Source organism: Peromyscus maniculatus, chromosome 7, assembly GCF_049852395.1.
Source record: "Peromyscus maniculatus bairdii isolate BWxNUB_F1_BW_parent chromosome 7, HU_Pman_BW_mat_3.1, whole genome shotgun sequence".
NCBI classification, from domain to species: domain Eukaryota; kingdom Metazoa; phylum Chordata; class Mammalia; order Rodentia; family Cricetidae; genus Peromyscus; species Peromyscus maniculatus.
In genome coordinates, this window is record NC_134858.1 from 5,181,146 (window position 1) to 5,446,707 (window position 265,562).

Below are 265,562 nucleotides of genomic sequence, written 5' to 3' on the forward strand. Positions count from 1 at the left end.
AAATTGTAAAAATATTTGTATTAAAATGGAAGGTCTTGACTCCGTCAGTGACCAGCTGTGACCTCATGGGGCAGGGCAACGTCTCTGAGTACAGGTGCTTGTCACCAAGCCTGAGTACCTGAGTTAAGCTCCAGGATCCACAAGGTGGAAGGCAATGACTCAAAGTTGTCCTCTGACGGCCACATGCATACACATGCACAAAGAATATACATGTAAAAAAAGATCTGAGGTCTCCTACACATCACTTTGGCCCTTTTGAGAAGCAGCCCACTTTGGATGCCTATTGAAACATCCTCAGCAGCCTCTATCCCCAGCACCGGCAGGAGGGGAGGAAGGGAAAGAGGAACTGACTAAGGCCCGTTTTTTTGGAGAGTGGTGTCACAGTTCTGAGCTCTGGCAATCTGCCTCTGCCTACTGAGGCTGGAACCTCAGGGGACCACCAGTGCACTCCATTCTAGTTCTCAATTCTGGAAGCAGTTCAGCTCTTAAAGTGGAATGAATAGTGCTCATCAGAAAGCAAACACCAATATACATTTAAAGTACCTGTAATTCCAGCTCCAGGGGACCTGACACCCTCTTCTGGCCTCTGTGAGCAACTACACAACGTGTGTGTGTGTGTGTGTGTGTGTGTGTGTGTGTGTGTGTGTGTGTGCGCGTGTGTGAAATAAAGTGGGACATAGGATGACATGGAGGACACTGCCAGAGCCATGAGACTCCAATCAGCATGAATGTGTCAACTCTGAGACAAAGGGGAGTGGCTTCCATATTTACTCTCACAGAGGCCAGTGTAGGGAAAGTGATGGTTCCGAGGTCAGGGAGAAAGGCAGGCCGACTCTTCCTGTGCAACCTCAGCTGCGAAGAAATGGCAGTGTGTGTGTGGGGTGGGGGTGGGGGTGGGGGGTGGGGCTAAGTCCCAGTCACCACTCCGGTCAGCAGCAGTGACTACCTCGGCCGCCTTTACTATGAACCGCTGCTGTGTCGAGGCAACCAGTGCACAGCCCTGGGCCCCTCCCCAGCAAGGGGCAGGACTGTGAGCACAAGGCATGTCTTTCTGTTTCTTCTGGGGCTGACTTCACGCAGGTTAACACCTCTAGCTCCAAGGCATCTGTCCTGAGGTGCAGAGTCCCTGTATTTTGTGCCAAAAGAAGAACAATGTCAAGTCTCCATAAGCTGTTTTAGCAATGTGAAAAACATTTCAATGTCTAAAAAGCTTTCAGATCTTCCTGATCAAAACTGCTTTGTGTCAACATCAGAAATTACATATACAAGAATAAATCAAATCGAAATCGACTTTTTTTTTTTAGATTTTATTTATTTATTATGTATATTGTTCTGTCTGCACATATCCCTGCAGGCCAGAAGAGGGCACCAGATCTCATTACAGATGGTTGTGAGCCACCATGTGGTTGCTGGGAATTGAACTCAGGACCTTTGGAAGAGCAGTCAGTGCTCTTAACCTCTGAGCCATCTCTCCAGCCCTCAAATCTACTTCTTGTTCAAAGTCCAGGTCATACCATTTTCTTTGTAATTATAAAAACGAGTCTTTCACAAACATAACCTGTTTTGAAGATCATGAGAGAATGCTTTGGAAAAATAAAAACAAAGGCCAGGGTGGAAAAGTAGCCCAGATGGTGGAGTGCTTGCCTAGCACGGAGAAGACGCAGCTCTAGCTCCATCGAGGACCAAGAGTTCAAGGCCACCATAAAAGCCAGTGCCAGGTCCACCTCAGTTTCCTCCGTGACGGCACATCAAGGTTTTAGATAAAAACAAAGCAGATACGATTCTACTTGAGACACAAGGCATGTACAGTGCACAAGGCACAGCGGTCAAGACAGCATCTGTAGAGCAACACCACAGGTCTTGGGGGAACGCTGACACCTGGAACCTGTCTGCCACAGACGACTGCAGCAACTTTCAGTATTGTTCCACTGGGAAGCCACTAAGCCAAAAAAAAAAAGTTTTAAAGTTTAAGAACAGATTCTAAGTATACATTTGAGCCACACAAGAAAACAAGAAGGCAGTACATAATAATAATAAACACCATGGTTAACAACTTACGGTTAAATAACAACAAACACCATAAGCATGCACTTATATCTAATAAAATGTAATATAGGTTTTATATATCTATGTATCTATACACACACACACACACACACGCAAATATATCTACATACATATCTACTCGTCCGTCCGTCCGTCCGTCCGTCCGTCCGTCCATCCATCTATATGACAAGTGTGCATTCTTTCTAAAATGAAGCACTAAAAACATGGAGAAGCCGGGCGGTGGTGGTGCATGCTTTAAATCTCACCACTCTGGAGGCAGAGGCAGAGGCAGAGGCAGGTGGATCTCTGAGTTTGAGGACGGCATGGTTTACAGAGCAAGTTCCAGCCCGGGCTACATACACAGAGAAAACCTGTCTCAAAAAACAAACAAAATAACAAAAACCATAGAGAATACTTTCTCAAAGTACAGACAACAATGAAGAGAGGACATCCATAGTCCATATAAATACATGCTTGCCAAGGTAAAGTTCTTCTTGACTCCCAGATGCACAAACACTCTGAAGTATCATAGATCTTGCCTCCCACTTTTGAGTTTCAACGCCAACTGGTATAGATTCTAAATTATGTAATTAATTTCTGTTCTTTTTCAATCTCTCTACTGTCTTCTCTAAGGCACATGTTCATTTAATATGAACTTAAAAGCAGTAACATCACACATTCCAGTTGCTTCCTCGTGGCCTTTTTTCTTAACAGTTGTCTCTGTATTTAGGAAACAGTTAATATAATGCAGAGCACTGGTTGCTCTGAAACCCCAGTCAATGCCTTCCTCTCTTGATCCCAAGGAACTCAAAAGAAGTCCTAATTGAAAAGAACACAAACATAAAAAGCTGATACACTGTAAGATTATAAAAATTGGTTTATTGTAAAAGAAATTCAAGAATAACCAGTTAAATTCTTATCCGCATGCTACCCACTACAGCCAGGAAGCATTAACCACGTTTACATAGGGAGGACACAAGGAAGACTACATGGAGGCCGTGATTCAGGGAAGGGAGCTCAGGTCCCCCGCAGTCAGCACAAGGGTTTGATAAGGTCAGAGCTGTCAGGCACCGAGGGCCGCTGGACACCGAGGTATTGCAGGCCAATGTTCCCGAGGGAGGGGAAGACAGCACATCTCACTGTGTGGGTGAGCTTCAGCGATGCAAAGTTTAGGAACAACTTCTTTACTGACAGCAAGAGGCGAGCTCAGTCTTTGTTGAAGAGAAAGAAGTTATGAAAGCTTTGCTATCACGGCCCCACTACCTTCACCAGCCCACGCCCACCTTCCCACCCTCCCCCACACTAAAGCTAGTTTGCCCACAGAGGATGCGGTCTGACTCTGTGGCTTACTGGCAAATGGTAGGCACTCACCAGTGCCCTATGGTCTGCACACTCACCACACACTGTTGTCTGCCATCCCGCTGCTCAGTTCTGAATTAGAGTGGAACTCCATTTCTGTTCTAAAGTCAATGCATCCTCCCCGGTGGCCGTTTCCCCAGACCTAATTCAAGGGTGAGTCTTCAGCTAGTTTCTTAGTAAAAGCCTTAGAGTCGATGGCTACAAATGACTATGAATCATCATGTATAATACACGGATTCTGACTATGAATCATCATATATAGTACACTGATTGCATTTTTTTGAGCACTCCAAGTACTGAATAAAACTTTTCTACTTCCATTCTTACACTCAACTAAAACAAAGGGCCAACAGATTTTTGCCTTCCTAAGCTGAGGCTTTTCATAGCAGCTTTAGCCAGGGAAAGAATTTGTTTGTTCATTAAAAACCCTTGAAAATAAGGGATTCTTCTAAAAGCATCCAAAGACCCTTAAATGACAGCGGTGCTAGCTGATGCCACTACAATTCATAACCAACTACTACTTCATAGCTTATATTGAAGAGTTAATTCATGCTTATTTGTTCCTTTAAAAAATACTCTTTGGAAACCATCATTACTCCTGGAGACACATACTCTAGCAATCTCTCTTCTTGTAAAAATAAAGGCATAATCATGCTTATCTTTAGCTCTTTGCTAAGTTCAACTACCCCACACATTCACTAGTCTGACCACTTTACCAGCCGACTCATGACCTCACAGCGTTCTACACACTCCCCCAGGGTCCATTCAGCAGGAAAGTGTGAGCAGGGTTTGTAAGAATGATCCTGTAGGTAACGTTTAGTCTGGTCTTCATTGCATTCACTACAAACGAGAACTCAAGTACCCATGCTTGCGTCCCAAACTGAGGCGAAGGCAAAAGGCAGGCCTGCCTCTAAAGCTCACTCCTGCTCAGTGACTGTCCAAGATGAATTGGTCCAAGGGGGAGTGAGGCCACTCGTTTGCTTCTGTCCAAGTCACCCAAGTGTATAGAGGGCAAGAGAGCGCCTCTAGGCTTCACCCACAACAAGAGCCCTTTCTAGAACACTGCCCTACCTCAAAACACCTGCAGGTTGCCCCAACCAGAATTTAAACTATCTGTGAAACATAAACTACTACTCATGTATTCTAAATGCATATGTTCAAGGCTACCATTTAAAAAATAAACTGAGGAGGGGAACCTTAGATACATTCTGCTATCACACTACCACAGACATTATAAGTGTGTGTACATATGTAGAAAGAAGATAACCAAGATTTAAATAGAATGGTAAAAAGCCAGGAAATACAGATTTCCCCCACAAAAGAACAATATTGTCCACCCAAGCTACACCTATAAACAACTTCACTAATTTGCCTACATTTCAACAAAATCAATCACCTAAAAAAAAAAAGAAAAGAAAAAAAGAAAAACCAACCAGCACCCACAAAAAAAAAAAAAAAAAAAAAAACCACTCAAACCTAGCCTAGAGTATGTGGCAATAATTAATATATGTCTATGGAAACTGTCTCATGCCTTATAAACTTCTAAAATAAAATCCGGTCACCACGTGACTAATGGTGTCACCAGAAGAAACAAAAAGCCCAGCAGTCTTCGAGTCCTCCCGACCAGCACTGAGTACTTAAGGTCAGATGCCGTGCTTTTTGGCTTGTTGGACCAGGGGGCCAAAGGCAACTGAAGCAACCAGCTCTTGAACAAACACTCTGACGTGAAGCGTTTGAGTCCCCAGTCCGAGTGTCCAGCTGAAGTGATGGGTAAAGACACCCCTGGCCAAAAGGAAGATCATCCATCATCCAAACAGGGTATTCGCCAGCAACCCCGAAGAACAGTAGTTACCATAGCAAGAGAAATGAAAGGGTCTGTTGTTTTGTGGTTCTGACTCTTGAGGGTCTGCTGTGAAGAGGTCAGCAACATGAACAGCAGCGATGGGCGGAGGAGAGCAGAACAGCGGATGAAGATCCCTGCTGGACATCTGTTCATCTGTTTTCTGTATCAGCCAGAGACTTGCCCACTGGCTTATCTGAATTTCAGGGATGCACATCTTCGGCTCTGTGGATCCGTCACAGACTGGGAGGCGGGTGCCTGGCAGCTCTATAACCATGTGAGAAAGCTTTCTTTGTCTAGCTTGGTGGCGGCCAACACAGACTCCATGTCATTGAGGATGTCGGAACTCAGTGCTTCCTGCAGGCTGGGCATCAGCTCCTCCCCTTCTATGTTCATGGCGTCTCCTTCCAGTGTCCCAAGGTCCACATTTGTCCCAGGGATGGCTTCAAGGTAGTCTGGGAAACGACTCTGCTGTGAAGGCAGGGTGCTCTGGTTGATAGTGTCACCTAGTTTGGGGGGAGATAAACAGCATTTTGTGAAGAGCACCAGAGTTGTCCTGCATGAGCAAAGAAGCACCCAGAATCTACCTTAGAAAATGACACACAGATCACAAGGCAACGCCAAGTTTGCATGGGCCTCACCATCTCACAGACGTGCAATGTACAGCTTAGCTGCTCATTACAAAGTGGAACAGTCCCTGATGGGGGCCTGAAGAACTGAAACTTCCTTGGAAAGCTAAATGCAGCGCCGTCTTTCTCTCTCCCAGAAAGGAGGCACCATTCCTAAGAAGATCAAGACAGAGGGTCTTTCCTCTCAGATGCACTCGAGAACACTAACATAAAAGCGTGCAGACATGGTGCTCTACTCTTGAGTCACACAACAGCACGAGTCCTTGAGGACACGTGACCTCCCCAGACTCAGTTCTAAGTTCTCAGACTACCTACCTGCCCATAGGCCTTCATGTATCCGTGACATTAGCTCCCCTTGGAGCTTCATCAGAACTTACGTTCAGGAAAACAAACACCATTTTTAAGGGGCTAAAAAGGAGACGTGAGGGTGAGAAGAGCCGAGACGGGCAAGGCATGAGGTGGGGTCAAGTGGCTCCTACACGGGATTTCAGATCTAGGTGGACCCAGGGGAGGCAGGGAAACAAAAACAGTTCTCAAAATTCCACCCTCCTGCCTCAGATAAAAGCAGCCATGAAAGACTTCCTGGACACTTCACGCTCCCAGCTAGTGCTCCTCACCCCTCCAAGGCAGAGGGAGGTCTTAGCTCTTCAATACCTCTACAACTATTTCAACAATAAAACCAATGGGTTTTACCCTAAACTCTCCCACATCTAGCTTCCTAGATCTGTAAAACCTTAACCACATCAGCTGAACCAAAAATATCTAGAAAAAAGAGATAAGACAATGAATCACATAAAAAAATTATCCAAAATTTAGAACACAAACCTAAAATGAGAGACTTCTAACAGACCCCCCCAACTAACACGATAACAAAACAGACAGCAAAAGATGGTGTGTGCCTGAAATCTCAGCATTCTGGAGGCAGAGCAAGAGGGTCACAAGGCCAGCAAGGATTATACAGCAAGACCTTATCTCAAAGAGAAAGGAAAAACCAACCCATGTTTTTTAAGGCTCATGACTTAATCCCAGCACTCCAGGCGGGGCCTCTGTGAGTCCCAGGCTACACAGTGCAACCCTGTCTAGGGCGGAAGGAAGGAAAACAAGACACAAGTTCTTATCTTTGCTCAAAGTAGTTCACTAGAGCCAATGACCACCCGTAACTGAAAGTGAATACTTGCCTGTATCCATTTCATCAACACTGTTCAGGAAGTCATCTGGGGTCCGCGGGACACTGTAGCTGCTCATGCTGAGGCCACTGTCCGTGCTCTCATCTCTAGAGTGATAGGTGCCACTATGAAAACAGTGACAAAGACCGACAGAAAAAATTTCCATCAATCCAGGGAAAAATAAACATGAATTACGCATGACCATGACTGTCAAGAGGACCAGGGAATGATGCTTGTACTGTAGTGCCTCTTCAGAGCCTGACAGGCCCCATCCTACAACAGGACAGACACACTGACCCAACTAAAGGGACACCTAGGAAGGGGCTGAGAGATATCCTAAGCTTGGTTCCAACTTGGAGAAAATGTGACAAGTTCCATTAACTATCTTGAAGCTTGGGGGTTCCAAGGCCCCAAGTCCCCAGAGGGAGGTCAAAACCTACACTCCAGGTGGGCAAGCCTGCATGTTGAATTCCCAGCTCCAGAGGCAGAACTCTAGCCAATTAAGATCCAGAATGCTTTTTTGCCAAGACAGATGAGTCACCAAAGATAAGAGTTCCCACAGCTGGAGCTTCTTGCTTCTGTTGGGGGAGGGGAACACCAGATAAGAGGCCCAGCTTCAGAAGTGAAAGATCAACAAGGCAAAAGGACTTCAGGAGAAACAGGCGCCCACAACATTTTTACTTAAGGCTGAATGGAAAGTCTCAGACTGTACTCACGAACAACAGAAAACAGCCTTGAAAATTCCTAAATAGAACACTTTCCTAAGTGACGGCAGAAGAGCGGCTGGATCAACTGGAAACCTGAATTCTACTAAACTAAAACAAAGACCAAACCCCAAGGGCAGCCGCTATTCCTCCTGGTTTTTTCAGACCACAAATGTAGACGACTCTCCTCACATGATGGACACTTAAAGTGTTTGTTGTTTGGTTGTTTAAATAAAACAAAACAACCGGACTGCACCTGGGCATTAAAAAAAAGAAAAAAAGCTCTATTCCAGCCTTCTTCCCTAACTGTTCCACGCATTTGCCTCATCCTTTCCCGGCAGCTGACAAACATTGGTTTATGTCTCACAGAAATCCAAAAAATGCACAAACTTGTCTCTGAGACTGTTGGCATACACACAGTCATGTGGATCAGCCCAGGATGCCTGTTAGCTTTACTCTGAATGTTGGGACGCTGTCCCTACAGGGACACCCATCAGACAACTGAGTCGGTGAAGGAGGAGGTGGGGGCCTCACAGACTCAGAAGCCACAGGGGAAGCCCACTGGGATCTGGGGAGAGCTCATACTGTTTTCTTGGGTACAATTGCTCTCTATCAAACCCCAGTTTATGCTGAGCGCGTCTAGGACAGCCTGACAGGCATGAGAGCTGCTCAGGGGACAGTGGTGAAGACAGTGTAGAAAAGAGCACACACTCCATGGAACCACGTCCCGATCTGCAGCAGAGTGAGGACTTGGAGGACGAAGAGGAGGGAGCCTGGAAAGTCACGAGCAAAGCTGTACAAAGGGGCACCACTGAGACAGGTGGAGTGTGCACCCAGGGCAGTGCTGAATTTAAGGTGCAGCACAGAAGACATCAACAGTCTTCTTCAAGAAAGAAAACTGCCATCCATGTGCATTTTGGAATCTGGGTACTGATTCTGGGACCTCAGCCTTTAGGAGGCTGAAATGAGGACTTAATTCTGGGGAAAGTCTGGGTTGGGGGCCAAGACTTTGCTTGAAACAGAAAAGCCGAGAGCACAGCGAGTGAATGACGTGAGGGACAGAAGGCTGCACCCGGAAGGTCTGCACTGATCTCACAGGCTGACAACGTCATCGACAACTGTCAGGGAGATGTGCAGCCCGCCCTCCCCTGCTTCGGAGGAGTTTGATTTCATCCTCAGATAAGCCTTCAACAAAACAGGTACTGGAACAACTCTGGACCTTTTCTCCCGGGAGATTCTGTGGTGGGGCCTTTGCTCATCATCTCCAGCTCCAGTTCAGAAGCACAAGCACAAGCTTTTGTAAATGTACTTGACTGTAGACCGAAATTTAAACTCTGTGTAAGACCCAAGAATGCCTTTTACTGTTTTCAGACAGGGTCTCACCATCCAGCAGGCTGGCCTGGAACGCGTCACTCAGCAGCTGAACTCAGCTCCTGTGTCAGCCCCCCAAGTGCTGGGACCACAGTGAGCTACGCCCCAGGTCAGATTTATGTATCCTTTCACGGCTTTGAAAACCTAAGGCTGGAGAGATGGCTCAGCGTTTAAGAGCGCTGACTCTTCTTCCAAGAGGACCTGAGTTCGATTCCCAGCACCCACATGGCAGTTCAAATCTGTCTGTAACTCCAGTTTCAGGGGACCCTGACATGCATGGCAAAAACACAAATATACATAAAAATAAAATAAAATATATTTTAAAAAAAGAAAAGAAAAGAAAACAAACCTACCCACCGGGCCAACCCCAGAGTTTACTTTCTTTTGACAAGATGATTTCACTGTGTAGCCCTGGCTGTCCTCAAATGCACAAGCATCAATCCCCTGCCTCTGCCTCGAGTGCCGGAAGTGAAGGTGTGGTGGCACAAGTTTACTCCAAGACTTTAAGGATGATGGGAAATCCAGTTGTTCAAAAACATTTCAACAAGATTAAAAATACTTTTTGCTAAAATTAATTTTTTTTTTCAATTTAACTTGTGAGAATTGAAAATAGTTTTCCTAAACCTTTTTGTTTTGTTCTTTTTTGTTGTTGTTGTTGTTCTTTGTTTTCTCCGAACAGGGTTTCTGTGTAGCCCTGGCTTTCCTGAAACTAGCTCTGGAGACCAGGCTGGCCTCAGATTCAGAGATCTACTTGCCTCTGCTGGGATTAAAAGCATGCGCCACCATTGCCAGGCTCCCTACACCAATTTTACAAGTACGTTGCAAGCTGGGCATGATGGCTCAACTTTGTAATCCTAGCACCTTGAAGGCTGAGGTAGGAGGACCACCGATCATTTGAGTCCAGCGTGGGCTACAAAGAGAGATTGTGACTCAAAATAGAAGAGGGGAGAAAGATGAAGAAGAAAAAAGTATATTGCTTAAAAGTACTTTGGGGAGGAGGGAGTCTAGCCCACAGAGTATTCTAATCTTTTTCAAAAGCAAAATTAACACAGCAGTGTAGTTTTAGTTAAATATTAATTATAGATGGTTTTCAAGCATAAAAAACAGATGGCTAACCCGTGGCAGTTCTCAATGCAGTTCTGGGAACATCGTCCACTCGAAACCCAGGGACAGTGCACTTATTACAAGGCACCTGTAAGTTGCACTGTTTAAAATAATGCCACCAACACTTAGTTCTGGGTGGGACACAACCTTATATTTTATCTCCTTATATGAGAGTCTTAAAGAATACGAGGCCTTACATGAATAGCTAGCTATGTGGAAAATTCCAGCCACTGATCTTTCACTAACATGCTCAGGGGCTAAGGGGCTGTCCGCTTACATTCACAGGAAGGCATTCACATGTTTCTTCAAGACTGCATGTTGGAGCGTTGACCCAGATCCCTTCCACAAGTCTGAACAACTCGCCTTCTTGTACGGGATGCAGCTTTTTTAATCCCCAGCTTTGACTGCACTTGGCATTTGTGGAGAAATGGTTGACAACTATGGGTCCTGGCACACACAGATGTTCAAAACAGTCTCAACAAGCGCAATGAAGTGAGACTCCTTCCAGAAACTGGCCAGTATTCTCACTAACCTGTTAAGGAAGGGATCTGAACTATTGGTTGTCATTGTTCTCAATTCCTGAGACATCCCAGGAGAAGACACGGCATTCTGAGTTCCTCCATCCTGCTCCAGTGTGGGCAACTGGCTTCGGAGAGCTAATTCCTTAAACAAACAAACAAATGTAGAGAGAATCAGTCTGCTGATTAACAAATTTGTTGCTAGATTTAAAAGAGATAAAGTGCCACATAAGAGGGGTAGATACAAACAAACAAGGGGTAAAATATTCACATTTTTCTTAAAGCTAACATGTTTCCTAATTAGAATAACCAAATTCTTCTATACACTTCAAATGACTAGAAGGAACTAGAAGGAACTAAGCTGGAGACACGTCAGTTTGTCTAGTTGTACTAACCCCCAAACATGCACAATCAACTCTTCCATTTCACTTTTCTGTTCTTTATTCACAAAGACCCCCAAATCCTCCCTTGGGACAGAATGGCAAGTCCTCGCTTTAGACAATAATTCTTAGACTTTGTCATTACTTACCAGCTCTCAATGGTTTGGGGCCAGCAATAAAAACAGAACAGAAAGAACATGTGTTGATTTGTTGCAGACTCCAACCCTCCCCCAGCCCCAGCACTGTTTGTACTCTGCGACCAAGCCTCACTGACCTCAGGGACTTCCCTGCCTTGAGCTGGACAGAGCTGAAAGGAGACTTTGGGGAGACATTTCTTCAGGGCTCCAACAGAACTCAGGAGAATCCTACCTGGACATCTGGCACAGGCTGAAGGCCCTGGGGATGCTTCAGAAATTTCAGGCCAGGGTCTCCCACCAGCCGATGCCTTCACTGCTCTGCCCTACGACTTGTGGCTGCGTCTCCTGGGCACACAGCACCCTGCACAGGCTCCTCTCAGCCCACTGTTAACTGACTTTGTAAGTCACAAAGCATACTGCCAGGCCTCTCCGCAGTTTCCAAGAGCCAAGGCTGCTTTTGAGTCACACCCCCTCCGGCTCCTCCACCCACATTACCACCTCAGGGCGCAGGGCTGGAGAAACCTCTTCCTCCACAGCCACTCGTGATCTCTCCTCTCTGTAAACCCCAATCTTTTACCAGGTTTATTTACACCCCTGGTCATTTCATTCTGTAAACTGCAGCTCCTTAACTAGAGGTGCTTGAGTATTCAGGTTTTTGAACTTGCATGGGGATGTGGGAGGGAAAGATCACCTTAAATCTTTGGTAAATTTGAACGCAAATTTTACATTTTCTTCAATTATGAATGGACAGTAACAGTATTCATTGTAGTTCTGATCTTTCATCAGTATTTCCACAGCTCATAACTCTTTATCTCCATAACATATTATTGCTTCAAATCTTTAAGTACCACTTATTATGAAAAGCTGTGCAATAAATTCTCATTTATTAATTTGATAAGCATTATTAATAAAATTTTCATTCCTTAACCACCAGGAAAATGCAGACCAAAACTAGTTCAAGTGACTATCAAGGAAACAAACACTGAGGTAGGAAAGTTAGTTCAGCCACAGTGGAAATCAGCACAGACAGATGCCAGAAACAGGAGGACTGACAGACCAGCTGCACCGCTCCTGGGGAAACACCAGAGGGAACTGACTTCCTAGAGACACTTGCACATCCATGTTCGTGCTGCATTATTCACAACAGCCAAGATTCTGAGGCAGAAGTGGAGACCCAGTAACAGATGCATGGGTAAAGAAAATGTGATATACGAGCACAATGGCCTTTACTCAGCCACAAAGAACTGAACTATGCCATGAAGGAAAACACATGGAAATGGAGGTCAACGTAGTGTGTGAAACAAGCCAGACTCAGAAAAACCGGCATCATATGGTTTCTCCTATTTTAATCTCAAAAAAAAAAAAAAAAAATGTATGCACACTCATACCCACAAAGGCATAGGACTGAAAGGCAGGCTGTTTGGAGGAGACCAATGAGGAGAAAGAGAAAATGTGTGCGTGGGTAAATATGAGGAAAGCATACATGATACACATGTATGAAAATGTCATAATGAAGCCCACTGTTTTATATGCTAGACATTTTATCCTTCCTGTTAATTTATTTTTATTACATTTATTTGGTGAGAAGTGACTCTAATGATGATGGTGCACTCCTGTGGTTTCTCAAAACTGTTTTTTTCCATGGGAGACCTCAAGCTAAGCCCTGTTCTTGGATGACCTTTTTTGAATATTCAGCCCTTCATACTCCAGACTCTTCCTACTCTGGTCTCTTCTGGCTTCTTCTTTTGTCCCCTCTACAAGCCTGAACTCATGACTAATTAATGAAATCTACACAAGGACTTTTCAGGTTCTGACACAGTTTTATCTCCATTCAGGGAATCTCAATCTGGAGCTGGGTGCCTGGCACTCAAGTGAGTCCAACTCTTAAGCTGAGATTGCTGGAAAGTGCCAGGGCTGGGGAAGGGAGACCACACAACTATCCATAACGGAATCATTACAAGTAAAAGGTCTTCGGCTTTCTCTGGGCCCTGTATCTATGTAGGTAGAGTGTGTGTGTGTGTGTGTGTGTGTGTGTGTGTGTGTGTGTGTGTGTGTGTGTGTGTGTGTGTGTTTCTTATGCAGTGTCTGCATATTCATTCTTTAGTGGGTCAAGCACATGTCCACTCCTTTCCCATTTCAACAAGATGGAGACCACCAGGCCCAGCCTTGGATCTTGACTGTTCTTAGATCTTGCCATCTCTTCCTGTTCTATATAGTTATTTAACAACTCAGCCTCTCCTATCAGCAGATGCTGCAGACCCAGCTCTCTAGACTCTCTGAAAAAGGCATCTGAGGGATGTGAAGGAACCCAACCTCAGAAGGGTACCTGAGCCATAACCAAAAACTCAGCTAAAGTGACCTTGAGAGGATCAATGAAAACAGCTGGCCTTACTGTGGGTTGATGGCATTAGTTTGGCATGAAACCAGAACCAAAAACACTGGTAGCACACACACAGATTACAGACATTATACTCAAGGCAAGAATATTTATTTGGCTGAATTCTGAAACTTATAGAACAGAACTGATTAGGTACCCTACATAGTTCTGACAGAGATTCACACTGCAGGTCAATGCCTTCTAACTGCACAGTTCTGTGACTGCTGCTACAAACACCAGAATCAGCCCTCAGTTTTCTCCTGCTGCCGCTGCTGCTCTCACTTCTGACCTCAGAGAACCGGGGTCTGCACTTCCTGCCCTTCCCAGTAAGTGTTTAAATCAAGTTTTGTGTGAACAGACCCACGTAGTATGTACTCTTTCATCTAGTGCATACACACACACACACACACACACACACACACACACACACACACACACACACCCTACCGACCTAGACTTAAGCCAGGTGAGGTGATGGCGCACACCCATAATTTCAGCACCTGGAAGCTGTGGCAGAAGGATTCCCAGCTCTAAAACCAGCTTGGGCTATAAGACACGTGTCCTGAAAACAACCCTAGAACTAGTCTAAACCCCCCGCCCCCATTTCTGATTATTATTACTGTGTTTATCTTTAATTTTTAAAAGATGACATCATTATTTAATATGGACCCACATACTAACTGCCTTCCTTTTTTTCTGGGTAGTACTGAGGATCAAATTCAGCACCTCACACTTGCTGGGCAAATACTGTAGGAGACAGTGTTATTGAACCCAGGCAGGAAATGCAAGTCCACCTCAAGAGTCGCAAGTGCTTCCTTAGGAACCATCAAGGAAAGCCTCAGACCAGGCTGGGACCACTGACTTTGCTCACAGTGCAGAGCCAGATTAGCAGAGATTTACAGGCTCACTGGGAAAAGCTACTGCATGTTTGAATTATTACAGAAGAAAATGCACTAAAAATACTTACTTGACTTAGAAAAAGTCAAATACTCTAGAAGAACTATTTGACCTTTGACATAGAGCAAAAGCCTGACTAGGCCCTGGCCAAACTTCTGACTTGCTTACTTCCCCATTTTTGAAAGACTTTCACAAACTTTTCCAACTACCTTTGGGAAAAGAGAAGTTTGAGAAGTTTAACAAACTCATATTTTTAGCACAGCGGTCTAATTTTAGGCATTGTGTTCAAGATGAACTAATCCCCAAGCTCCTCGGAGATAGAAGCAACTTGCAACATCAAATGGTTTGGTGAAATCACTCTTGTAGCCTATCCAATTATGTTCCAGGCTTAAGTTATAACAGCTCCACCACACTGACCCAGTTAAAGAATAATGAGTGTGTTTTCAGTAACGAGTGTTTGCTCCTGTGCTGAGGACTGACCTGGTAAGAGGCAAGAACTCTACCACGAAAGCCACATTCCCAGACACCATGTGTTTTGACAGGATAGCTTATAAGGGATCCTTTGAAAAATCAGTTCACTTTGATGGTCACCCTCTTTCAGTATTTGACTAGGTAAAGCATGGAGTAGGACACACTCCCAAACTTCCATCTCGTTCTGAGAGCTGCCTTAAGTCTTCACAAAATCACTTGGACAATGTGCAGAATGCTTGTTTATTAAGTGTGGCTGTCATGTGCCATTTACCTCAGCACTTTCAGGTTTGGCTACTAAAATCACATACACGTACATTAAGGAACGGCTGGGAAAACTGCAATAACCCTTGGTTTTGAAAAGCACCATCTAAAACAGTGGTAGTGGACACACGTGATTATGTGTAAACGTGCCCAGGTGGATCTCTATAGGAAGAGAGGTTGCTGTTTATAGACAATGCCCAAGGTATGTGATTAAACAAAAGGTGGAGGGGAAGCCACGTATGTTCCAGCCTGTAATCAGTAGTAGGGTGGCTGAGGCAGAAGGATTGCTTCTAGTTCAAGGCCAGGCCAGGTCACAGAAAACAAAATAGAACAGAAGTCAGATCATGGGCAAAGTGATGCCTCCCCTGCCCCCCATCGTTTACTCAGAAAAAATTCACATTTATGTGGGAAATATTTATACTGACTGTTCATTTCTCTAGCTTCCAACAGCTCTTGAAGCCAACAACAGTTTAACTTTATTGAACTCAATGCATCGTATCATATTTGCTGCATATGAAAATACAAAGATTAGCCATCTGAGGAGGAGGCAGTCAAGTCAACCTATACTTTCTTATAACAGCTGTTGTCTTTGGCAGTCCTGAGCCATGCTGCAAACCTCTGCCTCTGGACACTACACGGCACTCGAGTGGGCAGTCGTCTGCCTGGGGGGGGCGTGTTTGTGAACTAGAAGTCTGAAGGTAGGAAATAAAGAGTAACTCCAAGATACATATTCTTAAAAACAGTCTGATTGGAGAGAGCAGTCTGGACCAACAATTCCAAAATGGCAGAACCAGCCATTTATTTTCATTGTTCAAGCATTAGCTAGGCATGGTGGTGCATGTTTGTGACCCAAGTTCAAGGCCACCCTGGTCTACCCAGTGAATTCCAGGCCAACCCCATCTCAAAATCTGAAACAAACAGACAGGGTCTTGTCAGTCTCATTTTCCAACTCATCTTTAAGTCACAGTTATTCATTATTTCTAAAACAAAAAACATTAAGTTAGACTGGGGATTGTAGCCTAGTGATAGAGCTCTTGGCTATCTATTACACACAAGGTCTTGGGTTCAATCCCCAGGCCCACGAGGCAAGAGAAGAGGACCTAGACTGACCGCTGGGAGTCATGCATGCCAAGCAAGCACACTCTAACAATGAATTGTGTGTCCTCACCCCTTTATTCTGAGATAGTCTTGTCTTGAACTGGAGATTCTCCTAGTTCCTGGGCAGCCAGGACTAAACAGCCTCTAACAGGTTTAGCTTACAACACTTTAAATCATTTTTTGGTGCTAGGGATCAAATCTAGGACACGACAGATATGCTAGCCAAGTGCTCTGCCACTGTGCTGCCTTCCTAGCCCTGTTTCTTAATGTCTGTGTCATCTACCAAATTATTTTCAAATCCAAGACAACTCTTTTGACTGATACAAGTATGAGGTGTACTTGACCAGCATGAGGACTACACACTTCTCAGCTCTGGTAGGCAACACCACAAACACCTGAAGTACCTGTTCTGAGGACCACACTGAAATTCAAAATGGTTTCTGATACATTTCTAGAGTTTGGTCTTTTGTAACTTGGCTCAAAGCAAAAAGCAAACAAGAAAAACAAAACAAAAAACAAACCAGAAAGCACCTTATGGCTCCACTCCCTTAAGAGAGATTTTAGTTAGTAAAATGAACAAAGTAAGAACTATTGGTGTGGGGAGGTGACCTGTCTCACTGTGTAGCCCTGGGAGGCTGGGAGCTCTCTATATAGATGAGGCTGGCCTTGAACTTGCAGCATTCTGCTTCCCATTTGCTGGGACTCAAGGCAAGTCCTGCAGTTCCAGGCATGTTCCTCGAAGCTCAGCTTTCCCTTCCATTTTTACACAAAATTTTCTTTAACACGCCCACCAAAAAATAAAGCAACCATTGAGAAACCAGTCAAATAAGTCTAAGATTTATGAAAATGTAGGACTTTCAAGAGAAGAGAGAAAATGTTGGAAAAATTGTTAAAAGGATTTGTCTGCTAACTTGAAAGCCAATTTTGGGTTGGGGAAAAGCCAATTCTTTGCTATTACTAAATTCACAAAGAAGGACTGTCTTTGGCAACTGTTTTCACGTGATTTTGCTATGTCTGATTAAAACCATGGGACAGCCGAGCCTCTTCCTACCAAGTGTCCATGTAGCTGGCCAACGTCCCCAACACTAGCGCTCCAATGCAGTGCTCCTGAGGCACACCGAGGGGCACTCGAAGAATGGCAAGTGCTGACCCACAGCCCCAAAACACTGACAGCGGCCCTTCTAGGAAGAGTGAGACTGACTTTCCACCACCCAGAGCTGGAGCTCACTGACTGCTGAGGTAAGACACTTTAATTGTCTATTTCTGGGCATTGCAACAGTCCTGATGAGGACACTCTTAGGGGAGACTTGGCCTTAGAGGAAGCAGCGGTAAGAGAGAAGGGGATGGAGCAAGGGTCTCACTGAGGAAGAACACCTTACCAAATGCAGAGCCTCCTGACCTCACAATGAGCCAGGGCGCCTCGCAGGCATGAGAGAACTCCAGATGCTCAGAACCACAATTTCAGAAGAGAGGGAGGGAAAGTGCACCCGGAAGCTATTTCCTCAAAATGTGTCTCCCTGAAGACCTTTGCAATGATAGAGCAGCACCGCCTTGTGACAGAGACCTGGTTAGGATGCAGGCAGTGTGTGCTCACACTCGCAGCAGAGATGTTCACAGCTACAGTTTCTTCTGGATTGTGGAAATGAAAACTTATGCTCTATGTAAGGACAATTTCCCTGAATCCTGTAAACACACTGTAATAAATTATGGCGACAAGTTCCATATTTAATTATGAAGATCTAAAAATGCCTTGAGAGTCTTTCTTCTTTTGATAGGATTCACACATGCCTTGAGGGGTTTCATTAACCCACAGGGACGAAGTACAAATGCCACAGAATCCCAAATACAGATGTGATTTGTTAACCTGATCAAAAGCACTAACAAAGTTTTTGACTTTAGTAACTTAAAAATGCTGACAGTGGTGGCACACACTTGTTAACCCGTAACTGAGAAGACAGAATCCTGAAGACTTCTAGGAGTTCAAGGCCAGCCTGGTGGAAGCAGGAAGTTACAAGACAGCCAGACCTACACAGTTAAGACCCCGTCTCAAAACGAAACCCACCAATGCACACTCTGGGACCTGGTGCCCGCCGCCACCCGTCTATACAGGTGCTGTCGGCTATGAAGGAGCCACATTTCCTTCTTGTTCACACAGGCGACTTCTACTAGAGGAGTAAAGTCAAGCGAAACAGTGACTGTGACATTTGCAAGTCTGGAGCCTTCCTTTCCCATGTCCTCATAGACTGGGGTGAGCAATGTCTGGCTGACGATGGCTGACTTGATTCTCTTGTAAACCTCTTAGGAAGATCTTCCCTGCCAAGTAGATTTCTGCAGGCCCTGTCTACAGAGTTCTAGGACAGCCAGGGCAACACAGAGAAACCCTAAAACCCAACCAACTAAACAAACAAATAACCCTCAAAACGAAAACAAAATCTTTCTTGACACTGTTGCATGTTGCTTTGGCGAGCTGAGAGCTCTGAAACAGAAGGCAGAGGAAGGGTCTCGAAGCCCTCAGGAGTCATGTTCCTTTCTGTCCCTCGCCTGCCCATAGTTCTCACTCCCTCTCTCCCCAAAGGCAGGCCAGATGGCAAACAGAATCCTCTCCTGCAAGGCACACCACACAGTCCAGAAACATCATTTTCCCCTTACTCTTCAAGGAAAGGGCGCTGAGAGCTCACCCCAGAAGTGGCACTATCTGCTGACTTTCCCCAGAGGTTTATCAACACTGGGTCTTACCCTCTTTCTACTGCTCACTGAACTGCAGTATCAAAACTGTTTCCCCTGGATCGTTTCTGAAGGCTCTTGGGTCATGTAAAACACTAATTAAATACATAGATTGTGCTTTCCTCTACTGTTCTGGCTTTTGTCAGAAGTAATAGTACGCCCCTTATGATAATTGAGAAAAGTCACTTTTCTCTTCTCTGTACGACGTCTTAAGGTCATGGAGAAAATCCCAGGCTCCACCACCACAACTGAATATACTGATAGACAGCTTCACAACCACCAGTATGCTGACAACTAAAACATGCAGCAAACCATTTTTTGTTTTCAGAAAGGGTCCTGTGTAAGTACAGGCTGGTCTCAAGCTCACTCTGTAGCCAAGGTAGGCCCTAAAGTCCTGATCCTCCTGTCTTCACCTCCCGAGTACGACCATGCCCATAAATAAAAACATGCAGCTTAAATCTTTAGCATGTGTAGTGGCATTTTAAAAAATTATCTCTCAAGTATTTTTGATCTAGATTACACAAATTTAAAGTATCAGTTCCAATTTTAACTCCTTATGATTTTAGCCAGGTGCCATGGCACACATCTGCCATCTGGCCCCAGGAAGTTAATGCAGGAGTACATGAGAATTCAAGGCCATCCTAGCTTACACATAGGGTAAAGTCCTTTCTTTAATAAAAAAGGGTGGTGGTGGTGCTGGAGAGATGGCTCAGCAGTAAGAGCACTGACTGCTCTTCCAGAGGACCTGGGTTCAAATCCCAGCACCCACATGGCAGCTCACAATGTCTGTAACTCCAGGATCTGACTCTCTTGTACAGACAGACACACATGCAGGAAAAACACCAATGCACATGGAAGTAAATAAATTTCTAAAAAGGAAGGTGTTTAATATCTCTGAATTCCTGGCAACTTTTCTACAGCCAAGTATTTTCTATTCGAGTATGAAATGAAGATCTGAAAGCATTTCTTTATCAGATTTGGGTTTAAGATAGGAGCAAGAACAAGACTTTCAGCATCTACTTCTGACTTATAGGACTTATGACCCGAATGTCAATCTTAGGAGTCAGCGCTAGCTCTCGAGAATCACTAATAGAAGACACTGTTTCAGAGAAACACAGAAGAGGGGACTCCAGTTTGTAAGATCCAGGTGCCGCACAGTGTCCCTCATCCAGAGAGAGCCTGCTCTGCTCCAGCTGACTACCACTCCCTTCCTGAGTTTTGTTTAAATGAAGGCATATATGAGATAAAGAGAACAGAGTTCAGGTCTGGTGGTACACAGCTTTAATCCCAGCACTTGGAAGCAGAGGCAGGCAGATCTGTGAGTTCAAGGCCAGCCTGACTCAAAAATTGAAAAAAGAAAAGAGTTTATTTTCTTACAAAGGTAATTGTTCTCTGAGGATGGCATCTGACTTCAGCACCGAGGAACTCCCCTGGCAGAGCATCATTCTGCTAGTCCCTGCCTCTAGAGCCAATCCAAACACGACACCCCTCTGCTTAGCAAAGAGCGGCTCCAAGACCCTGAGGTATCTGGCTGCAGGAGTGGCAGCCATCCCAGCACTGTGGGCTGAGGCAGGAGGGGTGGGGTGAGGGAGAAGAGGGGGAGCATGCTTCATGGCTGCTTCTGCTCACCTCAGAGAGGCGCATGGGCCCTCCAGCTCCCCACTACTTTGAGTGTCATACGGCAGAAACATATAGGATCTGCTTCAGTTTCTAGAACCCAACCATTCCCATGGCTCAGACAGGAGTCTGTCAGGCAGGAGAGCAGCCGGGTGCTTCCATGAGCAGTGTGCCCTGGAGCTCACCATGGACTGGGCAGAGCTCGATTCCCCTGGAGCTCTGACATTTACAATGTCCTCCTTCACAAGAGAAAAACTGAGAAAAACCTTTATTCATTGTGATTTCCAAAAACAGCCTACAAGTATATAAACTACTTTTTTTTTGCTATAGCTCAATTTACTGATTCTTTTAAAACATTAGGAAAAAAAAATTGAGACGAACAAAAATTTATTTTAAGCTGCTCAAACAAAAATCATACACATTTGGAGGCTGGCAGAATGACTACTGAGATCCTGTGTGTGAACTAGGAAGTCCTGGGAGTCTCCAGAGCCACACACACACCCTGGGAGGATCAGCACAGGCAGACAGTCCTCAGTCCCTTGGAAAAGCAATGCTCAGTGTCCTGGGAGAAAGATGACTCAAACATATCCACTCTGGCTCATCTCCAGTGAGGACAGGGCCAGGAACACGGTGTCTCTCTTTCCTAATTTAGTTATCTTTTTCCCCAATGCTAAAACATCATATAAGAGCCTACCTGACATTTTGGAGCATTTGCTGTGCTGGGATTGATATTCCGTATTGCCTAAGAGTAAAAAATAAGACGGATAAAAATTACTTTAAGCCACATGGTTTGGCTGTGTAGGCTGACTTATAAATTGTATCCAGATATCTTACCATAGAACAGAATTCCCAAGCTACCCAAGAAACAGCAGGCTAAGAAGGAGAGGAGCCAGCAAAGTCACCACAGAACAGACTGCCCCTCACAGTCTAGCAGCATGGAGGACAGACAGCAAGACTTGGCGCCAAGACAAAGGCAACATTTAGTAACAGTCAGGTAGGCTCTTTGCTTCTGTGTTAGATGAAGCGGGAAGAAATAACTCTCAATGTTTCAGTGATAAGACACAGCTGTGGATGGAAGAAGTTCACAAGAAGCCTTAGGATGTACTCACACTTTGGATTGCTAAACAAAACAGTCCATTCACATCAGAACAGAGGAGATCTGTCCCTTCAACACGAGGCAACAAACAGGAGGTAGCAGAGCAAAGGAGCAGACGTCACCTCTAAAGGGGTCATCTGTTCAGGACCCACCACCCGAGAACAGTTAGAAAGTCTTTAGAAGAATCATACAAGCAGCAGAATTGGTCCACCAAGAAAACCAGGCTAATTGATGCAACAGGGTGACAGCGGCTCATTTCTTGACTTTAAAACGAATGTAAAAACAGGAAGACATTGACATTATAAATTAAGTGAATTTCTTATTATGAAAGCTTCTTGATTTTTGGTAGCCCACATGCATGTGACACTGTGACTTGCATTTAATTTGACCAATTTATTCACAACAGAATAAAGACAACAAACTTGGCTTTATTTTTTACTTCTTTTTATTTCTTCTAACAGCTACACACTGAAATCCTTGCTATCCACTTGTTCTCAGCCTTTTATGGAACTGGAAAGTACCCATCCTTTCTTGCAGTGAGGAGTAAGTGAGAGGGGGGTCCCTTGCATGAGGATGCTTCCTCTGTGGTCTTTTAGAGACGGGTTTTCAAGACCATTCTCCCCTCATCCGCTGGCATAAACTTTGCCAACCACACCTGGATCATGGGGACACACTATGAACGAGCACCAACACTTAAAGTAGGAGTCTGGCTCAACTTAATATATCTTTAAGGTCAACATTCTAGGAGCAGAGTGTGTGTAAAACTGATTTTAAATATGCACAGTAGCTATGATTTGGGAAAGGCAACTTGGGAAGAACAAAAACTATTTTGTGTTTGTAAACATCTTGGGGGGGGGTGTTGAGTATAAACGATAAACTTGCCTTTTTTTTTTTCTTTTCAGAGCTGAGGACTGAACCCCAGGGCCTTGCGCTTGCTAGACAAGTGCTCTGCCACTGAGCTAAATCCCCAACCCCAAACTTGGTTGTTTTACAACCAAAAGAAAACTAGGGAATCCGGGTAAAGGAGATTTTATTTCTGAGCATTCTCCTTTTGCACACTCTTGTACTGTACTACTGTACTGTTACCATCTATTCCAAGAGTTCACACACAAATGTAAAAGATCTACTGCTTAACCAAAGACCAATTCCCCACTACAACAATAGCTTAAATACTAGAAATAAGGTAAACAAAACAAACAAAATTGTTGGGTGGGTCTGGGGATTTTGTGAACCCAAGATCTCACACATGTTAGGCAAATGTCTTTCACCAGACTACACCTCAGCCTCAAACGTGTTTTAAGATAATTTCTTCTTATTCAGCCTGAAGACCAATAGCGTTTTCTGAAGAGAAGAGTCTCACCCTGGCAGCTCCTCCTGCCCCTCAACATGAAAACAACGCACCCAAGACACATTGGGGTCTGCACTTGGGGATAATTGTATTCTGTCTTAAACGAAATTCTTTGTTTTAGCAATACTGAAACATTTGTCATTAAAGAAAATGTCACGCTGGTATACTCTACAAATAACTCATGTAAGGCAGATGTTTTCTCTGGGGATGGCCCAGGACCCCTCCGCCCGTGAAGCTCTCAGAACATGGCACCTGTGTCTTGGCTTCCTTTGATTTTTGCTTACCTGCAGTGACGATGGCCCAAACAGGTACTTTTCATTCATTATTTTCTTGTTTGCTTCGAGACAGGTTCTTATGAAGCTCGGACTGGCCTTCAAATTACTATGCAGCTGAGGCTGCTCTTGGAACTCTTGACCTTTTTGCACTGGCCTTCCAAGTGCTGGGTAAGAGGTGTGTGCCACCACTCTGGCTAACACAGCCCTTCATGATGCATGACCATGAGTTATAGTATGTTACCCAAGGCCAGTCAAGGAAGAGGACAAGGAGAGGCCAGACAGACCCGACTTACATAAAGCCACCATTTCCCTAACCAAAGCTGAGATCCAAAGCACAGACTTCTGTGGGAATGCAAAGACCGAAAGAGGAAGGCTGGACTCTAACCTGTGGCCTCACCTGCCGCAGTAATTCTTGCTGCTTCAACCGCAGTCTCTCCTTCTCCATCTGCAGCTGCTGCAGCTGCATCTGCTGCTGCTGGTTGGAGTTGCCCCCACCCAGGACACCTCCCTGTGGGCTCTGGGGAGCCAAGGGTGGCGGCTGCTTCACTGGAGCACTCTGAGTGATTCTCTGGTTCATGGCTGAAACGAGACAAAGATGTGTCCTGAAAAAACTAGCAAAGAAGAAAGTAGGTCTGAAGAGCACAGACGGTCAGCCGGACGCCTCAGGTGCCACCACAGGTGATGGCTGTGCCTCACTGCTGCCACCACAACTGCTACAGAAGCCCCCAGCAAATGGAACGTGGACAGCACCAGAGAATAGGAATATGCCACCCAAGTGGGCAACCTGTACAAACACAGCCAGAGGGGGCCAGCAAGGTACCTGACAGAGAAAGGTATGTGCCACATATAAAGCAGGATGGAATGGTACACATGTGTAAGCCCAGCACTTCTGTTGTGAGACAGGAGGCAGAGGCAGGTCATTGTTGGGTGATCTAGGGTACGCAGTGAGAAGACTGTCTCAAAAGTAAGGTGGGAAGGGAACTGATGCTAAAAAGTTGTCCTCTCACTTCCACACAGAATCTGTGGGCATGCATGCACACATGCATGCACAACCATTAAAAACAAAGTTGGAAAGAGACTTTCTACAAAGGATATAAATTTAATTTGAGGAGAACACAAGCAACAAAATAACCAACCTTGACTACTAATGTATCCCCACAAAGCAAACGCACAACAGTGACCCCAGTGTCCTCCTGCAAGTGGGTAGGTCTCATTAAACATGACCATAACCTGGGCATATCACCGGGAAAGTCAATTCTTTTGTCACTGGACCCACATTAATGTCTGCTCTCTCTTGCACCATGTGAGTCCCAGGGTCAGACTCCACTCACCAAGCTCAATGGCGCCTTTTCCAGCCAAGCCTCTTGCTTTAGCCATTTTTTTTTTTTTAAAATCAATCTTATAGCATCCCTTCAAGAGTCTGACACTTCCCAACAACAGGGCAGCATACCTGATGCTTTACAAGGACATTAAAAAGAAAGCAAAATTAAACTGCTCTTTAGCAACTAGCCTCCAAGGCAAGCTCCTATAAATCCCACCCTCTTTTTTGAGCAAACTAGGCCTTCTTACTGTCCAGTTATGAATCTTCCTAGGCTGTGGGTCTAGCTGAATGACATTAACACTAGGCTGTCTGTGAAAGGCTCAGAGTTCAAGCCTTGTCAGATTGATGGGTCTTAAAATGCCCTAGAAGACATGCCTCTGGGGCTGTCTGGGAGGATGCTTCCAGACAGGCTCAGCTAACAGGAGAGGAACCATGCTGAACATGGATGGTATTAACTCCCAAGCTGGGTGCCCAGACTGAATAAAAGGGGGAGAGAGAAGCCTACAGGAGAGAAGCAGCCTCGTTCTGCCACAGCTTCCCCACTGTCGTGAACTGCTCTCCCACACTCTGAGCCAGAAAAATCCTCCCTTCAGGTACTAGTCAAAGACACAAGAAAAGTAATATATCATCACAGGAGCAGACCAGAAACAACAAACAGGCGTGAAAAACAGTTGAATAATTATCCACCAAGGCAGAAATTCTAGCTATTAGGATAAACATGAAATAGGAACCCTATCTTCTCTTTCAACTACCTAAATCTTCGAAGATGTCAGCAGTTATTGCTACAGAACCAAGAACATTGGAAGAAAGAAAATCCGATCATTCCCTTACAGAGCCAGATTTTGGGAAGACCTGATCCATTTTGTCAGACCACACAATGGTTTATCAATTTTATTTCTATGTCCTTCTCTTGTTCCTATACTTCTACCCCAACCCAGATTTTCTGTATCCCTGTCCCTTCTCAATCTTTTCAGTCACATTTACTTAGTTTACATAAATTTACTCCCTCATAGGGTTCAAGTTAGTAAACTTACCTTCACATCCCACTTGCTGCATACCTGCATTTTGGAATAGACTCATTCACCTCTGGTTGTGACAGATACCTTCTACAGTGATTTCTATGAGTCATGAACTATTTAGAAGCATATTTCTAGTCTTCCAAGTTTATACTTTAGATCTTTAAAATAATTCCCATAAGCATGCAGAGAAACAGAAATACAGTGACCCCACGTGCCACTCCCCACGCTATCCACTGACAGCTCATCTCGTTGCACCTCCAGACAAACTCCAAGACCCTATGTGTGCACACTCAGCTCTCAAGCCAGCTCTTTCCTTCTGCCTTATTTTTGAGGCAAGTGTGACTCTTCCACATCACAATTCATCATCAAAGGAAGTCAGGACAGGAACCAGGACAGAAACCAATAGGCAGAAGCTAGAGGCCAGAGAGAAGAGCTGCTTTCTGACTTGCTCCCCATGGCCTGCCCAGCCTGCTCACTGATAGAACCCAGGACCACCAGCCTATGGATGGCACCACCCACAACAAACTGGGCTCTCCCCCATCAATCACTAAATAAGAAAATGCTCTACAGGCTTGCCTACAGCCCAATCTTATGAAGCATTCTCTCAACTGACTTTAGCTTATGTCAAGCTGACATAAAACCCTCCAGCACAGTCCCCCTTGCTGTGTACTCCTAATTAGACGGCTCATAAGCTTCAGGGTGATCAGCCCGTCTCCACCTCCAATCTTACAGTAGAGTGCTAGGGTTACAGATTCGATACAAGACATCATGCCTGCAAAAAGCTGCAGGCTCTTCAGGCTTTACTGATTCGTCTCACCAGCCCTCAAAAATGTGGAACTCAGACGAATAGTTCAGAACCCATCTCTCAAACACAGAAACACTAAAAAACCACAAGCAAAAAACATGATTAATTTGTTTAAAACAGAATCTGAACACTGTCCACAGGACACAAAGCTTAAATGTGTTTTAATAAAATGATTCTTTAGATCCACTTTTTCCTTAGAAGTTCCAAATGGTAGCAATTTATCATCCTTCACAGGTGCTAATCTCAAGTTCTAACTTTGCCATGTATCTTAATCACTTGAAATTTAGTTTGTGCAGGTTAAGAGCAAATGTCTGACTCACACCCTGAATACATTGTTCAGGTGAGCTGGCTCCAGAGCGTCTTCTCCAGCAAGCATGTGTGTCATACCAATGGGTATCCTGACGATGCTCACGGTACCATTTTGGAAGCTGGTGGAAGCCTTTGAGTTCTGTCCTTGTACTATGACAGGGTACCTGAGCAGCGCTTCTGCTGGCTTTTAGTCATCAAAGAGTATTCCAGACTCACTCTGACCCCGTTCCAGATTTCAGCCACATCCTCAGTGCTAACAGGCAAGGAGACCCTTCTCCCACAAACTCTTGCAAAATTCTCCAATTTCCCTCATTTGGGGGTGAGAGATAGTATGTCCATCCCAGGGTGTCTTCACTTTTGCTAAGCCTATTCTACAATCTTCACAATTTCCTATTCTCCTTTTCCCCCTTGTTGTGAAGAGCAATCCTAGGACCTCGAGGATGCTGCGGAAGCACACTACCACCCAACACGAACTGCAGCTCCGGTCCCCATACTTGTACATGAACCATGCTCATGTGGTTTTCTACATGATAATCTTCCTTTACGTTGGTTATTTGACCTCATCACCATGGAGCCCAAGCTGGCCTCAAACTCCCAACCCTCTTGTCCCAGCATCCCAAATGCTAGGATTCCAGGCACAGCGTATGTGGTAGGAATAGGAAATCGTTTGCTTGTGATGTAAGGTAGACATGAGTTCTTTCAGCTTTTAAACTTCCCTTAATTTCTCTCCATGGGTTCATAATTTTCACTTAATTTTTACCACCTACACTGGTTCTTTGTTGTTTCTATTTCTGGATATCCTACTCTGTTGATTACCTTCCTATATGGTGCTGTCACACAGTGCAAACCCAGCCATACACAAGGACAACCTTCATGTTTAAAGAGCTAATAAAGCAGGCTATGTTTTAAAAGTTAGCTTCTAATTTCTGGGTTTTAATTTAATTGTATTGTTGGTATAAGAACAGGGTATGCCATTTTTTAAAAGCTTTATTTTTTATTTTTTGTGTGTGTGTGCACGCGCACGTCTCTGCACCATGTGTGTGCCTGGTGCCCTTAGAGGTCAGACGAGGTTGTTAACACTCCCCTGGAACTAGAACTGCTGATGATTGGGAATCACCTTGCAGATGCTAGAAACCAAACCTGGACCCCTGCAAAAGCAACAAGTGCTCTTAACCTTGGCCATCTCTCCAGGTCCCATGGTACTGATTCTAGGAGTTTTGTGATTTCTTAGAGCCTTAACCTGCAGCTAGTTAATCCTTAAGTCCCTGTATTAGGGCAAGTCTGGGCCAGTCAGCAGCAGTGCCTTCCCTGTTCTTAACACTTTTAGTCTGTGGAATCCAGGGGCACCTAGCCCTTTGGCTTGGCAGATTCCGACACTACTTTCCATTGTCTTATGTCCTTTTATCTTCCATCCAGTGGTGATGTGTTTAGCACACCTCCTGGGGATATCCTCTTGGTTATATCTTGTTTACTAGTTGTCTCCAGAGCAAATGACCTCAGGGCACAATCATCTACCTGACCTTCTTCAAAGCCTTATCTCCACACAACAAAACCACATTAGACATAAAATATTTTAAGAATAAATGGGGAGCCTGGAGAGATAGCTCAGCAGTGAAGAGCACTTACTGCTCTCCCAGAGGACCTGAGTTCAGTTCCCAGCACCAACTCCGGTGACTTACAACCTTTGTAACTCAAGTTCTAAGGGCTCTGCACACACACCTACAGCCAGCCAGGCATACACACATAAACATAAAATGGACATTTTTAAAAAAATGAACATTTAGGTGTATCTCTGTGAGTTCGAGGCCAGCCTGGTCTACAGAGCAAGTTCCAGGACAGGCTCCAAAACTACACAAAGAAACCCTGTCTTGAAAAACAAAACAAACCAAAACAAACAAACAAGACATTTTAACAAAATCCTTAAAAACAAAGAATAAATTATTTAAATTATGTTGGAATAAGTTGTGTTTTCCTGGGGAATGGACAGGAAGCTAACAGTATTTGAGAGTAAAGATTTGCCAAGCACCAATAACCTTAATAAAATTATCTGTCACCAACACAGACAAATAGACAGAGGCACTGTGGTATATCACACTTCCCCACACCTACCCCAGCCTTTAGACTAATGAATCCAGGCTACAACAGATGGGTACACCGATTCAATAACCTACTGAGTCTTGTTTCCGAGGGAGCTTTGTAAATCCCACACCCCTCTTTCTTCAGAGACTGCCCTGTAAACACTGGCCCCTTCATACATAGCCCCCTCTCCTGTTTTCCCACTTGACCATGCTATTCACCGTCTCCAGGTTTTCCTGATTCCCAAAGATGTTCATGTTTATCTTTCCCACAAGTTTGAAAGGCATAAAGATGGAAGGCAGAGTTAAGCTAGAGGATCCTTCCTTTGGTGAGGCATGTTACGGGCATTCAAGAGAACACTGAATGTTCACATTTCATGAACACCACTGTGGCAAGCTCAACAGCAGGAGCTAAATATGGGTTGAGGACTGGTCTGAGAGGCTCCGCACATAGAGAACAAGTCAAAAGGCCAGACCTTAGACGGCGAGAATACTCCAAGGGTCAAGTCATTTACCACTCAGTCTGATGACCTGAGTTTGATCTCTGAAACCCACATGGTAGAGAGAAGCAACATGTGCGCCATGAGACATGCATGCATAAATAGAAAATTATAATGTTAAAAATTATTTTGAGCCGGGCGGTGGTGGCGCACGCCTTTAATCCCAGCACTCAGGAGGCAGAGGCAGGCGGATCTCCGTGAGTTCGAGGCCAGCCTGGTCTACAGAGTGAGATCCAGGAAAGGCGCAAAGCTACACAGAGAAACCCTGTCTCGAAAAACCAAACAAACAAAGAAAAAAAAAATTATTTTAAAAGTTGAGGCCAAGAGCAAATACCCACTGGCAAGAAAAATGTGTTTAACTCTAATTAATTAAATAAAAGAGTTCAAGTGGCTGGAGATGCAGGACAAAGACAAGAGCACCAATGCTCTTCCTGAGGCCCAAGTGTGAGTCTAACCCCACACTGTGCCTCACAACCACCTGCAGTTCCAACTCCAAGGGATCCAATGCCCCTTTCTGGCTTCCACAGCTGCCCGGCACACAGTAGTGCCCTGAAATATATGCAGACAAAACCCGCAAAAATAAAATGAATCTAACAAATTAAATAAACAAACAAACAATATTAGAAAATGACCCCTTTTTAAATTGAGAAGTACTGGCATTATGAAATATGACAAGTATCCAAACAGAACCCAAGCTTAATAAGCATTTCATTTATTAAAAAATAGAAAATGACGAGTCTTCCACACTAGATTGTTTTTGTTGACAGTGATGATAAGATTAAGTAAATTTCTTATAAAACATAATTGGTGAACAAACTGGTCTGGGAACAGTGCTTCCTGTCTGCAATCCCAGCACTGGGCAGGAGGATCGCCAGTCGAAGGTAAGCTGGAGCTGCACAGTGACAGGCCAGTCTGCATTACAGAGTAACCCCGACTCAAACAGTACCCCTGCTAACATCCTGACCCCTCATCATTGTCCTGACGTAAAAGCCTCATTCTAAGGAAAAACTCCCCCTTCCCCTTTCTTTCTCTCCCCCCCTCTCTCCTTCCTTCCTCTATATAATAAATTCTCCATGTGGATGCAGCATCTGGGTTGTGAATTACTGACCACCTCCACTACCACATGGCATGCATCTGCCCAGTATGTTTCCTTGCACACGCGGGATACCCTCAGGGGTCTCCCACGCAGTAATTCACAACATGGGTGGCGAACATCGCCAGGCAATCCCATTGCTTTCTCCTGCCCTGCGGCAGTCTGAGGAGCTCCAGGATCCTGTACCACCCTCCATTTTTCAGGCTGGAGCATTGCCAGGGTCTCTTCACTCTACTGATCAGTAAGATTCCTCCTTCCCTTCTGCCACTTTCCCACAAGTGAGGATTCCTCTCGCTCCACTCGCTGGTACCAGCGTCTTTTGGGCTCTAACCTCGGCTCCTGTCCCTGTGCGGCGGCATACGGAGACAGCTTATCCTCTCAATTCCACGGCCCCCAGCCTGTGTTCCGATGGTCTACCGGCTGGTCTGCACCGGCCTGCACCGCTCAGTGGTCCTCCATGACCCCTGGGAGGTCAGTCTGCTGGGCCTTCTACCCCACTGTGGAAAATGTCCCCATGGTGCCCCACCCCCACCCACCACTGCCGATGGCCTGGGTCGCTCCCCTGCGGCTGCTCGCACTCGAGCAGCCAGGGGATGGGGTGGGTGGGGTGGGGTGCGTCCCTCTCTCCTGCCCGGCTGCACCGCTACTTCCCCACCTTCCTTTCTCAGTCTATTTCCTATGCGCGAATGGAAATGTATCATTGATATCACCATCTATATTTCTTTCTGACTTTTAAATGCTTCAAGTTATCTGTTCTTTATCTGCTCAGTTTATTTTGGAGGGGAAAAACCCCACATGAACACATGGTCAGGTGGTACCATCTTATATAAGGGCAACCACATGGTCTAGCCGCCATCTTGGCTAAGGTCAAAACAGGCTGGTCCTATGACTTCACCGCCATCTTTACTAAGGGCAGCGAGGGCCGGGCACTCAGTGCTCAGGCTGTCTGTGGCAGCCCACTGTTTCACCTTTGTTTTGTGGGCTGAGGAAAAGTCCTCCGGCCTTGGCCTGGTGTTCCCCAGCTGTCTCTCTCAGGCTCCAGCCATCTGGGCAGGGCAGAGGTCCAGTCCCTGCCTGCTGTTTGTTCCTCCGAGGCCTCTTGTGTGGGCGGGGCCTGGAGAGGACGTGCTCCCCTCTGGGGCATCAGCAGAACCACATGCAGGTGATGTCATTATATTAAGATTTTAAAATTTCAGATCTCTTTTTAAAAATATATTTATTTATTTATTTATTTATTATGTATACAATGTTCTGCCTGCATGTGTGCCTGCAGGCCAGAAGAGGGCACCAGGTCTCATTACAGGTGGTTGTGAGCCACCATGTGGTTGCTGGGAACTGAACTCAGGACCTCTGAAAGAGCAACCAGTGCTCTTAACCTTTGAGCCATCTCTCCAGCCCAAAATTTCAGATCTTAACATTAATACAATTCTGATACTCTTTGGGTCACAAGCTCAGGATTTTAAAAGAATTTTAAATTTTCCTTGGTTATTCATTACATGCTTTCCATGATATGGATTTCAGTACTGATTGATGATATTAATTTATCTAAAACTTTTAATTTTTCCTCACCTGTCTCTTCCAGAGGATGGTATTTCTCTCCCTCCTTGTCTTCCTTTCCCAATTACTAAGATCATGGGCCAAGAGGTTCCAAATGAATTCATACATTTTAACCCCTGTCTCTAGTCTGTATCTCAGCAGTCTGGCAGAAACACCAAAGGAGCAGTGTGGACACAGCCTGCAGCGCTTTCCCTGCTACGGACGTCAGCAGAGACTCCTGTCTATGTGATGGGGACTGGCCAGCCCAACGTAATTGTTCCCTGCCTCTACAGCTGGGTCAGATAACCACATGCTTCTGACAACGGGCCCCATTGCCCAGCCTTTGACCAGACTTTCAGCCTTTCTGGGGGCCTTCACAATGCCCCAATGCCAGCTCGAAGCAGTTCCAGAAGAGAATACATTGTCCCATCTTCCCTATCCAGAACAGAGGACCGATTGGCTATCTACTGCCCACAAGCAGGAAAGAGAACAAGCTTTGTTTCTAGGGAGAGGGAGGGGGACAGCGTGAGACAGGCAAAGACGCGCTAGAGACTTCTTCCCCGAGGACCAGCTCCTGGACCACTCCCATCCACTATGCTATCTCCAGTTTTAATCAACTCTAAAAAAGGCAAAAGCAAAATGTCAACAACAACAACAAAAAAAAAAATTAAAATATGCTCCTGGATAAAATAAAGTCTGAGCTGTTTGCATGACAAAAGAAAAACTATCCTGAGTTGTACTTAAATCTGCTCTGACAGCAAACCAAACCACCCCATGGCTGTTGATAAAAAGGAGCCAGGGTCAGCCATAGGCCTCCCTGAGTTTCCTAGAAAATGTCTTGAATTTTCAGACTTAAGGTAACTTTTAGGGAAGAGAGGAGCCAGATGATCTGAGGTCAACCCTGGAGGTCCACATGGTGGAAGGAAAGAACTGAATTCTAAAGTTGTTCCCTGACCAACTTGAGTAGGACACTTTGTGTACACACACGCACACGCACGCACGCACGCACGCACGCACGCACGCACACGCGCTTTCTTCCCCTCCGACCCCACAAAACAGTTTGGATGGAACAGAAAAGAAAATAAAGTCAACAGAGTCAGGTATTGTAGTACATCCTATAATACTAGTACTCAGGAGACTGAGGCAGGGGGATTGTCATGAGAATAAGGCCTTATATTTAAAAAATGAAATAAGTCAAAAGAAAACTTTCTCAGCAGCTCATTTTGTACTCTGGGAAGAACATGGACTGCTAAATGAGGCGAGATGGAGGGTGTGTGTGTTCGAATTGTTTCTCAGCTTTCTCTGTCCCCAACTGCCTGGTTCTCCTGTACATGGAGATGAGGGAAGGACCACACTTCAGTTCACACTGTAGACTCCTGACTAAACGGCTTTAACTTACATGAAATTCTGCCATGAGGCCCGTCCCCAGGTAACCAATGGTCTGTAAAAGAAGTGCACCCTACACCGTGGTTCCCTTTCCTTCACTTTCCCTTGGCTGGTGTGCTCACAGAGCACCTTCCAGTCCTTCACTGTGAACAGTTAGTCCTGTCCCAAATTAGTGACATGCTGTCGGCAAGATGCAGGGACAGACTGAAGCAGGGCCGAGATTCTGGGGTGAGCTGGGGCAGGAGGACAGACGAAAATGACAACCAGTGAACAAAAGCCAGGGGCCATCCAGTCCAGACCCCGGACTGTTAAATCTTTTCCTTTTCATCCGGTCCGTCAGCAACAACTACCCCATCTTTAGCATATTTTAAAGTTAATCCAAGTAGAACCTGGAACTTATTACCAAGTTGCAAACATGTGTACAGATGTGATAGTTCTAGTTTCAAATCACAAGTAAACTGTTACTCACCACGCCTCAGGTGATCGCAAGCTTCTGGATTTTAAAAACTGCCAGTTTAGCAGAGTAGCTCATGTTTACAAATCCCAGCACTTGAGAGAGCAGGGCAAGAAGACAGCCAGCATAAAGGCCAAACATTTATTACTGCACAGTGAGTTCTTCTAAGCTAGTGTGGGCTCAAGTGTCTAAAAATTAACCCTGATGAATTAGATAGTTCACTTAAGTTTTCGTCATGTAGAAATTATACATATTAATTTAACTTACTAACATAGCGACTCACCCTGGGTGAATAAAAATGGCAAGCACAAGTATTAACTGTTTTTAGTTTTAAAACATTATTTATTGGGGGTATGGTCACCTTAAAGGAGTCAGTGCTCTCTTCCTACAACATGGATCCTGGGGGTGGGGGCAGGCGCTGATCTCAGTGGTCCTCAACTATTTTGGATATTTATTCAATAATCTTATGCATCAAAAACTCATGTCAAGAAATGCTCAAGTTGGCCAGGAAGTGGTGGGCACACCTTAGTCCTGACACTCGGGAGGCAGAGACGGCAGGTCTACAAAGCAAGTTCCAAGACTGCCAGGGCTACACAGAGAAACCCTGTCTTCCAAAACCAGAAAGAAAAGAGAAAAGCTTAAGCTGAAGAACTGCTGGGGGACAAGGCAGGGCTGGCAGTCAGTCACGGTGGCCTCGGTCAGTTCTAACACAGAAAGCAAGCCGACCAGGAGCACACCACCTTCAGGCAGCGGGCCGACTCTGCTACCGCCAGAGCAGCCCGCTCTGGCCTCACCAGGCATTTGCCAGGGCAGTCTCTGGAGCTGGTGCTTGTCTCTAGGTGAAAGGTTAACAGACCCTGGCTCCTCTTCAAAGAAAGTCCCAGCTCAACCAGCAGACGAAAGCTAGCCTTCCCTGGCCTCCGAAACCCAGGTTGTTGAGAAGTAACCATACACAAGAACCCAGACTACAAATATTTTTCTTTCTCTGTATGTTTGGTATCTCATATAGTGCACAGATATACATAAGGACAAAACACTCATATATGTGAAATAAAATAATAATAATTAAAAAAAAGAATCAATTTTTTTTAAATGGACATAAAGTTAAAAGAAATGATAAATAAAAAGCTGGGTGTGGAGGTGCATACCTTTAATCCCACCATTCAGGAGGCAAAACCAGAGATCTCTTATTTCCAGGCCAGCCTGGGTTACACAGCCAGACCTGTCTGGAAACAACACAAACAAACAAACAAACGCAGCCTCCTCATATTTACACTAAAGTACTTTACTCACTGAGCCATCTATCTCTGTAGCCAAAATATGAATAATTTCAAGCCAGCATAAATACTACATAACACTACCACATTCTTTAATGCAGCTAAAAGCAGAGGGCTAAGTTTACCAACCAGCATCTTCCACAAGTGTATGCTAACCACACATAAAAATAGAGATGTAAAAAGGGAAGTGGGGCCAGGCAGCGGTGGTGCACACCTTTGATCTCAGCACTCAGAAGGCAGAGGCAGGTGGATCTCTGAGTTCGAGGCCAGCCTGGTCTACATGAAGAGTTTCAGGAAAGCCAGGAATACACAGAGAACCTTGCCTCGAAAAACCAGAAACAATAACACCACCAAGTGGGTTATTCTATAAAAAAGAACCTAATAAAGAATATAAACTTGAGAGTTGATGCTGGAGCAGGTGGTAAGTTACAGTTCATCCTCCATTCTAGAAGACTCGGGCACATTTTTCCTTAGCTAAGACTCTAAGACTCAACTGTATTTAAGAACACAGAGAAGCAAGTCAACTCCACAGGCATGGAAGCAGTAACTGACAGCATGTGCTTGCGTTTGCATGGCCCCAGGGTCAGAAACAAGAGGGGCAGTTTGTATGTCTTTGGCAGAGATAAAACGTAACCCACTATGGCGAACTTTGGGTTTGAAGGCGGCAAGAGTCAAGCCCAGAGCTGACAGCCTGCTTCTCTCTGCTCTGCTCTGACACAGAGAAGCCCACTTGGTTTTTCTCCCCACCCTCAGTTACACTCCAGCTCTGACTGCAAAGGTCTGGAACAGATTAAAAGTCGGGCCACAAAATAAAAAGCTCTGGCATGTAGTCAAGCCTGTCTGGAATACACACACACAGCGGGGCCCAAAGAGGGAAGCGAAAGGAAGGGAGGGAGGGAGGGAGGCAGGAGACTTTTGTTGCTCTCTTTATCGCGTGTGCACACGCATGTGTGCTGGGGGCGGGGGATGTCTTTTTTCCCCACCTCAAATACCCGCTCTTCCTTAAAAGACTCAGCTGTAGGTACCATCACCAGATAAACTAACCTAACAGCCAAGTTTCTTTCCTTCACTACTAATACTTTTCCCGATTTCTTTTCTTTCAACACACACGTCAACACACACACACACACACACACACACACACACACACACACACACACACACACACACACACACACAGTGTGTGTTAAAAGTTGGAGGCAGCGGCACAACCTGATTCTTCCAAACTCCCAAGGGCAGGGGAATGGAATCATCAAATCCGATTACAGAAACGTAGCTGTTATCATCCAGTGAATATTCATGCAGCATTTAAGGGTTTTCAACCACAAGAACTATTCAAACATTAAAAAGAACCTGAAGATGCAAACTGCTAACAGGTACATTACTTTCTTAACACCACAACAGGTTTGAAAGCTTGAACAGCTGGTATTTGAGCCAAACTGGCTGTCAAAATAACCGTCTAGGCTGCAACCCCAGCTCTGACTTTCCTTGGGGGTGAGGGGAGGGGCAACCCATCCATAAAGCCGACATTGGAGGCACACCCCAACACTGCTTTTTATTGTTGTCTGTTTCCTAGTAAACAGATGGGGGGAGGCTGTATTGGAGGCTCGATGTTTTTACCCAGCCCCAGGGTTGTGTTTTGATGGTGTTTACAGAGTTAATTCTTCTTTCCAGTAAGGCCTGTGGTGTGGCCAGGTCAGCCCCTGGGAAGCTTCAAAGGCTCCGCCCGTGAGTCTGACTGCACTAATCCACACATTGTTTCCATTAAGCAGCATGGGGCCAAGATGAATGCTCAAACCACATTATCTGTTCCTCTTTAGATTCATTTTCCATGCTTTGGAAAGAGATTCAGAAAGCCAACAGACAAAATACTACCAGGAAAGAAATATGGACAAAAAAACCAGTAAACGGGCACAAAGACCCTTATAAAAACGCGCACATTTGGGAGGAGGGCTCTGTTTTGCCTTTCATATCCTAAATAAAAGTGAAGGAAAGGACCTTAACATAAAACGAGGTCAAAAAATTCCCAACAGTTGTGAAATGCTTTCCTTAGACTTGATGTGGTGCTTGGGGTCTGTCCCCCCCCCCCCCCGCCCCCCCTTCGGCCCTGATGGTTCAGCCAAGCACTGGCAGGAGCATCTCAAGGGAGACGAGGGCTGCAGGTTGTGGACAAGCCTGAGCAGCGTGGCCTGTTTCCAAGAAGATCACCGCTATGAATTAAGCAGCAGAGACTATGGCCCTTCCACAGCATTCACCATCAACCCAGGCTAGAATGCTGCTGCTTTGGATCTAGATTTCTCAAGTTTAAACAAAATACAAAGCATAAGAAAAGGCTGGGTGTGCAGCCACTGCTCACCACAAGGCAATGCAGTTTCACTGAGATGGGTTTTCTTAAATCCCCCAGCCCCCATACTATCATCAAAATGACCGCAAAGGTTCTGAGGTAAACCTTTACCAAAACGAGGGTCAAGCCTTGGGTCCAGCCAGGACGTGGTCTTGTTCTTATGGTTTATGTAGTAAACGTCTCCATCCTGAGTCATGGCTTGCTCCCATCCATCAGGAAGAGGTCCTGTAACACAGAGAACAGACTATGGTTGGTTTTGAGCTGGTGTACCTTAAGGAGCTGAGCAGTGCTCATTTAAACAGAACACACACAATTAGATATAAAGCAATGCATTAAAACAGACTGCAGCCTATGTCCAGAGAAAATAAGGCAGGACAACATACCTGATTCTCCTCCATGAAAACCAAACTTAAAGAATAAAGCCAGCTCCCCAAGACACAGATGAGAACTTTAGTAGTCAGATTAGAAGCACACTTCAGCTGACACAGCCTGCTCCATTTAGATCCACTATTTATGCAACTAACTTAGAGAATACAGAGTATGACGGTCCGAATACATTAAAGTTTGTTGTGAAGCAGAACAGAGACAGCTGGCATGAGAGGACTGTGGCTGAAGGTCTGTCTGTTGGGAGGGTGGGAGGGGCTAGGACATGTGACACCTGTTGGAAGGTAAAAAGATTTTCCTAGTTTCATGAGCGTAAGGAAGCGTCTGTAAAGTAACTAATGAAAAGAGGCCCAGAATAAAACTAGGGAACCACTGAACCATCCACTAGACAGACAACTCTCAAACCTTTAACCGAGAAGAAGGTTCAACTCTAAGATATTTTTGAAAAAATGCACAAGGCGTTTACAAGTTCAAAGGTAGACAGTGGTGGTGCACACCTTTAATCCAGAACTTGGCAGGCGGATCTCTGTTGGTTGAGGGCAGCCTGGTCTACAGTGTGAGTTCTAGGACAGTCAGGGCTACACACACAGAGAAACCCTGTCTTGAAAAACTGAATAAAGTTCAAAGTCCTAAGATACTGTGTGACTGACAGACTGGCAGTGGCCACTAGATGCCTCAGAGAGCCACAGCTGGACACTCCCAGGAGACTTCCATACTCTGACTCTGTTGCTTAGCAACACCATTCTGCACCTTAGCCATCATGGTCAGAACCATCAGTGATATCGGGACTTCCCCCATGTTCTCCCTAGCCCATCTGGGACAAAGGAAAGCAAGAGGCCATGACTGCCGATTCCCACCGTGCAATGTTCTTGTCCCCACATACAGATGAACCACCAGGCATGTCCAAGGTAGACCTGAAACTCAAACACTTCTGTTTCCTGGAGCTATAAATCTACTGCCCTAAACTTTTGTCAGCGTTCCTGATTATAAGAAATCTATCAAGCTTTAATAGTATTTATTTCACTAAGAATGGTAGACCCACAAGAACTAAATCCAAGTGGGCCAGGCATTGTGTTCTCGTTCTCGTGTTCTCTCTCTCTCTCTCTCTCTCTCTCTCTCTCTCTCTCTCTCTCTCTCACACACACACACACACACACACACACACACACACACCTGTAATCTAAATTATTCAGGAGACTGAGGCAAGCTCACACAATCAAAAGCTCAAGGCCAGCACTAATCCAACCTCATCTTTAAAACTGTTTTAAAGTGTTAGCAATGTAAATCAATGGGTAAGAGCTTGCCTAGAATGTGTTAGATCCTGGGTTTGATTTCTAGTTCTGGAAAAGGCATTAGTTCAGAACGTTTTCCATTAATAACAGTCTCATCTACCATTAAATAACTGAAGAAAAACAGTAAAACATAAGTAACAGACATGACTAACGAAGGCAACAGGCTAAGTGAGAATCAAGAGGGCACTCGCTGTATCTTCTCTTCATGGTAATTAAAATTAAATAATGCACTTACTCAAAGATTACGCTAACAACCTTATAAGCACTCAGTATCAAAATGCAACTGTGAAGCTGGGCAGCAGTGGCGCAGCCTTCAATCCCAGCACTTGGGAGGCAGGGGCAGGCGGGTCTCTGAGTTCATGGTCAGCCTGGGCTATAAAACCAGTTCCAGGACAGCCAAGACCTGTCTCAAAAAAAAAAAAAAAAAAAAAAAAAAGTAACTGCAAACTACCTATTCATCTGTGTCTTTAACATTTCCTGTATGTCGTGTATAAACAGAATGTTACACAAAGAAATCCTGTCTCAATAAACAAAACAAAAAAAAGAAAGGAAGGAGGGAGGAAGGGAAGGAGGGAGGGAGGGAGGGAGGGAGGGAGGGAGGGAGGGAGGGAGGGAGGCAGGGAGGGAGGGAGGAAGTTATGTGGACAAGAGATCAGGAAGGTGCCCCAAACAACTCTGCATGCCAATTCAACCTTTAACAGCAGAATTACGGAGAGTGAGCTGGAAAAGGAAGGCGGTCTGGGCTACAGCTCCACAGTCAGGTGCTCAGTACATGCTAGGCAATTTGATGTCCCAGAGCATTAGTCAGTCATCAATCAATCAATCAATCAATAGAAAGGGAAGATCTTTAACTGTAGTCAAAATTTAGTAAAATAATATAAATCTAGGCTTCATCAGACATGGTCCTGAGGAGGAATTTGGTAACTTAACATTTTTCTTTTCTTTTTTGTTTTTGTTCTTGTTTGTTTTTTTGAGACTAGGTCTCCATCATCTCAATTCACATCCTCAGGCCAGGCCTTTGGGAATTAAGAGATGGGGGTGTTTTTTCAAAACTAGACTACCATGCTGGATCCAGACACCAAAGCCTTTTGGGCAAGGCGAAAAAGATTGAAGGGAAAACAAAAACAAACAGCAACCCTTGGAGGGTAAGAAGAGGCCAACAGTTTAAATGAGACGTAAAGAGGGTGAAAAACTGGAATCAGAATAAGAAAAATCAAGGTTAATTTAAAAATAACTCAAAATTCAGATTTATCCTTAGGAAAATACAATTTTATGTAGGATTTGCCAATACTGTTTGATTGATAATTTATCTACTAGAACAGTATCTTAAACAAGTAAGATGCACTGTAACCCTAGAGATGACTCAACTCCATGCACTTGCCTGTATGCTCTTGCCTACAGCCTGTACTCAATCAGGAAACTCTTCACTGCCACCTAGTTAGACCAACCCCTCCCCCTGCCCTGCCAGATCGAGACAGAGCGATCATGGAGGACACTGAGTGGCCAGCATAAAGTACAGGGCTCACAAGGAGTTTCTCAGAAAGCAGACTCAATGACCTCCTAAAATAAGCAACCTAAAATCCGGGCCCCTCTCAAGGCGAAGTTACTGGGCCTGAGTTAGGAAGTGGCAGGTCTGGGTTTATGCTCTTCAGAACATCAGGCTTGACCAACAGCAAACTTCCTCCTCCTGAAACTTGTAGAAGTCCCCTTAGAGGCCTCGCACAAGTTAACACTAGTCCCTCTCCAACAGCTATGCTCTGCTAACACTTTATAAGGCGTGTCGCTGTGTTCAGAGTGGGTCTCACGCGTGCACACATGCACACAAAACCCTTTCGCCTCAGCTTCTGAAATACTGCCGTTTTTGTGTACAAGCTTAGACACCGAATTCTAAAGCAACCATACATAGACTGATGGAACCTGCTTTAGTAAATTGTCAGGACACTCCCCACCCCAACAAACTCTCAAGAAAATCCTTGCATCAAACCACTAGAACATGCTGGTTGGTGTGCCCCAAACTCCTTCCTAGACCACAATGGCAGCGTGGAGACAACACTTGGGACCACGTACCTGAAGACTTGGGGTGGATTCCCAGTGCTTCCGAGTCCTGCACACTGTGTGTCCTGAGCCCTGCCTGGAGCTTACAACTTGGTCTACTTTGACCCAATATTTATTAGCTTTCTAATCCTGGGCAAACTCTGTAGTGATACGTCCTCTCAGTGGCTACGGAATGGAGATGAACACTCACAATTAAAGAAGAAAGTTCCACATGGAATGCCTACAGCAGGTGTTCTTGAACAAATAGTTCTGCCTCCGGAAGAGCAACCAGTGCTCTTAACCACTTAGCCACGCACGTCTCCAGCCCAGGAGCTATGTTTTTAATGGAATTCTAAAAATTTTCAGAACAAGGCTCAGAAGCCCCTCCCACTAAGGTATCCGGAGAGTGTCTTCTGTTTGTCCCCACTCTCTACCACTGTTAGTGTTGTTTCAGGTCTGAGCAGGTGCCCACACACCTCCATCTCTCTCTCCCTTCACCCAGCCCCTCTCTCACCACTCACCAGCTACATTCCAACCATCCTCGAAGCTCCAAATACTCTCTGATTTCTTGTTTGTTGAATGAACAAATTCAGATCATATACCCTCTCTCTTCAGAACCTAAAAGGACCTAAATGGTTCACTTACTTACTAGCTTTGACTTTCCAAAACCTGGCTCAAGACCACCAGGAGGGCCAATGTGCTCTGCGTGGATTCTTCCCCTTCTCCAGAGATGCTCAGCCCCTCCGTGAGTCCACCCAGGTCCCAGCGTCACAGACAGCAGTTACAGGAGCTCCAGTGGGAAAGCCATGCAAGAGGCCGTCTCCTTCAGTCAACTGGTAACTGGTCTATCTTCCCCTTTCCATTTTAACTACAGGAAACACGACGTATGTTTAGAACCGTCTCATGATTTAAACAGTAGCTGGCATGCAGGAAGGGCCGAGTATGAGCTGAGGGTAGGAATGCTTCCCTGTTGCCAGCTTCCTGTGTCCTGCCTGCAGGTTCAGCAAGGGACAGACAGACATCCACATAGCACTCCCTGCTGAGACTTTGTTACAGAAAACACAACATTTCACATCTGTTGAATGAATGATTTTGGCAACATCTAGTCTCAAAGTAAAACAGTGACCACTGTCACAACTCACCCCTGCTTATCACGTTAAAATCCCTAGAATGCCACATGTACCCAGAGAGCCTGGGACAGGCCACTCTCAATTCATACATATATACAATACACAAGGCAGCCTGACCATATCCACTCCCCACTACCTCTGGACACTCTAGCAAACCTCCCTTCATAGCTAACTGAAGGACTGGAGAGATGGCTCAGGGGTTTAGAGCACTGGCTGCTGTTCCAGAGGACCTGGGTTGGGTTTCCAGCATCCACATGGCAGCTCACAACTGTCTGTAACACCAGTTCTGGGGGATCTGACACCCTCCAAAGGCATCAGGTGTGCACATGGCACACAGACATACACGCAAGTAAAACACCCCTACACATTTAAAAAGAAAGAAAAGTAACTCACTGAGTCCAATTAGTGCTGTTCAAATGGGCACCGTATATACAGTCTTGGAGCCGCTCACAAGCACACAGACAACCTCTCAGGGGCCACACCAATGAAAAAAAAAAAAGACTCCCTTCTTCCAGCAGCCACCAACTGCCCTTCCTCCTGGCCATGCTGGAATGTGGACTGACTTGCCTTTGTGCAGGTCACCACAGGCTGAGTTAATTCTTGCACAGTCACGCCAGGGCCACAGTGTTCACAGCATTCCCTCCCCCCCCCCCCCCCCCAGCTCTTACAGTCTTTCTGCCCAATCTTCCATGATGGCCCCCGGACTAAGGAGACATGGGTCTATTACGCATGCCCTATTTAGGGTTAAGCATTAAGTTTCAGATTTAACTTAATGCAACAGCTTATGGTTTGGCAAAGTGCTCATTTAGACTTCAAACTGAAGTAAAACAACCGCCTTTCATTAAAACCAAAGTTAAGTTTTATCCACTGGTTAACCTTACATACTTTTTCAAAAGTATTCCTTAGGAACACTCTGGCTACTGCTGCAGAATTTAGTCCATCTCACTCACACTCCTGCCTATATATGGCAGTCTAGATGCCATTTTTGAAGAATTAGCATCTTAATCTTTCACACAAATACTCCTTCCATGAGTCACAAAACTGTTGGAGCAATAGTGACCAGAAGGATTTAGAAATCAGTGGAAAAGACAAAAATAAAACCTTAGCACTCACCAAGAGAAGAAATAAAACAGGCATTTCATTTGGTCCTTGGATGTAAATAATTTAATCTCTTTTCACAAAGTTTCCAAAACATCTACAAATGACACTGAAGAAAAAGTTTACCATGGACACTTCTATCTTTCAGTCCTACTATTTAATGACTCATTTCCTCAGGAGCTGGGTCCAGCTAAACTTCCCCTGTATCTCCAACAGTGTGCTCCTGCTCTCTCCAGTCAGTGGCCAGTGCGCCTGGTAACAGCAGTTTGTACCTGTTTCTTCCATGGGTTCAGATTTTACATCGGACAGTAACTGTCAGAATTCAAACGACTCCTGAATGTACAGGAAGAATTGTTAATGTGTGCCTCGGATCAGATCAAGAGCTTGGGTTTCTACTTGCTTCCTCTGATGTAGGGCTGACTGCTAATGCAAAGCTTGGACACCTTGGCCTGCTTGCAATAGTCAAGACCTTTAACAGGCGCCCCGCCCCGCCCCAGCAGTGTCTCTAGCACCAGCCGGTAACCCTAACACTTGGGACATGGAGAGAAGTGTCCAAAGTTCAAGGATAGTCAGGGCTACAAAATCCTATCAAGGCTGGAGAGGTGGTCAATGGTTAAGAGCACTGGCTGAGTTCACTTCCCAGCACCCACTCCAGTTCTGGGGAACCAATGCCCTCTTTGGACTTCTGCAGGTTCCTGCATGCATGTGACACACATACACTTAGACATATATTAAATAAACAAAAAATTTTAAATCCTGTTTAAAACTGAGAAGGATGGCAGGACGGCTCAGTAAGAATACCGCTGCCAAACCTAAAACCTGAGTTTAAACCCTAGGTCCCACAAGGCAGGGGGAAAACGATCGCCACAAGTTATTACACCCCCCCCCCACACACACACACACACGCTCTCTCCTATTTCGGAGGAAAAAGAGAGATGAGGACAGAAGAGAGGGAGAAAGTAGCACCGTTAAAGCCATGGAGCACCGTTAGCCCGGACCCATCACCCCACACTTAGGAAGGCGGGTCAAGAAGATCATAAATTTGAGGCCTAGGCTGCAGTTAGATCCACCTCAAAAAACAAAGAACAAGAAAGTTAACTATAAATTCAATTTTCATCACAAGTACTCTGGGTTAGATATGAATGGAAAAAGGAACACTCGAGAAACGGGTGGTACTGGGTGATGGTCAAAAGTCATCTGTGCAGATATGTGAGAAGCTCCCAGCAGAGCGAAGTCGGCTGCAAAGCTGCCCCATGGGTGGTCATGTGCAGGAGTCAAGGCCTGCTGTGAGGCCTGGTACTGGGTAAGGCCTCCATCTCCAAACCAACTGGCCATTTTACCTTTGGGTGACCAATCATTTCTACTTCAGCAGGAAATTTTAAATCTTTGTATTTCCTTCATGTTGCTTGTTGGCTCTTACAGACTGCTATGCCCAATCCACATCTATATGTGGATTATGTTATGTAAGAACGGTGGCTAGTTCTATGTTACTAACCAAGATGCCCGGTCAGGTTTATGGTCCGGTGTGTTTGCCTGGCTCACCTGAGACCCTGGGTCTGATCCACAACACCAAGAAATGAATAGGGCGATAAATAAAGGCACAAGCAAACCAAGTTTCTTCTTCCTTCCCTTTTTCCTTGGACACAGGGTCCCATGTAGCCCAGGACAGCATCTGAACTATGTAGCTGAGCTAGTCATGAACCCTCCCTGACCTTCCAGGCACCGTTTCCAGAGTCCAGGGTTGGTTACACCGGATGAACCCACTTCTAGGGTTTGTAGGTCACCATGTTTATGCTTACTTAATTCCCTGGGGCCACGCCTCTTCCTCCCCAAACACTCTACCCCCAAAGTCATTTTCCCATCTCAGCCTGTCATTTCTCAGATTACCTGAACTGCCTTGTAGGGAGAAAAAACAGCCATTTGGTGAGGGAAGTCAGGAATGACCAGCAAGAGACTGGCTCTCGGCCACACTAAGTGTGGCTTCACTACCATAGTATTCCTGCTGAGGTCTTGTTCTACAGTACTGTTTCATTAACACAGAATATTTACAAATCTCATCTTAAAATAATCAAGGGGAAAAACAGAAATCTGTGTATGTAACACTGTACTGCCCACATCAGACTGACTTCATAAGTCTGAAAGCTAGAAATAAACTCACTACTTGGATAAAAAAGCCTGAGGCCTATACTTGCTCATAGAGAGCTTCAAATATAAATACAAATAAATAAAGTCGGTGGGGACAGTTGTTTTAAATTACTTTAAATGAAGTAATACTAGCTACCAGTAATTACAAATAGTTTAATTGCAAAATACTGGATCACATTTACTTTACGTTTAAATTAATCTTTTTTTCTATCTTTTGTTTTTGAGATAACATAATTACATCATTACCCCCTCCCTCCAAACTCCCACATACCCCAGGCACAGAGCTGCTTCCCAGAGATAGGCACCTCTAGACTGAAATCTTATCAACAGGCCATTCTGCCTATCATTTATGTGGGCACAAGGTCTGTTGATTACAGCTTCCCTGGGGCTGGGGGTGCAGCTCAGGCGTGAGGTGCTCAGCATGAGCACCTGGGCTCCATCTCCAGGACCCCAAGACTGCAGCTCCTCTAACCTCCGTTCTGAAATGTCTGCTGACACGGAGGATGACCAAAATGTTAGTATTTAGAGTGAGGGGCTGAGAATGGTGGCTGACATCTGCGATCCCAGCACCCCCGAGGTGGGGGCGGTAGAGGGTCAAGGCACTCAGAGCCAGCCTAAGCTACATAGTGAGTGCAAGGCCAGCTAGAGATACACAAGACCTGACCTCAAATCGTGTGTGTGTGTGTGTGTGTGTGTGTGTGTGTGTGTGTGTGTGTACACGAGTGTCTGTCTGTAACAGAGACAGTGTTCAGAGCCTTTGCCTCACCTATGTTGAGACCCTGAGTTCAATTCTCTATTGGGAGAAAAAAACAATCCTGGAGTGAAAGCCACACTACACTCATCGCCAATGTCCTCAGCACTCGGCAGATGAAGTGGCCCAGTCTCTGGCTGGGATTTGTTTCACTCAGGAGATACACAGTAGCCCACAATCCCTGGGCTTTATATGCATCGATTCAACTAACATGATGAAAAGTTAAAACTGTTTATTAAAATGTATAGACATTTTTTCTTGTTACTTCACAAGTAATCCAGCATAACAATTTGTTTACATGGTTAAACCAGACACTTAGGTCAGAGAGCATTCAAGGCACACAGGAAGACATGCCAAGGTCTTACTCGAAAATGCTACATTTTGTAAGGGACCTGGATGTCTTAGACTTGGTACCCCTGTGTATGGGGAACACCAGGTCTCACTACATACAGCCTAGCCTGGAATTTGCAGCAATCCTCCTGCCTCTGCTCTTGCAGCACTGGATTACTGGCATGGGTCATCACACAGCTTCATTTTGAAGTATCTGGTGACTCTTTAAGGCCTCCGTACTGTCTAACCTCAGGGTCCTCCCTAGAGGACAGTGTATCACTAGAAACAAATTTACAAGCACACCACACAAGCTCCGGTCCCCAGTGCCATCCTGTCCTCTATTTCCTCTGCCACTTATCACATGGTTTAGTGATGGCAATGTGTGTGTGTGTGGGGGGGGGGGGGGTTGTTTAAAGCTCACTAGCAAAATTCTGAATCTGGCTTCTACCACTTTAAAAACTGGCTAGTATAATAACTCCAACTTTAAAGGTAAGTGAGTCCAAATTCTCTCATTTTAATATTTAGACCATAAACAAAATGTGAGAAACAGACAGCTCAGAGGTGAAGCCTTTCAAGGCTGACACAAGTTCAATTCCCAGGACCCACACAGCAGAAGAGAATCAAATCCCAAACGTTGGTCCTCTGATGTGCTCAAGCCCCTACTCCCACACACAAGGAACAAATAAAATGCAACCTTAAAATTTTTTAAAAGAAAAATCTCTGGGCCTAGTGACACACGCCTTTAATCCCAGCACTCGGGAGACAGAGGCAGGTGGATCTCTGAGTTTGAGACAGTCTGGTCTACAGAATGAGATCCAGGACAGCCAGGGCTACACAGAGAAACCCTGTCTCAAAAACAAACAAACAAACAAACAAACAAAAACCAAAGAAGAAAAACTAATATGATAAAACAGTGTTCTAAAAGGAATCCCAATCAACCCAGTTAGATTAGGATGCCCTTGTTCCAAATGAAGGACATCTCTGATGTTGACTCTTAAAGTATACACATTTAGAGTGTGAAATACTTAGCTCTACAACTTTTATTTGAAATCTGATGATAAAAAAAAAAAGTTGCCACAGTAAAATTACCAGTGCAACACACCTGCATCATTTTCACCGTTCCAGTTTTAGAATTTAAATCAAGTACCATACAAAAAACACATTCTGAGAACACCCAAGTACATTCCTGACACAGACCCTTAGTGAACACCGGAGAACTTAGTCCTTCATCGAGTTACTCTGTTCTGTATGGAGAATGTCTCACCCTAAATTGAGCAATCACCTCTTCAAAGTTTGTTTTCAATTCACCCAGAACAAGAGTGAGCAGGTGGAGAAGAGAAGCTGCCTCACACCCAGGCAGAGGAGGTCTCACTCTGCAAACTCCCCAGGCAAGTCTGCCACCAAGGTTCCCAGCCGTGGTCAGAAGCCTCTGGTTCGGCCACTGCCATTTCCTAGCATCACAGTCTTCTGAACCGGGAAGGTGAAGAATTGCCACAGGTGTTTGCCATCACCAACGTGTGCCACCAGCCACCCAGCAAGACTGCAAAGGGGCAGCACAGAAACACACCCTGTATACCACGGTGCTCACGAGGCCGCCGTGGCTAACGAAAGAGGAAGGTCTGAGGGCACGTGTGAGGGAGGCAAAGAAGCTGCCTTTGCTACCCCTGCCCCTTAAGTCAAAAGCCAGAGGGTTGAGAGGTTAAGAGCCCTGGCTGCTCTTGCAGAGGACCCAGGTTGGGTTTCCAGCACCCACTCATGGCTCATAACCGCCTGTAACTCGGGTGCCAAGGCATCTGGTGTCCTCTTCTGCCCTCCATGGTGCACCATATATACATGCAGGCAAAACTTAATTTAACTAAGAACATATTTAACAACAAAATTTAAAAATCTCATACACATTAAAAAAAAGAAATTTAAACGGATCGGGACTTTAAATGCACGGCACAGTCTCCTCTAAAGCCTCCCCTTCACCGAGCACTGTTTGCGACTCCTCCCTATTACGCAAAGAAAAACCAGTCACTTCCACTACCCAATGACTCAGAGTGCAAGCTCAGCTTCTGTGAAGTGGGTCGACTTGAGTTTTGGTTTTGCTTTGTTTTTTTTTTTTTTTTTTTTTTTTTTTTTTTTTTTTTTTTTTTTTTTTTTTTTTTTTTTTTTTGGTTTTTCGAGACAGGGTTTCTCTGTGTAGCTTTGCGCCTTTCCTGGGACTCACTTGGTAGCCCAGGCTGGCCTCAAACTCACAGAGATCCGCCTGCCTCTGCCTCCCGAGTGCTGGGATTAAAGGCGTGCGCCACCACCGCCCGGCCAAATATTCTTTTTTTTTTTTTTTTTTTTTTTTTTTTTTTTGGTTTTTCGAGACAGGGTTTCTCCGTGTAGCTTTGCGCCTTTCCTGGAGCTCACTTGGTAGACCAGGCTGGCCTCGAACTCACAGAGATCCGCCTGCCTCTGCCTCCCGAGTGCTGGGATTAAAGGCGTGCGCCACCACCGCCCGGCTTGCTTTGTTTTTTTGAGACAGTGTTTCACTATGTAGCTCTGACTATCCTGGAATTCACTATGTGAACCAGGCTGGCTTCAAACTCAGAGAGCTCTGTCTGCCTCTGCCTCCCGAGGGCCGAGATCAGAGGCATGTTTAAAGACGCATGCTAGATCTCAGAGTAAGAGGGGTGGCTCTGGGGCTTGGGTCCACACATGGCCTTACAGGTCCTGTCAAAGTAATATAAGCACCTGCTTTAAAACCAGTCTAAATGAGGGGAGGTGGTGCACCAGGACCAAGCCAAGTTTGAGGCTAGTTTGGGCAGACCCCATTTCAGAAACAAAGAAGAAGGGGTATGGATACATACCACAGCATGGAGTCCAGCATCTGAGGCAGTCATGCTATACGGCTGTGCTTTTTCTTCTTTAGGGCAACCAAAAATAAAACAATGTGCTTTCCATCACATTTTACAAAAGGATGAGCAGAGAGCCAACTCAGACCCCAGACGGTCATCAAACACAAATATGCACGGTGGTGCAACCAGAAATCCCAGACTTGGGAGGCAGAGGCAGGAGGATCAGCCATCACTGCTAAGACCATCTCAGGAATGGTGGTTGTTGTTTTGGAGGGTGAGGGGGTGGGGAGGTGGTTTCGTGGGTAAAGGTGCTTGTTGCCGTATCTAACGACCTGTCTGGCCCTTGGGTCTCACATGGTGGCAGGAGAACAGATTCCCTAAAGTTATTCTGCTGTCACTGTGTTCCCACACCTGCCCGCACACACAATAAACAAACACGATGTTAAAACCTAAAGTAAAAACCCAAACTATTTAGCATCTATAGGAAGCCTCACAGCACATGGGCTACTCTGAAATACACAGGCTCCAATGGGTGGAAAAGTATCTAGTTTCCCTAAAAGAAAGCAAGTATACAAACAGCAAGGCTGTGGTTCTGAGACAGGGTGGTGCTCACCTGAGGCGGAGTTCATCAGGGTCTGGGGCACGGCTGGGCTGGCAGGCGCAGGGACGTTCAGTTGCGAGAGCATGGCCTTCCGGGGGTCCTGCCATGTTGTTGTCTGATCGATGTGACTGAGACAAAGAAGAGCGAGTCAGATCGCTATCCCCTAAGAATGGCTCTGCTCACCACACCGCCCCAACCCCAGCGGACAGGCCCCCCGGAGCACGCAGAGACACTTTCACCTCTGAAATGTCTAAGTATGGGATCTGAAAAGGTTATACCCGGTGACAGAAACCACCGTTTCCTAGTGCAGTGTCACTTCTAATTCAAAGAGAAAATGGTGTCTAAATCATGTAGGTGGGAATTGTGGCTAAAACTCAGGACTGGCCAAACACGACAATTTAACAATGGGCTTTTAGGACTCAAAATCTTTTTCAAAAGTAAAACACAAAAAGCAAAGCGTCCTATTAAGACAACACTTCAAAGCCAAAGCTGAGGGAGAAAAGGAACTGGGCACAACAGCTCCCAACCTCCCGTGAAATGTGTTCCTGGATCCCAACCATAGCTTCCCGCCATAAGACAGTGTACCCTTACATGGGGGGTAGAAGAAACCCTCCGGCTCCCTTCCTCTCTCAATGGCTTTGGCATGTATTTTATCACAGCAGTGAAAGCGGTAATAAATACACAAAAACTCGCAGCAGCTAGGAAGGACAGTACCTGTTCTCTCTGGGGGCTGGGGAGAGTTCAGGCTCAGGAAAGGCACGGTGCCTGTCACTACCCTGTGTTAATGCTGGCACAAGCACACGAGTTCCATGGCTACTGCAGCAGCCCTCAGGTCAAGGCCACGAAGCCTAAACTTGGTTCCGATTTTGCCGCCTAAGCCTCATAGAGAGGATGATTGAGTCCTCATCAGACTTGGGGCTTACTTCACCTTCCAAATCCTGTACACAAACTTTATCCTCAGGCAAGTCACTGAACCTTTACCAAAATATCAGTACACTTTTCCCCTTAAAAAAAAAGTTATTTCTTGGTATGTGCTGTAAGCTGTTCCTGTAACCTTCCCACTAACCCATAAATGAGTTTTTTTCCCCCAAAAATCTTAGGAGAAGCTGAAAAGGCACACCCTCCTCACTGCTGAACTCAGGTGACACCAACAATCTTGTTTTCCAGCACTGAAGACAGTGACAGGCAGTCACTCTTCCTCCGGGCGGAACCTCTGCCTGCTCAAGTCTCAGGCTTGCACTTCAGGACCCGTATTTTACAGGAGCATGCTTAGCTGTGCTTCATTTGTTTGTTTATTCCATTTAAACTGTGCTTCTTGAGGGCACCGTTCCCCCAACTGCTCTACAAAGCCCCGAGTTTCTATTAATCTTGAAGACCAATATGCCTCCTTAGAGAAGCCTCCTTTACAGAAAGGCCAAGCCTGTATGTGTTACAATCCCAGCTATGGAGACAGGGGATGCCACACTAGCAGGGAGGTCTGACCTCTGTACTTGGGGGAGAGGGATAGGGGGACCCCTGAAGCTCACTGGCTACCAGTCCAGCCAATAGAAGACCAGGCTCAGTGAGAGACCCTGACTCAAGATGAGAAGCAATAGAGGAAGACATTCAACATCACTCTGGCCTCCATACATGTAAAAGTGCACACAGGCCGGGCGGTGGTGGTGCACACCTTTAATCTCGGCACTCAGGAGGCAGAGCTAGGCGGATCTCTGTGAGTTCAAGGCCAGCATGGTTTACAGAGCGAGATCCAAGACAGGCACCAAAACTACACAGAGAAACCCTGTTTCAAAAAAACAAAAACAACCCCCCCCCAAAAAAAAAAAAAACAAAGAGTGCATATGTGAACACATTAACACACACTCACAAAACACACAAAACCAAACCTCCAAATAGCCCTGCCAAAGACAATCTGGATTCTGTAGTGTAGGTAAGTGTTAGCAACCTGCTTCATCTTCAGAAAGGGGGAGTGGAAACTGGTTTATTCACTTCTCAGGGTCTTGAGAATTAAATCCATACTTAAACAACCAGAACCGTGGCTCCTACAAAAGGCCCTAGAGTCCAGCATGGTGCTGCCTGCCTTTAATCCTGGGGGGAAGGGGTGGGAGAAACAGGCGGATCTTCGTAAGTTCAAGCCTATCCCAGTCTACTTAGTAAGTTCCAGGTCAGCCAGAACTACATATTAAGACCCTGTCTCAGAAAAACAACCAATTCCTACTCCAACCCAACCCCCCCACCCAGAAAAATTAATGAAACAACAACAACAACAAAAACCCTCCAACAAACCAGCCCACAGTGTGCGATTCTCCCCTCCTCCTCTAGCCACAGTAGTGAAAGTGGCTTCCCGTTTAAACGCTCTGCGCTTGTTTCTGCTCGGAGGTTTGGACGACGCTGTTCTATTCTTCTACTGCACGCACTCGCACTTGGATGAGGCAGTGGTGACAGCAGCCTGAGGTAGCTGTGCAGGATGAAATGGAAGACTAAGCGGCTGGAAGTGTAGGTTTTACTAGCTTAAGATGACAAACCTTTTCAAAAGCAGATCCTAGAACGGGGTAAGACATGTGGGATCATTAGGTTTCATTTAAACAGCATCAATTACTGGTGCCAGTTCTAGACTGCAACCAAGATTACATCCCTCTGGACCAGCAGGATGGCTCAGCAGGTAATGGTGTGTTCGAACCCTGGAGCCCACTCACCAACCAGGTGGGAAAGAGGACAGCTTCATAAATCGTCTTCCAGCCTCCACATGCACACCATGGCATAGGCAAAACACACACACACACACACACACACACACACTTTTTTTTTTTTCAATAGAAAAGTGAGAAAATTTGCACTTAAATATAAGGTCAGTGAGGTGCCTAGAGAGAAATCAAGTGACCAACCTGACTCATATTAAGGGAAGCTGATTCAGCTGGGCACGGTTTTAATCCCTGAGTTCAAAGCCAGCCTGGTCTATACAGATTGAGTTCCAGGTCAGCCAGGGCAACACAGAGAAACCCTGTCTCAAAAAAAAAAAAAAAAAAAAAAAAAAAAAGGGTTGCTTTAGGGGCTGGTGTATTAATATATGCCATTAATCCCAGAACTCAGAAGGAAGTGAGTTCTAGGCCAGCCAGGGATACACAGGGAGACTCTGACTTTAGGAAAACAGCAAGAGTGTTTTAAATTGGGTGTGAAGACTGTTTGAATTTTGAGTTTTGGCTGTTGCCATTGGCAGCTCAGGAGACTCTGGTGGCGGCTAAAGAGGCAGCTGGGCCAGATTTCCTGCCCTTATCAAATCCATGCTTGTTGTGACAGTGTTATTTATAGTCACATGCTAGAGGCCATTCTCAAACCAGGGAAACCTATGTGCTTAACTGACTCTAGGACAATGACACACTGTACAATCTAACCTTCTACAGCTCCGGTTCTGAGACCACAGGCATTCCTTTTTTATAAATCCATCACCTACCTTTCACAAGTCTCAAAGGCTCAGAGATAAACATATGGCCTAATTCTTTGATAAGGACAAGACAATTTATACACTTTTCTTTTATGATAAGTTTTTTCAAGATTGTCAGAAGTCAAAATCCGAGACTGGAGTTCAAAGTGCTGGGCTGTCCATAAAGCCCAAAGTGTGTATGTGACAGGTGATCTTCGGCTGCAAATAGCACAGCACCGTGTAACCTGCTCATGAACAGGAAACAAGCTAAGAGACCACAACATACACGTCCCCTCAGGAGCTAAGAGGGAGCTGTCCTGAGGAACAGCAAGGCTCAGGCCTAAGGTCATCTTCAGCCAAACGGTTTCCCTGCAAAGTTACATTCAACAACCTTGTTGGTCACAATGTGAAGCCATGGACACCACGTCTCCCAAGTTCACAGCTTGGGTTTTTCTCTTATGATACAGAAAATGACAGGAGTCAGTATACACGGGTGGAGAACGAAAGCCCAGTTGAGGTTTGAGTCCCCAGGTCTTGTAGCCCTTCCCTAACTGTCACTGCCAGGAAAATAATCAAAACCACAACAAACAGCAGCTCCAGGGAATCTAAGCTCTCAGACAGTCTACCCCTGTAACACTCAGGCTGGAGTCGCCCTGGAATGTGGAGAATTGCTAGGTGTGGAGAGAGAGTATGGCCTGGTTGGTGGAGCAGGTTGGCCAGGTCAGCTGACCTCGGGAGACTCCAGGCCTAGGGTGTGGGGTGGGGGTGTCAGAGTCGGGGGTCGGGTGTGGCATCTCCTGAAACCCCAGCATTCAGGAGGCTGAGGCAGGAGGATTGTGATGAATTCAGTCATCCTGGGCTCCAAAATGAGATCCTGTTTCAAAAACTGAAGGGAGGGAGGGAGGGAGGGAGGGAGGGAGGGAGGGAGGGAGGGAGGGAGGGAGGGAGGGAGGGAGGGATGGACTTTAAATAGTCTCCTAAATCATCTTATAGACACGCTGGTTTACCTAAAAATGCCAGATTACGACCTCACTGCTTCAGTTTTATTGTAGTTGATTAAACTGATAATCCTGAGCAAACGGTATTTAAATGCACAACAGCGGATCAGGAAACAGTAACTTTGTTGTACAGATGAAAGGCAGTATTAATCTAATTTAAGGCCATCAGTTGGGGAGGTGAGACTGTGAGGGGCAGGAAGCAAATATGTTCAGTTCAGACTCAGACCTCATCCTCATTCCCTGTGACTTGAATGAGCCTAAGGCCCTAGACTCAGGACCAGGAAGGAGAAAGGCCTGGGCAGTCCACCCGCTCTCATCAGCTCTGTGGCCATACCACACCTGTTCGGTGCACTGGCAGATAAAGGCCCTTTGGGTGTCCCAGCTCCCATCTCACTCAAGATCCCACCCAGATTTACAGGTGCACTGGCATTTCAGCTGCTAACAACACAGCATGGCTGCAGCCACCCAAACTGCTAAGACAGGACCAGTCGTCAGTCTGGAAACATTCCCCAAGAGGCAGACTCAACACTACACAAGCAGGAAACGGGCAACTCACATGAACTACAGCGACAACACCAGCCCCCACTGAATATAATAAAAGAATCTTAAAACAGCATTTTCTTTAAAACTTTTAAATTATGTGTGTGAGCAGCTGACTTTCAGAGTCTGTTTTCTTCTCCCATCATGTGGGTTCCAGGAATCTCATCAGGCTGCCAGGATCCTTTAACTACCAAGCCTCCACATATTTTCTTTTTTAAAAAAAAATATGTATATGAGTGTCTGCCTGCACGCATGTATGTGGAGAGACAGAGAGTGAGTGTGTGTATGGACCTAAAAGAAAGAATCAGGTCCCTGGAACTAGGTTACAGACATTCGTGAGGCACCATGAGGGTGCTGGAAACCACACACAGGTTCTCTGGAAGAGCTCTGAACTGCCAAGCCTATCTTGCCAGCCCCCTCATATAATATTTCTTTCACTAACCATTGGATAACATCAATGAGGCGAACCTGGAGAGTGACCCCAAAACTTGAACGAATTAACTTTTTATCCATGCTACATTTTAGGGGAGATATGATGTAGGCCCTGGCATGGTGGTTCACACCTATGATCCAGGGACCTGGGAGATTAAGACAGATTGTCATAACCTTGAGATCAGCTTGGCCCCTAGAGTGAATTCTATGGCAGCCTGGCTACAGTATAAGACCCTGTCTCAGAAAACAAAAGATTTACTGCATACCAAATGAAGAGACATGACTCCTGTACAAACAGACACTAAGCAAAGTCACACTTGGTCTTAACTAAGTAGTGTGTGAACTGTTTTATTTTTCTATTTCATTATTATCTCTAACTTTAAACTTTGGTAAGGCCTTCTGTGTTTCCACAAGCCGAGAGGAGAGGCAATGGATGACTTGACTTTGGAGAGAAGTTGCCCCAGCCCTGGCAGGTCCAGCAGCTTCTCTCTCCTGGTCCCTCGCTCAGCAGCTGTGACAAAAACAAACACATCAAACAGGAACAGCAGCTCACCTACAGGACGGCTTCCTTGTTTAAAGAGACAGTGTCTGTATCTGCATATGCATTCACACCTGTGTGTGCACATGTGTGCTTGTGTGTGAGTGGAGGCCAGAGACTGACATCCAATGTCTTCCTCAGTCACCCTCCACTTCAGTTTTTGAGACAAAGTCTCACCAGTCTGGAGTTGGCTCATTTGGCTAGGTAGGCTGCCTAGGCAGAAGCCACCGAGATCCTCTTGTCTCTGCCTCCCCAGGGCTGGCTGGGATTACAGACTCAGTTTTATCGCCTACATGCCAGGTGCTTCATTGACTGAGTTATGGTCCCTGCTTCTCCATGTTAAAAAGTAAATAAATGGTGTCTGCTGTCAACAGTGCTCTGCTGAGCTCACACTGGGTAACAAGCCTTGATTTGTGTCCATCACATCGTTTCTTTTTAAGAAAATTAAGGCTGGACTCTCATCCAAGCTAAGCAAGCTGTGTAACTTAGAATATTAGTGAACTTTTAACACTAAATTTTAAATGTCTCCTTTCTGTCTTGATATAAAATTTACATATTCATTAGAGGTGGGGGAGAACACTTTGACCAGAATCAGAACATTTGCTCAGGTAGAATACCAGAATTCTACTTAAAGCATAACTGAAACAAATCCTGCGAGTGACCTTCAAGGTAATGACTATGGATGAATCCTACTACATTCATTCTGAAGTATAGTAACACTTCTTTCCAGAGGACAAAGACGAACCAAGTTCAATCTCTATAAGCAGGCTATTAATTTCCTTTTTTCTTCCTTCTATTTATTTATATTTATATACGTATGTATGTATGTGCTGTGGGATGTTCTGTATGGCAAATGTGTTGCTCTGATTGGTCAATAAATAAAATACTGACTGGCCAGTGGCTAGGCAGGAAGTATAGGCGGGACTAACAGAGAGGAAAAAAGAAAGAGCAGGAAGGCAGAGGGAGACACTGTCAGCCGCCACCAGGACAAGCAGCATGTGAAGACACCGGTAAGCCACAAGCCACGTGGCAAGGTATAGATTTATGGAAATGGATTAATTTAAGCTATAAGAACCGTTAGCAAGAAGCCTGCCATGGCCATACAGATTGTAAGCAATATAAGTCTCTGTGTTTACTTGGTTGGGTCTGAGCGGCTGTGGGACTGGCGGGTGACAGAGATTTGTCCTGACTGTGGGCCAGGCAGAAAAACTCTAGCTGTATGTATGTATGTATGTATGTATGTATGTATGTATGTATGTATGCTGAGACAGGGTTTCTCTGTGTAGCCCTGGATGTACGGCCTCAAACGCCCATCTTTCTCTGCCTCCTGGGTGCTGGGATCAATGGCGTGTGCCACTACCACCTGACTTATTTTCTTTTCTAATCTTAGATCAAGTGTCTGGAGAGATGGCTCAGTGGTTAAAAGTCCTTGGCCTTGCAGAGGATCAGAACTGAGTTTTTAGCACCCCATCAAGAGGCTCACAATCACCTACAACACTGGCTCCAGGGTATCTGACACCCTCTGCTGGTCTCTAAGGTCACCTGCACCCATGTAGCATATACTCAGAGACATACAAATAAATTTCAAAAATGTAAAAATAAATATACTGAAGTCATTGGTTAGGTAGGGAAAACAGACCAGAACAGACATGTAACACTTAACTTCTCATCTTTTGTTTCTTTTTCCACAGTTTCAGTTGTCTGAAGTCAACCAGTGTGAGCATGTCCTAGTGTGAGTATGATCTAGTGATCTTCCTTCCAACCAGGCCAACGTAGTAATTTCCAACCCCCAGGGGATATGCCTGATTATTCACTGAACCATATAATTCCATGACTTCTGCACTTAACTTTACATGGTGGTTTAGTTTCTGCTGTTTGAAGAGGGACTGAGACAACATGAATTTCTTTTCTCTTTCCTTACTATCTCATAAAGTTTTAGTCTAAGAAAGCTGTATTTTTTTTTTTCTTTCCTTATCCAGGTAAACCTCAGAGTCCCTAATTAGGTAGCAAAACCAGAGGAATTAAGGAATTACTGATAGAAGACCAGATCATACAGTATGGTAGAGTCAAAATCTGACCATCTAACCATCCCACCTTAACTCCATGCCTGCAAAGGACTACAACACACAGGCCCTGACTTGGAGTAGCCCAGCTTCCCTGAGCTAACACCCAGACAGCAGCCAGAGTGAAATGTGTATGGGCACCGCTGTCTTACCCTGCCCACCGCTGCAGCATCAGTGTGGTCAGCCGGGAGCTGAGAAACAACTCACACACAGTCATTTCAGTGTCTCCTGAAAGATGCTTCCATCTGAACTTGGCGGCACAGCAGGACATCCCTCACAGAGGCAAGAGGAAGCCTCCCTGGTTGAAGACTTCTCAATGCTTTCTCAATGCTTGACACTGACTAGCAAATCTTGTTTCCCATCTGCTTTCTGAAATTATGGAGGGAAGTACCCAGCAATTACACCAAGGTCTCTTCCCTTTACTCCTGGGTCTGGTTGAAAGTTGTGTTCAATGACATCATCTGGCCTCAGGTAAGTGGATCATGATGAATGTTTTGCTGGCTGGGTGTTCTGAATCTTGCACCTAATCATCCCTCCTTCTGTGGATGACAAAAGTGAGACCAGTGAGCAGAGATACAAAGTGAGGTCCCCAATCTCTTGCCCATCAGCTTTGTGTGATGACATGTTAAAATGGAGAAGCTGCAAGAGCAAGGCATCTGGACTGTGATCACACCCAAAGAGGCTGTTTCCATTTAATCCAGCCTATCCGAATATAAAGTAAAAAAGAAAAGTGTCATGTGTGTTTAGATGATATCAGTACTTCCTGAAGAGTCCGAATCTTTCTGAACTCTTCATATACTGCACAGAGGAAGGTAAGAGCTCAAAAACATTCACATTGGGGCTGGTGGTATAGCTCAGGATCAGAGACCTCACACCCTGGGTTTCATCCCCAGCACAGGAAAAGGGAACAGTCCTCACACCCATTACAATGCCTGTCATGAAGAACAGAGAATTCCATGACTTCGAGGATCCAAATCAACTGCCAGCTTTGTGCATTGCTGGAATGCAAAACACTGTTAAGTAGACAGATTCAAAGCTCCTCAAAACCAAACCAAACCAAACATAAAATCAGCACCTGATTCAGCAATCCCACTATTACATCACCTGAAAGAACTAACAGCAGGACTCAGGCTCTCCTAAATTCACGCTAACGCGGCACTACTCACAGTAGCACACGGGGAGACAACCTAAACGCCCACGAGGAGCAAATGAACAACAAAATGTGACAGACACAAACAATGGAGGCAGCCAGGAACAAGGAGGGCAGTGAGCGGGCCCTTAGGACAAAGGGCTGCTGTCAAGTTCACGGGCCCTGGTGGAAGGAGAGAGCCGACCCCATAACATCGTCCTCTTAACTCCACACAGGGCACACAAGCACAGAAGTGTGTGTAACGCACATCAGCTTTATCTAGACCAACCTCTTTTCCTTTCCTTGAGATAAGGTCTCACATTTAAGCCAGGCCAGCCTAGCACTTGGATGCTTGCACATATGCGTGCGCGCGTGCGCGCGCGCACACACACACACACACACACACAAGTAAATAAATAAATGTTTCAAAACTAAGTAAAAAATACAACATAACACATACACAGAGGTGAACAATATATGGAATACCAGGATGAGACTAAGAAAGGTCACATTTGTGTGGTGGCGCACGCCTTTAACCCAGTACTTGGGAGGCAGAGGCAGGCGGATCGCTGAGTTCAAAGCCGACCTGGTCTATACAGAGCAAGCTCCAGGACAGTCAGGGCTGCACACAGAAACCCTGTGTTGGAAAACAAAAACAAAAAACAATTCCCATTCAGATCTGCTCTATTCATGAGCTCTAGTGGGAGACAAATGGTGACCTTTTACTGGAGAGCTGTTGGGTAATGTCCAAAGTCTGTAATTCAAATAGCCTGAAAATACACAGCCAAGTGTTATCCATGAGCCACGAGATAAGGAATTATTTATTTGTTCTTTTCACCTCCCTGTGTTTTCCAGTCCCCACCCCCACATTAAAGCTCAGTTACTTGAACAATAAGAAACTACAACAGGCAGACTCTGGTGTGATGTCCAGAGAACATAAGATAGTACTATATTAAAGAAACATTCTCAGGAGGCCTGTGATGTAAAATCCCAGGACGTGTGAGGCTGAGGCACAAGGACTGCTTCAAGTTAAGGGCTAGCCTGGTTTAGCTGTGAGTTAAAGGCTAGCCTGGTTTAACTGGGAGACCTGCATCTCAAAAAAGGAAAGGGCTGGCTTACATAAAGCTTACTGACAAGTTGAAGGAGAGAACCAATTCTCAAAATTGTCTTCTGACTTCCTTGACCATGCATGTATACATACACATACATGTACACACACACACACACACACACACACACACACACACACACACACACACACACAGAGTTTAAAAGCAAAACCAAACAAACAAACAAACAAAAAAAACCCAGGCCTAGCGTGGTAGCACACACTTAGTAATCCCAACACTTGGGAGGTAGAGGATCAGGGTTCACACAGCCATCCCTCCAAGATGTATGTCCCCTATACTCCCAGAAGCACCCCTACACCCCCAGAAGCCAGTATGGGATAAATTAGTCCCTATTTCAAAAACAAAAGCAAATCAAACAAACCCACAACACATAGCTCAATAATGACTCCAATGTTATATGACTACCCCCAAACTTAAAACAAATACTAGGTATTAGTAACATTCATAGGATCTTTAATCTGTCATTGAGTGTTTTGTTTTCCTTGGTTTTGGATTTTTGACACAGGATCTGACTTTGCAGATTTTTGTCTCCTGCATAGAGGGCTGTAACAGAAGCACTCACCTTAGCTTTGAAATCAATACTTCTGGCTCTTCAAAAGCCTCATGGCAGATGCTTATAGGCAAATCAAGACAGTCTTGCAGGCAGAGCTAAGTCTAACCTCTTCAAGTCAACCCAGAGCCCCGACTTTCACAAGGTCAGCACACTGCCTACCATTTAAAAGACTAAAGGCTTTCAAAAGTCACTGGGGAGTGGTGGCACATGCCTTTAATCTCAGTTGCAGCTTTGAACTGGAGGCTAGCCTGGTCTACAGACTGAGTTCCAGCTAAGGGTTACATACAGAAATGCTATCTCAAAATAAATGAACAAACAAAAACAAAAAGCCATTCAAAATTCTGAAGTTTCAAGTCAGAGTAAATCATGTTAATTGCTCTAAAATAATTAAGAATAACCAGGAAGTTAGTGAGACAAAATGGTTTATAGTAAATATTTATAAATATATGTATAAGATGATAGTGGGGGGGGGGGTTCCTCTTTTAAAAGATTTTTTACTCCGTAGTCACAAGATGATCTCAATCTCATGGCAATCCTCCTGCTTCAACCTCCTAAATGTCAAGATTACAGGCATGAACCACCAAGCTTGGCAAGATTGAAATTTGGCGTGAGAGTTCTTTAGTATTAAGTTACATAAAGAACCAACAGACAGACAGATGGTCATTTTTAAGGACAATTCAATGATATCATAAACGAATAGAAAAATTAAAAAATGGTATATACAAAGTATAATAAATAAATAAATAGGAAAAAAAACACTTTCTTTAAAATTCTAACTTTAACATCAGGCAGGACCTCTTGTTCGGAAGTTATTCTTGAGAAGCAAAGGTCTAAGGTTGGGAGGTAAACCTGGACTTCTTGCTCACTTCCTGTAGAAATCTACACTGACCACGGCAAGTGAAGTTTAATCATTTCAATACTTGAAGAGACCTTTGAAAGATCACTTATCACACCTTACAAAGAAAGTTACCTGTGCTCTCTTTAGAGCATCAGAATGGCTGGGATCTGTGTACAAGCTCAGCACGTGCCTGGCGGGGTGTTCTATTTCACCGCTGAATCACTGTGATTGAGACTAAATGAGAAGTTCAGCAAAAATCAAGAGCTTACGCTAATTAAGTATAAACTCTATTTTTAGTATATACTATGGCTCCAGCAGGCATCTAGGTTCCAGATTGTTGACTCTAAACCCTGTACATCAAGGTTCACTATCACAATAGCCAACTGCTTTCTGGAGTTCCGTCAGCCAGAGAGCAAGAACAGCGAAGCCCTCACCCGACGAGGTATGTATTAGGTATGCCTTTCTATTCTCTTTGTGTCTTCTTGGTATTTGAGACAGGCCCTTCATGCCCAGCAAGGTTACCTAAGCAAATCACAACTAAGAAATACCCTAATTTCAGAGGTAAAATATCAAAGTTATACAAACTAGAGCTGAAGAAATGCTGTAAGAACAAACAGCAGCCACCAATGTGAACTGCCAGGTAAGATGTGCACACCTCTGGCCTCCACACCTCTCAGGTGCTGGCATTACAGGGCATGCCATAAGTTTAAGACCACTCTGGCCTGCACAGTTAACTTCCAGACTAGCATACATAGCAAGGCCCCCGTCCTGAAGAACTTACAAATTTCTTAGTCTGGGAGGAGATGGGGATGACAGAGCTGAAATACATTGCATGAAATTCTCATTCTCATTCTCATTCTCATTCTCATTCTCATTCTCATTCTCATTCTCATTCTCATTCTCATTCTCTCTCTCTCTCTCTCTCTCTCTCTCTCTCTCTCTCTCTCTCTCTCTCTCTCCCTCCCCCCCCCCCCAGAGCTGAGGACCGAACCCAGGGCCTTGCGCTTGCTAGGCAAGTGTTCTACCACTGAGCTAAATCCCCAACCCCTGAAATTCTCAAATTCTCAGAGTAAAAGTATTGTTTATTTAGTGCCTTGTAGGTAACTAAGTTAGGTGCCTCACTCATCAATCCCTTAAGCTTCAATTTCCTTCTCAGACTGTGGTTTTTAAGGCTCAAGTTTCTGAGCATGAGTGAGATGATGTTTATTATGTGTTTTATAATATGTTCATTATGTACAGTTTCACCTACAAACGATGCTTCTTTCTGCTTTAAAAACTCATGTGGGGCCGGGCGGTGGTGGCGCACACCTTTAATCCCAACACTTGGGAGGCAGAGGCAGGCGGATCTCTGTGAATTGGAGGCCAGCCTGGGCTACAGAGCGAGTGAGTAACCTTGTCTCAAAAAAAAACCCAAACAAACAAAGAACTCATGTGGGTGAGGGACAGAGTTAAGTCATAGGCATCAGTGGCATCTCTAATGTGTTAGAGAACCCACTGGAGCCTCCTCTCCCTCGTCCATTCAGAACACAGCAAGAGCACCACGTGTACCAGAAACCCACTGCTGGAGAACGCACTGAGCCCTAACCACTGCAGCAAGCAGCTATTCTTAGGAAGCAGCGGGGGTTGGTTCAGTCGGCAACACTGCTGGCCTCTGCACCAGAGGTCACAGTCTCACATTTCAGATATGAACTCCAGTTTCCAAGTCTTCTAAAGAACAGTTCAAGAGGCTCTAACAGCCCCATCACTACCACATAGCCTGTAGGACTTCAAATCTAAAGCATAACGCAGGAATAAACTGGATAAGTTGGGCACGGTGTTTCATGCCTAAAGTCACAGCTTTCAGGAGACTGAGGCAGGAGAATCATTTGAGTTTAAAACTAGCCTGGGTTACAGAGTAAAATCCTGCCGCCAACAACAACAACAAAAAAAAAAAAAAAGAAAAAGAAAGAAAGAAAGAGAGAGAAAGAGAGAGAGAGAGAGAGAGAGAGAGAGAGAAAGAAAAAAGAAAGAAAGAAAGAAAGAAAGAAAGAAAGAAAGAAAGAAAGAAAGAAAGAAAGAAAGAAAGAAAGAAAGAAAGAAAGAAAGAAAGGAAGAAAGGAAGAAAGAAAGAAAGAGAAAAAAGTTAGGCACACTAATCTTCCTTTTAAACAAAAGCCCATGCTTAGAAACAGTTAAAGAGAGAGGTTGTATATGTGTCTTGGCCAAAGGTAGGATAAATGAATTATATTTCTTAACTATACTGACACATGTTTTTAAACACAGACCTATTCTAAAAAGGGTTCGGTTAATACCAGCCCTATTCAAAGTAAGCTTCTGGTCTCTAAATATTTCTATTAAATAATTTCACTATAAGCCAGAGTGGTGAACTAAAAATACAGGCAGCATTTTTGCAGAAATGAGAGAGCCTATCAAGTGATTTCATGTAGACAGCCCACAAGCACACAACTCAGACAGGGAGGCACCAGGCGATTAGCAACCTTTACAGAAATAGATAAACAATGCTGTGATGCACAAGCTGTCTGTCATCCAGAAGGCTAGGCTGTGTTCCTGAAAGTAGAAGGATATTCTGTACTTGACTGAAGCAGCACCGGAGTAAAATCATTTAAGGCTCCTCTTTTAACAATCACACACAAAAGTCAGATGGCAAGTTTCTTTAAGCAGAACTTTTTCTCTACTTAAAATTACTGATTCCTTTACTAACATGGAAGACATTCCACATCAAGACCATGACAAAACTTGAGCTAAGCCTATACACAAACTGAGAAAGACTTGTAGGATTTCCATTATGTGCAGCTAAACTACTGTGTTCAAAACAGGATGGAATTTCTTTTCATTTACAATGGGTTAAATAAACAGTACTGGTCGTGCCTCTTGTTTGGAAGTCTGCAGCCAGGAGTGACCTGGTTACCACACTCACCAACAGCAGATGCCCCTCTGCAAACACCTCAGCACCACACTTGTTCAAATGTCCTCACAGGGCTTTAGGAGCAAGCCTACTTATCTGAATCAGGAAAGGTCAAAGAAGCCACTGCTCCTGCTATCAGCCCCAGAGGCAGGACATTCCAACAGGACAGCTCCATTAAGGGAGTTGAACAAGCCGGGATGTGGCCCAGGGACGGAGGGTTTGCTTGCTTTAGCAAGTACAATCCTGGGTTGGATCTCCATCACGGCAAAACCTAAGGGGGTGGGGGGTGGGGGGGGCCACAGAGGTGGGGAGAGAGGGGGAGGTGGGGAGAGAGCTCAGTCAGTTAAGTGCCCGCATCAAAAGCTCGAGGAGCACCCCTGTTAAAAAGGTCAGATGTGTCGAACATATAACTCCAGTGCTGGGGTTGTAGCCTGGGCATCAATGAGCCAGTTCCGGGTTCAGGGAGAGACACGAAGGTAGATGGGCTGGCTGGGGGTTAAGAGTGCACTGCTTCCACAGAGGACCCATGTCAGGCAGTTCACATCGCCTCAACTCCAGCTTCAAACCCCCACACAAACACACACACAGGAAGCTGTAATAAATGTCTGTTGCTGGACAACATGGCACATGCCTTTACTCCTAGCATTCAGGAGACAGAGGCAGATGGCTCTTTAGGAGTTCAAGGCCAGCCTGGTCCACAGAGAGACCCTTTCTCAGAAAAGAACCAAATGAAATGGCCATGACTCAGTTTCTTTCTTTTGGCAATGACATCAGAGAACACAAGCCTGAATGAGCCCTCATCCCGTTCTAACCGGTCTGAGTCAGGTGGGGGCCAGAGAGCACCAGTTCCTGTGTTCAACTGAGATGACAAGGCAGGATACCTATGCAGCTTCCCTTCGTTAACTCAGCCTTTAAAACTGAGTAATAAAGAACATTTATACGGCCCCTTGGAGACTGCATGGTACGCTCATGCACAATCATAGATGTGTGTAAAATAATAAAGGTAATGTTTATCTAGCAGGAGCAGCTGAAGCCTAGGGCAGGCGAAGGAGATGAGGTGAAGAGCTGTCCATACTCAGCTGGGGCTTCTAAAACTGCCAAATGAGCCTCTACCTATGACAACAGAAAAGAACAGATAACGAGGACTTGCTGAACTCAAAGTATTTTCCACTCACTCCACTACCACTTGACAAGTGAACGCACCTATCGGAGAATTACTAGGGAGCCCTGACCCAGCAGTTACTTTAAAGGACATGCTAGGTGTCTTGGTTTCGTTTGGTAAGTATTTATGGTCACTCAAGACAGAATGTGAATAAGAACTATAAGGAGACACTGAAGAGCTCTACCCCACTCTATAAAAAGTTGTTATATGGCAATTGACTCCAACAGCTCCCACTTTCCAGGTGGACACAGACCCAGAGAGGTGCACAACACTCCTGCAGGAACCACAAACCCCGGGCTGATCCTCCAAAGCAGGGACACCACATGCAGCACATTCACAGGTCTGCAGGGCTCAGCATCCAACTACTGAACTTCTCATTAACCACGAGTGTGTCATACATTTGAGTCATTGCGGCATCCAATCATTACAGCCTGTAATGGGTTCAACAGTTCTAAGCTGTATTTGACAATCAAAATGACGGCAGAGAAGACATTTGAAAAGCTGACAGTGTGACTATGCCATGTGGACAGATGGACAGCTCTTCTCTCAGGAGGGTATGAAGCCCTTCAGGGCTGTGACAGCCCCTCAGGCCAGAGAGGACAGACACAGAAAGAAAGAAACAGCCACAAGTTTAACTCTCAAGCTTGCTTTCTTTCTTCTTTCCTTCCTTCCTCCCTCTCTTACTTCCTTTCTTTCTTCCCCCCCCCCCCTTTTTTTTGAGACAAGGTTTCTCTGTGTAGTTTTGGTGCCTGTCCTGGATCTCCCTCTGTAGACCAGGCTGGCCTCGAACTCACAGAGATCCACCTGGTTCTGCCTCCCGAGATTAAAGGCGTGCGCCACCACCGCCCGGCTATTTCTTTTCTTTTCTTTTTCAATAGTGTGATGTACGAGTGGTTGATGTGGGATTATTTTCTTACTAGATGGGACACATCTTCTAATTAGTGTTATTAGATTAAACAACAGGAGTAGGCCCCTGTGGTGGTATTGTGTTCACCAAAATATTGTGTACCTTAATAAACTTACCTGGGGTCAGAGAACAGACAAGCCACTAGTTAGTCAGTGATAGCACACGCCTTTAATCCTAGCATTCCAGAGATAGAAATCCCTCTGGATCTCTGTGAGTTCAAGGCCACATTGGAAATAGCCAAGCATGGTGACACACACCTTTAATCCCAGAAAGCCAGCCTTTAATCCCAGGGTGTGGTGGTAGAAAGTAGAAAGATATATAAGGCGTGAGGACCAGAAACTAGAGGCTTTTGGCTGGTTAAGCATTTGGCCTGGTTAAGCTTTCAGGCTATGGAAGCAACACAGTTCAGCTGAGATTCATTCTGGATGAGGACTCAGAGGCTTCCAGTCTGAGGAAACAGGACCAGCTGAGGAACTGGTGAGGTGAGATAGCTGTGGCTTATTCTGTCTCTCTGATCTACCAGCATGGATTCCAATAACTCGTCTCAGGTTTGATTTTATTAATAAGAACGTTGAAGATTCATGCTACAGGCCCCCTCCTACCTCCGGGCAACTTCCTCCACCCGACCACAAAGTAGCATTTTCATACCTATGTGTAGGACAAGTGTTTCTTGGAAGACTTGCATTCTCATCAGAACTACACTCCAGAAAAAGGCTGGCTGTCTCCTCAGTTCACGGTTTTCCTCCACTAATGCCAGTTACATCACAGTAAGAGAAACGATTACAACAAAAATCCCTCCTATCGCCATGACTGAGTTCTCTGCTTTAGGATAGATACATTTATGCATTTAAAAGTACACTTTATTTTAGCCAGGCATGGTTGTACATGCCTTGAACCCCAGCACTAAGGAGCTTATAGTTGGTTTTTTTGGCTGTTTTTTTCTTTTTTCTTTTTTTTACACTTTGCCATCCAGCTCCTAAATACCCAGAGACTTATTACTTATGAATGCCAGGCCTTAGCTTGGCTTGTTTCTAGCCAGCTTTTAAAAATTATCCTGTTTCTCTTTAACTACGTTTTGCCTCTGAGCCTTTTACTTTTCTTTTTTTACTTTTCTTTTACTTCTTACTCCATGGCTGGCTGTGTGGCTGGCCCCTGGTGTCCTCCTCTCCTCCTCTTTTCTTGCTCCTCGCTCTCTTTCCTAGATTTCTCCACCTATTTATTCTCTCTGTATGCCAGGCCTGCCAAATTTTGTGGCCTGCCTTGCTACTGGCCGTTCAGCTCTTTATTAGATCAATCAGGTGTGTTAGGCAAAGTAACCCAGTTTTACAAAGTTAAGCAAATGCAACACAAAAGAACGCAATACATCTTTGCATCATTAAATATTCCACAGCATAAACCAATGTAACATATCTTCAACTAATATCCCAGAACAGAGGCAGAGACAGTTGGCTCTCTGTGAATCTGAGAACAGGCTGTTGTTCTACATAGTGTTACAGGTCACCCAGGTCTGTAAGTGAGAACCCATCTCAGAAAAGAGTACTCTATACTTTAAACAAAAACACTGTAAACTCGACATCATCAGAAAATAAACCCTTGGTTTGATATGTATATAGAAATCTGGGAACTGCTGGGAAGCTTGCATCGACTTTCCCAGCATTTTTAGAGTTGGCAAAGTTCAGTGTTATATGTCTTGATCCTAATTTTACAAAGGAAACTAGTGCTCTGGGGTTAGGATAGAGGATCAACCTGCTTCTCACATCATTAAACATCCATCACAGGCTAGATGTCATACTATGTGCTAGAGACACATTGAAGACTCCTGTTTTGGATTGTTGATCTGCCTTTTATGGAGCAGATATTCTCATTCTTGAACATTTTCCTTGACTCGGTTCTCTCTTTTCTTAAGGGATTGATGCTATTCCCACAAGGAATATATATATATATATATATATATATATATATATATATATATATATATAGCTGGCACCTGTCTGTGGTCAGTTCACCATGGTAGTGGTTAGGTGGGGATTGGCATTGCACTTTTAGGAAAAACACAATAAACTTCATTTATAGGCTTCTTATGAATTAAAATGAACAAACAGCCATTCATTCATATATATCAGTTTCTTAAACACAAAAATACTTGTTCTTCCCTTAGTTATTATTCCCTTAATGTGGTGATATTTTATTTGTGCTCTAACAAATAAAGCTTGCATGGGAATCAGAGGGAAAAGCCAGCCACGATATTAAACATAGAGGTTAGGCAGTGGTAGCACACGCTTTTAATCCTAGCATTCAGGAGGCAGAGATTCATCCGGATCTCTGTGAGTTCAAGGCCACACTGGGAACTGAGCCAGGCTTGATATCACACGCCTTTATTCCCAGCAATAGTTAACCTCAGAGGTCTGGAGGTCTGTACAGACAAACAGGAAATGATAGAGCTGGGTGGAAAGAGGAAGTGATGTAGTTGGAGGAATTTTTTGTTTGAGACAGCTTAAGAGAAGCTCTCTCTCATATTAACGGCAGAGAAGGAAGCAGCTGGATGCTTTCTCTGCCTCTCTGAGCTAGCAGGTTTTCACCCCAGCATCTGGCTCCCAAGTCTTTATTGATAAAATAAAACAATAGAGATTTAGTTTAACACCAACATATGAGCGGGGCAGTGGTGGCGCACGCCTTTAATCCCAGCACTTGGGAGGCAGAGGCAGGCAGATCTCTGCGAGTTCGAGGCCAGCCTGGTCTAAAGTAAGTTAAAGACAGTTAGGAAGAAAGTACAAGGTCATTTAACTAGAGCTTTGTTTCTTTAACTGTAAGCAGAGTTTAAAGCATTGGGTATAGTTATCAGGTGCAAATTCAGGCTACGCCGGCTTAGATTTGCTCTAGAACATAGGATCATCATAAAAACAAATCTGCCCGGTGTGGTGGCGCACGCCTTTAATCCCAGTACTTGGGAAGCAAGGGCAGGCGGATCTCTGTGAGTTCGAGGCCAGCCTGGCCTACAAAGCAAGTAGAAGAACCAAAAATAAATACAGAACTAAATCTTCTGGCTCATAGTTTTAAAGGTATAACACGAATTGCTAAATGGTCTTATTAATAAAAAACCCAGAGCCAGACACTGGGGTGAAAGCTGAAAGATCAGGTCCTTAGCAGAATTTGAAGGATCAATTCTCAAACTTGAAGCCAGTAGTATGCAGGATGAGTAAGTAGACTCTCCAGCACCAGGAAGTTAATGACTCAGAAACTACATAGTACTTCAGGCGCAGAAACAGGAAGAGAACAATCGGACTGATGCCAGCCAGATGCTGGTGCCTACAGAAGACGGAAGAGAGCTGAGCACGGCACATATAGTTCCAGGACAGACTTTTTGTTGTTTGAGACAGGGTCTCTCTGTAGCCCTGGCTGTCCTGGAACTCACAGAGATCTGTCTGCCTCTGTCCTCAGTGCTGGGATTTAAAGGCGTGCGCCACCACTGCCTGGCACAGTTTCAGGAAAATCTTATCTTCAAATGAGGGCAATAATAACTGGGATCCTCACTCACAACATGCATAAAAGGAAATCCAAGCTCAGAAGATGGTCAAGGCATCGAAGTGCTTGCCTTGCAGCAGATGAGATCCGTCTGGGCCCTCAGAACTCACATGAACAGCTGTGTGTGGTGGTGAGACAGAAGGCAGCAGACAGGAGGGTCCCAGGGAGCTTGCTGGCAGGCTAGACTACTAGCGAAGTTCCAGACTGATGAGAGCACCACATCAAACAAAAGCTAGATGGAAGAACACTGTCATGACTACCCTCTGATGGACACAGGCAGAGGGAGAGAGGGCAAAGAGACAGGCACACTGAGAGGACTAACGATCTCAGGAGGCTGGCGATGGGGAGATGGGCTCCAGCAGCTAAGAGCATTGGCTGCTCTTGCAGTACTGGGTCCAGTTCCCAGCACCCACACCGAGTGGCCTATTAACTCCAGCTCCAGGAGACTCACCTCCTCTCCTGGCCTCTACATGCTCCTGGATGAGCATCACGCACATGTACTCATACGGGTTAACACATCCATTTTTAAAAATAAGATCTTATAAGGAAGTTTCCTGAATTCAGAACAGCTCCACATCCTAGAGATACAGAAAGACTCATAAACAAGCACAAAAAAATGCACACAGTGTCTGTTCCACAGCAATTCCATTGTGAGTACAGGCACTAGATTCCTATGCACATACATATAGTCCTGCCTTGGCACACGAATACTGTCTGCAACATTATTACTTAACAACTTCATGTTCTCCACAGGGCAACAGTTAAGCCTGTAGTCTAGTCATACAACAGAACCATACTGCTGTAGAAATAACTGAACTTAGCCAGGCCTGGTGGTCCATGCTTATAATCCCAGTCACCTGGGTGACTGAGACCAAGTTCAAAGCCACCTTGGGGAACTTAAAACCATGTCTCAAAATAAAAAATGCAAATAGGGCTAAGGATATACTGTTTGGCTGTACAGTAAGTAACTGCCTAGAATGCAGGAGTTCCCATGTGCAATCTTGGGATGGAGGAAAGGAAAAGAGGGAGAGAGTCACTGAACTCATACAGCAACAAAAAGAGCTAAGCTGATATTCACAAGTCTCATAAAACTGATCAAAGACGCAATTAGAACTCTAGCATGGTGACACCCAGGCATGGTGATGCAGGTCTGTAATTAATTCCAGACAGAACTGGGGGGTGGGGGGACATGCTAGGACTGACACCCCAATACTTAAAGAGTAGGAAGAGGTGGAGGATTGCTCCAATGTTCCCAATTCCAGGCCAGCCAGGGCTATGGCCATACTGACTCAAAATAAATGAAAGGAAAGGGATTGGAACAATTGCTCAGAGGCTAAGGGCACTTGCTGCTCTTACAAAGGACTGGGGTTCCCACTCCCATCACCCACAAAGTAGCTTACAACCACCAGTTTCAAGGGTTCTGAGGCCTTCTTCTGATTTAGGTGGACACAGAGCACGTGTTGCATATATATGCATGCAGGCTATACACTCATACACATAAAAATTAAAAAAGGAAAAGCAAACTTGTTTTTGAGTCTGAATTTGTGCTGGTTTAGTGAACTGATAAAAATGATGTCCAAGATTAGCAGGGCTCAGGCAGCCAAGGCTACACAGCGAGATCATCCTCTCCAAAGGTCTCCAGCTGCTGTTTCAGAAACCAGCTGCCTCTGGGTGCAGGGAGCACGGAGAGGACAGGAGGCTCCTGAGTCCCAAAAAGCCTGGGCCGCACAACGAAGCTCGGCCTCAAAACCCAACAGAGGGCCGGGGTGCAGCTCAGTTAGTCCCAACACCCAGGAGTGCTTGCCCAACACAACCCCAGCCCTAGGTGATCCCAACACCCAGGAGGTAGGAGCAGGAAAATCAGAAGTTCAAGGTCATCCTCAGGCTACACAGGGAGTTCACAGCCAGCCAGGGACACAGAATAAGGATGAGAAAAAGAAATGACAAAAAATTTTTTAAAAGCCAGGCTAGGTGATGCTTGCCTGGAATCCTCACACCTGGAAGATGGAGGCAGAAAGATAATAACCAGGAGTTCAAAGCTGTCCTCAGCTACATGGAGAAGTGAAGACCAGTCTGAGAAAAAACACAAAGTAAATATTCCAATGCTAATGTTTGACTGTGAACTGTCCCCACAGGTTCATATATTTGAATTCTTGCTGCCCAGCTATCAGCTAAAGTTTGGGGAGGTTGTGGACCATGGGCATGGGACCTTATCTGGGAGAGAGTTATGGTTGGTGGGCTCTGGCCCAAGCTCTCTGCTTAACTAGTTGGCTGAGACTCAAGCTCCCACTGCCAGGAAGCAGCCACACCCTCCCCACGTGACACTATGAACTGAACAAACCCTCCTCCCTGCAGGTATTGTCTCAGGGATGAGAACTGAAACTGCATGCTCCATGGTGCTTCCAGAAAATGTTTGAGCACCAAACTAACAACTCTGGAGAAAAGGACAATAATTACACCAGGATGATCATTGACCAATAGACTCCAAATTAACCAGCAAACCTAGGAGGCACCCTCTGCTACAGAAGCAAAAGGATACCTCTTTGGAGAGCATGAAACTAAGCCCACAGTGAGAATCAGCTGAGGTGTCAACCTATGACAGAGGGCCTGTTCCCCCAGGTGCAGCAACTGGAACCCAGCAAACACTTTGAATGGCCTGTGGCAGGAAGACCACGAGCACAAGAGTGCAGAGAAAAGCATCTAGTGACTCAGGAGAGAGCCTGTCATCCCTACTACTTGAAGTAGAAGTGGGGGGCTGCTGTGCCAGACCAGGCTACCCAGTGTGCTTGAGACCAGCCTGAGATAAACCCAGTCTTGAAAAAAACAAAATGAGAAACTCAGAAATGCCACCCCAGTAGATTTTCTTTGACCAAAAGCCACTGTGTGGCGGTGTGAAGTGAGGGTTACCCCACGGACAGCTGTGCTCTGGCCGTGTGCATGCTCTGGCCGTGTGCACCTGCATGCAGAGTTACACAAGGCTGCGCATGGGACCCGGCGCTCTTCTAGCAGAGCCACCCCACCCCAAGCCCAGGCACACAATGTCTTTTAAAAAACGTTTTAATCAATCTTGTGGGTTGTGCCTGGGTGACAAGTACCTGTGGAGGTCAGAGGACAACTTGTGAGAATCAGTTCTCTCCCTCCACCGTGTTCAGCAGGCAAGCACCTTTACCAGCTAAGCTGGCTTTGCTGGCCCACAAGTCAAAAGTGAAGCACACCCGGGTAAGTAACCTAGGGCAGGCTTTGTCCTCAATCACAGTGGCTATTTTTTTCACCCATACGAGATTTGGTAACTAGTTCAACAGGAATGCCCATGTCCCACTCCAGCTGGATCAGGTGGTTCAAGCCACCCAGTTTCATCCCCTGGAGCACATCCAAGCTGCAGGACTTAAGAAACTGAAATGATGTCAGTCTGAACATGTGCAGAAGAAAACAAACATCTGCATTTGGACAACTCTTCACCAGTTTTGTGGGGATTTTCTTTCATCTTAAAAACAAAACAAACAAAAAACCATAAAAAGACATCAAAGAAAAAAAACATAAGAGCGTGGAGGTGACCCTGTCACTGATGATCAGTTCCATGCAGTGTCCCGGGAATGTCTACTTGGATGCTCACTGCTGCCCACACCCCGTCCTGCATTCAGATTCACCACACTTCTCATAGCTGTCCTCTCCAGCTGTTTTCTGCCAACAGCCATGGCTCTGGGTGGTATTTCTCTCCAATTGCTAGTCTGGGGCTCTAGTCACTACAGCGTTATGCTTTTCTGTAAAGCAAGTCCTCACACCACACAGCACTGGCTGTTCTGGAACTTGCTATGTAGACCAAGCCAGTCTCCAAGTAAAAAGAGATCAGCATGCCTCTGCCTCCTGTGTGGCTACCACACCGGGCTCTTTTCTTTTCCTGGCAAATTTCCCAGACTCCCCCAGAACAAAATGGAGATGGGATAAAGTTGACCAGAACAAAATTGACTTGAGCCAGGCGGTGGTGGCGCACACCTTTAATCCCAGCACTTGGGAGGCAGAGGCAGGCAGATCTCTGTGAGTTTGAGGACAGCCTGGTCTCCAAAGAGAGTTCCAGGAAAGGCACAAAGCTACACAGAGAAACCCTGCCTCGAAAAAAATAAAAACAAAAAAACCCCACCAAAATTAACTTGAGAGCCCTGACCTTCTAAGGTGCTCTCTGAAAACGCCTCCATGACCAGTGATTAAAACAGGGTACCAAATTAACAATGGTCCATTAAGACCAAGCATAAGCTACTTCGCTGAGTTAGCCATTAAAAAGCACTCTGGGTATGTGGGGGGAAGGACTCAGTAAAAGTGCTTTTTCAAGCATGAGGATCCAAGTTTGATCCCTAGAACCCAAACAGGAAAAGTCAGCACCTAAAAGGGAGAGAGGCTTACACAGGTGAGCCCTCAGGTTCACCGGCCGGCCGAGCCTACTCAGAACAAAAGGGTGGGCAGCACCTGAGGAGTGACACTGGTCTCCACACACGCCCACACACATAGATGTGCACTCAAGAGAGCGTCCACCAGAGAAAGCAGCACAAATGGATAAGACCAGAAGCAGGAACAAGTAAACATGTAGCAGGGTCTCTACTATCATCCACACTGATGGAAAAACAGATGTGAACACAAAGAAGGAAAACCAAGGAGGGCCTCTGGGGTCTGTGCCCGCTCACACAGGAGAAGCCAACTAGAAATCCATTCTTCACTCATTCTTTAGAGCATCCACTGTGTACCAAGCACTGTCTTGTGATTCATAGGCAAACAAACAGGTAGGGCAGGCACCTGTGTGTCTCACAGCTTTTACACAGCAGAGGTTAAACAAGCATGGTGTGACAGGCTAGTAATCCCAGCACTTGGAAGGCGAGACAGGAAGACTGTCCAGAGTTCAAGGCTAGACTGGACTGCACACTGAGCTCAGGCGGGACCCTGTCTTAGTAAGCAGGAGGCATGTCTTTGATCGCAGCACTCAGAAGCTGCCAAGTCTGACACCCTGAGCCCATCCTGAACCAAGATGACAGATGGAGGGAACCATGTCCTGCAGGTTGTCATTTGACCTAAACACACAGACACGAAATAAACTTAGTAAATAAAGATAGTAAATAAAAAAACCTTACCTGGTCAGAGCAAAAGTTGTGATGTGCATATATGTTCCATACAAATAGATCTAGATACGACGTGTTCAGTCACTGAGTACAGCCAAGAACAAGGATGAAGCCATTGATCAGTTCTAGAACACTGGTGGCCAGTGTTCACACCAGCCACTACTCAAGTCCACCAAAGAGAAGGCTGAAAGACTTTCATCTAGAGAAACAGGCTATGAGCAGAAATAACAATACACCAACATTCAAGGCCGTGCCCAGCTTCAGGGGTTTTGTTGTTGTGAAGATAAGCAAGCAAAGGAAAATTTAAGAAGGCAGACAAGATGGCTGAGAGGTGAAGGCAGGCATCTATGAACTCAGAAAGAGGACACTGAAATCAAGAATGATCTACCTTTCTCTCTCTGGTATTTTTGGAGGGTTCGCTTACAGTCCAGGCTAGCTGGGAACTCAGTATGCAGTTCAGGCTGACCTCAAACTAACGGCAATCTTCCTGCCTCAATCCCCGCCCGAGTGCTGGGATTTGGGACAGGCCTGGTAACAAACACGCTTTCTGTCTTTTAGAGGGACAAAAATCAACTTAAAACATTAAAATCAAAGTCAAAGAGGTTTGTGTTGATAGAAAATCAAAGATCAGGCTGAAGAGATAGCTCAGTGGTTAAGAGCACTGGCTGCTCCTTCAGAACAGCCAGAACCCTGGTTCAACTCCTAGTACCCACATGGCAGCTCACAATGTCTGCAACTCCATTTTCCGGGATCCAAGCACCTCATACAGACACACATGCAGGCCAAACACCAAAGCACATAAAATAAAAATAAATAATTAAAAAAAGAAAGAAAACCAAAGACCCTGAACTAGTAGGGATACAGGAGGAATCCACTAAGAACTAGGAAGCATTTTCCAGATGGAAGGTCAAGAGGGCTGTGGTGCAGAACTATGAAGGGCCTCTCCCACACACGGTTCTAACCACTTGTTCTATACCAGGAGTTTTAAGGAGTACACACTTGGACTCTTTATGAAATTTCAGAACCCTAAAGACAACAAAATACTAGAGTTCCCAAGGGATGAAGTAGAGTAGGCCTGACTTCTCAGTAAAACTGAAAACTGGAGTAAAATAGAATACCGCCCTCAAAATTCCAAGGAAACCTAACTTTGAATTCTTGCAACCCAAACTGCTGACTAAGACGTAAGAGAATCTCGGTCCCTGCCTGTGAATCTGTGTAGTCCTCCAATGGCTGTGCCTGGTGTGACTCTAAAGCCAGAAGTCTAAGTGGCCCAAAGTGGGAACACAAAGAACTCTTGGCAAGTGTGCAAGGAGGGCAAAAGCAGCAACGGAAATACAAATGGGGGAGGGGATTAATAATTCTAAAAGAAAATGTTCAAACTGTTTAGAAAAATCAGCTATTGGAAAAACCCAAATAGTCCTAACAATGTAAAAACCCAAAGAAATAAAGATTTAATAATTAATTACCCTGGGACAATTCAGGGAAAGGGGTGAAGAAAACTACAGCAGCGTAGCATATTTTATGAACAGTTTTAGGAGGTGGCCACCCAAAGCTCACATGCAAAACCAGCCGTGGGGTCAGCACCTGCAATTCTAGTACTGACAAGAGGACAGGAGTCCTGGGGCTCCAGAGACACAAGAGCTGGCCTTGAAAAATACCCTGCACGCTCACCTCCAAGCCACGCGCGCCCTATACAGCCCTACACACACACAGGCAGCCACCACCCAATCAACCCTGGGTTTATACCAGGGGAAATGCTTGAAAGGGTCGGCAGTGTCTGCCTGGAGAGAATGTGAGCCACAGGAAGGCCACTGCTTTTTTGTTGACTTTACACAAGGACAGAGGACCTTTCTAAATTGACATGTAACTCCCTTCCAATTCAATTCCAAACTACTAGTTTATAAACAGACTATGGGAAAGGAGCATCTGAAACCACTCTCTTCAGCGGGTCCAGGTGTGCGCTCACACTTTTCCTCCTCGTTTTGACCCTATCCAACAAGCAAGTGTCACTATAACTAAAACATAGACTCTGGATTTGCCACAAAGCCTGCCCAACTAGGTGAAGGAAGAGAACCAACTCCCACATGCTGTGACCTCCCTCACATACACACAATGGCAAAAACATACATGCACTGTGCGTGCGCGCACGCACACACGCGCACACATTTAATGTATACACACATCAGATCAGTTCCACGAAGGAGAAAGTGAGGGCAGTGTCATAAATGCAAAACAAGGCCATTTTTTTTCTTTACAAAAAAGCCCATCTTTGATGGCTGGGTTGGCCATCCTCTTCAGAGGCAGCTCCATATTACAATCACTGCAGGCCTCTGGGGAACTTGACTCTGAATCCTAAGTCGAGTCAGTAGTAGGCATTCTCATGTGTCTCTCAACTGCGCTTGGTGACACCCATTGGTAATCAAAGCGACAAGAGAACTGGCAGGAATTCAAGGTCATCCTGGGCTACGTGAAGGAGGAAGAATACCAGGCTAGCCTGGGGTAATCACAAGACCTTGCCTCAAACAAACAGCACCTCTTTTTAAATATACTTGATCACACAAACATAGACCTTAAAAACAAGAAGAGAAAATCCTCCTCAATTTAAGCCATTACAAGAGGGCAGAATTAACCAAATGCCCCCTTCACTTACTGAGTCAGGACCCAGCAGAACTCAACAGTGTGCAGACTCACGTTACCCCAGGACGCAGAGAAGCACAAAATGATGGATGAGGCACCTGACTTGGTGGACGAGACCTAGCATTTTAATGGCTACTTCCGTTTGCACTGTCCTGCTAATCTGAAACACTTCTCAGAGAAAAGCTTATCATTTGGTATGTTAAAAATTATGGCTTCTGCTAACAGCCAGATGAGGATAGTAATACCTACCTAGCATAGTTCAGAATATTCAGAGAGGTAAAGGAAGATTCTTCTGGGCTTGCTTTCGGAAGAGGTGAGTGCCCACATAAACAGATGTGCATCTAAGGTGGTCATAGCTGCTCCCAGGAAACCTGGGCTGAGGTACTCAAACAAGCAGAACCGGGAGTAATTCTTCATGAAGTCACCAAAGTCCTTTCATGCCTGGAGCTCTGAGGAAAGGGCTGCACCACTGTGACCAAAGGCAGAGCCGAGGCTCTTATGTAAGGCTCCTGAGTCACTACTAGACTTCCAAGCTATAAGGAACGCTAATGCGATCATGGACAGTAGCAAATTAAATTTGAATCATCCTAAGTTTTAATTGACTTTATGAATTACTTCATTTGATTTGTCCTATGCCTAAAAATTCCAACATACTGGTGACTAGCAGGCTGGGTTAAGAGCTAACCTCTACCCCAAAGCCTTAAGGCATAAGATCATGGGTGGGACAAAACTGTTAGGACCTAATTTATATTCTTTCTCTAACTACATAATAAAAGGTATTTCTCTACATTACTAAAGGGATTGAATTTCAAGGCTTCAGAAAGGGTTTATCTGCTTTACAGTGTTTTAAAGTGTCTACTACTGCCAGGGTGGTGGCCTATACCTTTAATCCCCCCCCTCCCCAGTACTTGGGAGGCAGAGGCAGGGGGATGGATTTCTGTGAGTTCACAGCTAGCCTGGTCTACAGGGTGACTTCTAGGACAGCCAGAGCTAGACCTTATCTTGAAAGCAACCCCCACAAATTGTCAATTAACTGAGACACTGCTCAGCCTTTTGTTTTTCCTAAATGATTAATATCAAGTGGAGTGTTTTTGAATGTTACTGTTTAAAGAGTAATAGCTTCTTGTACTAATATTTCACGGCATTTTAAACATCATTTTTTTATTTAAGCAGGTCACATCAGAATAGCGTGCCCACCCCCAGAGTAAATAATTTGTCTTCTCCCTGTCACGATGGTAAACAAACAGTTCCTTGAGTGTCTCTTCCTGAGTCAGTGTGTGTTGGGGGGCACAGGATGCCTGCCCAAGGAGGAGGCTCGTCCCAACAGCTAGGCAAATAGTGAAGGCTGGTCCTCCCCTCAGACAGGGAAAAATGTGGCGGCAGCTTGAAATGCCCACGTTTTCACATGTGAATGCAGCTTAACCAGTACTCAGTGGCCAAACTACAAGTAGACGCCCCCCTTTTGAAGGGAAATCATCTGGGTTAGCCTGACGCATGAAATGCCACAGCTTCACTCTGCAACTTCCTAGGTCAACATTTCCTCTACAGGGTGTGCAGTGTCTGCAGTCCTCCAGAGGGTCAATCACAAGAACAATGCAACTCCAAGGTGGCGTCAGTCAGGGCCCTGACCGCAGGAGTGGTGGTACAAAACACACCACTCTGAGTTCAAGGCCAGCCTGGTCCATACAGGGAATTCCAGAGAAACCCTGCCTCAACCCCACCCCCAACAAAACAAAACAAAAAATGGGGGTGGGGTTGGGGCCAGGAAGTGCCTTCTTCTAAAAACAGCATGTAACAGAGATAGAATCAAACTACTGTACTTACTGTACTTATATTTGTTATTCATAAAGCACACTCATGAGGTAGGTACATTCCGTACTGGTATGGCTAAGCTAAACGCTAAGTAACTCCCAAAAAAAATCTGAGAAAATAACCTTTTGAAATGATGGAACAAGATACTCTACTTTCAACCACAAGCTATTTAATTTGCCTTTTTTTCTATCTTTTCTCTTTCTCTCTCTCTGGAGCAGAGGTGATTTTTTTGAGACAGGGTCTCTATGCAGCCTGCTTGGTCTGGAGTTTGTTATGTAAACCAGCAGGCCCCAAACTCAGACATTCACCTGCTTCCACTGGGATTAAAGGTGCACTACCACAACTGGGTGCTATCTTTTTTTCAAATTCATGAGAGACCAGAAATGACGTACACATGGAGATTAGACAACTTTGGGAGATGGGGATCTGGGGATGGAAGCCAGGTCATTAGTTTGCTGAGCAGGGGTTTTATCCACCATGCCATCTCACTGGCTTATTTGGGCCTCCTACCCAAGCCTGCCGAAAGTGGGCTAGGAAGTTAACAGAGCAAACCCAGGGCCTTGTGCTTGCTGTACCAGAACTACATTCCCATCGTCTAAAATACTCTTTTAAATAAACCACAGCCCTAAGGCCTTAAAACACTAGAGCTGGAGCTATTCAGAAAAACAACAAATGAAAACACCCTCACAGAAAACCTTTTAAAAACTGTTAGAACATACATTATTAAAACAACTTATACCTACAATGCATTAAATCACTAGATATGCAAATACAAATGCATTTGGTACATCACATTGTAACGCCTACATGGTACATAGTTTACAATAAGTTCTTTGTACTTGGCAAAGGTTACAAGGTACCAGATTCAATAAAATAAACCTGAGAAGTAGAAGCACTCCTTGTAACCAAAGATATTATAGAATGGTAATTCAGGAAGTTATTCAGAAGCTTATAAAAGAAATAGGAAGTTGTTGACCAACTACTTGAGGAACTATTTCCTGCAGGAAAGCCTACAGAAGTGCTGAGCTATAAAGAGAATCGATTCTTTTCAAATAAAAACTCAGGGTACTGTGGTGAAATTGGTTTCAATTGGTAAGTTTGGTGACAAAGATGTGGCATCCCCAATGACTAAGCCTTTTCAGGTACTGCGCACTCTCTGGAGTCTGGGTCCCCGTCCAGGGGCGAGGTGCTTTGGCCCCGCAGACCCACTCATGTCATTTGCCAATGGAAAGTCCACGTTTCTAGATCTCGCTGACCCAGGACGGGCTTTCACACCAACCATGGTAATTAGATGGCCTTGAAACTGGAGGATGGGCCAAGAGACTTCAACACACATTCCTCCATAGTCACAAGGCAACCATAGCTGTTCCCAAAGCCAACAATTCTCCCAGATTTCTCAAGTAACAACACCACGCCAGCGTGGACCATTTGGGGTCAGAATCCTTCCTGCCATGTATAAATCTCAAGAAATTATATACTTTGTCCCAGTCAATACCTAAAAATTGGAATGAAAGGTTTAGTTTTTTATGGCTGGTCTGAGCAAAAATTCAGAAACTAGTTCAGATCTTCACTCCACAGCTGGTATTATCCTTTTGAAGTTTTCATTAGTTAGTTATTTATGCACCTGTGTGTGCATATGCAAATGTGAGCATGGACACACCATGGCCCCGAGTGTGTAATGTCTGAGCACACTTTTCAGGAGTCAGTTCTCTCCTTTCATCATGTGGGTCCTGGGGCTCACACTAATACTGTAAGCTATCTTCAGGACCTCAGAAGAAGCTGCAGACAAAAGGAAAGTATTGATTGTGAAGAGAAATAAATTCTAAAAAACTAAGATAAAAATAAAATTGGACACAATAGCTACTTGGCACCAAAGCTTTAGTTACCATCATCTCTGACTCAGTCGGGGCAGATGAATTTCATTCATCTGGTGTGCAACAGCTCTTTATGGCAACTACCCGGTACCTAACACCAGAGGGAAGTCAACACCAGAGAGAAAGCTGTGCTTGACATCACTTCTCCAAACTGCACACTGTTCATAAAGCACTTCCTCTTCAGAAACAGCAATTTCCTAAGACAACAGCACCCACCTCCTACATCCAGTTCTCAGAGCCCCCCACAGGCTCTTCACCACACCCAGTGACTCAGCTCACCTGCTGTGAGAGGTTCAAGTCACCGCTGGGGGTGACCTTCTACTTCTAAGAGCAAGATATGAAAAAGCTCCGCAGACCCGCAAACACCTCATTCATCTGAGAAGCAGCTGTGATTTCCACTGGCAACCACAGAAACAATACTGTCTTCTCAGTCCTGGGCAAAGCTCTCCCCAGGCCTCCTGATGGCAAGTCTTAGTTTTGTTTACCTTCTTTCTAGCCCCCTTGAAAAGAGGGGAGGATGCCAGCCAAGTGAGAATGGAGCTTGTGGAGCACCTCCTCAAATCCACAGACCCAGCACTCACTCACCGTGGGAAGAACCATCGAAAACATTTTAAAGCAAGAATCTACAATGAGGTTTATTTCAGCTCAGACAGTGACCTCGCCAACAAGCAATTTTAAGAAAACACAAAGTAAAAACAGCGTAAATGTTGCCATTACCCTTCTGCTCCCAGCCACAGCCACAGGCATGCGGCTATGAAGCTGTTTAAAATCCTCCTCCACCATGGGACACAGCAGGAGTCCAGTTCTTCAACCTGTTTGTTTCTCCCCCTTCCCTTCAGGACCGTCCCTCACGCCAGCCCCTTTTCCAAGTCATTTACTTGGGACATCCGTCTGCTTAGAGGACAAATGGTCTGGCTCCAATGGATGAGCTTGCCAGGCTTGTGTGTCTCGGTCCCTTTATTGTTCTTGAAACCTGACTGTTTGAAATGAGTACCAGGACACCAGAAATTTTTTTAAAAAAGAGAAAGTTACAGGGGGAAAAAAATAGCAACAAAACAAAAAACAAGGTGTGGGGGAGGGGGGGGCTTTCCAAGATCAAGATCAAATCTTTTCCTTTGTCTTCCTGAAGGGCCTGTCACAAAACTGTGTCCTTACTACCCAAACCTTTAATCCCAGCACTCGGGAGGCAGAGACAGGCAGATCTGAGTTCGAAACCAGCCTGGTTTACATAGAGTTCCAGGGCAGCCAGGGCCACACAGAGAAACCCTGTCTCAAAACACAAAACAAAGTAGCAACCCATCCAAGACAATCAACTTAAAATACAGACAGGGGAGGTTGGGAGGGGCTCACAAACAAAGCAAGGTTCTTACTGGCAGCCTCGGATCCAATAAATGAGGCTGCCTTACTTCCCACTGAATCAAAATGAGCATTGTTCTTCACTTCATTACCTCAACCAATCAACCAATCAAATAGCAGAACGATCTGCAGTCTGTGACAACCAGTCAGACAGTGTGCACACTCTAAATTCAAACAAGCCCTAGGAAATTAGTTCACTTCCAATTTCATAATTAGAGGGGATAAAATTCTATTGTGTCCTTTTCAGATAAATATAATTTTGCCATTCTGTTAAAGACAAAAAGCCTGGGGTGGGTCCCCAGTGGCTGGCCTTGTCCCCACTTCTCAGAGAAGGCACAGCTTCTGAGGACCACAGCTTGAAAGTGTGCGTGACCCGAGGCCAAACATTTTTGAGGGAAAAAGTTGATAAATGACTTCAAAATGCAGCCTAAGTGTTTGCTGTTTCTCAATTTGAGTACTGTAAAGTCACCTCTTCCCCAAGTCCTATCTCCTCCTCTACCAATGGTTTATTTGGAAAGAATACACAAGAAAGATCCTGTGTTCAATACTCAAGACACACACAGACACACACACACACACACACACACACACACACACAGACACACAGACACACACAGACACACACAGACACACACACACACACACACACACACACGAGTATGTGGGGAGGGGGGACAGAAAATATAACACATGCCAGTCTTGTTATTTAAAATTTAAATTTGTTCATGGTATTACATTTTGTGCCAGGCTAATTAACAAATATGGCACAAACTCAAAGTGAGATTACCCCATATTTGCCACAAAACAAAGGTTTGCAGAAAAGCTCTAAACCAAGAATAAAGAAGGCTTTTAAAGACCTGACCAACACTACAGAGGGTACTCATATATAAAAATAGAAGGCTGGGGTACAGCTCAATGGTAAAGTGTGCTTGTTTACCATTCATAAGACCGAGTCCATCTTTAGCACCAGCAAAATAAATAAATAAATAATGTCATTCACTGCCACCTCCCAGCATTATCTTTACTTACTTTAAGAAGTATCTCTGACCAGAAGATGTCTTGGCCATCTCCCAGCCTGCTGGCAGCGGTACATCATCAGGAATCTCAAAGGAAGACTGTCGGAGATGTTGTGCTGCAGGGGCGGCGGCTGGGCCAGGGACCACGCTGGGTGTGAGTGTCCCAGGAGACACCGCTCCCAGCTGCAGGGATGCTGGAGAGGAGTGAGCTCGCACGTGCTGTGGGGTCAGCGCTCCTGCAGTGCCCGCATCGGTGCTGGCCTATTGGAAACGGTAAAATGAAAATGTACACAACCAGAGACAACAGCACCCACCCTAATCCCACAGGTGTCCAAATGGACCACTTTTAAATTACATAAATTTAATATGCACTATAAATGTTATTTTACTGAGGAGCAGCCCATCTGAATGTCCACCTCCTAGGCCTGTGAAAACAGCAAATACTGGGCATTAAAACCTATTTTCAAAACAACTGAGGTGTTATTTGGTAGTAGAAAACATAGTTTATCCCACACACCCCAAAATAAATCAGTACATTTTCCAAGCAGTATGGTTGCTTTTCAAAGTCCTAGAACAAAACCTAGGGGATTACTATGCACTTTTCTCTTACTTTGTTTTAAATAACTAATGCCCCCATCTGTCACTTTTTTGACTGTGAACAAGTGTGATCAATAAATCAATCATTATAAATTATACAACTTTTAATGAATTCAAAGGCTCAGAACTGCACCAATGCTAAAAGCTACCTAATGAAAAGAATAAGTCAACCAACCCTCTTTGTGCCTAGAGAATAAGATGTAATCAATTCAATTATAACTTAAGGATTCACACACACATATAACAGCAGGGGTTAGGAAAAAGGAAAACCTGCAGAGACCCCAAGGATTCTAATCTGGGTTCAACCAGACTCGTGTTGTACGAGGTATCAGAAATGAACTTGTCTTCATTTCTGAAGCACATAGGGGGTATAAGAATTCTCAGGCGGGAACCTGTAGACAATTATTTACAACTCAGATACACACTATTCATAATCTAATCCTTTTATTAGAATTAGGGTTTATCAAAAACGTTTGATTTCCCAGATTCATGCGAATAAAGAAACTGAAAGGACCCAGCAGTCACTTAAAGCCCCACAGCAAAGCCAGGGGCACGTCTTAGTCTCAGATCAGATTAAATTTAGGGTTAGGAAATGATTAGCAAACAGAAAAAGTAAATTTTGTGATGCCCAGCTCTCTTCAAATGCTAGTGAGAAGGCAAATGTACCCCACAAACGGCCGGGTGGAAGTTGGGTACTACAAGTACACTTTCCCTTCTGACTTCTAAGTGCTACAAAATGGAGCATTCAATCTGCGTGTTCCTTCAAAGTTTCCGCGGCCGTCTGTGATTGCATGCCAACATACATTTAGCTCAGTGAGTTCAGAAACCCACTTGTGGGGGAGGGAGTCATGAATAGTATCTACGTCTACTGTTGTTACAAATTAAGTGTTTAGGCTAGCGGCTAAATAACTTTTCCTTCCTTCCTCCTTAACTCGACTTTTTGTAGCGAGGTTAATGGAGCTTTTCGGAGCTCCAAAACCCTTCTGCAGCAGGCCTGCCTAGGAGGACTGGAGTGGGGGCGGCAAGTCTTTCCACTCAAGTTACAGCCCGAGTGGGCTAACGATGGCAGTGTTTGGAAAACCAATTAAGTTTTGGGCAAAGTTCCTCTGCTAGTTTAGCCTAAAGCAAGGTCTTTAAAAATTAAGTAATTAAATGGAGGAAGGGGGGGGGACACTAAAGAAATCTACCAGGACCTATCGGAATGTTAATACTTTGAAAAGGTTTCACTTCTGTGTAGGATCCAGTTGGGAAATTAACCAGGCGTCGTGGATGTGGATAAGCAGCCATGTTCACATCCGCAGTCAGTTAAAAAGCAATGGCGAGCCTGGAATTAGTCATTGCTTCCCAAACATTACCTTTAATCACAGTTGAGCCCGGCAGGACTCGGCCTATGAGTCAACCTGCAACGCGCTATCAAAGGCCGGCGCAGAGGCTGTGCGCCGTGAGCGCAGCCTAGTTCCTGCGCAACGCACAGATGTGGCCCATTTCAAAGCTTGCGGGCCGAACGGTAAATAATAGGTTACGACTGGGAAGGCGACACGTGAGCCCACCGAGTGTGAAAAGATCCCGCCCGCGCGAGTCCCAGGGCACGGCGGGGGCGAGCGGGGCCCGAGGGAGCTCGGCAAACTCCCGGAGCCCGAACCCTGCACTCGGGCCGCGCCTGGGCCGCCCGAGCAGCAAGCGTCGCGAGCGGGAGGGGGAGGGGACCGAGAGAAGGAACCAGAAACTCAATGGACCGGTTCAACCCCCACCCTTCACCAACTCGGGAAAACAAGGGGGCAGTAACCGCGGCTCCCCGGGAGACTCCAGTGGCGCGGGCAGGGGAGGCGCGGTGGCCCCGGACGGGGGTCCCGCTCCAGACGCCGGGCCCCCTTCCCTCTCCCCTCCCCCCTCCCCCTCCCCCCCCCCGCCGGAGCGAAGGTACGGAGCGGAGGCGCGCGCATTGTGCAGCCCCCCGCGGCCGCCAACTTCGGGAAAACAAACTCCAGCCCCGCACCCCACGCGGCCCGGGGCCCTCGCTACCTGTCGCGAGTGGGACTTGGGCTCGGGTGGCTTGAAGAAGGAGTCGGGCAGCTTGCGCAGCCGCATGGGCACGGTCTGAGGCACGTTGGCCGTCTTGGGGTTCATGACGGCGTTGAAGAGCGCCTCCAGGTCGGTCTCCGAGTCTCCGCGGACGTGCACGACCTGATGGCCAGCCGGGGGCGCGGGCGGGGCCGTGGGGGTCCCCGCCGCAGGCCCGGGCGCCGACGACGGCGCGGGGCCTTGCGGGGCTGGCTGGGGCGGCGGCTGCTGCGCGGGCTCCATGGCTGCGGCCTCGCTCGACGCTGGGGCGCTGCGCTCAGGCTCGGGGGGCTGCGTCGCGCGCCCGCATCGCCCTGCACTCCGTGCCCGAGGCCGCCGAGCCTTCCCTGCCCTCCCCGAGCTCCTTCCTTCCTCCCTTTCTTCGCCCCGGCCGCGGCGGCGTCCCGACTGAGACAGAAACTTCGGCCCCAGACGCCCAAACTAAAAAGTTGCGCAGAGCGCCCGCCCGCGCGTCTCGCGGGCTCCGCCTCCTCGCCGCTCTTCCTTCCTCTGCGCGCCCGCCCGCACCGAATCCGCGGCCTGCGCCCCCGGGGAAACTTTCCCTGCGCGTCGCTACATTCCTACAGACTCCCGGGCGCACGTGACCCGGGCTGCTGCGCTCGATGCGTGCGCACCGGCCGCCCTGGAGCTGCGCGTCCCGGCACCCAGACCTCGGCTCGGCCGCGCGGCTCGGTGACCTCGTGGGGAGGCTGCATGGAAAGCGATCCTACGCACCCGCACTGATTTTTTCGGGTCCACGTTTTAACATCGATTCCAGTTTTGCCATTTACCAGAGTTAGCAGAAAAACCCGAACAAAACACTTGAGGGAAGTGCAAACGATTACAAATTGGAGCTTGGAGACCAGGTCTTACACGCAATGTATCTTACAAAAGAAAACATTTTACTTTAAGTTTTGTTTTAAAAACAGGCTGCCTGTGGCCAAGGATATCCTCCAACCGCCAACTAACTTTGTGCCACAGCTTCCTGACTGCTAGGATTCCAAGCAAAGGCCTCTGCTTCCCTGCTTTTGGAATCGGTTGCTTTCTTTTTCTTCCTTTCTTTCTTCCTTTCTTCCTTCCTTCCTTCCTTCCTTCCTTCCTTCCTTCCTTCCTTCCTTCCTTCCTTCCTTCCTTCCTTCCTTCCTTCCTTCCTTCCTTTCTTTCTTTCCTTCCTTCCTTCCTTCTTCCTTCCTTCCTTTCTTTCTTTTTTCTTCTTCTTTCTTTCTTCTCCTTCTTTTCTCTCTCTCTCTCTCTCTCTCTCTCTCTCTCTCTCTCTCTCTCTCTCTCTCTCTCTCTCTCACACACACACACACACACTGTGTAGCTAAGGCTAGCTTTAAATTCTTGTTCCTCCTGCCTCGGCCTCTAAAGGGCTGGGATTACAAATGTGGGCCACTTAGCCCAGGAAACCATTATTATTTTTTTTAAGTGAAAATCAAATTGTTGGTTGGTTTGGTTTGGTTTTTCAAGACCGGATTTCTCTGTGTAGCCCTGGCTGTACTGGAACCTGCTCTGTAGATCAGGCTGGCCTCTGCCTCCGGAGTGCTGGGATTAAAGGCATGCTCCACCATGCCCAGAGTCAAATCAATTTTTTTTTTAGCACCAAAACTTGCTGTTTAGTCTCTGAGAACTTCAACTCAAAACATAAACTTGAGGGAGCACGCTCCTTTTTCCTCCTGTGCTTGGTACAAGGGCAGACTGAGAAAAGACTGAACAGAATAAACAATGGAGGTCACGGTAGCCCCGATTCTCTGTGTGTCAGTCTTTTATCAGGAGCCTATCTGGAATCACTCAAAAATGACGAAAATCTCTTGTGGTTGTTATTTTAGTTCATTGTTTGGTTTTGGGTGTTTTGTCTGCATATATGTCTTTGCATCACATGATTGCCTGGATCCCATAGAGGTCAGAAGAAGGTGTTAGATTCCATGGAACTGGAGTACCACTGGTTGTCAGCTGCCATGAAGGTGCTGGGATTCGAACCTGGGCCCTCTGAAGAGCAGCCAGTGAAGTGATGCAGTGTTGAAGTAATGAACTAAAAACAAAAACAAAAGGTTTTATTGAGATATAACTCACATAGTATAGTTTTCCACTTAATCAGTTCAGTGCTTTTTAAGTCTATTCCCAGGGTTGTGCAACAACACACAAATTTCTTCTCGAGAAATCTGGTTTCTTGTTTTAATGATTTTGTCTGCAGTGCAAGTGAAATGAGTATAAATAGGATTAAGCAAAGAAAGGACCCTTGAGCAAAAAGATAATCTCTTCCTCCAGCCAGGACATGCCCGGGAGAATTCTCAGCAGCAATCTCTATCGCCAGATTCAGACAGGCAAGATTTTAATCAGCTGCTCAGGAGCCTCAGTTTCCTGTCCAAGAGAGGAAGGAGGGTAGATACCCTCCCTAGGACTGGCTCCAGGTTTGATCCCCACCCCACCAGTGCCAAGAGCATTTAACCACAGTCTTGTAAACTCTAGAACTTCAGAGTTTAGAGTTCAGGTCCAGGTTCCCCATGCAGCAGCTGTGAGATACTGAGCAAACTACTTCCTGCTCTTTAATTTTGGCGTCAGGGTAATGACATCCACCTCATGTTGTTGAGACATTAAATGAGTCAATGGACATAAAGCGCTTGGCCCAGTTTGTGGCACAAGGCAGATTCTTAGTTGTTGTCAGCCATTACCATTGCCCCATGTTTACAAGTTACTTCACTGGTAGTGACCCGGCCTGTTGTGCCAGAGCTCTTTTAGAACCCTCCTTCATCCACAAACAAAACCGTTGGGCAAAACAATGTGCAATTAAAAGTTGAGCTGAATCCAGGCGTGGTGGCTCACGCCTTTAATCCAGCACAACAGAGGCAGAGGCAGGGGGATCACTATACAGTAAATATCTATACAGCCTGGTCTATACAGTAAATTTCAGGACAGCCAGGGCTACATAGGGAGACTCTGTCTCAAAAAAATAAACAAAAAAACAAGTTGAACTGAAATCTGGAAATTTGGGAGGCTGAGGCAGGAGGATTGCCATGACTTCTAGGCCTGGCTGAACTACATAGAGAGACTCTGTCTCTCATGGGCGTGGTGGCATGGTGGAAAGCAGAGGTTAAGAGTTCAAGGCCAATCTCAATGACACAGTTAAGTGTAAGGCGTCTGGGGCTACATGAGACCCTGTCTCAGGACAGCACGACGTCCAGCTGAGGGGAAATGTGAAGACTAAACCCGACTGTGACCCCAGGCTGCAATGGAAGCTGTCCCCTAACTACAGTTTACTGCTGTGGACACTGTAATTAAAGGGTTTGGGTACTTCGGTCAATAGTTTCACCAGCCTTTGAATTGAGAACAAAGTTACTGTGGATTAAAGGCTTTCTGGAGTGATTTTATGTTCAGATAGGACTTCTGTATCTTCACTGAGACTGTGTTCCTTACCATTCTTTCCAGCATTTCAGTCACAAGTTAGTAAAAGATGAGGACAATGGGTTTCAGCCTTTTCTCTCCTTGCCTGACCTTCCCCCCCCCCCCAGCAGTTATTATTTTAAGCCCCCTTGAAACGGAAGGGCAGCTTTTCTTTGTGTGTGGTATCCTGAGACAAGATCTCAGGCTCTAAAGCCGGGGCGGTGGTGGCGCACACCTTTAATCCCAGCACTCTGGAGGCAGAGCCAGGCGAATCTCTGTGAGTTCAAGGCCAGCCTGGGCTACCAAGTGAGCTCCAGGAAAGGCGCAAAGCTATGCAGAGAAACCCTGTCTCGGAAAAATAAACAAACAAAAAAAAAAAAAAAAAAAAAAGATCTCAGGCTCTAGTCCAGGATGGTCTTGAACTCACAGTCTTCCTGCCTTCACCTCCTGATTGCTGAGTTTACAGGCATGTACCACCATGCCCCACTTGGGAGGCATCTTCATACATAGATCTACCATTGGGAGCTGGAGGCGTGCCATAGGGGTTAAGAGCAGTGGCTGCTCTTCCCATGGACCCAGTTTAATTCCCTGCACCCACATGGCAGCTCATAACCCCTGTAACTCCAGTTCCAAGAGATCTGACACCCTCTTTCAGCCTCTGCAGTCAGCAAACAGGCACAGGGTGCATGGAAATACACTCAGGCAAAACAGTCATACAAATAAAACATTTAAAAAAATCTACCATTGTCCTGGACCATTATCAATGTCTGTGGAGGTCACTAACGTTACAATTAGTTGGACTCACTATGTGGTAGTGGTGCGCAACTTTAATCCTGGCACTTGGGAGGCACAGGCAGGTGGATCTCTGAGTTCAAGTCCAGCCTGGTCTACAGAGTGAGTTCTGGGACAGCCAGAGCTACACAAGAAACCCTGTCTTGAAAAAACAAAACAAAATAATTGGACTCTGCAACAGTAGACCTTCATCTTTGCTTCACGTGAGCCCCAACCCCATTGTTGTTCAGAACATTGCAGTTGGATGTGGAAACTATGTCATCTCCTCCTCTTGACAACCGATTGGCAGCGTGGTTCCAGTATTCATATCTCGTTTGTCATGACCTTCTCTCCCGAACCACCTAGCTTCCTCTTCCTTCAGCTATGTGAATGTTTGTGACCTCCCAGAATTAATTCAGGATGTATTCCATCATCAGAGCTTGCTCCCACCTGGAGGTTGTGCTAATGATTTCAGTCCAACTTTTTTTCTTTCATGTACCACCTTGCATGGCAGTATGGGACCTGGACTCACATCAATTAAAAGCTTCAACCAAGCATTTGGCACTGTTACAGAGGCTTGATACCACTATTCTGGTGATAGGACTGTGCTGTGCAACTGCATGACATCATTCACTGTAGAACTCTGATCTCCGTCCCATCATCAAATGACAGTATCTGTGGTGCATTATGAATTATTCCATAAGAAAGTCTAGAATGCCTGGTGACTAGCACATTATTTCTTGTAAGAATTTATCATGTGTTAAAGGGATTAAACTGTTACGTTTAGGAACCAAGCTCATGAGGGTAATCCCAGCACTTGGGAGGCTGAAGCAGGAGGATTTCAGCAAGTTCACTGTCAGCCTGGACTGCCTAGTTAGTTCCAGCCTATCCTGGCTACAGCATGAGACTCCATCTCAAACAAATAAACACTAGGAGCCCTCCCCTCCTCGGCTGGTTCTGGGAAAGCTGGCCTCGGCTTGTGCTGGGCACCTTTTGATGTCTGCCAACTTAACACAGAGTGCTCCACTCCTACCCGCCTCGAGCTCCAGCAGCCCACCAGTCCCTCCACATCCTCCAGACTCACCATGTTAATGCTAACACAGTTCATCAATCTGTTCAAGCCGGAGGACTGGGCATCCATCACTTACCTTCAGCCACTTCCTGGTGGGGGTTATTTTTCTGTTGGCTGCTCCTCGTTGTAGTGCCTGCGAAGTTGATGTTTCTAGTTGTACCGGACTCCAAGAGACTTGTGCTCTGACATCACCATGACCTTTCTGCTGTGTGAGCTGGTTCCTAGTCTGGAACCCTCCAGATTCAGCACCCATGTATGGCATGTTCCAGCCCTGGCTACCCTCTGGCTCTTGCTGCTCACCTGTACATGCTCTTTATCTCTCCATCGCTCTGTCCACTCCTTTTCTCTTCCCCTCCTATGCAGCCCAGACTGTCCTCAAATGCCTGGTGCTCCTCCTGTCTCAGTCTCCTAAGTGCAAGGGTTACAGGCATGTGCCAGTGTGGCTGGTGGTTGGGTTCCGGCTCCAGGCATACTGAGCCACTGGGGTTCCTTGAACAGCTTTCACTCCGGCCCTTGTCCTCTGCAGATGGAATCACTCCGGCCTGGAACTGGCTCCCCATTCCCCCCTTGCTCCTGAAACTCCAAGCTCCTTCAAGGTGGCCCGTGTCCCTTCCCTTCTCACAGCAGGCAGAAGCATCATCTCTGGGCCCCAACAGTGCCACTGTTTGCTGTAACAGCTTGTAGTGTGGGTTGGTAGGACCACTTACTGCTTCTGCAACGGTGTTCCTATTTCCATAGCCCACGCCAGGAATGCTTAACAAATAATAGATGCTTAATAAACATGAAAAGTAGGAGAGAGGGGGAGAGGGAGAAAGAGAAAAATGAGGATCCCAGACATTCTTGAGACTGTGTGAGGCTTCTAGACCTCACACCTGCAAGATTTCATGGTATTTATTACGTGTTAAAGAACTCTGCCTGAGTTTTCTTTCTTTCTTCCTTCCTTCCTTCCTTCCTTCCTTCCTTCCTTCCTTCCTTCCTTCCTTCCTTCCTTCCTTTCTTCCTTTCTTTCTTTCTTTTTCCAGTGCAGGGTCTCGAACATAGGTTTTCATATGTAGTAGGCCAAGCGCTCTAATGTTGAGCTCTGCTCCATCCACAATTTTTTTGATGGAAGAAAAATAACAGTTAGTTCTGTGATAGACACTGTGGGTGTGGGGAGAGAGGACCCTACTCATTGCTTTTGGGAGTATAAACTAGGGCAGCCTCAACGGAGCAGTATGAAGGTTCCTCAAAACCTGGAAAACATGACCATGTGATCATATGACTAAGCTCTCTGCCTGCTGGCCACATGCTTGAAGGACTCCACATCCTTGCAGAGGTGCTGGTTCACATGTGCTTGTCGCTGCCCTGTTCACAGTAGCAAGGAGATGGAACTGTCCTCGCTGGACATTGACAGGTGAGGAAAGTGTAGTACATATACACAGTGAGGTTTTATTTAGCCACAGAGAAAAAACGAAATCACATAGGAAATTTGAAGACCTGGAAATTCTTCTGTGAAATGAGGTAATCCTGCATGTTCTCTCATATGGACATCAGAGTTATGAACTTTCATATGTCAGTATATATGTGGGTGGTGAGCACAGGTCAGCAGAGGTGAAAGGTTTCGAGGAGGAGCGTAGAAGGGGGTAGAATCGTTGTGACCTGAAGGTATAAAGGGGACACTGGGGATGGTTGGGCTTAAGTTGGGGTGCAGGATGCGGGAGGAAATCAACAAAAACAAAGTATGTACGAAAATGTCACGATGAAACAAATGACTGCAAACAAAGCACAAATAAAAAGCAAATAAAACACAATAAATTTAAAAATCAAGAGAAAGAAGATTGCGGTTGGTGCACGCCTTTAATCCCAGTACTCGGGAGGATCTCTGAGTTCGAGGCCAGCCTGGTCTACATAGTGAGTTCCAGGGCAGTCGGTGCTATATAGTAAGACGACCCTGACTCACAAAGAAATGATTGGACAAGAGAGGTAGCTCAGAATTTGCTGTTCTTTCAGACCTGGATTTGGTTGCTTACACCCACATGACAGCTCACAATTGTCTGTAACTCCAGTTCCAGGGAGTCTGACACGTTCTTTTGCCTTCTTTGGGCACCAGACACATGTATGACACACAGACATACATACAGGCAAGACTCATACACATAAAGTTATATATATATATATATATATATATATATATATATATATATATATATATATATATTTAAATGTGAATTTGGTTTTTCGAGATAGGTTGTCCTGGAACTCTCTGTAGCCCTGGCTGTCCTGGAACTCTCTATGTAGACCATTCTGGCCTTGAACTCAGAGACCCACATATCTCTGCCTTCCAAGTGCTAGGATTAAAAGTGTGCACCACCATCACCCAGTTGAGAATGCCAGGGTTTTTCTCTGTTAACTTGGCTTTGTTGACACAGATTTGTGTGATTGGCTAATTTACACAGTCTTTCAGAAAGTCCCACTCCTTTCAATGTGTGTGTTGTTTAGTGTTATAACAACTATAGATGTGTGGAGGTTGCTCCTGTGTAGTTTACTATATATATGGAGGCAGTTTAGTACTATAACAACTATAGACTATATAACAACTACTATGCATGTAGGCTGCTTCTGTAAAGTATAGTTAAAAATAGGAGGCTAGAGCAAAGAGTTGGGGCAAGTTCAAAGCCAGCTTGGGCTAGAGAGTGAGACATTTCCTCAGAGATAAAGGCAAAAAGTTACATATACTGTAGTGTAATTTTCAGTTAGCTTTTTCTTTTTCTTTCTTTTTTTTTTTTTTTTTTGGTTTTTCGAGACAGGGTTTCTCTTGTGTAGCTTTGCGCCTTTCCTGGAACTCACTTGGTAGCCCAGGCTGGCCTCGTACTCACAGAGATCCACCTGTCTCTGCCTCCCGAGTGCTGGGATTAAAGGCGTGTGCCACCACCGCCCGGCCTAGAATTTTTGTCTATTCTGTTTTGAGACAGGGTCTTTTGTCCAGGCTGGCCTCAACCACCACTCCCAGGTGCAATCTGGGTCTTACTGAGCCATCATGCTAACTGTGTTACATGATAACATTTGAAAACCAATACACACCATATTATATTCTACACCGTGTTGTTCTTTATAGATGGTTGTGAGGCACCATGTGGTTGCTGGGAATTGAACTCAGGACCTTTGGAAGATTAGCCAGTGCTCTTAACCTCTGAGCCATCTCTCCAGCCCCACCCCCCGACCTGTGTTGTTCTCTAAAGAACTCATTTGTGTAAGTTTATGCATCTAAGTAAACACCCTCATTACCTAATCATTTATTCCAGAAATTTTTATACATAATATGTATTTAGTTGATTGTTGAAAATAGTTGATAATGTTTTATGTATAAAAGATCACTAAAAGTGATGTCCTGAGCCGGGCAGTGGCGGCGGCGGCAGCAGCTCACGCCTTTAATCCCAGCACTCGGGAGGCAGAGCCAGGCGGATCTCTATGAGTTCAAGGCCAGCCTGGGCTACCAAGTGAGTTCCAGGAAAGGCGCAAAGCTATACAGAGAAACCCTGTCTCGAAAAACCAAAAAAAAAAAAAAAAAAAAAAAAGTGATGTCCTGAATCTTATCTGAAAGCTGACAATATTCAGAAGTTAGAGATCATCTTTGACTAGGTCAGCCTGTGCTGCCTGAGAGTCTTTCCAATTAATAAAAAAGAAAATGAGAAGAAAACCAGGCTGTGGTGACACACACCTTGGTAGGCAGAGGCAGGTGGACCTCTGAGTTCAAGGCCAGCCTCATCTACAAAACATGTTCCATGACAGCTGTAGTTGTTACACAGAGAAACCACGTCTCAAAAAACCAAAAAAAAAAAAAAAAAAAAAAAAAAAGGTGGTGGTGGTGGGGGGGAGAAAACCCACAAAATAAAAACTGACAATGTTATTTTATTTTTTAATCTTTTAAAAATATTTATTTTTTTTGTATGCGTCTTTGTATGGGTGTCTCTGTGTTTGCTATGTGGTAGTGGTGGGTGCCTTCAAAGGCAGAGTAGAACATAGAGTCCCCTGGAACTGGAGTTATAAGCAATAAATTATGAGCCACCTGACAAGGTGTCTCTGCCTAAGGCATCTTCTGATTGATTTAATAAAGAGCTGAATGGCCAATAGCTAGGCAGGAAAGAATGGGTGGGACTTCCAGGCAGAGAGAGAAAAACTGAGGGGAGGAATCTAGGTGCAGATTCACCAATGAGACAAGGACAGGAAACAGGAAATGTGAGATGGAAGAGAGGAAACCCCATGTGACAGAACATAGATTAATATAAATGGATTAATTTAAGTTATAAGAGCTAGTTGAGAACAAGCTTAATCTAAGGCCAAGCTTTCATAATTAACAAGTCTCCGTGTGGTTATTTGGGAGCTGGAGGCCCAGAGAAAAATCTGACTACACTCTATCTTCAGCCTGGTTTTTCTGTTTTCATTTAAAAACAAAATTTTATTTATTTGTCTTTATTTTTATGAGATGGAGTCTTCCACAGATGTGGGGACATACCAGTAACCTCAGCACTGAGGAGGCTGAGGGAAGATCCTATGCTTGAGGTTAGTCTATATAACAAAACCTTGTCTCAAAACGCAGACCAAACCCTGAGACTCCAGTCTTCCTGCCTTGGCCCCCCAGGCCCGCCTCAAGTAGATGGAATGACAGACACGGGGCGCTGTGCCTGCTCTGTTTGTAGTTAGAACCATTTAATTATGGTTTAAAGAGACGTTTGAACACTTGCTCTCCCAGAGGACTTGGGTTCCATTCCCAGTACCCACACGGCTCCTTCTGTAACTCCAGTTCCACAGGATCTGGCCTCCTCTCCTGGACTCTGCAGGTACCAGACATGTACTTGGTACACAGACATACCTGAAGTCGAAACATCCATGCACATAAAATAAAATTTAAAAACAAACATTTAATTAAAAACTTTATTTTAGGGCTGGAGAGATGGCTCCGTAGTTAAGTGTACTTGGCTATGCTTTCAGGGAACCTGAGTTCAGACCCCAGAAGATCTATCCCCACATACATGCAAATGTACACACACACACACACACACACACACACACACACACACACGCTCGCACGCCGGCACACCCACACCCACATAAGTAAAAAAAAAATTTCAAAACAAATAGAAGCTATATTTCTTTTGATAATTTAAAATGCCGAACCCGAGCTGGAGAGATGGCTCAGAGGTTAAGAGCACTGACTGCTCTTCCAAAAGTTGTGAGTTCAATTCCCAGCAACCACGTGGTGGCTCACAACCATCTGTAATGAGATCTTGTGCCCTCTTCTGGCCTGCAGTCATACATGCTGTATACATAATAAATAAATAATAAATCTTTAAAAAAATAAAATAAAAATAAATAAAATGCCAAACTCTGGGAACAACTCGTAAAGCCTATGTAGTTTCCTAGGGTTTTGTCTGGTCAATGAAGAACGGCTAGTACAATTGAATAACTTCTCCTATGCTGGAACACCATGGTAAAGCTTGCCTGTCTGTTTCTCTAAACAAATCAGTTGCTTAACATTGACTCAGGCTGCTCCTCAACTCTTCAGTCATCTTCCCACAGCTCTTCAAATTCACCATGAATTTCTCCAGTTAATGGTATAGTATACAAACCACAGGCCATCAAAAACATCATTTATATACAACTGGTTAATACTTGTCCACTTCTCTATATGTACAAAGTATAATGTCATATTCTTTAGTAATATGTTTGGTTAGGGGAGGTCAGAACTTGCTCTCTTCTGTGACGCCCATGTATTTGTGTGAGTTGGAATGGCGGGGTGTTGGAACTAAAAGGTCAACAAGAGCCCAGATCATAGTTTGCTCCTTCAAGGAAGCATCTGTGGTTTCAGGGGTTTTCAGGGGGTTGTTCTGCACTGTTTGGTAGGGCAGCCACTAAAGGCACTGAGGACTTCATGCGTGGCTGTGATTAGCAGTGGTGTGGCTTCTGGGACAGACTGGTGTGTGTGATTAGAAGAGCCATTGAGCTCATCAGTGATAGAGAATTCTGTGTTCTGTGGGTACCTCACTAGAAAGACAAAATATAATTACTTCTCTAGCTGGGCATGGGGGTGCATGCCTGCAATCCCGGCCGGCATTGAGGAAGCAGAGGAGGGAGGATTGTCAAGAATTCGAGGCTAGATTACTTTTCTATTATATGAACATTTATTCATTTTCTCCACAAAGCATGTGTTGTAGGCATCCATCCTGATTTTACACAGGCTGCTTAAGAGATGAGTTGGTTTGGGCAGGATTGCTGTGTATTTGGAAAATGATGTGGTGTGTGTGTGTGTGTGTGTGTGTGTGTGTGTGTGTGTGTGTGTGTTACTGAAGTGTCACTAGTCCCTCTGACTTTCTCAGAGATATCAGCTCCTTCTCAGCTCACACCTCAGTTTTTCCAGTCAGCTCCTGGCTGCTCTCCCAGTGTCCATCAAGTCTTTCCTGTTCCCATCAATCTTTTACCATTCCACACCAGTTTTCATCCTTGCTCACCCACTGAAAACTGCAGTTGGTCCCCATTGTGTATCTCACACTAACATCAGCCATGAAGAAGTTAACAGTGACTTTACCTGCACAGCACTTGTCCAGTTCCCAAGGCTTCCACACACAGTAGCCATCTCATTAGTTCCCCTCCCTCTTGATCTCAAAGCCTCTGTTCACTGCCATCACCATGCTAACTCCCAACTGTTCTAATGCACACAAGTCTCTTTGAAGTCCACCAGGAAGTAGCACTGGTTCCGGGTTCAAGGCAGCATCTGGAACATTCACTTCCCTCCCTCTCAGCCAGTCTGAGCAGCAGCAAGTTTCCCAATAGTCCTGGAGACCAGAAGCCTGAGGTCAAGGCCTTTGTGAGGTTGGTTTCTCCTGAGGTTTAATTCTTGTTTGTGATCCTGGTTTCTGCACATTCTTCCCTGTTGGTCTATCTCTGTTCTTTTTTTTTAAAAAAAAAATATGTATTTATTGGTGTGTGTGTGTGTGTGTGTGTGTGTGTGTGTGTGTATGTGTATGTGTGTGTGTGTGTGTGTGTGTGTGTGTGTGTGTGTGTGTGTAAATCAAAGGAGAACTTTAAGAGTTGTTTCTCTCTTCCATCATGGGTTCTGGAGACCAAACTCAGGTAGTCAGGTTTATGCAGCAACCTCCTTGATCCCCTGAGCCATCTTGCCCAGCTCCGTCTGTGTTCCAACCTGTTTTCCTTCTAAGAACACCAATAAGATTGGCCTACCCCATACAATCTAACTTCATTTTAATTATCTCTTTAAAGGTACTATCTCCAAATACAGTTACCTTCTGGGGTATTACCAATTAATTTTTTTGTTAGACAAAACAAAAATGAATATATATTTGTAAGACAAATTCAGGAAGAGGGCTCAATTCTTCCCATACTACTTCATCTTCACAGAAGCCATCTAGCTCAACTGCTTTTCGTAGTCATTAGTTCAGACACTGTTTTCTCACTTCTCCATAGCCTCTTGAACCCATTTACCACATAATGGTCACAGGGGTCTTTGCTTAAAACGTACATCAGAGCTAGAGGGATAGCTCAGGGGTTAAGGGTGCTTACTGCTCTTCTGGGGGGACATGACTCAGTTCCCAGAACTTACATTGGGTGGCTTAAAACTGCCTGTAACTTCAGCTTCAGGGGTCTGACACCATCTTCTGGCCTCCTTGAGCATTTGAACATGTGACATACAGACACACACTCACATGTACACATTCACACAAAAATAAAAATACACCTTTAAAAATATATTAAATTTTAACCTTTTGTAGAGAATGGGCAGAACAAAAAAAGAGCATACTCTTTGAAAAAATGTATTTATGTATGAGGTATGTGTATGTATGTGAATGTGCGCACATGCATGCAGATGCCTGGGGAGGTCAGAAGACGGTGTCGGACTCCCTGGAGTACCAAGGACTGTGAGTAGCCTGATGGTGCTGGGAACCACATTCAGGTCCTTTTTGAGAGCCCCTGTTGGCTTTGTCTCTAATCAGGCTGTCATTTGTGGGTCATCCTGGCCTCAGACTTGCAGGAATCCCATCTAAGGCCTCTCTAGTAGTGAGACTACAAGCAGGACTCACCACTCCAAACCTTTATTTACACAAAATACGTGGATTGTGGCTGGAACATAGTAGGCAATTATAATAAACAAAAACAGGTTTTTGTTTGTTTTGAAACAGGGGCTCACTCTATCTCCCAGGCTGGCCTGGAACTCACAGGATCCCCTTGTGTCAGCCCCCACCTGTTAGGATTATAGGTGTGTGCAACCACACCCAGCTACATGAGTTTGTACCATTTAGTGCTGATTAATTGGTTAAGAGAATTTAGGATAGTTCCTTAAGAAGCCTCCAACCAGCTTTTAGGGTCTGCAAACCTCTTTTCAAAAGCGTGAGGTCGGAGCCGGTGGAGCGCAGCTTACAGCAGTGCCTCAAGAACAATGCCCGCAGCTTGTGACTCAGAGAACAAAAGCTCAGGGAATAAAGAAAGGGGAAGGCTCAGCTGAGGGATTTCCCCTGGCTAACCACAACTTCCCCCCACAAATCCCACTTCCGGGTCGCGGAGCCCTGTCACCTCAGAACTCAGCCAGCTGGCTAACCCTTTCTTTTTTGGGTCACATTGATTTTGTCTGACTCCATTTCTTCTTTTGCAGTGTTGGGGCTGAACACAGGAACTCACACACTGCTGGCAAGTGCTCTGGCATGGGGCTATGCTCCCAGCCCTGACCTGAGTTTTTTTAATTACGTTTATTTATTGTGTGTATGTAGACAAGCACACAAGCTGGAGCCACGGTCTGGGTAGGGAGGTCCGAGGACAACCTGCACTGTCTTTTTTCACTGCTCGGGTCCCAGGTTGGAATCAGCTCTGCTAGCCTTGCAGCCAAACATCCTGTTGGCCCATCAATTCCATTTTGTTGCTGGCTTTTGTTTTTTGTTGTTGTTTTAGTTTTGGGTTTTTTGGAACTGGGTTTCCATGTTATCTCAGGTTATCCCTGGCTGTCCTGGAGCTCAATCTGTAGACCAGCTATGAGACCTTGCACTGACGTCACGGTGGGTAGAGCGTTTGCCTAGCATTCATGCCCAGAATGCTGGGTTCCAGTATTGGCAACGCCACCTCCCGTGAACCCCATAACATCTGCATCACTACTGTGTAGCAGTAGAAACAGTACGGCAGCCAGAGTTGGAATTTGTTATAGAATAAGAATTTACAATTGTTCTTAATTGAGGATTTTAAGTGGAAAAAATTGAAGCAAAAGAATTCTGTTTTCTCCTAACTGTACAGACATAAACCTTCCTTTTTTTCCTTTTTTCTTTTCAAGACAGCATTTCTCTGTATAGCCCTGGCTATCCTAGAACTCACTCTGTAGACCAGGCTAGTCTCAAACTCACAGAGATCTGCTGCCTCTGCCTCCTGAGTGCTGGGACTGAGGGTGTGCACCATTACACCAGCAAGACATAAACTTTTCTGCAAGGAGAAAAATGTAATTACATAAACCGAAGTTTAAATTGTACTAATTCACATTAATGACTGGTGGTGAAAATGTCTAATGCTTCAATTCTAATCCAGAATTAATTAGCTTCCCAAACAAAATACTTACAGCAAGGCCTGGCTGGACGTGTTTGTATCCCAAGAGATAGGGCAGCTTCTGCTACATAGTGAGTTTAAGGTTCATCTGTCCTGGGCTAGATGAGACACTTCTCAAAAAACTAAAAACAATTTAATTTAATATTTATGTATTTATTTCGTTTTTCAAGAGAGGGTTTGGCTGTCCTGGCACTAGTTCTGTAGGTCAGGCTGGCCACACACTCATGGAGACCTGTCTGTCTTTGCCTCCCAAACAACTGTAAAATATAGGAAATTGAGAATGTGGCTGCATCTTGATAGAACAAACAAACTGTGACTTTCTGCTCTGTGTAGGTTCCTTCAGGGATCCCTGCAGGAGTGTGTGGGCAAATGTAGAGAGAGGCACTTTAGTGTTTCAGTTTGAAATCAACTGATCTGCCAGAGCACACCTCCATCCACTAGTGCTGACACAGAGACCAGTGACTGGGGAGACTAGGCCATTTCACCCATACCATAGCAGTGGTATAAGACATTCACATGACGCTTGATAGGATCCACGATGAAGTAAGAGAAGGTCTGCTCGTGCTCTTTAGCTGCAGGGTAGCACACACCAGCAGAGTCCTGAAGAGATAAACCTGAGTCAGTGTTCAGCCACATTCAAGTCTTTAACTATCCTACATTTTTCTGCCCAAGTATCATGAAACATAGGCAGGTATAATGGAATACACCTTTAGTCCCAGTCCTTTGGGGGCTGAGGCAGAAGGACTGAGTTTGAGGCCAGTCTGGAATGCACAGCAAGATGTCTGTCTCAATAAAAAAAGAAAATCATTAAACATATATAATTTTTGATAATAAATTGGCAATAAACTGCCAATAGTATTATTAACAGTACATATCTATTACACACATGTATCACAACTGTAACTCTTGCCCTTAAGGAATGTATAGTCCAATCATATTCTTTCCATGATATTTTTGCTGTTTTGTTGTGCTTTAAGTGTGTACCCCAGGCTGGCCTCAAACTCATGGTGATCCTGCCTTAGTGCTGGGATTGAAGGTGTCACCTCCACGCCTGCTGGCTCTTCCTTACTTGTGTGTATGCTGGGATAGGGTTTCACTATGTAGACCAGGCTAGAGCTCAGTAGCCCTCTGCCTTGGGCCCTTGGGCCCTGGGACTCTAGCCCACTGCGGGTGGTGTCAACACTGACGGGTGGTCTGGATCCCATGAGAAAGCAGGCTGAATAAGCCATGAGGCAAGCTGGTAAGCAGCGCTTTCCCACGGCCTCTGCTTGAGACCCTGCCTCGGCTTCCTCAATAGTGGACAGAGGCTGGGACATGCAAGGCAAATAAACCCTCTCCTCCCCTAAGCTGGTTTAGGTCAGTGTTTGATCACAACAGAGAGCAAGCGAATATAGAACCTGGTACCAGATGGTGAGGTGTTGCTGGGACAGACCTGGCCGTGTTGTTTGGGAAGGACCATGGAAGGAAGGGGTTTGGAGCTTTGAGCTGGGAAAGCCCTTAGTGCTCAAAGTGTAGTGGGCTCTTCAGTGCGGACTTGGAAGAGAGTACTGAGAGCAAACCAGTCAGCAACATTCCTCCAGTCTCTGCTCCTGGCTCCAGGTTCCAGCCCTGACTCTCTCCCGTGAAGCTGTACCCTATCACGTTTGAATTTTAGAAAATACTTAGGAGCAGCATCTTTCCCCCCAGGCATATCCTAGCTCTACTTCCTAAGCCACAAGTATAGCAATTCTATCTGTACTGAGTAATCAAGAAGCTCAATACTCACATAGGCTTTCACTTTAAAGACAGAAGAGGTAATTTGTATTTCCTTGGTTCGAGGATGTTTCCGAACACTAGGATGAGGGAAAAACGCTTATTTAAAATGTAACAAGCCAGAGGCTGGAGAACACTATGATGAGGGAGAAAGGCTTATTTAAAATGTAACAAGCCAGAGGCTGGAGAACTGGCTCGGTGCTCATGAGCACCCGCTGCTCTGGCAGGGGACCTGGGCTCAGTTTCCAGGATGCACAAGGCAGCTTGCAAATATCCTTACCACCAGTTCCAGGGGATCTGACACCCTCTTCTGGCTTCTCAGGCACCAAGCATACATATGGTGAACAGACATACATGCAGACAAAATGCCCATATAATATTTTTTAAAAAAGACAAGTGATTGCTGCTTTGGCAGCAGAGGATCTGGGTTTGGTTTCCAGAACCCACATCAGGTGATTGTAACCTCCCATAACCCCAGCTCCAGGGATCCAACACTCTTTTCTGGCCTCCTTGGATTTGTGCATGTATATACATACAAATAAATCATAAAAGATAAGACATCATCAATTCAGCTGCTCTTTTTATGAACTGTTGTTACTGTTCAGGTCTTTTTGAAATTTTAACACAAAAAATGTAGAAGAGGGCAATGGGGAGAATACAATCAAAATACATTACACACATTTCTATTAAGTTATCATGATAAAACCCATTGTTATGTATAACTAATGGATACCAATAGACCCTTTGTAAACGCAGAGGAAGCTGCGGGTTGGACTAGGAGTGGGGCCTAGTGGGAAAGAGCATTTCTGCAGTGTTCAAACTCTCCAGGGAACCCTTCCCCACTGCACACAGCAGGGAGACATTCCGCAGCCGCCTGTGGCAGGGCGGAGTGTACTGTGTGCACGCAAGGCTGCCATGCATTGAGGAAGGACCTCAGGTTCCTGGGTTCACAGGAGCTACAGATGAATGTTGCTGGATATGCATGCTTTTCCTGAAAATGCTTTCTCTCCCACAGCATCGGTGTAGAGGTTGGAGGTCAGCTTTATGCTCTATTCTTTTCTCCCTTTACATGGGTCTCAGAGAATGAGCTCAGGCCATTTGGCTAGTACTGCAAGATTCTTTACCTGCCGAGTCGTCTGGTTGCCTTCATGGTTCTGTGACCTTTTTTTTTTTTTAAGGCAGAGTCTCACTATGGAACCTAGGCTGGCCTGGAATCAGAATGCAGACCAGGTTAGCCTAGAGCCTGCAGTGATCCTCCTGCTTCTGCCTCCTTAGGGCTGGAATTACAGGCACGTCTCCCAATTCCTAATCTTGAAATTATGTTTTTTAAAGATTTCCTTATTTATATTTTACGTGTCTGAATGTTTGCCTGTATGCATACTACATGTATATAGTGTCCAAAGAAGCCAGAAAAGGGCATCAGATCCCTTGGAAGCGCAGTCACAAGTGGTTGTGAGCTGCCATTTGGGTTCTGGGAACTGAACTGGGGTCCTCTTAAAGAACAGGAGACTCTCCTAAGTGCTGAGCCTCTCTCCAGGCTCAAGTTTATAGTTTAATCTTCATTGGAGCTTCAAAAAGTAAGGGAGGGTGGGAAGAAGGAGGGTGAGCCTAGTAGAATGCTTAAAATTGACTGCATGTATTCGCGGTTAACTTGGAAGGGTAAAGATTACATCTAAATGAAAATTCTTCCACTTCTTTAACACACATCACACACGCGTGTGTGCACATGTGATCTCTTGTGTTCCTTTGGTATTTGAAGGGAGGAGAGTGGAGAGAGGAACGGAAGGTGGCAGGCAGCTGCACAGGGCTGGGTGGGGCAGAGAGAATGACAGGTCTGAGTGAAGAAAGGAGAAAGCCTGGGAAGTAAGCCTGGGGAGCTGGGCGCTGCAGTAACACCAGCACTTGGGCTGTCCAAGCAGGCCTGCCTGGACCACAGTTCTAAGGCAGCTTGAGTTGCAGTGTAAGACTGTCTCACAAGACAAGACATACAAAAACTGATAATAACCCTAAAGACAGGGCTGCTGCCTCAGTGGTAGAATGCTTGCCTATAAATCAAGGTCTTCAGTTCAATTATCCTATGAACAAACAACAAACAAAAAACAGTCACAAAACCCTTCTGGCCAGAGGAAGGAGAGGCAGGTTATAAAAGGGCCAGTGGAGTTGCCATAGGAACACCAGTGAGGCTGGGTAATCCCACTAGGGTTAAACAAAAAGAACTCTCTCTACTGGCCCGAGATCTAATTACCTCACCAGGTCCTTATAGATCAGCTTTGCCGTCTCCAGATACGGCTTGAGCATATCTTCATATTGACAAAGAGACCCTCCAAGGCAGAGGTGCTTAAAGAGACGAAACAGGAACTCATCCCTTTCCAGCGGGCTGAAGATTTCATATTTTTCAGAGTCTTCTATGAGCAAAACCTAAGATGAGAAAAGTCATCATAAAGCAATGTAATGTATAACATTATGGGTTATGATTATAGGGTTGTATTATATAGGGTTATGATTTTAAGCTTTTGGAAGTTTTAACATGTCCTTAAAATCAGTACTTTAAAATTAGTACTTTTTGTGGTGCTGGGTATCACACAGAGTAGTGTTATGATAGGTGTGTGCTCTACCATTGAATTGCACTCCCTGACCAATCTTAGATTTGTTTGAGAGCCAGTCACAGCCAGATGCAGTGGTGGATTCTGTAACCCAGCACTGGGAGATGGAAACCTGAAGATCAGGTCAAGGCCATCCTAAACCACGCAGTGAGTTCAAGGTCAGCCTGGGATACATGAGGCTGCCATAAACAAACAATACAGGGGCTGGAGAGATGGCTTAGCTTCCCGCCTTCTGCAAAGGACTCAGGCTCAGTTCCCAGCACCTGCATGGTGGTTCACAACCGTCTATAACTCTAATACCAGGGAATCCAGATTTTGTCTGGCCTTCATAAGCACGAGGCACACATGCAGTACATACACGTTGATATAGATAAAACATTTATACACACAAAAAAATCTTAAAAAAAAAACCAAATTACTATTATCTTTCTTTATTTTACTTTTTAAAGAATTCTTGGGCAGGGTCTCATGTATCCCAAGCTGACCTTGAACTATATGGATGAAGATGACTTTCAACTCCTGATCCTCCTGTTTCCACCTCCCAAGTACTATGTTAATAGGCACGTGCCACCGTGTCATGTTTATGAAGTGCTGGGGATCACACCCAAGGCTTTGTGTACACTATATTACGTATTCTCTCAACTGTGCTATGTCCCAAGCCCCATTTTTAGTTTGGGTTTGTCGGTTTTGTTTTTGGGATAGGTCTTGCTATATAGCCCAGGATAGCCCACAACTACATAAGCCAGACTGGCCTTGAACTCCTGATCCCCCGCCTCCACCTTCTGAGTACTAGGCTTATAGGCATGTGCCACTATTACCAGCTTTCCATGTATATTCTTTTTTTTTTTTTTTTTTTTTTTTTGGTTTTTTTCAAGACAGGGTTTCTCTGTGTAGCTTTGCGCCTTTCCTGGAGCTCACTTGGTAGCCCAGGCTGGCCTCGAACTCACAAAGATCCGCCTGCCTCTGCCTCCCAAGTGCTGGGATTAAAGGCGTGCGCCACCACGCCCGGCGCCCATGTATATTCTTAATAGTCATTTGATGTAAAGACTCCTATGGAAGACAATAGCTAGTCATGATAAAGGCCAGAGTTTCTCTCCCTGGGAAGCGTTGATACACCGAGCCAGACAACTGCTGGGAGGAAGTGTCCTGTGAAGGTGCAGTGTCAACAGTGTCTGACTGACAGACACAGGTCCACAGAAAGTCGTCGACTAGTTAGAGGTAACTTAAGTTTTAACCAGGCTTAAGGTTTCGGCATTTTTCATTTCCTTCAATAAACTTCCACTATGAAAATTTAAAATTCTGTACTTACTTTTCGTAGTTCATCTGAAATGAGAAATGGATCACAGAAAGAATCTAAGCACTTGACAATGTGTCCACTTTCTCGTACAATATTTTCATCGTATAACCGTTGGAAAAATGACATTGAAAGTTGTGTGCATGGAACATTTATAGCTTCAATATTTTTCACTTCAGTTCCTGGGAAAAGAGATTTTGTAAAGAATGACAATGTAAAAGTGAAATTTAGTGATTTTAGTTATTTCTAAACTTTTAAAAATGATATTTTTATTTCTTTTGTATTTGTGTGCATATGTGGTGTCTGTGTGTCTGCCATATGTGTGCACCGGGTACTCACAGAAGCCAGAAGGCAGCATCAGACTCCCTGGACCTGGTGTGACAGGTGGCTGTGAGCCATATGACATGGATTCAATTCTACTTCTCTGTTTTTGTTTTTTTGTTTTTTTTGAGTCAAGGTCCTAGTATATGGCCCTCGCTGTCCTGGAACTCACTATATAGACTGGGCTGGCCTCAAACTCACAGACAGTTGTCTTTCCTCAAGTGCTGGGATTAAAGTTGTGTGCCACCAGACCCAATTTTTAGTTATTTCTAAAATCAACCATTATGCATAGATTCTAAGAAGTAACCAAATACAACACATATCTCGATGGCTCCGTGGATAAACGTGCTACACAAAGTCATGGGTTAGGTCTCTGAACTACCATGGAAAGACACAACCCATCCCCCAAGCAGCTTCTGTAGTACATGCGCGCACACACAGACATACTACTACTACCAATACATTAAACTGAAACAAAGTTTAGGGGCTGGAGACGTGAATCAGTGGTTAAGAGTCTTCCAGAGGACCAGTGTTTGGATGCCAACACCCCCTTCGAGTGGTTCACAACCACCTGTAACTCTAGCTCCAATAAGACTCAGTAGGCACCCCACCCCAACACACAGACATAGAATAAATCTTTTTTATTTATTTAAGTTTTTTTTTGTTTTAATAAAATAAATCTTAAAAAACGTTTAGCTCCAGGTTGGCTAGTGGCTATGATGTCAGCATCCAGGAGAGTAAAGCAGGAGGTCTACCCCAAGCCTGAGGATGGCTGGGCTGCACAGTAATTCCAAGCCAGCACAGGCTGCAGGGTGATACTCGAGTTCCAAAACAAAAACGGTTTATAATAAAATCTTATTTCAGAACTAGGTGAACATAAACTAGAGCAGTGGTTCTCAACCTTCCTAACGCTGTGACCCTTTAATACAGTTCATGTTGTGGTGACTCCAACCATAAAATTATTTTCATTGCTACTCCATAACTGTAATTTGGCTACTGTTATGAATCATAATGTAAATATCTGACATAAAGGATATCTGATATGTGACCCCTATGAAAAGGTCATTCCACCCCAAGGGTCTCAACCCAGAGGTTGAGAATCACTGAACTAGAGACTGCTATAAAGCAACATACTTTTGTGTGTTTAGTAGGGGCTTTTTAGACAGTGAGTGCGTGCGTGTGCGTGTGCGTGTGCACGCCCGTGTGTGTGTGTGTGTGTGTGTGTGTGTGTGTGTGTGTGTGTGTGTTATTAGGACAAGGTATCATGTAGCCCATACTAACCCTGAAATCACTGTGCAGCAGGGGAGGAGCCTGACCTTTTGATCTTCCCGCTTCTACCTCTTATATGGTAGGATTACAGGTCTTCACAGCCATACCCAGTTCTAGTTGGTGTTGGGGACAGAAGCCAGGGCTCCCACATGCCAGGCATGCACTCTACTGAAATGCATATGTCAGAACTGCCTAGAACCCAGGGCTCCTTGGCCTTTGGCAAAGATCAAATCTAGAATTGCCAATGAAAGCCATAAGCTTTCTTCACATAATTTTGGATTTCCATAATGCCAAATGCTCTATAGTTTGCATTACACAAATTTAGAGCTAGGTTTAACAGCATAGACCCGTAAGGCCTGCACTTGAAAGGTGAGGTAGACTAGCATTCTCAGCTAGCTACAGGGTAAGCCTCAGGCCAGTCTCGGCTTCAAAGTGAAACCCTGTCTCAAAACAGGTAGGTATGGGTGCAGTGGGGGTAGTCTGAAAAGATGGCTCTGTGGTTAAGAGCACAGACTGCTCTTGCAGGGGACCTGACATCAGTTCCCAGAACCCGCAATGGATGGCTCACAAGACCCTGTAACTCCAGCTCCCAGATCTGACAGCTCTGACCTCCACAGGCACCTGCACACACACAGACACACAGACACCCCCACCTCAAAGCAAAGCAAACTAAAACCAAAACACCAACGGTTGGCACAATGGTAGACAAAAGTGTTTACTACCAATTCTTATGACCTAAGTTCAACCCACTGAACCCACATGGTGGAAGGACAGAACCAACTCCCGAAAATTATCCTCTGGCATATACGTGCACATAAATACACACTCACACCAAATAAATGTCAACAAGAAGCAGCAGCACTGTGGCTCATGGCTATAATTCTATCACGTGAGGCAAAGTCAGGAAGACAGACAGACATAGCAAGTTCCAACTAGGGCTGCAAAGAGACCTTATTTCAGAAAACAAAACACCAAAACCAAAACAATAAGTTAATTAATGATCATTTGTAAAGTCTTTGAGGATGCCTTGAAAATATTTTCTCTTCATTACCAAGTCTCCTATGAGGTCTCATTGACAGTGTGTACGACACAGTTTTCCAAGCCAAGGTTAAACTTCAAGCAGTGCTGATTGGGTCACCATAGGTCCAGAAGAGAAGTGTGGGATAACTGTACTAGGGCTCTGCTGCTTCTTTGTTTTGCAAGACAGGGTTTCTCTGTGTAGACCAGGCTGGCCTTGAACTCACAGAGATCTGCCTGCCTGTGCTTCCTGAGTGCTGGGATTAAAGGCGTGCGCCACCACTGTATGGAGGGCTTGGCTTCTTTTATAGCCTTAGCTCTTCCTTCTTGGCTTCCCGGTCCCCAGGTCACACTTATTCCTTGAATATATCTTTTAGAAACAGTTTTTCCTGTTAGTACAACTTAAATTATATAGCCATAAAGATTAAGACAAATATTTTTATTATCACCTCAATCAACTTCCCCTTTCTTTTACTACACAGTCTGATATAAGGAGATGATGGTCTTCTGTTTTCTGGCTACCTTGTTGGTTTTAGGGGGTACATGCCTGAACTCAGGGCCCTGTACATGCTACTGCTGAGTTCCACCTACAAGCCCCACTGCAGTATTGCTAGAATGCCAGGGCTTAAAAGTAATCCTGGCAATTGTTTGCACTTCCTGTTTTGACTGTTCCACCAGGTCATGCTGGAACCTGTCATTGCAGATCATGATCCTGGACATGGGGACGAGAAAGATGCCTGAAGCCAAGAACTATGTGTGTTTTAATGACTTCAAAGGCTGTGCTCCTGAGAAAGAAGCTCTTTTTGTTTCTGAGGCCCAATCCATTTAGGGAGCAGATAAAGCAAAAAAGCCTACAGACTATAATGGAATAGCTCTGGATGCTTCTGAAAAATGGAAGGGTAGTACAGAGGGCCTAGCAGTTTCATAAAATTGGCTGGTGAGTACACATGGGAGAAGAGACTCTGTGTGTGTGTGTGTGTGTGTGTGTGTGTGTGTGTGTGTGTGTGTGTGTGTGTGTGTGTGTGTGTTGCGACAGTCTTTGTAAACCAGGTTGGTCCTGAACTGACAATGCCCTGCATCAACCCTACCCAGTGAAGGGACTACTGGTGCACACTCCTACCTGGCTAGTATGCCATTTTAATACATCTGATTTACTAAATTAAATTCAAACCACTTAGTCCAAGTTGTGAAAATAGCACCTGCTTTGGACTGATGTATATCATCAGTTCACAGGATGACGGCCTAACCCAGTGAAACTGCATTCTGAGCTGGAACAGCTGGGCAGTAACTAAGACTGGACTTTGGGCAACACAATTCAGCTAATAGGATTTTGTCCTAGTTCCTAAATTCAGTTTCCTCACATGCAAAATACTATTCACTCCACTTCAAAAGACTCCAAATTTGAACTCATTCAGGTCCAAAGTTTCATTTAAACTTGATACAAAGTAAGACTGAGGTGCAGTTCATTCTGGGGCTGAATTCCTCTCTATGTAAACCTGTTCCACCAAGTATATGCTTCTAAAATACACTGGTGGTCCAGGCAGTGGTTGCACACCCTTTAATCCTAGCACTCAGGAGGGAGAGGCAGGAGGATCTCTGGGTTCGAGGCCAGCCTGGTCTACAGAGTGAGAAACCAAAAATAAAATACACTGATGGGATGAACATGGGATAACCATTTCTGGCCCGAAACCAGAGAGACATTCATTAGGGACTGGGTGGTAGTTTCCCAGCATGTCTGAGAGGAGGCCGATTCCTTGGCCTCTTAGATTCAAGGATAATGCATCTTTGCTTTATTGTATTAGACCTTCTGGACCCACTGGGATAGTGTTTCACAGCTTCCTGTTATGGGGAGAGCCCTTCAGGCACCAGGTGAACCAATTCCTAAGGTTTCTGGGGTTAACCTGGCCCCAAGCTCTGTATGGGTGGCCCTGTTTGAGGATAAGATTAGAGACTATCTGGTCTGGTAAAATGACCTCTGACTTACCTCTTTTTAAAAAGATTTGTTATGGGATATTTGTATATTTTGTGAAGTTGTATTGCTCTGATTGGTGTAATAAAAAGCTGAATGGCCAATAGCTAGGCAGGAGGTATCGGTGGGACTTCTGGGCAGAGAGAGGAAGTAGGGGGAGGAATCTAGGCATTCGAGAGATAGACAGAGGAGACATGGAGGAAGTGGGATGGGTGGTATGTGAGAGAATGTAGATTAATATAAATGGGTTAATTTAAGTTATAAGAGCTAGTTAAAAACAAGCCAAAGCTAAGGCCAAGCTTTCATAATTAATAAGTTTCCGTGTCATTATTTGGGAACTGGCTGGTGGGGTAGACAAAGACTTGTTACAAAGATTATTTTTTTAAATTGTGCTGTGCTGTGTGTGTGTGTGTGTGTGTGTGTGTGTGTGTGTGTGTGTGTGTGAACGCTCATGCCTTCAGAGGCCAGAGGTGTTGGATTCCCTGAATCTGAATGGCCTAACAAGGGTACTGGGAACTGAATTCAGGTCCTCTGGAAGAGCAGTACAAGCTCTTAATTGCTGAGCCATCTCTCCATCCCTGATTCGCCTTCTGGGTCTTTCCTTAACAAATAGCTCATGTTGGCAGCTGAGGAGCTCTATGGACCAGCCCATAAAAGTTAAGAAGTCAAGAGCCCTTTAGTATCAGCCAGAAGCATCTTCACTGATACCATCCCATTCTACTTTTGGTTTCTGCTGAAATGACTGATTAAATCCATGAGTCACACCCTGATCTCTTTATCAGATGGTTTTCCTACCATATCCTTGGTGTTCTCTTCAGAACAGGGCTTCTTGTTTCTCACAATCTAGCAAGGCCATGAACCTTCACATCCCCTTCCAGTCTCTTCATAACAATGCCTCCTTCTCAAGCTGTAGACAGCTCAGGTGGTAGAGTACTTCCTAGCATGCATGAAGCCCTGGGTTCAATCCCTAGCAGAGCATAGAGTGGGCGTGGTGGTGCAGGCCTGTAACATAGCACTCCAGAAACTGAGCCAGGAGGACTGCTTTGAGTTCAAAGTTAGGTCTGAATTACATACAAAATCTTAACAGCCTGGGCTATGAAGTAAGGGAAAAACACAAAAGCTGATTTTTTTTTTTGGGGGGGGGGGGTATAAGAACTCCAAATGAGCCGGGCGGTGGTGGCGCACACCTTTAATCCCAGCACTCGGGAGGCAGAGCCAGGTGGATCTTTGTGAGTTCGAGGCCAGCCTGGGCTACCAAGTGAGTTCCAGGAAAGGCGCAAAGCTACACAGAGAAACCCTGTCTCGAAAAACCAAAAAAAAAAAAAAAGAACTCCAAATGAAAACTGAGGGGAAGACTTCAATATACTAGAAAAATAACAACAACAAAAATGCAGAAAATGAGAGGGAGCCAAGCTGGTGGAAGAGCATTGGTAACATACAAAAACATGAGTGCTGGGCTGGAGAGAAGCCTCGTGGTTAAGAACACCTTCTGCTCTTACAGATCTCAGCATCCAGCCAGGTAGCTCCAGGGGACCCAATACCTTTGTCTGGTCTCTCTGGGCACCTGCACATGCACACCCATACATGTACACATAAATAAAAATAAAGAAAAAAAACCAAGCAGTGTGTTTCTAATTTACCTGTAAAGCAATACGGCACTTCAGAAGTTCTCTTTGTGCCGTGCTTTAATCCAAACTTAGAATAAGGTCTGCTGAGATGGCTTGGACGGGGAAAGGACCTGATGAGGTCAGCACCTGAGTTCAATCCCTGGGACCCACATCATAGGAGAACCAACTCCTGCAAACTATCCCCTGACCTACACACACACACACACACACACACACACACACACACACACACACACACACGGTAAATAAATGTAATTTTCAGATTCAACAGCAAAGGCTCAGGGACCACCTTGGTGGAGGAGGTGGACAGAATGTAAGAGCTGGAAGATGGGGCAGAGTGCTGTGGAATGCTGTCCTCTGGACATGACAGGTCTGCTGCAAGCTTACAACAGCTGTGCTTACCTGCACAGGACCCACCTGCTAGAATTCAGGTGGGGGTGTGAGCTAAGAAGGACCTGGCCTTCACACAGGAGTTACTGGCAGCTGACAGTCCCTGGGGGAGACAGAATCATTCTTCTTTTTGGGGAAATAGCCTCTGGTAAGCCACCCATGCTCCAGGGGATACCCCAAACCCATGCACACCTGAACATCACTACTACCGGGCCTGGAAAGTTAGCTTAAAAAAATATAGAAGCCAGGCGGTGGTGGTGCACGCCTTTAATCCCAGCACTCCGGAGGCAGAGGCTGGTGGATCTCTGTGAATTCAAGGCCATCTTGGTCTACAGAGAGTTCAAAGACAGCCAGTGTTGTTACACAGAGAAACCCTGTTTTGAAAAACAAAAACAAAATACATTGAAAAGAAATTAAATCAGGCTGGGCGGTGGTGGCACATGCCTTTAATCCCAGCACTCGGGAGGCAGAGCCAGGCGGACCTCTGTGAGTTCGAGGCCAGCCTGGGCTACCAAGTGAGTCCCAGGAAAGGCACAAAACTACACAGAGAAACCCTGTCTCGAAAAATCAAAAAAAAAAAAAAATTAAATCATTGTGGTGGTTTAAAAGAAAATGGCCCCCAAGGGAGTGGCACTACTAGGAGGTGTGGCCTCGTTGGGTAGGTGTGGTTCTCCTTGGAGGACGTGTGTCACTGTGGGGCAGGCTTTAAGCTCTCATATATGCTCAAGCCACATCGGTGAGACAGACCACTTCCTGTTGCCTGTGCAGGCTGTAGGACTGGCAGCTCCCTCTCCAGCACCATGTCTGCCTGCACACCACACACTCACAGCTGCCGCACTCCCTGCCATGATGATAATGGACTGAACCTCTGAGCTATAAGCTGCCACCTTCATGAAATGTTTCCTTTATGAGAGAGGCTGTGGTCATGGTGTCTCTTCACAGCAATAGAAATCCTAGCTAAGACAATTATGAAAAACAAAACAAAACAAACAAACAAACAAAAACTTGAACAAAACTTAGGACCAAGTTAGCCCTATTCTGTGAAGTCTGTGCCGAGATGGGGGAGACTGCTCACACTTCTTTGGATTTCCTTTTCTTTTTAAAAGATTAAATGTTTAAAAAAACTCCATGCTGCATGGCTCTGATTATTCTCTTTAAAAATTCAAGCTGGCAAATATATGAGCTTAGAAACGGAGTGTAATTTCGCAGGTAGTCTGCAGATCGGGCTCTGCCAGCTTTCTGCTCTGCAAATTTGGCAGCAGTCCTTGGCCAAAAGCAATAAAATCTGACCTGCGGGGTCTAACAGGAACCTTTTGTCATTTTGTTCTTACCTAATACTCTAGAAAAGTGACTTTGTCTTACAGCGGCTTAGAACTTCATGAAGACACACTTTGTTTAACAAAACACCCCTCTTAAACAAATAATCTATTTTCTAATCAATTTGCATTTTCTTGTGCATGAATTGGTATTACAGATTCTTTTTTTTCTAAATGGAATGGTGTTATCTGTCCCATGGTTGAGAACTCACACTTGAATTTAAAATATAGTATTCACGTTGGTTTTCGCAACAGTCTTTGGAGGAGGTGGTGGCTCAGGTGGGAAAAGTGTTGGGCATGTCAGCTGATGGCCCAGTTTGGAAGAACTGATTCCGGAAAGCTGTCCTCTGACCTCCAGATAGCATGCTTGTACACACACACACACACACACACACACACACACACACACACACACTAAAATTCCCCAGGTGTGTTTTAGTATATTATTAAAGTGTCATCTAGAGAAAGGTCCCCCTTTAAGAAGTCATTTCTCTGTGATTTGTTATTGTTCTACAAAGTTCCTGGGCAGCTGTACTCTGCCTAGGCACTCCCATCAGTGGATGCTGTCCTGAGTAGAACTGACCATCTCCTTCCCCATGTTCTCATTTCTATGGAAAAACCTAGAATGCACCATTAGTCTTTATTTCACTTATTCTTTTAAGATTTTTAATTACATGACTGTGTATATGTCCGTGGAGGTGTGTGCATGTATGTACAGGTGTCACAGAGGCCACAGGTCCTGGACCCCCTGGAGCTGGGGTCATAGGCTGTGATGCTGGATATGGGTACTGGGAAGTGGACTCAGGTCCTCTGGAGGGGCACTATGTCTCTTAACCATCTCTCCAGCCCCTCTTTTTCTTTCCTTATTAATTTATGTATATGAGTGCTTTATCTGCACGTACAACTTTATGCCAGAAGAGGGCATCAGATCTCACTAGAGATGGTTGTGAGCCACCATGTGGTTGCTGGGAGTTGAACTCAGGACCTCTGGAAGAGCAGGCAGTGCTCTTAACCACTGAGCCATCTCTCTAGGTACCGCCTCTCTTTTTCTTTCCTTCCATACCATTCCTCTCCCCTTTTTATTTTTAATTGTTTTTATTATTATTTTAAGACAGGATCTCATGTTGTTTAGGCTGGCCTCAATTTGCCATGTATCAGAGGATGGCCTGAAACTTCTGATCCTTCTGTCTCTGCCTCCCCAGTATTGGGATTACAGGTATTACAGGTGTGTACTACTACACCTGGTTTTATGTGATTGTCTTAGTTAGTGTTTCTACTGCTCTGAAGAGACACCATGACCATGGCAACTCTTATAGAAGAAAACATTTAGGGGTTGGAGAGATGGCTCAGCAGTTAAGAGCATTGGCTGCTCTTCCAGAAGATCTGGGTTCAATTCCCAGCACCCACATGGTAGCTCACAACTGTCTGTAATTCCAGTTCCAGGGATCCAACACTCTTACACAGGTGCACCAATGCAAATAAATAACTCATATTTAAAAAAGGAAAACATTTAATGGAGGTGGTGGCTTACAGCTATCCATTATCATCATGGTGGAGAGCATGGTGGCTGGGAGTATGTCAGCAGGCAGGCAGACATGATGCTGGAGAAAGTTCTGAGAATTCTTACATCTTTGCTCCACAGGCAACAGGAAGTGAACTGACTTGCTGGGCATGACTTGACAATATATGAGACCTCAAAGCCCTCCCCCACAGCAACATACTTCCTCTAAGGAGGATCACACCTACTCCAACAAGGCCACAGTGATGCTGGGGATTGAACAACACACAGCGCTATATCCCGGCCTCCCTTAAGGGACCATGAATTCCATGAGTGCCACGTTCTTCTTGTTCATCTTGGCGTGACTTGCATTTAACCGAGTAAATGGAAGGCCTAGGATGGATATTTTCTAAACTACTAAAAGAAAATTGCTCTGATGTGCTATGCCAGGATGATAGCAAGAGATTTCCAGAACAGAGAGGCAGGGCAGGCCTGCCACAGTTGGTCACACATTATTATGAATGCCACAATTTGTATTTTAGTGACACAAATCACTAGTGATAATGGCCGAGGCAAATTATATTAAAATAGTTAACTTGGAAATATTAAAATTAATTTTCTTTACCTAATGTGGTCCACTGTTCAGAAGAATCTGAGAATAACTGCAAATTTGGAATAACATTTGGGTCTTTGAAAAAAGCCTAAAACACAAATTGCAAGGGAACATGTTAGAAACTTTATCATAAATAAAATTAACTTCTGAAACAAAATTAATAAAACATCATTTAATCCAAAGTAAAAAAGAAAAGCCCTGCTTTAATTACTGTTTTTTTTTTTCTTCCCTAAGGTCCTGGGCATTGGACCCAGGCGGCCCTTGTCTACACTGAGCAAGCAACTGCTCTACTCCTGAGCTATTGCCCCAGCCCTTGACTTTTTGGCAGGGTCTGACTATGTAGCTCAAGCTGGCTTTGAATTTGCTATGTAGCCCAAGTTTCCCTAAAAACCTTAGTCCTCTGGTCTCAGCACTGTGTGGTAGGATCACAGGTGTGTGCGCTATATCTAGCTTGAAGGACTTTGTGGTTTTTTTTGAGACAGGATCTCATGTATCCAGGCTTATCACAGGCCATGACATAAATGCAGCAGATGACAACTAATATTCAACAGGTTGACCCCCCAGATCAATAACTCTGACGGGGAGCCCAACTAGGCAACGACCGTGGAGTCACTGGCTGTGGAAACTGGTTGCATCTGTCTGTAGTTTTTCTCATGGGCTGCCACAATTCCTCTCTATAAAAAAACCAGATATGGGGTTCTTTCCACAGCCCATTGGTGTTGTGCTTTGTACTATTTGGGCACATTTATCTGTGGATGGTCAGGAAGATGATTTCTTCTTAATCTGTATAATTTTGATGAACAGAAATAATACTAGGATATTTTTCATAGCTGAGAATGACATAGGAAAGTAGCAATATTCTCAGTTACAAAGACAGATTTTTACACCACTATCTGATTTTAGACCTCAAAACTAATTCAAAGCAGACTAGTTGCCCGTGCAAATAAATGCACAAGGACAGATTCTCAGGTGTCTGTTGAATCAAGGTCAGGCACAAAACAACTTTAGTACCAGTTTTTCACTTGCAAAAGCCTGGCAGATAACATTAAAGACACAATTCCCTGTACAAATCCTCTCTGCATGCACTTCTAACCTCACTCTTATGATACAAGGCTCAAGGTTCAGCCAACTAACTGTTTATTGCTTAGGTCCTGAATTCAATGTCACTCTCTGTCATGTCTCTGAGGCTATGTGCCTCCCAACCACACAGCCAAGCATTGCCATGGTTACTCACTTCCAGCCAGTCAATGTGACTTCCCTAGCCTGAAAAAAAGTCTGTGATCAGAATGGCTCTGTTTTTTTTTTTTTTGGGGGGGGGGTGTTTTTGTTTGTTTGTTTGTTTGTTTTTATTTTTTCGAGACTGGGTTTCTCTTTGTAGCTTTGGAGCCTGTCCTGGAACTCACTCTGTAGACCAGGCTGGTCTTGAACTCAGAGAGCTTTGCCTGGCTCTGCCTCCTGAGTACTGGGATTAAAGGCATGTGCCACCACTGCCTGGCCTGTTTCTTATTATTTACTCAAGAAACGCTTTGTGACACTGAAGGTGTAGTGTATATATTGTCTAGAGTTTTCTTTTGATAACAAGATTTTTCAAGATATGTGAAAAGAGAAATTAAGAGAGATGTGTAGGGGGAGAAATGGGCTGTGTGAGAGATCTGCATGAGAGAACTTTGTAGAGAGAGCTGTGTAGAGAGAGTGATGGGGGAATGTCTTTCTGTATGCTGTGAACATGTGTTGCTCTGATTGGTTCATAAAGCCATTTGGCCTATGGCAAAGCAGCTTAGAGGCAGGCAGGAAATTCAAAGAGAGAGAGAGACAGGAAGAAGGCAGAGAGAGACAGCAGTGAGCTGCACAAGGAGCAACATGTAATGGGACTCAGGTAAAGCCATGGAACATGTGGCAATACATAGATTAATAGTTATGGGCTAATTTAAGACATAGAGGTAGCTAGCTAAAAGCTTGAGCCATGGCCATGCAGTTATAATTAATATAAGCCTCTGTGTGTTTACTTGGGGGATGCAAGTGGGAGAGATTTGTCCCAACCACTGGCAGGCTGGGACACAGGAAATCTTCCAGCTACAAATGGCACCCAACAGCTCAAGTTTCCACCTGAAACCTGAGAATATTTAATAAGCATTTCTAAACAGAGCCAAAAACAGGTTCCTGCTTCATGTCTCATGTGGGCGGTGAGACAAGGCAACATGTGGGCTGGAGCTAAAGTATGGTGGGTACGTGGTGTGGGCTTGACCCACGGCATGGCTGTGGATTCCCGCCACAGTACACAGAGGCGTCTCCAAGCTGTACAGTGTGGTGCCTGGTGGATTTAGCCTTTGCTAGTACAGACCAAAAAAAAAAAAGTTTCTGGGCTATACGCTGCTGAATGGAAGCATAGACCCACTGCTTCCCAGAGTCGGTGGTCAGCTTGGTTCCCAGAACTGGCTGTAAACATACTACTGCCATGTTGGAAAGCTTAGGTAGACAGAGCCAGCAACCAAAGCTGCCATTTCAGTCCTGGTAATGCTGCAGTTTAAAGCAATAGATTCACAATAAGGCAGATTCAGATGGAAGAAGACCTCCTGAACCATAACAAATGGTACCTATCAATAACGATCTTCCCAGGACTTGACCATTATCTTGAATTTTCTCAGGATCCCCATAAGACTACCAGTGCCCCCTATCAGTAGGAAATAGCCTAGAACACTATGCCCATATTCACAAAAAATGGATTATGGATGTTTGTCTTTGTTTAGATTGTTGGTTGCAAATTGTTATTGGTCATAGTCAATCTCTTTCTAAAAGAAGAAAGGTGGACATGATATAGAAATACAGGATATAGATATGATAGGATGAAAGAGTAGATTATTGAACCTACTTTTAAAAAGCAACAACTTGCTTAAAATATTTTACATTGCTATGGATTTTGGTTTATTGATACAAATTTAAAGTTAATTTTGTTATATTGTATGTATATTTCTACTCTTGTTTAAGGTATTATGTTTATGTAACTCATTTAAATTGTAATGGATAATTAAGAAATAGATTAATAATTAGTTATCTATGATAATAAAACTTATAGTCATGTTAGTTAAGTTTTCTAGGTATACATAAATATATTTCAATTAGGTAGGTAATCTTCAAACACTTCAAAGACCTACAGAATATGGCATTTAAAATGTTTTAAAAACTTAGACTTTCTGGACAGTGAGACATGTCTGCTCCTGGCAGGACTGATTTACTTTAAAAGGAAGGATGGGCATTGAAGACACTCCATATGGAGTTTATCTTCTTCTTGGCAAAAATAGCCATTTGAGTAAGAAACTGTTCTTGCCTGGACTGCTTGATAAAATGTTGTATAAACTGGACACGCAGGACCCATAGGAAGGTGACCATTGAACTTTGCAAGGTGAGATGGCCCTATATATGAGATGTACACAGGAGCATGTGCAGGCCTCTGGGCAAACTGCAAAACAGAAAGCTTGTCACTGTTTACATGGAAAACTCCTCATTATCTGGCACATGTCACTAGGGTAAGGCTCGGAGCACTATATGCTGATCTGATAGTGCTCTCTTGAGACCCTTAAGTGAGACTTTACAGCCAACGAGCTCGAAGAGAGCCACCTGGATGCACCCTGTGACTGAGCATGCCTAACGCTAAGCTTATTTTCAGCAATCACTCTCCATCTTTTGCGTGTTTAATAGTGTATGTAATCAGCTACTCCAGTCAACTACATCAGGAACCTGGGATTTGTCCAACATGTTTCTCCCTCCCTACTCTCAGTGTCTTAGCCCTTATGCTTCCCTCATAAGTACTTCTCTGAGTCATTTTTAAAAATTTATTTGTTTTTATTTTATGTGCATTGGTGTTTTGCCATGGTGTTGGGTCCCCTGGAACTGGAATTACAGACAGTTGCGAGCTGCCATGTGGGTGCTGGGAATGAGCCTGGGTCCTCTGGAAGAGCACTCAGTGCTCTTAACCACTGAGCCATCTCTCTATGCCCTTCTCTGAGTTATTTTTAGGGTTAGTCTAAAATAAGGACCCCACCAAACACTGTCTAGAAGGCAACCATGCTCATCACAATACCACCAATGCAGAACCAAACACTGTCTGGAGGCGCTGTCCAATTTTGTTTTACTGTTTCCAGACTCTACACAGAGCAATCAGCCTTTCACACAACTGTCAAATCAATGTTTTAAGTAATTGTTCTTTGAAAATAGGGTTTCATACCGGATGTGGTGCCATACACCTTTAATCTCATCAGGCATATCTCTTAGTTCAAGGACAGCTGCATCTACAGAGCAAGTTCTAGGACTACCAGGGGTACACAGAGAAACCTTGTGTACAAACAAGCCAAAAAAAAAAACAAAAAAAAAACAAAAAAAAAAAAAACAAGAAAGGAAAGAAAATAGGGTTTCACAATGTAGCTCAAGCTAGTCTTGAACTTACACTTTCTGCTTCAGTCTCCGGGTGCTGCAAATCTACACATAAGCTATCACGTGTGGTTTTAATTACTTTATTAAAAAAAATACTTTTGAGCCAGGCCTGGTAGTCCAGCCCCGCTTGGACTACATAGTAAAATGAAAACTGGCTCAGGGGTTACGCATCCACACTGCTCTAGTGGAGGACCTAAGTTTGGTTCCCTGCACTCAAGCTGGCAGCTCACAATCTCCTGCAACTACAGCTGCAGAGAGACCAGTTCCACAGGTGCTACCTGAACATATGCCCTCTCCACATCTAATACATTTGTGAAAACTGGCTGGAGAGATGGCTCAGTGGTTAAGAACACTTGCTGCTCAATGTACGGACTGGTATACTGAGCCTAGTCCCCCATGTAAGATGGTTCACAAGAGCATGCAACTCAAACTTCAAGGGACTCAATACCCTCTTCTGGTCTCTGGGCACAGGCATATACAATATGCATACACTCACAGAGCCATAGACACAAAGACACACCTGTAAATCTTATCATTTTGGTTGTGAGCTTTAGTCTTCAACAGATGAGACATCTCTCTAGCCCCATAAATAAATCTTTAAAAATACTTTAAAGACTTGTATGTATATTTTCTAGTGCCAGGGATAGAACTCAGGTCTCTGTGTATGCTAAGCAAGTACTCTTACCATTGAGCCGCTCCCTCAGCTCCCTAATATTTTATTTGTTTGTTGGTTCACTTATTTATCTATTTATTTTAGACAGGGTCTCTCTGTGTAGTCCTGGCTGTCTTGGAATTATGTAGATCAGGCTGGCCTTGAACTCAGAGATCCACCTGCCTCTGCCTCCTGAGTGCTGGGATTAAAGGCATGTGCCACCACACTGGATCCCCAATATTTTAACTACAAGTCTTATTTTGGCTTTTGAGATGGGCTGGGCCAAAGCTGTCCTTGGACAGATTGAATCCCCCTGCCTCCACCTTCCCAGTGTCACTGGGCCTGGTCTCTGTGGGCTGGGGATGCATGCTAAACTAGCACTCTGCCGCCTCAGCTACATCCTTAGCATGAGCAGAACTTCAAAATGAGGAAGAAATGCTTGGAATTATGGAAAGAAGTCTGTTGACTTAATAAATATTGAACCTGTTGGAGAACTCTATTGAGCAACCAAAAAGAAAAAAAAGTAAGAAATGTAGACCTGTCACCTTGCAACAGGTGACCCTTCCCTGTGCCAGGACAGTTTCTATAGCATCTGTTAGAACAACCACTTCAGCGTTCCATGTAGGCTGGTTACTGAAATTGTGTGTGCCTTACAGCCAGGGTGAGGTCTCATCTTACTCCCAAATGGGATAAAGAAAGTATTAAACAAATATTTACTGGATAAACAGGAATATTGAAAATTACATATGAGCCAGATAGTGGTTATCCCAGCACTTGGGAAGCAGAGGCAGGTGAGTTTGAGGCCAGCATGGTCTACAGAGCTAGTTCTAGGACAGACAGGCTACACAAAAAAAAACCCTGTCTCTAAAAACAAACAAAACAGTTATATATGAAAACAAAAAAAGTATCAAAGAAAAAAGCCAGGTGTGATGGCACAAACCTTTAGCTTCAGCACTTGGACAGGCAGATCTCTTGAGTTTGAGGCCAGCCAGGGCCACACAGTAAGAGCCTGTCTCAAAAATAAATTTAAAAAAGAAAAAGAAAAAAGTTTACAGCATTTCAAAATTCTGATCTTAAAAAAAAAAAAAAATAAGTACTCAACAATGCCTAGATGGCCAGGACTGGAAGCTGGATAGCTCAGAGACCCAGGGTAGACCAAAGACTATTGACAAAAAAAAAAGTAAACGAAATTATTCCTAACAATATTCTGCTATATTCATAGATTGATGCCTAGCCCAGCTGACATGAGAGGCTTCCTCCAGCAGCCAATGGGAGCAGATGCAGCAAGCCACAGCCAAACATTAGGTGGTGCTCAGGAAAACCTGCGGGAGATGGGGAGGAAGCTTTGTAGGATCCAGAGGGGTTGAGGACACCACAAGAAAACCCACAGAATCAACTAACCTGGGCTCATAGTCATAGTGGCTCACAGAGATTGAATGTCCTAAATGGGACTGACCTAGGCCCTCTACATATATGTTACAGTTGTTGGCTTGGTGTTCTTGTGGGACTCCTAACAGTGGGAGTTGGGGGATGTCTGACTCTTTTGCCTGCTCTTGGGACCCTTTTCCTCCTACTGGGTTGTATCATCCAGCCTTGATGTGAGGGTTTGTGTCCAGTCTTATGGCATCTTGTTATGCCATGTTTGGTTGATATCCCCGGGAGGCCTGCTCGTTTCCAAAGGGAAAGAGAAGAGCAGTAGATCTGGAGAAGAGGAGAAGTAGGGGTGGGGGGAGGACTGGGGAGGAGTGGAGGATGAGAGGCTGTGGTCAGGATGTATTGTATGAGAGAAGAAGAAGAAAAAAAAATAGTTGAGGGCCAGTACTGGTTAATTATCAAAATCTAACCATAAATAAACTAAGACATAATAATAGTATTATACTACAATGGCATTATAACCCTATGATAGGTAAAGGGAAATGGAACAATTTAGCTCAAAATTCATGTCCTTCCTTCAATCTCAGAAAGTGCTGTCAAAAAGAGGGTCATTGCAGATGTTAATGTTATCTTGGCGTAGGATAGGTCCCTAATTTCAGTACGACTGGTGTCTTTAGAAGAGATCAAAGTCATGACAAGGACTATGGGAAGCTGGTCAGCTGGAGCCAGAAGTAGGCCAGGATTCACTTCTACAGGTTTCATTAGAGTGAACCACTCCTGATCTTCAGAATTAAGAGACACTCTCTTTTCACTCTTGGCGGTGTGGAAGATGACCTGTTATTTGCTGGCGTTCTTGGTAAGGACCTGGATTGTCTTTTGACTCATTTCTATCTCTAGCTATTGAGAAGTTTCTAGCACACAGTAGGTCTTCAAAAAGTGTCAAGAGTGAATAAATTACATGCCAACTATATCTAAAGCCAATGCTCAGAGGACAATGGCAAAGACTGAAGGTCATTTCACACACCTAACAATACTTTCCCTTTTGTTGAGCAAGAGACAACATTGAAACAGTGGGGCTGAGTTTTAAGACTCACACCTTTGAATGAACTTTGCCTTCTTCAAAGAATTCCTCTCTAGCTAATGGCTTTTTCCAAGCAGGCCATTGTTTGAAACCTTTCGGAGGAAGTCCTGTTTGGGCACTGTGTTGGAGCTTGAGGCCCACTTCTCATGATGATGTGATTTTCAAAGTATTTGGAGGTAAGCCTAATAAAGTCAGGCATAAAGCCGGGCAACAGTATTTAAAAACAAGATGTGCTTGTTAAAAACAAACAAACAACAACAACAAAAAACCCTCACGATTTTCAGTCAGAATCGGTAACACATCCCTGTATTCCAGCACAGGAGATGCTGAGGCAGGATGACTGACATGGGTTCAAAGCCATCGTGAATTACACAGTGAGACTGTCTAAAAACATTACAGAATTATAAAGTTACCGAAGGTAGAATCCCAAAGGTGGGTAAGAGATACAATTTGCAAGGTGGTCGTGGCGGCACTTGGGAGGCATAGGCAAGAGGATCCCGGTGAGTGCCAGGCCAGACCACTACAGAATGAGACACTGTCACAAAAAGCCCCGTAAGAATCAAAACAAAAGAAAACCCAACTTGCACTTTTTAATACTCCAAGAACACGTACGTCATGGAGTGCTCCCAACAAGATCAGAAGAGACCTCCCCATACCAACCATGACAAAATCATCCTTCTGGTAGGGCTGGAACGCCTGGTCAAAGCTGAACGCCTGCGCCTGGATTCTGCCCAGCATGGACCTGGCAGAGAGGGAGAGTCAGTGGGAGAAGTCAGAGTGCGGAGCCCTGGCCGCCCTCCCTCCCCCGGTCCTCACCATTGGCGGAGCCGGCTGGTGATCTCCCGGCTGCTCAGGGACGAGAAGGTTCTCTGAGGCAGGAATCTGAAGTAGAAGCCGCCGGGACAACCCGGCTCTCCAGCCGCCATTCCGCTTGTGGCTTGGGGAAAGCAGTAGCCGTTTCCATAGAGACACAGCAGCAGGAGACGCACCAAGCTCAGGGGGCGTGGCGCCGTTGGGGGCGTGGCGCCGTTGGGGGCGTGGCGCCGTTGGGGGCGTGGCGCCGTTGGGGGCGTGGCGCCGTTGGGGGCGTGGCGCCGTTGGGGGCGTGGCGCCGTTGGGGGCGTGGCGCCGTTGGGGGCGTGGCGCCGTTGGGGGCGTGGCGCCGTTGGGGGCGTGGCGCCGTTGGGGGCGTGGCGCCGTTGGGGGCGTGGCGCCGTTGGGGGCGTGGCGCCGTTGGGGAGGAGGGGGCGGCGAGGAGAACCGGCCCCTGGGCTCAGCTCCTCAGCTCGTCTTCCTCCCAGCCTGGCTGTAAGATGCAGAAACCCTGTCTCGAATCCCCCCCCCCCCCAAGAAAAAAAAAAAAAGATGGCGAAAAATTCCCGGGCGCTCTGAGTTGACGGGAACTCTTAGTTACTCTGCACCAGCCAGTGACCTAATATCGGAGACTACAGTCTCAAGCTGACAGTTTCCTAAGTGTAAAGACACTTTACAGGAAGAAAAAGTCTAATTAGGTTGGTTTGATTTGAAAGACAAAGGGACTGCTTAGGAGAACATTCTGCTTTTCTGTGACTGATGCTTTTCCTTTTGAAGTTACATTTCAGGGCTAAAAAAAGAACACAACACACTACTCAGTAATGAACCTATGTTTACCTGTTGAAATCGCTCTCAGGAGCCAGCTTTCAGTTTTTGTCTTAGGAGCTAGATAGGATTTAGAAGGGAGATTTTATACCTTTACTGATTTCCTTCCAAGAAGACAGATAGAGAGATGGAGATAGATGGTAGATAGATAGAGGGAAGGAGGCGGGGAGACATTGTTCTGGTGTTGCTTTGTGTACCATCCATTATTATGCCACAGTTTATCCTTTTGGGTTATTATTACAGTTTGAGGCTGTTAGAAATGCAGTTGTGAACATTCTTATATAGGTTCTTTTTTCTTTCAGTCTTCCTGCCATTCAAAAGTTTATGAATTTTGTGTTTGTTTACTTATTTTGTGTGTGTGTGTATGAGTATTGGCCTGTATATATGTCTGTGCACTACGTGGGAGCCTGGTGCCCAGAGGACAGAAGAGTGCATCAGATCCCCTGGGACTGGAGTTACAGTTGTGAGCTGCCATGTGGGTGCTGGGAATCCCTGTACCTTGTAAGAACAGAAAGAGCTCTTAACTGCTGAACTCTCTCTCTAGCCCCTCATAAGTCTTTGTGAAGGAAACAGGAGTTTTATTATAAGGTATAAGTACAGACTGTCTTAGTTAGGGTTTCTGTGGCTGCAATGAAACACCATGACCAAAAGACAAGTTGGGGAGGAAAGGGTTTATTTGGCTTTAGGGTTTACATATTGCTGTTCATCATCAAAGAATGTCAGGACAGGAACTCAAACAGGGCAGGAACCTGGAGGCAGGAGCTGATGCAGAGGCCATGGAGGGGTGCTGCTTACTGGCTTGCTCCTCATGGCTTGCTCAGCTGCTTTTTTATAGAACCCAGGACCACAGCCCAGAGATGGCCCCACCCACAATGGGCTGGGCCCTCCCCCATCAATTACTAATTAAGAAAATGCCTTAAAGGCATGACTACAACCAGGATCTTATAGAGGTGTTTTCTTGATTGAGGTTCCCTCCTCTCAGATGACTTTAGCTTGTGTCGAGTTGACATAACATTGTCCAGCACAACTGGCCCTTGTCAGATTGACACACAAACACATCACTGTAAAGCCACAACCTTTCCTTTCTCATTCATCCTCAAATCTCTCATTAAAAATATAAATAACTTATAAAATCCTACAGCCCTTACAAATTCAAACACATTAAAAGTTCAGTCTTTTTAAAATAGCCAATCTTTTTTAAAATCCAAAGTCTTTTAAAATTCTAAGTCTCTCAGCTATGGGCTCCAGTAAAATAAAAATACTTTCTTATTTCAAGAGGGAAGAACCAGGGAACAGCAACAATCAAATCAAAGCAAAACCATACTCCCAAAGTGTAGATAACTCAACATCCAATGTTGAGGATTCATTGGCATTCTTCTGTGCTCCTCCCAGGCTTTGCTCACTTCTCTGGCTCTGCCCTCTCCATCACACACAGCCTGTCTCCTGGCTCCACTCCACTGATGTTGCTGTTCTTTGTGTCATCCCAGGGCACCACCATCTCTAAAATCCTGGGTCTTCTGCTGCAACTGGGCTGCACTTTCACCAATGGCATTTCCTGGCCTCTCACAGCTGCTCTCCACGACCCCTTCACGCCTTCGAAACCGGTACCACCGGAGTGATTCTTACATTACCAAGTTCAACTGCCAGCACAAGGTACAACCTTGGCCACTTCTGGAATACAGCTTGTGTGTGCTGACCCTGAGCAAACATTTCCCAGAATATTTCACCTCAACAATGCTGGGCTCTTCTTAATCACCACTAATTTCTCAGCTCTAGCCAACCAGTATCCAGTATCCCAGCAAAGCAAAGGCTTTTCACTTTAGTATTTCTGGTCTCTCATTAATTGCAGTTGATTCTTTTCAACCTCAGATAGCAAGAACCAAAGAATCTTAATTCAAAACAATAAATGGCTTTGGTAGAGTCTTTAAACTTCTCTCTGAAACTTCACAGGCCAGGCCTCTGTCTCTGCTTTGCTCTCAACATTCTTATCTTCTAAGCTCCTACAGAACAGCTTACCAAGTGCTGAACAACTCAATGGCTTTTCTTGCACAAAGTTCCAAAGTTCTTCCACAATCCTCCCACAAAGACCATGGTCAGGTCTGTCACAGCAGTACCCACTCCTGGTACTGACTTGTCTTAGTTAGGATTTTTGTTGCTGCATATAAAACACCATGACCAAAAAGCAAGTTGGGGAGGAAAGAGTTTATTTGGCTTACACTTCCATATCACTGTTCACTATTGAAGGAAGTCAGGACAGGAACTCACACAGGGCAGAAACCTGGAGGCAGGAGCTGATTCGAAGGCCATAGAGGGAGGGGTGCTGCTTACTGACTTGCTCTCCATGGCTTGCAGGAGAGGCTGTTTTGAAACAGGATCTTGCTTATGTAGCCCTGGCTGGCCTTGAAGTCACAATGTAGCTCAGGTTAGCATCAGACTTGGGACAATCTTGTCTTGACCTGTCAGATTGCTGGAATTATAGGCATGAAGCACAATGCCAGGCCCCTTTTCTGTCCTTATATGGGTTTTGGGGTGTGGCATGGTGTCAGATACATTTTGAAGGGCAGGTGATGCAGTCCTGAAATCCCATCACTTGGGAATTGAAGGCAGACGGATCACTGAGATATCTAGGTTAGTCAGATCTATACAGGAAGTGAAGTCCAATCAGGGCCACATAGAGTGAGACCCCTTTCCAAACAGCAACAAAAGGCTGGGAGTTGTGGCCCCTTCTGTGCTACCAGTGCTTAGAAGGTAAAGGCAGGAGGATTAGAAGTTCAAGGTTATCTTTGGGTGCTCAGAGAATTGGGGGCATGCTCTAGGCCACATGACACCTTGCCTTTAGACAAAAGCCAAAATAAATAACGTTTATATGTTTAATTTACAAAATACATTTAATTTTTAGTTATATATATATATATATATATATATATATATATATATATATATATAATTTTTTTTGAGACTCACTGTATAGCCCTGGCTAGCCTGAAACTTGCTCTGTAGACTAGGCTGACCTTAAACTCACAGAGATCTGCCTGTCAATGCCTCCCAAATTCTGGGATTAAAAGCATGCATCACTATGCCCAGCTAAATTGTGTATTTTTATAGTTAAACTTTTTTCATCATAATGTTTGTGTATTTATGTGTATCCACAGCATGCATATGGAGGTCAGAGGACAACTTCATGGAGTCAGTTCTCTCCTTCAGAGATTAAACTCAGGTGTCCAGGCTTGTTCAGGAGAGGCCTTTACCTCTGAGCCATCTCCTGGCCCAGACTTTTAAATTTTTCATATTAACTCTGTAAGTAATGCTTTAAGTATAAATTACTTTATAGGCCACATAGTGAAATCACTGATTTTAGGGTTCAGCCTAAAAATCTGCCTGCCTCTCTACGTGACTGATTGTGATGGTGACCCAACAGTTTTCAAGTTGGTTTACTCATGAGAGCTGTGTGTGTGTGTGTGTGTGTGTGTGTGTGTGTGTGTGTGTGTGTGTGTGTGCTTTCTGATAGAGCCCGGTGTCTGCCGCAGCATGAGCTGAGCATCCACACTCTTGTCTATTAGGTTTTGTTTAGTGCAGCAGCAGCAGCAGCCTGTTCACGATGGAATGCATCTTCAGGTAAAGGTTGGGGCTGAACCTCACCGCTTTCAGTTTCTGGAGGAGAAATTTCCTGGGAGGAGTCAGGGCCCCTGGAAGAGGTAAACAAGCAGGGACTGGAGGCTGTCTCTTCCATGACAGCAGTGCTGGCTGGCTTTCACATTAGTGTTAAGTTCAGCAGGGCTGGCAAGCCAAGCAGCTCCTTCCACTTCCCACTGGGTATAACAGTGTTTGGTGGCCTTTGTTTGGTTTCTATAAAAATTAGATTATATTGCAGAACCCCAGCTTTTGGTTTATATTTGTTTTACATAGTTTACAAAATGATATAAAGCAAGGTACCCAATTTCCTAATTATATAAATTTTCAGCACTTAAGAGGGGGCTGGGCCAGGGGTGTGTGGCTAAGGCAAGGCAAGGGCCTCTACCATTGTCCTCAATGCAGAAGAGAGCTAAAGACACAAGCTGGGTGGGGATGGGGGTCTAGTCTCGGAGAAACTGGCCAGTAGAAGTAAGGGTTTAATGGGAGAGAAAGCGACCTTTTAAAAACATTTTATTTATTTTGAGAGAGGGAAGAGGGAAGGGAGAGATATCGAGCATGTGACGAGTGAAAGTCAGAGGACAACTTTAGGGAATCAGTTCTCTCCTTCACCATGTGGGAGTCAGGGTTGGCAGCAAGGGCCTTTGCCTGCCCAAGTGACTTTTTTTTTCTCCTTTGAGGCAGGGTCTCTTGTCTCCCAGGCTAGCCTCCGATTCAGTTGTGTAGTAGCTGAGAATGTTTGAGTTTCTGATCTTCCATCCACACCCTGAGTCCTGAGGTTATAGGAGCAAGCCTGCTGGCTAAGTTTTGTATGGTCTTAGGGATTGATCATTTGTACACGCTAGTTGAACTACCTGCTAAGTACTAAGCCATATCCCATCCCAGGCCATAATTTGTTTAGAGGTTTTTGTTTTGTTTTGTTTTTTGAGACAGGATCTCATGTCTCTCAGGGTGGTCTTGAATTCACAATTAAACTCGGGATCTTCCTGCTCTACCTCTCAAGTGTTGGGGTTACAGATATGGGTACCATATCCGTGAGAAGGTGACTCTTGGTTCTTATGCTTTCATCATGGATAAATTTAAAAATCTGTAGTTAATCCAGGAATTCTTTGGGAGTGCCCAGGGGAAAGCATCCCAGCTAGCTTTGTCTTGCTGTCAATACTCAGCTAATACTCAAAGATCAGTACCTCACTCAGCTATCACTAGAGAAACTTCCTCCTTCAGCAGATGGAACAAATACAGAGATCCATAGTCAGACGTTATGCAGACAGTGAGTGGCCTTGGAACACTCAGCTCTAAGTGGGATATCTCTATCAAATCCCTCCCCTCAGAGCTCAGGGAATCCTGCAGAAGAGGAGGCAGAAAGAGTGAAAGAGCCAGAGGGGATGGAGGGCACCAAGGAAACAAGGTCATCTAAATCAATGGGATAGACTCACATATGAACTTGCAGAGACTGAGGCAGCATGCACAAGGCCTGTATGGGTCCTAGAGCTGAAAGGAGAAGTGGACACACTCCCCCATCCCTAACCCAGATGCAATTGATAACCACTTGCAAATGAAAATTTAGTTTCCTTCAAGGGAGCCTTACTGGAGAAGGCTGCGTGCCCAGCAGTAGATGGTCAATGGAATATGAACTTAATGATGTCTTTGGAGGTTTCTTGTCTCATAATGTCCTGTCAGAGCTCTTCCTTTTTTAAAATTAAAAAATTTAATAATTATATATAATAAATTAAAAAAAATAAATATTAAAAATATATTTTATATTTACAAATTTAAAATATATCCTTTCTTTTTAGCCTATAGGTCCTTTGCATATATATTATGGCTTTCAGTTGAGTGTTTTTATGGGATTCCTGAGTATGTGAACAAGTGGGTCTTTGTTTCTGTGCCTACTCTTGAGCTTTTTTCTTCTGTTTGTTTGTCCAATTTCAATGTGTTAGTTTTTGTTTTATCTTATTATCTTATCTATCTTATATTATTACCATCCCATAGACACCTGTTTGTTTTTTACTGAGATACAGAAAGTGGGAGGAGGTGGGGAAGAACTGGGAGGAGCAGAGGCAGGGGAACCGTAAGTAGGATATATTATGTGAGGAAAAAAATCATTTCAATAAAAGGAAAGAAAAAGAAAAAGAAAAAGAAACCTCAGCCAACTGACAGAGGAAAGGGTGACTTGGGCTCTTGTTGGTTGTGATTTCAGAACAAGTGGCTCCAAGGTTTGGAACTCTCGGTGAGGCCTGTGATGGAGTGAGCTATTTACCATCTCATTCTGGAAGCAGAAAACAGAGACCTGGGTTCCACAACCCACTTTGAGGGCAGGCCTCCCAGGGCCTGTGTACTTCCTGTTGAACCCTGCTTCTTAATGGTCTCAACTACCCAACAGTACCAACCCTGGGGACTGAGCATTTAAACACGTAGAGGACAGTCATCAGAGCCAGATCAATACCAATTAGCTGGTTTACAATGTCTGGTTTAGCGGTTTGTTTGTTTGTTTGTTTGTTTGTTTTTTTGTTTGCTCTGACAAGGTCTCATGTAGCCCAGGCTTGCCTTGAATTCCTGATGCTCCTGTCTCCATCTCCTGAGTGCTGGGCTTACAAATTCATACTGCCCAGCCTGGTGCATGCTGTGCTGGCTGGACAAGCACTGCACCAACTGAGCCATACCCCCAGCGCTGGACCACAGGGTTGTGTGTTGAGCTGAATTTGGTTAGAGCCCCATCACATTAGCACTGACAAGCACCCATATTGTCTTTTCTCACCCTCTAAACACCAGGTGTTGTTTTCTCACTTGGAACTGTGGTCATATCTCCAGTGCTCAGGTGGCAGCTGTTCCCCAGGGCCTCTTGTATGGTGACATTTATCTAGCTTCCCAGTCACGGAGGTGCAGCTGCTTCAGGCCACAGGTGTCTTTTCCATTTGTGTGTTCAATGTCACATCACTGCAGGGCAAGTTGGGAGAAGCCAACCAGACAAGTCTCTTTGCAGATCCCAGATAACAAATTCTTGAGATTTTTAAATGGTTATATACGTATTTCCAGAAAGGGAAGGGCCTTTGCTGATGTGTTTGAGAGATTGTTATGCTTTGAAGCATTTGAAATGGTTTTGCCAAACAAGCCCATGCAGGGTCCTAGAGGCAGTCACACGTGCTTGCTCATCCTCTTGGCTATAGAATCAGGAGCGTCTTCAGGTCTATGCATTTCCTAGTCCGTAGCTCACTGTCAATGTCACTTTAAATCCTTGTTGTGGAGAGGATGCTAAGGCACATGAAGCTGTACTTGGAGTTTTATTGCTGGTTTCCTTGTCTGTTGCTTCTCTGTCCACACAGATTTCTTAAGATTCTTGGGTATATCTGGGCTCCTATGACCTAAATAAATCCATTGCCTCTAATTCAGCCAGCTAAGCAAGATGGTATGTTTTGAGGATTCATGAGTTGATACATGGGGCATAGTTAGACCAGTCTCAGCACACAGTAGGCACTCAAATGCTAGTCATTGTTGTTTATTGAATGCATATTATTTGTACAGAAACTTCATGTGCTGGGCTGTGATTAGCTGCAGAGTGGTCTTCTAAAAGCTGAAAAGACAGAAAGGAAATGGCAGTACACGGCATTGGGAGTAATCACTTAAACAAATAATTTGGGGGCTTGGGTGTGGCTTGCTGTTTGAGTACAGTATATGTTTAGCAGGCATGAGACCGTAGTTTAAGTCCCCAGAACATTCTCCTGCTCTCAAAACAAATAAACATCAACAGCAGCCCAAACCATCTGATCATGCACTGTTGTGTTTCTGTTTATTTGTTGGTTTGGTTTTTTGAGATAGGATCTTGCTATGTAGCCCAGACTGGCTTTGAACTCATGGCAATTCCCCTGCCTCAGTGTCCTGAGTGATGGGATAATAGGAATGAACTTTCACAGCCAGCTGGCCCATATATTAGAATCCTGAAATTATGCCAGGACAGTAGTCCTCTGGCTTCTGCCTACCTCTTCACCCCATCTAGAGTCACACTGTTTCGCTTGTTCTCTAAACTCTGATAACACTGACTCCTTTCATTTTCCGGCCTGAGAGCGCTGGGACTCTCCTTCTGTTTTGGCTCAGTGATGGAGCCTGAGCACTTGAGATGTCTGGCATAGAGGAGCAGCACATGGCCTTGTGGGATGAATGCAGGACTAGTATTTGCTGTCTGGCTTGAGCCGCCACATGCCCTGTTTTCACTGTGCTGATGTCTGTTCTGTCTCTGGCCTGAGTACATCACTCCTGTAGAGACTCATTCCCTGAAGCCCTCCTTTGAACACACTGTCCTGCACAGGCCCCTCTGCCATCAACAGAGAGGAGAATCTGGGGTTCGAGAGTGAGGTTCCCCAGTCCGCTCTCTCTTCCTTGTGCCTGTGGGCCGGGGTGTAAGCTGCTCCAGTGCCTGTTGGCTGGCTGCCATGTCCCCACCATGACGATCATGGACACACCCTCTGAAACTGCGTCCCCAAAACCAGTTTGTTTAAAGCTGTCTTGATCATGGTGTCTCTTCACAGCAATAGAAAAATAACTAAGAAACCATCCCCATCCATAGGCTAATTTTTAAAATCTGGGACTTCCACCTCTCATCTACAATGCCTTTTTAGCATGGGACATTGGTGTGTAGCCAGCACTTGCTCTCATGTGGTCAGCATTAACCGTCTCCCTCCTGTTTCTCCGCTGCTTTTCCAGTTCTCCATGTGCTCTGCAGTTTGAGTCCAAAATACAGGAAATAGGGGAGCCTGGGCTGTGCAGCAGGACCACGTCTCAAAACCAAACCAAAACACCCAAAAAGCTAGCATAGTGGCTCACACTTATCGCCCTGGGACTCTGGAGACAGAGGCAGGAGACTGACGTGCATTCAGTCTGGGCTACAGGAGGAGATTGGCCTCAAATACAATAACACAACAACAAAAAGCTGGGTGTGGTGTCCCAAACCTGTAATTATGGCATTTGGGAGGCAGAGGCAAGAGGATTACCACAAGTTTAAGGCCAGCCTGATCTACATAGGGAATGCTAGGCTAACCAGAGCTACACAGCAATAAGCTGTCTCCATATATGTGTGTATATGGCTGGTGAGGTAGCTTAGCAGGTTCCTGATGCCCTGATAGCCATACATGTCCACACTCAGGCACACAAAACAAAAATGTAACTTAAATTAAGTACATAAAACAAAACAAAATATTCTAGATTCCTATTTTTCTTTGTGCAATTTCTATAAACTGTTTCTAGAATATTCCTAGTCTGTGCCCTTCCCTGTCAGGTGTTTCCCACTTAGAGGACAAGCTCCTAACGGAGCTCTCATTCTGCGTTGATTTCATCATCATCCTTCTGCTCAGAGCAGGTGTATATACTTGTTAAAAGATCTTGCCACTGTTTAAAATCCCCCACAGGATCAGAGAAGTAAGCTATCTGAAATGGGACACATGATTAGAACAGACTGATCACTGAAGATGTAAAATGGTTGGGAGAGCCACATCAATGGTCGCTGTCATCAGACCTTAGACCACAAAGCCACACCAGATCTTGTCGCTCCCTTGTTTTACACTGTCCAGTGAATACTAGATGCCAGCGTCTAAAGGAAGCTGAGGAAGAGTGGCTCAGTGGTTTGAACGGATACTCACCCTAGAGGATAAATGGAAGAAAACAGCACAAAAGAGAGCTAACACCTTCAGTCACCAGGGAAATGCCAATTAAAACAAAATTGCATCATTACTCTGCTTGCCACCTGTCCAGCCTTCTGTCATTTCTCACCTGGACTACAAATTTACATTATCTCTCTTCTTTTTGTTTTCTTTTTGGAAATAATTTATTATACAGTGTGTGTGTGTGTATGTGTGTGTGTGTGTGTGTGTGTGTGTGCGCGCACTTACATGTGGAGGTCAGAGGACAACTGTGGGAACTGGTTTCCCTTGTACTGAGTGGGTCCTAGGGATCGAACTCAGGTCAGGCTTGGTGGCACGTGCCTTCATCAGCTGAGCAACACTCTCACCACCACTATTATGGCCCAGGCTTACCTTGAATTCTCAGCAATCCCCCTGCCTCAGCCTCCTGAGTGCTGGCATTTCTCTCCTACTTTTGTTTTATTATAATCAGTTCTCCTTATTACAGGTGCATGACTTTGTTTAGAGGACCTTGTCACATCTCTGCTCAAAGTGTCTTACTGGACCTTAGATTTTTTTTTTTTTTCCGGAGCTGAGGACCGAACCCAGGGCTTTGCCCTTGCTAGGCAAGCGCTCTACCACTGAGCTAAAGCCCCAACCCCTGGACCATAGATTTTAATGTAAGTGGTAGGCAGTTCAATTGCAAAAAGATTGCTTTTTTGAACACATGGAATGATTAAATGTGAATAAATAATAATTTTGAATCATACTGTGTCATACACAAAACCAAAATGTACTAGACTTAGATGCAAAGTTTAAAATCATGAAATTCTGTAAAAAAAAAACAAATGGGAGAAAAATCTTCATTGAGTTAGCAGAGTTTCTTGGGTAAGGCCCCCCTCTGTGAACTATATGAAAAGAAAAGTTGCTCACATGGACACAATGAAAAGCTAACACTGTTTTCTTCAGAAGACACTATCCAATGACTGATACTGAATGACCTTGGTGGGCAGTTTTCTTCCCAACTGTTCCAATCTGAAAGCACTATCAGTGTGTGTGTGTGAGTGCACGTGCACATGCACAGGTGTTAGTGTGGAGGCCACAGGTTGAGTTGTGTTCCTTCCTCAACTGTGCTCTACTGTGTGTGTGTATTAAGGCAGGGTCTCTCATCTGACCCAGGTCATTTCTGCCTTCAGTTCTGGGATTAGAGGCGGGTCATCGCAGCTACTTGGCATGTGTATGCCTCTTCACCTCCTGCTTCCTCTTCATCTGGCTGTGACCCTGCCCCTCTCCTTCCCAGCATTCTCTCAGTTTGGATCGCCTGCTTAACTTCTTCTTGCCTAGCTATTTGCCAGTCAGCTCTTTATTAACAATGACAGCAACACATCTTCACAGTGTACAAAGGGATTATTCCACAGTATTTCCCCCTTTTTGTCTAATTAAAAAAAGGTTTTAACTTTAACATAGTAAAATTATGTACAACAAAAACAGTTATCAAGTAAGAATTACAGTTACAATACACAGTCCATTTGTATTTGACAAATTTAATGAAAATATCTATCTTTGTGAGTCTAAAGTTTTATACCTAATTTACTTCTAAAACTATAAGCTTAACTATTTAGTCTTTAACTCCATCAAAGACCCCAGAAGAGTGTAATACTACCTAACAACAGACATCTGGCTGCCTGGACAGTCACCCAAAATTGCTCTGTAATTTTGGGGCATCCATCTTTGGCCTATAGGCCTAGTATATCTGGCGGACATTTCTGAGAAGCAGGAAACTTTGAAGGACTGTTCTACCTTGTCTTGATAAAGTTTGGCAGTTGCTTTTTTTTTTTTTTGCATCCTACTGGTCTAGTTTGGATAGCGTACTGTCAGCAGTTGAAGCAAGGGCAGTTTTTTGCCCAAATGACTAGCTTTTGCCACAAAGAAAGTAAACCCCACAGGGAGGTTCTTTGATGCCTGTAGCTAGAGTTTTCTTGTTTGGCCCACAGTCAGGACAAATCTCTCTCACCCACCAGTCCCACAGCCACTCAGACCCAACCAAGTAAACACAGAGACTTATATTGCTTACAAACTGTATGGCCATGGCAGGCCTCTTGCTAACTGTTCTTATAGCTTAAATTAGTCCATTTCTATAAATCTATACCTTGCCACATGTCTTGTGGCTTACTGCCATCTTTACATGCGGCTTGTCGTGGTGGCGGCTGGCAGTGTCTCTGACTCAGCCTTCCACTTCCCAGAATTCTTCTCCTCCTTGTCCTGCCTATACTTCCTCCTGCCTGACTACTGGCCCAATCAGTGTTTTATTTACTAACCAATCAGAGCAACACATTTAACATACAGAACATCCCACAGCAGATGCCCATCATCTTCTTTGAAGTAGATGGGTGCTGTCAGGAGCAGACGTGTCTCACTGTCATGAAAAGCCTCAGGTTACTAAATATCTTAAATGCCATATTATGTAGGTCTTTGAAGTGTTTGAAGACCATCTATCTTTCTAAATATATCTGTTTAACTTTGAAAATGTACCTAATATGACTATAAGTTTATCATAGATGGCTATTCTGTATTTTTAATTATAAATTACATTTTAAAATGAGCTGCATAGGGGTGGGGAGGGGTGATGGAAGGGCAAGAAATAGGGGGTGAGAACATAGGGAAATGGGAGGGTTGAGCTGGAGCAGGGACAGAGTGGGAGAGCAGGGAAGGAGATAACCATGATAGATGAAGACATCATGGGAGTGGGAAGAGGCAGAGTGCAGGGGAAGCTCTCAGGAATCCACAGGGATGACCGCACCTTGGACTGCTGGCACTGATCGAGGGGGTGCCTGCGCTGGTCTACTCTGGTGACTGGTCTAGTGACTACCCCAACTATCATCCAGTGACTGATGGAGGTAGATACAGGGATCCACAGCTGGGTACCAGGCTAAGCTCCAGGAATCCAGTTGATGGGAGAGAGGAGGGATTCTGTGGGCAGGGGACATCAAGATCATGATGGGAAGATGTGCATAGATGACCAGCCACACTGGTGGAGACCCATGAACTGTAGACTAGTGGCTGTGGAGCCCCCATGGGACTGGATTAGGCCCTCTGGATATGGGAGACAATTGTTTAGCCTGAACTGTTTGGGGGGACACCTGAGCATGGGGGTAGGGGATCAAGATCCATCCCTGGTACATGGGCAGGCTTTTGGGAGCCTGGAGCCTGCGGTGGGGCAGCTTGTGTAACCTTGGTGTGGCGGGGAGGGCCTTGGACCTGCCTTGGTTCCATGTGCTGGGCTCTACTGACTCCCCATGGGAGACCTTGATTTGGAGGATGTGGGGATGGGGGGGTGAGGGGTAAGAGGAGGAAGGAGGTGGGATCTGTGGGTGGTATGTAGAGTGAGTAGAAAATTTCTTAATTAAAAAAAAATGAGCTGCATAAACACAATACCCCAAACAAGAGTAGAAACATATAACAAAATTAACTTTAAGTTTCTATCAATAAACCATACCAATCTATCAATAAAAAATCCATACCAATGAAAAATATTTTGAGATTAATAGTTGTTTTTTGGATTAAAGTAGATTCCATAATAAAGCCTTTTATTTCATCATTTCTATATTAGATCCCCCTTTTTTTCTTTAGAAAGATCTTTGAATTTAACTCCTTTGTTTAGCCTTTTCCTTGACTATGACCAATTATAGTTTGTAACCAACCCCCATCCCAAATGATGACAAATATCCATAACCCATCTTTTGAGAATACAAGCATTGTTTTTTCTAGAGTGCTTCCTGTTGTCTTGGAATGCTGGCATCTTTGGGGAACCCTGAAAAAATTCAAGATAATGGTTAAGTCCTGACTGGAGTAGTCTGTGAGGCTGGACCATCTCATCCAGCAGCCTTGAAGCTGTTCTGGATGGAGAACTCTGAGGAAATTATAACAGAGGCATTTTAAAATGCTGGATCACCTGGGCCATTTGTTTTCATTGGTGTTTGGACCCTTGTTCTGAAAATACACAAACCTTTAAAGGAAATATACATATCTGCATTAATGTAAGTATAGACTGTGTGTTGTACTAAAGCCAGCCAAAAATGAGCTGTTTGAGCAGGTAAAATATACATCATATATCTTGTAGTTTTTTTAGGTTTATTTGTTTATGTTTCAGAGGGGTCTTCCTCGATCAAACTTAATCTTTATCAACCTTAAATCAATCCACAGCCTTCCATTTTCTGTGGGAACAAAAGCACAACCTCTTCCCCAAAGCAACATATCTTTTGACTTCCTTTGTGAAGTCAAGACATTTTAAAAATATACATTGGTTTAATCCAGCAACTTTACAATCCAATGTCTCTCAGCAGCTATTGTTTGTTCATCAGCATTCAAAAACTTCAAAGACAACATAATAACACACAGGATCCAGACTCCTGTGTATTTTCCATCTTTACATGACTTCTCTCTTTTATATTACTTTATTTCTTGTTAAAGGACTTTTTTAAACTATTTTTTTCTATGACTGTCTATATCCTTTCTCCTTTCCTTCTCAAGCCTATTTACATCTTTAAACACACTGTAACCTGTTTAGAGATTTCTTTTGTCTGGGTCTGTCTTTATTGAGCATCTGTAGTGTTCTTTGATTGCATGAGACAAATCTTAAATTGCTATGTCAGCTGCTGGCATGGTCAGCTTAGTGCATAGTGCTGGTGCATGATGGCTGGTGGCTGGCTCCATCCTGCACACAGCTGCTGGGAGATGCATCTCTGTATTGTGGCTGGCATGAGACTGTGAGACTAGGAAGCCATGTTAGGCTCCATTTTTGTATATTTGGAACCTTTTCTTAAGCTTTCTCAGTTTTTATGTGGACATACATGGCCAGATTTGTGGCACCATTTGTAGGTAGGTGTAGCTGGAAGTTTCTCCAGTCCCACCTGGCCCTGAGGTCTGGATGAATCTCTCCCACCCTTGGTCCCACAGCCCATAAAATAATTACATAGAGGCTTAATATTAATTACAAACTGTATGGCCTATAGCTCAAGCTTCTTGCTAGCTAGCTCTTATAATTTAACTAAACTCATTTCTATTAATCTATGTATCACCACATTTTCCGTGGCTTTACCTGTGTCTCATTACATGTTGCTGTTTGGACGGTGGGCTGCTGTCTTCCAATTCCACACTTCTCTCTTTATCTCTACTTGGATTTCCTGCCTGCCTCTAAGCTGTATTGCCATAGGCCAAAGCTGCTTTATTTATTAGCCAATGGGAGCAACACATATATTCACAGCATACAGAAAGATATCCCACAGCAGGTGGGGTTTTTCTTTGTGACCGCCAGCTCCCCAATAAACAACATGGAGACTTATTATTAATTATAAATACTCAGCTGATAGCTTAGGCTTGTTATTAGCTAGCTCTTACAACTTAAATTAACCCATATTTCTTATCTACACTCTACCATGTGGTGGTACCTTTTTTCAGGATACATGCTCATCTCCTGTTTCCTCTGCATTTGGCTGGTGACTCCGCCCCTCTTCTTCCCAGTCATTCTCTCAGTTTGGATCTCCTGCCTACCTCTTCTTGCCTAGCTATTGGCCAGTCAGCTCTTTATTAACAATGACAGGAACACATCTTCACAGTGTACAAAAGGATTATTCCACAGCAGCCCACTGAGACATCTTAGCCTTCCTCCTGGCTCACTTATTTGGCTAGGCTGGCTTCTGGTCAACCTAGGACTTCCTGTCTCTGCCTTCCCAGTGTTGGGGTTACAGGCACATACCACCATGTACAGCTTTCTGTGTGGATATTGGGGATTCAAATTCAGGTTCTCCTGCTTGTAAGGCAAACACCCTATGAACTGAGTTTACTGGCTAGTTTTATGTCAACTTGACACAAGCTGGAGTCATCTGAGAGGAGGGATCCTCAATAAAGAAAATGCCTCCATAAGATCGGCCTGTATGCAAGCCTGTGAGGCAATTTCTTAATTAGTGATTCATGGGGAAGGGATCAGCCCATTGTGGGTGGGGTCATCCTGGGCTAGTAGTCCTGATTCTATAAAAAAACAGGCTGAGCAAGCCATGGAGGGCAAGCCAGTAAGCAGCACCTCTCCATGGCTTCTGCCTCTGCTACTGCCTCCAGGTTCCTGTATTATTTGGGTTCCTGTCCTGTTTCCTCAGATGATGAGCAGAGATGTGGAAGTGTAAGCCAAATAAACCCTTCCCTCCCCTTGAATAAAAAAAAGAAATAAAAAGGAAAGGACATGGCTACTCCTAGGTATGGTAGAGGAAAAAATTTATTATGGATATGTGGGAGAACGTAGCCAGAGGCAGGGACATCTGGGAGTGTCCAGGGCAGATAAGGACTCTGAGCCAAGTAAGGAGGCCAGGGGTGAGGTGGGGTGGGGTGGGGTAGGGTGGGTGGGAGTTCGGGAGTGGTGCATGGACTACACCAGACACAGCAGCCAGGAGGTCCAAATCAAGTAGACATATAGCCAAAATGGTTGGATTATATAGGGAAGGGCAGCTGGGAGAAGAGCAATCCAGCCTCTGGCCTGGAGAGTTCAGAGTAGTGGGTGGGGTATGCTAGCCAGGAGGGTCCTGTTAACAGATAGGGACTGAGAGGTGTAGGGAGAACCTGGTGGCCATTGTCCACTGTGATATGTTAAATAGGCACCTCACCTGTTTGTCCCAGGTTTGAAACCTAAGACTCCCCAATTGTTTTGATCATGGTGTTTCATCATAGCAATAGAAACCCAAATAAGACACTGTGCTCTCTCCCCAGCTCTCCAGAGTGTGAGACCAAAATGAGCCATCTTAGAAATGCTTTCACTCAAAAATTAAGGCCTAAGATTTCTCCTTTTGGGAATAGGCCATTAGTTACTGAAACCAGTCAGTTCAGATTTCAGAAACCAGGAAGTGTAAAAGTACAGAGTCACAAGATAGTCACGAGGTAATGCCTGCTGGACTATGGAATGTCCTCTCCCTGGTTTCCAGGGTAACTGGCCACAGAAATGCCCCCACCTGAGGGCAGCCAATGAGAAATGGTGGTGGGTAACCACTCCCTTAGAAGTAATTTCTAGAAGTCCCTAGAAGCGAGCCAATCAGAATTGTACCCGTACTAGCACGCCTAAATGATGTAACCTTGTGACTTTTCCCTTTAAAAACTGAGCTTGCAGACAGGTGGACACTTCCTCCAGCCTCCACTGCGTTGGATGTATTGGACAAAGTCCCTGCCTAGGCTTGTATTGCTTTTGGATATCCAGAATTAAACCTTGCTTTTGCATTCCGGCATGCTCGTCTTTGGTGGTCTCTCTGGGGGTCACGATCTGGGCACAACACAGAGGACTTTTTATTTAAGTTCTATCCTACTCAACATTTTCATCAATGAACTTGTATGAAATTGAAGAAGGTTTACCTATGGAGCAAAACAAAAAGCAGTTTGCTCTTTGTAGAATGTTCTCCAGGGGTTCATGCTTCTGGGAGGTGAGAGGACCTTTAGGAAGCGGTGAATAGTGGGAAGCCTTCCAGTTAGTTACTGGGAGCATGTTCCAACTCCCCTCTTCCTTTCTTTCAGACCCTGGCCACAGATGCATGGCTTTGTTGTGTGCTGCTCATCTGCCACCAGAGGCTTCATGCCGCATGTGTCTGCAGACATGACCCGGCACCTCCAAACTGTGAGCCACAGTGAACTTGAAGTTAACACACACTGAATGGCATCTAACACAGGGAAGCAGCGAACCAAAAGCAATTCAGAAGCAAACACTGGGGAAATTATTAATTGATAGACAGACCCTCATGTAGCACAAGCTGGCTTCAAACTCATTATGTAGCCAAGGATGGCCTTGAACTTATGATCCTCCTGCCTCCCCGTCTCTAGTGCTGGGGTTACTGGCTTGTACCATCATATCCAATTCTGTTTGGTGCTGGGGATTGAGCATAAGGTCTGTGTTTACTAGGCAAGTCTTCTGCTAACCAAGCCCCAGGCCAGGAACGTGCACCTTTAAATGCCGAATGTTGGGGCTGGAGAGACAGCTCTGTGGCTAAGAGCATTGGCTGCTCTTGCAGAGGACCCAGATTCATTTAGTTCCCAGCACCCACATGATGGCTCACAACTACCTGTTACTCCAGTTCCAGGGGATCTAACAGCTGTTTCTGGCCTCTTTGGGTAGTAGGCATCCACGTGGTACATACACACATATGCAGACAAAACACTCATATACATAAAAGTAAAATAATTTAAATGTGGATTGTTTTACACAGTAATTCATCCTTGTGAGACCTCGAGTGCAGAACAGACTCTTGAAGGAGTCAACACATTCAAGACTTATATGTTAACTCAACAAGAATTAAGACAAGAACTTCACAGCTCCCAGACTAGCTCACCTCCATTCTTGCACAGTTTGCTTCTCAGGAACGAGTTCCCTGCCCACCACCACCATTACAATGCAGAGCACAGGAACACCAAAACCAAAAGAATAGGAACTGAACTTCCGGAAGCCAGTGTGAACTCCAAATTAAAAGGTCGAGAAGTAGATATTACTGTCATCACTAGGAAGTGAAACCAATAATGCAAAAACCAGGGAGACGGGCCATCTCTGCTGTCAGAGTGCCCTCTGCTGTGGAGGGTCTTTTCCTCTTCATGCCTGCTGTGAGCAAGTATTTCCTCACCCCCAACAAACACCTTTCTTTAATGGCTGATTCTGTTGGCTGCTGTCTGTGGTGTCTGAGATTTCTCTGCTGCCATCTCTTGTACTCCAGACTCTTCCGGCCTTTTAATTCTTTAACTGGAAGAGAACAATCTCAAGCAAGATCCCTGGACTGTGTCATTTCAGAGGCTCTTCTTGGGTTTCTTCTGAAGATGGTATCAATTTGGGATCTTGTCTTGGGATTTCTTTTGAGGACCACTGACTCATGGAGATGCTACTCGTATGATAAGCTGCAGAGATGCATACCATCACCAAATGGCTGTCTTATGCTCTGGATCACTGTCATCACTTAAGTTTTATTGTGGCTCCTTAGAGAGACCCTCCTCGAGGCACGCTGACTGCTGCCTCTCTATCAGTTCAAGGCAGTCAAGACCTCAGAGCAGTTAGGGTGACCTCTGAGAGGGCAGAAGGAAAGACTAGGAGTTCAACAGACTCCCTGGTAGACAGAGAGGGAAGAGGCCTTGGCTAGGTAAATAACAAATTTCCAAACAAACACACAAAAAACAAAACCATCACAAGCAATGATCTGAATCTGAACTTACTTTTTATTTTGCTTGAATAAAGTACCTAAGTTAAAAATCCAGAGTTGAATAGACACAGTTCTTTTCCCGGTTGATCCGATGGGAAATTGTTAGGTTCTGGGCAGGTCTTGAGGTGACTGCAGATACACAGGTCTGCTTTCAACTCCAGGCACCCTTCCAAATTCATTAAGATCTGAACCGATGCCGGTATCACTGAGAAGACGGTGCTTCTCTGCTTGGCATTCCATGAGCCATCTCAGATAAGTAAAGCTAGATATGAATGTGGGGTTGTGCTGTGGGATGGTCTGTATGTCAAATGCTCTGACTGGTCAATAAATAAAACAATGATTGGCCAGTGGCCAGGCAGGAAGTATAGGCGGGACTAACAGGAGAATTGAGAGAACAGGAAGGTGGGAGGAGATACTGCCAGCCACCATGACAAGCCACATGTGAAGATGCCGGGAAGCCACAAGCCACGTGGCAAGGTATAGATTTATAAAAATGGATTAATTTAAGCTGTAAGAACAGTTAGCAAGAAGCCTGCCACGACCATACAGGTTGTAAGCAATATAAGTCTCTGTGTTTACTTGGTTGGGTCTGAGCGGCTATGGGACTGGCAGGTGAGAGAGATTTGTCCTGACTGTGGGCCAGGCAGGAAAACTCTAGCTACGGGGTTGAGGGTGTATTTTCAGCTTCCCAAATGAAGTAAAGAAAAAACAGTGTGGGAGCGATAGAGCAGTTACAGTGTGAACACCCTAGGGCTATTGAGTCCCACAAAGAGGAAAGTGTTTGTTGCACAAGCCTGGGCTCATTTGCTGGAGCTCCCGTAAAGGTGGAAGGAGAGAATGAACTCAACAAATTGTCCTCTGACCTCCACAATGGTGTTGAGGAAAATGTAGGCCAACACACACACACACACACACACACACACACACACACACACACTACATACAGAGAGATACACAGACACATATACACACTACATACTACATACACAGACACACACACAGACATACACACAGACACACACTACATACACACAGACACACACATACATACACACACACTATATATATATATATACAGAGACACACAGATATACACATACATATGCTAAATAAACAGAAAGGGGTAATAAACCCCCCCCAGAAATAGACTGCATAATGCTCTATTAACTTTGAATTTTCTCAATGCTAATGAGAAAGGAACAACAGTTGCAGAGAGACATTGGATAATAGAAAAAAAAACTACAGAATTGAATCAGCCTATATACTTTAAGGATGTACTGACCTCAGAATGGAAACCAGGATATGTGTTACGTTGGGGACGAGGTTTTGCTTTTGTTTCTACAGGAGAAGATAAGCTGTGGATACCATCAAAATTGATAAAGGTTCGATTTGAACAAGAGAGACCTCTTAATTAGAAGAGGTGATAATTCATCAACCAGCATGACCATCCAATTTAAACTAACTTATACCATTAACACATGCCTTTTCATGTAATCAGATATAACTTGCCAAAAAGAAACCTCCTCAAAGTTAGTCTTGGGGAAAGGTTTTTGTTTTTGTCTTTTAGGAGAATGAAGGCTAAGGAATCTGAAGAACACTGGACACATGAAACAACTGAAGAAAAAGGACAAATCATCTAAAAAAAATGTCCCAAGAAAACGAATAAAATGGCCTATTGGTATATCATCTATAAAATTTCAAAAGTCTTCCTAAATATTTGTTTCTTCTCTCCTTTAAAGACATTTAACACTAATGGTCTTCTTGTAGTCCCAGTTCAATTAAAAATTAAAGCTGGCTTTGGAGTTGGAGAATGGCTCTCTCCTTTAAACCCAAGCATGTTGTTAAAAGGAAAATGCAAACTCCCTGTATCATGCCAGAAGAAAGAGCCATCTTCTGATAGGAACAGGAGAAAAAACAGAAAAACAGAAAACAAAAATTTAAGGGACTATTCTATTGCTACTAATCTCAGTTCTTTGATTTTATTCTGATTCCTTAAACTTTTCTTAAAGTATGAATTTTATATCAAAATTTACAAGATTAATATATATATATATAAAGCTTTGTTAAGATATTAATGGTCATATAGAGTACTAATTCTAGAAAAAAGGCTTCAATTAGCTGCCTATGCATGTCTTTGTGTTTGAGTCTCTATCAGTTTTCTGCAGGAAATAACGGCCAGGCCTAACATCAACTGAAGTCTCCAGGAATAAGATGGGGCCCCATGACAACAATTCCACATGGACAATAATAATATTACTAAGCTGACAAACATCATCTACAGATTAGCTTTGGACTACAAACTGTTCAAGGCAATTTAGAGATGGGTAGCTGAGATGATCCAGTTTCACAGACTACTTGAATAAGGGACTTGAGATAAACCCTGAACTTTGGCATTATGCACAGACTGGATAACAAAGGATATAGTTACCTTCCTTAGAATTTGACAATTAACCCAAATTTATTCTTTTCAGAATAAAGATACCTTCACCCATATCCAGCAGGAAGCAATTTTAAGAACATGATGCCCACATTCCCAAAGAAGTGGTGTGGGGTGGGTAGTTTTGGTCTTTTAATGGGTTTTGGGCCTGAGGTAATTTTCATTGTTTAGGAGGGTTGGTTACAAGTGTTTATTAAGGGTTAGGAAAGGGGCTAAGTAAAGGAGATTAGATTTAAGCTTCTTGTTTTTTAAAAAAATTATATTTGTATATATATGATAGAATAGAGGGCAGATTATTGAATCTACTCTGAAAAGTAAAGAGAAGCTATAGATAAAATGATAGATTATTGAATATACTTTTAAAAGACAATTACTAGTTTTAAATATTTTACATTGGATTGGATTTTTGTATGTTGTATACAAATTATATATATTGAGATTGATATTGTTAGAAAATGCTATACATATATTTCTAATCTTGTTCAAGATATTGTACTTATACTGTTCATTTAACAATGTAATGCAATTTGCTGATCCTTGGATGTTATTGTTACCAATTATTAGGATATAAAGAAATGAAAGTTAGTAGTTAGACATTACAATCGAACTTGTAGTCATATTAGGTATGTTTTCAAGATGGAGCAGATATATTTTAGATAGACAGGTCATCTTCAAATCCTTCAGAGATCTATAGAATATAACATTTAAAATGTTTTAATAACTTAGAATTTTTTTCTTTTCTTATGACTATGAGACATGTAGGCTCCTGGCAGTACCAATCTACTTCAGAGAAAATATGGGCATTGAAGAAACTGCATATGGATTTAACTTTCATTGTGGCAAAAGTTAGCCACTGGACAACAAAGTATCCTCGAATGACTGTTGACAAACAGGACAAAATGGACGGACAGGACACGAAACAAAGGACTACCAATTCTTGCCAAGACAAGTGGGGTTATGGCTTTAACAAAAGGCATCTTCTGAGGCCAGGACAATATGGCACCATCCCTGAAGTGGCCTTCGCAATCCGGAAAAGGTACAGTGCCCCCTTCTTCGAAGGCAGCTGAACTGGCAGTGGACCGGTGGCTTCTAGTATGCAGTGGAACAGCAGCTGAAACAGTTATTCTTGAAAGAGTAACTAAGCTGACAGAGTCTAACCTCTCAATGATAGACTAGCATTTAATAAAAGAGATGAAGCCACCCACAAGCCGAGAAGAATGGGATGCCAAGATGAAGCCACATACAAGCCAAGAAGAATGGACACCTGAATTAAAAAACAACATCAACAATTTCCAGAATTTAAAATCCTGAATCATGACAGGACACTAGTGGAATTCAGGTGTTTCTGGTACATGGACTGCTCTCACCAAATGTGAGGTCGAACTGTTGGCCTTGTGTACATCCTACTTCACAAATGAGTCTGTCAGATATGCTAAGCCTATAGGCTGAAGATGATGCCCCAACACTGTGTAGAAACCTTGGGTGACTGTCCAGGCAGCTGGCTGTTTCTGTCAACTCACATTTTTTTGGAAGTTGCTTGTTTGCACTTCCTGGTTTTTTTTTAGGTAATATTATTTCCTTGTTGGGTCTCTGAGGGAGCTGATAGTTATAGTTATGGTTGAAGATTAGATAGTTATAGTTGAAGATTAGATAGTTGTAGTTATAGTTTCCCTTGTTAAGAATTTCAGAAAAGAAACTCACTAAAGAGGTGTAAGTGTATAAATTTGAAAGACATTATAAGATAGTTCTGTTAGTAATATAAGTTAGGATAGAAAGTGAATCAGGTACATTTTGTAATTACCAAAATAGGATAGATAATGGAATTATTTTCTCTGAGTTTGTCTAATGCCAATGGACTAGACATTGTTTAGGTATTTATTGCTTGTATATATTGTATATAGTTGTTATACTTATTGTATATAGTTTTTCTTATATTAGTTATAACTTTTTTCCTTTTTTCTTTTTATTAGAATAGAAGGGGGAAATATGGTGTGCTGTGGGATGTTCTGTATGTCCTGTGGGAGCCCGTTCTTAGGTTCCTTGTGGCTTTACCCAGCAGGTCCACATAGAGGATGATTAGGACCACGGGCCTGAGTGCAGGTGTCTGAGATGGTCTGCACTTGGCTGTGCTGGGGGATGGTCTGTATGTCAAGTTGCTCTGATTGGTCAATAAATAAAACCTGATTGGCCGTGGCTAGGCAGGAAGTATAGGCGGGACTAACAGAGAGGAGAAATAAAAAAACAGGAAGGCAGAAGGAGACTGCCAGCTGCCCACCAGAACAAGCAGCATGTGAAAATGCTGGTAAGCCATGAGCCATGTGGCAAGGTATAGATTTATGGAAATGGACTAATTTAAGCTATAAGAACAGTTAGCAAGAAGCCTGTCACGGCCATACAGTTTGCAAGCAAAATAAGTCTCTGTGTTTACTTGGTTGGGTCTGAGCGGCTGTGGGACTGGCAGGTGAGAGAGATTTGTCCTGACTGTCCAGGCAGGAAAACTCTAGCTACAATGGTGATATTTTATTTGTGCTGAAATGTGATTTTATTTGTATGTTAATAAATAAAGTTGCCTGGGGATCAGAGCAAGCCATTTAGCAGAAGTCCGGTGGTGGTGGCACATGCCCTTAATCTGATCACATGGCAGGCGGTGGCACATGCCCTTAATCCGATCACATGGCAGGCAGAGTCTCTGTGTGGTCATGGACACAGCCAAGAGGTGACCCGGACCTTTAATCCCAGTACCAACCATAGAGACCTGCAGGTCTGTATAGACAGCCAGTGACGAGGAAGTTATGTGGTTGGGTTCAGAACCAATGAGAAGGCAGAACAGAAAGGCAATAAAAAGACAGGACACAGGAAGAAGGTCTTTCTCTCAGGGGAAGGACAGCAGTGAGTGGTAAGATAAGGTGGTCTTAGCTCTTGGCTACTGTTTGATCTCTGGGCTTTTAACTCCTTATTTGGCTCTGTGTTTCTTATTTAATAAGACTGTTTAGAATTACATCTACATACATATGCACAGACACATACACATACATTAAAACACACAGACACACACACATATACACACATACATATACTGCATACACATACACACTACATACACAGAGTCATAAACATACATACACACACAGATACACACATACATACTACATAGACAGACAGACAGACAGACAGACAGACAGACAGACAGACAGACACACACACACACACACACACACACACACACACACACACACACAGTGTTTCCAGGAAGAGCATCTTTAGGCTTTGTATCTACAAAAGTTTGTTTTGTTTTGTTTTGTTTTTGAGAACTAAATGAAAAACTTCCTGAAATGTTTAGAATGGTAAAACAGTATATGCTTAGAGATATGAACTATTATTAATGACCATCTTCATTGTCATCACTGGCACCTGGCACATGTCATTCCTTATGTGTGCCTCTTCCATGGACAATCCAGGCCAGCAGCTGGGGTGGAGGTATGGAGACACCATGGCACTTTGAAATTGGAATGTTCTGGTTCAGATCCAGGATAAAGATGATGTCCAGTCTACAGAGGACATGAAAATCCTCTTTATTTGTTTAATCAAATATTTTTATTTATGTGTATACATGTGTGACTGTGAGTGTACCTGTGGAGGCAGGAGATGGCACAGACCCTTGGATCTGGAGGTACATAGAGCCACTCTCTATGGGGGCTGAAAACTGGCTAGAAACTGACCTGAGCTGTCCCTGGAACATGCATGACAGAAGGAGAGAAGCGACTCCTGCAAATTGTCTTCTGACCTGTGAGCTGTGGTGGCCTCTCTGTCTCTCACACCCTCTTCCCCTTTGTTCCCACACACAAGTGGATATATGTAATAGAAATCCATCTCAAACTGCCTCATGCATCATCTTCTAATTGCCCTTTCTTGACCTGAAAGAGTAGTCAGGCTACCTGAAGGATCACAATATATAAGCAAATAATGACCCCAGATAGTCATGAAACTGCTGTCCCAGTAAAAGTGGCACAAAGAGAACCCTAGACTGATACAATCTTTGCAAGTCTGCAACTATATAAGGATGAAGAAATTGGCTTATAAACTTGGATAGAGAATATATGGCTTAGATCCTGGCCTCCAGCTCTGTTTCAAAATGACTAATTTGGGGCATCTCTTTCATCTGGAAAGACTCAGAAAATAGTGCATTGTGGGCGCCTTGGGCCCTGGCCCCCGACTGTGAGTGGCTGCCGCCTTGCTTGCTGACCTTTACCAGATGTCCTCCCTATTCAGATTCCTTGCCAGTCTCCTTCTCACCTAAGGATCACCGGAGAGCTTACAGGAGGTTCTTTGTTCCTACATCCTGTGTTTGGTGTAAACAACTTAGATGCATCCTGTATTTGGTGTAAACAACTTAGATGCAAGAATGTAGAACATTGGGTCTAGAATGTAGACCATTGGTAGCGAACTTCTGCCCTCCGGGGATCCTCCATTTGTGTTGTAAGCCTGTATTTAAGGTTTCTTCCCTCTTTCAATAAACGGCATTCGGCATTCAGTCATGGCGAATGACTCGCTGTCTCTTGTCTCTATTTTTAATCCGCAGCCCTTCGCTCGGACATGGTGAACGGGTATCGGTAATGTGGGCGTTACCGCTACAGTGCATGTCAAACAATTTTGTTCAGGATTCAAGGCTCACGTAGAGTTGGAAGCTGAGCGTCTATTTGTAGGGAGTGCAGATAAGGCTATTAGCAGGATTCAGCAGTCCACTAAGATGGCACTGTGGGTAAAACACTTGAAAGTAAAAGTCTAACAACCAGAGTTCAAGTCCTGCACCCAGGGAAGAAGGCAGATGCAGGGGTATGCATCTGTAGTGCCAGCACTCCTAGAGAGAGATGGCAGGTAGAGAGGGACCATCAGCTGGGAGCTCCTGGCCTAGCTTGCCTGTGGGGATGTAGCAGAAGCAACTGGAGAGACCCTGTCTCAGTGGGTAGAAGGTGAGAACCACCTCCTCAAAGTCATCCTTTGACTTTCCCATGAAGACCACCATATATGTACACTTGCGTTCTCTCCCCACTCCTCTGTCTGTCTGTCTGTCTCACACACAAAATTTTAAAAATTAAAAAAAATTTTAAAATCTACGGGGAAAAAAAGAATTCCTTAGTAAAAGTATAGGGTTCAGGTTTCCAAGCACAAGCAAGTACTAGTCAGAGAAATACATGCAAGTAGCTTACCTTCCTTCCTCCCTCCCTCCCTCCCTCCCTCCCTCCCTCCCTCCCTCCCTCCCTCTCTCCCTCCCTCCCTCTCTCCCTTCCTCCCTCTCTCCCTCTTCTTTCCTTTCTTCTTTCATCACTTTCTTCCCTCCCTCTTTTTTTAATAATTTATGAACATTTATTTATTAAATGTGTGTGCGCGTGTGCCTGTGAATGCAGGTGAGTGTGTGAATACCTGCTTGCAGATGCCGGAGCAGAGCATTGGTGTCTTCTTCTAGCTCTCTTCATTTTATTACCTTGGGACAGGCTCTCAAACTGAACCAAAAACTCACTGCTCTGGCTAGGCTGGCTGGTTGGGCTGGCCAATGAGCTCTGAGGATCTGCTGGTGCGGTGTGTGTGTGTGTGTGTGTGTGTGTGTGTGTGTGTGTGTGTGTGTGTGTGTATGTGTGGCAGTGCTGGGGTTATAGACATGCGCAGTCATTTTTGCATGAGTGCTGGGAATTAGAGCTCATCTTCACACTTGCAAAGCCAATGCTCTTACCCACTGAGCCACTTCCTCACACCTGCCCCTCGTCCCCCATCAGCTTGTGAGACAGGGGCTCACTTAGCCTGAGCTAGCTTCTGACTCCTTTGGTTCTCAAAGCTAAGCTTGGGCTCTGGATGTTTCTGCCTCCAGTGAGGCCTACTACTACATCTATGTGGTTTTTATTCTCTTAAAAATTATTACAACAGTATAAATAAGAAAATGTCAAGATAGAATGCAAACTGCTCTCAAGTGTTTTCCTTAGGTTGGTAATACAAGCTTTATTAAGGAAAAATTGATTGAGGGAATCAGAAATTTTGGATTGAATTATTTTGATTGAGAAACAACTAAGTATTTCTCTTAAAAATTGAAGAAGATTTAAGATGCTAATAGACATTAAATGAATATTTAAGAAGAAAAAAAAATTTAGGTGTTTCATTTGGTAGTTTTGATACCTGTGCTGTAAGAGGAAGTTATAAGAGGTTCAAGAGCTGGCTCTGAGTTAAGAACATTTCCCTAGCAATGGCCACATCAGGTGGCTCACAACCACCGGTCACAGCACCAGAGGTTCTGACACTCTCATCCCTCTGGGGATACCTGTATTCATGTGCACAGACACACAACCACTCACATAATTAAGAAAGAAAACCAACTTTACAAAAAGTAAACTTCAAGATGATTTAAAATTGCTCTGACAGACTGTGTTGGGGAAGGCTCTGTGAAGGGCAAAGACTGGGAGGTCTTCTGAGAGGATTAACTTCTTGCTCCATCTGACTTACAAAGTTGATTCAAAAATGATTTTAGAAGTAACATCTTCAATAAAATCTGAAATTTCTAGCTGATTCACTGGAATGGACTGGAAGGGACCAAGGTGGCTTTACCCTTGGAAATGAGACTTTGGGCTGGCGCTGTGCTTGGGCATAGGTACTGAGGGATGTCTTTCTGTGTGCTATGAATATGTGTTGCTCTGATTGGTTGATAAAGCTGCATTGGCCTATGACAAGGCAGCTTAGAGATAGGCAGGAAATCCAAGCAGATATATGGAGAGAAGAAAGGAAAGGAGTGCTGTGGGATGGTCTGTATGTCAAATCTGTTGTTCTGATTGGTCAATAAATAAAACACTGATTGGCCAGTGGCCAGGCAGGAAGTATAGGCGGGACTAACAGAGAGGAGAATTAAGGGAACAGGAAGGGAAAGGGAGTCACTGCCAGCCACCGCCATGACAAACAGCATGTGAAGATACTGGTAAGCCATGAGCCATGTAGCAAGGTATAGATTTATAGAAATGGATTAATTTAAGCTATAGGAACAGTCAGCAAGAAGCCTGCCACGGCCATACAGTTTGTATGCAATATAAGTCTCTGTGTTTACTTGATTGGGTCTGAGTGGCTGGGGGACTGGAGGGTGACAAAAATTTGTCCTGACTGTGGGCAAGGCAGGAAAACTCTAGCTACAGAGAAGAGGAGGGACTCCAGCCATAGCTGAAGGAGAAGCAAGATGTCAGCAGACCGGTAAGGCCATGGCTATATGGCGAAACATAGATTAATAGAAATGGGTTAATTTAAGATAAAAGAGCTAGCTAGCAAGAAGCCTGCCATAGGCCATACAGTTTGTAAATAACATTAAGCCTCTGAGTGATTATTTTATAAGCTGCTGCGGGACCGAGGGGCCGGGCAGGACTGGAGAAACTTTCTGGTTACACCTAGGCCTGTCTTGGCTTCCTGGCTGGGCACAACTTCCCTAGACTCAGTGAGAACCTACTTCAAAGCCTTGCTTCAGGTAGTGTTTCTGTCTGGAAAGCAATCTGAACAAATAACAGATAGTTTGCATTACAGGAGATCAACTAGATTTTCCAAGGATTTCCATATCTGCTTATCTGCTTGCTAAGACTGTGGCTTCAATGGTTTCTTTAAAAATAAATAAATAAGCCGGGTGGTGGTGGTGCACACCTTTAATCCCAGCACTTGGGAGGCAGAGCCAGGCAGATCTCTGTGAGTTCGAGGCCAGCCTGGTCTACAAAGCGAGTTCTAGGAAAGGTGCAAAGCTACACAGAGAAGCCCTGTCTCGAAAAACCAAAAATAAAAAAACTGGGTGCCCGAGCTGACTACTCTGGTGATCAGATGGCTGAATACCCTAACTGTCATCATAGAACCCTCATCTAGTGACTGATGGAACCAGATGCAGAGATCCACGATGGGGTTCCAGGCGGAGCTCCAGGAGTCTAATCCATGAGAGAGAGGAAGGATTCTATGAGCAAGAGAGCAAGCAAGAGATATCAAGACCATGGTTGGAAAGAGTACAGAGACAGCTAGCCAAACTAGTGGAAACACACAAACTGTGGACCAATAGCCGAGGAGCTCCCATGGGTCTGCACTAGACCCTCTGGATAAGTGAGACAGTTGTTTGGCTTGAACTGTTTGGGGGGGGGGGAGGCAGTGGGACCGGGACCTGTCCCTAGTGCATATTTTTGGAGCCTAGTGCCTATGGTGAGACACTTTGCACAGTCTTGGTGCAGGGAGGAAGGGCTTAGACCTGCCTCAACTGAATGTGCCAGGCTCTGCTGACTCCTCATGGGAGACCTTACCTTGGTGGAGGTGGGAATGGGGGGTGGGTTGAGGGAGATGACTTGGGGGTGGGAGGAGGGAGGACAGCAGAATCGGTGACTGATAGGTAGGATGAATGGAAAATTTCTTAATTAAAAAAAAAAAAGAAATCCCTTTTATTTATTTATTTTCTCAAGCCTAAGAGAATTATCCTTACTTCACTGTTGATTAAATAGCTTTTTTTGATAGCTTTAAATTCTATAGTCTTAAGAAAGCTATTGTTTCTGGTGTTTCTGTGGTTGTTTTGACAGTCTTGTAGTCCACAGTCTAGGCTGGCCTCTGATTTACTGTGTAGTTCAGGATCCTCCCACCCCAGCATCCACATACTGGAATTATAGGTAAGTGTCACCATGCCTGGTTTAATATCTAGCCTTTAAAATTGTATGTTTGTTTAAAAAACCTCATTTTTATTAGCAATTGGTATGTCAAATAGAATGGTGTTTAGCCTCCTGATTCTCTTGCCTCTGCCTCCTGAGTGCTGGAATACATGTCTGAGCCAGCTCGTCCTGCTCACTCACGTATTGATAATAGAAAATTATTTCGCTTTTCTTCCACTTCTTTCTTTTCTAGTTTCATTGTTTTCCTTTGGCCCTACAAATCTCATTGCTGCGGCTTCTCTCTTCTTCAGCTTCTTTTTAATTACATCTTTTGTGGTTATAATTTTTTTGAACAACAAATATATTGAAATGTAATTCAAATACCACAACACTTGTCCATGTAAGTTACAGAACTCAATGACTTTTAAAGCATTCACAGACTCTAAACCCTAACGTTTATTGGAGAATTTTGCATAAACAACTAGAAAGGCCATCTCTATTTGCACACATTTCCTGTTTCATGCTCATAGCCCCGGCAATTGCCATCCATTTTCAGATGAAATGTCTTCATGTAATATGTAATAGATGGCCTTTCAGGTCTGACTTCTTTCACTTTCCACAATAATTTTATGATTCATCCACTTTGTATCAGGTTATTCTTTTTATTTCTATATTCCAGTGTGTAGACAAACCAGATTAAATTTTGTTTACATTTATTTTCTGTGCATATATGTGGAGATCAGAGGACAACCTGTGGGAATCAGTTTACTCCCTCCATCATGTGGGTTCTAGGCATGGGATTCAGATTGTCAGGCCTAGGGGCAAGTGCCACTCAGCCATCCTGCTGGCCCATATCTTATTTATGTACTCATTGATATATGAACTTATGAATTATGTGTTAGTTATGTCGATTTAAACCCCACGAATATCTGTATCAACGTTTTCTGTAGATACGTGTTCAATTTTCTTGAGTGTCTAGTTTTATTGTTTTAGTTAATATTGTATCGCACTTTATTCTGTTTGAATGTCTGTGGGAGCATGTGTATTATATTGTCAGGTTCAGCAGTAAGAGACCTAACCCACTCAGCAATCCCAAAGTCCTTTTTTTCCTTGTTTGTTTTGAGACAGGATCTCTCTATGTAGCCCTGGCTATCCTGGAACTCCATCTACAGACCAGGTTGGTCTTGAACTCACAGAGATTTGCCTGCCTTTGCCTCCAGAGTGCTGGGATTAAAGGCATGTGCCACCATCATCTGGCCTGATGTCCTTCTTTTTATTTTTTTGAGACAAGATCTCATGTAGCTCAGGCTGGCCTTATACTCACTGCATAACTGAATTTGGGTGAATGACCTTCCTGATCCCTAGGCTCCTAAGCACATTCCACCATGACCAGCCATACACTCACAGCATTGTTGGATTATTGCAGTCTTGCTTTGTTTTATTTTGGGACAGGGGTTCACTATATAGCCTTGGCTGTCCTGGAACCACCTCTGTAGACCAGGTTGGCCTCAAACTCTGCCTCCCAAGTGATAGGATTAAAGGCATGCAACACCACACCCTGCTTTGCTGCAGTTTTATTAAAAACAAAACAAAACAAAACAACAAACTTCCAATCGTTCCTAATTTCTGATTAGAATTTTTCTGTTTTTTTTTGTTGTTGTTGTTTTGCTTTGTTTTTTTGAGACAGGCTCTAACAAAGAGACTTTAAGCACTATTAAATGAGAAACAAGGATGTCTACTTTCTTCACTCTTATAAATGCAGAATGAATTTTTATTTACGTTTTGGTTTTAGTTGGATCAAACCCATATGCATGCTATTTAGGTATTGTTCACAGCTCCAGAATGAATTTGTAATCGCTCTTAGTGTCTGGAAGTTCTCTCAGTACACTTGACTGGGAGATTTATGAAGTGAGGGTGCAAAGCCAGAAGGAAAGCTGAGTAGGCAAATGAAAAGGGCTAAGGGGAGTGGGAGGGGGGAAGAGAAGGTATGGGAAGTGTGAGGACCAATATGCTCAATGTATACGCTCATGTGAGAATGTCCTCTACAACAAAGTACCAGAGTGCCATGTACAATGAATGCACACAAGGAAAAAAGTTAAAAAGATGAAAACTTTTTGTATTCAACTGTAAAACCAAACTAAATCCAATTGAACCCAATCTACCAGTGTTGTCTGATAGGAAATGTTTATTTTTCTGTCACCCCTAGAGGGCAGTACATTACATTAATACTCAGTCAACAGTTTAACACGGCTTGCCTGACTTACAACTCATGATGGGCACCACATTGCTATATTTACATCTGTTAGACTGTCAATGTAATTTACTTGAGAACTCACTGGTCACACATTGCCTTAGGGACATACTGGTGAAGATGGTTGTTTTATCACTCGGTGAGACAGGTGTGCCACCACAAGGCAGTTACCCCGGTGTTTCAGCTTGGTTGTCTTTTTCCACATGGGTCCTAGAGTAAAACTCACGTTGCCAGATTGCCACAAATCTTTATCTAGTTGGCTCCTTTAACCTATTAGGAGTTAATTTTGTACTGAATTTTTATTCAGGTATAGTATTATCAGAGATCTGCTAAATTTTACTTGTCTCCAAACATGAGTTAGGACAAATATTTAGGAGGATTGTAACTCTTAAAAAACATGAGTTGAGTCCAGTCTCGGGCAGTGTTCACAGCAGCATTGAGGCAGAGTGACCCTCGGGCTGCAGGGCCCGGGTCCACGCCTTAGGTTCTCCCCTGTGCCTGTCTGCCTTTGTGCTCACATTGGACTTTTGATTACTAAAGCTTTGTAGTGTATTTTGAAGTCACGCTTTATAATTTTTGCTAATTGCTAATGGTTTTTTGCTATTTTTATTTTTAGAGGAGTTTCAAACAAATTTTTGAGTTTATTATTTTTTTCTAGGTAAAATGTCATAGGTATTTTGATAGGGGCTGCACTGAATTGTTCAATTCCTGAACACAAGATATCTTTTAAGATATTTGTATTCCCCCCCCCCCTTTTTTTTGGTTTTTCGAGACAGGGTTTCTCTGTGTAGCTTTGTGCCTTTCCTGGAACTCGCTTTATAGACCAGGCTGGTCTCGAACTCACAGAGATCCGCCTGGCTCTGCCTCCCGAGTGCTGGGATTAAAGGTGTGCGCCGCCCGGCTATTGTGTTCCCTTTCATTGCGTTCTTTAATGCCTTTTCATTTTCATTGTAACCTTTTACCTCTTTAGTTAAACGTATCCCTAGCTATTTTATTTATTTTTTGATGCCCATTATAATGGGATGTTGCTTCATTTCTGTTTCAGATAAGTTACTAACACCATTAATTTTTTTATATTGTCTGTATCTTACAGTTTTGTTGAGCTTACTAGTAGTTCTTTAGTTTTTTGGTGCTGCTTGGGTTTCTCTATGTAAGAAAACATCATTAGAAGGTAGATGTGGCAGTGCTCGACTGTAATCCCAGTCCATCTAGTCAGCCTCTCACGACGTTTTAGACCCTACACTTCTCCTTCCGGTCATCTCACCCAGTCTCACAGCTGTCTACATCTGGGCACACTGGCCTTGTCGCTGCACGCCAGACAGAGGTGTCCAAGGGAACAATCAGCCAGGTCACCATGGGGACAGCTAATAGGGAAATCAAAATGTAATAAGTGTTTTTAAAATACCTACCTTTTGGCTCTCCTATACTCCACCTCAGGATTTCCACCTTCTCATAGCCAACCTGACCACAGTCACCAATGGAATCATCCTTGATTTCTCCTTTCCACTCTGTACTTCATAACCAATATATCAGAAAATAAGAATTCAAAATATATTCATTATTGCCTGCTTATCACCACTGTCTTTATTAAATAATTCCCAAACATGAACTCGCTGATTCTTGCTGAAGCTTTTCCCTGGGCCCTTCTTTAGCCCATGCTCCTTTCTCTCCACTACAGCATACCAGACACTGGAACAAACTTGGCCCTTACTTTGAATGTTTAAAATGTTGTCAGTTTTATTGCAGACTAATGACCCTTGAGTAAAACGATAATATTAATTACTGAGCATGCATGCTAGTAACTCAACCTCCTGGTAACATAAAAGGCAGAGACCCTGCAAAGTCTTAAACAAATAGCTTTATTATTTATAGGGGATGTTATTAATCATAATCCTCTTGTATACTTGTACAAAAATTTATTAGAATTAGGAATTTCAGAAAACAAAGCTTCACTATCATACCTAATACATAATTTGAATAATAAAATAGCCTCTTTTATTTTTAAATAGAGAAAATTTTTATCCATTAACATGCTTACTGAAAACAATGAAATATTTCATTCATTAAAAATGTATCAAGAAAATACATAATAAAGTATAATTTGTAGCATAAATATAAGCTAGTAAATTCATCTCCATTACCTACATTATGATTTGCTTTTATAAACATAAAAGTCTAGTATTTTAAATTATTAATAAATGCAGAATACAGAATTTATTTACAGGAGTCTCAAAAATAATGAATCCACTAAGTAGTGACTGTCACAGTTGATCAGTATTTTCTCTGCACTCTGGATCCAGCATCAGGAGAGAGCCTGGCCCTTGGCTGGCTGTTCTGTAAGAGAGTTCAGAGGGTTCTCTTATTGTCAGATCTGCAGATGTTAACAGGTCATTCTCCTTTCAGATTATGGCTTTAAAGAAGACTAAATTCAAATAAAAATTCTTAAATGGCTCATATATCAATTTCAACAATGCTATGCCCTGCTCTCTGTAGGGCATTGTATGGACAGTAATAATTCACACTTTCACAGTTTACTATTGGTAACTTGCTTCAAAGAAACGTCCTTAGAGCACGTGTATGACTATGGTTGTGGGTGGGCAGGTGTACTTGTTTTATGTGCACTTGGAGGCCAGAGGTTGATGTTAAGCATCTTTTTCTCTTCCCCAACTTATTTTATCATTACTTTTCTGAGACAGGGTCTATTCACTGAATCTGAAAAGCACCATTTTGGCTGGCTGGCTGGCCAGGGGAGCCCTGAAATTTGCCTGTTTCCACGCCCAAGGGATGGGCCACATGGGCCACAGACTGTCTGGCCTGTTTCCATGTGGACTGGGGAATCTGAACCCAGGTTCTCATGTTTATGAGCAAGCACTCTACTCCCAGAGTCAGCTCTCCAGATGCTGAAGAGCAGCCTTCTAAACCTAGGGGTGGTGGTGTATCCCTATAATCTCAGCACTTGGGAGTGAGAGGCAGCAGGACCAAGAGTTCAAGGCTAACTACATGATGCTGTCTCAAAAAAACCCAACACAATGCAGAGGAACTCTTGGTTATCTGTGTGTAAATGGTCAAGTATAATTCATTCTTTTTCTTCCTTCCTTCCTTCCTTCCTTCCTTCCTTCCTTCCTTCCTTCCTTCCTTCCTTCCTTCCTTCCTTCCTTCCTTCCTTCCTTCCTTCCTTTTCTTCCCTCTCCTTTTTTAAACAAAGCACATGTAAGGCCCTAGGAATGTGTAAAATATATTTTAGGCCAAAGATAAAGTTGCTTCTTAAAAATTCATTAAATTTATTTTATTTTAAGCTGGGTGGTGGTAGTGCATGCCTTTAATCCTAGCACTTGGGAGAGGCAGAAGCTCATATCTCTGAGTTCAAGGCCAGCCTGGTCTACAAAGTAAGTTCCAAGACAGCCAGGCTACACAGAGAAACCCTGTCTCGAAAAACAACAACAACAACAACAACAAAAATCTACTAAGTCAGCATTTGAACCTAATGTAGCTGGATGGTTACCTATCATCAGTGGATTAACACCCACGTGATAAAACTATTTTCATAATTCACTGAAATTATGCTTGGATAAATGCTAATGACATAAGTATCTGGGTCAGAGATTTGATTTTCTAGGTCATTAATTGACATTTCTCCCTAGATTCTGAAGTTCTTTGAGGAAAAAAAATGTACTTAAAATTTGAATCAAACAATATCTCATAATGCATGAATCAAAGTAAAGATACTTAAAATTTTCAAATTTTGAATCTACTACATTCTTATTAGGAAGAAAAATTATCATTGGAAATATTACCAAATTAAGTAATTACAAAACAACGTAGAGAAACAAGTGCCTGCCAACAAGGATGCTGCAAAGCTGTGTGCCTAGGGGTGCAGAGTGAGTGGACGGGCAGTGCAGCCTCCTTCTCTCTCCACTTCCTCTCCTGTCAGACGCAGGTCAGGGCAAGCATGCTGCAAACACTGCTTCACAGAACAAACAGAACTGAGAGATGTGGACGCTGTCCTGTCAGGATTTCAGAACTGAAGGTACCTAGTCTTCATCCTCTCCCTCAAACCTCCAAAGGTTCTTACACTAAAAAGATTTATGTATTTTATTCTGTGTGAATGAGTGTTTTGCCTGCACACATGTATGTGCAGCATGTGTGACTGGTTCCCGTGAGGTCAGAAGAGTGCATCCGGTCCCCAGGAACTAGAGTGCTGATGATTGTGAACTACCAGTCTGGTCCTTTGCAAAAACAGGGGCTCTGCTCTTAACTGCTGACTACCTCTCCAGCTGCCCCCCTAAAGGTTTTTACCTCTAGAAATGTCTACATAAAACAACCAAAGGAGGAACTTAGCCAATACTTACCAGAAGTGGTATTAACTGTAAAGTATTTTTGATGGATGGGTTTTTGCAAATGGCTTCTTGTACATCTGAAAAATCATACCATGACACAAAAATAATTAGTTATGTATATAAAGAGAATCATTAAAGAATTAATAGCAAAATTCTGATGTGTCAATATATTCAAAATTGAATATGAGACTCTTTTCCTACTGACCCCAGAAATAGTCCTTATATGTAAATAGGTCCAAAAATGAAAGCAAGTTGATTAGGAACAATTATATAAAGCTGAAGCTAGTAAGAGGGAATTCCTAGTATCTTGATTTTATAAAACAATCTTCATTCAAATGTCATATTTTCCTTTTGTTTTATTCCTTTTCTTTTAGTGGTTGTGGTAGAACGACAATAATCAGAAGTCAGAGTCAGGCAGATCTCTATGAGTTTGAGGCTAGCCTGGTCTACATAGTGAGTTCCAGGACAGCCAGACAGGCTTCCCCCACTTCCTGTGCTGGGGCTTGAACTCAGGACCCCTTTTCCCCAAGAGAATTTCTTTCTTTCCTTTTTTTATGTGCACTCGTGTTGTGTGTGTGTGTGTGTGTGTGTGTGTGTGTGTGTGTGTGTGTGTGGTTGGATCTCTTGGGACTGGGGTTACAGACAGTTGTGAGCTGCCATATGGGTGCTGGGACTTGAACCTGGGTCCTCTGGAATGGGCTCTTCACTCTCTGTGTTGGCGGTACTCACTACATTGGAGAACTTGACAGCCGTGACTCCACAGCCTCAGGCCCCAGGGCTTTGTTGTTCTAGCTCTAGTTTGCTATTTCTCACCTCTTTGTACTTGATTCTGATTTATATTCTTGGTCATTAACTCTCTCTTCAGATGTCATCATCTGTTGTTTGTAAATAATGGGCTGAATTTTTTTTTTTTTTTTTTGTGATATATATTTTTTATTTTACAATACCATTCAGTTCTACATATCAGCCATGGGTTCCCCTATTCTCCCCCCTCCCACGCCCTCCCCTTACCCCCAGCCCACCCTCCATTCCCATCTCCTCCAGGACAAGTCCTCCCCCGAGGACTGTGATCGACTTGGTAGACTCAGTCCAGGGAGGTCCAGTCCCTTCCTCCCAGACTGAGCCAAGTGTCCCTGCATAAGTTCCTGGTTTCAAACAGCCAACTCATGGAATGAGCACAGGACTTGGTCCCACTGAATGGGCTGAATTTTAAATTTATTCCTATCTTCCATTCATAGGTCTTGTAATTTTCCAAATAGGCTAAGTCATTTTATATTGCATATTTTCTTACTTGATTTTGAAAGATATTTCTGATTATTTAAAAATATAGTTACTTTATAGTTTTTTGTGTCTGGTAATTTTATTATATAATATCTTCTTGGGTTCTATTTATTGTATGTATTGTGCTTTCTTTTGATTTTTTTTAATGGATTTTTTTCTTTATGGATTAGTTTTTTATGATTTTTGACTATTCATTTCCCTTAGATCTCATCTATGATAATTCTTTGAAGATTGGAATACAAACCCTATCTCCAAAAGGGATATTAATATACATTTTCTTAATTATTTTGGGGGTGTTAGCAGTTTAAGATCATTTTCAATTATGTTCTTTGCTCCAGGCTTTATCGACCATGCAGGTAGTATGAACATGGGGTATAATTACTGTGAGGTATGTACCAGGCTACGTTTCTATAGCAACAGAGATGTTTTCCCCCTTCCCTCAGCTGCTCAATACTGAAGTCGAAGAAGTGTAAGCTTTGGTTTCTTTTTAAAAGCCTCCCCACTTTTTGTGGTGGAAAGCATGTATCTTTTGATGGCCTACCCTAATGGCAGAGCATCTTTTGAGACACTCCTGTGTACCGATCCTTTAATTATCCCACGAATCAAGTATCTTCAGCTTCAGAGTTCGCTGTGGCTCTACTCTGATTTTCCTAGTTAAAAACTATTTTCACTTTTTTTTCTTAAAGACAGGATCTTACGTCCCCAGCTGGTCTGGGGCTCGACAGGCCACCCAGGCTGGCCCTCAGCCTGCACTGCCGCCCCTGCTGCAGCCACTCATGTGCTGATATTGCAGGCATTGCTCCATGCCCGCGTGCACTTAGCTTGAAGCATTCTCTGTGTGTATCCAAAGCTGAGGTTTTAAAAATACTTGATAAAGTTATTTTCATGATGGTCAGTATAGATACCTAGTCTATTTATTGTTAAAACACAAGTAATATATTCATATATTTCTTTTCCTTTTTAAAGCATTTTTTTTTTTCGAGACAGGGTTTTTTGTATTTTTACTTCAAAGTTTTAAATGAAATAAAGATTTAACATAAGCTTAAGAACACATGTTCCTTTCTCACAGAAGCTGCGCTCCCACACTTACAGTACAGCCTCTCATTGAGATGATGGAGGGACTGCAGGACCTTCTGCTCTTCAGCTGACATGACACAGATGCTGGGTGGCTGGGTCTTACTCAAGGACAGATGTGGTTTCTGTGGCTGCCTGCTGTTTATGGCAGTCAGAGTTTCATCCTCAGGCATTGAAGAATTCACAAGGTTTTCTGCCACCAAGCACTCAGAAGTACCTGAAACTGCAGAAGCGACATTGACTCTTTGGTCACGTTTGTCCTCGGGGCCAGCCCTAATATTGACTTACTGAAATTATGTCTGTGTGTACTCAAGTCACAGACAGAAGTCAGCAAACATTCTGTTACAGTATATTTTATTGTTTCATTTACTTTTTTTCTTTTTACATTCTTTTGGTTTTTTTGAGACAGGGTTTCTCTGTGTAGCCCTGGCCTGCCATGGAACTCACTCTGTAGACCAGGCTGGCCTTGAACTCAGAGATCTGCCTGCCTGTTTCCCAAGTGCTGAGATTAAAGGCCTGCACCATTGTATCCTGGCTATTTAAAATTTTCTTAAGTTTTTTTGGGGGGATTAAAAGATTATTTTTAAATTAAAACATAATTATATCATTCTCCTCCTTCTCTTTCTTCCCCCAGTCCGTCCCATACTCCCCTACCTCCCATTCAGGGCCTCTTTTTGTTTTTGTCTTGTTTTTGGGTGGGTTTTCAAGACAGGATTTCTCTGTGTAGCCCTGGCTGTCCTGGAACTTGCTCTGTAGACCAGGCTAGTCTTGAATTCAGAGATTTGCCTGCTTCTGACTCCCGAGTTCTTTTTGTTATTGTTACACACACACACACACACACACACACACACACACACACACACACACACACACATATACACACACAACCTGATAATTAATTTAGTGTTGCTTGTGTGTATATGTATGTATATATATTTCAGGGCTGACCACTTGGTTCTGGATAGCCAATTAGGGGCTCATCCCCAGGGAAGACTAATTTCCCCCCCTCAGCATTTCTTAGTTACCTGTTCTTTGTTTAGGGGTGGGACCCCATGAGATTTTCTTCCTTCCATGTTAGTATGTCTGTTGGTGGTGTCCTTGTTCAAGTCTTAGGCAGTCATATTTTTATTTATTTATTTATTTGAGTGTTTTGCCTGTATGTATATGTGTATACCATGTGCATACAGTGTTGGTGGTGTCCTTGTTCAAGTCTTAGGCAGTCATATTTTATCTATCTATCTATCTATCTATCTATCTATCTATCTATCTATCTATCTATCTATCTATCTATCTATCTATCTACCTACCTACCTACCTACCTACCTACCTACCTACCTATCTGAGTGTTTTGCCTGTATGTATATGTGTATACCATGTGCATACAGTGCCTGAGAAGGCCAGGAGGGGATGGTGGATCCTCTGGACTGGCGTTACAGCTAATGGCGAGCCTCCATATGAGTGCTGGTAATTGAACCTGGGTCCTCTGAAAGAGCAGCCAGGATTCCTAATCCCTGAGCCATCTCTCCAGCTCAGCGTGCATTTTAATTTTCAGGATTCTCTAAATCTGGCATTTTCCTACCCCCAGTTAAGAAAATATTGGCACACGCCTTTAATCCCAGCACCTGGGAGTCAAAGGCAGGCAGATCTCTATGAGTTTGAGGCCATCTTGGCCTATATTGTGAGTTCCAGGATGCCAGAGCTACGTAGAAACACTTCAGGAGATAGTTTGCGATAGAAAGATGCTTAATTAGTACATTATTATTCAAAAACAATAACAACAAACTGGGAATGAACTGAATATGCCTTCGTAAGGAGAGTTCAGGTCTAAGTAACACAAGTACTATAGATGGAGAAACAATACCAATTTTAATCAATATCTACCTATGAATCCAGCCCTACAGAAGGTGCTAGAAGGTAAACTCCAACCTAACATCCAAGAAAACAGAGGAAATAATCCCAGGCCAGAAAAGTATAAAGAAGGTACACACACACACATACACACACACACACAAAACAAACAAACAAACAAACAAACAAACAAAAACATACCACCAACACCAACAAAATAACAGGAGTCAACAATCATTTGGTCATTGATATCTCTCAATATCAATAGTCTCAATTCTCCAATGAAAAGACACAGGCTAACAGAATGAATGTGAAGACAGGATATATCCTTCTGTTGCTTCCAAGAAACACATGTTAACATCAAGGACAGACTTCTGCAAGGCAAAGGACAACATAATTTGGACAAGGCAACAGCCTACAGAATGAGAAAAGATTTCTACCAAGTACACGTCTGATAGAAGGCTAATATCCAAAATATATAGAGAACCAAAAAACAAAACAAAAAACAAACAAAAACAAAACAAAACAAAAAAAAACAACCCTAAGATATTGAGAAAACAAATAGCTCAATGAAAAAATGGGGTACAGATTTAAAGAGAGAATTCTCAAAAGAAGAAACTCAAATGGCTGAGAAACACTTAAAGAGATGTCCAGCATCCTTAGTCATCAGGTAAATACAAATCAAAACTACTTTGAGATTTCATCTTATACCTGTCAAATGAATTAGATCAATAATTTAAGTGATAGCCTCATACTGGTGAGAATGTGGAATAAAGGGAACATTCATACATTGCTGGTTGGAATGCAAAGTTGTACAGCACTATGGAAATCAGTGTGGTGGTTCCTCAGGAAGCTGGCAATCTTTCCACCTCAACATGGAAAGCTATACCATTCTTGGGCACATACCCAAAGGATGTTTCATCCTCCTTCAGAGACACTTGGCTCAACTATTTTCATTGCTATTAAATTCATAAGAGCCAGAACATGGAAACAACCTAGATGTCTTATAACAGATGAATGGATAAAGAAAATGTGGTATATTTACACAATGGAATATTACTCATCCATTAAAAAATTAAATAATGAAACCCGCAGGTAAATGGAGGAACTAGAAAAATATCATCTTGAATGAGGTAACCCAGATCCAGAAAGAAAAATATAGTATGTATTTGCTTATATGTAGATATTAGATGTTTAGTCAATGATAACCAGGCTATAATCACAGATGTTAGGCATAGAGTAAGGAACTGACTGGGAACAGGGGCAGATCTCCCTAAGAACGGGAAATAGAGTAGATAGCTATAGATAGATGGGGGTGGACTGGAATGGGAGAATCAAGTGGAGAGAGTGGAGAGGGAGGGAGTAGGGAGGTGAGGGAAGGAATATTTAGGGAAACAGTAAAAATTAAGGGCCACTTGAGGAGTAGTATGGAAATCTAGTACAGTAGAAGATTTTTAAAATATATACATATATAAAGGTTATCTAAATGAAATCGCCAAACACTGGGGCAGACAGAGCCCAAACTGGGCATCTTTTGTTGTCAATACCATCATGGTATTGTTAGGGTCTGCGAGAAGTCCCATAAAAGACCACCAGTCATGTATGCAATCAACAAGAACATTTATTAAAGATTGCCAACATACTGGGGTGGCAAAAGGCGACCCTGAGAAAAGCTCATAAGCTCCTTTTAAGCAGGGTTAGGGGAATTCCAGGAGGAGAGATTAGTCTGGGGGCTGACTGGTGGGTTTAAACAAAAAGTTCATAGGACTGGTAGGTGGCTCTAGTGGTTAGGCACTTTCCAGCAGCAGGGTAGGGAAAGCTTTCTTTAGCTGTGGGACACCAGCTGATTAGTTGCCCCTGAGTAGTAGTCTTTCCAAGAATTGCTTGCTCAGTAAACTGAAACTAAGGCCTGGTCCCTGGCAGGGCTGTTAGATATCCATCTGCTCTGGCTCTGCTCTGGCTCCCCAGCCCTCTCAGTACTGGGTTTTATCTAAATTGAGATGTTGTCCAAAGGGGTCCCTTGGGAACCCCCAAACAATCCAGGCTATTGGCAAGACTATTGGTTGCTCTTTACAAACTGATACAAGGCCTCATTGCTGAAGACAAAACCCATAGGACTCACTGAACATGGAGAAATTCAAGTGGTGCCTATGTAAGAGTTCTCACCTAGTGCTAGTGTCTTTGGTACATGAAGGTCCTATGCAGACCACCAGAGGAGAAATGTGAACAGCAGCCCAGCTGCAAACCCTCTGATCTACAATACTGTCCTGCATGCAAGAAATGCTAGTGCAATGGTGGCACAAAGCTTGTTGGAGTAATCAAGCAATGTCTGATTTGGCTTAAGCCTCATTGCCCACTGCTTGGGTGACCAAGAACCTGAGACTACATTACCCAGGGACCCACAGTAAAAACCTAATACTACTGTTCTAAAACAAAACAAAACTGTAGCAATGGGACGACTCCCAATGACATTTTGCTATAGTCACAGATCTGTGTCTTGCTCAACCATCAGAGAAGCTTCCTCCTGCAGCAGATGGGAACAAATATAGAGACCCACAGACAGACAATATTTAGAGAGTGAGAGACCTTGGAACACTCAGCTCTACATGGGATGTCTCCATCAAATCTCTGTACTCAAGGATTAGGGGACCCTGCAGAAGAGGAGGCAGAAAGAGTGAAAGAGCCAGAGGGGATGGAGGACACCAAGGAAACAAGGTCATCTAAATCAATGGGATAGACTCACATATGAACTTGCAGAGACTGAGGCAGCATGCACAGGGCCTGTATGGGTCCTAGAGCTGAAAGAAGTGGACACATATCTCCATGCCTAACATCGAAGCTATTTCCAATTGATAACCACTTGCAAATGAAAATTTAGTTTCCTTTAAGGGAGTCTCTGGGGAAGCAAATTACTGCCCCCGCCCCCAAGAGAGGGTTTCTCTGTGTAGCCCTGGCTGTCCTGGAACTCACTCTATAGACGAGGCTGGCTTCAAACTCAGATATCTGCCTTCCTCTACCTCCAGATTGCTGGGATTAAAGGTGTGTGCCACTACAGACTGGGTGGAAACAAACTACTCTTAAGGGTAGGCTAGCTGTAGATGGCTAACAAAAACAAACTCAATGGTATCTTTGAAGATTCCTTGTCTTATAATATTGTGGCAGGACTTTTGATATTTTTAAAATTATTTTATTATTTTAATATATATAGATATGTCTCTATATATCTCATTTTAACCTACAGGTCTTTTGCCTATACATTATGGTTTCTAGTGTTTTTGGGATTCCTGAGTTTGCAAATGAGAAGGTCTCTGTTTGTTGTGCCTTCTCTTGGGCTTTTTCTTCTGTTTGTTTTGTCCTATTCCAATGTGTTAGTTTTTGTTTTATCTTACTATACTGTATTTTGTTACATTTTATTTTATTATTATCCCTTAGACTCTATTCATTTTCTAATGAGAGACAGAAAGTAGATAGATTCAGATGAGAGAGGAGGTGGGGAGGAGCTGGGAGGAGGAGAGGGAGAGGAACTGTAATCAGGATGTACTATGTAAAATAAAAATCCATTTACAATAAAAGAAAAAAAAAAGAAACAGTAAAACGTACCTTCTTCAGTCTTGGGATCTCTTGTAGCTTGTATTGGCTCACTTGTACTTAGTGGGACACTTTGTCCAAAATGCTATAAAAATAGGTTAAATAAGAATATAATTCCACATTTAAAATTCATGATATGGTCATGGTCTTTAAAGAACCTTTAACTGTTGCCTGCATTTTTAGTTGTTCCTGTTTGTATAACTTGCCTATCTCTTCTGTTTTGAAGCAGAAATCAAGAACTACTGGAATAAAGCCTTTCACGGGTAGATAAATATTTAAAAATGTCTTATGTCTAATACAAAATTTCAGGTTGCGGTGTTCTCTTGGATAGCAAGAAGAGCAAAGTATGCTGGGTGGCAACCAACTGTTTGGAATAAAGGACTGTTAAAGATCCCGCCACACTTTACACTTAGATGGCTTGACAGGCACAAGTTGCTACCAGCCCCATTCTGGGTGTGGCTGATGTTGGGGACAGGGAGTCTCTACAAGCCCCAAGCAGAAGCGGCAGGGAATCGGAAGGTGTCATTAGAAAGAGTGCCATTCCACACTACCTGACAGGAGCCACCTCCTCTCCGGACTACAGCCTGGTAGAGCGCCTGGTGCGGACTCACGCTTAGCACTATCAAGCTGCTCTGAAGAGTAACTGACCCAGGCCCTGCAAAGTACTCCCCACCACCGGCACCGAGCCCTGCCTGAGTCCATTTTACACTCCACACATCTCGGGACTGAAATTCTGCTGTAAAATGTCAACTGTGACTTTTCACTTTTCATCTATCTGTTTTATATTCTTTGCACATAGAGTTGGGCAAAAGATGGCATGATAAAACACATTTCCTAAAACATGGTGACAAAGGGTCACTACTGTAGCAACTGAATGCTTCATCAGCCCCTAGAATAAAGAACAAAACCAAACAAAATAATATAACAATTTTCAGTTTTAAAATTTGATTTTGATCCAGAACACACATGTAGTCTAAGAGTAGCAAGACTTGTGAGGTGTCTAAGGAGATGTGCAAGTGAAGACCTGTGAAAGATGAAGTAAAGCTTTCTAGACAGAGGAAGAGAAAACTTGAAAGACAGTAGGTACAGGGGAAAGCAAGAAGGAATCTAAGAGCACCCAGCACAGTAAAAACAACCCAGTCTCCAAGCACGGGCACAGGAAATCTGTTCATTCTTTGTGGTTGTAACAACATGTTACTTCTAAATTTGAGAAATCTTTTTCTTTTCTTTTTCGGTGGGGGGCAAGGTCTCACTATGGAGCTCTGGCTGGCCTGGAACTCATAGAGATCCATTTACCTCTGCCTCCCAAGTGTTGGGATTAAAGGTGTGTGATACACCTAGCAAATCTGACATAGCTTAATACAAGTTTAATAAAAGATAATGAATTCCCTTTATAGATTTGGATATGATTGGTGGGAATAATATGGAAATTCAAAGAGGAACTTACTAGTTATTACTACATTTGTAATCTGGAAGATACATTCATGTTTATCACTAAGCTTTTAATAATATACTGATAATGAGACCATAACTTTACAAACATAAACTAAATGGCTCACTTTGCTGGTAAGATTAGATCATGGTTGTTATCTATATTAATAACATTATACTTATAAAAATTAATGCTTCTTGGGATGTGGGTGTGGCTCAGTGTTTACTTTACATGTAAGAAGCTCTGGGTTTGATCCCCAGAGTTGGGAAGAAGTGTGTGAAATACTCCCTATATGAATGGTTAGACCCTCAACTTCTCCCTCAAAATGTACATTCTTTACAGGGCATCCTAATCCAGTTCTATAAGTGATACTTACAGTAGAAACTCCAAGTAAATGCTTCTTATTTACTCATCTCACTTTCTCAATATTCTAAAGTCAATTCCTCTAAAGTGTCATATTAGACTATACTTATTCAGCCCTCATATAATCTCCACATCATTTAAAATTGTTACTGTCCTTTGGCTTTTACTCAAGATCTCTATCCCAATAGCCTTATTAGGTTTTGGTGGACTGTTCTTAAAGACAAAAGCATTATATAATTCCAAGTCTCTTATAAAAAGTCCTCAAAGGAAAATATCTTTTACAAAATACTGTACAATACACAACATTACCAACATCCATCCCATCTTCACTCCCTCTTCTTTCATCCTGCCCATTTATTGCAGATTTAAATAACTTTGGGGAATTTTGTTGCAAATGACCTTTCTACAGAATTAGCTATAAATAATAAGTTAAACAATACTTTTTCCGATTTAGAAAAAAAGTCCCACATTACGTATGTGGGTGTTTTGCCTAAACGTATGTGCGTGTACCACTTGTATGCCTGGTGTCCTTATAGGCCAGAAGAAGGCTCTGGATCTCCCAAGACTGGAGTTACAGACGGTTGTGAACCACTATGTGGGCACCTGGAATTGAACCCAGGTCTTCTGGAAGAGCAGTCAGTGCTCTGAACATCTCTCTGGCCCCAGCAATAATTGCTTAAAGATAGTTAAAAGCCTTCGCTGGTCATATGGACTCATTCAAATATAGCAAGTAAGTACAATAAGCTACCAGCAAAAGATTCCAACATTGTACCATGGATGGCTTTGGCTATATTCACATTGAGGTTGAGGTACAGTTATAACAAAAGCATTTGTCTTTCAGGTCGTTTTCTACTACTAAAAGAGAGTGTTGCTAAGACCATACTTACAATCATTGGCTCGGTGTATTTCATTCCTACAGATCCAGAGATTTTTCTTTTCTGCTCTAGTAGGTTTCTCCACTTATTTTCAACAACTTGCTTTCTTCTTGTAACAGTAGAATCTTAACAAATGTCAATATAAAAAATTGTGAAAGTTGAATAGGTAAAATGTATCCATTCAAATTTTCAAGCTACTGTCAAACAGTGTAGAAAGTTCTATATATTTCCTCTATTTGGCCAGCAGGCCTCTATTAATTTTCCCCTAAGTTCTATACATGGTACCTTTTCAAGGATGCATTCAACACAGTTCCTGCTAAGGAACAGAATATGGGGAATACCAAGAAGACACACAAGACTGTACTGGTGTACAGGAAGAGCATAGTAGGATTCCAATTTACATTATCAAAAAATTAGAAATGGCACCATTATTTGTTAGAGGGTTAATATACTGTATAGTAAATTCAATTATCCTGAAAGAAATCCCCAAGATAAGAGGCTGGCAATGGTACCACCCTTCATCTGCCTCTGCGTCTTTTTGCAGTGTTCTAGTGTGCCCAGGGAAGTGGATTTATGCATCTCAAGTTCTCAGATGTAATGTTCTAGCATTTAGGGTAAATTGTGGGTACATGGGTGCTCCTCACATAACCTTCCCATGCCTTTTATATGGCCACTTAACTAAGACCTCATTCTAACAATGTCAATCCCCAAAGATGATACAAATAATTGAAGAACAGGTGAGTTAAGAGCAAGGCAGAGTGGACACACCCTCATTCCTGTATAGTCTCCTCATGGCACTGCACTGCCACAGTGTCCACCTCAGACTTAGTTTCATAAACTTAGAAATTACAAAAAATTAGAAGAGTAAATCCTACCTTAAAGGTATGTTTTTCTGTGAAATGTGAGGTAATGATATCATACCAAAGTCCTCATAATTGGTAAGATGGTTGAAAACTATGCATTGAAACATAATCACATTAGAGCAAAAGCATGTTATATAGGTCAAAATCAAATATTTACAATTATTTGAAATATATTGTGAAGTTTATGTATGTAAATATACATATGTAATTTGTTGGTCTAGAATTGCTGGGTCATAGAATCTACATATACTCAATTTTTGTAGATGAGAATTTTTAGTTCATACAAAACTTTACTGACCATTGGTAATGTGTTTAGTTTTAGCTACTCTGATGTATATAGTTGTATCTAAAAGTACATTTGTATGATTATTGTCCATTTTATAGCTTTTATTTATGAAAAGCTTATTCTAATATTTTCCTTTGTGATTTTGTATGAATATGTGCCTGTTCATGTATAGGAGGGTGCATATGTGTGTGGTAGTGCGTACACACATGTGTACATGTGTGTTGATGTCAGAGGACACTTTCCTAAGGATTAAACACATGATATCACACTCATTGCATTAAACATTTAAAAATTAGATTTACTCATTTTATTTTCTAGTGAGTGTTTTGCCTCTATGTAAGTATGGGTACTGTAGGGAAAAGGGGCCAGCTAAGAAACCACCCTGACCCTGCAGCCCAGAACCAGTGAAAGAAACACAGCCTAGATCTGGAACCCGAGCCAGTGAAAGAAATACTTTATCTCTGAACCCAGAACCAAAGAAACATGCCTTGACTCTGAAACCAGTGCCAAAGAAACACTCTTTGTCCCTAGAATCAGAGCCAGTGAATGAAATATACCCTGGTCTTAGAATTAGAGCCAAAAAGCCAAAAAAGGCCAGTGAAGAAACAGTTTGGCCCTGAAAACAGAGCCATCTCTGCCCCTCTGAACAATGAAACTAACCAATCCCTGAGCAGGAAACCAACCAATGCATGAGCAGAAAATCTTCTCCCTGAAGAAACCCCGCTCCTAAGAAGCCCTATGTAAACCACCCTGCCTGTTCAGTTGTTGGCTGTTCTCTCCACCCCATAGAGGCAGCCACTCTGCTGGACTCCTCCTTCCCAAATAAATCTCTTTCTCAAAAGAGTCTTGGGTGTGAATATCTTCATTTGCTGGTGCAGAGAAGAACCTTGTTAAGACGTCCCTTAGGGGACTGAGCAAGGTGAAGTTGAACAGAAGAACCTTGCTTATGACTTCCCTTAGGGGACTGAGCAAGGTGGAGCAGAAAAAGTAACAACTTTTCACCAGAGTAGGAGGAGATTGCTACATTTCTGCAGGGGTTTCCCCTTTGCAGAGTGAAGCAAAAGAAGCATCATCTTGGCCTGAAGAAGAAGCAGAGCTCTGCTAGGAAGCCCCCTTAAGTGGGGGCTGAGCAAAGCTCAGCTGTAGGGGCTCTCCAGGAGAGGAGCAGGATTGCTATATCCTGCAGAGAGACCATCCCCCAACCACACCAGGTACAGCCTGACTCAGGATACCTTTCCCTCCAGAGCTGAGCTGTCCCTTTGAGCTCCAGCCGCCATATCTGTCCTAGCAGCTCAAAGTATAGCCTGACTCCCTGAGCAGTCAGAATACCTTTCTCCCCCAGAGTTCTAACACTCACTTACATGTACCACTTGTGTCCTTGGAGGTCAGAAGAAGACACTGAATCCCCTGGGACTTGAGTTCCAGGTGGTTGTGAACCACTATGTGGGTGCTGGGAATTGAACCTGGATCCTTTATAAGAACCTCGATTTTTATGAGTTCTGGGGACTGAACTCAGGTTTCATGTTTGCAGGTCCAGCTCCTTAGTGAATGTGCTATCTTCCTAGCCCAGTGAGGATTCCTTTTGATATGTTACCTGTAGTCTGCAGTTGTTCAATTAAACATCAATATTCTGTGACATTATTTTGTTCATGCAGGTTTGTTTTGTTTTGAGGGAGACACTCTAGATAATCATGGTGGGATTTGATTCAATCTCTGTGGATACTGGTGTTAGCCCTTTTTGTAGTCTTTTAGCCTGTTCTTTATAACCTGTCCTACAAATATTAGATTTGCCTACCTGAATCCCATATTAATTTAAATCAATGCTTTGCAATAGACCTCTTTACTCGGTACTGCTTCTATGGCTTAGCCCTCAGGATATAATTGATGCACATTTTTATTTTTATTGTAGTCTTTTATACATTCTGCCTATGAGTCTTGATTAGTACAAAGCATTACAAATATCTTTTCCCCTTCAGTGTTGCGTCATTTTAACCTGTTAATTTTCTTGTATGGAAAAAACTCCAATTTTGTTGTATAAGTACCATTCTTAATAGTTTATATTTTATATAGAGTATAAGAAATCTGATTATTCTAAAATGATATTACTTCTAGAGCTTTTTTATTTTTCATATTTAAATCACAATTTACATGGAATTGATTTTTGTATATGAGTGAAGGAAAGGTCACTGACGATATATAGTTACCCAACTATGAATTGCTACCTTTGTTAAAAATTAAGCAATTAATTATGTGGGCCTGTATTCTATTATCATTCTGTAGAAGCCACACTGTGCTAATTGTTGAAGATTTAGATAGACTATGTAGAGATGAAAGTTCCAAGACAGGGTTTCTTTGTGTACCCTTGGTTGTCCAGGCTGGCCTTGGACTCACAGAGATCCCCCTGCCTCTGCCTCCTGAGTGCTGGGATTAAAGGTGTGCACCACCACTGCCTGCTTTAGAAATGAAGTTTTCAACTTTGTTTTTGAGATTTTCTCAGCTATTCTTGGTCTATACATTTAATAATTTAAATATTAGATAGAGTCTGGAAATCTTCACAGAGTCTGTTGGAACTTCATGGCCTCAACATGTACACACCTCCTCCACCCAGGTCTTCCTTCATTCACTTCATGGTGTTTTTAGTCTTCTCTACGGGCTATTAAAATCTGTACATTCAATTTTTCTCATAGGCTTATATTTTTAATGTTACTTAAAAGATGTCATTATTAAAATATCTAGGTCTGTCCTTTTGAAATCCTAAAAGGTTTCCATTATTGTTCTAACTTTGTTTCCACTGCCTGTTCCCACCCAGTTCCGGATTTAGTATGGAGTCCTGTCCCACCCTGGAGGAAAGCATGCCGTGTTTATCAGCCGCAGGCACCACCACCTTCTCTGGCAACGTCTCTCTTCCCATCAAGTGTCTTTGGGTTGACATCCCTTCCCCAGAGGTTTAATTTGACCTTTATTTGAACCCCTTCTAAGTGGGCTTATTCATTACACATTTTTGTTCATTTTCAGATGAGGATAAGCATAATTATTTCACTGTAAAGAATGAGTCTGTGTTTTAGAATATGGACTCATTGAAACATGTGTTTCAAGGTATATTATTCCTCTTGCTTTATAACTTCCACAATCATTTACTTATTTTTCTCAAGATTTTTCTTTCCTTAGTTTCTCTTCATTTTTTTAAAACCTTAGTTCTCTAACCTTCTTAAAACTTAGATTTTTGTAGAAAAGTAGTCAAGAGATTTAGGTTACATTCTTTGCATTCAATTTTCCATCTGCTTATGTAGTTTGTATCCATCCAATTCATTAAAAGTCTTGGGGCTGGAGAGATAACTCATTTATTAAGAGCCTTTGTTGCCACTACAGAGGATGTGAGTTTGCTGGCACTTATGGCAGGTGGCTAACAAGACTCTGTACTTAAGTTTCATGGGGATCTGATACCCTCTTTTGGCCTCCATAGGTACCCCCACCCCATGTGGCATAGGTATACATAGACCAACTGACAAATAAATAAAAAATAATTAAAAAATTAAGTCAGATCCCACTCTTGGGCATATACCCAAGGAATGCTGATTCATACCATAAAGATACATGCTCAGCTATGTTCATAGCAGCACTATTTGTAATAGCCAGAACCTGGAAACAACCTAGATGCCCATCAACGGAAGAATGGATGAAAAAAATGTGGTACATATACACAATGGAGTACTACTCAGCAGAGAAAAACAATGAAAGCATGAAATTTGCAGGCAAATGGATGGAACTAGAAAAAATCATCCTGAGTGAAGTAACCCAAACCCAGAAAGACAGTTATGGTATGTACTCACTCATTGGTGGATTCTAGATATAAAATAAAGAACAATCAGACCACAACCCATAGAACCATAGAGGCTATATATATAGCATGGAGGTCCCTAGGACGACTGTGGCATATAATAAATTTCAGTTTTACTCAATTATTAAAAAAAATAGCCAAATGAATGGAAACACATGAACTATGAACCAAAGGCTGAGGGGCCCCCAGCTGGATCAGGCCCTCTGAATAGGTGAGACAGTTGATTGGCTTGCTCAGTTTGGGAGGCAACTAGGCAGTGGGACCAAGTCCTGTGCTCATGGCATGAGTTGGCTGTTTGAAACCAGGAACTTATGCAGGGACACTTGGCTCAGTCTGGGAGGAAGGGACTGGACCTCCCTGGACTAAGTCTACCAAGTTGATCACAGTCCTCGGGGGAGGACTTGTACTGGAGGAGGTGGGAATGGAGGGTGGGCTGGGGGTAAGGGGAGGGGGTGGGAGGGGGGAGAATAGGGGAACCCATGGCTGATATGTAGAACTGAATGTTATTGTAAAATATATAACATTATATATTAATATATATAAATTAAGTCAGGTGTGGTTTTACATCCCTTTAAATCCTGGCACTCATGAGGCAGAAGCAGGTAGATCTGAGTGAGTTCAAGGACAGCATGGTCTACTTACTGAGCTCCAGGCTAGTCAGTGCTACAGTGAGATTCTGCCTCCAAAACAAAACAAGACAAAACAAGACAAAACAAAACAAATCTCCCAAGTCTCAAAAAAAAAAAGATGGAGAGTCAGGTTGTCAGGTGTCAGGCCCTGTTGGGAGCGGGAGCCCAGTGATGTAGCACACAGACAACCCCTGCTCTTTAAAAGCGAGCGCATGGTCTAGTAATTGAAGAGAACACTGAGTATGAATTTGAAAACTCTCTAAGCACATTATTACTTGTTATTACTGTACTGCCTCCCTCCCTCTATCAACAGTCCTTGCTCTTTTTTGGTAGGGAACGGATTTCCACTGGCAGGAAGTTTTATGGCTTCTAATCCATTTCCGTAAAGGAGGGAAGTGGCATACACAAGCAGTGTATGACAGGGCCAATGGTATTCAGTGGAGAAGGGAATCTCAAAACTGTTTAAAACAATGGTGTCTATTCTTTTCCTACATGAAAACATAAACACAAAGCCAGCAGAAGCAGAACCGCAGTGTCCTGGAAAGGACGGGAGGGCTGCGTGCATATTTAAACACTTCTCTCTTTAAACGGCAGACCTTTCGCCTGATTTATGAGCATGTGTGCATGTGCACACACATGCCAGGGCGCCTATGTGGAGTTTGGAGGTCACCTAAAAGGGGCCAGTTCTCTCCAGCCACCATGCAGGTTTCAGGGTTGAATTCAGGTTGTCAAGTTTGGCTGAAAGCATTTTTACCTGCCACCTTGACAGCATAGAAGAAATTCATATAAGAATTTTAAAATAAGCCAGGTATGGTGACACATGCCTTTAATGCCAGCACTTGGGAATCAGAGGCAGGAGGACATCAGTGGACATGAGGCTAATTGGTCTACATAGTGAGTTCTAGGCCAGCCAGAGCTATACTCTATGTCAAAACAAAACAAAACAAGACAAAACAAAACAAAACAAACAACTAAGTCGTGACATTTATCTATTTAAATAAACAAGGCTTTTCCCATGGTGCTCATGTGACAACAGCAATGATGGAACCCCACGGGATAAGGATCAGATGTTACTCATTGTCTTCTCTTTTTAAACATCAGGGAGGCTATAGAAAAAACAGAGGTAGCAAAAGTTTCCAACTTTTACTGAGTACAGGTTAGGTAATTCTCTGAAGAACTTCAGCTACTAGAGCAAGTTATAGTATTGAGAGCTAAGTTATCTTCATAAGGCTAAACTATAACTCACTACCTATACAGTATACACTGCCATATACAATATGGAAAATGTCACATGACTCTGAAAGGTTGTATATTTTCCCACTGCCATATACAATATGGAAAATGTCACATGACTCTGAAAGGTTGTATATTTTCCCACAAGAAGGTAAAAATTCCATCCTTACCAGAAGCCTTCTCATTTTGGCACCCATTGTTCCTTCTTCTCCATGGGAGAATCGATTCTTCTTCGGTATTCCTGTGAGTCAACAACTGGTAGCTCTCTTCACAAACAGGACTTCTCTGGGTACAATATACCGTCCCTTCTTGCTGGAAACCAGTGTGAATGCCATTTGAATAGTTGACTTTTGCTGAGGTTTGGCACTCCGAAGCGTAAGGAGATGGTAGAGGTGAGGTCACAGCGAGTAGGTCAGAACAAGCATCAGAGAACGGGAGATTGCTTTCTTGAGTCCACTGGTTCAAATGGTACTCTGTTGGAAGCACACATGAACTTAAACAGTTCTGTAGCATGACATTTTGAGAATGTTCAGGTATGGCTAACTGACATGGAGACACTTGCATATTTTTACCACTTTTAATATTTGTCGGTGGTTTAGGTGGAGGATGAGGTATAATTAGTTTACCCTGAGTTTGGGCCAGTGTGTTGGCTTTTCTTGAAGACAGTGGCTGGCTGACAGCGGCTTTTCTGTTCACATGTACAAGGCCCGTCTGGACCTTTGCAGACCCTGTTCTTCTCATTACCTTCGCTCCCCTTGGAGGCTTAGACTTCTGAGTCTTGGCGTCACCAGCATGTGCAGGGGCTTTGTTCTCTTCTCTTGCGAAGGCTGACCAGGCTTGTTTAGCAAGGCTATAGCCTGAAGGTACAGAAGAGTTCAAAGGCACCCTGTCCACTTCATATCCTCCTAAATCAGTCACATTTTCAGAGCCACCGTCAGCTTTGGCCTTCCCTCCACCAGCAGAAGGTGCAGTACAGTCAGGGACGTTTGTGAGGTTGCAGGTGCCACTGCTGGTGGGACAGTGCTGTACCCACTGTGGAGCCACCCCTGCCCTGTCCCTCACGGGGTGGCTGTCACCCGCACACTTCTCTGTGGCATTGCTTTCGTCCAGCCACCGCAGCTTCTTCATCGTCTTTGGGGCCCCTGCCCCTTTGCCCCTCTGTTTTGTTAACTCAATACTATCTCTAATGGCTTCTGCCTTCTGATGCCTAAACTTAAAACTCTGGTTTATAACTAGTGCCTTCAGAGAATCATGATCGTATCTGGATTCTTTCTTTAATATACTCTTGAGCAGCCTCACCCCATTTTGTTCCTGGATGCTGTGCTTCTTGCTGTGCTGGGTAGGCAAGTCACAGTCAGGAGTGACGCTACACAGTGGTGCTGACGGCCCACTGGCTTTTTGTCTCCTATCTTTTGGGTTAGAATTTTGAGGTGCACAGATGGCCTGAAAATTGTCTGAAAATACAGACAACTTTTCTTTATTACAGCTAAAATAGTTTATCTTTTCACATTTCACATCTTTCATTTCATCTACCTTATCAGAACACTGCACGGGATCGATTTCTTTCACGCATGTGCTGTGCTCTGACGAAGGCCCACCTGACTGTGAGTCAGGTGACAAAACTGGTACAAATGAAGCAGGAATGGCAGCACTCCTGTCGTCCGGAGTGAACTCAGAGAGCCTCTCTTGGATGGAAAATGAAGCTGCGTCCTGAGTTAGAGATTCTGGAGTAGTCCAGGCTCTACTGACTTTAAACGTTGGGCTCTCGGCACCTGGCAGCCTCTGCCTGTGGAGTGCTCCATCAGCGGGATCACTTGTCCTCACAGTATTGCTTTCAGAGGGGTTTTCTCCTTTTCTATCTAGAGCAACGACGGAAGGACTACAGACAAAGAGCACCGAGTCATTAGCAGCTCTTGTGGCTCTTTCCACAGTTCTGCTCAAAGGAGGTGGATTCTGTTCTTGATTATTCAAACATTCCCATGAGGGTAGAACATTAGATTTACTTAAGATATCTGAAAAAGATGTGACAGGCTGGGTACTTCGTGTGTCTAAGTTTGTAAGCCAACTATTTATATGCTGAGTTTTAGAGAAAGACAGTTTATCTTCATCAAAGCAGTTTAAATGAGCTGACTGAAGATTTGCTGACTTGAGGGGAACAGAGTTCTGTTGGGTCGACGTGGAAGGAGCCATACTAAGTGTTATGTATATTTCTTCATGCTCTCCAGCTTCAAGGCTGTCTATACTTGAGAGAGTTTCAGAATTGGTTATCTGATTAACTTCATCACAAAATTTCTGAGGGGAAAAAAAAGAACAGTGTTTTATGCTGTGGACTCACACTAGTGTTACTGACACATAAAATAATGTGACTATAAACAGTATAGGTATAAGCTATACCCCTGCAGCAGACCTCATGGTAAAGAGAAAGTCAGGAAACCCTAAAAAATGTGCTTCCTTTCCTTTCAACTCCCAAAGTAACTGCTCAATTGTTCTAGCTACCATGACAGCTTAGAAATAATTGCTATTCCATTTAGGGTATGGCGTTTCTTCAAGGTTTCATAATACTAAGTTAATTCTGAAAAATACTTGTTTATAAATTATATTCTCTTCCTGAAACCTTCATTGGACTGAAAAGAGACTGTTGACAGATCTGTGATGCAGCAGCCATCAGTTACCATTAGCACCATGTGGAGACTGTGCATGATCCTGGGGAGGCTCCCCGCGGTCCGATAGGTAATTCTACACACATACCCATACAGGCAGTACCAAGTGAACTCTGTGGGTTTAAAAAACGAAGCGCATCAAGTTGGGAAGAAAAAGTGGTGGTGGTCAGGAATAGGGGAGGAAATAGAAAGATTAAATCAAAATACATCATATGCATGCATGAAATTCTCAAAAAATAAAGAGAATTTTAAAAAAGAAAATGAAGTTCTGTGACCCTAATGTGAACTGTCAATTGATAGGAATTATATTGTTTTTTATAAAGGTCTAGAGAAAGGTTTTCAATTCTGGTTGTATGTAAGAGACAAAAAGTTTCATAAAAATAAATATGCCAGGGAGGATCAGAAGTTCAAGGATAGTCTTGGCTACATAGTAAGTTTGAGGCCAGCCTGGGCTAAATTAGATCCCGAGTCCAAACAAAATACCGACAAAAGTCTATGTCTGGGCCCCGCTGGCTCATTTCCCACATGAGATCCATGCAGCAGTCTCATACTGATCTTACGGTTTCTATGGAAGCATGTGGATACAGGTTCAAGAGCCAGTGGCTTTAGGGCTTGGAGAGATGGCTCAGTAGCATCTATATGCATCCTAAATTTAGGTTGCTTTTTAAAATATAACCTCTAATTAAATAATAGTTATATTATATTATACTTTCAGACAGCTTTTATATTTGTCAGAAAATAACATTCATACAGCCTAAATTTTTTTTAAATAAATGCAAAAAGAAGAAGATCAGAAAGAAAAATTAGCATCTGTGATGAAGTTATACTGACTCATCCACAGTATTTTTATGGCTTCTTTTTAGCTGTGTGGAGAACACTGGGAAGTAGGACAGAACTTTACTACAAATGAAAACGCCAGTAATAGAGTTATAGTTCATACTTGCAAACTGCTTAAATGTTGATTCTCTAGGAGTTTCTGAGTCTCCTCCAGTTTGAGCTGGAACACGTTTTTGCTAGTAGCTAGGTTTGCTATGTTGTTTTCCTTCAGTTCTTTATCACAGTTAATTCTGCTTACAAGGTATTTTTGATGTTCGTGATCATTTTTTGACACTGTTGAAGGCAAGGCAGAATCTATAGCTCTGTGAACCAGATATGAAAAGATTTAGCACAGTAATAAGTTAATTTAACTGAAATCAACTTATTTCTATAAGCATATAAATGACACAACTGTATACTATGTGCACATGTGTCCAGATAATTACATATAAGGATATTGGAGAAATCTACAGATATATTAGAATAGAACTTTAAGGCAATGAGTGATAGAATAAAAATGACTGTGAGACCAGAATGCCAATAAAGAATGAATAAGGGATGCTTATTCATTCATGACTTTGATGACTATATTCCATTCTTTTATCACTTGGGCAGGAGTAGAAATCCTGTGAATTTGTTGTCAGTTTTCAGTTCTCTAGATATATTTTTATATAGATAATAATATTTATTAGCTTTTGTTCTTAGCTGATGTCTTGGCCAGTGGATATTCCTATATCCCTAAGAGAGTTGGCCGAGATTCAAGCAGATAGAAATTAAGAATGCTCTTTGTCAGGGTAGGCATGAATGTCTTCCCTGCATAACTAGCTATGGGAGTGTGGCTCTTACTCAGCCAAGAATATAAACCTTTGTTTTCAGTTTGGTTCAGGAATATAATCATAAATGTAAGCATATTTTAAAAAAAGATTTATTTGTTTATTTAATGTACACTGGGGTTTTTTTCTGCATGTATCTTTGTATAAGTGTGTCAGATCCCCTGAAACTGGAGTCACAGATAGATGTGAACTGCCATGTGGGTGATAGGAATTGGACCTGGTCCTTTGGAAGAGCAGCCAGTGCTTTTAAACCCTAAGCCATCTCTCTAGCCCCATTTAAGCATATATATATATTTTTTTTATGCCACAAAAAGAGTGTCTTCAATTTAGTCTACTTTTAGTGTTTCCAATCAGAACAATATCTTTTTTTAAATTTTTTACAATGTTGTACTGTCTGGAAACTCAGGACATCTCTTCTATTAGATTTTGTGCTGTCTGGAAGCTGATAGCTTGTTACATTTCAATATATATATATATATATATATATATATATATATATATATATATATATACACACACACAGTGAAAAATCCAATTCCTTCAAGGATAAGTGGGTGATGAAGGAAACAGCTGACTGAAGGGCATTTACTATCAACTCAGTTAAATTATTTCCAATTAAATCAGGATAAAGAAACATTTTAGAAGGTGGCATATTGCCACATGTGACATATAACTATCTCCAATACCCATATATGTCTTTATTTAGACAGACAGAATCATCAAGGTCGGTGATTATTATATTCCTAATTATTCCTTTGTCATCACCAGGAGAGCATGGCTAGTGAGAAGGTATTTAGTACACATTCCTGAACAGTGAGGGTATGTTTCTGTCTATTTTTGTTTTTATATTTTTCTACTCTTACATAGTCCTTCCCCTTTAAGTTACCCTTCCCAAACAAAATAGAACTAAATCTACAAAATATCTAATAAACTCAATTGATTTACCTTTAAAGTTGTCGTCTCTCAACTTTTTCTTCTCTATTCCTTTCTTCTCTACTCCACTTTCTTCTCTCCTCTTCTCTACTTTCTTCCCCCAGTGAGGAGGATTGAAGGGATGGATAGGAAGAAGAGGAGATGGGGAGGTAGAAATCGAGATAGAGTGAAGCATGGGAGGAAAGGAAGAAGAAATCATAAAAGAAGAGGAAGAAGGAGACACTGGCGAGGGGAAAGCTAGATAGGTTGGAGGCAAACATGGAGAAGAGGATGAATGCAAAGGAGAGGGCAAAAGAGGGGCAGATGGGACAGGCAGGGGAGGGGAGAGAGAAGAAGAAGGCGAAGGAGAAGAAAGTGTGGATGAAGAGGAAGAAACTGCTACCAACGGTGACGAGGACGTGGAAGCAGAAGGTGATGAAGGCAAAGTAGAGCATGGAGAGTGACATGGGGGCGGGTGAATCAAGGCCGGCAGATGGTCTACGCAGGCCTGAGGCTGACCTGACAGTGCTGTGGCTTGGGGAACAGACTTCTGAACTGACTGACAAACATCAAACCTAGCAGAATGCTCAGGCACAGGAGTGATACAAGCGAGGGGTGGGGCTGGTTGAGCTGGATGTCTGGATAAACTGGAAGGTTTCAAAACAGGGAGAGCTTCCAAGGGGCCTGGGGAAACAACCAGTCGAGCTGGGAGGGAACGACGGATAAGGGCAGGCATTAGAATTGCTGGAGTAGAATGCTGTGCTGCAAGTATATGTTTGGGTCTGAAAGTTTTGTAAAATAATCTGTTCTGTGAGTCAGGATCAGGAACAATCGGAGAACTTTGGGATGGGTGAGGTGGAAGGACAGGTGGCCCAGATGGAATAGGGGCTGGAAGACTAGGGAGACTGCTAGGGAAGCTAGAAGTAACTGGGGCTGGAGGATGAGGGAGACATCTGACAGAATAAGGCAGTAATGGGGCTGGTAAAAAGGTTTTTGGAAGAGCAGAGGAGGAAGATGGAAGAACACAGGTCTGGGGGGCGGGAGAAACAACAGGGTAGCTAGGAAGACTCTGGGGATGACGGGATAGCAATGGGGCCCGTGAAGCAGACAGCTGGCCAGGTAAGGAGGGATCAGGATTGGAGATAGCTGGACAGGCAGGAATGGATCTGCATAGGTGGGAAGGTATTTGGACAGCAAGTAGAAAGAGCCTCATTAAGATTTTAAAAGTCTATTACTGGGCTGCTTGGAGGTTTTTGATGGATTTTGATTTTATCCTTTGGGGTCCATGCTTGATTGCCCATTGGTCAGCCAGATTCCCCTCACACTGACTGACTGAAACATGTACCCAGATGATTCAAATTCATCTTTCTTCTTTTTTCAAAAGTCTGATGCACATATATAGGCAGGAAAATCTAATTTAAACCACTAGTGTGAATAGTGAATGCAGACATCTCGGGGTAGTGGGTGGTTCAGAATGGACTATCTCATCACAAAGACATGGATATTGGAGATAGATATCTCACAAAACTGCTCTGTCAGAGAGTTTAACCAGGAGAGACTATGTCCTCTCCTGCTCTACATCCACCAGAAATGTCAGATCAGCTTTGTGATAAGAACTTGACTGCGATGGAAGGTCGATTATTTCTGATATTATTAAAGTTAATACCTTATTAAGATTTTTATATCTCATTACTTCCTGAAGTGGTTTCTATATTCCTAAAAACCTATTGGCCAATTTTTAATGAGGCTTAAGAATTAGCTTCCACTTTTCTAAACAAGTTTTCATTTTAGATTATAACATTAGCATCTTAAAATATTTTTATTTACCGTTAGCATTTTCTACGTCAGAGCCACGTCTTGGGCCGAGGCTGTGGCTAATGGTAGGGCTTGCACAGAGGCCTACTCAGGACCCAGCACAAGTACTGCTGCTCTTCTCCGCTTCTCTGGAACTGTTTTGTGGTATAATTTTATTTCTTAACCTACTTGGGGTTTATATTCCACTGAAATGTATTTGTAACATGACAATAGCTTATTAATCCTCGAATAAACACTTGCATGAAATTTATTTTGATAAAACCAATAAATGATCATTAATAGTCTAAAATTTCATATTTATATGGCATTTATAGTTTACAGAATACTTAACATATAATATTTAACACTGTTAGCTATTTGGGGAGAGAAGTCCAATTTTTTATTAGTTAATCATGGTATCTTCTCTCATAGATTATACATATTTGCTTTTCAAATAAAGACTTATGTTATATATATATATGTATATATACATACACAGATATCACAAAGTCACAGTCAAAAGTATATTATGAAAACTAGGTATTTTGATACAGAATGCGGGTTATTTCTCACAATGACAATACATAATATTTGTTACTTTAGTACAGATTTGCTAAAATGATAACAAATTTTTTGCTTCAGAAGAACTGAGGTTATTCTGACAGTTTAACCCTTCAAAGATTTTAAACAATTGCACATTGCTGAAAAATCACCATGCTTTCATTTATTGTACAAAAGAGGTGTTTTTAAAATGGAAAATATCTGATCAGCACAAAATAACAGTGGATTCACAGAAAAAGAAACTGGAAAGTGAAGGGTCTCTGTACAAAAATGCTAAGTAGTTTAGAAGTTTTAAAGCCAAGGCTCTCTCGGAGCCCTGTCTGCCTTGGTCAGTATGTGCCATCTTTTGTCCAGACAAGCTTTCCTAGAATATTCTAATATCATACAGCCTTCATGTCTCCAACTTCAGGTTTTTAACACATATTTCTAGCTTGTTTCACTTCAATGTGTTGCTTTGCTTATGATTAACTACTTAACTCATTAACTGTAAAAGTAGAAATTTGACCACTGTCTTTAATGGCTTTAGTTTTCCGACTGTCTTTTTCTACTTCTCTGGTTGCTCCTTGTAGGGCTCCCTTTTCAGGCCAGGCTTTTGGAAGTTTTGAGTTTGGCCACCTTTTTCTTACTTTCCAGCACTCCTCATGGAATCTTGTGGAAGCCGACTGTGATGCTCTCTGTGTGTGTGTCTTTAACAGTTACCACTATCCTCTTATCTTTCTCACTGGACTAATTCAGCATTGGGTTCCTTTCTAAGACGCTTCCTTTTTTTTTTTTTTTTTTTTTTTAAATATTTTTAAGATTTATTTATTATGTATACAGAAGAGGGTGCCAGATCTCATTACAGATGGTTGTGAGCCACCATGTGGGTGCTGGGAATTGAACTCAGGACCTCTGGAGGAGCAGTCGGTGCTCTTAACCTCTGAGCCATATCTCCAGCCCTCTAAGACGCTTCCTTAGGAAGTGGCTCATCTACTGTGATCACATTGACAGTGGTGCTGTCATTTATAGGAGGTAGGAACTCAGCAAAGACTAGCTTTCAATTGCTCTGTGGCCTGACCTGAAAAATGCTCATATCCAAAGATACTGTCTTGTTACCACATTGCATTCTGACTGGTCGCTTAACTCAAGACCACCACTGACAGACACCAGCCATTGGTTTGTTTTGATCTGTGATGACTGTCACATCTGTATTCATGGCCAACACTTCTTATCTCGAGAAACTGGTTCCTGAATACCCTGCACCCCAAACTCATAACTTACCCTAGCTTCCTTTCAACTACTCCCTTCCTAAACCTGTTCATTCCTCCTTCATAGTCATATTTTTTTTCTATTGTGGCTCAACATGAGATCTGCCTTCTTATCCTCATCCTTAAGTTTTGATAAATGGTTTCACTGTTTCACCATCTATTTTCAGACCAAACCCTGTCTCTGAAACCATCCCCAGCTCTTGCTCTTCTTCTGTTTTCCTCCTTGGCAGTTGTGAAGAAGTCATCAGTTTGTTAACCGAAGTACCAGTTTATCTGATTTTTCCACATTTAGTTTGCCCCTATTCATTTGGCAAAACTTCCAAAACATATTATTGGAAGCTTGCTTCAATTTTTTCATTAACTTTTTCTAGAACATATTACTTAGCAGACTCTTCCTGGTTTAATTCTTGGCTTCCTTTGTAACTTTCCTACCAACAACTCTCTTCTCAGTGTACATGTAAGCCAAATTAAACTAATTAAATTGTAGGAAGTGCTTGCCTCTGATGAATATTCTCCTCATTTTTATAGCTTCAGGCCAAACTTCTACCCTTAGAGTGTTTGCTTATATCTATGGTATTTTCCCCTTATTTCTGGAATTCTTCCAACATGTATAGCACTATAGGAAATACATGTATGTGTAAGACCTAGCTATTATACTGAACAAAACTGCAATCTGGTTTGGGAAACAAAAATACTAAGAAAAAAAATTGAGTAACAATAAAATCACTACTTTCATATCTCTTTCTAGTCCTCTTATCTCAACTTTGTTAAAATTTTTTTTTTAACATTTATAACTGTACTTCCATCTTCTGATTAAAAAAGCTCACATAAAAATTTAAATATCACCAAATTCTCTTTTAAAATAATATTATAAAAAAACTTGCAAGTAAATAAAAGCATTACACATCAAAATTAACCAGACCCAAAGTCTATACAACTTAACAAACTTACATCCAGTTAGAATTGACATTTGAAATGGAAGTTGTGAAGCTTCACATTAAATTTTACATTTTTTAGTATTAAATATATTTTATGCACTTATCCTCCACCAAATCACAATAATCAATGACAGAATTAGCACTAGAAAAACAAGTAGGCTAGGTGGTGGTGGCACATGCCTTTAATCCCAGTACTTGGAGGCAGAGGCAGGGCGATCTCTGAGTTTGAGGCCAGCCTGGTCTACAGAGTGAGTTCCAGGACAGGCACCAAAGCTATACAGAGAAACCCTGTCTCAAAAAACAAAACAAAACAAAACAAAACAAAACACTCCAAAAAACCCCCCCCAAAAAAAAAAGAAAAACAATTAGTTTTATATCCTTTTTCATGACTCATGGCCATCCCCTGAATTCATTCTTTTCGCATCATCTTAATTATATTTAGCTTTACTAGTTTTCATTTCTTGTATGCTGTACCCACATGTACATCTGTTGACATATGTGCATATATTATTGGCTAGATTCCACATACAAGAGAGAACATGTGGTTTCTTTCTGAGATGGTGTGATCTCACTTAATATTGTACACATCCATCCATTTTCCTGCACATTTTAAATTTCATTTTTCTTTAGAGTTTAGTGTTCCTATGTGTGTGTGTGTGTGTGTGTGTATACACACCAAATTTTCATTATCCATTCATCTGTTGATGGACAGCAGAGCTGATTCCAATTCTTTGTTATTGTGAACAAAGCAACAATAAACAAGGGGTCCAAACACCTCTGTGGTAGGGTATAGAGTTCTCCGGGTATATTATCAGAAGTGAAATAGCTGGGTTATATGGTAGTTTTATTTTTATTTTCTTGAGAAATCTCCAAACTTGTACTTACCAAATTCTCACATTTACCTTTTGTATTTTAATTTTCTTTATATTATCATACCAAACGCATAATCTATTCTTTTTATGAAATAGTTTTCTTTCCTCCCTTTCTTCCTCTCTCCATTTTTCAGTCTCTTCCCATTTTCCACAATTGTCTACAATGATTGTAATGGTATGTTTAAAAAAATGACCTTGCTCATTTGTTTAAAATTCTCTTACAAGACGGGCAGTGGTAGCACATGCCTTTAATCCCAGCACTGGGGAGGCAGAGCCAGGCGATCTCTGTGAGTTCGAGGCCAGCCTGGGCTACAGAGTGAGATCCAGGACATGCACCAAAACTACATAGAGAAACTCTCTCTCAAAAAACAAACAAACAAATAAACAAACAAAAATTCTCTTACAAATCTCAGGAGTAAGTTTATATTTCATTTCTTCTTTTAAAAGTATATTTATTCCTATGTGTTTCTGTGGATGTGTACATCTATGCCACAGCATGCATGTAGGAGTCAGAGGACAGCGTGCATTAGTTGGTTCTCTCCTTTGACTATGTGGGTCCTGGGGATCAAATTTAGGTCATCAAGCTTGGTGGCCATCTCAATTGCCCCAAAGTTTATATTTCTTAACATACAGATGCATCTCTCTTTCTAATCTCATATCTAGTTAAGCTTAGTATTTGTATTCTCTGATTTACCCATGCTATTATTATTGTTGTTGGTGGTGTTTTGGATGGGTCTCATGTAGCTAAAGCAGGCCCTCAACTCTTGATCTTCTTGATTCCACATCATGAGTTCTGGGATTCCAGGCATGCACCTCCATTCCTGTCTCACATTATGGGGTCTCTCTTTGTCTCTTGCCTGTCTCTGCCTCTTTTTCCTCTCTCACCTTCTCTCTGTAGAACGAGGGTCAAACCCAGGGTCTGACGCATGCTCAGTAAGCACGCTACCACTGAACTCTAGCCCCAGCTGACTCAACTCCCTTTACCCTGACTTCATCACCAGCACTTTATCACTTGCGGACTGTGCGTGTGCTCATCACTCTGTCTACAGTGCTGTCCACCACTTGTCCTGGTAACTCATATGCTCTTCAGAGCTGCTTTAATGAAGTTCTTTAAACCAAGAGTCCAGTTCTTTCCCAGACTCTAAGGAATACTGAAAGGATGAAATAATTTGTTTTTAGGTCTAATCAAGAGAATCACTGATCGGAGGAATTCTAAGAACAGAATAATATTCTGTATAGGTAAAATCTGAATTATTAATAACTTCCTATAGGTGAATGTTCTGATTATTACTACTCATTTGATGTAATTTTATGCAATTGTTTTGTGATGCTGGGGACCAATCCCAGGCCTCGCACATGTGAGGTAAGCACTCTTCCACTGAGCTACAACCAGTCCTGGTGCTTTCCAAAGCATCATGTTACCTCTCTCTATGGTTATACATGAAGATTATACATATGTAGACATGAAATCTTATGGAAGAGCATCAGTGCTCTTAACCACTGAGTCACCTCTCCAGCCCCTGGGGACTGTATTTTTAACAGCCTACTCCATATTGCTTTCCAATGCTTTATCTAGTTCTCTGCATATAGTCACATAAAAAAAATATTTGGAAAAAATGGAAAAGACAGACATTGTAGTTTTTATTGAGAACAGTAACAACAAAAAATTCTGACTGAGGAAAAAAACCACTCAACAAAATTACTTTTTAAAACTAAACTTGTATCAATACAAAATAAACAATTTTATCTATTCAGTAAAGACAACAATAAACATCAATATATTAAAATAGTTTTTATATTTTTCACAGAAAATTATTCACTATTGGCAGTATTTGTATTCTTTTTTTTTTTTTTCGAGACAGGGTTTCTCTGCGTAGCTTTGCGCCTTTCCTGGAACTCACTTGGTAGCCCAGGCTGGCCTTGAACTCACAGAGATCCGCCTGGCTCTGCCTCCCGAGTGCTGGGATTAAAGGTGTGCACCACCATCGCCCGGCTTTTTTTTTTTTTTGTATTTGTATTCTTAATAATGTAAGTGTAATAATGTAAGACAGCAAATTACAGTGGACTTAATTCTTAATTTGTAAAAAGAACAAATTCTAAAACAGAGATAAGAAGTAACCAATGAGCCAGGTGGTAGCAGCGCACGTCTTAATCCCAGCACTTGGGAGGCAGAGAGACAGGTGGATCGGGATCTCTATGAGTTCCAGGCCAGCCCGGTCTACAGGGTGAGTTCCAGGACAGCCAGAGCTACACAGAGAAACCATATCTTAAACCTCCCCTACCCCCCCAAAAGAGAAATAACCAATGAAAAAGACTACAAATTCAGCAAACAGAAAGCCATAGTTATTATGTATTAAGTGATAACAGTATAATCATATTAATACAGTAATAATAAATTGCTTACCGCCAAGTTGTTGCTGGTCTGTGGGAAAGAGGAATGTTTACTTCTGATTTTAAGTTGGATTCTTGAATTTGTTTAAGGGCCTCTTCTAACGGGGGAACTGGATTGTGAAAAAGTAAAGGAACAGAAAAAAAAACCCATAAACAATAAAGAATCATTTTATCACTAATGGTTTATTGATTAATTTAGTTGGCCAATAATATATTTCAAGGTTCTTGTATAATATATTTATAATAGAATAAAAATTTAAACTTTGATTTGTAAGTCCTAAAAAAGAAATTATTTTTATAGCTTCATCATTAATTTTATGATAATATTTGGAAAAAAGGAAATTTGAAAAATGTGTAGGCTTTTCTTATATATAATCTCTTCTATATCTGATCTCATTGTCTCAAAATTTTATGACAAAAACTTTTACTTATTCCTCTGAATAAAATGAAAAAAAAAATCAACTAACTTTGGGCATTTCCTGCTGCAGTGCTTATTTTAGGTGCTTTGTAAGTCTGCTCATCTAGCCACCACAGGTGCCATTTGAATTTTACAACTAAGGAAGCGAAGGCCTAAGAAGAAGGCAAGTGATGGCCTCATGACCAGATGCTACATGGACACTAACCCCACACTGCTCTTTAGACCTTTCATCCATTCTTGTTTTCTGTACACACCCATTTTCAAAGTCTCCCAGTATGTACTTTGGTACTCAACATATTCCTTCCCTTACTTCTAATGTTCCTTTTACTGTTGTACAGGTAGAAACACAGCTGTTGAGCTGGCCCCTACCCCTGCACTCTGGGGAGATGGCTGCACCCCTCACCATGGGTGAGGGAGGATTTACCCTGATGACTTGGGCATAAGGAAGCTGGCTCTGCCCACCACTTGCCTAAGGGAGGAAGCCCCAGTTGCCTGGACTGACCAGCTCAACTACTCAGACCCACAGCTAGGCCTGGGGTTGGTCCACTCTAACATTTGCTCCATTTGCTTCACAAGTCATGGAGCTTGTGAAGGGATTGGTCCTGTGGAACAATACTCTCAGGATCTCCATGACTTGCGGCAGCTGCAGGACATCCCAGAGGAGTTTCAATGAGGATCCAGTGATAATGTTATACCAGAAACCAGAGGCCTTGAACAAAACCAATGACTCACTGCAATGATCATTTGTAAGTAAAGCTGATTGGACAAAAGGGTCTACTGTGTGACACACTAAGGCTCCCAATGCCACCAGGACAAATGAGGAGGTGTTGGAAAGGTGGGGAAGAGGGGAAGCAAAGAAGTTTTTTGTTGTTTGTTTTATTGTTTGTTTTTTGTTTGCTTGCTTGTTTTGCTTTGATTTAAAAATAATTTTCTTTGGGGGATGCTGCAGGGATAAAGTGAGTATATAACTGGAATGGAAGTTGAGCTGAATTGGGGTGCATGATTAAAAATTCCCAAGGATTCGTTAAATAAATTATGTTAAATTAAAAAAAAAAGAACTCATACTGGAGAGAAACCCTGTGAATACAAGCAATGTGATAAAACTTTTGCATGTCACAGTTATCGGCAAAGTCATGAAAGAATTCATATTGGAGAGTAACCTATGCATGTGATAAGTGTTATAAAGTCTGCCCATCACCTTAATCTTTATAACCCTGAAAGAATTTATCCAAGAGTAAATCCTGCAGTGTGTAATTAATTTGTTAGAGCCTTTGTATATCACAGTGGAATTTGAGGATATTAAAGAACTCACACTGAAAGGAAATCTATGACTACCAGAGATTTGTTCAGATCTTTAGCCAACAAACTTACATTTAATTACACAAAATTATTTATTGTGGAGAAAAAAATCTCACAAGCGTCAATAACAATTCTAGATAATGTAAGGGCAATGAGATTTATTTTTTAAAAAACATTTCCTGTGTGTGTGTGTGTGTGTGTGTGTGTGTGTGTGTGTGTGTGTGTGTGTGTAATGTGGATTATGGGTTTGTAGGCCATGACAGATATGTTGGGACTGGACGAAAACCTTGTTGGCATTCTTTTGTGCCTCTTCATATGGTGACTGTGGTGAGTTGAAAGAAAATGGTCCCCTTAGGGAGTGACACTATTTGAAGGGGTGGCTTTGTTGGTTTATGCATGGCCTTGTTGAAGGAAGTATATCGCTGTAGGGATGGACTTTGAGGTCTCCTATGCTCAAGCTATGTCTAGTGTGACACACAGTTGCTTCTGCTGCCTGCTGATCAAGATGTAGAACTCTCCACTCCTCCAGTACCATGTCTGCCTGCACACTGCCATGCCCCTCAATAAAGATGATGGACTAAATATCTGAAACTGTAAGTCAGCCCCAATTGAATGTTTTCCTTCATAAGGAAAAAAAAAAAAAAGCCTGGGGGTAGGGACATGATTTTCAAGCTCTAACACTTTGTGAAAACCTAATATTAAAAACAAAATCAAACCAACTTTTACTTTAAAATATTCATGTCACTGCACTTCCCCACTATTCTACTGTCTGTAATTTTCTCCGAAGGGTTTAAGCCAAGCCAGTATACTACTACACAGGAGTTAGCTCAAACTTGAACTCTAGACACAAGGGAGGATAATGAGGGTGAATATGATCATAATATTATATACATGTATGAAAATATCAAAATAAAATTGATGACACAGAATGAATACATGCTAGTAAAATATTGCCATTTATTAATGTATTATATTATGTGTGATGCTCTCTGCCAAGTTCCTAAGGCACTGTTCTCCTTACAGCTTTTCTTCCCCTACACTTAGTAATCCTGTCGATTGTGGTCTCTGAGTAGATTACAGTTTCTGTCTATAGACAGTTACTGCTCAAGTGAGGAACTTGACATCTCTTCCCAGAGCTAGTCTCCTCCTAGCCTTTAATTTCGGTATGTTTCTACTTCCATCCACATTCCAAGTTGTCACTATAATTATCCAAACAGATCTTCTTATGAGAGGACTCTCTTAATATTCATTTCCTTTTTTAGTAACAGAGCTTATACTGTTAGGAGTAGAAATATATCCAACATTCAGAAAGTTTCAGTTTCCCTTACAAATGGAGCCAAATAGAAAAAAATGACATAAATGGAGGCCTCCAGGGAAATGATTTAAAGGGGGTTCAGAGCCATGTCTTCTTTTCTTCTGTCTAGAATACCAATCTTATGGTTGGTGACCTAGCAGCTACCATAGCCACAAGAGTAAAGCTAGGAACCATCTGCAGAAAGTAGTTAGCTGAAAGACAGCTGAAGTCTGTACCACTGTGGAACCAGCTCTTGACCCCAACCTCAGGACTTATCCTGTCAGAGAAAAGGAAAACCCTCCTATGTTTGGATGTCTTCTGATGGTGTCAGTATTCTCTGAAGCACCTATTCACCCTAAGATCCCTTACTAACACAGAATGGCTTGTTTTCCGGTTCAAAAATGGCATTTTATATAAAGACGAACTTTCTAGCATGACATATAAAGTTCTTCAGGAGTTAGCCTCAGCTTACTTCTAGTTTCAACTTCATATTCTTCTCTTCTTACTCCATAACTTATGCTTCTGATACACTGAAAGACAGTTCACTTGTATGAACTGTTCCTTTGTCTGGGTTATTCTTTTTCTCTTTGCCTGGCAACATACTGATTCAAGAGTCATGCATGTCATTGTTCTAGAAACAATGACCTAGTGTCCTGACACAGGATAATGATATTTCCTGTGTTTTCACAGTAGTTACATATTCTGCTATCACATCAATTATTGTACCAATAATACTGTTTAAGTTTTTATCAAAATAAGTTGTGATTTTTAGTGTTAGAGACAATTACATATCTCTGTAGCTCAGGATAGCTGGGGACAGAGTGCCATCCAGTATAGTTCATGATGGCTAGGTACAAGATGGCACTGCCAGCTCTTTCTCTTTAGTAACCTTTGATATACTGTTAGTTCTGTCTCGCTATTTAAGGTTTAAAAACGTGGATATGATTGAAAAGCATCAATCACAGCCATACTTAACTTCCCTTTTAACATATGTGCATGTGTATATGCATGCTCATATGTGTGGGATGCAGACACGTGAGGGTGTTCATGAAGGCTGCAGGGAGACAATGGTGTTTGTTTCAATTATTCTCCACTTCGTTTATTCAGGCAGGGTCTCTCAATTGAACCGAAAGCTTGCCAAGACTAGCTAGCAACATGTTCCAGGGATTCCCTGTCTGTGCTTCCCAAGTGCTGGAGTACAGGCTGTGGCCACATCTGACTGACTTTGCATGCTTCTAGGGATGCGGACCCAAGCCCTCAGGCTTCCCAAGTGCTGTATACATGAAACCGTCTCCTTGGTCCAATTATACTTCAATTCGTAATTGGTCACAGGTCTTATATTATTGGATTATATTATTTTGTAGACATTGTGTTTTGCCAATCTCTCAAATAAGAATTTGGAGTGAACCACAAGTAAAACAGCAGAATGAATGTAACACTCATTTCCTGAACCCAGTTGCTAAATTTTCTTTGTTAAGTTACTTTAAAAAAATCGAATTTAAAAAGACAAAACATTGTGAATTAGTGTGAAGTTAAAAGAAACTTGTGAGTGAATAGAGAATTTACCAACACAGAATAGAGCCAACCAACACAGTATGTTCCAAAAGAACTTTAACTCAAGCTCCTGTCTGCATCTGGTTAAAGTACCTGTCACTCAAGCAGCAAAGCAGCCTGTTGTGGCTTTGGTTTCTACTTTTTTTTTTTTAATGTGTAATTTTATTGTTTACTCAATTTAAATGTGATTACAACTTTAATTTTTGTTTCAGAATCATTCCAGAAATGAAGGTACCTGCTCTCCTTCTCTGAGAGAGAGGAACGTGGGCACGCTGGAATTTTTCAGTAATTTCTTCAAATTTCTGCTTCCTCTGCTGCAGGATGCGCTCTCTAATCTGATACTCTTTTTCTTCTTGTTCTTTGCGTTTCTCTTCGAAAGCTCTAGATTTAAGGTAGAAGGAAACAGGAGAGCTACACAAGAAGCTGACTGAACCAGAACGATTGGAGAACACCACACTTAGGAAACAACAGTATCTTCTTCATTCTAGAGACAGCACATTTGTGATTTCTAACAGGCCATTGGCTAGGAATTGAAATATACTTGTAAGATGGTAACTTCAGACCCTCATTCAGATCTTTTTAACTAGAGAAAGCTCTGCAGTGAGGCCCCTTTCTGATTTCTGGCAGGATAGCCAGAGTCCCACAGCCCTCTGTGGTGAAAAGCCTTTTCTAAGAGTCATGCTGTTTCTGGTATTTGCTGGTGAAAGAAGCAGCCTTGCAAATTATGAGGGAAGTCAAGGAAACGACTTTTCTTGTTTAAAATTGGCTGTCAAATAAGTCTTAACTTTGCTAAAAATACAATTTTTTTTTTTTTGAGAAAGGGTTTTCTCTGTGTAGTTTTTGGTGCCTGTCCTGGATCTCGCTCTGTAGACCAGGCTGGCCTTGAACTCACAGAGATATGCCTGGCTCTGCCTCCCAAGTGCTGGGATTAAAGGCATGTACCATCACGGCCTGGCTAAAAATACAATTTTTATAAAAATGTTGGTTTTCAGCTTCTTTTGTAAATAGGGAACCCAGAACTCTTCAGTAGACAAAGTTACAAACATCTGCCTGTAATGTCAAGTTTTAAAAAGTATTTATTATTATTACTGTTATGATGATGATGATGATGATGATGATGATGAGTGTGTGTGGTGGGGTGCATGTGCTATAGTGACTTGGGGAGGTCAGAGGCCAATTTTGTGGCACTGGTTTTTCTCCTTCATCTCTATGGGGTTCTAGGGGTCAAACTCAGGTGTCAGGCTTACAAGGCAAGCATCTTTACCTACTGAGCCAGCTTGCCTGCTCTTAACTTTCCTCTTTATTTATAATTGCCTCTAGGCACTTTATATTTTCTCTGTTTTAGTTGTACTACCTTAAACAGTTAATTTTGTTCTTGTAAAATGTTTGTATTACTCAAGACATATTTGATAAAAAAGAGACTACAGCGCCAGCCTGACATTGGCAGGGAAGCATCCAAAGGCACTCCTTGGTCACATGTGAACGTGGTGACAGCTGGATGAACTCTTTTACCTTCTTCCTGTCCTAGGTGTCTGTGGACCACTGTTAAAGACCTGTCTTGTCTACAGCACTGGGGAACAGAGCTTCAGGTTTTCAAGGGGTAGGATGTGTGTGTGTGTGGGGGGTGGCACCACAGGAAGGGAAGAGGGTTTTATCTCCCTAGATAACTTAAAGTAACTAGTTTCATAGCTTGATTAAGTACAGTACTGGATTACTAGCCAGAGAGCTTAGGAAAATAAGAAAAAATGCAAGGCATCCATATTGTAAAAGTAAAATTATCTGTTTGCAGGTAAATGATCTTATGTACAGAAAACTCTAAAAATTCCACATAAAGCCTATACTAATACATGAATCCATTAGATATACAAAACCAACACACAAAATAAAATGCATTTCTATGTACATCATTATATAATGAACAATCCAGAAAAGAATTAAGAAAACCTTTTCATTTACAATACCATGCATGTATGCATGTATATCCATGCATACATGTGCATTCATGCATGCATGTGCATACACATGTACAAGTACACATATATATTTTAGGGATAAATTCAACTAAAAAGCAAAAATGACATAAATCAAAAACTACAAAATACAAGCTGGAGAGATGGCTCAGTGGTTAAGAGCATTGGCTGCTCTTCCAGAGGTCCAAAGTTCAATCCCAGCAACCTCATGGTGGCTTACAACCATCTGCAATGAGATCTGGTGCCCTCTTCTGGCCTGCAGGCACACATGCAGATAGAACACTATACATAATATAGTCAATTAAAAAACAAAACAAAACAAAACACTACAAAATACAGATGAAAGAATTCCAAAGGAAAGCTCGTTTATACTTGTGGATTATTGAGAAGTCAGTAGTACTCAAAGCTACTTACAGATTCTATCTGTCCTGTACTATGATTATGTAGTTCCTCTTTAATGAGTCTGGACCTGTCACTCTCCTATAACCAATAGACGGCTACAACATATAACAGTGGTGCTATGTGACTTCCCAGGCTTCAGTGGAGGTTTTGCAGCACTAACTTACTATTTGGGAACACCCAATTTAGGAAATGCCAGGGTGCAGATATTATTATTGATGACCTTAAGATCACCCTGCTGAGACGCAGCCTAGGCAAGCTTTAGGGAGAAACAGTTAAAGGCAGAGAACTGCCTTCCAGCAATATTAGTGAATCGAGCCCTAGCACAAAGCATGTGACTGAAGAAGCATAATGGAGGTCAAGCTCAGCAGGACCTTTAGATCACCACAGATAAAACTTCAGGAGAATCATAGATGAAATATGAGTACAAGTGCATGAGACTTCCAAGGGAGAATCAACCAGCTGCATCAGGAAACACAGACAATCACCATACACTGTTTTAGGGTGGTTGTTATACACCAGCAAATGATCCATATAATAAGTCCAAGCTGAGAGTTTTTAAATCATACAGCTGTTATTTATTGGAGTCGGGGATAAATATTTAATACAAATACTTTTATGTCATTTGTTTTTGCTTTTGGAGACAAGTTCTCACTATGCATCCTGACTGGCCTGGAACTTGCCGTGTGACCAGGCTGGCTTAGAACTCAAAGTGATGTACCTGTCTTTGTCTTTTGACAAAGGCCTGGATTAAAGGCATGTGTCACCATGCTTGGTGTTATTTACTTCTTTGTATATTTAAAAATGATAGCTCACACCCATTAGTTCTATGTGGTATCCTGATTAAAACAAACACACGCTAATTAGAAAGACACATTTCATTTCTCTCTGGAGACATGATATTTAAGCTAGACAAGAGAGAGTCATGAAAATAACGGAGAAAAAAAGTGCTCTAGCAGAAGTAATGGCAAGCAAATGCTCAGAATTAGGGAAAGGGACAAGACAGACCTCCTCCCTAATATTTAAACTGAGAAAACAACAATTTTTTTGGAATAAGGACTGACAGATTCTGAAGTAAAGAGGTGGTATCCTCTTTGCTAGAATTATAAAGTTATTCTAATAGCAAATACCACCCATCTCTATTACTTTATATTGTTCCATAGTGGTCCTGTGCTCTACATTAAAATGTGCCCAGAAAAGAATTTCACATTTCACTTTCCAAGACTATAGAATATAGTCTGTACTAAGTTGTGTCAAATCAAAGCACTGACAGAATGTGGCCAGCAAGCCAATGCCTTTCCTCTCAAGCTCCGTGACATGCCCTAAGACAGTCTGAAGGATTAAGTAGAGCAATGTGTACACTATAGTCCTTTCCTTCCTCAGTCAGGAGTTGCAGGGTTTCTTTTACTCGGTGACATGTCAGGCACTCAGATAAGCAATGGGGATGGAGAAACAGGCGATGAAAGTGAAGAGTGTTTCCCCACTCTACAGAGTTTAGACTCGGAATCATCCCCATTGCCTTGGGCTTAGCATTTTTCACAGAAAACACAGTCCGCCTTGGTGACTTCTGAAGGATCTGCTCAACTTGTGCAGTGCTGTTTCATGAAATATGGACAACATTTTGGCTCAAGGTGAGCAACCTCATTAGATGACAACCATATGCCAAGCTGTTTGTTTCGCTTTCCCAGGAGTCTACAACTGTGTAGTATCATTTGCTTCTGCTGGAAGTATTCCTAGGAACAAATAATGTGCCATGGTGACAGTTTTCTGTAGCAACATAATAAGCAGTAGCATTAAGAGTACCCAAGGCCCCAAGAGATGGTGTGTGGAATTGGAGAGGTTGCCTTCTGTGATAGCTTCCTTTTTACTGGACAAAAACCTATTTCAGATGGAGGTAGTTACAACCTTCAAACATGATACTTAACTTTTAAAACTCAATCACATTTTGAGGTATTAGAAATTAAAAACTAGGGACAGAGTATCCTTTTGAATTGAAAATGCAATTGGAAGAAATATTTTTCAAGGATAAAATATATCAAATGACGCTAACAGCCTGCAAGAGACAAAGTCAAGAAGATACCCAGAGTTTTCTATATGACAAAGAGGCACATGCTTCACATTAACAGCCCTGTCCTTGTCAAGGTCAAAATTATTTGAAATCCCCAAAATCTATATTGAAATTCCTATTTTTTTCAATGGGTTATTTTTCACTTGACAAACAAACAAACAAACAAACAAACAGATGAAGAAAACATCCAAATACAGAATACCCACATTCTGATTATCAGATAGAATTAATAATGTATAGAATACATTAAGATAAGTACTGCATTTCTCTAATGGCTGTGATATCAACCAAAATAAGGATGTGACCATCAATTAACTAAAGCTCATAACTTTTAATCCTAAAATTAAGATCCTTAAATCTGCCGGGTGTTGGTGGCACACACCTTTAGTCCCAGCATTCGGAAGGCAGAACCAGGCAGATCTCTGTGAGTTCGAGGCCAGCCTGGTCTATAGATAGAGATCCATGACAGGCACCAAAACTACACACAGAAACCCTGTCTTGAAAAACAAAACAAAACAAACAAACAAACAAACAAAAATCCTTAAATCCTATTTACATTTATTTTTAGGCTCAGTTCTAACACAAATTTCCTACTTACTAGATCATAATGTATCAGAAACAGCAAAGAAAAAGGCAATGGCTTTCACACACAGAGACACAGGCAGGCCAGAGAGGAGTGCGGCTCTGGGCAGATACGGCTAGGTAAGCACTGATGCTCACATAGCAATGAAATCACCCAATGAAACTTCTGAGGACGGACACACTACTACTGCTAAGTGGTACACTTATCTGTCTGTCTATCTCCTACGTACCTATCTACCCATCCATCCATGTGTTTACTTTAGAGTCTGAAAGATGAAGAAGAAGTTGATTAGCTAGGAGTTTGGGACCTGAAGAGCAATATGGTGATAAGTTCTAGAATAAAGAACTTAAAAACTTAACAAAGCCCAAGCAATTAAGTAAAAAAAATAAAATAAAATCAGAAAATGATCTGACTATACACTTCACAAATCATGGAATATAATATCCAATAAATACATGAGAAAATGCTCAATATTATTAGCCATCAGGAGAACACAGGTCAAAGCTGCAATGAAATGCCATCTTGTCCCACTAGAATAATAAATTATAACAAGTACTGGTAGTTATGTGGAGAAACAAGACCCTTTAATGTTGCTGGCAGGAATAAAAATGAGTATATCCTATTGACACAAAAAAATACAACTCTCACCTCAAAGGGAATAAGAGGTAATTAATGTCAGAGCTAAATAAATATATGTGGCCATTGCCTGGCAATGTAGATTTGAGTTACTCCAAATATCATGTTCCAATATGGTAGCAGTTTCATGAAGTTTTCAGAAAAATATAAAATAATAAATCAAGATACTTTAAAAATATATTGGTAGAATTATCCTTCTGTACACAATGTCTGTACATATTCTGTACAATATGTCACTATGACTGGTTTAATAAACAAGCTGACTGGCCAATAGCTGAAAAGGCGGGAAAGCCAAACTGAGAATGATTGGAATGAAGGAGGGTAGATTCAGAGGAGCCAACTGCTGAGGAAGCAGGACATGTAAAAAATGAGGTTAACAAGCCATGAGCCACGTGGCAAAACATAGATAAGAAATACAGGTTAATTTAAATATGAGTTAGCTAGTAATAAGCCTGAGCTATTGACCAGGCATTTGCAATTAATATGAAGCTTCTGAGTGATTATTTGAGAGCGGCTGTAGGACAGGAAAACTCTGCCTACACATCAGGTTATATTGCTGCTATTATGCTTAGATTCTATCTAATGACTTCTTAGTTTTTGAGTTAGTGGGAGCTAGAGGTCTGTTTATATATTTTGAAAGGATTTACCAACTAGCCACAGGCTTTTAGGTCAAACATAGAGGTGGGTAATAAATTGTTCTTTAGAGAACTAAGAGTATCAGGATAATTTGGTTCTGGACCTGCAGTCTTCTGACTCTCCAAATTCACTGAAATTATAATAAAATCATCAGTCTTGTAGAACTTTTAATGTGGGTGCAGATTAAAAAAATTTTTTTATGGGAATGTCAGTTAACAAATCACTATGAAAACAGTGTGGACGTCTCTCAAATAACTGGAAACACAAATATCCTATGATCCAGTTATTCCATACCTTGCAAAATAGCTAAAAGAAATGAAGTTAGCACAAACCATCTGCATTATCATGTTTATTATAGCACTATTCACATAAGCCAAGTTATGGAATCAGCTTAGTTGCCTGTCAGCAGATGAATGGACAAAGAAAGTATGAGATAAATACATAAAGAAGTATCTTCATATAGAAGGACAAATAAGACCCCGTCATGAAAGTAGAGGATACTCTGCTACACAAATAATCCAGACACAGAAAGTTAAGTAGTGACTTTACTTTTTCTCATATATGGAAACTTAAAAAAAACAAAAACAAAAACAAAACAAAGGACCTTAAAATGTCAGAGGAAATACCAGGGACTGGGATGCGAGTGGGGGTAGAAGACAGAGTGCAGTGGGCAGAGTAGAAAATGTGACTGGTGGTAGGAGACAGAGTCCAGCGGGTGGGATAGACATGGCCACTGCAAGCTGCATTCATGTATGGAAAAACCCACAGTGAATAAATCAGTGTGCGAACAGTTAAGGTTAAAAGAATTAGACAAAAGACATGGAAAGGACAGACAGATGGCAAACAAGCACATGAAGAATACTCTATCCCACTAGCCATTAGGGAGCTGTAGACATAAACTGCAGTGAGAGCTTTCTATACACCTAGAACAGCGAACATAAAAATAGCGACAGCAGCAAACAGTGAGCTACGTAGAAAATCTGGATGCTATACTGCTGCGGGTACAGTGGGCCACTCTGTAAAAAGGCTCGCCTTTTTTTTTTTTTTTTTTTTTGGTTTTCCGAGACAGGGTTTCTCTTGTGTAGCTTTGCGCCTTTCCTGGATCTCACTTGGTAGCCCAGGCTGGCCTCGAACTCACAGAGATCCGCCTGCCTCTGCCTCCCGAGTGCTGGGATTAAAGGCGTGCGCCACCACCGCCCGGCTTTATTATGTATACAATGTTCTGCCTGCATGTCTACAGGCCAGAAGAGGGCACCAGATCTCATTATAGATGGTTGTGAACCACCATGTGGGTGCTGGGAATTGAACTCAGGACCTCTGGAAGAGCAGCCAGTGCTCTTAACCTCTGAGCCATCTCTCCAGCCCCAAGGCTCGCCTTTTTAAAAGGACTAAACATGTAGAGATCATGCATATGAGTCAGTAATGTACTCCTTGCCATTCATTCCAGAGAAATACAAACCTTATGTTCATATGAAAACTATATATGAATGTTTACAGCTTCTATACACAATACCACCACCCTACAACCAGAAATGACTCAGATGTCCATCATTGGGTAAGTAGCTTGAAAAAATTCTGTTGCAGGGCTGTCTATCTCAGTGGTAAAGTATGGCAACAAACAAACAAAACCACCACCAAAAACTTCAACCATAAACACCACCACTACCACCACCACCACCAACAACAACTAACTCTCAACGACTTGAACCCAACACATCTCTAGTACACGCATATGTGGAACACTACCCAGCATTGAAAATGAAAGAACTACTGAGGACTATAACAACCTGGATTAATACCACAGAACAGTTCTGAGAGGGAAAAACATCAGTCCCCCAAAGCTGCATATGACACGATTTTATTTATTTAACAGTGTAAAAATGAACCAAACCAAACCAAACCAAACCAAACTAGAAATGAAGAACAAGAGATCGTGGGGGTAGGAAGAAAAGGGTGTAGCTATGAAAGGGACAGGAGTGACTCTCGTGGTCATTGGAATGTTGTGTCTTGGCCATGCCAATGGTATTATTCTGTTTTGATACCACGTTACAATTTTGTAAAACATTGTCATTGGAGGAAACTGGGTCAAAGACATATGGAAAACTCACAGTTGCCAATAAAGTGGCAATTACTTCATGAGAAAGTGTTGAGTACATCTTTAAGTACTTTACATCATTGTTATAGGTGAAGACAAGTTGTATTTAGTATTCTTACTTTCCAACTTCTGCATTTTAAATTACTTAAGTTAAAATTGTATTACTTAAGATTTTAAAAAAAGAGTTGAATTTCAAAAAAGTTATAAACAGTGGAGAAGTTAGAAAATCTTCAACAGAAGAATTTACCAATGTTATCTGTACACTGCATGTGCATATGAAAAAAACACTGAATAAATCAGTGTGCAAACAGTTAATAGTTAAAAGAATTGAAGACATGAAGAGGACAGTAAAGCAGAATAGCTCAAGAACAATACAGTAATATAACAACACAGGTAATTTCATCCTCACTATACCCATAAGTCTAAGGTCCAAGATCAAACTACCTTTATCAGTATATATAAAACATTAAAATATGAAGTTATTTTAGAAAGATTTACATCAAAACATTACAGTTTTCCTGATCTGTAAGAATTCTGACAATTCTCTTTATGACCATTTATAACTGGCTCTTGGCTCCTGACATCATCTACTCAGGTCTGAACCCATACTCATGCTCATCCACTTGCTGAGACAGTGTAACAGCTTGCTGCTCTACTTTTATTTCAAGTCTGGTTTTTGTTTGTTTGTTTGTTTTGGTTTTCATCTGCTGCTTCTTTGGTAGAATGAACTAAGCTATATTTTATTTGATCATGGAACATCTCTAATTTTGCTTTTTTATTATACTCTAAAGATAATTTCTTTATAATCTAGCACAGGGCAAATTCTTAAATTTCTTTAGATTGGTATACATATTATTTCATAAATTATCTCCTGTCATCTGGTACTCACCTACATATATTTTCTGCCATATTTTCTCACATTAGACTTTCCTTGCATTATTCTAGCTACATACAGTAGGATTCCTTTCATGTTCCTTGGCTAATGTGTGGCTAACTATTCTTCCAGGGACTCTTCCTTGTCCCATAGTCTATGAAATGTTCTACTTCTGTTCTACTTCACAGGAGATTTAACCACAGTATTTATTGACTGTCATCTTTCATTACTGCATTATTAACAATTTGAGGGTAAGAATCATGTCTTTTACTTTTTATCTTCTAGAATATGAAACCGTAGAGATTTTAGTCTACAACATTTTAAACAATTAAAGATAACTTCCAAAGATACTAAAAAAAATGGCAGGTGTTTTTCCTTTTTCTGAAGGGAAAATACTAAATACGAAAAAACCTACAATTCTCTGACTTCAACTTGAGTAGACAGCATAAACTAGATAAGAGTCTATAATCATCTTTACTGATAGTTGTCATGTGCCTGGTACGATCTTCAGGAGACAAAAGGTAACAGAAGAGCAGGAATGTACAAACAAAATAAAAATAAACTTCATTAAATAATTTCAATATTGCTGGACAATGAAAGGATTAATCGCAAGAGGAATATAATGGTGGAAAAAAATTACAGGTAAACAATTTTGTATCCCCCAAAGGGATTTGCAGCATATGCCCAATGATGTATTTAATAAGCTCCAGGGATTTTCTACTACCATGGATTACAGGAATATTGGTCAGGCTTTTAATAAAAATTAAAAAAAAATGGATAACCACTTTGCCTTAAAAAGTTTAATGAAAATTTTAATAATCAGGTGCTGGAAAGATGGCTCAGTAGTTAAGAGCACTAGCTGAGGACTTAAGAGTTCAGGTCCGAGCACCCACATGGTGGGCCACAACCATCTGTAACTTTAGTTTCAGGGACTCTGCCATGTTTATCGGGTCTTTGTGAGTGCCAGGCATGTATGTGGTGCACTTACATATATTTGGGCAAACATTCATACACATCTAAAATAAAAATAATTATATCTTTAAAAATTTAAGCCAGTGGTAGTGGCGCACACCTTTAATCCCAGCACTCTGTGGAGGAAGAGGCAGGCAGATCTCAAACTGTGAGTTAGAGGCCAGCCTAGTTTACAGAGTCAGTTCTAGGACAGCCAGGACTACACAGAGAAACCTTATCTTCAAAACACAAAACAAAACAAACTTAATAATTAAAATCCTAAAAGTGATAAGATGGTTAGATACTTTTGATTTTACTTCCTTCTAGTTTATAGTCTCCACAGAGAGCTTTTTTGGCAATGACTTATAAAATCTGACTTAAGGCATTCTATCAGTGTTTATCTTTTCCCTCTTTTCATAACTGAACGGAGGAAGGTAGCACATAAAAATTCTATGAATTGAAAAGTATATCAAAATTAATTTATAGTCTATTTGAAGTTAAACAATTGTTGATCTTTTAATTAATCGTGATGTGATACAAAACCAAAGGCGTTACTACATTTCATAGACATTTTAATAAACATCTCTGTCAGTGTAACAAACTGTTCTGTAACCAGAAAAAACTGTGAGAGTCATAATCAATAGCTAGAAAACAGACTTGGTCCTGCAGGCAGAATCAGGAGAATCTTATCGTTAGTTCTATAAATAAACCACCACCGTGACTCCAGTCTAGGAAGCACCTCCAAGGAGAGAAACTGAATTTAGAATAACTTTGAATCTCTGTGCTTCTGAATAAATACAACGACTTACTTTCTTCTCCGGCTTGACTCCATGAAATATTTACGTGCTCGATTCCGACATATCTTTTGTTGCTGTAGTAGAATCTGGCGTTCTTCTTCTAAATTTTTCTCGAGATGGATTTTCATATCTCTAGTGATGCCATTTAGTTAAGGACAACAGTTTACATCTTTACTAAGTGTCAAGAATGTCTGATTAGAGCCTCATGGTAATGACAGTATAATGCTTTCATGGGACAACTAATATGTGTATATACTAGTGTTAGTAAAAGATTAGCAAATTATATATATATATTTATAAATCATATATATAAAAATCATACACACACACACACACACACACACACACACACACACACACACACACACACACACATATCCCCTCAGACTTTTCCTGAGGGGAAAATAAATTGCCTTTAGAAATCATGACCTTAGATAATGAAAATGCATGTTTTTATTCATTATCAGATATTTGGATAGTTACTATTAAGGTATCTTCTTGGGCATATATGTAAGGAATGAAAGATTTTAGTAACAGGAAGTAGATGAGTTAAATGCTTCAATGGATCCTTTAGTCTACAATATGAAATTAAAAAAATTGCAATGTTTGTGAATAAAGCTTTTCTCCCCAAAGATCCCTGTGGATGGCATCATCGTAACAACTACCCCTAAAAATCTACCCCCAAGATGTAATTTTTATATAGTTAATATTAAAAAAACCAAAGACTACTATGGGCATTCATCCCCCCCCCGCCCCCCGTTTAGTTTTTCTCCAATATGTTATCAACACAAGTGTCATACAATGTGTTTCCTTGCCAGGCAAGATCTATTAAAGCTATACCCTCTTCCTACTGCTTCCAAATACTCTGAATTGCTTAGAGCTTGAACTACATCAGTATTCTTAAAATTCATCTCCTTGTTCATTCTTGCTTGGTTCACTATTCCTATTACATAAATTATAAAAATGATATGTCATTAATGAAAATAATAGAAGCTATAGATGCCTTGTCAATGAGCCATTTTCTTGTATCTGATCTAGAGACAATTAGGGACAATATACTAAGGTTAGTTCAGTGTATAAGAAGATACAGTGTCAGCAGGATGGTGATGGCGCATGCCTTTAACGGGGAGGTAGAGGCAGGCAGATCTCTGTGAGTTCAGGGGTCATCCTGGTCTACCAATGAGTTCCAGGACAGTCAGAGCTTCACAGAGAAACCCTGTCTCGGGAAAAGGAAAAAAAAAAAAAAAAAAAAAGAAAAAAAAAAGAAAAGAAAGAAATACAATGTCAAGCATGAGGAGTCAAACTCATAAGACAGTAGTATTTACTTCACGTCTCTGAGAAGACAGCTTGTGGCAGCATTAAGACAAAGGACAAGATGACCAGAGCTAGCAGTTGCTATTGCAGGCTGCTGTACAGGCGGACAAAGGAAAGACCTAGGGAGGAAGCTTGGGGATGCTATCTGAGAAGGTTTTGGCATTAATGGAGCACTAACACCCATCTTCCTTCCCCAGTAGATTTGTGTCCTTAGAACCCAAGGCAAGGTCTGCAAAAGAGGAGACCCTCAGTGAAAACTGATGATTTGCTGTTAAAATTGTAAGAGTATAAAAAACATTCCAGAAGAAGTTGGGATTCACGGAGCTAAGGAAAGGGTGAGAGGGTGGTGACGGTGGAGGGAACCCAAGCGAAGACATTCCCTGAGGAAAACAGAGATGACCACACACAACATCATCATAAGTTCGTTGAGAATACAGAGGCTGAATTCAAATTACCATAACGTTCTTTGGAAGAATAAAAATGCTTTACATACTTTAAAAGCAAAGCTTACTGACATTTCCACTATGTTACCAACATCAACTATTTCTTAAGGAAAAATCAGAAATAAACCAGATTGCCAAAGTTTGGGTCCTCTGCTTTTCCTTTCCTGTTTAACAACAGAATGAGCAGAGACAGGAAACAAAACGAGAACGTGCTTGGGCTCAGCAGCTGGGGGGGTGGGGGTGGGGGGCAAATACTAAAGCAGGGTAGCACCATATTTCACTCTCCGTGCAATTTCCCTAAGAGACTCGACTAAGCACCAAGAGTCCATAAAAGTAAAGAGTATTACACTAAAATTCGAAAAGGTGAATCTCCGCCCATCCCATTCAGGGCCGACGCATTTAAAAATTCACAAAAATGTGACGGCCAAGTTCAGGTATGGATGCGGGAGGACCGGGTGGCAGGGAAGAGGTCACCAAGTAGGAGAACACCGTGAAAAACTTCAGGTCGGGGTGGGGTGGGGCGGCAGCCGCTAAAGCGAAGAGCCGCACTGAACATGACTTGCCAGTTTCCATGCCCCCGCGCGCGTCACCGGGAGTGAGGCCGGCGGGAAGGATACAGGTAAGCGCCGGGCCGCGGCCGCCCGCCGCCGTCCCGGGCGCCCAGCGAGTCCGAGGGTCCGGCGCCCAGGCCCGCGCCTGCGCTCTGGGCTCCGGGCCTGCCCGCCAGCATCCTTCACCCCAGCGCCGCCCGCATGGCCGCTCGGCCTCCCTCCTCTCCCGGCGCTGCGGGCCGCGTGTCCCGCCCCGCGTCACGGGCGTCGCGGGCTCGGCCGCGGCAGTCCTGGCTCCGCGGCCCCGGCGATTGTGGCGACGGCAGCTGTGAGGGCGGCGACCTCGCGGGGCGACGGCGGAGGTGGCGGCTGCGACCTCGCCGCAGCCATCTTGACAACCAACCGACGCCGCGTCCTTCGCGACGGAAACCAGGCGGAACGCGGGGCGGGGCCGCGGGCTGGGGGCGTGGCCAAGCGGGCCGGCCGGCCCAAAGCGGGCTGGGTCGGCTGAGGTCCCCCGTGGGGAGTGGAGGCAAGCTGAGGCAAGAGGAGGTAAACTGAGGCACTCTAAGGTGAGGTGAGGTTAAACTAGGGAGAGCTGAAGCAAGCGGAGGTAGAATTGGAGTGAACTGAGGCAAGTTAAGGCAAGGTTGAGTTGTGTAGTAGTGGTTTCACCGAGACTTCTTATTACTTATGAAAGCTTGGCTTATAGCTTAGGCTTATTCCCAACTAGCTCTTATAACTTAAATCAATCCATTTATAGTAATCTACAATCTATCATGTGGCATTACCTCTCCTCCATCTTTCCCCCACACCCCAGAGCTGAGGACCGAACCCAGGGCCTTCCGCTTCCAAGCGCTCTACCACCGCTAAATCCCAACCCCACCTCTCTTCCATCTTGCACCTCCTGTTTCTCCTCACGTCTTATGGACCTAGGTTATCTCCTCCTGCTACCTGTCTGCCTGGAAGTCCCACCAATACCTCCTGCCTTGGTACTGGCTGTTCAGCTGTCTATCAAACCAACCACAGCAATATCTGTGCACACAGTGCACAAATGACCCACAACAGAGTTGGGCAGATGGCAGAGCATTTATTTCTGGGAACCCCAGTTGTGAGAGAGTTCAGCTGAACTATGATTTAGAGCTTGATTCGGGTCTCCCTTTTTATAGTGTTTTCTTGAGAGTATTAACAGATGAAAGACAGGGCATGGAAAATCCCTAGATATGGACAGGTATTACTTGGCAGCTTGGAAATAAGTATTTGGTTTGTAATTTGCTAGGTACGGAATCCTGTGTTGAAGTTTTAGGTCGTGAGACTTTCCTGGGTATCATTCTCTTGAAAATCACTATCTCTTAAAAAAGAAAAGAAAAGAAAAGAAAAGAAAAGAAAAGAGAAGAGAAGAGAAGAGAAGAGAAGAGAAGAGAAGAGAAGAGAAAAGAAAAGAAAAGAAAAGAAAAGAAAAAAGAAAAGAGAAAAGAAAAGAAAAGAAAAACAGCCTTGTGAAGTGGAAAATTTCTTTCCCTACTTGCTGTCCTCCATGCCTTGATACTTCTGCACCCCCTCTCTACTGCTCTACTTATAACGACTCTACTTCAAAGAATTCTTCTGGTCCTTACTTGGCTGCCAGATTCTGCAAATGGACCATCACGGCAAAAGTGGCCTGAAAAGAAGTCCAGATTTAGCTTAATCTCCTGGGAAGATGTGCCAGAAGAGATCATCGTATTGAAATGTTTCTGTATGGGAAATTAAACAGAGTTTTGAGCCACTAGGTTAATGGCTATGTAAGTGAAAATTTGGAACAAGGCTGGGCCTTTTTGTTGGAGCCCAATGTAAAAGCATGAATTTTGATTGGATTTTAGTTAGTTTTAAATTTTTACTTTATATTTTTTGTGTATAAAAATATTTTATACACAAAATAAAAATTTTGTATATAAAAATAAAAATAAAAACAATCCCAGATTGTTTAACAGAATGTATAGACCAAAGAAAGATCACTCCCCACTATTCAAATATCTTTGCCTTTGGGAACTTCTAACAATTCAAATAACAAACCTTTTCAACTGAAACTATTTAAAACAGACTTTTTTTCCCTTTCAAATGGAGATATACTGATTCACATTGAAATGCGTTCAGGGGACTGATTTTTAACTGCAAAGTGCTTAAGTTTCCTTCAATATCATGGCAAGATGACAAAAGAAAACACATAACACTAACAAAGGAAGGAAAATATGAATGCTAGGACAGTTAGCTATGTTGGCGACTTTTTGAATGTCCTAGCCACAAGCATTGGCCCTGATTCTGTTCCCAATGCTATCATTAGCACTCTGTCTCTCCAGGACTAGTTTGAACCTTAGCAAAGTAGGGCACTGCAAAGGGCAAAGAAAAGTGAGAAATGTGTGGTTGCTATTTGCAATATTTGCATTTTAGCTTTTCGAAGTGTTTTGCTTAGACTGTATTATTTAGTACGTGGAAAACCCTAGCCACATTACTGTTGTTTTGCTGGTATATTAATTAATACTAAGAAGCATGATTTTTCATCAACATGGTGTCATTCTGGAATCCCGGCACTTGGAAGATGGAGCCAGGAGGATCAGTAATTCAAGATCATCCTTAGCTAGCCTGTGCTGCTTGAGAGCCTATCTAAAAAACCCACAAAGAAAAAAGCCATGATTAGTTTTCTCAATCCTCTACAAGTGCTTGCTCATGTAATTATTCTTCACTTAAGTGTTGCTTTGTAAAGGTAATAAAATATAAAAGAAACATTTAACTTAAGGTTATTATCAATTTTTTAAAACTACAGGCTTGTTGATTTCTAATTCTTTTTTTCTTCAAAATATTAAGCTGGTTTTCCTACATCCTATTTAAGAGATTCAGTCCTAGCTTGTAAAAAACAAGGAGTTGAGAGGCAATAAAATGAAAGGTGAAATACTTGGATAATAGATAATTTGAGGATTTTTATAAAGTTTGTCTTTTGCAAGGAAAGTGATTGTGAGGTCTTTAGATAGTAAAATGCTTGCAAACACAAGGGGCTGTGTTCAGATCCTCACACCCACAGAGAAAGCCGGTGTGGTGTTCTGTAGGCCTAGCACTAGGGAAGTGCTGATGTCGGGGAAGCGGAGACAGGCAGATCTTGCTCACCAGCTTGTCTAGCTGAAATGGCAAGCTTTGGGCTCAGTTAAGGGACCCTTGTCTCAAAAGCTGAGGTGGAGAGTGCTGGAAGACAGCCCATGTCAACCTCTGACATCCACAAACATCTGTGTGTGCCTGTGGGCATGCATGCACTCATTCCAGCACACACAGATGTACACGCATAAAGAATAAAACTAAAACACCAATATTTTGTCATAAAACACATCCTAATTAAATTTAATACTTAATTATTTTATATTTTTTAACAATACAACTCATTTATTAAGGATGTGCATCTCTCTCTCTCCCTGTCCATCTATTTCTCACATCACATCTGCTACATGCCAACTACTTTCCAGTTGCTGGGGATTTAGTGTGAATAAACTTGAGAACAGGCTGGAGAAGTGGCTCAGTGGTGGAGACCACATACTACTCTTGTAGATGAGAGGGCTGGGGAGCCAGACCAGAGCCATCATGGGTTTCCAACAGCCCTGCAGGGGACCAGGCCTTAGGTTCGTTTTACTGGAACTGGCTGGAGCTGAGCAAGCAGTTCTGGGAAAGACAACTCAGGGGCAACCAATCAGCAGGCACCCCACAGCCTTCTGCTAGCTAAGGATAGCTTTCCCTACCCTGTACCTGGAAGGTCCCTAACCACTAGAGCCTCCCACCAATAAGCCCCCAGACTAACCCAGACTAATCTTTCCTCCATCAATCAGCACCAGATTAATCCCTCCTTCCTGGAAGCCCCCTAACTGCACTTAAAGGGAGCTTGTGACTTCCCTTTGGGGACCACTATTTGCTACCCCAACCTGTTGGAAACAATAAACACTCTTGCTAAATTGCATATGTGACTGTTGGTCTTTCTTCGGGGCTTCTCTCAGACCCTAACAGTAGACAACTAGAGTTTGATTCCCAGCATCCATACCTAGTGGTTTACAACTGCCTGTAAGTCCAGTTCAAGGGAGATCTGATGTGTCTGCCTCTGCAGGCACCCACACAGACATTCATGTCAGTAAAAAAGTAAAAAATAAAAAAATAAATAAATAATCTTCAAAATATTGTGGTCTGAAGTTTATATTGAATTCTCTTTTCCCAGTGGAATATATTAGGTACCAAAAACTACTTTAGAAAAGAGTAGTTGTGTGGAGGGGGGGGGGGAGAGGGGAGGGGGAGGGGGAGAGGGAGGAAAGGAGAGGAGAGAGAATTGTTGCAGATCTACTTAAGACAGAGTGCTCAAGGATGTCCTCTAAAGAAGGGAAATTGGGTCTGAATAAAGGAAAGAGATTATGACTCAGATAGCTGGATGATGAGTGTAAAGAAATACATAACCTACATTTGGTGGGGTCTTACAAGGTCCTAGTGTAAAGCCAACTTTTAGTGGAGAGAAGGGCATTTGGGAGTTAACATCACCTAACTTAGAATGGAGCACTGTAGTTGCTATGGGGGAACTACAGTACAGAGGATAGGACTAGAAACAAAGAGGAATAACCTGAAGGCTGTCACAGGGTGTTGAGTGGAGGTTGGCAAGAGACAGGTTTATGATTGCAGTGACAGAGATGACAAGAGCTTAAAGTCTGAACCTTTAGCCAGTAAGGTGTGTAGATGGATGGTTGTAGCAAGTGCAAGGAGAAAGTCATATGACCTTCGGGACATGAGTAATGGCTTAGCAGGTAAAGACATTGGCTACCACATCTGGTGACCTGAATGGAAGGCACATTGTGGCAGGTGAGAACCGGGTCCTGAAAGTTGTCTTTTGACCTCCACAGGTTTGCAAGGGTGCTGTGGAATATTTTTCTGTATGCCGTGAATATGTGTTGCTCTGATTGGTTGATAAATAAAGCTGCATTGGCCTAATGGCAAGGCAGCTTAGAGGCGGGTGGGAAATCCAAGTAGAGAGACAGAAGAAGGGCGAAGTGAAGAAAGGCCATCTGCTGCCAAAGGAGCAGCAGGAAGCCAGCAGAATGGTAGTCACAGCCACGTGCCAGCTTATAGATTAGTAGAAATGGGTTAAGTCATAAGAGCTAGCTAGCAAGAAGCTGAAGCCATAGGCCATACAACTGGTAATTAATATTAAGCCTCTGAGTGATTATTTTATAAGCGGCTGAGGGACTGCAGGGCTGGGTGGGACTGGAGAAACTTCCAATGGCTACACAAGGGCCTGTTACATGGGTACATGCACACACTGATGGTGTCGTTAGTTGTTTTTTACTCTTTTGGGGGCCCGCCACCCAGCTCCTAAAGAAATCACACATGGACCTTTACCTTTCTCTATTTCTGTATACTTTTCATTATTTCTTACTTTGTGGGTGGATGGCCCCTGATGTCCTCCTCCTCCTCTGGCAGCTTCCTCATCCCAGATTTTTCCTATCTATCCTCTCTGCCTGCCAGCCCTGACTACTTCTCTCTCCCTGCCTTACTATTGGCCGTTCAGTGCTTTATCAGACCATCAGGTGTTTTAGATAGGTACAGTAACACAGTGTTAAACAGAGTTAAACAAATGCAACATAAACAAAAGTAACACACCTGAAAATAATATTCTACAACCCACTGATATAAAAAATTAAAATGACCTTCCAATTGGAATAATGAGCACTGTGATTTACTAAAATGGGAAGGAAAGGTAGGAGTGGGGTGGGCCTTTTCAGCCCCATCCATGCTGGAGTGCTGAGCAGCTCGATCCTGTGGGAGCTGCTCCAGCCGCTGCAGAGGGAGATCAGGAAGGGTTAAAGAAAGAAACAAGAGGCTTCAGCTTCATTAACACCACCTCACAACCCAATAATGCTCTACTTACAAAAGAAACTAAAAGCCATTTTATTATTATAAAATGATCTCAGTGGAATCTGTACTAATAGGAAAACTTGAGACAAATTAAATTTAGTAGGGTTTATTGAACAAAGAGTAACTATTGAATCAGACAACCCTCAGAATCGGGAACAGTTCAGAGAGCTCCAGCCATGTAGCCACAGGCTTTTATATGTTCCACACAGAAACAAAATAGAGAAATCTGACTGGGCACAACCAGACAGTTTTAAAACAAGTTAAAAAACTAAAGATTTATTTTATGTGTAGATGTATTTTGCTTGCATGTACACACCATGTGTGGGGTAGTAAGAGAGCATTGGATCACCTAGAATTGGAGTTATGCTTGGTCGTGAGTCCCCACATGGGTTCTGGGAACCGAAATAAGATCTTCTGTAAGAACAAGTGCTTTTAGCTGCCGAGCCACCTCTCCGGTCCTAGCTAGGTATTTGTTATATCGCTCGTGGTTTAATCTGTTGGATATCTGCTATTGGCTGAAGCTCAGCTGTTTATGTTGAGCTGAAATATAGCCATTCATTACCAAAAATATGCTCTTAGGGTAGGCTATGGTATTTCTAATAGAGGAATTCTCGGAGTATGAGTCAGCCTCTTCGACGACTCCTGCTTATTTAATCTCACAGCGGCTACAAACTCGCAGGTCCCGAGGCACCGGGGATGGGAAGTCTTTGTGCTTTCGCTTTGATCTTGTCTGAAAATATTTCTTTCCTATTTTCTGCAGAAGTACTTTCTTGTACAAATGAGTTTCCCAAGTTTATCTCTGGGAAAGCTGTGAAAGAACAAAGTATTTTAAGTTCTATCTGATTTAGAATGCGGAAGATAGTTTCTTCTTCATTCAGTTTCGTAATAATTTAGCTAGAAGCTTAAAATTAAAAGTGCATACTCATCTATTAATGTATTATTGAGGTCACTCATATTGTACACAGTGTTGGAACTGCATATAGATGAAGTGAAATAATAAAAAAAGTGACACTATGTCATATTTGATTGCTTGTTGCTCCTAACATAGTGTGTTAAGTATGGGTATATTTTACCTAATTTAATCCACTCAGTGATTCAAGTTCTATACAAGAGGTAATTGAGCTATGGCAATATTGGAGAAATTTCTCCAAGGTTCACGAGTAAGGGAATGGTGAAATCAAGGTACAAACCAGGCAGTCTACACTTGCACCCTCTTCTATTGCTTTGCTGGTGAACCCCTGAGAAAGCAGTTTCAGTAAATAATAGATCAAAGTGTTTGGGGTTACAGTTGGCAGCGAGGAAGTAAAGGCAAGAAAGAGGCGATAAGTTTAAGATATTTCTTTATTAAGTAAATATTTGTGTGCCTACTGTGGACAAGCCACCATACCACCACCATCAGAACAGTGGCTCTGCTTTGACTCGGAAAGGAGGTGGAGAAGATCATATTTTGAATGAGAAGCCAGGCCCAAGGGCACTTTACTTCATTTCTTTATTTTTGAAATTAGTGACGTCTTAAGCATGTTTCTAGAATGAAAAGAAGCCATTGTAAAGGAAAAAATTTAAGACTCAAATTAGATATGGATCTTTGAGAAAATCTTTTTTAATTTAAAAATATTTTAAATTCATTCTTTGACACAATTTCACATATGTGTACAATATATCTTGATCAGATTAACTCCCAGTTTACCAATCCCATTCCTTCTGTGTTCCCCCAACATGTGGGAACCTTCATATCCTTTAAAAAAATAACCCCAAGCTCAATTATTGCTGTCTCCATGAACATGGATAACTTCCCTGCAGCAATATATCTGAAGAAAAATGGCTCCCCTTCCCCAGAAATCATAATTGCCGGTTCACCACCTTAGCTACAGGTGGAGTCTGATGGCCCCTCCTTTGTCCATGCTCATGTTTTTGACTGGCTGTGAATTCTCGGGTGCAGCGACCATGTTCTGTTCATAGGACAGCAATCCACAGCATCCTTCCCCATCCTCTGGCTCTCACCGCACGTTCCGCTCCCTGTGCTGTGCTGTTCTCTGCGCCTTGGGAGTGTTGATATAGATGTCCCATTTAGAGCTGAGCACATAACAGTCACTTTGTCTCAGCACTTCGGACAGGTATGAGTCTCTCCATTGACTACTGCTCACTGCAAGAAGCTTCTCTGACCAAAGTTGAGAACAGCACTAATCTTTGGCTATACGCATAAATATTTTGAAGGCAGTCTGACAGACAGGTCCACTTAGCAAAGCAAAGGTAGGAGCTCCCCCTGCCCCAGATGTGGGCTTTTCGACCAGGTTTACAGCACCAAGTGTGGATGTTCTGTGGAGCAGGCCTGCACTCCGACTCTGTACAGGTCATGTCACGGCTGTACCTGTGGACACATCTTGCCTGGAAGGTCAGTGTTGCAGCATGCAGGGTGCCCACTGGGTAAGTGGAGACTTTTCTGCCCCAGTGGAGTGCATAGCACCTTCCAGTACTAAGAAGTCTAGCCAGTAGGGGAGACATTTCCAGGTCAATTCCAACTGAGTTTTCTGTGCCTTATTGCCAACTGTATTTACCAATAGGATTTTATCATCTAGTTTTGATAAGAAACAGAGCAACAGCACTAACCTACATTGTTTTGGTGGCTTCTGGGGTTACCATGACTAGCACTATGTCTTCTGGGTGAAACATTTATCCACCAGCTTTGTTCAAACTCCCCTTTTTAAAAAATTTTTTTTCTTTTTAATTGGCTTACAAATTAGTGGGTTTCCAAAACCTTTTTCATATATCCTTAATTTTGGTTAACTCACTGCTACCTCCCTCCCCTCTACCTGACACTCTCACCCCAACCTAAGCCTTTAACCCCACGATTCCCCCTCTGCTTTGATATCACATGTGTTCTCTGTTTCCCTCTTGTGTTTTCTTTCCCTCTTCCTAATTATGGGTCCTTTGTAGCTTCCTGACCTCTACAGACACACCAAAATAAACACACAATTCTAACAGTTGGAAGCTAGGACCCACACATGAGAGAGAATGTGCAGCTTTTGTCTTTCAGGCCTTGGGTTGCCTGATTAGTATAATGTATTCTAGTTCCATCTATCTTTCTGTAAATTTTATTCTTTTAAAATGATATAAAATTTCACTGTATATCTGTACCACATTTTCATTGTCTGTTTATCAGGTGATGGACATCTCAGCCGATTCCATTTCCTACCTATTATGAATATAGCAATAGTGATCATGGATGTGCATATATCTCTGTAGTAGGATGTGGAGTCTTTTGATTATATTCCCAGAGGGTCACATGGCAGTTTCCAGAAAATGACCATTTTCAGTAAATAACAGTTCAGGATTTTTGAAGTTTTACTAATGTAGTTGTAAAATACACCAATCAATTGACACCAGAAATGTGGTACTTACCTGGTTAATATGACCATTGATGATTAAATCTGGCTAAAATACTTTTTAAAAAAGTTTAATTATCAACTTTGGATGTCCATGTTGAATGAATCTCAATACTCAAAGGTCACGTCAACATACTGGCTCCTGCTCTGCCAGCTGTCTCTACTTCATATTTTTATGAAAGCCATTTTACAGTTAAAAATTTTAATTTTATGTGTATAAGTGTTTTGCCTGCATGTATCAATGTATATCTGTGTGCCATATGTTTACTTGCTGCTCAAGGAGGCCAGAATAGGGCATTAGATTCCCTGGAACATTATGTGGGTAATGAGATCAAAGCCGGTCCTGTAGAGGACCAGCCAGTGCTCTTAACCACTGAGCAACTTCTATAGTCCAGTTTACAATTTTCTGAGCTAAAAAATCCATTTCATAAGAATTAGATGACTTTATAAAACACATGGGTTTGTGCTGTAGGTAGAAGCAATGGGAAAGATGTGTGTCAGCTGAGGTGTGAGTGTTGCTAGGAGCTGCCTTGTTTTTCACCGAAGGGTGTTGTTTCAGATGAGGGCACGGAGCTGGTAAGTACTGGCGTCTATTTGTGCTGTACACCTTCCAGAAAGGGCATGGAAGCAAGTAAGTAACACATGTGTTTGTGCTGAACAACTTCCAGAAATTTTTAACGGATGACTCTGTGCACCATTCTTTCCACAGAGAGCTGATATTTGAAGAAGTATTTTCATTAGTTCAAGAAAAATATGATGTATCTATCCCAAGCACCACTCTTGTTCTTAAATGTATGTATTTTCATTTGTGGAGAAGCTATACAAGGTAGCTGTGTTCATCATTCTACGGTAAGAATTTTAGCAATATTATTTTAGCTAAGAAAGTCATTTTAGCTTTCCTGATGTATTAGAAGCTTGAAAATATAAACTATACAACAAAAATAATTTATGTAACAATTAAAATACTTGTTTCAAGAAGTTGAGACTTCTTAAATGTTACATCTTAAGATAAAAACTATAAAGTTAAGATCAACTTTTAAAGAAAGTTCTCAATTGTTTAAAGATATTTTAATTCTCAGCTTTCCTATTACATTTGATAATGAAACATCTGATGGGTAATAAAAATTACTTTTTAAAATGAAAGTTAGTCTTTAAACCATGACATTCCAATAAAGGCCTGTAGGTGGTTAATTAGGTTGCAAGAATATCTTATCTAAAACAATATCAGAGTGACAGCTAGCATGGGGTATGCAATGTTATGAACAGCTGAGAATTTGAATGCCCATATATTTAAGTGTTGGTTTAAATTTTTAAATGTTAAAAATGTACCACTATATCAAAACCAAATGCCAAGATTCTGTGGTTGAAACAAGAAAAAATTCTAAGACAGCTGCACAGATCCTAATGACTGAATTCTTTAGCACTGCTTACTAAAGTTTAAGAGCCCTACTGAAAAGAGGATATCTGTAACACTTTTAAACAACATCAAGTATGGCAGTTGTTATAGAGGTGTGAGAAAAAGCAAGAAATTTAAAATAGTCTGAGTAACAAAGTACAAGGTCTTTCAAGGGCAAATATCTTTGTAGTATAGTTAGTTCTATACCAGTCTTTCAGAGTCTAGAAAATGAGACAAACTTGTCATAGCTTTCAGGAGTACTGTGGAATAGACAACATTAGTCAAAGACTGTTTTGATAGTGAAGAGACTAATCACATGCAAACCGATAGAGATACTTTTTTTTTTTTTTTTTTGGTTTTTGGAGACAGGGTTTCTCTGTGTAACTTTGTAGCCTGTCCTGGATCTTGTTCCATAGACCAGGATGGCCTTGAATTCCCAGAGATACATCTCTGCCTCCCAAGTGCTGGAATCAAAGGTTTGTGCCACCACCAGCACTGGGCTAATAGAGATACTTTCTAATGTCAGGTGTTATCATCCTTTTAATGATACCTGTTACTGATTTTTGCAAATCAAAATCCCATAATTCAAAATTTTATCAATGATAACATTAAAATCTATGAGCAGTTATCTTTTTAATTCTTTAACTATTTTATATAAAAGCAAATCTTCCTACACATTTTTTCCTATAATTTTAAAGAGTTGGTGGCAGAGGTTCACTTGGCTAGAGGTATTAGGGAGATGTCCGGGGGATTTCCTCAGTCCTTTTCACGGTGCTGTCATGTCCTGTTAGGTGCGAGTGTGCAGAGTAAAGATGAAGTTCATGGGATCAGAGGAGGGAAGCAAGTCCTAAGCAGCTTTGTTTGGAGTTTGAGAGGAAAAGAGACGATGCAAGCGCTGAATTATCATGCACTTACTGACCCAAACCAAACTGTACCCTTAAGGGTTGTTTGTGGGAATTTAAACTAATTAGGTCAGCATGTATTTTAAGTGATCATCTTCTCTGTATATTTCAAGTTCCAGTCTGTTTTCTGTAGTCTTCTTACTGTGTATAAGGTCTGACAGCATATTTTCATGCATTTTTCTCATTTCTATTTTACAACTTGAAGGATTCTCTAGTAGGTAACAGTGCGGCAGATAAAACTATTCTCAAAGATGAAAATCAAAGTAACCCTGCTGTGTACAAGGAAGACTGTAAGGAGTCACGTGATGCTAAGACCAAAGTGACCCGAGAAGAAAAACATTTTATATGTAGTAAGTATTAAAAATTACCACAATGATAATGAAATCAAACTTTGACACAGAAAAAATCCTTCATTTTATATGGGTTATTTTATATATACCTTATCACCCAAGGCTGGACGCTGTCTGTGTTTGACACTTAATAAGTATGTGCTTAATAGATATTTGTTAAGTCAACGCAATCTTTCTTCCAGGGAGTCCAGTGGCATCTATAGACCACAGAAAGAAGGGCAAGCCAGAGGGCTCTGATAATGCATTAGTTTATGAGGGGCTGTTTTATTTCCTGGTTCAGCGTCCTGGAAACTTCACCTTAGTCCCTCTCCCAGGGTATTTCTAAAATCAAACACATTGTTACTGAAAACTACAACAACTAATGCAATAAATACAACACAAATCTAGTCATTTAATGTAGGAAAGGATCACAATTAGAGTTTTAGTCTCAGTATAAGAGTGATTTAGTCACAATACAGTAATTCTTATAATTTATTATAGACATGGGGTGCAGTGAAGAACGGCAACCTGAGATGGGTGGAGCTGATGACTTGACCCAGGTCCTCTGGGGTAGTCATTTACAGGTTAGAGTGCAAAAAGCTGACTTAAATCTGCTTAATTTCTGTGTAACATTGCTGTGGATATGGCTCTGTATAAATAAAATGCTGATTGGCCAGTAGCCAGGCAGGAAGTATAGGCAGGACAAGCAGAGAAGAGAATTGTGGGAATAGGAAGGCTGAGGAGGAGACTCCAGCCTGCCGTTCAGGAAACAGCATGTAAAGGCAACAGGAAAAGCCACGGAACACATGGCGACATACAGATTAACAGAAATGGGCTGAGTTTAAATGTAAGAGCCAGTCAGTGGTAGGCCTGAGCTAATGACTCAGCAGTTTCATTAATATAAGCTTCTGAGTGATGATTTTATAAGCAGTTGCAGGGTCCATGGGGCTGGGCAGGACCAGAGAAAACTTCAACTACATAACATAAGTGTTCCAAGCTCCAATCTATGGATTTGCTTTGGTCCCATTAAGACAGGTGTTTAAATTCAGAGAAAAAAACTAAGAAAAAGTGAGAGACTGAAAATAAAAATGAGAGACGAAGATGGATGAAATAGACTCTAAACTGTTAGAAATTATTAATGTCATTTTACTGCTAGGGTGAAATAAACTTAGAGATAAATACCATTTTAAAAGGTATTCATGAAATAACATGTAGATCTTTTTTGCTGAAGAGGATGAATGTCATTGTCGTAGGTAAAACTTTCTCAGTCTGAGAAGCAGAGGTAGTTGATATTATTTTGAAATATTTTATTTTGATTTTATGTGTGAATGTTTTGCCGGCATGCATGTATGTATGTACACCGCATGTGTGCAGTGCCTGAGGAGGCCAACAGCTGTTGGATCTCTTTAACTGGAGTTACAGCTGGCTATGAACCACTGTGTCAGAACCAGAGCTGAGTTCTCCGCAATAGAAGCCAGTGCCTTTAATTATTGAGTCATTTCTCCAGCCCTGAGGATTTTTTTTTTTTTTTGGTGTTAAAATTATTAGAGATCGGGCTGGAGAGATGGCTGAGCGGTTAAGAACACTGACTGCTCTTCCAGAGGTGCTGTGTTCAATTCCCAGCAACCACATGGTGGCTCACAACCATCTGTAATGAGATCTGGCGCCCTCTTCTGGCTTGTGGGGACACATGCAGGCAGAATACTGTATACATAATAAATAAATGAAAATTTAAAAAAAAAATTAGAGATGATGAAACATGATGGCAACATGATCTCAAATGCCTTAAGGGAAAGTATGTTTAGTGTTTGTGCAGCCTTTTTAAAAATAAGAAATGCTGAATATTTTCTATGAAATCAAATGGTAATGTATTGTGTAAGTTCAGCCAGAAACTAACAAACTGGAATCGTAATGTTTTTATATTTATTTATTTATTTATTTATTTATTTATTTATTTATTTATCTATCTATCATCTATCTATCTATCTATCTATCTATTTATTTATTTATTTATTTATTTATTTATTTATTTATTTATGAGTGTGGTGTTACCACATAGGGTACATGTAAAGGGGTTAGAGGACAATTTCCAGGAGTCAATTCTTTCCTTCCACCATGTGGGTCTCAGGAATTGAACTCAGGTTTTCAAGCTTAGTGGTAGATGCCTTACCCACTGAGCTATTTTGGTGGCCTCCAAAGCTTTGATTAAGATTTATTATGTGTATGAATGCTAGTGACTTGGTTTTAAATTATATAGTATTAGAAAAAATAAAACAAAGATGTATTTTTTAAATTAACTGGCCTGGTATGCAAGTAAATTACAATTGCATTTTACTTTATCATGTAATAGTAATTAATGGATAAGAAGACTGACACAAGTCACATGTATGCAATCCTAACATTTGAGAATTTGAGAGATGGAGGCAGGAGGATCAGGAAGGGGTTAAAAGCCAGCGTGGGCTACATGAGACCCTGTTCCCCACTTCCTATACTTCTTGCCTCTAAACTTCTTTTTTTTTTTTTTTTGGTTTTGGTTTTTCGAGACAGGGTTTCTCTGTGTAGCTTTGCGCCTTTCCTGGAACTCGCTTTGGAGACCAGGCTGGCCTCGAACTCACAGAGATCCGCCTGCCTCTGCCTCCCGAGTGCTGGGATTAAAGGCGTGCGCCACCACCGCCCGGCTGCCTCTAAACTTCTTATCTCATAAAGTGAGAGTAGGCATTAAGAATGTTGTTTCTTAGTTAAATAAATCATTTGAGGGAATCTATATTATCAGGAATCATAATTTCATTAAGAATGTTGAAATAATTGCTTTTTGGCCAATCCCATTTTAAATAAATATATTCTAACTAAAACATACAGTTATAGGTTCAGATAAATTCAGATACTTTTCTTTATTCCAAATCATGTGAAATTCATTGTTTTCACTCTAACTGTTTTATATAAGAATGTCATTTTCTTTCTGATTAAGGAAACCTGCAAAATTCTATTGTTTCTTATACAAGAAGTACCAAAAAACTACTGAGAAATATAATGGATGAGCAGCAAGCGTCTCTGGATTATTTATCTAGCCAGGTATAGAATTCTTTTGGCATTTCATTGCATGGCATGTGCACATTGGCACAGCGGCTGGAAGCACAGTCTTTTGATTTTATGTATCGATGTTTAATACCGACGAGGTGAGAAGCATTGTAACACAGAGCAATCAAGCAGGCCTTTGCTCAAGGGGGGTGCAGTCTGGTGACGAGAAAACAAACATGGAAAAATAGAGATAATCTGACTACTGTCAGAATGACATGGGAAGTCTCTCAGAAGACAGAGCCTGTCAGCTGAGCACTGAGGGATGAGTGAATGCTTTAAATGCCACAAGATTGGTAAGGAAGGAACAGCATTCCCTCTGGGGGTTCTCAGGAGTTGGCACAGGGTGGGAGCGCTGGTGAGGTTGGGAATGAGTAAGGAAACCTGACTAAAGGAATCAGGAACTAAAGCTCGCTACACTACGGGCCACCGAAGTGTGTGAGCAAGGAACTGTCTTCACCCCTTAACAGCTGGTGTGGAGGATGAAGAGGGCAGAGCAAAGGGAGGCAGCGAGGGAGGCAGTGGTGCCGTGGGGCAGTGAGAGCAGAGCCGCGGGCGCAGATGGCACAGGGTGATGGCAGAAGGACAGCGCTTAGGAGGTGCTGCTGGGTGGCACCGTCACTACTTAGGCCTTTATTGTGTTAGAGCAGAAAGAATCCAGCCTAGAAGAGGAGGCATGCTTTTGGTTCAGGGAGGCTTAGAGACAGCGTTTATATAATTCAGCTAAGTATAACCTTGCCTCGTGTGTCTGTGTTTAGGTTAATGAGCTCATGAATCGAATTCTCCTTTTGACTACTGAGGTTTTCAGAAAACAGCTGGACCCCTTTCCTGCCAGGCCCGTTCAGTCACATGGTGAGAGTACTGGTATTTCAGCCTCTTCACAGTTCTGCTTTATTACTCAAAGTTTCTGGACAGCCCGGTGCGCTGAAGTTTTAGAACACACTGTTCACTGTTTCCTAACAGTCTGGAAGACTAGTACCTGCTATTAGGCCAGTTACACAATGTGCCCTTTCTAGGCTGAAGGACTTTTCCACTGTTTGAAAGCCATAGCTGTAAAATAATATTAGGGATCTGTTGAACATTGAGTAACCTTAGGTGCCGTGTTCTGAGCACCCCGCCCTGGCATTTTATTAATAATTACTTTTCATACAGAAGAGAAGCTCCAGAGTCCCTCCCACCTGTGAAAAGTGGTTTTTTTTTAAAAGATGTTTCAATGTGGGATATAAAATTTTAAAGGAAAAAGAAATTTAATACAGAAATAAATACAAAGTTAACTTTTTTGCACTAAAATGTAACATTTATTTCTACATGTTTGTGCTTCTAAGAAAGTGCTGTGTAAAACTTAAAAATATGAATTCATATGAAAATTCTAAGCAAATAAATATTACTGAGGCTCAAGTATGTGATCCTAAGTATTTCTTGGAAGTGGGAGGGAACAGACAGGAACCGAGTATCTCCTTGTTCCTTTATGAGGACAGGCTCTGTCCTGTGTTACTTTAAAGGACTTATTCCGTCACTACCTCAGTGACAGTGCAAACTGTAGCTGAGCATGAAATCCAGTGTCAGGCTGGTCCTAACCTCCAAGCTGCTCGTTCCTTGGTATTAGTTTCCTCAGCAGTAAGTTGAAATCCTTATCTGCCTTTCCTCACTGTGGTCTCCAATACCAGACAAAAAGTGACTCACAGAAGGCAAGGGTCATTTGATCACAGTTTGAACGTCCGCTCCGTCACTGCGGGGAGGCATGGCGGCAGGAACGTGAGGTAGCTGGCCACTCTATCTGCAGTCAGGAAGCAGAGAGAGAGAGAGAGTGCGGGGCGGGGGCGGTCAGCTCGCTTTCTCCCTTTTATTCATTCTGGCACCCCAGTCCATGAACATGGTGCCACCCACATTCAAGTGGCGTCTTCCCTTCTCAGTCCAACCTTTCTGGAGTCCTTCTCATGTGCACCACCATAGGTGTTTGTCTGAGGTGACTCTAAAGCCAGACAAGTTGGCCGGAAATGTAAACCTTTGCAAGTCTTCCAGAGTTGCTGTGAGGGGTTGATGAGTAAAATCACCGAAAGTTCTGAAATGACCTGTGATGCACAGTCAGAGCAGCACAGACTTGCTCTAATACCCTCGGGTCAGGTGACGAACACACAACCCAAGAGACCAAGAAGTCCCCTGTGGCTTCCCCACACCTCTGAGCACAGCTCCATTGTAGGAATGCCTCTTCGCATCTCACTGCGCAAACCAGAAGCAAAGGGAAGGCGACAACTTTTTATACCTATTTTTTTTTGTTGAGTTGTTTTCTACAGATTAATGTGTGGTAAGCTGTGTGCTAAACGCTTGCCTTTTAAACCTTCAGTAAAACACTATGACACAGTAGTGTCATCATTCCTATGTTAGGTAAACATTCTAAGGCTTCCAGTGGTTAATCAATGGTTCCTGGCTAAGAAGTAATAGTAGTCACCTGAGGAAGTGATGCTCTGAAACTTGTTTTTGGACATGATATTTTTGATTGAACCCAGAGCTGCATGCATGGTGGGCAAGTGATCTATCAGAAAGTTACCCCCAGACCCCATAAGGATCTATTAAGTTGCTCAGGCTGCTTTGAACTATGTAGTCAGGACAAGCTTTCCTGCCTCAGTTTCCCGAGTCACTGGGATCACAGGGTTGGAGTTATTTAATTACACTTACAACATGTACACTAGAAGACATTCAAATAGAATGTAATACACCTTGGCATATTGGCATTACATACATATATTTACAATCCTCTGTGGAACTGAATGCTTTGGAGGTGGATGGGGTGCTGTGGATATCACTCTATATAAATAAAACACTGATGGCCAATGACCAGGCAGAAAGTATAGGCGGGACAAAGAAAGAGGAGAATTGGGAAAACAAGAAGGGGGAGGAGAGACACTGCAGCCACCGCCAGGACAAGCAACATGTAAAGACGCTGGTAGGCCACCAGCCACGTGGCAAGGTATAGATTTATAAAAATGGGTTAATTTAAGATATAAGAACAGTTAGCAAGAAGCCTGCCATGGCCATACAGTTTATAAGTGATATAAGCGTCTGAGTGATTATTTTATAAGTGGATTGTGGGACTGCGGGGCTTGGGGAACCTGGAGAGAAGCCCTCCAGCAACAAATGGCGCCCAACGGCTCGAGTTTCCACCTTAAACCTGAGAATATTTAATAACCAATTCTAAACAGAGCCAAAACCAGGTTCCTGCTTCTTGTCTCATATGAGCAGCTAGACGCCACAAAACACAGGTTTGAACACTGGCGGGTTCCTGGAGTGTGCGTTTGACCGGCAGTATGGCGGGAATGAGGGGTCTGCCAGAGGCACATTATGCTGTGTAGTAGATTTAGTCTTTACTAGTATTTTTTAAAAAAAGGTTTCTGGGCTACACCCTGCTTTGATAAAAGCTTAGACCCACTATTTCTGAGACTTGATGACTCCCAGAGCTGGCGGAAAACGTACCACTGCCATGTTGGGAAGCTGAAGTGGGCGGAGCCAGCAGCCACAGCGCTGTTTCAGGCTTAGAAGGATGCAGTTTAAAGCAATAGGCTCAAGGCTCAAGGTAATATAAAAAATAAGCCACGTAACGATGGCTACCACACAGAGAATCTGGATTATGTTGTCTTTGATATTTGTAACTGAAGAAAAACATTTGATTACAAAAGCTGTTGAATTATGCCAAAATGTATATTTTAAAGGTACCTTGACTTCAAAATTTGGATTTAAGGATATGTTGCTTTGGAAAAGAGGTTCTGCTTTTGTTTCCACAGAAAGCCAGAGGCTATGGATTTGTTCCAGATTAAGATACATCAGGTTTCAACAGCCAAGACCCCCTGAAAGGTCTCCGATGACACCATGGCCCAGATGATCCAGCATCCAGAGCGGTTTCAAGGCAACTGGTTCAAACAATACAGCCTCACGGACTACCCCATAGGTCTAAAATTTTCTTTGCATCCCCATAAGATACAGCGCCCCCCTCCAGCAGGAAGTAGTAAGAGATGCTACGCCCAAATTCCCAAATATACCAAGCTGGCTTTAGAGGTGGAATTGGCTCACCCCCCCCCCCTCTAAACCCAGACATATTGCTTTAAAAAAAAAAATGGTTAGGCAATTCTTGTGTCCCAAATCAGAAGAGCCCTCTGGTGTGGGACAGAGAAAACCAATATTTTTATTTAAAACAGATTGATTATAAATGTGATCTCTTTCTAAAAAAGAAAAGGGGATATAATATAGATATATAGGAAGATATAGAGATGATAAGATAAAAGGATAGATTAATTAACCTACTTTTAAAGAACAACTTGTTTAAAATGTTTTACATTGGTATAGATTTTAGTTTATGTTTAAAATGTTTTACATTGGTATGGATTTTAGTTTATTGATACAAACTTGAAGTTAATATTGTTATACTGTGTATATATATATTTCTATTCTTGTTTGAGGTATTATGTTTATGTAACTCATTTAAAATTGTAATGGATAATTAAAAATAGATTAATAATTAGTCATCTATGATAATCATATCTGTAGCCATGTTAGTTAAGTTTTCTAGGTATACATAGATATATTTCAGATAGATAGGTAATCTTCAAACACTTCATAGACCTAGAGAATATGGCATTTAAATAACTTAAAATTCTGTTGATGTGAGACACAATTGCTCCTGGCTGCACCAATTGATCCCGAGAGAATGTTGGGCTTCTAAGACATTTCCATTTGGAAGTTTGTCTTTTTGGCACAAAATGGCCTACTGGGCAAAGAACTGCCCTTGCCTTGATGGCTGACAGTACAAATGCAATGCTGTCCTTTCTGGACAAGCGGGACACAAGGAAAGTGACCACTGTACTCTGCCAAGACAGGGTAAGATGGTCTCTCAAAATTCCTGCTTCTGAAAATGGTCTGTCAGATATTCTAGGCCTGTAGCCAATCTGAATGCATCAACAATGCTGAGAAACATTAGGTGACTGTCCAGGCTGCCAGCTGTCTTGGTCTACTCTTGCAAGATTCCCGAAAGTTGCTTGCATCCATCTACCATTTCTCAGGTACCATTATGTTCCTTCTCAGGTCTTTGATGTGGTTGAAAACTAGATAGTTGTAATTTCCTCAGTTATGATAAAAGATAAGTTAGATATAAAACCTTAAACTCACAAATATAAGATAGATAGGACAACTTCTTTAATATTGTAACTGTAATTCTTGCTCGATAATTGTTTTGTTATATGTAATTTTACTATGTTAAAGTTAAAACCTTCCTTTTTAAAAAAAGAAGAAAAGGGGAAGTGCTGTGGATATTACTCTATGTAAATAAAACACTGATGGCCAGTGACCAGGCAGGAAGTATAGGCGGGACAAAGAGAGAGGAGAATTGGGGAAACAGGAAGAAGGAGGCGAGACACTGCAGCCACGGCGAGGAGAGGCAACCTGTAAAGACTCTGGTAAGCCACCAGCCACGTGGCAAGGTATAGATTTATAAAAATGGGTTAATTTAAGATATAAGAACAGTTAGCAAGAAGCCTGCCATGGCCATACAGTTTATAAGTGATATAAGCGTCTGAGTGATTATTTTATAAGTGGATTGTGGGACTGCGGGGCTTGGGGAACCTGGAGAGAAGCCCTCCAGCAACAATGGGGGGTGGGGGTGGGGCTACAGCTTTAACATTTGTAGATAGAGCACACACTGGCCTCACTTAGTTTCTTGTTAGTGAAGAAAGTGATTTCTTCTTCTTCCCTCCTGGTTATTGGTATTGGCAACATCAACACACTAGAGTCTGAAGTTTGGAATAAAGTAGTCAAGGATGTGTTAATCACAATTAACCTACTTATTCCTTAAGTTTTCTCCTTGCTAACCATCCTTTATATATTAAAGATAAACTTGGGTTAACTTAGATTCCTTGGAAAAGAGGATTATAATTATACAGCAAGTCTCCCAAATGAGATTTTAAAGATTTATTTTATTTTTACTTATGTGTATGTGTGTGAGCCTGTGTGAGTTTATGTGCACCACATGCCTGCAGGGGACTAAAGAGTGTCGGATCCCCTGGAACTGAAGTTACAGACTGTTGTGAGTCCCTGTCTGGGTGCTAGGAATGTAACCTGGGTCCTCTGCAGGAGTAGTTGGGCTCTTGATTGTTAAGCCATCACTCCAGCCCCACTATATGAGGACTTTAAACAATAACCAGTCACTAAAAGGGTATTATTTGTGAGGGGTTTCTGCAGCCCAAATTCTTTGATTCCTGTTCTTTCATATGTTTTCTCCTAAAATCTAAAATTGTGGTAATTTTTCATTTGTAAGAAGTTAAAGGCATGGTATCACTAATAGAAGCTGTAGCAACAATTTCAGACAGCATTGTCAGTTCTCTGCTATTAACTGACTGTCTTAGGTACAATTGAACATTCACTAAATGACTCATTTTATTTTCCTAGGTTTGGATTGCACTCATATTAAAGATTCAATTGGCTCTGCCACCAAAACCCCTAGTGGTTTATATATAATCTTTCCAGAGGGATCTAGCTACCCATTTGAGGTAAAGTTTTCCCTTATTATACAGAATAAAGTAAACATCAAGCTAACTTTGTTAATATTTAAATTATAATTATTTAAATATTTATGTTTTAAATATTTTTGTCTTAAAAATTTTAAATAAATTAGCAAGATTTGCAGTTTGAAAAGTTTGGTTTCCTTGACATCTTATGCTCAGACTATGAATTTCAGTGTCCTAGTGTTCATAGTTACTCTTTTTAAAGGAAATCCAGTTGTTGCAAGGCTTTATGCTACCATCGTGGGGACAGAACTGTAACAATATAAATCCTTGCTTCAATTAGTCAATGGAGACTTGATAACAATGATGTGCTGTGACGTGGGGCTTACCAAAGAACTTTTACTGTGCTTCCGTCTTATAACTGCATTTTCTTCTGATGATATATTATTTTACAGTGTGAGAATTTGTTTCCAAAATTAAAAAAGAAATTAATAGAAAAGGCATTTTACTTAGGCATAAGGAAGATTGATAAACTGATCCATGCTTAATGTGAATAATAAGAATTATCCTTAGTACTTGTCTGCTTGTATTTCTGGTAGGTACCTACTGCACACAATGCTTATGGACAGAAAAGACATGTGTGTATATACATATTTTTTTCTGGGTACTTTCTCAGTGTCTAAAAAATTTATGATCTTTAAAGTTTATCAATAGTCTATATTGTACAATAACAACCTTTCTTTCTAAGTAGATGCAGAGTTTCTGTTCTTAGAATTTTTACCATAATTTCTCTTGAAATTTATTGACAAGATGTCAAAAAATTAGGACTTAGGTGGGAAATAATTTAGAAAGTACCTGAGTCTCTTTGCCTACACATTCAGAACTGGATCTGAACAGCGGTGGAAGGGGAGGCTTGTAACTTTTCCAGGAGTGGGTTGTATAATTACCTCTTCTGTGGAAAGTGCTGGTGCTTGAGCTTCCTCCACATTGCCTTTTTTCCTGTCTCTGTGTGGGAAGTCTCTGGGAGAGTGGATTACTTTGATTTCTTCCCTGTTGTTTCTGTGGGCCCCAGGCAGGTGCATGTCACAGTTTCAGCAGACGCCCCTGTGAGCACTTGCTGGGTGGGCACAGTTCATGCTTTTGGTCTTGAAATGTCAGTCTGAACACCAGTTTGTGAGAGGAAGAGAAACCAGAGGTGGGCAGACAACATATTTAATACTAAAAAACAAAACAAAACAAAACAACAACCCCCCCCCAGTATTATAATTCAGAGAACAAAGTCATTTGTAAAGCGATCCATCTCTGCCATAGCATGTCAGCACTGTTATTCCTGAACTGAAAAAAAATGTTTAGAGTTGAGGAATTATATGATAACCTTAAAATAATACAAACAGTTATGTCTTTTTAAAAAGTCACTCACACAAGGCTGAAGTTAGGTTAATTATGAGTTTGCCTAAGCAGAGAGTTAAAATATAAATGCATTCATGGGAATAAAAACTTTCTTGTGTTTATTTTTCTATAGGATCATGGATGAGTTCTATAATGTCAAACAATGAAAACAATGTTGTATTATTTTGGCATTTTCTGGGCCCATTTTAGGTAATTTGTGACATGGATTTCAGAGGAGGAGGATGGACAGTGATTCAGAAAAGGATGGATGGGACAGTTGACTTCCGGAGGCCATGGTGTGATTACCTGGATGGATTTGGAGACCTTTTAGGTCAAATGTTATGTGTTGATGCTTTGCCTTTTCTCCTTCTTTCTGGTGTGTTATTTCTAAACTGTAACAGCATTAGTCAAATCTTCAGTAAGAGTGGTAAATCTACGTGAATATAAAAATATGATTTAAATTCTATTTTTATATGCCAAATTATTTTTAAAAATGTTTTCAGTTAAGTTAATCTGGGCTGGAGACATGTCTTAGCAAATAAGAGTCCTGGCTCCTCAAGAGGACCTGGGTTCAACCCCCAGCTCCCACATGGCAGGTCACACTGTCTGTAACTCCTGTTCCATGGGATCCAGAATCTTCTTCTGGCTTCATGAGCCCAGGAACACACAAGGTGCACAGACACACATGTGTGCGAAATACCCATAAACACACATTTAAAAAAAAAACTACAACTTTTTAGAGATGAATTGAAATGTGATTGGAGTGAAAATTCTCAGTTGGGTATTTGTTATCTGTACCCAGTAGCTTTGATAAGTGCTTCCCAATTGTTTGTGGAACAAGGAAAGAAAAAAAAAGGAGGCAGGATTGTCATAGACTTAAAATACAGTGAAATATAAATAGAACCAAGGCAAATGACCATTAAAGTCAAATCATTTAAGTTGAATGTAATTTTATAAAACTATGATGTACATTACTATTTTCTAAATTTGAAGAGTTTTAACTAAGAAGATCTAGAGGCAGACACTGTTTTTGCAAACTAAGACTATTCTATATTTAGTACAATTAAAATACATTGGGGATTTAATAAAATTTGCTGTTAGCTCTTAAATATGAAGTTGGAGTAAAACTGAAAGAAGCTGAAGACAAGTAGAGACTATGAAACTAACAGCTCCATAGGAGCCCATCCTACAAGGTGTCCATGTTTTCTTGTACTTATTCTTTTCAATTCTAACAGGGTGGTAGCTAAAAGATCCATGGAAAAGAACTTAGTATCTTAGTCATAGCTTTCTGAGTTTTGATAGTCTGTCTCATTATCTTCTAACTCTCTGAAATTTTATACCCTGTAATTTCATAATTTAAGTAGGCTGTATCTCAGGAATGTCCACATTTACTATAATCCATTATGGATATGGGGAAATAGAAAGTCAGTGGCTAAAATGTGCATGCAAGAACACTGTCCGAATTTGGGAGATCTGTTAATATAATCCACAGTTGTCTTGGAAATATTGACTCTAAATCTGGAGAAGCTTCAGTGTGGCCACGTTTTGTTTCCACTTAGGTAAATGGCAAGCTGCTTTTAAACAAAGAAATATTTATTTATAAGGAATTTCCAAGGTAGAAAAAGCAATTTTAACCGAGTGCTTTCAGGAAGTGTTTCTTAAGGAGCAGCTGATTTGAGATTAAAACTCCTACATTTACTGGGTCACTTCATTTGTTAGTTGCTGTGAGATTTGAACACGTTTTTCTGTTGACATGCCATAAACGTAAAACTTGACTTTTTAGTCTTCAAATTCACTTTTAAGTTGAATTTGGGGAAATAAAAATGAGACAGTTTGATTCTGTTCAGTCTTGTGAATTAACAAAATAAGTAAGTTAGATAACAGCCGACAGCTGAGTTGAGGCAAACCCTCTAGAGTCCTGGTTATTGATGAGTCCTCTCAGGTACGGAAAAGCTAAAGAGCATCAGCATTCACTAATAAAAGCTTGTTCTCATGTGCACTAAACGTATTAAAACAAAGCACTTCTTTTACAGGAGAATTTTGGCTAGGACTGAAAAAGATTTTTTACATAATAAACCAAAAAGATTCTAGTTTTATGCTTCATGTGGCCTTGGAATCCGAAGATGACACCTTGGCTTATGCTTCATATGAGAATTTTTGGCTAGAGGATGAAACACGATTTTTTAAAATACACTTAGGACGATATTCAGGAAATGCTGGTAAGTTTTTAATTACTAAAATGACACAAAATTGAGGTATCACTTGCCTAGTATTACATAAAGATAGAAATAATGCAGGACATATGATGATGACATGTAGCTGATGACAATAGAGCACAATATGCAAGTCTGAAAGCCTGTGGTGCCCACTTTGCTTAATGACCTTGGAGTGTTTGTATCCTTTAAAGCAGTTTACTCTGACCCTGGTGGTCTTGTGGGCAGAGACCCTGAGGCAGGCTGAGTAAGCAGCATTCCTATTTTCATGCTCAGGGAGTAAGAGCTTTCCAACTTTGTCAGTGAAGAAACCTGAAAGAGAAAGTGTCTATTCCAAGACCTGTGGATCACACCTCTTCCATCCAATCCTAGTCCACAAAGACACCCAAACAAGTTCTTTTTACTCTCCCTTGATGCATTCCCCAAAATTTAACTCATCAGAACTTCAGAATACTTGATGATGACTTTGTATTTTGGAGCTGAATTTTTAAAGACATTTGAGTGAAGAAATACTAAATCCTGTTCCTCTGTTTTTTTTCCTGATGGTGTACTTGTTGGTTATATATATTAGTGTTAGAAGTTCACAATGAATGCTGTATATCTCTTGGCTGTCAACTAATGTTGACACAGAGGGAAACATAAACAACACTGAAAACAGAAGACTGGTAGAACTTTAGCTTTAAAGAGAACGTGAGAGTAATTGCAACCAGGAGATTTTTGTGGGAGGATGGGTAGGTTTCAAAATGAGATGAATATTAAAGTTACTTGGAAATACATATTTCTGCAGAATCTAGTTCAGTCACTTCAGGCCAGGTGGATATGCCAGCATCCTGAGAACTGAAGACTCAGACTTGGAAGAAAGGACAGGTTTTTGGCAAGTGACTGTTGGCAAATGGGGCAGCTTGTATCACAGCATAGACAAGGAAATAGATGGCCGGCAGAGGGGCTGCTTGGTGTGGGTGGATTCATGGCATATTAGTGGGGTTGGTCTTGAGACATTAGGTGAAAGTTGAAAATCAAGTACAGATAGCTATGGGAAAGCTTAAAGGTTTTTATATAAAGTTTTCAGTGTTTACTTCCAAAGTGCAAAGAGTTGCTCAACATGGAGCATGCCATGTCAGGAAGCTTATGTGGAGATCTCTAAAAGATAGTTATGTTTTTGTTAGAGGATGTTTTATTTTCATTATAGAACTCTTAAACTTCCCATGGCCATTAAGTAGCTTTTAACTGTTGATCAAATTATACAGTTAAATTAAGAAAAGGAAAAGGTACAGTGTAGATAGATATGCAGGTAAAATGTGATCAGATACAAATTTGACATTGAGCTTGATGCAAAAATATAAATATGAACTTGAATATTTGAGCAGGATCATTGGTTCATAAGAAGTAGAAAAGGGCTAGGGAGATGCTCAGTCAGCAAGGTGTCCACTTCACAGGCACAAGGGCCTGAGTTCAGATTCCCAGAACCCACAGAAAAACTGTATTACAGTGCAAGCCTTGGAGCATTAGGGACAGGCAGATCCTTGAGTCCATTGGTTAGCTAGACTAGCCTAACAAATGAGCCAGAAAATAAAGATGGACAATGATCAAGGAAAGAGACATTGGGCCTACACACACACACACACACACACACACACACACACACACACACACACACACACACACCAGATATTTCTGATAGTAAAACTTGAGAGAAATTTCTGTGGGTTCTCAGAGAAAGCAGCATTGCAGCTTTGTCTTTGGGGTGACTAAAATACCTAACAGAGACAACTTAAGGGAAGAGGGCTTATTTTGGCTGGCAGTCCCGGAGCTGTTTCAGGGAGGATGTGGTGGAGAGCAGTCCACATCTGATGGCTCAGTAGAGAACGGCAGAGACAAGACCTAGCTCTAAGGTTGTGTGCCAGTGACCTGCTTCTACTGTGCCTCCTTGTTGTCATTTCACTATCTCTCAGTAATGCCTCTGTGTGGTGGCTCCACCAAGGAAGCCACCCACTCACTCATGAGGTCAGAGTCCTTTTGATGTGACTCTCCAGAAATGCATCCCAGGCACATCCAGAGGTGTGCTTTGCCAATCTTCTATCTAACGATGATGAAGGTTAGTGGCCAATCAGTTAAGTTCTGAGAGCCACGCTTATAGCAAATGTGGTGGGTATATTCTAATGGAATTTACACAGGAGTAATTGTGTGTGTGTGTGCGCGCGTGCGCGTGTTTAAAAAAGTGATTCAGTGTAATCCATTGAGAAGTCACCTGGTGTAGATTTTTCTGATGTTGAACTTTGTCAGTGGAGACTGTTCATGTCATGGTCATGGAATATAGGCATTGCTCCCTAGATGAATTGCAATTTTTTAAAAATTGCATTTTATTTATTTATTTTGTATATGTGTGCAGGTACATACATGCCACAATGCATGTGTTTAGGTCAGAGAACAACTTAGAGAGTCAGATCTCTCCTTCCATTATGTTAGTTCTGGAAATTGAATCTAGGCCATCGGGCTTGGTAGCAAGTATGTTTTCCCTTTGTGCCATTTTTCTGACCACACTGGGTGAACTTTGAAAGGTACCGCAGAGCACGGATGATGAAAATTATATTGCATTTGCAGATACACACTTCGGTCTGTGTGTGTCTTTGTGTGTCACAGTATGCAGAGTCAGGGACTTCACTAGCCAGTAGAGCTGGGCTTATGGTAGATCACACTAATGAAGTTCTTCAGGCTCCTCAAAATATTTACCTCAAGAGATCCCAAATGTTCAGAAGCATAATGAACAAGGGCAGGTTTGGGCTTCCTAGATGCTTCACATAGCTTCTCTTTTAGCTGAACATATTAGTCAAAAATTTCATGTAGGTAGGTATCCACTAAGAATCTTTTAACTTCATGGAACTGTATAAAACAAAATGTAGTTCCCGAGCCTGCAGTTTAAGTTTTAGCTGGAGTATTTTGGTCCAAGAAACTTAGTCCTTGAAGGATCTGGTGAAAATCAGGCATGCTAGTCATACAGTGTTCAGTATAAGCTCTTTAAAAATGATCAGTCTACACAGACTGTCAAGAACCATGAAAGCACAACTCCACAGTACACCAGAAATTGTCATGAGCACATTAGGCATGTCACAGGACGCTACGTCCCTGTTTGAAAACAGTGGTGCGATTGCAGATCTAATATTCTTGAGGGCAAATGCTTCACCTGCATCCATAATTGTCTTCCTAAAGTAAAAACCTACCATGGGGGTGGTGCTGAAGAGTCGGCTCACTGGTTAAGAGTATTTGCCATTCTTCCAGAAGACCAGCTTCAAAGCCCAGCACTCACATGGGGCTCACAACTGTCTGGTATTCCAGTTCCAGGGGATCCGACACTCTGGCCTCTGTGAGCACTCCATGCATGTGGTGCACAGACATATATGCAGGCCAACCGATTATACACATAAAATAAAAAATAAAAAGAATGTTAAAAACTCATTATATAACAAAAAGAAAACATACAGTGTGTAAGTTGTTTTCTTTTTTTAAAAAAATTATCAGTCACCATGTAGATCACCTTCAAGTATGACAGACACATGCACCATAATCTGGTTTTGTTTGTATAGCCGAGTTTCCATGCTGGTTGGTCTGTCCATTTAAAGACATATGCCAATTCTTCACAAGGTTTTGGCACATTGTGTGGGAGAGATTTTAACAGGACAGATAGTAGAAAAATTATTGATATCTGTTTCTAGATGCAGCATTTCTGTATAACTGGATGGTAGTAGTTGAGTGAAATAATAAAAATTCTCTGAATTCGCTTTTTGAAAATAATCCATTTTATGCAGGTGATGCATTCCGGGGCTTCAGAAAAGATGATAACCAGAATGCAATGCCTTTCAGCACCTCAGATGTTGATAATGATGGATGCCACCCTGCTTGCCTGGTCAGTAATCAGTCAGTGGAGAGCTGCAGTCACCTCCATAGCAACACTGGCTGGTGGTTCAACCAGTGCGGCCTCACGAACCTAAACGGCGTCCATCATGTTCCTGGAAAATTGCGTGTAACTGGCATTCAGTGGGGTACATGGACCAAAACCAATTCATTTGTCAGGATTAAATCTGTTTCAATGAAGATTAGAAGAACTTACAACCCATATTTTAAGTAATCTTATTTTAAATTGTAGCACAATTTCCATAGTTACTTTTGAAAACATACTAATTTTTTTTTACATAGTTTCTTATTTAGAGTTTAGTATTTAGCTAAAAATTCAATATAGATGGCATGTTAGTGTTATGGGTTTAATTAGTAAACCCATTTTGTAGCACTTATAAAAGCAATCATGGCGTATCATGGTATGTTTTCTATTGACTATATTAACATTATGTGATTGCTTGCAAGATGCATAGTGTTTTTAAAGGAACTTGCCTTCTGTTTGAGCATGTAAACCATAGTAAGTTGCTGGGAAAACTGAGGAGAGAATCTTAATTATTTCTATATCTATATGCTTACTTACATAATTTACAGATAATTTCTTCTGAACACAGTTACAAGAAGCAACACATGTGGATTGATACATTAACACCACAGGGTTAAAAAATTTTACCAACTGATACCACAATATTTTAAAACTGATAAGAATTTGCTGCTAAAATAAAATCTTGCATATTTTATCATAAATAGTAATTTTGTTTTTATTTGTAGTATATTTACTATACATATGCCCTGATCAGTTGCATTCTAGAATACTTGTATTTTAAATATTTTTAATTATAATTTTTAATGTTTTTTTTTTTTTAAAGTTTTACTTGGTAACTCAGCCATGCCTAGAACTCACTATATGGCCCGTACTATCTTGGAAGTCACCATGTAGTTCAGGGTGGCCTGGGAATTGTTGGCAATCCTGCTTCAAACTCTTGAGTGCTAGGATTATAGGTATGAGCCACTGCACCTAGATCTTGGCTCCTTTTAAACCAAGTGATGTGAACTCTAAGTGAAGTACAAGGTGAGCATGAGTCAGTGATCTAGATGTGCTTGGGAGAAATCCTGTTTTCTCCATGTTTTCTAAGTTGGAAGGAGATGAATGGTAAAGATACCATGAAGAAGATGGCAGGGAATATTCTGGGCCAGGTATCAATCAATTAGTGATGAATGAGGTGTGGAGAAAAGTAGAAAAAACATCTTAACAAAGGGCAAACTATTCTTTCCATATGATGAATCACAATACAAGAGCTTCCTTATAAAATAGGTACATGTCAAGAATAGCCATTGACATAATATGACTGGTCAATAAACAAATTTGTGTCATTAATTATCACAAAATTTATACTTATTTTGTTAGTATTTACCCAGTATTTGCACATAAGCTGATAAATGAGATCATTTATACCTTTGTAATATAAATTGATACAATCTTGCTGAACGAGTAGTCGGGGAAACAGTTTATCTATCTCAACTTTATGTATCACATCCGTACACATGGTTATGAATATCTGACCAGAGATGACCTTTAGTGTGTCCTAGGTATCTGACACTGTGATGTGTCATGCACGGACCTCTCAGGAAGAGTCCTGTGGTGTTAGGGTGATGAAGGCAGTTAAACTATATGAAGAAACACAGTGATATCACATATGTGTTAGATCTGGAAGTCAAACATAGGTCTTGGCTTTCTTGTCCTTTTCACTGAAATGCTGGTGAGGAGGGTGATGTGGATGCTCACATATGTCTGGTTCTGTCCTAGTATGCTTCCCCACACACTGTGGTATCTTGCATCAAATGTTCTTCTGTATAAAGAACAAATTGATCCTTATGTCAATTCTGAAACAGCTTTTAAAAGATGTTCTAATGGAGGAGTTTAGAAAGGCATGTGGTAATGTAACAGTTGATTGGATAAGCTTGAGCCAGGCTTGCTATTGGTGTTCACAGTGGCTCACTATCTGAGGAATGAAGTGAGAGGGTGGTGGGACCTGTGCTTCAAATACAAGTAGGCACATCTCAGAAAGTATGCAGAAGCAGAAGTGAGAAAAATCGATAATATCACAAAATCTAAAAGGCTACTTTTATTTTAGCGTAGTGATGTTGTTTTCAGTAAATCCTGAATTTAAGAAATCAAATATTTGTTATGTGTCACTAAGGAATTTAATGCACTAAACAGCTGTGAAAAGACTCAAGGCATTTAATTTTCCACAAATGTCGAAACATTTTTATTCAGTGAGGCTAGGCTTCTGAAATGGTAATAAATGGCATAATAAAAACTTTAAGGTCATATAAATTTTTTAAACACAATTTGAAAACATTTAATCTTAAATAATATTGTAAATTCATACCTGTATGTACGTGCTATTACAAAAAGTGTAGACAATCCACAGACAGCTCAAAATAATACCCACCATAGATTTAATAACACCAGGGAGAATCAGAGTAGCTGACAGCCTGGGAGTTAAGTACTTTATCAGTCTTCAACTACACACATACGCATGCAAACACTAGACCTACTTACTATTGTTCAGACAGGCCCAAGTTTAGAAGTGTGAATGGTTAAAATCAGGGGTTAGCAAAGTAGGGCCCATAGGTCAATCATGCACCATCATTTTGGTCAATAACTTTCACTAGAATGCAAGCACAGCCACTCTTTTCTGTCTGCATCTTCTTTCATGCTACAAGAACAGAGTTGAAGAACTTCCATTGAAACTGTGTGCATTATAAAGGGGTACCATCATCTATATGCAATATAAAGGGAGTACCATCAATTTATATACATTATAAAGGGGTACTATCATCTATATGCATTATAAAGTGAGTGCATCATCTATATGCATTATAAAGGGGTACAATTGCCGGGGGTGGTGGCGCACGCCTTTAATCCCAGCACTCGGGAGGCAGAGGCAGGCAGATCTCTGTGAGTTCGAGGCCAGCCTGGGCTACCAAGTGAGTTCCAGGAAAGGCACAAAGCTACACAGAGAAACCCTGTCTCGAAAAAACCAAAAAAAAAAAAATAATAAAGGGGTACAATCATCTATATGCATTATAAAGGGAGTATTATCATAACAATTTCATAACAATGAAGAATTAGGAAAATCTTGGATTAGATATAAGATGAAGAATTGAGAGGATTCATCAGAGATTAAGCTCACTAGGCAAGGAAGATCTCTATACCGCTATATATGGACATATAGTTGGATCTTGATAGAGCATCACAGATTAAGCTAAAAAGGACTTGTTAATCTCAGGCCAGATATCAAGTCTTACTCCACAGCAAAGTTCTTCTTGCCCAATTCTTCTTCTTCTTCTTCTTCTTCTTCTTCTTCTTCTTCTTCTTCTTCTTCTTCTTCTTCTTCTTCTTCTTCTTCTTCTTCTTCTTCTTCTTCTCCTTCTCCTCCTCCTCCTCCTCCTCCTCCTCCTCCTCCTCCTCCTCCTTCTCCTTCTTCTTCTTCTTTTTAAGACAAGGAGTCCATCTCTTCACTGAGAATGGTACATCATATACTTACCTCCTTAGGCAAATAACAGACATTCAACACTCTTCTCAAGATTGGTTGCTATGACTTCGTGGTATCTTTGGAAAGGCTTGCCTGAAACTAAGATCCATAGGTTATTTTAGAGAGTTGCCTGCGGCTTTCTAGAAGATGTTCCTGGATACTGGCAAATGGCTTCATCAGGATGTTCTGTATATCAGATTCCCTCCAAGTGTCAATAAAATTGGCTTCAACTTCTTAGCCATTAAAAACAATAGCCACAACTCAAGTAGGCAGTCTATACAGTTTATGCATGTACAAATAAGGATAAGCTCCTCTGAATGCTACTGAACTCTATGACTTGGATCTGTTGTAATCTGGGTCTAAGAGGCTCAGGCTGGTGAGCACAGATAGGAAACCCTGGTAGTGTATTGCTGATTCTGAAGAGTCAGGACTGTTTATATTGGTACCTCCTCAACCTTGACCTCTTCTTTCCCCATCTTGTTAATGTCTTCAGAAGGAAGTTTCACCCCTGAAAGAGAAATGTTTATATGGGTCTATTTCTATTGATTCTTGAGAAGTTTCACATGTGAAGTCTTGGGACTCCTCTGTCTTCAGCTAAAAGTTTTGGAACTCCCAGTTCCTAGGTTTTCCTTATAAGTGACTCTTGGCTGATGATCCTCCTTGATGATTCCTTATGTGGATGCTCACTTCAGTCTTGCACAGAGAGAACACCCAGCTTTAGTCATAAAACAGATGTGATGTAAATGGGAAAACTGTCCATGGCCATCACTATTTAAATTTATAAACAGTGGCATTTGTGTTTGAGGGTAACTCATCAATCCTTCTTTGCAGAATAGGCAGCCACGGTCCTTGGAGACGTAAAGAGGAAAACAGCACAAGGCTTGGATGCATGCAAGCAAGGCTGGAAAGAAGAGTGGAAGAGAGTGAACTTGAGGTATGGTAGTCAATATTTCTGTGAGTACCATGTATATATTTTAACCTGAAGTTCTTGACCTGATACATCTGGAGTCTTGAAGACTTCCTATCAGATTTTAAGGACAGTAAGCTTTTATTCTGGATGAATGGAAGGTGTTTGACAAAGCTACATGAAATCCCCACTTTAGTACTGCTGTTCTCAGACAGATACCATTGGGACCCATGTTCTTTGCTTGCAATGTTTTGGATGGTGCATGGGGAAGGAGGTTCATGGCAAAGGGTCCACTATTTCTCAGCAGATTCAAAGAATGCACTACCTCACTGATGGGTTCTCAGGACCCATCCTTATTATAAACTCCTGAGTTAGCCTCACAGCTCTAAAATATCTAGATCTGTGGAACATTCATCAGATCTCCAAGTCCCTGTGTCACTAAGGTATGGTTTGCTTGTGGCATCTTTTCACCCATCTCTTCCAGGGGACAGACTAAGACCTGTTCCCTGAGCTGAAGAGGGGCTGGTGGAAACAGTCTTGTGACTGCCAATCTCAAAGGCTCTGGACTAACAAAGACTGGCACAGCTCCTTAGAACTCAGACTGCTTCTTCCATGGTGCCCCTCGGATAACTTGAGGGATTCTGCTGAGAGTTTCATAACCGGAACACCAGCTGTGCCTCTGACTATTTGCTCTGATGGTAGGTTTGTATGTTCTGGGCAGTTTGGTTTTCAGGACACAAACTACATATAGTTTACCCAAGTATACAACATTCTAGTCTTTTTTCCTTGCACTTAAAGCCACCAGCCAGACCTATTCCTCTGCCTAGTGATAATTCAAAGAATCCCATGGGATTCATTTATACTCCAGTTCCACAAACCCCAGGCTTTATTCTGTGCTTTTTTGGGTTTAAGTTCAGACATCTCATCCTGAATAGTTTTGAGACTGACAAAAGCAATGTGGAATTTTTCTTTAGCAGCTTAGATTCATTAAAAAAAAATCCCCAATCTCTATTTGAGCTTGTTAGCTATTAGTATTGTTATGCTTGAGCTTCTGTTTGAGTCATTATTCTGTCACATTTGGTATTCTTGGATTCACAACTATCCTACATGTTCTACTTGTATGTCAAGGGCCAAGGCACATATCCACTTGATTTGTGAGCTCAGGTTCCTGTTCTGGCTGAAGTACGAGTGGGATTGTTCAAGCTGAGCTTTTCTTATAGCCAAGATTCTTTACGTCTGTCACTAATGCCAAATATTTTTAAAGCGTATACCTGATGTCTCATTTGGAATTATCCATAGCAGTTCAAATGGACTTAGTATCAGAGAAATTGTCTTCTTTTTTATTTTTAGTTTTGGTCTTTGGAGATAGAGTTTCTCTCTTTAACAGCCTTAGCTGTACTAGAACTAGCTCTTTAGATCAGGCTAGCCTTAAATATACAGAGATCTGCCTACTTCATCCTCCCAAGTGCTAGGATTACAGGCATGCATCACCACTGCCTGGCTAAATTGTCTTCTTGAAGAAACAAACTGCTCAATGGTTTTGGAAAAGCAGTTTACAAACAGCCATAAGCTGTAGTCCCAGCTCTCAGAATGCGGCGGCAGGCAGAGTGCCATGAGTTCAAGGTCATCTTGGGTTATATATTGAGTTCTAGGCCAGTCCAGGTTAGAGAGTGAGACCCTGTCTCAAAAAATAAAATAAGAAAAAAAACCCAAACCAAATCAATACAAAAACCAAACTCCCCTATAAAAACAAACAAACAAAATGTAATTATAGCATAGTTGGTTCTCTGAGAAAAAGTAGAAAAAGTACTTTAGGGCTATGCAAGTATGGACTTGGTATACAGTTGCTCAGGGTCTGGACTCCTGGTCTAGACCACCACTCCTTAATTTATTATTATTATTATTATTATTATTATTATTTGTTTTTCGAGATGGGGTTTCTCTATGTAGTTTTGTGCCTTTCCTGGAACTCACTTTGTAGACCAAGTTAGCCTCGAACTCATAGAGATCCGCCTGCCTCTGCCTCCTGAGTGCTGGGATTAAAAGCGTGTGCCGCCACCACCACGCGGCAAATTTTTTGTACTCATGACCCCTTTTAGTCTGAGAAATTTTTACATTATCAGTATTCAAATTAAAAAATGTACTGATAATAAATCATAAAGAATTTTATTTTGATTTTTCTTTTTTTTTTTTTTTTGGTTTTCCGAGACAGGGTTTCTCTGTGTAGCTTTGCGCCTTTCCTGGAACTCACTTGGTAGCCCAGGCTGGCCTCGAACTCACAGAGATCCGCCTGGCTCTGCCTCCCGAGTGCTGGGATTAAAGGCGTGCGCCGCCGCCGCCGCCGCCCGGCCTAAGAATTTTATTTTGAAACACTTATTCAGCATACATATAATTTTGTAATTTATTATAGAAAAGCAACTTTGAATGAGATGATGTGCTCTTTATTCTTACATAGAGAATCAAATCGTGGCTGATATTTGTAGAGCATCTTCAACCATTCTCAGAGCTGATAATTTTTTTTGGGTTCATAATCATCGAACTCTTGAATGCTGCTATGCATAAATACACAACACAAAACGGCAGTGGTATGTTTAGAGGCATTTCAGAAATTGTTGGAAATTCTGTCCTAATCCCATTCCAGAATTCATTCAGTGACCGTGTGTGAAACTCAACCCAGCATCTCAAACAGCAATTTTAAAAATCAAGCATTCTAATACAATAAAATCAAAGATATATTGACTAGATACTTACATGATGAGGAGTGATAACAGAAAAATAAAAAAATCTTTGTTTTCTTAGTTGAACCATTCTGTGTCTGGAAGAGCAGAAAACACCACATAGTTCATAGTGTGCACTAGTCTTGCATCTGAGTGTTCAGAACCAAGGCTGCAAATGCAACACAGGTGAGTACAAGCCAGAAACATCCTGAATTCATTACTAATCTGATTTTGAAATAATTTTTGTTGCACACTCAGAAACCTTCTATTGCCACATTTTTTGCTACCTTTAATTCATTTATGTGGCCTCCACATTGGTTGGTGACACAGAGTTTAAGAAGTGGGGGTCTAAATGATGCAGGGTGGGCTAGTACACTAGAGTAAACTGTGAATATTTAGGATGGGAAGGTTCTGGGTCTCCATTGCTTCCAGGTTCTTGTCAAGAACTTCTTCCTCAACGTAGACTTCTTTTCCCACAACTCTTGCATCTTGTCTGAGGAAATCACTCATCTTACTTCTCTGGTTTGGACCACCAACTAGTTTTGGTTTGGCTGTGGGCAACTTTCTCCCCATAGGAACTTTTCTTTTGTATTCATAAAATTACTTTTAAGTTAGTGTGCAAAGTAATGATCTTCATTATGGCACTTCACACACAGACACAGACACAGACACAGACACACACACACACACACACACACACACACACACGCAGAGAGCTAGATTCTACCTGTGAGAAAAAATATGTAGTATTTGTCTTTCTAAGTCTGTCTTATTTCCTTAACATGATAATCTCCAATTCTATCCATTGTCTTGCAAAAGTCATGCCTTCATTTTTCTTTATGGCTGAACAATTCCATCATGCATGTGTGATACATTTTCTTTATCCATTCATCTGTTGATGGAATCTGGGCTGCTTCTGTTTTTCAGCCACTGTGTTGGCATCTCTTTTCATGAAAAACCTCTGGGAATTTTGGCATAACCCAGAAATGGAATCACACTATGCTTGTGTTTACTCACAGAGGTTTGAGAGTCTTGCTGGAATAGGACTTCTGAACCTGCTGCTCATTTATCAGTTGTTGAAAGGGGTTGCAGTGTGGAATACATTACTCATTAAACAAGCATATGAGGTTGGATAACTGAAAAACTTAGAAAGCCCCACAGAGTGTATTCACTAAAACCAAATGATATAATACAGCAGGAGCATGAGAGGCCCTAGAAACTTCCAAGCCCATACTCTACTCTCCTTGATTTGTGCAAAGAGATTAAATAAAATTAAAAACAATTACAACAAAAACAAACAACAAACAATAAGACTCAACATTATGAGACAAAGAACCTCCAAAGATGCCATTGAGTTTGATTTCTGTTGGCCATCTAATGCTGGGCCATTAATACATTAATACACTTAAGAGTAGTTTGTTTCCCCAGTGAGACTCCCTTGGAGAAAACTAAATTTTCATTTGCAAGTGATTATCACTGGGAGGTAGGTTGTATTAGTCAGGGTTCTCTAGAGTCACAGAACTTAATGGAATGAATCTCTATATAAAAAGGGAATTTATTGGAATGACTTACAGGCTAGCTGTGAATGGAAAGTCCAAGAATCTAGTATTTGCTTGGCTCCACAAGGCTGGGTGTCTCAGCTGGTCTTCTGTATGCGTTGGAATCCTGAAGAAGTAGGCTCCAATGCTAAGAAAGGAATGGATGTGCTAACAAGGCAAAGGCAAGGGCAAACAGGCAAAGAGTAAGAGTTTCTTTCTTCATGTCCTTATATAGGCTTCCAGAGAAGGTGTGTCTTCCTGCTTCAAGGTCCAGATCAAGCTGGGCAGTGCATGGGTGGGGTGCATGCCTTTGATCCCAGCACTTGGAAGGCAGAGGCAGGTGGATCTTTGGGAGTTTGAGGCCAGCCTGGTCTACAGAACAAGTTCCAGGACTGCCAAGCCTACACCGAGAAACCCTGTCTCAAACTGCCCTTCTTGCCCTCCCCCTCCACACCTCCCTCCCCCACAAAGCAAAACAAAACAAAACAAAAACAAAAACAAAGAGACCTGGATCAAAAGCCTGTGTCTTCCCTTCTCAAAGGTCTGGACTAGAAGGGGATTCACCTGCTAAAATCCAAGCAGAAAATCTCTCACACGGGTGCCCTCCATTTCTGGATTGTAGTTTATTCCATGTATAGTCAAGCTGACAACCAAGAATAGCCATCACATCTGTTGTGGGTTAGAGATCAGGGGATGTGTCCACTTCTCCTTTCACATCTATGACTCCATCTGGTTACGACCTGTGCAAACCTTGTGCATGTGGCTTCCATCTCTGTGAGTTCATACATGCATTAGTCCTGTGTGTTTAGAAAGCTTTGTTTCCTTGGTGTATTCCATCCCTTCTGGCTCTTATGCTCTTTTCTCCTCTTTTTCTGCAAGGTTGCCTGAGCCCTGAGGGGAGAGATTTGATAGAGACATTTAGTTTAGGGCTGAGTGTTCCAAGGTCTATCTCTCTCTCTGCATATTGTCTGGCTTGGATCTTTGTATTTCTTCCCATCTACTGTAGGAAGAAACTTCCCTGATGAAAGCTGAGCAATTGTTCTATAAGTACAGTAGAATGTCATTAGGAGTCATTGTATTGCAATGTTCTTTTAGTACAATAGTAGTTGTATTTGGTTTTGCCTTGGGTCTCTGGGATATCTGTTGCTGGGTCCTAACAGCTCCCTTCGTGGAGGGAGTGAGAAGGTGCTGTGTCAACAACACAGACACCAGGAGTCAGATGAAAGGCAAACAGCAGACTCGTTTATTCAATAATGGGGAAGGCCTTATATACCCTCCTCCCAGCACTCAGGCTGTGTCCCAATCTGGTGACATTGTGTGATTGTCCCTCATTGGCTGGGCATAATCAGGAGCTCTGACAGGGATATGGTGACATTGCATGGTCACTCCTCATTAGCTAGGAATGATCAGGATCTCTGACAATACCTGTTTCTAGACCCTCAGGCAGACTCCGAATGATCAGGAACTCTGACATCCCCCATTGTTAGGCTCTCAGACAGACTCCAGGTTGGCTCATAAGGAAGTACATTGTGTGCATGCCTTGGCAACTGGTTTGAGTCAATTTCCTTGACCCTATTGACTTGTCCTACTACAGATATCTAGTCCCAGGTTTTTGGTCACTAAAGCAGTGTCAGGTATGAGTTCTATAGTGTGGAGTAGGCCTTAAGTGAAATGTGGTTGGTTAATCCCACAAGCTTTGTGCCACCATTGCACTAGCGTATCTTGCAGGCAGAGCAGCACTGTAAATCAAAAGGTTTGTGGCTGCATTAGTGTTCACTCCTTTGGTAGTGTGCAGAGTATCTTTTAGTACCAAAGATGCTAGAATTTAGGGGTGAAGGCTCTATGTAGGCACCAGCTCAACTTCTCCATGTTTGATGAGTCATGTAGGTGTTGTCTTCAGCAATAGGACCTTGCTGTTAGTTTGTGGTGAGCAACCAATAGTCTTGACAATAGTCTGGGTTGTTTGGGGGTTCCCATAGGACTGCATTAACCAATAATTTAATTAGATGTAACCCATAAATAGAAACTTCATTTGGTGACAAGAGATGGCCAGTTGGGGCTCTCTCTCCCCTATTAGTTGCAATTTCATTTAGATTACTTCCATATATGTATATATTTTAGGAAGCTTCTACTGTATTAGGTTTCTATAACACTTCTCAAATGACCCTTAATTTTAGATGTCTCTCAAAGTTTTCCCTCCCTTGTCTTCCTCTTTCCTCCCCAACCCCTCTTGATCCTCCCATGTCAGTCCCTTCATTGATCCATAGCTATCTATTCCATTTCCCTTTCCTAGGGAGACTGATCTGTTCTGTCCCCTGCACTCTCCCACACCTGTCGCTTACTGTAAACCTAACTTCTATGGTTGTATGGATTATATCTTGATGTCATTGACTTAAAAGCTAATGTCCAAATATAAGCAAATATATATCATAATTGTCTTTCTGGGTCAGAGTTACCTCACCCAAGATGATTTTTTTTCTATTTCCATCCATTTAAAGGAAAATTTCATGATCTCATTTTTTTTTAATGGCTGAATGATAGTCCACTGAGTAACATACCTCATATTCTTTATCCATTTATCTGTTGAGGGTCATCTAGGTTGTTTTAAATTTCTGGCTATAATTAGTAGAGCAGCGATGAACATGGTTGAGCAAGTGTCTCTGTGGATAAAGTGGCCATTGGACATATGTCCAAGAATGGTATAGCTGGATCTAGTGGTAGATTAATTGCTATCCTTCTGAGGAGCCATTATGCCATTTTTCCATAGTAGCTGTGTAAGTTTACATTCCCACCATCCTCACCAGCATGAAGGTCATTTGTTTTATTGATCTTTTAAGGTATAAGATGAAATCTCAAATTAATTTTGATTTGTATTTCCCTAATGACTAAGGATGTTTGGACATTCTTTAAGTGTTTCTCAGTCATTTGAGATTCCTCTGTTGAGAATTCTCGGTTTAGATCTATACATTTTTTTTTTTTTTGGTTTTTTGAGACAGGGTTTCCCTGTGTAGCTTTGCGCCTTTCCTGGAGCTCACTTGGTAGCCCAGGCTGGCCTCGAACTCACAGAGATCCGCCTGGCTCTGCCTCCCGAGTGCTGGGATTAAAGGCGTGCGCCACCACCGCCCGGCTATGATCTATACATTTTTTATGAGTTTTTTTTTGAGTTCTTTATATATTTTGTATATTAGCCCTCTATCAGATGTGTAGTTGGTAAAAATCTTTTCCCATTCTGTAGGCTGCCACTTTGTCCAAATGATGATGTCTTTTGCCATGCAGAAGCTTTTCAGTTTCATGAGATCCCATTTATTAATTGTTGGTCTTAGTTCTGTGCTAACAGTGTTCTGTTCAGAAAGTCTTTTCCTGTGCTAATAAATTCAAGGCTATGTAGCTGGAGTTATCTCCAGTCCTGCCTGGTCCCACAGCCACTCAGACCCAAATAAACACACAGATGCTTATATTATTTAAACTGTTTGGCCTAATGGCTCAGGCTTCTTCCTATCTAGTTCTTATATCTTAAATTAACCCATTTCTGTTAACCTATAAGTTGCCATGTGGCTTGTGGTTTACCAGTACTTTATATCTTTCTTCTCATGGTGGCAGCTGGCAGTGTCTCCTGACTCAGACTTCCTGTTCCCCGAATTCTCCTCTCTCTTTGTCCCACCTATACTTCCTTCCTGTCTACTGGTCAATCAGCACTTTATTTATTAACCAATCAGAGCAACACATTCACAGCATACAGATATCCACAACAAGGCTATTCCCTACTTTTTCTTCTGTCAGGTTCAGTGCATCTGGTTTAATATTGAGGTCTTTGATCCATTTGGAGTTGAGTTTTGTGCAGGATGATAAAGAAGGATCTATCTGGATTTTTCTACATGCAGCCCATCCAGTATGACCAGCACCATTTGCTAAAGATGCTGTTTTCTAATGTATATCTCTTTCTTCCTTATAAAAACAGCAGATGTCCACAGGTATGTGGATTTATGTCTGGATCTTCAATTTGGTTCCATTGATCAACAAGTCTGTTTTCTGTGCCAATAGCATGTGATTTTTATTACTACAGCTCTGCAGTTCAACTTAAAATCTGGGATAGTGATACCTCCAGAAATTATTTTATTATGCTGGATTGTTTTAGCTATCCTGTTTTTTTTTTATATGAAACTGAAAGCTGTGCTTTCAAGATCTATGAAGAATTGTATTGAAATTTTGATAGGGATTGCATTGAATCTGTAGGTTGCTTTTGATATGATGGCCATTTTTATTATATTAATCCTACCAATCCATGAGCATGTAAGATCTTTCCATCTTCTGATACCTTCTTCAATTTCTTTCTTCAGTGACTTGAAGTTTTTATCATACAAGTCTTTCACATGCTTCATTAGAGTTACCCCAAGATATTTTATATCATTTGAGTCTATTTTGAAAGGTATTATTTTCCTAGTTCATTTCTTAATCTGCTTGCCATTTGTATATGAGAAGACTACTGATATTTGTGAGTTAGTTTTGTGTCTAGTTATTTTGTGAAGTATTTATCAGCCGTTGGAATTTCTTGGAGGAATTTTCAGGGTCACTTACATATACTATCATATCTGCAAATCAAGACACTTTACTTATTCCCTTCCTATTTGTATCTCCTTCATCTCCTTCAGTTGTCTTATTGCTCTAACTAAGACTTCAAGTACTATATTGAATAAATATTGAAAGAGTGAACAACCTTGTCTCATTCCTAATTTTAGTGGAATTGCTTTGAGTTTCTCTCCACTTAAGTTAATGTTGGTATAGGCAAACTGTAAACTGTCTTTATTATGTTAAGGTATGTCCCTTGTATCCCTAATGTCTCTAGGTCTTTTATCAAGAAGAGTTGTTGTATTTTGTCAAAGGTCTTTTCTGCATCAAATGAGATGATCTTGTTCTTTTTGTCTTTCAGTTTGTTTATGTGTTTAAATACATTTATCAATTTAGGTATATTGAGACATCCTTGCATCTTTGGGATGAAGCCTACTTGATCATGGTGGAGGATCTTTTTGATGTATTCTTGGGTTCAATTTGCAGCATTTGATTAAGAATTTTTGCACCTATGTTCATAATTGGTCTGTAACTTTCCTTCTTTGTTGGGTTTTTATGTGGTTTTGGTATCAGAGTAACAGTGGCCTCATAAAATGAATCTTGGAATGTTCCTTTTCTTTCTACTTTGTTGATAATTTGAGGAGTATTGGCAGTAACTCTTCTTTGAACTCTTTCTTCTTTGAAACTAAGCCATCTGGCCCTGGCCTAATTAGGAGACTTCTAGTTATTTCTTCTCTTTCACTAGGGGTTATAGGCAGTTTAAGTTGTTCATATGATCTTGATTTAACCTTGGTAAGTTGTAGATATTGAGAAAATTATTATTCATTTTTTAATTTTCCAGTTTGGTCGAGTATAGGTTTTTAAAACATGTCCTTGTGATTCTCTTGATTTCCTCAGTGTCAGTTGTTATGTTCCCCTTTTCATTTTAATTTTTAAAATTTGGATCTTCTCTCTTCTCCTTTTAGTTAGTTTGGATAAGGGTTTGTCAATCTTTTTGATTTTTTTCAAAGAGCCAAGCCTTTGCTTCATTGATTCTTTGTATTTTTTGTTTTGTTTCTACTTCATTGATTTTAGCCCCGAGTCTCATTATTTCTTACAGTCTTACTGCTTTTGGTATTTCTTCTTTTTGTTCTAAAGCTTTTAGCTATGCTTTTAAGTTACTAGTAAGAAATCTCTCCATTATTGAAAATAGGCACTTAGTGTTATGAACTTGCCTCTTAGAACCACCTATATTGTGCTCCACAAGGTTGGGTGTGTTGTGTGTTTATTTTTATTCAGTTCTAGAAGGTCTTTAATTTCTGTCATGACCAATTTTTCATTAAGTAGAGAATTGTTCCATTCCCATGAGTTTGTAAGCTTTCTGTTGTTTCTGTTTTAATCTGTGGTGGTCAAATAGGACACAGGGTGTTATTTAAATTTTTGTGTATTTGTTGAGACTTGCTTTGTGTCTGAGTATGTGGTCAATTTTGGAGAAAGTTCCATGAGGTACTAAGAAGAAGATATACTCTTTAGTGTTATGGTGAAATGTTCTGTAAATATTTGTTAAATCCATTTGGCTTATAACATCTGTTAGCTCCAATATTTTTCTGTTTAGTTTTTGTCTAGATGACCTGTCTGATGGTGAGAGTAGGGTATTGAAGTCTCCCACTATCAGTGTGTGATGGTCAATATGTGATTTAAGCTGTAGTAGTGTTTCTTCTATGAACTTGGGTACCTTTGTGTTTGGGGGATAGATGTTTAGAATTGCAACATTCTTTTGGTAGATTTTTTTTCTGGGTATGCAGTGTTTTATTTTTGGTTTGAAGTCTATTTTGTCACATATTAAAATGGATACATAGCTTGCTTTTTAGGTCTATTTGCTTGGAATATCTTTTTCCATCATTTTACCCTGAGGTGATATCTGTTCTCAATGTTAAGTTGTATTTCTTGGATGCAGCAGCAGGATGAATCCCACTTTCATATGCATTCTGTTAGTTTATGTCTTTTTTATTGAAGACTTGAGACCATTGATGTTGAGAGTAGCAGTGAGCAGTGTTTGTTAATTCCTGTTATTTTGTTGTTGTTGTTGTTGTTGTTGTTGGTGTGTGTGTGTGTGTGTGTGTGTGTGTGTGTGACCAGCTTCCCCTCTAGATTTGCTGGTCTAGGATTTTTTCCCCTGTGTTTTCCTATTTAGGTTGGAGTTTTACCCCTGTGCCTTCTGTAGGACTGCATTAGTAGATAGATACTGCTTAAATTTGGTTTAGTCATGGAAAAATCTTATTTTCTCCATCTTTGTTATTGAAAGTTTGTCTGGGTATAGTAGTCTGGGCTGGCATCTATGGTCTCTTACAGTCTGAAGCACATCTGTCCAGGCCCTTCTGGATTTTAAAGTCTCCATTGAGAAGGTGGGTGTAATTCTAATAGGTCTGCCTTTATATGTTACTTTGTCTTTCTCTCTTACAGAGTTTAATATTCTTTTTGCTGTTGTTGTTGTACTGTAAATTTAGTGTTTTGAATATTATGAGGTAAGGGGACTTTCATTTCTGGTCCAATCTATTTGTTGTTCTGTAAGTTTCTTGTACCTTTATAGGCATTTCTTTCTTTAGGTTAGGAAGATTTTTCTTCTATGATTTTGTTCATAATATTTTCTGGGCCTTTTAGCTGGGTTCTTCTCCTTCTTCTATTCCTATTATTCTTAGGTTTGGTCTTTTCTTAGTGTTCTAGATTTCCTGGATGTTTTGTGTCAGGAGTGTTTTAGATTTAACATTTTTCTTGACCAAGGCATCCGTTTCTTCTATTGTGTCTTCAATATATCTTCCATCTCTTGTATTCTGTTGGTGAAACTTGCCTCTGAAATTCCTGTTTGAATTCCTAATTTTTCATTTCCAAATTTCCCTCAGTTTGGGATTTCTTCATTGATTCTATTTCTACTTTCAAGTCTTGAACAGTTTTTATTCATTTCCTTCCCTTGTTTGATTCTCTTCTCATGGATTTCTTTATGAGATTCATTCATATCCTTTTAAAGGACCTCTAACATATTCATCAAGGCTATTTTAAGGTCTTTGTCACATGCTTCATCTCATCCTACTGTGGTGGGATGCTGGCCTCTAGTGGAGACATATTGTCTTGACTGTTATTGATTGTGTTTTTACACTGGTGTCTAGGCTTCTGGGTTCAGAAAGATTTTAATTGTAGGTGCTGATATTTGGTCTTGTCTTTGTTGGGTGAGTGTTTTGTTCCTTGCTTCCTGTTGCCCTGTCTGGTCCTCAGGAGAGTGGTGGCTGTGTGTTGCTTTACAGGGAATTCCTATGGGATACTGCTAGGTGTGTCCAGTGGGAGTTCTGGGTAAAAGGGGTTTCTAGGCATTGGGAGCTGACACTTAGGAATGGGAATAGGGTCTGAGAGAGTACACTGGAGGTATGAAAGCATGATCACCATGATCTGCCTAGTCTCCTGGGGACAGGAATAGATTGTGAGGAGTGGTCACAATGGTTGTTCTGTTACAGAGTTGCCCATGAAAATGGGGGATTGGATTTTTAGGAGATCATTGCAGTATAAATCAGTACTTTATTCCCCCTTTAAAATGAATTAAAACTAGTATTACTGATACTACCATACAATTTGCTCATGTATAAACGATAAATTAGTGACTATTTAGTATGGTTGCAGAATTATACACCACCACTATAATTAATTCTATGGAAGTTTAATCCTTTTTGGGTTTCTTGGGTTTATAGGTTAATGATTTATATCAGTTTTGGGTCATTATGTCTTTGGATAATTTTTATGATTCATCTTTCTTCTCTTCATTGGATTTCCATTATACATGATGTCCTGGTTAGATTTTTTCTTTCTTTCTTTTTAGTCAACTTGAAACAAACTGAAATAATCAGGATGAGGGACCTCAGCTGAGAGACTGACTCTATCTGACTGCCTGTAGGCAAGGCTATAGTGCATTTTCTTAATGATTGATTGATGTGAGTGGTCCATCCAGTGTGTGTGTGTGTGTGTGTGTGTGTGTGTGTGTGTGTGTGTGTGTGTTTGTGTGTGTGTGTGTGTGTGTGTGTGTGTGTGTGTGTGTGTGTGTGTGTGTACACCCCTCTGGGTGGGTGTTCCTGGTGTATTTAAGGAAGCAAACTGAACAAGCCACAGGGAGCAAGCTAGTAAGCAGTACTCCTCCATAGCCTCTAGGTTCATGCCTTGATTTTCTATTCTGGTTTCCCTCAATGATTAACTGTTATATGGAACTGTAAGGTGAAATAAACCCTTTCCTTCCCAAGTTGCTTTTGGTCATGATATTTAATCACAGCAACAAACATCATAACTAAGACATGGGTTGTGATGCTTTGATGATGTCCTTCAGGTCAGTGAGACACCGTTCATTTTCTTTTCATACCCATACTGGATAGCCTCAGTCAACTGGACTTAGTTTGCTGAGTCTTTATTTTGTCTTCCCAATCTGCTCTGGACTTACTGTAGTGCACCTTTCACTTCAGTTCCTAGATGTGGTGGTTTGAATGAGAGTGCCCCCCCCCCATAGGCTCATCTGTTTGAATGCTTGGTCCCCAGGGAGTGGAACTCTTTGAAAGGATTGGAAAGATTAGGAAGACTATCACTGGGTAGGCTTTGAGGTGTCAAAAACCCAAGGCAGGCCCAGTCTTCCTTTTTCTCAGCCTGTGCATCAGGATGTCTGCCTCTCTCAGGTACTGCTCCAGGGCCATGTGTGCTGCCATGCTCCCAACATGGTGGACTAAGCCCCCGAAACTACAAGCAAGCCCCCAATCAAATGTTTTTTTTTTTCTAAATAAGAGTTGGTCATGATGTCTCTTCACAGCTATAGAACACCGACTAAGACAGAAATTGGTACCACAGAGCTGCATATTGCTTGGATAGGTCTAACCATGCTGCTTGTTGGTTGAGACTTTGGCTTAGGAAAGCAGTTGAATGCCATAAGCAGGGCTTAATGGACCTTAGTAGTAGGGGTATGGAAGACAGTGGTGCCGAGGGCAATGTAAATTATTACAGCCTGGTTCAAGAGGTTTCAGAGGGAAAGAATATTTGTAAGTTGCCTAGAAACCATTCTTGTGATATTTTGGCAAAGAATGTGGTTGCTTTCTGCCATTGTCTGAAGAATCTGTGTGAGGCTAAATTGAAGCGTTTTAGATTAATGGCTTGGCAGAGGAGATTTCAAGACATCCTTGTATTGACTATGTCATATGGTTGTTAATAATCACTTATATACAGATCTGTAATGAAAAGAAGCATGCTGGACAAAGAGAAATAAAAAAATGTACAGTTTGAAGTGAAAAGGAGCACCAGGAAAAGTGATTGAGCTAAGTCAAGTGTTCAAGTAGATAAAAAGTTTAAAGAAAAGCCTGATTCTAAATGGGATAGAGGGAGTGGTAACTTCAGGGCAAGACACCACCCGTTAAGTTTCTGATTTATAAAAAGAAATTAAAAGAAAGCCTAAACAGGCATATGTCTTGGCTGTGCCTACATGGAGGCCCAGAGAGGCCATTGTGTGAAGCTGTGAAGGTGAAGCTGTATTATATTTATGACTCTAGTTGTTGGGGAGGCCAGAACTGTGGGTACCTGTCCAGGAGATCTACTAATAGGGGCCAGAACCAGCCCAAGAGAGAAGTGTGTTGCAGTCAACAAAGTTGAAAGGAATTGGAGACCTGAAGAGACCTTTGACATCAGGCATGGAGATGCAGAACTTGGAGTTTGCCCTGCTGGTTTTCAGTCTTGCTTTTGTCCAGTATTTCCTCACTATGCTGCCTTTTCTTCCTTTTGGGATGGTAATGTTTATTCTATGCCATTGTATGTTGTAAGTATGCAATCTACTTTTTGATTTTACAGAGGACTACAGTTAAGAGATTACACAATCTCAGAAGAGACTTTACTTTAGACTTTTAGATAAGTTTGGGACTGTTATAGACTAAGGGGCTTTTAAAGTTTGACTGAATGCACTTTGCATTATGATATAGGCAAAGCCTGTGTGGGTCAGAGAGTGGAATGTGATGGTTTGAATGAGAGTGGCCCCCATAGTCTCATATACTTTAATGTTTAATCATCAGGCAATGGAACTCTTCAAAAGGATTAGAAGGATTAGGAGCTATGGATTTGTCAGAAGTGTGTCAGTGTGAGTGAATTTTTAGGTATCACAATCTCATGCTAGGCTTCTCTGTATGTAGTGGGACTGGAGAGATGGATCAGTGGTTAAGAGCACTGGCTGCTCTTCCAGAGGTCCCAAGTTCAATTCCCAGCAACCACTTGGTGGCTCACAACCATCCATAATGAGATCTGGTGCCCTCTTCTGACCTGCAAACATAAATGTAGGCAGAATACTGTCTGTCACCATGCATAAAAAAGTCCAAGTGGATCAAAGATAAATCCAGTTACTCTAAACCTGATAGAAGAGAAAGTAGGAAGTAGTCTTGAACATATTGGCACTGGAGATCACTTCCTAAATATAACGCCAGTAGCACAGATACTGAGAGAAACAATTAATAAATGGGACCCCTTGAAACTTAGAAGCTTTTGTAGGGCAAAGGACACAGTCAATGAGACAAAATGACAGCCTACAGAATGGGAAAAGATCTTTACCAACCCCACATCTGACAGAGGGCTGATATCCAAAATATATAAAGAACTCAAGAAATTAGACACCATAATACCCAATGGTCCAATTAAAAAATGGGCCATAGAGCTAAACAGAGAATTCCCAACAGAAGAAGCTCAAATGGTTGAAAGACATTTAAGGAATTGCTCAACATCCTTAATCATCAGGGGAATACAAATCAAAATGACTCTGAGATACCATCTTACACCTGTTAGAATGGCTAAGATAAAAAACACTGAAGACAGCTTATGTTGGAGAGGATGTGGAACAAGAGGAATACTCCTACACTGTTGGTGGGAATGCAAACTTGTACAGCCACTTTGAAAATCAGTATGGTGCTTTCTCAGAAAATTGGGAATCAACCTCCCTCAAGACCCAGCTATACCACTCTTGGGCATATACCCAAGGAATACTCAATCTTACCACAAGGACACATGCTCAACTATGTTCATAGTAGCATTATTTGTAATAGCCAGAACCTGGAAACAATGTAGATGCTCTTCAACTGAAGAATGGATAAATAAAATGTGGTATATATACACAATGGAGTACTACTCAGCAGAGAAAAACAATAACATCATGAATTTTGCAGGCAAATGGATGGAACTAGAAAAAAATCATCCTGAGTGAGGTAACCCAGACTCAGAAAGACAAACATGGTATGTACTCACTCATAAGTGGATACTAGATGTAAAGCGAAGGATAACCAGACTGCAATTCACACTTCCAGGGAGGCTACCTAGTAAAGAGGACCCTAAGAAAGACACAGGGATTGTCCAGCAACAGAGAAATGGATGAGATCTACTTGAGCAAACTGGGGGTGATGGGGGTAATGGAAGGCAAGCGTCAGGGGAAAGGGAGCTTAGGGGAGCGGGAGGTCCCAGCTAGATCAGGAACAGAGTAGGAGAACAAGGAAAGAGACACCATGATGAATGAAGACCCCAGGGGAATAGGCAGAAGCAGTACTAGAGAGGTCCCCAGAAATCCACAAAGATACCTCCACTATAGACTACTGGCAATGGTCGAGAGAGTGCCTGAAGTAACCTACTCTGGTGATACAATGCCCAAACACCCTAACTGTCATGCTAGAACTCTCATCTCGTGACTGATGGAAGCGGATGCAGAGATCCATGACCAAACCCCAGGTGGAGCTTCAGGAGTCCAACCATTGGAGAAAGAGGAGGGATTATATGAGCAAGAGATATTGAGACCATGATTGGAAAAAGCACAGGGGCAACTAGCCAAACTAGTGGAAACACATGAACTGTGAACCAATAGCTGAGGAGCTCCCCCCCACCCATGGAACTGGACCAGGCCCTCTGGATAAGTGAGACAGTTGATGAGCTTGAACTGTTTAGAAGGCCCCCAGGCAGTGGGACTGGGACCTGTCCTTAGTGCATGAGCTGGCTGTCTGGAGCCTGGGGCCTATGCTGAGACACTTTTCTCAGCCTGGGTGAAGGGAGGAGGGGACTGGACCTGGCTCAACTGAATCTACCAGGCTGGGCTGACTTCGCATGGGAGACCTTGCCTTGGTGGGAATGGGGTGTCGGTTCGGGGGGAAGGCTGGGGGGTGGGATGAGGGAAGATGGGGAATCCGTGGCTGATATGTAAAATTAAATTAATTATAAAATAAAAATATTTATTAAAAAAAGAAAAAAGAATGTAGCTCTCAGCTACTGCTCCCTGCCATTCATGCTGCCATGTTCCTGCTATACTGGACCAAACCTCAGACACCGTGAGAAAGCCCCCAGTCAAATGCTTTTTAAAACAAGAGTTGCCTTGGTCATGCTGTCTCTTCAGAGCAGTGACTAAGACACTACATTTTAACATTCTATAATGAATGTATAACCATAAATATAAATGTATGCAGTTAAATAACTTCTTAGTCTGGGGAATATAGACTTGTGAGTAGAGTTCTTGCTTGGCATTCACAAAATCATGAGTTTTTGTCCCCAGCACTATATAAATTGGATGTGGTGGTGCTTGCCTGTAATCTCAGCACTCCAAAAGTAGAGGCAGGAGGATCAGAGTTCAAGGTCATCTTTGACTTGATAGTGAGTTTGAGGCCCACCTATGATACTTAAGTCCCTGCCACAACAAACAAAACAAAGAAAATGAAAGAATAACGACAAAACCTCCATGTTCTTTATTAATATTCTCTATTTGGTGGATGCCATCCTCAGATTTATCTTTAAGTACATTGTCTTTTTCATAGGACCTGTAGGTCTTAAACCATAGGTCTCCTTAGTTTCTTGAGTATGTTTAAGTAGCCAACTTAAAACTTTTGTCTCCTAAAGTTCATTATCTGACTTTTATAGGGACAATTTCTATTTTCTTTTTCTTTCTCTCTGTCTCTCTCATCTGTTTCTCTTCCTTTTCCCCCTCCTGTGGTGTGTGTGTGTGTGTGTGTGTGTGTGTGTGTGTGTGTGTGTGTGTGTGTGTGTGTTTATATTCTGAGCATGGTCTATGTTTTCTTCTTCCTTGAACATGCCTCATACTCTTTTGTTGTTGAAAATTAGGTAGTTTAAGTAATTTGACAGTTTAGAATTTACCTCCCACCCCCAGTCCCCAGGGTTTATTTTGGGTTGATTTTTGCTTAGTGAATTTTTGGACCTCATTTTCTAAAGTCCTTGTTCTTTTTTTATTTGTGACCTCTGAAATGTCTACTTTTTTAGCTTAGTGGCTGGCTAAGTGATTAGTTGGATTTCCTTTTATGTCTGGTTTCAGTGTCTTTCAGGCATATCACTGACAGGCAGCTGTGTAGTTGACAACCCTGCCTTAATCTTTACTTCTTGTTTGTGCAGAACCCCAATATCAGATGAAGGTGAGAATTTAGGACCCTCTCATGTTTGTCTTAAGCATGTGCACAGCTGTATATAGGCCCATGACTCTATGTAGGTAAGTAGTTGTCTTGGTTGTTAACTGGATTTGGAATCAAAAAGGCAAGGCCATGGGGACATTAGTGATCATGTTGTTTGAAAGGGAGTGTTCACCCTAAATGTGGACACCTTCTCATGGCAGCTCAGATAAAAGAACATGGAAAATGATATCTCTGGTTTTGTCTTTTTGCCTTCACTCTCACTGGTGAATTCATCTATGCTGTCCTGTGAAGGCATGCCTTCACTGATATTATAACCCCCTGCTTCAGGATTCCAACAAAGACTGAAGAACAGCAGCTCTTCAGGAACCTTCTAGGTGTTTGGCACCAGATTGAGACTGTTGAGACAGCTAGCTTTGTGGAATGAGCAACTACTGGATTCTTGGCCCTTATGTTATGGGTCAGCCTACCAGACTATCTACTTCTATTACCAGACTACCCAGACCAATCACATAAACCAATCTAATAAATCCCATTTTAGTAATATTCATCTATCAGTTTGTCTCCTTTACAAAACCTTGATGTGGCCTTCTAGATTCCCAAGAAGATGTCTCAGCTCTTCAAAGACCCTATAGGCATCTTATTCTTCAGATTTCCTTTTTAGGCATTTGGACTAGTTTATTGGTTGTCCCAACTGTCATCTGCTGCTTCAGACAATTGAAGTGCAACACAATTGCTCCACTTGTTTTCAGCTAACATCTAGGTTGCTGGTTGCTGATGGTGCTTCACAGTTGAATAGCTTCCAAGCAGGGTAGAATAATCTGGTAGGCGACTTCTTGTAGAGAACCACTAAGCAGACAGCACAATGACACACTCTGAGGATATGCTTAGAGCTCCCTCCCTCCCTGTCTACCTTCTCAATATATGTGATCAAAACTACAGTTCTCACTGTCTAACAAGACTATCTATTGAGCCATCTTGCTGGATCACAATTGCACTTTTATTTCTTGCCTTGCTGGAAAAGTGCTGAGTGTGGCAGAAGATATTCTCTGTACTCTTTCACATCCTTTGTCTGTTTGGGGCACTGATGGAGATTTGATCTTTAAATACCCAAGGCTCACTCCTCTAGTAATTTGGAGAAATGCTAGATCAGGATACAAAAGTACTGGCCTTCCAAATGATGGCCTTCCTTCTTCCAAATTAAGGCTCATGATGAACTAGGCTCTGTGATACTCATGGGCACAGACGGAAACTCCTTCTGTAGGAATCCTTAGGGGATCTCGAGCACTGGTTATAGTTACAGAGATTGTGGACCCCAGGCACGGTGGCAAACTGCTCTCCAATTCTTTCTAAGAGCTAGCTAGAAAGGACTTTTATTGTAATAACTACAACTTTATAAGTTTTCACTATAATTTAAAAATGTGTGTACTATGGTCCATGGGTATATGTAGAAATAATATCAAATTGCTTTCAAGGGAAATAGCAGCTTAGAAGGAAATGGAATAAAAGCCATGGGTAGAGAAGGATAATTCCTGATTAAATGTGAGCCAATTTGTAGTAATCTGTATTCTGTTCTGGAATATGTTGTCCACTATATTTAAAGTTGCATCCATCCCTCCCCAAGAAAAGAAATACGACTTGTACAAATTCTCTCTAATGCCTGAAACATCTAGACTCCAAATTTCATATTTTTCTTTCTTTTTGAATGGACTCAGAAGACTGGGAATACCAAAGCAATTCTTATAGAGTTTGCCCGTTGCTTTAGGGAGGGTCTCAGTACATGAGCATGTCACCTTTACTATTGTATTTTAAAAATGGCAGAAAGGAATCAAACCATACAACAAGGCCCATGTGGAAGCTTTATTGAGGGGAGGGGAGAGAAGAGGCAGAGAAGGGGGCGGAGAACAGTCCCGGGGGATGATAGTGAAGAAAGAGAAAGAGATGAGAGGTGGGCGAGGCCCACCTTTTATAAGGAAATGTAGTGACTATGCATAGGGAGTGTTCTTAGTGGCTGCAGCTCAGAATATACCCTATCAGGACCCTAAGGGCAGGCCAGTACAGATGCCTACATGCTAACATCCCTCCTTTTTGTTTGCTATAAAATGGTGAGGAGTTAGAAAGGGGTAGAAGGCGAGGCAGGGATGAGGTGCTGTGTTCTTGACACAGTTTCCTACTGGCCTGGGGAAGTCCATCATCTTTTAGGGACCTGAGAATTCCCAGACTTTTAAACTGCTTCCAAAATCAGGATTAGAGCTGTTTGTGCCTGGTAATGGAATGTGGGCCTGTTATGGAGTGGTTGGTGTTACATAGGATGTTTGGATTCTAGCAGAAGAGGAGTGCGTGCGTGCGTGCGTGCGTGCGTGCGTGCGTGCGTGCGTGCGTGCCTGTGTGTGTGTGTGTGTGTGTGTGTGTGTGTGTGTGTGTGTGTGTGTGTTGGATTTCAAACCAGGGACAAAATGACTGAGGTGCCTATAATCCAACCATTTTGGTTTCCTGGTTCCCCCTTGTCTACTCTCTCTGTGCCTCCTGGTGGCTACACCTAGTTCCCCTCTCTACACTCTCCCTTCTCTTCCTCCTCCTCCTCACATGGCTCAGGGTCATATCAACTCAGGACTCTCCCAGATGTCCCTGCCTCTGCCTCTGCTCTCCCTTTTTATCTACAATAAACATTCCCCTCCATTTTACCTAGGAGCAGTCATGCCCTTTTATTTATTTATTTATTTTCATTCAGTGTGATTAGCAGAAAAGATGAGTGTGGTAATATATTGTGTATCAAATAAAGCTTGCCTGAGGATCAGAGGACACAGCCAGCAACTAGATTAAACATAGAGGCCAGGCAGGGCTGGCACACACCTTTAATCCTTGCACTCAGGAGGCAGAGATCTGTCTGGATTTCTGTGAGTTCAAAGCCAACCTTGGACTAAATGAGATTGATTCAGTTTGAAGAGAAACAAAGCCAGGTGGTGGTGGCACACACCTTCAATCCTAGTACTTAGAAGTCACACACCATTAATCCCAGTACTAGGAAGGAAGTGAAATGGCTGGGCAGAGAAAAGCATATAAGTTGGATTTGTGCAACAGATGAGGGCTGTGTAGCACTTTTGTAGGAGTCAAATCCTGAGGTAAGTATGCTTCTTTTCAAGGAACACAACTGACAGAATAGCTTTAGTAAAAACTTGGGATGTGTATGGAATGAGATTCAGATATCAGTGATCCCAGAG

The 265,562-nt window shown here is 42.6% G+C and overlaps 5 protein-coding genes and 1 long non-coding RNA gene across 18 annotated transcripts; 3 read left to right on the forward strand and 3 right to left on the reverse strand.

Annotated features, from left to right (window-relative positions):
• Positions 1-2,905: 2,905 nt before the first annotated feature.
• Positions 2,906-87,240, reverse strand: Yap1 (Yes1 associated transcriptional regulator). 8 transcript variants are annotated; one of them, XM_076575625.1, is made up of 9 exons: positions 86,685-87,240; positions 84,079-84,326; positions 50,143-50,258; positions 37,643-37,762; positions 23,804-23,997; positions 21,394-21,441; positions 10,752-10,882; positions 7,053-7,165; positions 2,906-5,751 (listed from the first exon to the last, which is right to left on the reverse strand). In XM_076575625.1, the coding sequence occupies exons 1-9, from the start codon at positions 86,964-86,966 to the stop codon at positions 5,513-5,515; spliced, it is 1,491 nt and encodes a 496-aa protein (XP_076431740.1). In that variant the 5' UTR covers positions 86,967-87,240; the 3' UTR covers positions 2,906-5,512. The 8 variants fall into 8 exon arrangements, with proteins under 8 accessions (XP_076431740.1, XP_076431742.1, XP_076431741.1 ...); XM_076575627.1 differs by having other exon boundaries at positions 23,816-23,997; positions 86,685-87,238; XM_076575626.1 differs by having other exon boundaries at positions 37,649-37,762; positions 86,685-87,236.
• Positions 87,241-101,652: 14,412 nt separating this feature from the next.
• Positions 101,653-125,773, reverse strand: Cfap300 (cilia and flagella associated protein 300). Of its 2 annotated transcripts, XM_006983774.4 has the most exons (7): positions 125,542-125,769; positions 125,386-125,467; positions 117,203-117,278; positions 107,185-107,351; positions 105,518-105,690; positions 103,286-103,352; positions 101,653-102,120 (listed from the first exon to the last, which is right to left on the reverse strand). In XM_006983774.4, the coding sequence occupies exons 1-7, from the start codon at positions 125,649-125,651 to the stop codon at positions 101,992-101,994; spliced, it is 804 nt and encodes a 267-aa protein (XP_006983836.1). In that variant the 5' UTR covers positions 125,652-125,769; the 3' UTR covers positions 101,653-101,991. The 2 variants fall into 2 exon arrangements, with proteins under 2 accessions (XP_006983836.1, XP_076431747.1); XM_076575632.1 differs by lacking the exon at positions 101,653-102,120 and having other exon boundaries at positions 103,291-103,352; positions 105,523-105,690; positions 125,542-125,773.
• Positions 125,774-125,909: 136 nt separating this feature from the next.
• On the forward strand, positions 125,910-144,856 carry LOC121830734 (uncharacterized). Its single transcript, XR_006073912.2, has 3 exons — positions 125,910-126,236; positions 127,851-128,016; positions 143,151-144,856. It is a non-coding gene; the product is annotated as an uncharacterized LOC121830734 (long non-coding RNA).
• Positions 144,857-159,972: 15,116 nt separating this feature from the next.
• Cep126 (centrosomal protein 126) lies at positions 159,973-210,886 on the reverse strand. 5 transcript variants are annotated; one of them, XM_076575635.1, is made up of 12 exons: positions 210,695-210,719; positions 209,463-209,590; positions 208,387-208,506; positions 197,601-197,746; positions 192,814-192,910; positions 183,377-183,575; positions 179,947-182,068; positions 172,940-173,052; positions 170,270-170,342; positions 164,838-165,044; positions 162,479-162,543; positions 159,973-160,463 (listed from the first exon to the last, which is right to left on the reverse strand). In XM_076575635.1, exons 3-12 carry the CDS (start codon positions 208,500-208,502, stop codon positions 160,401-160,403), a joined length of 3,201 nt encoding a protein of 1,066 aa, XP_076431750.1. In that variant the 5' UTR covers positions 208,503-208,506; positions 209,463-209,590; positions 210,695-210,719; the 3' UTR covers positions 159,973-160,400. The 5 variants fall into 5 exon arrangements, 4 of the variants coding, with proteins under 4 accessions (XP_076431750.1, XP_015857820.3, XP_076431748.1 ...); XM_016002334.3 differs by lacking the exons at positions 209,463-209,590; positions 210,695-210,719 and adding an exon at positions 210,749-210,886; XM_076575633.1 differs by lacking the exons at positions 159,973-160,463; positions 209,463-209,590; positions 210,695-210,719 and adding exons at positions 161,965-162,090; positions 210,749-210,886.
• Positions 210,765-212,450, forward strand: LOC143274175 (uncharacterized). The gene is made up of 2 exons (XM_076575637.1): positions 210,765-211,234; positions 211,962-212,450. The coding sequence occupies exons 1-2, from the start codon at positions 210,884-210,886 to the stop codon at positions 211,986-211,988; spliced, it is 378 nt and encodes a 125-aa protein (XP_076431752.1). The 5' UTR covers positions 210,765-210,883; the 3' UTR covers positions 211,989-212,450.
• Angptl5 (angiopoietin like 5) lies at positions 211,149-242,717 on the forward strand. Its single transcript, XM_076575636.1, has 9 exons — positions 211,149-211,254; positions 220,682-220,821; positions 222,476-222,620; positions 225,568-225,671; positions 226,433-226,526; positions 232,107-232,207; positions 233,762-233,882; positions 235,585-235,770; positions 239,568-242,717. Exons 2-9 carry the CDS (start codon positions 220,726-220,728, stop codon positions 239,885-239,887), a joined length of 1,167 nt encoding a protein of 388 aa, XP_076431751.1. The 5' UTR covers positions 211,149-211,254; positions 220,682-220,725; the 3' UTR covers positions 239,888-242,717.
• The last annotated feature ends 22,845 nt before the right edge of the window (positions 242,718-265,562 follow it).

What these genes read in the sequence shown, in the direction of transcription:
- Yap1 (XM_076575625.1), bottom strand. Translation starts at nt 86,966, where the DNA reads ATGGAGCCCGCGCAGCAGCCGCCGCCCCAGCCAGCCCCGCAAGGCCCC. An exon ending in CCTGATGAACTCCGCCTCAG is followed by an intron (nt 37,763 to 50,142) that starts GTGAGCACCACC and finishes TCTGTGTTACAG; the next exon opens with GACCTCTTCCTGATGGATGG. An exon ending in TGTTGATGAAATGGATACAG is followed by an intron (nt 5,752 to 7,052) that starts GCAAGTATTCAC and finishes CCCCCAAACTAG; the next exon opens with GTGACACTATCAACCAGAGC.
- Cfap300 (XM_006983774.4), bottom strand. Translation starts at nt 125,651, where the DNA reads ATGGCGGCTGGAGAGCCGGGTTGTCCCGGCGGCTTCTACTTCAGATTC. An exon ending in ACCAGCCGGCTCCGCCAATG is followed by an intron (nt 125,468 to 125,541) that starts GTGAGGACCGGG and finishes CCTCTCTGCCAG; the next exon opens with GTCCATGCTGGGCAGAATCC. An exon ending in TTTCAGATGAACTACGAAAA is followed by an intron (nt 105,691 to 107,184) that starts GTAAGTACAGAA and finishes TTCTCATCTTAG; the next exon opens with GTTTTGCTCATAGAAGACTC.
- Cep126 (XM_076575633.1), bottom strand. Translation starts at nt 210,861, where the DNA reads ATGCTGGCGGGCAGGCCCGGAGCCCAGAGCGCAGGCGCGGGCCTGGGC. An exon ending in CCGCGGCCCGGCGCTTACCT is followed by an intron (nt 208,507 to 210,748) that starts GTATCCTTCCCG and finishes TGGCATCACTAG; the next exon opens with AGATATGAAAATCCATCTCG. An exon ending in AATACACCGAGCCAATGATT is followed by an intron (nt 170,343 to 172,939) that starts GTAAGTATGGTC and finishes CTATTTTTATAG; the next exon opens with CATTTTGGACAAAGTGTCCC.
- LOC143274175 (XM_076575637.1), top strand. Translation starts at nt 210,884, where the DNA reads ATGGCCGCTCGGCCTCCCTCCTCTCCCGGCGCTGCGGGCCGCGTGTCC. An exon ending in GCAAGCTGAGGCAAGAGGAG is followed by an intron (nt 211,235 to 211,961) that starts GTAAACTGAGGC and finishes GTAATTTGCTAG; the next exon opens with GTACGGAATCCTGTGTTGAA.
- Angptl5 (XM_076575636.1), top strand. Translation starts at nt 220,726, where the DNA reads ATGATGTATCTATCCCAAGCACCACTCTTGTTCTTAAATGTATGTATT. An exon ending in GCTGTGTTCATCATTCTACG is followed by an intron (nt 220,822 to 222,475) that starts GTAAGAATTTTA and finishes TACAACTTGAAG; the next exon opens with GATTCTCTAGTAGGTAACAG. An exon ending in AGAAAAACATTTTATATGTA is followed by an intron (nt 222,621 to 225,567) that starts GTAAGTATTAAA and finishes TTTCTGATTAAG; the next exon opens with GAAACCTGCAAAATTCTATT.